The 288,358-nt window shown below is 48.6% G+C and overlaps 1 protein-coding gene across 2 annotated transcripts; it reads right to left on the bottom strand.

Annotated features, from left to right (window-relative positions):
* Positions 1–53,671: 53,671 nt before the first annotated feature.
* LOC147107184 (TBC1 domain family member 10B) lies at positions 53,672–282,935 on the bottom strand. Of its 2 annotated transcripts, XM_086008359.1 has the most exons (12): positions 282,506–282,903; positions 263,862–263,949; positions 258,214–258,321; positions 255,572–255,764; positions 243,425–243,550; positions 233,385–233,508; positions 231,745–231,814; positions 225,498–225,612; positions 190,592–190,709; positions 135,802–135,917; positions 65,688–65,810; positions 53,672–54,188 (listed from the first exon to the last, which is right to left on the bottom strand). In XM_086008359.1, exons 1-12 carry the CDS (start codon positions 282,622–282,624, stop codon positions 53,956–53,958), a joined length of 1,533 nt encoding a protein of 510 aa, XP_085864485.1. In that variant the 5' UTR covers positions 282,625–282,903; the 3' UTR covers positions 53,672–53,955. The 2 variants fall into 2 exon arrangements, with proteins under 2 accessions (XP_085864485.1, XP_085864486.1); XM_086008360.1 differs by lacking the exon at positions 65,688–65,810 and having other exon boundaries at positions 282,506–282,935.
* Between the last annotated feature and the right edge of the window lie 5,423 nt (positions 282,936–288,358).

Here is a 288,358-nt window from a genome sequence, read left to right as displayed (position 1 = left end):
ATAGTTTTTAGAGTCTTTTGTGTCAAATCTTACCCAGGGGTAAGTCAGACTAGCTTGTAGAGTGGAAACAAGTTTGTGGATTTTCGACCTTTTGTTGGTTGGTTTCTTGTTGGCCGCGGTGGCCCAATATTACCTAGTTGGTGGTAATATTGTTAGTTGTGGGTTTCTTGAGGCCTTTGGTTGCCGCGATTTCCTTTTCCTTCCATTTCGTTCTTCTTTCCTCGAGTCTCCGATCCTTCGACTAAGTATGGTGATGATGATAGCCTTTTCTGAACCGTACTTTCTCTCTCCTGTACTGAACTTGAACCTTCTGGAGCTGTGTCCTCAACTGTGTGAACTGTACTGTCTCTCAACGCAACGGTGATCTGATCTCTGTTTCACTGATCTGTTTCACTGAACAGGCAGGCCTCAATCATACTGTTTTGAGGCCTGGCTTATCTGACCGCCAAATCTCCTCTGGTCCTTTGTTAATTTTGGCGGGCTCGTTAATGTTAATATGTTTAAATTCTCATTGAGTTTCAGGGATGGTCCCATCTATTTTTAATTGGCTTTTAACTGGTTTTGGGATTGCCTTGAAATCAGTTTAAAATGTGCAATGTGTTTTGGAAATCCTTCTGAGTGGTTTTAAACTGTTGTTTGATTGTTTTCTTCCTGCTGGGGCCAGGTTCTCTTTTGTTGGTTGTTGGCATGTATTGTATTATTCATGTTCTTAGTGGCCCTGTAAATTTTGGCGGGAACAGTCTTTTCCGTGGGCTTATTGTCTTTATGTAGAATGACTGGGAGGGCCCAGAACATTCTTAAACAATCTGGCCTTTCCAATACTCAAACTGTCTGTCCCACCCATTCCTTTTGTAGCAGCTTTTTCCACAGGCCTGAACATGCCTTTTAAACTAGCCAAATCTTCCTGGGGTTTGGATTTTAGGTCCCCTTTGGCCCAATATTATTTCAAACAGTCCAAATATCTCTTCTTTCTTACTTTGGGGGAGTCTGTAGAATTTTGCAAGCCTTACAGTGTTAAGTCTTAATTACTGCCAAACAACCTCGTTGGCAATGAAAATTAACTTTTACAAGTGTACAGTCTCATTCCCGCAGATTTTAATTATTGTTGGAGATTTTAAAAAATAATAAAATTTAAATACATTTAAAAAAACTTTTTCTTTCTGTCTCTTTTTCTCTCTCTCTCTGAATTCAATCTTTCTTTCCCTCTCTTTATTTTGTTTTCTGTACCTGATTTGACATTGAATTCAATATTCTAATTGACACTTCCTGGTTTAGACTCTGCGCTGCTCATTGGTTCAGGAGACACGCTGTTGCTTGTCCTGTTCACACAGGTCCCAGATCCCCTGTAGAGGGCGCCGTGCTGTTTTAGGTTTCTAATAACTGCAAGTTCCAGTGCAAAAAGCCAACAGAAAGTCTAGGGGCAATTGTAAATGTAATGGCAGGTGCCATTCGTTCACCGCTGACCACAAAATCCAGGTCAATGTGGTTTCCAAAACTACAGCTCATCTGACATTACTTCATTAAAACAGTTTATAGTGATCTATGCAGTTCGATTGGACTGATTACTTCAATAACAGTTCCCCACAGTCCCTACAGAAAGCTTGAACTTGCATTTCTCCAGCATCTTTCACAACCTCAGGACATCCCAAAGCGCTTTACAGCCAATGAAGTAGTTTTGAAGTGTAGTCGCTGAAGAGCTAGCACCGACAGTGTGTGATGGGCTGAATGGCTGTGATTTCAACAATTCTATCAAATGTTCAGATCGAGGGAGAACAGGATTCCGATCCCAGGTAGGCGTTACTCTCTGAACAAACAGCTTGATTCCTGAAACCATTCGTGAATCTCGACACCATTGGATGTTCTCCAACTGACTTGCTGCCAAAGGAGAGCTTCTCCAGTCTCTCCACATAACAGAAGTCCCTCATCCCTGGTAGCGTTCTGGTAAATCTCCTCCGCACCCTCTCCAAGGCCTTCACATCCTTCCTAAGGTGCGGTGCCCAGAATTAGACAGAATAGTCCAGCTGAGGCCCAACCAGTGATTTATAAAGGTTTAGCATGACTTTCTTGCTTTTTTACTTTCCCCGGGGTCCTGGGGCCAATATTTATCTGTCGACCAACATCACTAAAAAAACAATCTGGTCATTACCTCATTGCTGTTTGTGGGAGCTTGCTGTGCGCAAATTGGCTGCCGCGTTTCCTACATTATGTAAGGGTTTTTTTAGATCGCAGAGGTTTCTCTTCCTAGAGGCCTCTCTCTCTTGCACAGTAAAAACCTTGAGTGGTTCGACCCACTCGCCCCTTAGGTTCTATACACTGGATTTGAGGCAGGAACTACAATGTAGAGAATACTCTATAGATCAGGTTTAATGAAAACGAAATGAAATTTTATTGCATAAAGGAACAAATTGAATGTAAGCCAATAAGGTACATGGGAGGGAAAAACAAATCATAATACAGGGCTAACCAACATATATACAGGCATGTTATACTTTACAAAAGTCATCTCGGAATGGGGAAACACACGGAACATCGAGGGACAACAACTCATAATTAATTATACCCAAAATGCCCACCCCCTAAGCCTAGCTAGATCAGATTATTGGGGCCAGAAACATGCTCACCAATCCAATGAGAAAGTATAAGATTTTGATAGGTCTGCGTTTTGATCCTCTCAGGCATCCTGTCTCCACGTGGTCAACGCTGCGGACTGCGACACTCTCTCTTCTTCCTTGAGGTGAAGGTCACGGACAGGCTGGATGCTGGCAGGCCTGGACGTCGGCGTGGACGGAGATCACCTATTTAATCATGGTCAGATAGGTTTCTTCGCAGAGCCCAGCTGGTTTACCATTTTCAGATAGGTTTCTTCTGAAGGGCTGCTGTCCTTTGTCTCGTCAATGGCCCGGGGTTTGTCGATGATCTCCCGATGGTTACCCCGGGGCGGGACGCAGACTCGAATCACCTTCTTGGCTGGTCTCCGGATCGACGTTCCTCCACGGTTCTCGAAAAAGCAAGCTAGCTCAAAAAGCTACCGATAAAGCTGCAAAAGCTCCAAGCTCCAAAAAGCTACCAGCTACCGATGGCTACCCCGGGACTCCAGTTATACTTTTCCGTGGAGACCCTTATCTCCCGCCAAATCAAGGTTAGTCTTTGTTTAACTTTTGGCGGGCTTATAGCACAGCGGGGTATTCTTTGTTTTTAAAGTAACTTCGGGATGGCCGGTAACTGCCATCTCTGGTCTGGAACGACCCTGTATTGTCTTTAATGTCCTGCTGATGTCTTAAACGGTGCTTGATGTTCCCCCTATGGCTATGAAACTGTTTCCCTTTGTCTGGGTAAACATTTTGATGGCCTTTATCTACAGGCCGATCTGATCGGATCTGCATCCAATCTATATGTATGGGGCTCTGTCTGGTTTCGTTTTCCCTGAAACTGCCTTCCAGAACCTACTGTGGGCTGAATCCACAAAAAGCTGTCTGGGGACTGCAGGAACCATTTTAAAGTGTCCCAAAAGCTGGTCACGGGGTCTGGCGGCCATTTTGTGTGTCCCTTTTTCTGGGCTTCTTTTAAAACAGTCTTTAAAAGTTAAGGCCTTTTCTGCCAATAGACCCTGATAGGACAATGTTCAATTTTACGAATTCTATAATTATAACAGTGATTACACATCAAAAAGTACTTCATTAGCTTGTAAAGCGCTTTGGGACGTCCTGAGGGGGTGAAAGGCGCTGTAGAAATGCAAGTCTGTCTTTTTTTCTTTATGCTTCTATTTATCCAGAGTCAACACGGTTTTATGAAAGGGAAATCGTGTTTGACAAATCTATTTGAGTTTTTTGAGTGTGTAGCTAGCAGGGTAGATAAGGGGGTCCCAGTGGATGTAGTATATTTGGATTTTCAGAAGGCATTCGATAAGGTGCCACACAGGAGGTTGGTACACAAAATTAGGGCTCATGAGATTGGGGGTTAAAATATTAGCATGGATTGAGGATTGGTTAATGGACAGAAGACAGAGAGTAGGAATAAACGGGTCATTTTCGGGATGGCAGGGTGTAACCAGTGTAGTGCCGCAAGGAACAGTGCTGGGGCCTCAGCTATTTACAATATTTTTCAATGATTTGGATGAGGGGATCGAGTGTAATGTATCCAAGTTTGCTGACGATACAAAACTAGGTTGGAAAGTAGGCTGTGAGGAGGACACAAAGAGCCTGCAATGGGATAGACAATGTTCACTCGAAGGTGCGAGTGTGCATGGCCCTGCAGCAATCTGGAATGTACCACGCATTGAAACAAAGAGGCCACTCGCAACAGCGAGCTCGAGCGGGGGGAAGGGCTTAGCATCAAAACCCAGAGGCAAAAGGACGAGTGGCTGGAGAGAGAGCGGGAAAAAGTGCAGCCATGATTGGGGGAGCAGCGAGCTCGAGCGGGGGGAGGTGTGTCCAGAAGTGAGCAGTGCGCAGCGAGAAGGGCAGGAGGTGAGGAGCCCGGACAAGGCTTCAAAGCCCCGGGAGAGGCTGAGCATCAGAAGGTGAAACTTTGGTCTCCTTACCTAAGAAAGGATATACTTGCCATAGAGGGAGTGCAGCGAAGGTTCACCAGACTGATTCCTGGGATGGCAGACCTGTCGTATGAGGAGAGATTGGGTCGACTAGGCCTGTATTCACTAGAGTTTAGAAGAATGAGAGGGGATCTCATTGAAACGTATAAAATTCTGACAGGGCTCGACAGACTGGATGCAGGGAGGATGTTTCCCCTGGCTGGGGGGTCGAGACCGAGGGGTCACAGTCTCGGGATACGGGGTAGGACATTTAGGACTGAGATGAGGAGAAATTTCTTCACTCAGAGGGTGGTGAACCTGTGGAATTCTCTACCACAGAAGGCGGTGGAGGCCAAGTCACTGAATATATTTAAGAAGGAGATCGATAGATTTCTAGACACAAAAGGTGTCAAGGGGTATGGGGAGAGAGCGGGAATATGGTATTGAGATAGAGGATCAGCAATGATCATATTGAATGGCGGAGCAGGCTCGAAGGGCCCAATGGCCAACTCCTGCTCCTATTGTTCTATGTTTCTATGAGTACGCCACGGGTTCATCGGTCAAGGTTTGGGGGAGGGGGAAGAGACTGGGGAAAATTCCCCAGTAGTCGGTCGGCCTGTGAGGGGGGAGGGGCTGAGCTGGGTGAAAGTGTTCAGGCCCGGGGAGCGTCTGGTTGACTGCCCTGGACTGGAGCGAGACTCGGGAGTGCTCCCCATTCAGTGGCTCTCAATGCCCCAGGACTCAACCTGGAGCCGAATGGCCCAGAAAGAGCCCACGGCAACGCAAGGTCCCAAAACCAGTGGGCACGGCCCACCGTGGCCAGATAAACACACACAGTCTGGGGAGAAGTTGATCAATGGATTTAGTCTCAATGAGCACCTAATGCTTTCTGACAGGCAGGTTTATAGAAACATAGAAGATAGGAGCAGGAGTAGGCCATTCGGCCCCTTGAGCCTGTTCTGCCATTTAATGAGATCATGGCTGATCATCCAAATTCAGTACCCTGTCCCTGCTTTCTCCCCATATCCCTTGATCACTTTAGCCTTAAGAAATATATCTAACTCCTTCTTGAATATATTTAATGAATTGGCCTCAACTGCCTTCTATGGTAGAGAATTCCACAGGTTCACCACTCTCTGGGTGAAGAAATTCCTCCTCATCTCTGTCCTCCTCACCCCTTATCCTTAGACTGTGACCCCTGGTTCTGGACTCCCCGGCCATCAGGAACATCCTTCCTGCATCTAGTCTGTCTAGTCCTGTTAGAATTTTATAAGTTTCAATGAGATCCCCTCTCATTCTTCTAAACTCTAGCGAATACATTCCCAATCGACCCAATCTCTCTTCATACGTTATTCCTGCCATCCCAGGTATCAGTCTGGTGAATCTTCACAGATTGATGCAGATTGCATTATTGATCATATATACGGAGCACTTTAGCATTGATTGAGCCACAGATACCAGCCTGGAAACCGCAGGTTAATTGAAGCTGTCTAGGTTAATGGATAATGGATGAGAGAGCAGATTATGTGAGTTTCATTTCACTGTTTGGTGAGATGAATGGATTTTTATGGTTGTTTATGGTCTAAGCCCAGACTTTCAAGCTGTGTTCATCCTCCCCGCTCCTTTCGCATTTCATCTGCTCTCCTGAAAGTGCGAGGTCTCGTGTCGGGAAAGGGGAGCTAACAGTCCAGGTGTGGGATGTGTGAGGAGAGGGAGAACGAGACAGATGTGAGGAGGGGTAGAATGAATCATAGAATCATAGAAAGTTACAGCACGGAAGGAGGCCATTTCGGCCCATCGTGTCCGCGCCGGCCAACAAAGAGCTATCCAGCCTAATCCCACTTCCCAGCTCTTGGTCCGTAGCCCTGCAGGTTACAGCATCCCAAGTGCACATCCAAGTACTGTTTAAATGTGGTTAGGGTTCCTGCCTCTACCACCCTTTCAGGCAGTGAGTTCCAGACCCCCACAACCCTTTGGGTGAAGAAATTTCCCCTCAAATCCCCTCTAAACCTTCCCCCAATTACTTTAAATCTGTGCCCCCTGGCTTTTGACTCCTCTGCTAAGGGAAATAGGTCCTTTCTATCCACTTTATCTATGCCCCTCATAATTTTATACACCTCAATAAGGTCTCCCCTCAGCCTCTTCTGTTCCAAGGAAAACAGACCCAGCCTATCCAGTCTTTCCTCATAGCTAAAATTCTCTACTCCCGGCAACATCCTTGTAAATCTCCTCTGTACCCTCTCCAGTGCAATCACATCTTTCCTGTAATGTGGTGACCAGAACTGCACGCAGTACTCTAGCTGAGGCCTAACTAGTGTTTTATACAGTTGAAGCATAACCCCCCTGCTCTTGTATTCTATGCCAGGGCTAATAAATGGGACCAGAGAGAGGAGAGGTGGATTGGGGCCTGTGAGGCGAGTTAGAATGTGACGGGTGTGAGGAGAGCGAGAATGGGACCAGTGAGAAGAGAGGAAGCTTGGAACGTGGGAGAGTAGAAGTTTAACGTGACGTATTAGAGGACAGGTGGATTGGGACGTGTGAGAGGTGGAGGTGGAATGGGGCCTTCGAGGAGAGCGAGAATGGGACCAGTGGGAGGGGAGCAACGTTCCCGCTAAGGTTCCTGCGCACGCACAGCCACGCAGCAATCTGGAGTGTGCCGCGCATTGAAATAAATAGGCCGCTTATAACTTTGTGACAATTCAGAGACTGCCCATGAACAATAAGTAGTGCTCAGAGGAGTTTGTCGCCCACCCAGTACAAAAAGAATTTAGAGAGAACATTGGATATAGTGAGTGGGCAAGAAAGTGGCAGATGGAGCATAATGTGGGGAAGTGTGAAATTATCCACTTTGGTAGGAAGAATGGAAAAGCAGAATATTTTTTAAAAGGTGAGAGACTAGTTAATGTTGGTGGTCAGAGGGAGTTGGGGGTCCTTGTACACAAATCACAGACAGTTAACATGCAGGTACAGCAAGCAATGAGGAAGGCAAATGGCATGTTGGCCTTTATTGCAAGGGGGTTGCAGTATAAGAGTGAGGAAGTCTTGCTGCAATTATATAGGGCCCTGGTGAGACCACACCTGGAGTACTGTGTACAGTTTTGGTCTCCTTACCTAAGGAAGGATATACTTGCCTTAGAGGCGGTGCAACGAAGGTTCACTAAATTGATTCCTGGGATGAGAGGGCTGTCCTATGATGAGAGATTGAGTAGATTGGGCCGATACTCTCTGGACTTCGGAAGAATGAGAGGTGATCTCATTGAAACATATAAAATTCTTAAAGGGTTTGACAGGGTAGATGCTGAAATGCTGTTTCCTCCTGGTTGGAGAGTCTAGAACCAGGGGTCACAGTCTCAGAATAAGGGGTCGACCATTTAAGACCGAGATGAGGAGAAATTTCTTCACTCAGAGGGTGGTGAATCTTTGGAATTCTCTACCCCAGAGGGCTGTGGAGGCTCAGTCGTTGAGTATATTCAAGGCTGAGATTAATAGATTCTTGGGCACTAAGGGAATCAAGGGATATGGGGATCGGGCAGGAAAGCGGAGATGAGGTAGAAGATCAGCCATGATCTTATTGAATGGCGGAGCAGGCTCGAGGGGGCCGAATGGCCGACTCCTGCTCCTATTTCTTATGTTCTGACACCCAGAGACCAAATCCAGAGACCACTGACACCCAGGCATCAAGGCTGAGATCGATAGATTTTTGGACTCTCGGAGAATCAAGGGATATGGGGATCAGGCGGGAAAGTGGAGTTGAGGTCGAAGATCAGCCATGATCTTATTGAATGGTGGAGCAGGTTCGAGGGGCCGTGTGGCCCACTCCTGCTCCTGTTTCTTATGTTGTTATATCCCATGTCATTGAATCATCACCATTAACTAAACCATCTGGTGGCTTTAAGATGGCCAACTCTGCATATGCTAAAAATAAAATTTAAATAATTTTGCACTGTTTGATGTGTTCTTTAGACCGAGATGAAGAGATTTTTTTCTTTACTCAGCGAGTTGTTGTGATCTGGAATGCGCTGCCTGAAAGGGCGGTGGAAGCAGATTCAATAGTAACTTTCAAAAAGGGGATTGGATAAATACTTGAAAAGGAGAAATTTGCAGGGCTCTGGGGAAAGAGCAGGGGGGGAGTGGGACTAATTGGAGAGCTCTTTCAAAGAGCCGGCACAGGCACGATGGGCCGAATGGCCTCCTCCTGTGCTGTGTGATTCTAGGATTCTAAAAATGTAAATATGTGCTTACTTCTGTTTGCAATTAGAATTTCCCAAACAGCATCTTCGGTGTCACCGTCAGGAGAGATTTCTCGTGTGGGTTCTGTGACTGCTGGACCAGATGTTGAATTAAAATCTAAAAACCGGTTTACTGCCCTCCCAGCGAGATGAAATGTCTGTTTTTCCTGGGAAGCCAGGGTACGGTTAAAGTCTGAAGTTGTTTGCATTCCAGCTCGCGATTCAGCAGTGAAGCGAGGGGGTGGGGAGGCGGAGCGGTGGTCGGGGGGTGGAACCCACGGGTGTGGAAACATAATCAAAGGAGGCGCCAATCCCAATACCCTGCAGGACCACCTGTGGGTCCTCCCATTACAAGCAAGAAGTAAAGGGGCCAAAACTTACATTCTCACACAAGAAACGTTCGGCAGCCTGTCCCCTGGAATGTTACTCTAAACGGGTGACTGCACGGGATTGGCACACAGAGACGAGGAAGACTCTGCCAGCTCCACTCATGGATGTGGTGTTCAGCTGATGGAATCTGTGGCTGACAGTGGCGGAGTGTGTCCAATAACCTCTCGCTGACCCCCGTGTGTCAGGTCCCCGTAATCTCGCAATGGAATGAATCACGAGAGAAGGAAAAGAATGGACTTGTATTTCTACAGCGCCTTTCACGACCCCAGGACATCCCAAAGCGCTTCACAGCCACAAAGCACTTTTCTGAAGTGCACGCACTGTTGTAATGTCGGAAACGCGGCAGAAAATTTGCGCACAGCAAGCTCCCACAAATAGCAATGTGATAATGGCCAGATCATCTGTGTTTTAGTGATGTTGGTTGAAGGATCAATATTGGCCAGGACACCGGGGATAATTCCCCTGTTCTTCTTCAAAATAGGGCCATATGATTTTTTTACCTCCACCTAAGGGCAGACGGGACCTCGGTTTAACGTCTCATCCGAAAGACGGCACCTCCGACAATGTGGCACTCCCTCACTATGGCACTGGATGTGTCAGCCTGGATTTTGTGCTCACATTGCTGGAGTGGGACTTGAACCCACAAATCGTAATGAGTCCAAAATGAGTGAGCTATCCACTGCTGATGCCATAGAATGTTACAGCACAGAAGAAGGCCATTCAGCCCATCGCGCCTGTGCTGGACTGGAAGTGATAACTTCGGACTCTAACTTCGGAGATTATCATCAAAATATTATTAAAGGTCACAATATAGAAAGCAATTTTCATCCCGTCCCCTTCCCACAGCACCTTTCCGTGCAAGCGCAGGAGATGCAACACCTGCCCTTTTACCTCCCCCCTTCCCACTGTCCAGGGCCCCAAACACCCCTTCCAGGTGAAACAGCGATTTACTTGTACTTCTTGCAATCTAGTATACTGTATTCGCTGCTCACGATGCGTTCTCCTCTACACTGGGGAGACCAAACGCAGATTGGGCGACCGCTTTGCGGAACACCTCCGTTCAGTCCGTAAGGGTGACCCTGAGCTGCCGGTCGCCTGTCACTTTAATTTTCCACTTCACTCCCACTCTGATCTCTCCATCCTTGGCCTCTTAAATTGTTTCACGGAAGCTCAAAGTAAGCTCGAGGAACAGCACCTCATCTTCCGATTCGGCACTTTACAGCCTTCCGGACTCAACATTGAGTTCAACAATTTCACACCATAACCTCGGCCCCTATTTTTTCACCTGGCAGCTGTTGATGATTCTGCCATTCCCATTTACACCTCCTCTAGACCCATCTTTTGTTTCTTTACTTGTCCCATTACCAACTCCTTTTGCCTCGCACCATCAGCCCTTCTGTCTCTTAATCTCTCCTGCCTTCCACCCTATCACAGACCTTCCCTTTTGTTCTTTCCTCCCCTCCCCCCTTTCCTCGCCCCTACACTTGCTTAAAACCTGTTCCATCTCTAACTTTTTCCAGTTCTGACGAAGGGTCATCGACCCGAAACGTTAACTCTGTGTCTCTCTCCACGGATGCTGCCCGACCTGCTGAGGGTTTCCAGCATTTTCTGCCTTAGTGTCTCTATGCTGGTCCTTTTCTTTCGAGTTCCCTAACATATTTTGCTCCCTTATTCCCACCTGTGCTTTTGCAACTGCCTTAATAGATGTTAACCCGTCTGAGGTCAAGTCTGATTGCACTTTAAAACACAATGCATGAGGTCATGAGAGAATGCTCACCACAAGTGCGATAGTTCAAATTTCACATATAAGCTGAAAATTACAGCAGCATTTCCATTCTCGCACCCCCCCCACCACCGCACCACCCCCCTCCTCAGAACACCTGTCACCACCCTGCACAAGAATAAAGCTTTGTCCACTGTGAAATGAAACCCACTTTAAGAGTTCATTATCACCATAATGGGGCTTTGTAATAATAAAGTTGAGAGCTGGGATGGAGTTCAATTCTTGCGAGGGTTTATCTCTGGCTATTGTTGGGAAATTAAAGCAGTGCTTCAACCTGAACAGTGCTTTAGGTAAATCATTTTATCTTTTCAAAATCAGGGGCTCCCAAGATGCAGATTACTAATTATTCTGTATAGGTAACGTGAGCATGCAAACAACTGCTGGGTGTGGTGGTGCAGTGGCTATGTTACTGCGCTGGTAATCCAGAAAATGGGCAGTTTAAATCCCACCATGGCACTTTGAGAATTTAGAATCACAGAGCGCAGGAGGAGGCCATTTGGCCCATCGTGCCTGTGCCGGCTCTTTGAAAGAGCTCTCCAATTAGTCCCACTCCCCCCTGCTCTTTCCCCACAGCCCTGCAAATTTTTCCTTTTCAAGTATTTATCCAATTCCCCTTTTGAAAGTTACTATTGACTCTGCTTCCACTGCCCTTTCAGGCAGCGTGTTCCAGTTTTGTTAAACAGTAAAAGTGACCATAAAGCTGTCAAATTGTTAAGAAAACCCACTCATGCTGCGTGCGGCGGTATATAAGCTGGGATTGTGGTCGAGGCAGTGGTGACAGACAAGGCCATGTTCACGGGGCCATTATATCGTGAAGAAGGCCATTGGACTGATCTCAGTCGAGAGTGCTGTCAAGCAATGGCTGCCCATCAGTCTTGTCCCTATCTGTTTTCTCCTCTGCCAATGTTGCAGGTTGAGCTCGAGTTCCCAGCCCTCCGGGATTGCTCCGGAGTCTCCAGGAATCGAAGGATTAATCTCTCGGACACCGCTGCAAGCAACGCCAGGAGAAAAATCATCGGAAAGATTTCCTTCTGTTTTATTCATTTAAAAAATATTGGAAATGGGGGAAAAACAGGCTGCTTGACCAGGCCTGGCAATTGGCATGGCTGATTTTCTGCCTCATCTCCACTTTCCTGCACTATCCCCATACTAGATGCAGGAAGGCTGTTCCCGATGGCGGGGGAGTCCAGAACCAGGGGTCACAGTCTAAGGATAAGGGGTAAGCCATTTAGGACAGAGATGAGGAGGAATTTCTTCACCCAGAGAGTGGTGAACCTGTGGAATTCTCTACCACACAAGGCAGTTGTGGCCAATTCATTAAATATATTCAAGAAGGAGTTAGATATATTTCTTAAGGCTAAGGGGATCAAGGGATATGGGGAGAAGGCAGGGACAGGGTGCTGAGTTTGGATGATCAGCCATGATCTCATTGAATGGCGGAGCAGGCTCGAGTGGCCGAATGGCCTACTCCTGCTCCTATCTTCTATGTTTCTATGTCTATCCCTTGATTCTTTTAGTGTCCAAAAATGTATTGATCTCAATGACTGAGCCTCCACAGCCCTCTGGGGTAGAGAATTCCAAAGATTCACCACCCTCTGAGTGAAGAAATTCCTCCTCATCTCAGTCCTAAATGGCCGACCCCTTATCCTGAGACTATGCCCCCTAGTTCTAGACTCTCCAGCCAGGGGGAAACAACCTCTCAGCATCTACCCTGTCAATCCCTCTACCTTTAAGGTAACAAAATGTCCTCAGGCTCTCCGTAAAATGGGCCCGTTTGGATTCTGAGCACAAATTGGGAGTAGGTTACGGGAGGTGGCCCAAATGAACTTGAGCTATGAGGAAGGATGCGTGTGATGTTGAAATAAAAAAGACAGCTTAGAGGTGTCCTTATTGAGGTCATTTAAAATCTTCAGTGTCAGCCATGGCTCTGTGGGTAGCACGCCTGCCTCTCAGTCAGTAAGGCTGTGGATTCAAAGTCCCATGTCCACAAGTCTTAAACACAAAACTCCTGGCTGACACTCCAGTGCAGTACTAAGGGAGTGCAGCACTGTCAGTAGGTGCTGTCTTTCAGATGGGACACTAAACTGAGGTCTTACCTGCCCTCTCAAGTGGACGTAAAAGATCCCAAGCAATGTTACCCGTAATTTTTTTGGGGGGCCGCGTAGGCCCTTTAATGGGCTGCGCGGCCCATTCAAAAGTCTGCGCATGCGCGGTTTTCTCAATTTACAAGCTGCGTGGGACCCCTGAGGTGCTGTGTGGCCGCGCAGCTTAAAGGGGACATTGAGCCCATGGGTACTATCTTGATGAAGAGCAGGAGAGTTCACCCCGGTGTCCTGGGGCCAATATTTATCACTCAATCAACATCACTAAAAGAACAGACTATCTGGTCATTATCACACTGCTGTTTGTGGGAGCTTGCTGTGCGCAATTTGGCTGTCATGTTTCCGATATCACAAAAGTGACTGCACTTCAAAATAAAGTACTTCATTGGCTGTAAAGCGCTTTGGGACGTTCTGAGGTGGTGAACAACGCTCTCTCTAAGCTACGTGGCCGCGCAGCTCTCCGCGCTGACCGGGACCGGCTTTTCAAATGTTAAGTTTCGGGCTGTGAATGGGCCGCGCAGCCCCCAAAAAATTAGGGGGAACATTGGTGGTGAAAGTCATAGAGTCATAACGGCACAGAAAGAGGCCATTTGGCCCATCGAGTCCGCGCCGGCTCTCTGTAGAGCAATCCAGTCAGTCCCATTCCCCCGCTCTATCCCCGTAGCCCTGCAAGTTTATTTCCCTCAAGTGCCTATCCAGTCTCCCCTTGAAAACATTGAGTGTCTCCGCTTCCACCACTTCCGTCAGCAGCGAGTTCCAGGTCCTCACCACTCGCTGCGTAAAAAAAAGTTTTCCTCACATCCCCCCCGTAACTCTTGCCCAAAACCTTAAATCTGTGTCCCCTAGCCCTTGTACCATCAACTAGTGGGAACAGCCTTTCCCCGTCTAGCCTATCCAAAGCCGAGAGGTGCTGTATAAATGCAAGTTCCTTCTTTCTTACTCCCACAGTCACAGGCTGCAGGCCAGGTTTGGTGGAATGGAACATCAGTGAAGTTACTCTTTTATTTCTAGGAGCCAAAACACATTCTTTTAGCTGCTTCAGGCTAAAACATTCCATCAACGTGATTGGTTTACTGGTGATAGCAACAGGTTGTGGCAAAGTCCTGAGAAGCAGAACAAAAATGGCTGTAAACGCACCTTAGGGAACGTCCTGCGGTCATGAAAGGCGTTTTATAAATGCAAGCTGTTTCTTTCAAGGGAACAGTTAAACGGGGGGACCAGGATAGGAATACTGACCATCTATTCATGTAGAATAAAACCCAGTGAGGCATCACCTGAAAAGGGAAACCATAAGAAAGTCTTGCATTTCTATAGCGCCTTTCACCACCTCAGGATGTCCCAAAACCCTTCACAGCCAATGAAGTGCTTTTTGAAGTGTAGTCACTGTTGTAATGTAGGAAACGCGGCAGCCAATTTGCGCACAGCAAGGTCCCACAAACAGCAATGTGACAATGACCAGATAATGTTTTTTTAGTGATGTTGATTGAGGGATAATTATTGGCCGGGACACCGGGGTGAACTCCCCTGCTCTTCTTTGAAATAGTGGCCATGGGACCTTTTACATCCACCTGAGAGAGCAGACGGGGCCTCGGTTTAACGTCTCATCCGAAAGACGGCACCTCCGACAGTGCAGCTCTCCCTCAGTACTGCCCCTCTGACAGTGCAGCTCTCCCTCAGTACTGCCCCTCCGACAGTGCGGCGCTCCCTTAGTACTCCCCCTCCGACAGTGCAGCGCTCCCTCAGTACCGCCCCTCCGACAGTGCGGCGCTCCCTCAGTACTGCCCCTCCGACAGTGCAGCGCTCCATCAGTACTGCCCCTCCGACAGTGCGGCGCTCCCTCAGTACTGCCCCTCCGACAGTGCAGCACTCCCTCAGTACTGCCCCTCCGACAGTGCAGCGCTCCCTCAGTACTGCCCCTCCGGCAGTGCAGCGCTCCCTCAGTACTGCCCCTCCGGCAGTGCAGCGCTCCATCAGTACTGCCCCTCCGACAGTGCAGCGCTCCCTCAGTACTGCCCCTCCGGCAGTGCAGCTCTCCCTCAGTACTGCCCCTCCGACAGTGCAGTGCTCCCTCAGTACTGCCCCTCCGACAGTGCAGCACTCCCTCAGCACTGACCCTCCGACAGTGCCACACTCCTTCAGCACGGCCCCTCCGACAGTGCAGCTCTCCCTCAGTACTGCCCCTCCGGCAGTGCAGCACTCCCTCAGTACCGCCCCTCCGGCAGTGCAGTGCTCCCTCAGTACTGCCCCTCCGGCAGTGCAGCGCTCCCTCAGTACTGCCCCTCCGACAGTGCAGCGCTCCCTCAGCACGGCCCCTCCGACAGTGCAGCGCTCCCTCAGTACTGACCCTCCGACAGTGCAGCGCTCCCTCAGCACTGCACTGGGAGTGTCAGCCTAGTCTCTGGAGCGGGACTTGAACCCACAACCTTCCAACATTACAACAGTGACTACACTTCAAAAGTACCCCATTGGCTGTAAAGCGCTTTGGGACGTCCTGAGGTGGGGAAAGGCGCTGGAGAAATGCAAGTTCTTTCTTCCTTTCGAGGTGAGGGTGCTACCCACAGAGCCATGGCTGACACTGGGGTTAATGATTTAAAACAGACCCCTTTATCGAAACACGGTATCTGCCGAAGGTCCTACACGCGCTGTTTTCAGACACTGACAGCATTTTTCTGTTTTGATTTCTGACTCCCAGCTTTTCCTTTTTTTAATCTATCCTATTTGTGTGTTCAGTCTATAAAAATGACGCCAATCAAATCAAAACAAAACAAAACATGAGAAAAGTCAGTGCAGCCGAGGGAAGAACAAAAAGAATCCATTCTTTATTCATGATACAAATCTTGCCGAGGGCTTGGCGCTGACTCTGACCTCCCTTCAAGCAGGCGCCGGATGGACTTTCATTGACACCCGCAGCTGCATGTTTGCAGCAGAAAACATGCAAACCAACACTGGCTCCCGGTCCGGCAACGCCTCGATTTCAAAATTCTCATCCTCGTGCGTTCAAATCCCTCCGTGGCCCTCGCCCCCCTCCCTATCTCTGTGACCTCCTCCAGCCCTGCAACACCTCCGAGATCTCTGCGCTCCTCCAGTTCTGGCCTCTTGAGCATCCCCGATTTTAATCGCTCCGCCATTGGTGGCCATGCCTTCAGCTGCCTGGGCCCTAAGCTCTGGAATTCCCTCCCTAAACCTCTCCACCTCTCTCTCCTCCTTTAAGACACTCCTTAAAACCGACCTCTGTGACCAAGCTTTTGGTCACCTGTCCTAATATCTCCTTATGTGGCTCGGTGTCAAATTTTGTTTGATAATCGTTCCTGTGAAGCACCTTGGGAAGTTTTACTATGTTAATGGCGCTATATAAATGCAGGTTGTTGTTTCGGATCAATTGATCAGTCAGGGACGCATTCACCAACATCTGCAGTGCGTCACGGGCTACATTCGTGCACGGGCTAATAATCCTTTCAAAATCTGCACCGTAACCTCTTCACAAGGATGTAAGGGCGGGATGGGTGGGATGTCCCCTAACCTGTGAGGTGGTGTCACTCAAACATCCATTTCTCTATCTGCCTCTTCGCCACCAGTTTGCCTTGGGCCCCAGGTGGCATTGGATGACTGCCCAGGCTTCCTGAAGGGCTCTGTGTAGTTCTGAGTCCGTGCCACCTGGCAGATGAGATTCCTTTTGGATCGACAAGTCCATTATGTCGGGCAGTTAAGTATAATGATAACCTATTGGAAAAATGACTAGATCAGCTGCCACGCCAACTGGATGAAAGCACTCGGTTAGAGTCTCAAGACCAGGGATGAAGGACTTCAATTATGTGGAGAGACTGGAGAAAATGGGATTGTTCTCCTTCGAGCAGGGAAGGTTAAGGGGAGATTTAATAGAGGTGCTCAAATCATGAAGGGTTTTAATAATAATAATTCAACTTTATTGTCATTGTACAATGCACAAGTACATGAACAACAAAATGTGATCTTGCAAGCTCCCATGAGTCCAGTACAAATAACATTAACCATAAATAGCACCGTCCTGGGAGAAGCAAAGCCGCTGCGTCTGTGCGCGCCGCCATTCCATTTCCACCATTCCGACAATCTTCAGCCCAACGCCCGGGCCTGCTCACCAGCCACCCCTCCCGGGGCTTCTTCCGTGACCTTCTGCACCTGCTCTTCCCTGATGGTCACTCCCTCCAGGTAATAACCAGGCCTGGCTTTGCTTAGCTTCCAAGCGTTGCCAGTGACCCTGTCCCTAGGCCAGGTTTTGATGGAGTAGATAGAAAAACTGTTTCCAGTGGCAGGAGGGTCGGTAACCAGAGGACACAGATTGAAGATAATCGGCAAAAGAACCAGAGGGGAGATGAGGAGAATATTTTTACGCAGCGAGTTGTTGTGATCTGGAATGCGCTGCCTGAAAGGGCGGTGGAAGCAGATTCAATGGTAACTTTCAAAAGAGGAATTGGATAAATACTTGAAGGGGAAAAAAATTGCCGTGCTCTGGGGAAATGAGCGGGGGGAGGGGGGGGTGAATGGGACTAATTGGAGAGCTCTTTCAAAGAGCCGGCACAGGCACAATGGGCCGAATAGCCTCTTTCTGTGCTGTGTGATTCTATGCATCAGGTAGTGAATAAACCTTCCAAAATACCCTGCAGGACAGCTTCCCTGGTGAAGGTCCATTGTCAACAACAACAACTTGTATTTATATAGCGCCTTTAACGTAGTAAAACGTCCCAAGGTGCTGCACAGGAGTATTTTAAGACAAAAAATTTGACACCGATCCACATAAGGAGATATTAGGACAGGTGACCAAAAGCTTGGTCACAGAGGTAGGTTTTAAGGAGGGTCTTAAAGGAGGAGAGAGAGGCGGAGAGGTTTAGGCAGCGAATTCCAGAGCTTAGGGCCCAGGCAACAGAAGGCACGGCCACCAATAGTTGAGCGATTATAATCAGGGATGCTCAAGAGGGCAGAATTAGAGGAGCACAGATATCTCGGGGGGTTGTGGGGCTGGAGGAGGTTACAGAGATAGGGAGGGGCGAGGCCACGGAGGGATTTGAAAACAAGGATGAGAATTTTGAAATCGAGGCGTTACCGGACTGGGAGCCAATGTAGGTCAGCGAGCACAGGGGTGATGGGCGAACGGGACTTGTCATAGAATCATAGAACCTTAGTGGAGGCCACTCAGCCCACCATGCCTCTTTGAAAGAGCTCTCCAATTAGACCCATGCCCCCGATCTTTCGCCATAGCCCGTCAAGTATTTATGCAATTCCAATTGTGTAGCATAGGCAGCATCATAGAGCATGGAATGAGGCCATTCAGCCAATCAAGCTGGGCCAGCTGCCAGATATAGTCCCATTCCCCTGCCCTTTTCCCATTTCCCTATTTAATTTTTCTTTCTCAAATATTTATCCACTTCTCTTTTAAACAGTGAGTGACATGAATCAGTCATTCATGAAAGAAAGACTTATGAAATAATACTGAGCAGCCTACGGGTGGCGCTGTCCAGGGAGAGTATAAATACTCGGGCACGGGCCCAGCTTGCACAGGACATTCTTAACAGGAACTAGTGAAGGGCACAACTAGACCTCCATGTTGTAAAACAGTTGATTAAAGCTTTGTTTAACGCTTAGACCAGGTGCCTAGTAGTTTTCTGACATCACAGTGCATCAGTTTTTATTAGCTTTTGATCAGCTGTCCTGATATCTCCTCTTTGGCTCAGTGTCAAATTTTGTCAGGTTACACTCCTGGGAAGCGCCTTGGGTTGTTTAACTAGAGTAAAGGCGCTATATAAATGCATGAAGTTAACATTGCTGGTTTTGCAATCATTCATTGTGCAGAAAGTTATTGCAGGGCTGCAATGAGAGTAAAGGGTTGCTAACTCTTTTCCCATTAATATATGAAAGGGAAAGAAAGAACTTGCATTTCTATAGCGCCTTTCATAACCTCAGGGCATCCCAAAGCGCTTTACAGCCAATGAGTACTTTTTGAAGTGTAGTCACGGTTGTAATGTGGGAAACGTGGCAGCCAATTTGCGCACAGCAAGCTCCCACAAACAGCAATGTGATAATGACCCAGATCATCTGTTTTTTAGTGACGTTGGTTGAGGGATAAATATTGGACCCAGGACACCGGGGAGAACTCCCCAGCTCTTCTTTGAATAGTGGCTGACATGAATCTTGTCATTCATGTGAAAATGACTTATGAAATGATACTGGGCGGCCTGCTGGTGGCGCTGTCCAGGGAGAGTATAAATACTCGGGCACGGGCCCAGCTTGCTCAGGACATTCTTTAACAGGAACTAGTGAAGGACACAACTAGATCTCCATGTTGAAAAACAGTTGATAAAAGCCTTGTTTAATACTCAGACCAAGTGCCTAGTAGTTTTCTTACGTCAGTCGCTGTGGGATCTTTTACATCCACCTGAGAGAGCAGACGGGGCCTCGGGTTAACGTCTCATCGAAAGACGACCCCTCTGGCACAGTGCGGCGCTCCCTCAGTACCGCACTGGGAGTGTCAGCCTGGATTACGTGCTCAAGTCTCTGGTTTACACATTAATGAACACAGGAAAGAAAACAGCAATCTTTATTTGAAAGTCTGGGAAGAACTTAAACACCCCCCGAAAAAGCACGAGTCAGAAGGTGTAATGTCACAACGCAGGTTGCTCAGCCTTGCTTGTTTATACATACCTGCCCTCACATCCTCAACCAAAGCCACGCATGACCGATTGCTGCTCCTCCTTAATTGTTTTACAGCTGAACCCCGTACAAAGCTTTATTTCTTTATTGCTTCAAAAGTGTCCTGATGACACCTACTTCCTCCTGCCTTGAGGACAGAGGATGAGCGAGAGCACCTGCGACTCACAGAGGGTGGATGCTGGTCCAATGACAGCTGGTTGGGAAGCATCAAAAACCGAGAGACGTTCAAAACAAGGTCGAACTTTGCGTGCGTTTCCGTCCTCTGCCAAATCAGAGAGTCGTACAGCAGAGGAGGCGACCATTCGGCCCATCGTGCCTGTGCCGGCTCTTTGAAAGAGCTCTCCAATTAGTCCCACTCCCCCCGGCTCTTTCCCCACAGCCCTGAAAATGTTTCCCCTTCAAGTATTTATCCAATTCCCCTTTTGAAAGTTACTATTGAATCTGCTCCCACCGCCCTGTCAGGCAGCGCGTTCCAGATCACAACAACTCGCTGCGTAAAAACAACTTTCTCCTCTTCTGTCCCTCGGGTTTTTTTTTGCCAATTTTGATGCTGTTTGTGTGAAGCAAACAGCGGTGTGACGTAAATCGACCAGCAGGCCCTGGAGATTGGCGACTCACGGCGAATCTCTTCATCCCCTGAACTCGCTGGATGATTTGCGCATTAATAACGGCGTGCGTCGTTAACACGCCGTTCGTTTTCTAGCAAGATCTGACCCAATCTGTTTTAGTGATGCTGGCTGAGGGATTAATATTGGCCGGGACACTGGGGGAAACGCCCCTGCTCTTCTTCGAAATCGTGCCGTGGGATCTTTTACGTCCACCTGTGAGAGCAGACGGGGCCTCGGTTTAACGTCTCATCCGAAAGACGGCACCTCCAACAGCGCAGCACTCCCTCAGTACTCCACTGGGAGTGTCAGCCTAGATTATGTGGTCAAGTCTCTGGAGTGGGACTTGAACCCACGACCTTCTGACTCAGAGGCGAGAGTTTTCCACATTACAACAATGACTACACCGGGACGTCCTGAGGTCATGAAAGGCACTATATAAATGCAAGTTCTTTCTTAGTACATAAAGATTGCAAACAAAATACTGGGCTTCATTTCTAGAGGAAGTAGGGAAATAATGTTAAATCTATACAGTACCTTGGTCTTTCGGATGGGACGTTAAACCGAGGCCCCGTCTGCTTTTTCAGGTGGACGTAAAAGGTCCCACGGCACTATTTCGAAGAAGAGTAGGGGAGTTCTCCCCAGTGTCCTGGGGTCAATATTTATCCCTCAATCAACATCACAAACAGACTATCTGGTCATCATCACATTACTGTTTGTGGGAGCTTGCTGTGCGCAAATTGTCTGCCGTGTTTTCTACATTACAACAGTGACTACACTTCAAAAAGTACTTCATTGGTTGTAAAGCACTTTGGGATGTCCGGTGGTCATGAAAGGCGCTGGAGAAAGGCAAGTTCTTTCTTGGTTAGACCATACTTGGAGAAGTGAGCGCAGTTCTGCTTTCCATACTTCCAAAAGGATATTGAAGCACCAGAGGAAGTGCAGACAAGATTTGCAAGAAATTTATCGGAATTGAGAGGTTGCAACTATTAGGAAAGATTGAACAGGGTGGGGGCTTTTTTTCTCTGGAAAAGAGAAGACTGAGGGGTGACCTGATGGAGGTCTTCGAGATTATGAAGGGGTTCGATAGGGCGGACGTGACGAAACTTGGTTTCCACTTGTGTGGATGAGTTCAGAACAAGGTGGGGGGACATAATTATAAGATAGCCACTTATCGCAGGGTGGGCGGAGGCGATTAGAGTGGGAGGGGGCTCGTGTGGAGTACAAACACAGGCCAGTGGGGCCGAGTGGCCTGCTTCTGTGCTGTACAGTTTCCAGCAAAACTTCTGTGGCAGAACGGGAGCAGTTCCGAGGAAATTCCGAGGAACGTCAAACTCTTGGGCCAGTTGGACGGCATCAGTCTTTCGGCGGGTGTCAAATTCACACTTTGTCAGCAGTGTTTGCTCCAAACAGGGACCAGCAAAATCATCTCGCACGTTGTTGTGTTAAGTAGGTGCGAAGAAGGGCAAGTTTTGTTTAGAGGCTTGGCTTCGAATGCCACGGGACGCTCTCTCTCCCTCCGCACAACACAGAGGAGAGATGTGAGAGCAGGGAGGAGAAAAAGCCACCGTGGCAAATTCAATCCGATCCGCAGTCCCGTTGCCCTGTGACTTTTAGCTGGGAGGTACAGGCAGGCACAGGATGTAGCAGGATTAACCTGGGTTATTTACCGCGTGGAATCCATTAGAGGATTTTTTAAAAGGCTGAGGATCCTGCAAAGGGTTTCTGGAAAGCGAATGATCAGCCTCCCACAGCTTCCGAGCACAATCCCGATTACAATCAGAGATTCGCAATTGAAAAAAAATGTAGCGTTGAGTGGGACAAGCTATGTGCGTTTGGGCTGGTTCAGCTGGTACCAAACACTGCTGTTTTATATCCAAGTGAAATGTTTATAGAATTAATGTTGCTCTTCAGAATGCAACTGGCAAAGGCAAGGGGGGTGGACAAGACAGGCTAGAAGCTTTTAAAGGTGCTTATATTAAATGCTATAAGGTGTCAGTTACCGGGGCAGATTTAGACTATATACTACCCCCCCCCCCCAACCCCCGCATTAAAATAAAAATTACTTCAGTGGGGCTTGCAAGTCAGTTCATAGAATCTTACACCACAGGAGGAGACCATTCGGCCCACCGCTGGCTCTCTGAAAGAGCTATTGTAGGGGGTGGTGTGTGGGTCAGCTTCCCCTCTGACTTCCGAGCGGTTCGAATCGCTCCCACTCCCTTGATACTAGACCTTGGGCTTATTTGGGGGTTGTGACAAAAGTGCAGCAGACAACTGGTTTTGGTGCAAGAAACTTTGATCTTTATTCAAGAAAGAAAATATAACACAGCAATCTTCTACTGTAATAAAAATGGGGAACACTTCGATACATACGAGGGAAAATACAGTAGAAAATACCTCACCCCTCCCAATCCCACTTCCTAGCTAAGTTGGACTCTAGAGGACCAGGGATAATGCTCACCAACACAAATCCTTGACAGTTGAGCTGGTTCGCGGTTTCGGGGTTCGCTGGATGTGTTGGTCAGTGTTTGCCATACCTCGTATGCGGTAGAGGACTTTGACTATCTGCTGGTCAGTCTTCGCGAGTCCGCTGATGCGGTAGGGTGTGTTTTGGATCTATGGGGTGAGTACCCACTTTTCTTCGGTAGAGATAGGGTTTAGAGTTCCTTTTAAGTAAAAATCTTATCCGGGGTAAGTCAGGAACAGATCGTAGAGTGGAAACTTTCGAATCTTCGGTTTTTCTCCTGAGTTTTTCTTTGCTTATGGTGGCTCAATATTACCGGATTGGTTGGTGGTAATATTTTGTTGGTAGTTTCGTAAGGCTCTTGTTGCCACGGGGTGTCTGACGATGTCCTGGGTCACTGAAGTTGTTGAACTTGGGTGTACGCTAGAATGCTGCCCCGTTTCGATGCTTCGGTTTCTCTTGTGTGTTGCTTCTGGGGCGAGCTTTCTGAGAGAGAACTTCTGGAGTTGTCTCCAACTTCTGGAGAGTTAGCTTTCTTTAGAAAACAGGCCTTTAATTATACTAATTGGGGCCTCCTAATCTGCGCGCCAAATCAGTCCCGGTTTATTGTTTGATTTGGGCAGGCTCATTAAGGAAACTTGATTTAATAAAACGCGAAAAATGGTTTTGGGATGTTGTACTGTTTAGTCAATGAGTTGTTGATCACCTAGTTCATTGTCATAGTTATATTCAGGATTCGAGTTTCCTGTCTGAGCCTGAGATTTCTATGTAGGTTGGCGAGGTGATTTGCATTATGCATGTTTTGGATGGGTCCTGTGTTTTGGGTGGGGACTGCTCCTTCGTGGATCGATTGTTGGGATGAATTGAGGTTACACAGTTCCCCAGACAATTTGATTTACTCCAATATCCAAACTGTCTTTACAGAGGTTGATCCCATTTCCTGTTGCAGCCTTTTCTCCCTGTACAGGTCCAAACATGCCTTTTTATTTTATCATCCTGAAACTTGTTTAGAAAGAGTCCAAAGTCATTTTCCTTAGGGTTTTCTTCTGGCTTTAGGGGATCTGTGAATTTTGAGAATCTTGCACTATCCAGTTAGTCCCATGGGCTGCTTTTTCACCACAGCCCTGCAAAAAAAAATTCCCTTCAAGTATTTATCCAGTTGTATCAATAGTGACACAGCAGTGTGCGATCCTGAATTGGTTTTATCTTCTCCATAGCTTCTTATAGAATAGAGGGTTAAGTTGATAGAGTTAGATGAGGAAAGACGGGAGGAGGCTCGAGTGGAGCATAAACACCGGCATGGACTGGTTGGGCCGAATGGCCTGTTTCTGTGCTGTATATCCTGTGTAATCTTATCACTAGGACTGCATTTACACTGGAACTGCCCCAGAGGCCTGGTTTCCTTCCTCCAGTAGGGTTAGTCATGGATTGAAAATGCTGGGCACCAACAGTTCAGAGAAACTAGAGCCTCATAGATCTCGGAGGGTTGTAGGGCGGGAGGAGGCAAGGCCACGGAGGGATTTGAACAGGAGGATGCAAATTTTAAAATGGCTCAGTTTTGCTACTGTAGTGGTCATGGTACTGAACCAGGACCCTAGAGGTTTTGTGGACATCAACCCAGTAAATAACAAAAGAGAGAACTTGCATTTATATAGCACCTGTCACAACCCCAGGACGTTCCAAAGCGCTCCACAGCCAATGAAACACTTTAGAAGTGCAGTCACTGTTGCAATGTAGGCAATGAGATAAATGACCAGGTACAATCTGTTTTAGAGATGTTGGTTGAGGGATAAATATTGGACAGGACACTGGGGAGAACTCCCCTGATCTTCTTCGAAATAGTGCTGTGGCATCTTTTACGTCCACCTGAGAGAGCAGGCGGGGCCTCGGTTTAACGTCTCATCTGAAAGACGGCCCCTCCGACGGTGCAGTGCTCCCTCAGTACTGCCCCTCTGACAGTGCAGCGCTCCCTCAGTACTGCCCCTCCGACAGTGCGGCGCTCCCTCAGTACTGCCCCTCCCACAGTGCGGCGCTCCCTCAGTACTGCCCCCCCCGACAGTGCGGTGCTCCCTCATTACTGCCCCTCCGACAGTGCGGCACTCCCTCAGTCCTGCCCCTCCGACAGTGCAGCACTCCCTCAGTACTGCACTGGGAGTGTCAGCCTGTATTCTGTCCAGGTTTAGCGTTGTACTCTCTGGGGTGAGTATCCACAGTGGCGGGGGGGGTTGGGGTGGCGGCGGGGAGCGGGCTTGTGCTCTATACTATATGGAGGAAACTTAGTCAGCAAAACACTTTGCGATTCACCAAACCAAAACAGCACTGACCCGTGTCACAACTGTGCAAGTCCTAGAAATTAATATCTGCAGTAGCGGCCATTGTGGCCGGTTTTTGAAGAAAGAATGGCAGCCGCTTCGCTTCCATCCACTTCCGGCGCGGAACGCAGCGGCCGCCATATTGGGTAGGTCGGCAGCGCTGCCGTCGCCTGCGCTCACCGCAAGTACTTTAATTAGCAGGAGCGTGACGTCAATCGGCGTGCAACGCTGAATTGACACACGCTCATCGATTTTGGACGTCGCCGCTCCTCTCACCGCACGCTCCACAGCGCGCCCGTGCGTGCAGCCGTTGACAGCGCGGAGAGCCGGGGGAAGCGGCGGTGAGCTGTAACCCGTACAGCAAACAGCTGCTGGGGTAACTGGTAACTATGGAGAGCTTGGACTGTGTAATCGGAGTGAAAACTGCTTCCAATGAGATGCATCAAATCTCCCCCCTGCTCAGTCCAATATTACAGGTGGTAAATACTTTTGACATAAACTACACTGTGCTACAGGTGTAAGAATCTCAGGGAAAAAAATCAAAGCTGCATTTCCTTAAATTTTATACATTGGGTTTTCTAGTTTAGGAACTGATAAAATAATTTAACACCATATTCTGACCAAGAGTTCTTCAAAAGTCTGTTGTTGTTAAAAATGTAATTGAACTCTTCTGCACGATTTATATCAGTAAACTCGTGACCAAAAGGTTCATGTTTCCCTTTTTCTAAAATGTATTTCCATTGATTTCTCCTGCAAGGGTTTAACGACATTTATGCCACAGTCTTGATGTGGTGTTTCCAGTCACAGTCCCTCCAGATCTGAACCTGTGCTTTCAGAGCCCCACTTTAGGAAGGATGTGAAGGCCCTTGAGAGGGTGCAGAGGAGATTTACCAGAATGGTTCCGGGGATGGGGGATCTTAGCTACAAGGACAGGTTGGAGAAGCTGGATTTGTTTTCATTACAGCAAAGGAGGTTGAGGGGTGATTTGATAGAGGTGTACAAGATTATGACGGGTTTGGATAGGCTAGACGAGGAAAGGCTGTTCCCACTAGTTGATGGTACAAGGACTGGGGGACACAGATTTAAGGTTTTGGGCAAGAGATACAGGGGGGATGTGAGGAAAAACTTTTTTACGCAGCGAGTGATGATGACCTGGAACTCGCTGCCGACGGAAGTGGTGGAAGCGGAGACACTCAATGTTTTCAAGGGGAGACTGGATGGGCACTTGAGGGAAATAAACTTGCAGGGCTACGGGGATAGAGCGGGGGAATGGGACTGACTGGATTGCTCTACAGAGAGCCGGCATGGACTCGATGGGCCGAATGGCCTCCTTCTGTGCCGCTATGACTATGAGCCGCTCACCAGGGAGTGAATCCCCTGTGTGATCTGCAGGCTAGCGCACTGTCACCGCTAGCTGCAAGACGGTACATCCCCCATGCCCCTCCAGCACCATGGTGCAGCACAAACCTCAACACTGCAACCATCTGGGTGAAACATCTGTGGGCCTATGGTGGCCAGTGAAGGTGGGAGCACCAGGCAGTCTGGTACCTCAAAATGAGCTTGCTGTGCGCAAATTGGCTGCTGCGTTTATTACATTACAACAGTGACTACACTTCAAAAGTACTTGGCTGTAAAGCGCTTCGTGAAAGGCACTAAATAAATGCAAGTCTTTCTTCTTTCATTCTAGCTTGATGTTAAGATGGGAGAGTTAGAAGAACATAACAAGAAATAGGAGCAGGAGTAGGAGGGGAGAAACACAATCAAATTTAATGCTGAGAAATGTGAATGTATTATATTTTGGGAGAAGGTATACTTCTGAGCCAGAAGGTCGTGGGTTCAAGTCCCACTTGTAGTAAGTAAATGAATTGAGTACGGTTTGTGATGTAAGAAAATGACTAGGCACTTGGTCTAAGCGTTAATCAAAACTTTAATCAACAGTTTTACAACATGGAGGTCTAGTTGTGTCCTTCACTAGTTCCTGTTAAGAATGTCCTGCGCAAGCTGGGCCCGTGCCCGATTATTTATACTCTCCCTGGACAGCGCCACCCGTAGGCCACTCAGTATTATTTCATAAGTCTTTCTTTCATGACTGACTGATTCATGTCAGTGTGTATTTGGTACTTACTTGTAACCTCTTGCTGATTTTAAGTAAAGAATAATTTACCCTGAAATCTTTGTCTCGAGTTGTCTGTTCCACAGGCCTGAACTCTACAAACTGTCAGACAATCTGAACATCTTACGCCAGAGGCAAGCAACCTTATCTTATCACCTGGTACCCGATGTCCCTTGACCCAGCAAAACCCAGGAACCGCCACTGTTAGCGGGTGACTGCCCGAGAACGCCGCACCCATCCTTCAGACGCAACCTCCGGCCTCCTGAGGTTACCGCCGGAAGGAACGCGCTGCACGGGAGATTCTGCGCCGCGCTCAGTTAAACCAGTTTTCGGGCTTAATCAAATCTCTAGGTCGGCCAATATATTCAATGGCTAAAAGCACGATATAAATACAGCACGTTCAATTAGACCTCATATGAATACAGAAAGCTGATTAGGTGAAATAACTGGGTTTGATTAAAGACACTTTGATCTTATAATTGCAGTGAACTCCTTTCAATTCAACCACCAGTGAGAGGCAAAAGACACTATCCTACTTGTCTCGCTCTTTAATCATCTTACAACTCTTTAGTTTGGCAATGCAACACACACACACTTGTGCATTCCCCATTTTGAGTTATTTAACTTCCCCGTTTGTTAAAGGATTACTGGCATCAGCCGACTGTGATTAAGGCCACGGGGATCAGTCGCTTGCTTGCAAATTAAAGTACGGGTTTAATTCAGAGCGTGACGGTCGTGGGCAATGTTCCCTTTAAGCCGCGCAGCGCTCTGCAGGTCCCCTCGCGCAGCCGGTGAGCCGGGCTTTTAAATAGAAAAAAAAACGCGCATGTGCGCAGAATTTTGAATGGCCCGCGCAGCCCATTAAAGGGGCAGCGCGGGCCCCCGCAAAAAAAATTAGAGGGAACATTGGTCACGGGGGTTGGTTTACTTACGACCATACGCCGTGCAGTGACAACAACAAGAATTCCCATTTATATAGCGCCATGAAGCTGGTAAAACATCCCAAGGTGCTTCACAGGAGCGTAATCAGACAGAATTTGACACCAAGTCACATCAGGATATATTAGGGCAGGTGACCAAAAAGTCTGGTCAGAGGTCGGTTTTAAGGAGCGTCTTAAAGGAGGAGAGTGAGGCGGAGAGGTTTAGGGAGGGAATTCCGTAGCTGAGGGGCCCGGGCAGCTGAAGGCACGGCCGCCAATGGTGGGGCGATTAAAATCGGGGGATGAGCAAGAGGCCAGAATTGGAGGAGTGCGGAGATCTCGGAGGGTTTGTAGGGCTAGAGGAGATTACAGAGATTGGGAGGGGGCGAGGCCTTGGAGGGATTTGCAAACAAGGATGGGAATGTTAAAAAAGCGAAGCGGGGCTTAACTGGGAGTCAATGTAGGTCAGCGAGCGCAGGGGGTGATGGGCGAACGGGACTTGGGATCCCAGGTCAATGGTGGGGCGAAGGAGGTGGGGGATGCACAAGATGCCAAAGTTGGAGGAGTGCAGAGATCTCGGAGGGTCGTGGGGCTGGAGGAGGTTACAGAGGTAGGGAGGGGCGAGGCCACGGAGGGATTTGAACAGGAGGATGCAAATTTTAAAATGGAGGTGTTCTGCGACTGGAAGCCACTGACGCTCATCGAGCAGGGGGCTCGCTCTATCAGTATTCTAACTGTTGAGCCTTAAGGGTCTAATTTTTCCGCATCTGCCATCCTCCGGCTGCAATTTGGACAGAGCACGTCCAAAACACCTTCACTGCAATACCCAAACCTCCCCTCGGGCCTCGTTAGAATGCAATGGATGCTGATTGCTCATACGGGGCTGCGACATTGGGCACAGGTCAACAGGGAACAGGAGTTCCAGACGCTTCTGGGCCCGGAAGTTCCACCAACTGAGCCATGGCGGAGCAGCAAGAGTTTCACGGCCAAAGAGAAGTATGAAGGCCCAGCTGGTCCCACGCAAGAGACTGAGAATTCCAAGTATGTGTCAGCTTGACCTCATCGAAGGCTGACAGAGAACATCAGCAATGCCTCAGTGGGTCGCACTCTCGCCTCTGAGTCAGAAGGTCATGGGTTCAAGCCCCGCTCCAAAGACTTGAGCGCAAAAATCTAGAGCTGACACTCCCAGGGCAGTGCTGAGGGAGTGCTGCACTGTCAGAGGTGCCGTCTTTTGGCTGAGGCGTTAAACCGAGGCCCCGTCTGCTCTCTCAGGTGGACGTAAAAGATTCCATGGCCACTCTTCGAAGAAGAGCAGGGGAGTTCACCCTGGTGACCTGCGGCCAATATTTATCCCTGTTGTAATGTGGGAAATGCGGCAGCCAATTTGCGCATAGCAAGCTCCCACGAACAGCAATGTGATAATGACCAGATCATCTGTTTCTGTGATGTTGATTGAGGGATAAATATTGGCCCCAGGATACTGGGGAGAACTCCCCTGCTCTTCTTCGAAATCATGGCCGTGGGATCTGTTATGTCAACCTGAGAGAGGCAGACGGGGCCTCGGTTTAACGTCTCATCCGACAATACCTCCGACAGTGCAGCGCTCCCTCAGTACTGCCCCTCCAACAGTGCAGCGCTCCCTCAGTACTGCCCCTCCGACAGTGCAGTGCTCCCTCAGTACTGCCCCTCCGACAGTGCAGCACTCCCTCAGTACTGCCTCCAGACAGTGCAGCACTCCCTCAGTACTGCCCCTCCGACAGTGCAGCACTGCCTCAGTACTGCCCCTCCGACAGTGCAGCGCTCCCTCAGTACTGCCCCTCCAACAGTGCAGCGCTCCCTCAGTACTGCCCCTCCAACAGTGCAGCACTCGCTCAGTACTGCCCATCCAACAGTGCAGCACGCCCTCAGTACTACCCCTCCGACAGTGCAGCGCTCCCTCAGTACAGCCCCTCCGACAGTGCAGCGCTCCCTCAGTACTGCCCCTCTGACAGTGCAGCGCTCCTTCAGTACTGCCCCTCCGACAGTGCAGCACTCCCTCAGTACTGCCTCCAGACAGTGCAGCACTCCTTCAGTACTGCCCCTCCGACAGTGCGGCACTCCCTCAGTACTGCCCCTCCGACAGTGCAGCGCTCCCTCAGTACTGCCCCTCCGACAGTGCCGCACTCCCTCAGTACTGCCCCTCCGACAGTGCCGCACTCCCTCAGTACTGCACTGGGAGTGTCAGCCTGGAGTTCTGTGTTCGAGTCTCTGGAGTGGGACTTGAACCCACGACCTTCTGATTCAGAAGCGAAAGAGCTACCCTCTGAGCTACGGCTGGGGTCCTAGTAACCTAACTCGTCGGGGGGGAGGTTGGGGGGGGGGGGGGCGATCCCACGGGATCGGGTGCGATACCGGATTCACACACCCTGCCCAATATTAATCTCTGTTGACTGCGATGGGGAGTAAAATCGCGCGGGGTGGAATATCAGCGCTGCTCCCAATCCTGAGGGTTTCCTCCCCCTGGTAAATTAGGGTTAATAAAACCTCCATTCTTTCAGAGGTGTGGCATTTCAGGGTTCAAGGCAACCGCTGACTGTAGTATTTTTTTTTGTTGCCCTTCACCACAATGCCAACCCTTCTGAGAATAGAAAGGGTTAACTGCTCACTTAATGCACAGATGGCATGTGACCACACTGAGCGGGTGAGTGCTCCTTTTTCTGTCGGTGACCACGGTGCTCACATCTCGCTAGAATCGGGTTGCAAAGTAATCTCCCGGGAGACGTGCGCTGCAAACTCCCTTGGGGAACCGGAGTGCTATTCAGGAAAGGGCTTTTAACAAAGCACGTTGTACAGGACGCCATCCGGGACAAAGCAACCCGCTTGAACGGCAGCCCGTCCACCACCTTATGGGACGAAAGAACTAGCATTTATACAACAACAAAAACTTGTATTTATATAGCGCCTTTAACGTAGTAAAACGTCCCAAGGCGCTTCACAGGAGTGTTATAAGACAAAAAATTTGACACCGAGCCACATAAGGAGATATTAGGGCAGGTGACCAAAAGCTCGGTCAAAGAGGTAGGTTTTAAGGAGCGTCTTAAAGGAGGCGAGAGAGGCGGAAAGGTTTAGGGAGGGAATTCCAGAGTTTAGGGCCCAGGCAGCTGAAGGCACGGCCGCCAATGGTGGAGCGATTAAAATCAGGGAAGCTCAAGAGGGCAGAATTAGAGGAGCGCAGATATCTCAGGGGTGGCTGTGGGGCTGAAGGAGATTAGAGAAAGGGAGGGGCAAGGCCATGGAGGGATTTGAAAACAAGGATGAGAATTTTGAAATCGAGGCGCTGCTTAACCAGGAGCCAATGTAGGTCAGCGAGCACAGGGGGTGATGGGTGAACGGGACTGGGTGTGAGTTAGGACACGGGGCAGCGAGCACAGGGGGTGATGGGTGAACGGGACTGGGTGTGAGTTAGGACACGGGGCAGCGAGCACAGGGGGTGATGGGTGAACGGGACTGGGTGCGAGTTAGGACACAGGGCAGTGAGCACAGGGGGTGATGGGTGAACAGGACTGGGTGTGAGTTAGGACACGGGGCAGTGAGCACAGGGGGTGATGGGTGAACGGGACTGGGTGTGAGTTAGGGCACGGGGCAGTGAGCACAGGGGGTGATGGGTGAACGGGACTGGGTGTGAGTTAGGACACGGGGCAGTGAGCACAGGGGGTGATGGGTGAACGGGACTGGGTGTGAGTTAGGGCACGGGGCAGTGAGCACAGGGGGTGATGGGTGAACGGGACTGGGTGTGAGTTAGGACACGGGGCAGTGAGCACAGGGGGTGATGGGTGAACGAGACTGGGTGTGAGTTAGGGCACGGGGCAGTGAGCACAGGGGGTGATGGGTGAACGGGACTGGGTGTGAGTTAGGACACGGGGCAGCCGAGCACAGGGGGTGATGGGTGAACGGGACTGGGTGTGAGTTAGGGCACGGGGCAGTGAGCACGGGGGGTGATGGGTGAACGGGACTGGGTGTGAGTTAGGACACGGGGCAGTGAGCACAGGGGCAATGGGTGAATGGGACTCGGTGCGAGTTAGGACACGGGCAGCCAAGTTTTGGATGACCTCAAGTTTACGTAGGGTGGAATGTGGGAGGCCGGCCAGGAGTGTGTTGGAATAGTCAAGTCTGGAGGTGACAAAGGCATACACAGCTCCTTTCACGACCTCAGGCCATCCCAAAGTGCTTTACAGCCTGTAAGATTCGAAAATTTTCAGCAAAAATCACGCAAGAAAACTGGATAAAATAAGACTGTTTATTGACCAAAGTAAGCTTGCACAGAAAAACCTTTGATAAAAGGGCATACAAAATGGCCGCCAGGCCCCGTGATCAGTTTCTGAACCAGTTTATTTCTGTTACTGCAAGCTAGACAGGCTTGTGGATTGAAGACAGTAAACCCGCGAAAGCCAGTATCTGGGAACCGAAACTCAGAGCAACAGCATACATATTCAATGGATTATAAGTACAGGATGGGACCCATCAAGATATGGGCGGACAATGTAAAAACACTTATACCCATTTATTGTACAAAGGAAAAACCGTTTAGCAGCCATCAAGGAAAATGTCCGGACCGATCAATATGCGAACCGAGCCGCGGTGACAATGCAAAGGACATTAACAGACATTATCGGCCAGGAAGGCCAGTTCAAGTTATCACCGGCTCCGTTACAAGACAAAGCACCCCTGCAGAGATCTCTGCCCGCCAAAATTAATACAAAGACAGGACTATGATTTGGCGGGAGATAAGACTGTCCCAAAAGAGTATAACTATGGATTGAAAGTCCATCTAAGTTACTTCTTCACTGCTACGGCTTCTTGTTGGGCGACTTCAGGCTTCCATTTCTTCAAGAACTTTCTTCTACGAGGAACGAACGAAGGGCGGACGGTGCCCGGATCGGCGCCTCTTCCACTTCGGCAGATCGATGAAAACGTTTTCGTCTTTCTAAAGACAGACGGTTTCGGAAAAGGGACAACGTGGCCGGTGTTCAGCCAAACAAGGCTCGGCCACGACGAGAAGACGACAAGGGTGGCCCGGGTACTGGGGTCGGGAGATCAACGACGACCCAGGCCGACGGAGAAGAAACCCTATGGAGAACCGGCGATCGATGCCACAAGATTCTCCCATGTGCATAACCTGCATCTAGGTCTACTCCATGAACCCAAATCCACGATTGTGGATCTCAACCTTGACGAGCGCTCATCGAGGCTGTGTCTAACCCACCGCTTCGAGGGAGAGAGAATATCAACTGCGCCAGAAGTTTCCAAATCCACGTGACGACGGAAAGCGGTGCCAAAAGACTGCGAACCCCCTTTTTTTTTTCCGCGATTTCGAGAGTGGTGAGCATGATCCCAAGTTCCCCAGGTCGAAACTTAGTTTAGGTATAGGGGAGGGAGTTAAGGGTAATCGTAATGTGTTTCCCCTTTTACGATGTGCCGTGTGTTCCCCATTTGCATAGAGTCAAGTTCATAAATTTGTGCATGATTGTAGTTACTTTAATCTGTGCCTATGACATGTATTTTGTAATGCTTCAGACTGTTCAAAAATAAAAGCATCCATTTCGTGCTATTCAGCCTGGTCTATTGAGTCCTCTTCTCTGCACTACTGTTCTCTGCATCTAAGTCCAAGGTCTAGAACCGTAGGGGGGGGTGGGTCGAACCACTCAAGGGTAATTCTTGCACGAAGCCTGGCAGGGGGCCAGAACGGGCAAGAGAGCAGGAAAAAAAACCCTACAGAAATGGCGACCGCGGCAGGACCTTGGCAGCAGGAAAGTAGTGTGTTAGATCAAGATCTGAATAAACGAAATGTGATGGATGAAAGAATAGCAGATTATGTTTTCGGAAAAGTCAACCTCACAAAACAATGGATATCTGATCTACTAAGGGATAGGCGCCCGCTAGACGCAGCCATCAAGTGGACAACGGGTAGAGAGCATAAGAAATCTGTAGAAAAGGCGGTCTGGCTGATGTGCTACAAGAAGCAAGTCCAGCTTTTGGACCAGGTAGTTGCAGCACAGACAGTCCAGATCAACGGCTTGCTTAAAGACGTAGAGGAAAAGGTTGCGGGAGGTCAAAAACTGATTGAATCGCTTGACGCGCTGAATCAGGAACGCCGCTCTGTAATTCGCTGCCACGAAACCCGGGTAGAATATTTAAAATGTCAGGTCATTGAGGCCAAGGCCAGTGAAGGTAGAATGAGAGAGAGGTGTTTCCGTCTAGCCAAACAAGTAGATGCCCAAGAGGAAAAGCTCCTGGGAGCCAGGGCAGCATATAAGATGGCCATGGAGGATAGATCTGAGAACACCGACCACAGCGCTTGCCGCCGGGAGCTAGAGGACCTGAGAAAGGCCCTAGCGAAGGCAAACGGGTTGGTGTGTCTCATAAATCCACCAGCGAGTCAGCTGTTGCTAGCCAAGGAATCCAAAAGACCGATTCCACAAGAGGCAGTTGGGGTACCAACCCCCGAACCCTCTGCGCCTCCTGCCTATGAGGAGTCTTGGACTCCGGGACAGGAGACGGAGACGGTAGAGGAAGAGAGCCCTGAGGTAGAGCAACCCCAGACAGTAGAGTCGGGGCCGGCGCCGATGTGTCCAACGAGACACTGGAGGCTCGGTCCAAATGAAGAAAATGGCGATGACGGACCCCTTGAGAGTCAGATCATAATGCCTCATAGCGCACGACAGCTAAGAGAGATGATAAGTCACATCCCAAAACTCTCCGAGTCAGGAGATCCCTCCGTGCATTTCAGGGACGTGGAGCAGACCGCAGCAGTCAATGACTGCGACGGGGTTGAACAGTCTAAAATGCTGCTGTTCTCCCTGGACAGTTCGCTCCTCCAGTGTCTCCCTGACGAGAGCAAGAGAGGGCACAGGGACTATGAGTTGCTACGGGATGAGATTCTGGAGATCATGGGAGAGGGGGACGGAACTCCGTTCCTCCGTTTAGAAAAGACAGTGCAGCTAGAGGGAGAACCCCCACGGGTTTTCGCCGACAGGTTGTGGCCAGTGTATCGGCGCAGCTGCCCGGGCGGGCCGGCCCGGGCCGGGCTGGATGGCGAACAAAGGGCTCACTGGCTTCGGTGCTTGGTAGCAGGTTGCCTGCCAGTAGTGAAGGAACAGGCCAAAGCATGGTTTGACCCCACTAACGCCCGCTCCACGGAGGAAGTAGTACTAGATCAGCTCACGATCAGTTATAGAAACAACAAGGGCAAGAAAACGCCTGTTGTGAAAGGAAAGGTGCATGAGGTGAGACCCGCAGCCTCTGCTAAAAAGGAATGGCGTCAGGAGGGAAATCGCCATCCCCAAGCCAATAGCAGTTGTTACGGGTGTGGGAAGGAGGGTCATTGGCGCAAGGACTGTAGGAATCCTTGGAAGGATAAGAGGGAGAGAGCGTTCGCCGCAGCCCAAGATCAAGCCCAAGCCCGAGTCGCCAACGGCCCGAGAGTTTACCCAACACCAGCACAACCACAAGTGCAGGCCGCTGCCCCAACACCAGTCCAGAACCCAACCGTAGCCTCTGCCCCGAATAAAGGGGGTGGTGCGGTTGTGGACCCCGCTGCGATCGAGTCAGTCTTGGAGACTATGCGGTCTCTGATGACCTGGCAGGGGAAGGTAGCGGTTGCTAACAGCCCTATCGCCCCCGAGACCCCAGCCGAAACACCTAAATGACTGATGCCCGCGCAGCCCGTCTACTTGTGTCCGCTCCGCTATGACGCTTGGAGAAGACCTGTGGTGGAGATGGAGGTGGAGAAACAAAGGGGTAGTTACCTGTTGGATACGGGAGCTTCGTGTACCGTGATCCACACGGACAAACCTTTTGCCTCACCTCTGTCCGCCCAGGCTCCATATTTAGTAGCGGGTTTCACAGGTAGAGAACAGGCTGGCGCGTTCTCCCTCCCACTCTCCATTCAGTTGGGAGCGCTCCACGCCACATGGACGTGCATCCTATTGAAGTGGAATGAGGGGGGGGGGAAAAGGCATCCTCGGGGCTGATTTCTTGGTGGAACACGGGATCCTCGTGGACCTGAGAAATCACTGTCTCTGGGGAGCCGAGGGCGGTTTAGGTAAGGTAGTCGTAATCCCGGGGAAGGAAGAAAAGGGAGCCCTGTGCACTATGAAGCCGTCAGGAGGTTACGATCTCGAGCTCATGGTAACAAACGTCCCAACGGACTTGCAGGCGCGTGTGTCAGAAAATCTGACCGCGTTCGCCACCCACAAGCACGACTGCGGGAGAGTCACTGGGTTCGAAGTCAGCGTAGATGGGGACCCCATGATCCGACCCCAAAAGCAGTATAATTTCCCCAAGGAGGCAGAACCCGACATGGAGACAGCAATATCTTCATTGGTACTGCAGGGCGTGTTGAGGACGATAGCCACCCACGTGAACTCCCCATTATGGCCGGTAAAGAAACCGGACAATTCGTGGAGAGCCACGGTGGACTACAGAGTCCTCAATAGTAATATCCCAGCCTGCGCGCCCACGGTAGCAGCAGTTGCAGACTTAATAGGGAGTATTCCAGCATCGGCGACCACATTCACGGGGCTGAACATCTCGAGCGGTTTTTGGTCCATTCCGCTGCGGCGGGAGGACCAGTACAAGTTTGCCTTTACTTTCAAAGGGCAACAGTACACTTGGAACTGCTTACCACAGGGTTTTCACAACAGCCCCAGCATTTTCCATCAGTGCATGGCGGGGAGTTTGAAAGAGTTCAGCCAGCCCAACCAGATAGTGCAGTATGTGGACGACTTACTCCTGTTCACAGATACAAGGGAGCAGCACGGCCCACTGTTAGCCGAATTGTTGGAACTGTTAGAAAGGAAGGGTTTCAAAGTAAACCCAAAGAAAGCCCAGATCGGCCAGCAGGAAGTTAAATTCCTGGGTCTGGCCATCCGCGCTGGGGAAAGAGCCATAGATAAGGCCAGACGGGAATCTATACAAGATCTGCCGATTCCCAACACAGTAACGGGTGTAAGGTCCTTTTTGGGCTTGACCGGGTACTGCAGAGATTTCATCGAGGACTATGCTGCCACAGCGGCCCCGCTACTTCGACTCTTACACAAGGGAGTCGAGTGGTCTTGGGACGAGGGGTGCCAGGCAGCATTCGAGAAGTTGAAAAGAGATCTGCAGACCGCGCCAGCCCTAGGGGCCATAGATGGGGGAGAGGAGTTCTTTCTGGAGGTAGCCGCTAGTGGGGACAGCCTGAGCGCAGTGCTGCTCCAAGAGCGGCACGGCAAGCTAAGACCAGTAGTTTATTCCTCCAGGGTGCTCACGGATGTGGAGAGGAGTTTCTCCAATTGCGAACGGCATCTCCTGGCCACGCATTGGGCTGTGAACAGATCAGTGATCTTCACAGGGACCTCTCCCATTACGCTCCTCACCCATCACACCCCCACGAAGATGCTTCTGGACGGGAGGATTAAGGATGGGACCGTAAGCAGCGCTCGGATTGCGCGCTGGACCCTCCTCCTTTCCCAGATGGATCTCAAAGTTAAAGGCCTCTGCGCGCCAAGGCTCGCAGCCAATATGGCATATCCCGGGACAGCCCATCAATGTTCCGTAGAAGGGGTATGGGAAGTTAACATAGGTTTACGGGCCGGGATACATCCCACAGGCCGCGAGATCTACGTAGACGGTTCTAGCACTGTAGCTGACGGCAAGCGACTCACAGGGTGTGGAGTTTATGACCCTGCGGCAAACATTGCCCTGGCAATTAAGCTCCCCAGCACTATGAGCGCGCAGCAGGCTGAACTGTCCGCGGTGGCGTACGTGGTTACCCACCCCGAGATTTTCCCAACCCCATACACGATTTGCTCAGACAGCATGTTCACGTGCAATTCGTGTACAGAGTACCTCGCCATCTGGTCCCGACGCGGGTACACCTCCGCGGACGGGCGGCCTTTAACAGTTAAGCCCTTGCTGGAGAAGATCCTAGCAGCTGTGGGGGAGAAAGGAGAGGTGTTCATCCATAAGGTGAAGGCTCACTCCACTACAGAACCCCGCAGTCAGGGCAACCAGCAGGCGGATGCGCTAGCCAGGGAGGGTGCCCGCAACGGCATTCTCTGGGACCCATACGAACCCGGACCCGTGGCGGCGATCCAAGGCAGGGAGGGAATTCCCGGGAACACAGGGGTGACACCGCCCCCAGACCTAAAGACCGTCCAAACCCTGGATCCCGCCCTAAAAGCAGTCCTAAAAGCCATCACAGAGGGCAAACAGGTAGAAGGTCCGTACAGTACGGCAGCCCTCACAGTCAAAGAAGGTATGCTGTTCTGAGAGGAGCAGTGGGTTGTGCCGCAGCAGCACCGAAGGGAATTCCTGCAATTGGCCCACGAGGGTCCAGGAGCGGGACACCCCGGACCTGAGGTCACCTGGCAACGGGTGGAGCAGGCGGGATGGTGGCCGGGACTTCGGGACGATGTCCGCGAGTTCTGCGCAAGCTGTCTTGTGTGTGCTGCTAACAACCCAGACCCCCACAAAAGGAAGGTGCCCATGGGGCACATCAGGAGGGTAGAGGGACCATGGCAGTCGATTCAGGTCGACTACATAGGGCCCCTGCCCGCCGCCCAGGGAGGCTATAAGTACTGCCTTGTCCTGGTAGATGTGTTCAACAAATGGGTAGAAGCCTTCCCGTGCAGAACAGCTACGGCACTGGGTACTGCTAAGATCTTGATTCGGGAAGTGTTCTCACGGTGGGGACTCCCCCGTTTTGTAGAGTCCGACCAAGGGAGTCAGTTCACCGGTCAAGTAATGCAGAACGCCCTCATGCTCTTGGGCATTGAGGGAAAGTGGCACGTAGCATACAATCCCCAGTCATCCGGGATTGTTGAGCGTATGAATCGGACCCTCAAGGAAAAGCTGAGGAAAGAGACAATGGGCTCGCCCCAGAAATGGGCGGAGGTCCTGCCTTTAGTCCTCATGGGGATCCGAGCCAGCCAGTCCAAAAGCACGGGGTATTCCCCGCACGAGTTAATGACTGGAAGGATCATGCGAACACCCACCCATGTGCTAGCCCCGGTGCTCACTGAGGGCCAGCTCCGAGAGGTGAAACGGGACAAATTCGCCCAAACCCTCTTGGAGCGCCTGAGACAGATTTATGGACAGGCGGCTGGGAACATGGGAAGACAGCACCAGGGAAATAAACTGTTGTTGGAACCTCGGAAACAACAAGAGTGGGTAGTCGGAGACCAGGTCATGGTCCGAAACTACGCCAGGGTAGGGAGTTTTGAACCACTGTACATGGGGCCATACAGCATTGTAGACAAGGCCAGCCCCATGGTTTATGCAGTGAAGACGCCCCGACGTACCAAATGGTTTCACATCAACCAGTGTAAACTGTTTAAACCGGGTACACAAGGGCCACCAAAGGGGACCAGGTCTGAGAACAAAGATCCTCAGCCTGTAACAGAGTCACAGATCACACAGGCTGGAGCAGTAGCCTGCGTGAAGGGAGAGGCCATCCCATTGGAGTGGGAGGTCTCATCTTTTGAATGGGATTTAGGCAGGGGAGAGCCCGAACAGCTCAACCTCGCTTTAGACCCAATCACGGAGGAGGAAGAGTCAGAGGACGGCAGTCCCGCCCTCGACTCAAGCTTGGGGGAGGTAGGGAGTGGGGGCGGAGACTCGTTACCTGTAGGGACAGGTGAGGTGGAGTCAGAAGCCACAGATCCCGACCCCGGGGGGGCGGAGCCTGAGGGAGGGGAGCTGGAGCCGGCAGCTGTGGAGGAACCACAGGCTGTAACGGTAACAGTCACAACCCCCGGTCCATCGGCCCCGGGAGCCCAACCCAAAGCAGCCCCTCGTAGGTCGGCTCGAGCGCCCCAGCCCAGAAAATTTTGGCCAGATTCTCCCCATCCTTCCCAACCACGGTTTAAAGCAGCCCCAGGAAGACATGATCCCCGTTCAGCAGCGACAGGCTGCGGGGGATCAAAGCCAAAGATCAATGCAGCAGCCACCGCAGGGTGTGGCACATGACAGACCTCACAGGGATTCGGAAAGCCGCCCCACGGAGGGCGGCGCTGTACATAAGTTAAGTTAGGTAATTATGGTCATAGTTTAAGGAATGTAAGTATATGGTGTTAAGAGTACAATTTTGAGGTCTGCCCGGTATGTGTGTTTGTTAGGGAGCGGGGTCCAGGAACCCGCGCGTCCAATTAATTTAGGCCAGCACCTATCGGGAGCCCGGCTACATCATTTTGTTGGTTACAGAAACCTGGGATACGATGGAAAGGATTGTCGTCGTGTTCATGGCGATCGGGTGCGGGTGGGCCTACCGAGGCCGCACCAAGGACGTCATCATTTTCGGGTGCTCCGGGGACACGGCCCCCATCGCAACGGATGGGACGGGGGAGCGAGAGGTAGAGGAAACCGCCACCTACTTCCACCAAGGGAGATGGCCAGGTTGGCTGGGAACGAATTCTACGGAATATTCCAGCAATTTCGGTTTTGCCTACCAAGAGACTTCATTAGCGTGCCCTCGAGTGAGGATCCTAGCGCCCAGAGTCAGCGTTACCGTGGGAAAGAGGATTTGTCTGGTGTGCAATGGGAACGTACCACCAAGGCGATGGTGGTGGCTACGAAAGCTGGGAAAGGACATGAGAAACTCTATGGTCGAGTGGGAGCGACTGGGTAATAATACCCATCGGACTATTACGGGAACTCACGGACAATTACGTGTGTGTTGGGACAAATGGTGGGAACCAGATGAGGGAATATATGTCTGTATGTGGGGTTCGAGACACGTCTGCTCCAAGGGCGTGTCCATCTTCTTCCAGAGGCAGTGGCAGGATGAAGGGAAGGGGATGAGATGGGATGTTAGCACTCGAGCGTGCGGAGCCCCATACTCCCCTATTCCGGTGAACGCCACTGAACTCATCACCCGCCCACGCAAGCCCCTGCCCACGCTTCCGGTAGCACTAGCCCAGAAAGGAGGGTGCCCAACCACCACCAAGGGACCCGGGAACGGTTTAGTATTGGTACCCACCGGTCAGGTGCTGTACCAAGGGGTACACTACGCGGTAGCCTCAGTGATTTTAAATCTCACTGAGGTAAGATTGCCGGAGTGGTGTCCCAAAGAAACGGAACAATTATACCAGGTCCTGTTAACCCGTATGTTTAGACAATTTTACGAATTTGACTTTGCCGACATCGACAGAGACAAATTATACACCACACCGCCAGAAGTTTTGGATCGAGTCGGGAGGCAAAGAAGGGGTACTGTAAATGACATATTCACTGCTTTGAATACCGGGACATCTGTTGTCAACGCTCTAGATAACGTGGAGCTGCAGACACAGATCAACGGTTTAAAAGCCCAGTTAAGGAACATATTGACAGACGAAAACAAGGTAGTGGGTTCTGAGTTGCATGAGGACCAGGCCATGACACTACACTTTAAGGACATAATTGCTGAGCTGGAGAAACACGCGAGAACGGTAAATGCACTCATTAAGGAGGATCGGAATGCGTCCGATCAAGCTGCGCAAAACGAGGCCTGTGTGCTGTACGGGGCGTGGTTATTGGGCGAGGGCCGCAGTAATCTTGAGGATTTAAAACAGGGTTTGGTCCCGTCCTGGATCAGCAACAAGCACTTGCAAGCGCTCCACCCTTTTGAGAATGCATTAAGCCCGTGCCAGCTCAGGCTAGCCGCAGAAGCATACCCAGTTCCAGTGGACTGCGGACATTCGAATCACACTATTATGGGAATAGTAGTAAGAATGCCGGTGTTGGGTCCCGCAGCAAAGCCCGCCCCGGTATACAGAGTAGAGAACATTGGAGTCATTCAGGGGGGCGCACACATTCGTTACGCAGTGGTCCCGCCTTACGTCATCAGATGGGAGCGTACGATGACAGGCACCGACCTCTCGGGATGTCGGAGCCGGGGAGCACACATCATCCTGTGTCCCCAGCACTTGAATGCCTTTTTGAAACCACAGTGCGGGTTCAGAACCGCTAGCGCGAAGCCGGTGAATTGCACCATGGAGGCAATGGCAGAGGACCATGTGCCCCCACAGGTAGCATATATCGGGGGTGGGACATACTGCGTCACCACTGCAGCGCCTCAGTACCGATATGGACAACACGAGTGGTGTTCGGTCGGTGATAGCAGTTTCTGTTTCAAACCCAGGGCCGAGGTTCAAGTGGCACAACAACGAATTGTTCCCATTCCTGCGCCCTCCACCGTACACATCACTATCAAAGAGAATTTCACAGACTTACAACGATTTGTCGCGCATTTTGGTTATGTCATTCCCCCTCTTCCCGAACACCTCACCAAGATTTTAAAAGCCGTTATAATTTCGCAGAAACATTTCTACACACTGGAGCAGAAGACTTTAGAGATAGGAAAAGACATATTGGACATAACCATCCCACCATGGTGGGACTTGTTCACCAACATAGAAATCCCAGCCTGGATTAGAATAGCATCCCATATCCTAGTAGGATGTCAGGTTTTAATTGTGATATTTTTGCTCTTCGTGCATTGTAAGAGAGGCAAACGCCTCCAGAGGCACGAGAACGCGGGCGAATGGAAAGAACGCTATGTGCGAATGGGGGAAGAAGACACCCCACTTTAAGCTGCTAGTAGAAGATTAAGAGTCCATCCATTTTAAGATTTTTTTTTGGTTTTTGTTTCTCTTTTGAACATCCGTGTTTTCTTTTGCGTTTGGTTTGGGTTATAAGGAATTAAGTATTGTTATGTTATTAGTCGTTATTAAGTTTTGATTAATAAAAGGTGTATGCAGATGGCGCAAAAGGGTATCAACCCCTGCCCATCTGACAGGTGAAGGTGTTATAGTTTAAGATTTGCTGTCTATGATTCCAAATGTGCATGAGGTAATTTTCATTTTCTCCAGAAATGGGAACTGCATGTGTCGTGAGGGGCATAGATAGTTAAGTGCCAGGAATGTTTGGATGTGGGGAATCAGGGAAAATTTGCTCATCAAGGATTGATACTTTAAGCAAGCTATCAGTATCACAGGGGGGCCTGTAAGATTCGAAAATTTTCAGCAAAAATCACGCAAGAAAACTGGATAAAATAAGACTGTTTATTGACCAAAGTAAGCTTGCACAGAAAAACCTTTGATAAAAGGGCATACAAAATGGCCGCCAGGCCCCGTGATCAGTTTCTGAACCAGTTTATTTCTGTTACTGCAAGCTAGACAGGCTTGTGGATTGAAGACAGTAAACCCGCGAAAGCCAGTATCTGGGAACCGAAACTCAGAGCAACAGCATACATATTCAATGGATTATAAGTACAGGATGGGGCCCATCAAGATATGGGCGGACAATGTAAAAACACTTATACCCATTTATTGTACAAAGGAAAAACCGTTTAGCAGCCATCAAGGAAAATGTCCGGACCGATCAATATGCGAACCGAGCCGCGGTGACAATGCAAAGGACATTAACAGACATTATCGGCCAGGAAGGCCAGTTCAAGTTATCACCGGCTCCGTTACAAGACAAAGCGCCCCTGCAGAGATCTCTGCCCGCCAAAATTAATACAAAGACAGGACTATGATTTGGCGGGAGATAAGACTGTCCCAAAAGAGTATAACTATGGGTTGAAAGTCCATCTAAGTTACTTCTTCACTGCTACGGCTTCTTGTTGGGCGACTTCAGGCTTCCATTTCTTCAAGAACTTTCTTCTACGAGGAACGAACGAAGGGCGGACGGTGCCCGGATCGGCGCCTCTTCCACTTCGGCAGATCGATGAAAACGTTTTCGTCTTTTTAAAGACGGACGGTTTCGGAAAAGGGACAACGTAGCCGGTGTTCAGCCAAACAAGGCTCGGCCACGACGAGAAGACGACAAGGGTGGCCCGGGTACTGGGGTCGGGAGATCATCGACGACCCAGGCCGACGGAGAAGAAACCCTATGGAGAACCGGCGATCGATGCCACAAGATTCTCCCATGTGCATAACCTGCATCTAGGTCTACTCCATGAACCCAAATCCACGATTGTGGATCTCAACCTTGACGAGCGCTCATCGAGGCTGTGTCTAACCCACCGCTTCGAGGGAGAGAGAATATCAACTGCGCCAGAAGTTTCCAAATCCACGTGACGACGGAAAGCGGTGCCAAAAGACTGCGAACCCCCTTTTTTTTTCCGCGATTTCGAGAGTGGTGAGCATGATCCCAAGTTCCCCAGGTCGAAACTTAGTTTAGGTATAGGGGAGGGAGTTAAGGGTAATCGTAATGTGTTTCCCCTTTTACGATGTGCCGTGTGTTCCCTATTTGCATAGAGTCAAGTTCATAAATTTGTGCATGATTGTAGTTACTTTAATCTGTGCCTATGACATGTATTTTGTAATGCTTCAAACTGTTCAAAAATAAAAGCATCCATTTCGTGCTATTCAGCCTGGTCTATTGAGTCCTCTTCTCTGCACTACTGTTCTCTGCATCTAAGTCCAAGGTCTAGAACCGTAGGGGGGGGTGGGTCGAACCACTCAAGGGTAATTCTTGCACGAAGCCTGGCAGGGGGCCAGAACGGGCAAGAGAGCAGGAAAAAAACCCCTACAAGCCTATGAAGCACTTTTTGAAGTGTAGTCACTGTTGTAATGTGGGAAACGCGGCAGCCAGTTTGCGCACAGCAAGCTCCCACAAACAGCAATGTGATAAATGACCAGATAACATGCTCTTTTAGTGATGTTGGTTGAGGGATAAATATTGGCCCAGAACACCGGGGAGAACTCCCCCTGCCCTTTTTCCAATTGTGGCCTTGGGATCTTTTACCTCCAGCTGAGAGGGCAGACAGGGTTTCGAATTAATGTTGCATCCGAAACATGCACTCCCTCCACCACCAGCGTACCGTGGCTGCAGTGTGTACCATCCGCAGGATGCACTGCAGCAACTCACCAAGGCTTCTTCGACAGCACCTCCCAAACCCGCGGCGAGGGCAACAGGTGCATGGGAACACCACCACCTCCAAGTTCCCCTCCAAGTCACACACCATCTGGATTTGGAAATATAATCAACGTTCATTCAATGTTGAGGCGTCAAAATCCTGGAGCACCTTCACCACACAGAGTGCAGCGGTTCAAGAAGGCCCACCACCTCCAGAGACAGACAGAGTGAGATCTTCTTCTTCTTAGGCAGTCCTTCGGAACCGAGGATGACTTGCTTCCACACTAAGAATGAGTTCCCAGGTGACTGATGAGTCCAATGTGGGACCTACAGTGTCTGTCACAGGTGGGGCAGACGGTGGTTGAAGGGACGGGTGGGTGGGGTGCTTGGGTTGACGTGCGCTCCTTGCGCTGCCTGCGCTTGGCTTCCGCTTGCTCCCGGCGAAGAGACTCGAGGTGTTCGGTGCCTTCCTGGATGCTTCTCCTCCACTTTGTGCAGTCTTGGGCCAGTGAGATAGCGCTGTGAGTGCAGACAGTCAATCAGAGAGGCTCCTTTCACACATCTGTTTACTCAACGATATTTCTCAGTCGCAATTTGGCAGGAGTGTGTTTTTATAGCTGGTATTTCTGATTATGCAATGTGCCCGTTAGCTGTTTACTGAGCGACATTTTAGTTGATGGCAACAATATTATTTACATCATTGCATATCAGGCCTCTCTCTCTATATACAGTGAGTACCAAGGTACACTAGTGCAAGATGTTCAAAATCATCCTCCATACACACCTTGGCAAATTCCTTTCAATTATAGAATCACACAGCACAGAAGGAGGCCATTCGGCCCGTCGTGCCTGTGCCGGCTCTTTGAAAGAGCTCTCCAATTAGTCCCACTCCCCCCTGCTCTTTCCCCACAGCCCTGCAAATTTTTCTTTTTCAAATATTTATCCAATTCCCTTTTGAAAGTTACTATTGAATCTGCTTCCACCGCCCTTTCAGGCAGCACGTTCCAGATCACAACAACTCGCTGCGTAAAAAAATGTCTCATCTCCCCTCTGGTTCTTTTGCCAATTACCTTCAATCTGTGTCCTCTGGTTACCGACCCTCCTGCCACTGGAAACAGTTTCTTCCTATCTACTCCAACAAAACCCTTCATGATTAATTATAATTACAAAATCTGCTCTTGGCGTCAAGCCTAAATAATCCTGTTTTGCGAGGAGGGCCAAACGATTCAGTGGGTTGGACGAGTTTCACCTCGGGGTTGGCGCGCGGCCAGCAGTGGTTGGGGTGAAAGTTGACCCTGCTCGAGTTGAGGGCGCTAAAGCTAAACAGGTTTTGGGCACCATCCAGGACTCCACACCGCAGAAAAATGTCTTCACAGCTCCCGGTGAGATGGGCTCGAGTCGGAGTGGCTGCTCTGTGTCACGGCATCAAAACCCACGGCCGGTGAAAAGGAAAAAACATGGATATCAGAAAATGCTGGAACTGCACAGCAAGATCCATCAGCCTCTGCAAAGAGGAAAAAGTAACATAGGAGCATGAGGAGGCCACTCAGCCCCTCGAGCCTATCCCACCATTCAATTAAATCATGGCTGATCTGTATCTTAACTCCAGCTACCCGCCTTGATTCCGTAATCCATAATACTCTTAACCCAACAAAAATCGATCAATCTCAGTTTGGCTATTTGCTACTGGAGCACAAACTCAACAGTTTTTTTTGGGGGGAGGTGGGGGTGGGGGGAGAGGAGTTCCAGATTTCCACTACCCCTTGTGTGAAGAATTTTAACATTTCGGTCACGAAACCCTTTGGTCAGAAGTGTCTGCGCCCAAAGTGTTAACCAAGACTTTCTCTCCTTCTCCAGTATAGATAAGTGTGAGGTGGTGCATTTTGGTAGGAAGAATAAGGAGGCCACACACTCCTTGGAAAGTAAGAGTCCACTTGGGGTAGAGGCGTGAAACGATCTGGGGCGGGGGGGGGGTACAGATTCACAAATCCCTAAAAGTAGCGACGCAGCCTTGAAAGATGCAAACAAAGCATGGGTTCGCCTCTCGAGGGATAGAATTCTAAAGCAGAGAAGTGATGTTAAACTTGTATTGAACCTTGGTTAAACCACACTTGGAGCACTGTGCACAGTTCTGGTCTCCATATTAAAAAAAAGGATACAGAGGCACTGGAGAAGGTGCAAAAATTATTGGTGCAAAGATCTGTCATCCGTCTGCCCACTTCACCGGTCTGTCTATGTCCTCCTGAAGTCTGCTACCTTGCTGCACACTATTTATTACGTTGTCAAGTTTATATCCGCAAACTTTGAAATTTTACACCCAGTCCGGATCATTTATATAGAACAAGAAAAGCAATGGTCCTAATACCAATCCCCGGGGGCCCCCACTACATACTTATCTTCAGTCAGAAGAACATCCATTCACCACTGATGAAGGGTTTCGACCTGAAACGTTAACTCTGTTTCTCTCCATGGATGTTGCCTGGCCTGCTGAGTTTTTCCAGCATTTTCTGTTGTTATTTCGGATTTCCAGCATCCGCCGTATTTTGCTATCGTACTGGTGTTTGGTTCACTGCCGCACCTCTTCTAGGAATGCCTACCTTGAAGAAGTTCTGCTCTTCTCTTCGACCGGGATCTCCGTTTGGCTCTTCAACCGTGTTCATCTTTATTGCTTTCAGTTTCCCTTCTCGTGTTTGATCAGGTATCTGCCAAGACTCGGTTTCACAGCAGTCCTGATGAAGGGTCTTCGACCTGAAACGTTGACTCTATTTCTCTCTCCATGGATGTTGCCTGGCCTGCTGAGTTTTTCCAGCATTTTCTGTTGTTATATCCATTCACCACTACTCTCTGCCTCCTATCCCTTAGCCAATTACGTGCCCAAGTTGCCATCGTCCCTTTAATCCGACGTGCTTCTATTCCCCCCCGCCACCAAAAAAAAACTGTTGAGTTTGGGCTTCCGTTGGAAATAGCCAAACTGAGATTGATCGATTTTTGTTGAGTTAAGGGCATTATGGATTACGGAACCAAGGCGGGTAGACGGAGATAAGATACAGATCAGCCATGATCTAATTGAATGGTGGAATAGGCTCGAGGGGCTGAATGGTCTCCTCCTGTTCCTATGTTCCTATTTCTCTTTACAGAGGTTGATGGGTCTGAATAAGTCCATATATGCAACATCTACTGCACTACCCTCATCAACCCTCTCTGTTACTTCATCAAAGAACCAATCAGGTTAGTCAGACACAATTTGCCTTTAACAAATCCGTGCTGGCTGTCCCTGGTTAACCCATGCTTCCCCAGGTGAGAGTTAATTTTGTCCTTGGCGAAGGCCTCCAGTGGTTTACCCACCACTGACGTTAGACTGACAGGCCTGTAGTTACCAGGTTTAACTCTCCCCCCTTTTTTGAACAGGGGGTGTAACATTTGCAATCATCCAGTCCTCTGGCACCACTCCCATATCCAAGGAGGATTGAAAGATTGTGTTCAGAGCTTCTTCTACCTCCACAGCTGTGGCTCAGTGGGTAACCCTCTCGCCTCTGAGTCAGATGATTGTGGGTTCAAGTCCCGTGCCGGAGAGCGCTGCACTGTCGGAGGGGCAGTACTGAGGGAGTGCTGCACTGTCAGAGGGGCAGTACTGAGGGAGCGCTGCACTGTCGGAGGGGCAGTACTGAGGGAGCGCTGCACTGTCGGAGGGGCAGTACTGAGGGAGCGCTGCACTGTCAGAGGGGCAGTACTGAGGGAGCGCTGCACTGTCGGAGGGGCAGTACTAAGGGAGTGCTGCACTGTCGGAGGGGCAGTACTGAGGGAGTGCTGCACTGTCAGAGGGGCAGTACTGAGGGAGCGCTGCACTGTCGGAGGGGCAATACTGAGGGAGTGCTGCACTGCCGGAGGTGCCGTCTTTCAGGTGTAAATGTTAAACCGAGGCCCCGTCTGCTCTCTCAGGTGGACGTAAAAGATCCCACGGCACTATGTCGAAGAAGAGCAGGGCTGTTCTCACTAGCCAATATTTATCTCTCAATTAACATCACTAAAACAGAATACCTGGTCATTATCACTTTGGTGTTTGTGGGAGCTTGCTGTGTGCAAATTAGCTGCCGCGTTTTTGACATTACAACAGTGATTCAGAAGTACTTCATTGGCTGTAAAGCGCTTTGGGACGTCCTGAGGTCGTGAAAGGCGCTATATAAATGCAAGTCTTTCTTTCCTCAGCAACCTATGATTCATCCCACCTTGACCCGGTGACTTGTTAACTTTGAGTGATGCCAACTATTCAGCACCTCCCGTCTATCTATTTTTTAGCCTATTCAATATCTCTACTATCTCCTCCGCCTCTAATATGACATAAACTTCATCCTCTTTTGTGAAGACAGATGCAAGGTACTCATTCAGTACCTCAGTCATGCCCTCTGCCTCCACAAGATTTCCTTCTTTGTCCCTATTCAGCCCCACCATTCTTATAACTATCTTTTTACTTTTTATATGTCTATAAAAGATTTTTGAGTTCCCTTTTATGTTAACCCACTAATCTTTTCTCACTCTCTTTTTGCCCTTATATACTTTTTCAATTTCCCCCTGCACTCTGTCTGGTTTTCCACTGTATTCTGTACCTAACATTGGTCATAAACCTCCTGTTTCCGTTTGATTTTAATCTCTATTCCCTTTGTCATCCAAGGAGCTCTAGCTTTGGATGCCCCATCTTTCCGCCTTACGGGAATATGCTTGGCTTGTACCTGAACGATCTCCGCCTTGAAGGCCTGCCATTTCTCGATACAAAGCTCGGTGGGACAGTCAGCTGTGAGGAGGACACAAAGAGCCTGTATAGAGATATAGATAGACTAAGTGAGTGGGCAGTAAGGTGGCAGATGGAGTATAATGTGGGGAAATGTGAGGTTATTCACTTTGGTAGGAAGAATAGAAAAACAGAATATTTTTTAAATGGTGAGAAACTTTCAAATGTTGGTGTTCAGAGAGATTGAGGTGTCCTCGTACAGGAAACACAGAGCTAGCGTGCAGGTAGAGCAAGCAATAAGGAAGGCAAATGGCATGTTGGCCTTTATTGCAAGGGGGTTGGAGTATAAGAGTGAGGAAGTCTTGCTCCAATTGTACAGGGTCTTGGTGAGACCACACCTGGAGTACTGGGCACAGTTTTGGTCTCCTTATCTGAGGAAGGATATACTTGCCTTGGAGGCGGTGCAACGAAGGTTCACTAGATTGATTCCTGGGATAAGAGGGCTGTCCTATGAGGAGAGATTGAGTAGAATGGGCCAATACTCTCTGGAGTTTAGAAGAATGAGAGTTGAGGTAGAAGATCAGCCAGGCAGAGTAGGCTCGAGGGGTCGTCTGGCCTACTCCTAATTCTTACATTCTTATGTTCTCATTTACTGATTTGCCCTGATTGCCCTTCTCAAGAGCAAATAGGGATGGGCAATAAATGCTGGCCTGGCCAGCGACGTCCACATCCCAGGAACGAATAAAAAAAATAATTTCCTGGCTAATCTTTGTTTCCAGCCCACCTGTGCCAGATCGCTTCTCAGGTCACTGAAACTGGCTCTCTTCCAGTTGGGCACTTTCTCGTTTGATTTTTCTTTGTCCCTTTCCGTAACTCGTTTAATCCTAATTATATTATGAAGACTACTACCCAGATGTTCTCCCACTGCAACACACTCCACTTGCCCTGCTTCATTCCCCAAAACTAGATCCAGCAGTGCTTTCTTCTACATTGGGCTAGAAACATACTGATTAAGAAAGTTCTCCTGTAGACATTTTAGGAATTCTTCAACCCCCACCACCACCGCCCCCCTGCCTCTGTTTTTACCCCCAGTCTATATTCGGGTAATTGAAGTCCCCTATTATTACTGCTCTATTATTGTTACATATCTCTGACAGATCTGCTCCTCTATCTCCTTCTCACTATTTGGGGGTCTATAGTCAACACCCAGCAATGTAACAGCTCCTTTTCTGTTGCTTAACTCTAACCAAATAGATTCAGTCTTTGAACCCTCTAGTATATCGTCCCTCTGTAGAACTGTAATATTATCCTTGATCAATACTACCAACCCCCCCCTCCTGTCTTGTTCCCTTCCCTATCCCTCCTGAATGCATTGTAGCCAGAAATGTTTGGTTCCCATTCCTACCCAGGTTTAAGCCAGGTCTCCGTTATATCATAACCCCAACTTGTGCCAGTAGCTCAACAAGCTTATGTGTAACACACCTCGCATTAACACACATGCAGTCCAATGCCATGCTAGCGTCTGCTTTGCTTTTTCACCTCCATCTAACTCCTGCTCCTTCTACACTCTTCTGCTTGTCCCTCCTGGTTTTCTATGCACCTTGTGACGTAAGAAAACTACTAGGCACTTGGCCTAAGCGTTAAACAAAGCTTTAATCAACTGTTTTACAACATGGAGGTCTAGTTGTGTCCTTCACTAGTTCCTGTTAAGAATGTCCTGCGCAAGCTGGGCCTGTGCCCGAGTATTTATACTCTCCCTGGACAGCGCCACCCGCCGGCGACTCAGTATTATTTCATAAGTCTTTCTTTCATGAGTGACTGATTCATGTCACCTTGTCTCTCCTCTCTGCTGCTACGCCCCGATTCCCCCTCCCCCTGCCAAATTAGCTGAAACCCACCCCCCAAGGCGATGTCTGTTTGTCCCTGACGCCATCTACCCTGATCTGTACGGCACCATTACTAAAGCTGAGCTTTCTGTGTTTTGCTGCATAAGCCATGTGTGATAATAATAACTTCCGGGAAGTTATGTCATCACTTCCTGTGAACTATGAACTGTGTACATACCTCACTTCCTGTCATATGTCACTTCCTGTTGGACTGGTATAAATACTGGTCTGTTCAGTATTGTAAGAGGCTTCTACCAGAGGCATGGTAAAGACCTCTCTTGTATATAGTGTGTTTATAAGTTACTTAAAGCTTACTTTAAAGTTACTTGATGGTAAGACTCCTTTTTCTTACATCACCATGGTTGCAGCAACCCCCCCAGTCGACTGGTGGAGCGCAACTGCATCGCACGCCAAGTCCGGCTAACCCGCAACCATTAAAAAGTGGGCTGCAGAGTAAAGTTGCGAGAATCTGCCAGTGGGCCAAAAATGGAACAAATTTAACTCTCGTTTAACTCCCTCTCCCCATGGGTTGAGAGTAAATTAGACTCCTGGTGTCGTCTTCTTCTTCTTAGCCAGTCCCTCGGAACCGAGGATGACTTGTTTCCACACTGAAAATGAGTTCTCAGGTGACTGATGAGTCCAATGCGGGACCTACAGTCTCTGTCACAGGTGGGGCAGACGGTGGTTGAAGGGGCGGGTGGGTGGGGTGCTTGGGTTGACGTGCGCTCCTTGCGTTGCCTGCACTTGGCTTCCGCTTGCTCCCGGCGAAGAGACTCGAGGTGTTCGGCGCCTTCCCGGATACTTCTCCTCCACTTTGTGCGGTCCTGGGCCAGGGATTCCCAGGTGTCGGTGGGGATGTTACAACTTTTTCAAGGAGGCTTCGAGGGTGTCCTTGAAGCATTTCCTCTGCCCACCTGGGGCTCTCATGCCATGTCGGAGCTCCGAGTAGAGCACTTGTTTTGGGAGTCTCGTATCGGGCATGTGGACAATGTGACCCGTCCATCGGAGCTGATCGAGCGTGGTCAAAGCTTTGATTAGACCCCTGGAGTCATATTGTTATGGGCAAGGATGTAAGCTCTCAAATTTGCGGGGCCTCCTTTGCCTCTGGCGGAGAACCCGTGTCCACCCTAACCCACTGATGTTGACCCCCATCTCAAAATTGCGGGGTTGGAGTCATTTGCACGGCCAGGTTGGGTTCATTGTGGTTGGGCATCACTCTCCCCGTTATGCCTTTAGAAGGTGATGTTAACCCACAGTCGCTCCACCCGAGGTGCCCCGAGTCTCTTCAGGGCTGAAGACAATCTTTTAAACCCCTCCCCCCCCCCACTCATTATCTTCAGCTCCCAGTGGGAGCCACTGTACCTTCTGACTGATGGTACCTGATCCCCTCCAGGATCGATCGCTTTAATCTGGCAAAGGTTTGGGGCCTTTCTGGAGGCCTCAGTGAGAGTCACCTCCAGGATCGCTCAGACCTCCTCCGGGATTGATCACCTTTAATCTGGCAAAGGTTCGGAGCAATGTTCCCGTTCATTTTTTTGGGGGGGGATGCGCGGCCCCTTTCAGGGGCTGAGCCGCCCAATCGAGATACCGTGCATGCGCGGTTTTAACCACTGAAAAGCCGGCCGCGTGGAAGGTCCAGTGAGCTGCCCGGCCATGCAGTTTAAAGGGAACATTGGTTTGGAGCCTTTCTGGAGGCCTCGGTGTTAGTCACACCAGCTTTTGGCTGGCAAAGGTTCTGCTGAGGCCTACCATGGGCATAATTCCCAGAAAAGGCTGGGAAGTCCGCAAACATGGCCCCTCGATGTAGGCACGGTTGGGTTGTGGGGGTGGGGGCATGCGTAAGACCCGCTCTTCTGTTCGTCAGGGGCGTTGCTCCTGGTGTTATTGAGTTCCGCTCCAGATTCCTGGCCTCTCTGGGCAGAGATATTCCTTACTGCTCTCTCTGACCCCGGGGAGATTTCAGGGCGGGGGTGGGGGGGCGGTGGGGCGCGGGATTTTTCTTCGTGATCTATGTTAACGAGGCACTGAGCTCCTGGGGTGAATGGAAACAGGAAACGAGAAGGCGGAAAGGGATTTGAAACACTTTTTTTTAATATATAAATCCTGAGAGTGCATTGCACTAGAAACGAGCGCATCAGTGACAAAGCACCAAGACTTTTTGCAGCTTTTTAAAAAATATATTTAGAAGAGAAAGTTATTTAACTAGGCAAGCTTACGAACAAATTAACGTGGAATCAAAAGCAATGGACACCTAATTATTGACTCAAAATATCCGGCTCTGCTTTCAAATATTTTTTCTTTACTAAACTGGACGAGGGAACAATCAGCCCCTGATCGCAGGGCCGGCCGCTGCTTATCGGGAAGCTCTCTCGCTCCTGCCCCGCCCGCTGCTCACCCTCCGCGCCTGCCCCTTACTGTTGAGGGCGGTCAGCCTGCGCTTTGAGTGGCCGTGGACAATCAGCGGCCTGTCCTGCGACAGGTTCTCCTTGGGCCCTTCGGGCAGGCGGCTCAGGTCTCGCAGGTAACATCGGGCCATCTTCAGCATCTTGCTGAGGGTGTTCTTTAATGTCTCTTGTTGCCCGGCTCCTGGTGGAACAAAAAAAAAAAATAAAACAACGGGGGAAAAATTCAGTATCGCCCTGTTTCGGGCGCCATTATCGGCCGTGCACAAAGTTTAACGCCTGGCGCTAATTATCACCTCCAACGGCAAACTTAGCTTTTATCGCCCCCCTGGAGGTGATTGGAGCGCTAAATCAGGCACTTCACACCTGTCTTAAGGCGCAAAGGCCGAGGAGCGAGGCGCTACCTCAGAGCGCTGGCGAAGCAAGGAAGGGCAAATCAAAATGAACCTGCAAAGTGCTGCTCAGTACCCAAAACCCCTTCACACAGCGTTGAATCTCTCCAGAAGCCTCTCTCTCTCCCTCTCTCAGAATGCGTGGTGCAAAAATGTCACCAACAAAGAAAGTCAGGAAGAGGTCGCCTTTAAATAGCGCTCCCCCAGTCCCTTTCTGACAGCATAACGCTCCCCTCAACCTGTCGTTGCTAGTGGCAGGCGGTAAGGCAGGGGGCGCCACTCAATATCCGGTCCGGGGTGCTACCGGGCGTTGCGCACTCGACTGACGTCACGATCTGCCGGCGCAGGAGATCGTGGCGGTAGTGTTTAGCGCCGCCACAAAATGTCTAGTTAATTTCGCGAGCGGCGCAAACATCGGCGCGCCCGGGCGCTAGTTGCTTTGCGCCCCATTAGCGGCCTCTTAAGGCGATAACGGGAGGCGCAAACTGAATTTTTCCCCCAACACGTTTAATAGGGATAAAAACGACATGGAACTTTACAGCTCAGAAACAGGCTGTTCGGCCCAACTGGTCCGTGCCGGTGTTCCTGCTCCACACGAGCCTCCTCCCACCCCTCTTCATCTCACCCCATCAGCAGATCCTTCTATTCCCTTTCTCCCTCATGTGTTTATCCAGCTTCCCCTTAAATGCATTTATGGATTTTGCTTGTTGTATGCATTTTGGAAGGAAGAAAGAATGAGGAGAGGCAATATAAATTAAATGGTACAATTTTAAAGGGGGTGCAGGAACAGGGAGGCCTGGAGTACGTACACAAGTCTTTAACGGTGGCAGGACAAGTTGAGAAAGTGGTTAAAAAAGCACACGGAACCCATGGCTTTACAAATAGAGGCATGGGGGGGAATTTTAGCGTGGGTGAGCGGGTAGGATTGGGAAAGGGTGGGGGTTTAAATAGGCAAAATTCCGAGTGCGTCGGGAAGCCGGCTCCAACCCACCCACTTCCAGGTTTAGAAGATAGGAGCAGGAGTAGGCCATTCGGCCCCTCGAGCCTGCTCCGCCATTCAATGAGATCATGGCTGATCATCCAAACTCAGTACCCTGCCCTCGCTTACTCCCCATATCCCTTGATCCCTTTAGCCTTAAGAAATATATCTAACTCCTTCCTGAACATATTTAATGAATTGTCCTCAACTGTCCTGTGTGGTAGAAAATTCCACAGGTTCACCACTCTCTGGGTGAAGAAATTCCTCCTCATCTCTGTCCTAAATGGCTTACCCCTTATCCTTAGACTGTGACCCCTGGTTCTGGACTCCCCGGCCATCGGGAACATCCTTCCTGCATCTAGTCTGTCCAGTCCTGTTAGAATTTTATGTTTCAATGAGATCCCCTCTCATTCTTCTAAACTCTAGCGAATATAAGCCTAATTGACCCAATCTCTCTTCATACGTCATTCCTGCCATCCCAGGTATCAGTCTGGTTTCACGGAGGTGGGACAGGGGGCGGGTAGCCAACCCGCTCCCAGGAGGCGGGTTGGCAATTTAAATATTTTAATGAGGCTGGCGGCTTCTGATTTAACCTGATTTGCAGGTTTAGCCCCGGGTGGCCAGGTTTCCCAGGCCTCGGGAAACCCGGCAGCTGAGGGGAGGCGAGGACAGTTTCGGGGAGAAGGTAAGTGCCTTCACAGCACTGTTTTTGTGGGCCAGGAGGAGCAGGAGTGCTCCCGGCCCTCCAATCTCCCACCACATTAGACTGGTTTCCCCGGGATCTAAGTGCCCCCCTCCCCCACCGGGATCAAGATTGGACCTACCTGGTCCTGCGGCCTGCTCTGGAGTCCTCCCCACCCGACTGGAAGCCAAGCCTGTCAATCAGACTGACTGCCGGGCGGGGAACCTGTCAAGTACAAAAGACACACGCTGTGGAGTTAAAATTCCACAACATGCAGGGTTCCTGTCCGAAACGCCGTTACCCTCCTACCTACGTAACCCGCCCCTGTTAATATCCAGGTCATAGAGTACAAAAGCAAGAAAGTTATGCTAAACCTCTATAAATCACTGGTTGGGATTCAGCTGGAGGATTGTGTCCAATTCTGGGTACACTTTCGGAAGGATGTCAAGGCCTTGGAGAGGGTGCAGAGGAGATTTACTAGAATGGTACCAGGGAGGAGGGACTTCAGTTAATGTGGAGAGACTGGAGAAGTTGGGGTTGTTCTCCTTAGAGCAGAGAAGATTGAGAAGAGATTTGATAGAGGCATTCAAATTTATGAGGGGTTTTTCAAGGGGCAACTAGGGATGGGCAATAAATGCCAGCCTTGCCAGCAATGCCCACATCCCAAGAATGAACAAAAAGAACAAAAGAATATTACTGGAACCCAAAAGGAAACTAGAAAATGCAATCTTTGAGATGCAATCTTATAAGCACTACGTACATTAAGCAGAAACTGGCTCAGTCAATAATAAAATCAGTAAGCACTTATGAATAAACTGAGACGGGGCCCGAGTACCAATTACTTTTAATCCTGCGTAATTGAAGAATCTTTTCTTTTGATGTCACCAGTCAGCTAAATTACAACAGGAGAGTTTAGATGAAGGCATACCAAGCATAATTCTCATCCAGACACAGAATTCCAGCCTGGTGTGCTCATTATGGTGAAGGCTGTGATCCAAATGGAACGCCCCTTGATGACTTAGCTCGCAGGCTTCAATCCCATAAGACGAGGCACCTTCCTAATGTTAGCTGTTGTTCCCGGGGTGGGGGGGGGTTAATATCGACGTCGACGCAAATCGCCGCTGCTTTCGGTTATTACGGCTCGGTCCTAGAGGGCGGGTTCTTGGCTCAGACCGCTTCATAGAAACATAGTAGATAGGAGCAGGAGTAGGCCATTCGGCCCCTCGAGCCTGCTCCGCCATTTAATGAGATCATGGCTGATCATCCAAATTCAGCACCCCGTCCCTGCTTTCTCCCCATATCCCTTGATCCCTTTAGCCTTAAGAAATATATCTAACTCCTTCTTGAATATATTTAATGAATTGGCCTCTACTGCCTTCTTTGGCAGAGAATTCCACAGGTTCACCACTCTCTGGGTGAAGAGATTCCTCCTCATCTCAGTCCTAAATGACTTACTCCTTATCCTTAGACTGTGACCCCTGGTTCTGGACTCCCCCGCCATCGGGAACATCCTTCCTGCATCTAGTCTGTCTAGTCCTGTTAGAATTTTATAAGTTGCAATGAGATCCCCTCTCATTCTTCTAAACTCCAGCGAGTATAAGCTCAATCGACCCAATCTCTCCTCATACGTCATTCCTGCCATCCCAGGTATCAGTCTGGTGAATCTTCGCTGCACTCCCTCCATGGCAAGAACATCCTTCCTCAGATAAGGCGACCAAAACTGCACACAGTACTCAAGGTGTGGTCTCACCAAGGCCCTGTTCAACTGCAGCAAGACATCCTTGTTCCTGTACTCGAATCCTCTCGCTACGAAGGCCAACATACCATTTGCCTTCTTAACCGCCTGCTGCACCTGCATGCTTACCTTCAGCGACTGGTGCACAAGGACACCCAGGTCTCGTTGCTCTTCCCCTTCTCCCAATCTATTGCCGTTCAGATAATAATCTGCCTTCCTGTTTTTGCCACCAAAGTGGATAACCTCGCATTTATTCACATTATACTGCATCTACCATACATCTGCCCAATCACCCAACCTGTCCAAATCATACTGGAGTTTCTCGGCATCCTCCTCACAGCACACACGCCCACCCAGCTTTGTGTCGTCTGCAAACTTGGAGATATTATATCTAGTTCCCTCGTCTAGATCATTAATATATATTGTGAATAGCTGGGGTCCTAGCACCGGTCCCTGCGGTACCCCACTAGTCACTGCCTGCCACTCAGAAAAAGAGCCGTTTATTCCAACTCTTTCCAGTTCTCTATCCAAGTCAATACCTTACCCCCAATCCCATGTGCCTTAACTTTGTATGCTAATCTCTTATGCGGGACCTTATCGAAAGCCTTCTGAAAGTCCAATTACACCACATCCACTGGCTTCAAATCCAAAATAGGCGCCAGTTTCGATATTAAAGTATTATGGAACTCCCTCCCTAACGGTGCTGCGGGAACACCTTCGCCGCACGGGCTGCAGCGGTTCAAGGTGGCGGCTCACCATCACCACCACCACCTCCTCGAGGGGGCAACTAGGGATGGGCAGTAAATGCCGGGCCTTGCCAGCGACGCTCACATCCCCGAGAATTAATCAAAAGAAAACAAATGAAACCCATAAAAGGCTTTAGATTTCAAATACTTGAAGGAGAAAAAAATTTGCAGGGATAATGGGGAAAGAGCTGGGGATGTGGGACTGACTGGATTACTCTTCGAAAGAGCCAGCGCAGACTCGATGGGCCGAATGGCCTCCTTCTGTGCTGCACTGTTCCATGATTTTATGCCTTGCACGTTCTCAAATAAAAAGGTGCGGAATGGAATGCAGCTTGCTACAAAGTCGATCAGCAAAACAGTACACTATGTGAAAGTATCAAACTTGGACCAAGCTTTTGGCCAATTGTCCTAATATCTCCTTTCGTGGCTCGGTGTCAAATTTTGTCTGATAATTGTTCCTGTGAAGCGCCTTGCGACATTTTACTACGTTAACAACGCTATATAAATGGAAGTTGTTGTTGCTGCTGTTTATAGAACGGTACCAGGGGATGAGGGACTTCAGTTATGTGGAGAGGCTGGGGTTGTTCTCCTTAGAGCAGAGAAGGTTCAGGAGAGATTTAAGAGAGGTTGTTCAAAATCATGAAAGGGTTTCGATGGAGTAAATAAGGAGAAACTATTTCCACTGGCAGGAGGGTCGGTAACCAGAGGACACAGATTGAAGACAATTGGCAAAAGAACCAGAGCGGGGAGAGATGAGGAGAATTATTTTTACACAGCAAGTTATGACCTGAATGCGCTGCCTGAGAGGGCAGTGGAAGCAGATTCAATATTCCCTTCAAAAGGGAATTGGATAAATCCTTGAAAAAGAAAAGTTTGTAGGGCTATGGGGAAAGAGCAGGTGGGAGTGGGACTAATTGGAGAGCTCTTTCAAAGAGGCACAATGGGCCGAATGGCCTCCTTCTGTGCTGTAAGATTCTATGAGGCTAAGTGAGTGGGCAAACATTTGTCAGGTGGAGTATAATGTGGGAAAGTGCGAGGTTATCTACTGTGGCAGGAAAAATAAAAAAGCAAATTATTATTTAAATGGAGAGAGATTACAAAATGCTACAGTTCAGAGGGATCTGGGGGTCCTTGTGCATGAAACACAAAAAGTTAGCATGCAGGTACAGCACGTAATCAAAAAGGCAAATGGAATGTTGGCCTTTATTTCAAGGGGGTTGGAGTATAAAAGCAGGGAAGTCCTGCTACAACTGTACAGGGTATTGGTGAGACCACACCTTGAGTACTGCGTACAGTTTTGGTCTCCTTATTTAAGGAAGGATATACTTGCATTGGAGGCAGTTCAGAGATGATTCATTAGGTTAATTCCTGAGATGAGGGGGTTGACTTATGAGGAAAGGTTGAGCAGGCTGGGCCTATACTCATTGGAATTTAGAAGAATGAGAGGTGATCTTATTGAAACATAGACGATACTGAGGGGGCTCGACAAGGTAGATGCAGAGAGGATGTTTCCCCTCGTGGGGAAATCTAGAACTTGGGGGCACAGTTTCAGAATAAAGGGTCGCCCTTTTAGAACTGAGTTGAGGAGGAATTTCTTCTCTCAGAGGGTCGTAAATCTGTGGAATTCTCTGCCCCAGAGAGCCGTGGAGGCTGGGTCATTAAATACATTTAAGGTGGAGATAGACAGATTTTTGCAAGATAAGGGAGTGAAGGGTTATGGGGGGCGGGGGGGGGAAGTGGCTTTGAGCCCAAGATCAGCCATGATCTTATTGAATGGCGGAGCAGGCTCGAGGGGCCAAGTGGCCTATTCCTGCTCCTATTTCTTATGTTCTTATGATTCTACTGCTATTGATTTAATTCTGTGTTGAGAAATACGCATATAGGTTTTAGGGCAGATTCCTTGACTGCGGGGGAATATCGGGCGGTGTCCACCTGAGCCCACCTGCCCTGGTCGCAAGGTCTCCCGACCCATTGGACTCGGCGGAGATGGGTAATACAGGTTGAGCGTCTCAAATCCGGAGTTCTGGAATCCGGGACGATTGGTGGCAGGGGTCCGGAATCCGTAAAATGTTCCAGAATCTGGACACCCTGAGGGAGGCTTACCAAAAACCCGGAACCTGGGCCCGGGCATTTCCGGACTCGGCACGTGTTTCTGATGTCCGAAGTCCAGAAATATCACAACCTGGGCTCGGGCATTTCCGACCCGAAACGTTGACTCTAATTTCTCTCCACGGATGTTGCCTGGCCTGCTGAGTTTTTCCAGCATTTTCTGTTGTTATTTCAAAAAAGTAGTTCATTGGCTGTGAAGCGCTTTGGGACGCCCAAGGTCGCGGAAGGCGCTGGAGAAAGTCTCTCTTTCTTTATTTCCCCAAGCTCTCGGCCCACAGCGTGTCGCCATGCTGGCTAGCACTTTCTATGATTTTATGCCTTGCATGCTCTCAAATAAAAAGGTGCGGAATGAAATGCAACTTGGTACAAAGTCGATTAGCAATAGCTTGAAAAGTACTATGTGAAAGTATCAAACTTGGACCAAGCTTTTGGTCACCTGTCCTAATATCTCCTTTCGTGGCCCGGTGTCAAATTCTTGCGCTGAGAGCACCCATTTGGTGCCGGGCCCGCCCGCGATTCTCTGCGCAAGAACCCCTCGCTGATGGTGGATATAAAGACGCCTTTGCTGCCTCCACTGACAAAGGCGAGCGACCCCTCCAGACAATCGCCGTGGAGGCCACTGAGGGACAGCCGGGTGGCCTCTTGCCCACCCAGCATGGTGTTGCTAACCCTTTGCGCTTAGAAATTGCTGGAAATGCACAGCCGGGCTTCATAATATTTACAGCACAGAAACAGGCCATTCGGCCCAACTGGTCCGTGCCGGTGTTTCTGCTCCACACGAGCCTCCTCCCACCCCTCTTCATCTCACCCCATCAGCATAATCTTCTATTCCTTTCTCCCTCATCCACTTCCCTTTAAATGCATCTATTCTATTTGCCTCAACCACTCCCTGTGATAGCAGATAGAAACATAGAAGATAGGAGCAGGAGTAGGCCATTCGGCCCCTCGAGCCTCCTCCACCATTTAATGAGATCATGGCTGATCATCCAAATTCAGTACCCTGTCCCTGCTTTCTCCCCATATCCCTTGACCCCTTTAGCCTCAAGAAATATATCCAACTCCTTCTTGAATATATTTAATGAATTGGCCTCAACTGCCTTCTGTGGCAGAGAAGATTCACCAGGATGTTACCTGGGATGGAGCGCCTCAGCTATGAAGAGAGGCTGGACAGGCTGGGGTTGTTTTCCTTGGAGCAGAGAAGGCTGAGGGGGGACCTGATTGAGGTGTACAAAATGATGAGGGGCATAGATAGGGTAGATAAAGAGGAACTTTTCCCCTTAGTGGGGGGGTCAATAACAAGGGGGCATAGATTCAGGGTAAGGGGCAGGAGATTTAGAGGGGATTTGAGGAGGAACTTCTTCACCCAGAGGGTGGTTGGAATGTGGAATTCAATGCCTGAAAGGGTGGTAGAGGCAGGAACCCTCACAACATTCAAGAAGCATTTGGATGAGCACTTGAAATGCCATTGCATACAAGGCTATGGACCAAATGCTGGAAAATGGGATTAGACTGGACAGGGATGGATGGGCGGCGCAGACACGATGGGCCGAAGGGCCTCTTTCTGTGCTGTAAAACTCTATGACTCTAGAATTCCACAGGTTCACCACTCTCTGGGTGAAGAAATGACTCCTCATCTCAGTCCTAAATGGCTTACCCCTTATCCTTAGACTGTGACCTCTGGTTCTGGGCACCCCCGCCATCAGGAACATCCTTCCTGCATCTAGTCTGTCTAGTCCTGTTAGAATTTTATAAGTTTCAATGAGATCCCCTCTCATTCTTCTAAACTCTAGTGAATATAAGCCTAATCGACCCAATATCTCCTCATACGTCATTCCTGCCATCCCAGGTATCAGTCTGGTGAATCTTCGCTGCACTCTTTCCATGGCAAGAACATCCTTCCTCAGATAAGGCGAGTTCCACATTCTCGCCACTCTCTGGGTAAAGAAGTTTCTCCTGAATTCCCTATTGGATTTATTAGTGACTATCTTATACTGATGGCCTCTAGTTCTGGTCGCCCCCACAAGTGGAAACATCTTCTCTATGTCAACCCTATCGAACCCTTTCGTAATCTTAAAGACTTCTATCAGTTCTCCAGCATTTTCTGATTTCCATGTTTTGTTTTCCTTTTCACCGGTCGTGGGTTTTGATGCCGTGACACAGAGCAGCCACTCCGACTCGATCCCATCTCACCGGGAGCTGTGAAGACATTTTTCTGCGGTGTGGAGTCCTGGATGGTGCCCAAGCCTGTTTAGCTTTAGCGCCCTCAACTCGAGCAGAGTCAACTTTCACCCCAACCACTGCTGGCCGCGCGCCAATCCCGAGGTGAAACTAGTCCAACCCACTGAATCGTTCGGCCCTCCTCGCAAAACAGGATTATTTAGGTTTGACGCCAAGAGCAGATTTTGTAATTATAATTAATCATGAAGGGTTTTGTTGGAGTAGATAGGGAGAAACTGTTTCCACTGGCAGGAGGGTCGGTAACCAGAGGACACAGATTGAAGATAATCGGCAAAAGAACCAGAGGGGAGATGAGGAGAATGTTTTTACAGCGAGTTGTTGTGATCTGGAACGCGCTGCCTGAAAGGGCGGTGGAAGCGGATTCAATAGTAACTTTCAAAAGGGGAATTGGATAAATACTTGAAGTGGAAAAATCTGCAGGGTGATGGGGAAAGAGTAGAGGGAGTGGGACTAATTGGAGAGCTCTTTCAAAGAGCCGGCACAGACACGATGGCCTCCTTCTGTGCTGTAAGGTTCTATGAGGGCCTTGGCGGCTCCATTTGCTAGCAGCTGCAGTCCGCACTCAATTCCACCGTTGCATCGAGGCACCTCCTGCGTCTTCCTCCACTTACGCTCCAAGGTCCCGCTCCATCGCAGTGCCATCAGCGGACTGGGGGCCCCCTCAATGTCCTCTGAAGTGGCCTAGCATGTCACTCAGTTGTACAGACCATTGTAACTCAAGGGAAGAGGCAACCCAACACCACTTTCCCGGGGCAACTAGGGAATGGGCAGCTGACGCCGGCTTTGCCAGTGTTGCCCGCATCCCGAGGAAGAGCATTAAAAAAAAAAATCAGGTCGTGGAGATGCACGATAAGAAAAGAAACCTGTCCAAAAAAAACAGCACATAATTGGGCAAGATTAACTTCAGACAAAACAAAACAGAAACCATTGCTAATCTCTGGTCACACGAGTCAGCCTTTGTACAAGTTCAAGCCTTGAATAGGTGACTGGATAGAACTGAAGAGAAAAAACAACCACAGAAAAGAGATTGGGCAAAACATACAGTTGTGACTTTAGACAAACAGCAGCAGAATTCTACCCCGTTGTTGACTAACCACAGCACAGGACACCTGCACAGACTAAAAACTCAACAAAGCCCCGTATAACAGTCAATAACCACGGAAAACAAATCTTCAGTTGCCCTTGTGGTCTCCATACCTAGTCTTAGTTGGCAGCGGAGGACAGGGTTTCATTCTGGATTGGAGTTTAAATCTACAGGAAACTCTTTTTTATCCAGCACCGACGGGACCGGCGTGGTGCCGGTTTATCAAAAAGTCCAGATTACAGAGAGGTATAGTAAAAGGTACGAGAGCCCCGTACACAGCAACAAATCCAGGCTTCCCTGTTGCTTAGCAACAGGTGCAGGAACCCCGGCCACAAGATCCAGACATCCCTGTTGCTTAGCAACAGGTGCAGGAACCCCGGTTACACAGCCACAGATCCAGGAACGGCCACTAATATGAAGTTGTAGGAATGGCTAGATTCCTAACTAAAGGACTGAGGTCGAGTCAGTCTATCAAACAAACGATGTTTAATACTAATCAACAGAGTTTAAAACGAAAACACAGGAGAACTACATTACAGGTCTGTACTCTTTGCTGGCTCCACGAGGACTGGCTAGGGCGGCTCCCCAGCCTGACGTCATGACGTCATCACGTTTTCCCACCGCTGGAGGATCACGTGATCAACGTGATGACGTCATCGCGTTTGATCTCATTCTTAAAGGGACCGCGCTATGTACATGCAATGATATGAACAAAGATACAGATTCATTCTGGAGCTAATAATTTGTTAAAGATAATTATGTACATTAGATCAGAGTCCCCCTGGTGGCTCCGCCACAAAGTAAAACTTACCTGAACCTGCTCCTGAATTTTGCCGGTTAACAGATTTCCGGTTATTTAGGTGCTGGTAAATCGAGAGTTTCTGTATTTCAGAGAGATGGGACTTCAAACCCCACCCCACCCCCCACCAAAAAGAAAACGCTTTGCTTGGCAATGTTGGGTTGCCAACTTTATTTTACTATTCATTCATGGGATGTGGGCGTCGCTGGCAAGGCCGGCATTTATTGCCCGTCCCTAATCGCCTTTGAGAGGGTGGTGGTGAGCCGCCATTTCGGGGGGTACTTTAGAGTCAACCACATTGCACATATAAGCCAGACCAGGTAAGGATTTCCTTCCCTAAAAGATATTAGTGAACCAGATGGGTTCTTCCAACATTAAATGCATTCAAGGGGAGGCTAGATAAGCACAGGAGAAGGGAATAGAGGGTTAAGCTGATAGATTTAGATGAGGAAAGATGGGAGGAGGCTCGAGTGGAGCATAAATGCCGGCATAGACTGGTTGGGCCGAATGGCCTGTTTCTGTGCTAAATATTCTATGTCATTCTATGTAATGTGTGGCTTGGTGTCGAATTTTGTCCGATAACACTTCTGTGAAGCACCTTGGGGCGTTTTACTACATTAAAGGCGCCGTATAAATGCAAGTTGTTGTTATTGAATCTGCATTCCAGGTCACGACAACTCGCTGCGTAAAATAAATTCTCATTTTCCCTGATTGTTTTGCCGATGACCTTTAACTCTGTGTCCTCTGGTTACTGACCCTCATGACCTACTCTTTTCCATTTAGTGCTTAAACGTGTTGAAATATCCTCCGCTCACTGTTTATAAACTTCATTTTTTTTTAAAAAGCCTGTACAAAAAAAAAACCAAATTGAAGTTCCACCTCAAGTCTGAAAGACGATACTTAGCGTGGGGGGGGCTACCTCTTGCCGTTGATGCACTTGACCTCGTTGACCTCTTCCCGTCTGCTCCTTTAGTGTCAGGTGCATTTCTCCCGTTTAACTTCGACACCTTCTGCACAGCGGCCGCTTGAATGGAGTGTCTGCCTGGCGATATATGACAGAACAGCAGAGGGTTACACAAATATCAGCCAATGGCTCAGTGGGCAGCACTCTCTCGTCTCCGAGTCAGAAGGTCGTGGGTTCAAGCCCCGACCCAGAGATTTGAGCCCAAAAATCTAGGCTGACACTCCCAGTGCAGCACTGAGGGCAGTGCTGCACTATCAGAGGTGCCGTCTTTCAATTCATTCCTCCTGTTCAAATCCCTCCAAGTCATCGTCCCTCCCTATCTGTGGAACCTCCTCCAGCCCTATAATCCATCTCTGCGTTCCCCCAACTCTGGTCTCTTGCGCATCCCCGATTTTAATTGCTCATTAGCGGCCGTGCCTTCAGCTGCCTGGGCCTTAAACATCTCCGCCTCTCTCTCTCCTTTAAGACGTTCCTTAAAACTTACCTCTTTGACCAAGATTTTGGTCACCAGTCCTAATGTCTCCTGATGTGGCTCAGTGTCAATTTTTGTCTGATAATCGCTCCTGTGAAGTACCTTGGGACATTTCACTACGTTAAGGGCGCTATATGAATGCAGGTTGTTCTTGTAGCGCCACCAGTTATGCTCCATGGCTCTACCACCCACCCACCCCGCTACTAAAACCATACCGTCCCTCTTGCCCACTCTCACCATCATTCTTTTTGTTTATGGCGCTGGACTTGGCTCAATGTTAGATTTCTCCACCCTTCTTTCAGATTGACTCTCCAAAAGCCCCCTAAGCCCCGACTAAATGGACTTTAAGGCTGTGAAGGTTGGGTGAAAAAACCTAATGAGGTTAGTGAAGGTGGTGACCGCTGGCCCGGGATTTTCGTTGGTGCTTTTCCTGTTCTGCCGCTGGAAATTTGGAGGAAACATAGGAACAGGAGGAGGCCATTCAGCCCCTCAGGCTGTTCCACCATTGAGTGAAATCATGGCTGACCTGTATCCTAACTCCAACCATCTGCCTTGGCACCATATCCTTTAGTACCCTTGTCTAGCAAAAATCTATCGATCTCATTTAAAGTTATTAATTGAGCTGGCATCTACTGCATTTTGTGGGAGAGGGTTCCACACTTCTACCACCCATTGCGTGATGAAGTGTTTCCTAACTTCTCGCCTGAATGGTCTGGCTCTGATTTTAAGGTTATCTCCCCTTGTCCTAGACTCCCCCCACCAGCGGAAAAAGTTTCTCCCGTTATCTACCCTATCGATTCCTTTCAAAATCCTTAAAAAAAAAACTAGAAATCCGCGCACAAATAGGGGGGATTTTGCCCGCGCTAAGGCGGGAGGAGCCGGGAGGAGTTTCCCCCGGCGTCGATGGGGATGGTTTGGGTTTGGGTGGGGTGCGGGGCAGTGATGTTCTCTTTCACTTCACTGGCACAGCACAAAGGATGTTTCTCAGCTGTTGCTCGAACTAATGGGCGGGAGGCTGAGGGAAAAGTAGGACGGAGATTGGCAATCAAAATAATATGGGCTAGGTACGCTAATGGACTAAAGAACTGCAGATACCACAGATAGTCCACATAAAGCAATGGATGGAAGGAGCCCATTCAGAGCGTCGTGTCTGTACCGGCTCTTTGCTAGAGCAATCCACTGCTCTGCTCTCTCCCCATAGCCCTGTATCAATCCCAAACTAATCCCACTGCCCCGCTCTCTCCCCATAGCCCTGTATCAATCCCAAACTAATCCCACTGCTCTGCTCTCTCCCCATAGCCCTGTATCAATCCCAAACTAATCCCACTGCCCCGCTCTCTCCCCATAGCCCTGTATCCCAAACTAATCCCACTGTCCCGCTCTCTCCCCATAGCCCTGTATCAATCCCAAACTAATCCCACTGCTCTGCTCTCTCCCCATAGCCCTGTAACAATCCCAAGCTAATCCCACTGTCCCGCTCTCTCCCCATAGCCCTGTATCAATCCCAAACTAATCCCACTGCCCCGCTCGCTCCCCATAACCCTGTATCAATCCCAAACTAATCCCACAGCCCCGCTCGCTCCCCATAGCCCTGTATCAATCCCAAACTAATCCCACTGCTCTGCTCTCTCCCCATAGCCCTGTATCAATCCCAAACTAATCCCACTGTCCCGCTCTCTCCCCATAGCCCTGTATCAATCCCAAACTAATCCCACTGCCCCGCTCGCTCCCCATAGCCCTGTATCAATCCCAAACTAATCCCACTGCCCGCACTCTCCCCATAGCTCTGTATCAATCTCAAACTAATCCCACTGCCCCGCTCTCTCCCCATAGCCCTGTATCAATCCCAAACTAATCCCACTGCCCCGCTCTCTCCCCATAGCCCTGTATCAATCCCAAACTAATCCCACTGCCCGCTCTCTCCCCATAGCCCTGTATCAATCCCAAACTAATCCCACTGTCCCGCTCTCTCCCCATAGCCCTGTATCAATCCCAAACTAATCCCACTGCTCTGCTCTCTCCCCATAGCCCTGTATCAATCCCAAACTAATCCCACTGCTCCGCTCTCTCCCCATAGCCCTGTATCAATCCCAAACTAATCCCACTGCCCCGCTCTCTCCCCATAGCCCTGTATCAATCCCAAACTAATCCCACTGCTCTGCTCTCTCCCCATAGCGCTGTATCAATCCCAAACTAATCCCACTGTCCCGTTCTCTCCCCATAGCCCTGTATCAATCCCAAACTAATCCCACTGCCCCGCTCGCTCCCCATAGCCCTGTATCAATCCCAAACTAATCCCACAGCCCCGCTCGCTCCCCATAGCCCTGTATCAATCCCAAACTAATCCCACTGCTCTGCTCTCTCCCCATAGCCCTGTATCAATCCCAAACTAATCCCACTGCTCTGCTCTCTCCCCATAGCCCTGTATCAATCCCAAACTATTCCCACTGCCCCGCTCTCTCCCCATAGCCCTGTATCAATCCCAAACTAATCCCACTGCCCCGCTCGCTCCCCATAGCCCTGTATCAATCCCAAACTAATCCCACTGCTCTGCTCTCTCCCCATAGCCCTGTATCAATCCCAAACTAATCCCACTGTCCCGCTCTCTCCCCATAGCCCTGTATCAATCCCAAACTAATCCCACTGCCCCGCTCTCTCCCCATAGCCCTGTATCAATCCCACACTAATCCCACAGCCCTGCTCTCTCCCCATAGCCTTGTATCAATCCCAAACTAAACCCACTGCCCCGCTCTCTCCCCATAGCCCTGTATCTTGCTCTGCTTTTATCTAATTTTCCCTTAAAGATGCAATGGTCTTTGCCTCAACCACTCCCTGTGGCAGAGCATTCCAATGCTCCAACATCCCGCTGTCTAAAGAAATCCACCCCCCCCACCCCCATCACTGATACCCCAACCAGAGGAAAATAAGCTTTCCCTACTCATTCTATCAAAACCTTTTGTAAGTCAGGTGTCCTGGCCAACATTTATCCCTCAACCAACTTCATTAAAACAGATTACCTGGTCATTTATCTCATTGCTGTTTGTGGGAGCTTGCTGTGTGCAAATTGGCTGCCGCGTTTCCTACATTACAACACTTCAGAAAAGTACTTCATTGGCTGCAAGTAATTCTTTGGGACGTCCTGAGGTCGTGAAAAGGCGCTCGATAAATGCAAGTTATTTCTTTTAAAAACTTCCATTAAATCTTCTCTTAGCCTGCAATACTCTACTCCCAGCATGGGGAAGGGAAAGTTACAAATTGATATATATGTCACTAAAAACAAAGAGTAAAGAATACGCCAATTGTACAATTTAATGCCTTAATCACACTGGCCACATAAGTTCACAGGGGTGTACAAGTCATGACCCAGGCATTAAAACATGCATGAAGATGTGACTATATGTCTGCAGCTGTTGGGTATTTGAGGTGGTAATTCGTGCATTAATACAACACCTAAAGTGGAAGCGTTCTGTTCAGTTAATTACTTTAGATGTGCATTGATGGCCCTTATGGTAAAGAAAATGATATTCTATGTAAAATGCCAGAGAAATTTCAGGTAAGAGTATTTTTTTCTTTTTATAATAGTACTTTGGACAAAAAAAAACAATGGACTCCTTTCAATCCTCCCTTTAATAAAAAATATCTGGGCCAAGGGTTAAGAGGAGGGAGTGTAGAGTCGGCAATGGTTCTCACACAGGGCAGGACATGTTTATTTCTCTAACATTGTGAACTTGCATTGAATTAAAAACGCGTTAGGTTTCACGTGTGCAATTCAGCATGACGGTCCTTTGTTCCCCCTTATCTCCACCTCCATCGACTGTGGGCGCGCAGACATGTGTGCGGGGCTGAAGCAGTGCAGACAAAACCACGGCAAAGACTTTGCGCTAAATTATGATAATAAAAGCTGTGCTCCACCAGTTGTTGTATCCGTTCTCCATGTGGGTGAGTGACAGCGGACGCACATTACACTAACGCCTCCCCCCCTCCCCACAACCGAAAGAAAAAACACCACGGAGCGAATTCTGCTGGCTGTGAATTAGACATAATAGGGGAAACTCGTTGTTTTGTAAACAAACTTTGTCTCAAGACAATGGTGAGGAGATGTTGAGACAACCGCGACCACCTCCAAATATTTCTGTGGGGCAACAGGAGCTTTGAATTCAAATTCTCCAAATACTTCTCTCTCAAAACAAACGTTTCAGTAAACTGATTTGACAAATTAACTTTTGCTGCTTAAAGAATTCTAAGAGGTCAGCACAACCAAAAGACAAGCCTTCGTGAAATTGCTAATTTTTCTAAGATATTACAAATCCTGCCCAAAGATAAGTTGCCAAATATTTTTTTTAATATTCACAATCAGGATTTGGGCGTAGGTGGCAAGGCCGGCATTTATTGCCCATCACCACGTGCCCTTGAGATGGTGGTGGTGGGCCTTCTTGAAACGTTCCACCACCTTAAACATTCACTCCCTCCACCACCGGCGCACCGTGGCTGCACTGTGCACCATCTACAAGATGCACTGCAGCAACTCGCCAAGGCTTCTTCGGCAGCACCTACCAAACCCGCGACCTCTTCCACCTAGAAGGACAAGGGCAGCAGGCGCATGGGAACACCACCACCTGCAAGTTCCCCTCCAAGTCACAAACCATCCGGACTTGGAAGTATATCGCCGATCCTTCATCGTCGCTGGGTCAAAATCCAGGAGCTCCCTCCCTAACAGCACTGTGGGGGCACCTTCACCACACGGACTGCTGCGGTTCAAGGAGGCGGCTCACCGCCAATGTTCCCGCTAATTTCTTTTTGGTGCTCTACCCATTCAAATTAACATTGTTCACCACCACCTTCTCTGGGGCAATTAGGGAAGGACAATGAACGCTGGCCTCGCCTGCGACACCCACATCCTGCGAATGAACAAACAAAAAAAATGAGAAAGCACCGCCTGGAGAACGGTCAGCCGGCGAGGGAGTGGGATGTCCTGCTCCGTGTGAAGCAGCTTGGGGCGTGGCAACCGGGGGGAGTGGGCGGGGGCGGGAGGGGGAGAGCGAGAAGGGAAACAGAGGGAGGCCCCACCTGGAATTTTAGAAAGACATTACATTCCCAGCTCCGGCTACCCTGGTAGCCCGAATCAGATTGCCATTTTGTCTAGGTTGGTGTTGTGGGTTCACAGCCACCCAGAACAGAGTTGGACCTCACCTCCATTTCAGTTCAGACTCTTTCAAGGGGGAGATAGACAGATACGGAGACGGGCACAGCTATCGATTGAAGAGAGGGGGGAAAGAGATAGACAGATGGGTATGGAGGAGACTGGAGGACCGATTTTAACCCTCTTTGCTGGTGAGCCAGTGTCTCCTCAGGGCGCTCCCTCAGTACTGCACCAGGGGTGTCAGCCTGGATTATGTGCTCAGGTCTCTGGAGCTCAAACGCACGATCTTCCGACTCAGGCGCGAGTGCGACCCACTGAGCCACGACAGACACTTGCTAAAATAAAATTTTACTTTTTAAAAAAAAAGTTTTTTACTTTAAAAAGCCACCTTTAAGTTGGAAGAAAATCAACCACTCTTGCACTGCTACAACTGGATAGCTTCAGCAGCACCACAAAGCTTCCAGCTAATTTGAAATGTTATAGGATCAGAAGGTTGATATTGCATCATGCTGTTGCTAATCAATAACATAACTTAGGTCCCCGATTACACCAAATATAATTACTTTGATGAAATATTATATTCTCTCAGCGTATTAACCACAGAGTTTTAAAAAGGCGCTTTTCTCATTTTTCATTGAACGAGTCATGCTATCTGGCCAGCGTACAGAATGAATACTGTTTGACTGTACTTCTGTTACTACCTTGCCTTGCAGTGAATGGCTCAGAGCCAAGTCTATTCAGCAACAACACTTCAAACACGGGAGCTGTGGTCTCATCAAATACTTACTTTCAAGTCCCTTGGAAGAATCAAAAAAAAATTATATGTAGTAAATATTTAAAGTTATTTACCCGGCTGAACCGCAATTGCAATTAAAAACGCATCTGTCTTACAAAGGGATTCCCGTCAGTCTTGCGCGTCTTTCGGGCTGGTTCTCAACGCCACTGGGGCAGATGTCCCTCTCGGGAAGGATGTGAAGGATCCCACGGCACTGTTTCGAAGAAGAGCAGGCGGGTTTCTCTCCCCCCCCCCGCCGCCCCTTTCCTGGCCAACACTTGTCCCTCCGCCAACAGCGCTAAAAACATACGATGGCTGTTTGTGGGAGCTTGCTGTGCACAAGTTGGCAGCCGCGCATCCCTACGTCACAACGGTGACTGCACTTCAAAATACAGGAAACTCTCGATTTACCGGCACCTAAATAACCGGAAATCTCTGTTAACCGGCAAAATTCAGGAGTAGGTTCAGGTAAGTTTTACTTCATATTAGTGGCCGTTCCTGGATCTGTGGCCGTGTAACCAGGGTTCCTGCACCTGTTGCTATGCAACAGGGACGCTTGGTCTGTGGCCGGAGTTCCTGCAGCTAGGGACGCCTGGATCTGTGGCCGTGTACGGGGCTCGCGTACCTTTTACTATACCTCTCTGTAATCCGGACTTTTTGATAAACCGGCACCACGTCGGTCCCGTCGGTGCCGGATAAAAAAGAGTTTCCTGTAATTCAATGGCTGTGAAGGCGCTTTGGGACGTCCTGTGGCCGTGAAAAGCGCCGTTAAAATGCAAGCTCTCTTTCTGAGTGACGCAAAAAATAAAACCGCTCTGGGTTGAAACGACTTTCACTGGGAAAATGAGAATATTTTCTCAAAAAAACAAATATAATCCCACCAGCCAGAAAGACAACAGGCTGCGATTATTCATCACGAGACCCTTTTAACATTCTCCTTCAGGCTTTTCTTGAATCTTTTTCAATAGAGATGAAACAACAAAGGTGCGCGAGATTGCTACAGGGACGTTCTCTCGCGATCGGGTGTGCAATTATTGTAACTTTCTCTGGCCGTCTCATAAACAGGGTTGGTTCCCATGGGCCCAGTCAAGCTCTCACCATAGTGGCCTTTCTTCATATCTCCAAGGTACCTTAAGGATCGCAATCAGAAGGGTATAAGGTTTCAAGTACTTTCGAAGGACCCGGGGGAGTAGGATCATGATTGCAAAGTCTGACAGCTTGTAAAATATTAAAAGTCAAAATGAACATCTTGATCAAATCTTCAACCGAAAAAGATTTTTTTTTAAAAACTTAAAAGTAGAATTCATGAATACGTCTTTGTTTTAATATTTTACTACTATAAAACTGAACCAAGTCAAGCATCTTCTATCTGAAAGAGCCCCAGCTGTAAAACTTGCATTCATTACTGGAGACATGATCTGCTTGATTCACAGAATCATACAATGATTACAGCACAGGAGGAGACCATTCGGCCCGTCGAGCCCGTGCCGGCTCTCTGCAAGAGCACCTTCAGCCAGTCCCACTCCCCCGCCCTTTCCCCGGAGCCCTGCAAAATGTTTTTCCTTCATGTACTTATCGAATTCCCTTTTGAAAGCCACGATTGAATCTGCCTCCACCGCCCTCTCAGGCAGTGCATTCCAGATCCTAACCACTCGCTGTGTAAAAAAGTTTTTCCTCATGTCGCCTTTGGTTCTTCTGCCAATCACCTTAAATCTGTGTCCTCTGGTTCTCGACCCTTCCGCCAATGGGAACAGTTTCTCTATCTACTCTGTCCAGACCCCTCATGATTTTGAACACCTCTATCAAATCTCCTCTCAATCTTCTTTGATCTAAGGAGAAAAATCCCAGCTTCTCCAGTTTATCAACGGAACTGAAGTCCATCATCCCTGGAACCATTCTTCTAAATCTTTTCAGCACCCTCTCTAAAGCCTTCACATCCTTCCTAAAGTGCGGTGCCCAGAACTGGACACAATACTCCAGTTGTGGCCGAACCAGTGTTTTATAAAGGTTCATCATAGCTTCCTCGATGAAGCGATTCTGCTTGGGGTACAAGGTTATACAATCACCGGCAGCACTCTCACCTCTGCATCAGAAGGTTGTAGGTTCAAGCCCCACTCCAGGGACTCAAGCACATAATCTAGGCTGCCGCTCCCAGTGCCAGTACTAGGGGAGTGCTGCACTGTCGGAGATGCCATCTTTTAGTTGAGACGTTAAACCGAGGCCCCATCTGCCCTCTCAGGTGTACGTTAACAATCCCACGGCCACTATTTCAAGAAGAGCAGGGGAGTTCTCCACGGTCCTGGCCAATATTTACACCTAAAACAGATTATCTGGTCATTATCTCATTGCTGTTTGTGGGAGCTTGCTGTTCGCAAATTGGCTGCTGCGTTTCCGACATGACAATAATTGGCTGTAAAGCGCTTTGAGGTGTCCTGAGGTCGTGATAGATGCTATAGAAATGCAAGTCCCTCATTTGTGCATTCGTTGAGTTTCATTCGGATAAGTATCATATTCAATAAGGCCGACGCGTTTTTAAAAATTAATTCTTGGGATGTCGACATCTGACATTTATTGGCCATCCCTACTCTCCGACTTGCTCCCCCACCTTTTAATATCCCACCCAGTCTAATCCCACTCTCCCCCTCACTCCCCGTACCCTTTAATATCCCACCCAGTCTAATCCCACTCTCCCCCTCACTCCCCGTACCCTTTAATATCCCACCCAGTCTAATCCCACTCTCCCCCTCACTCCCCGTACCCTTTAATATCCCACCCAGTCTAATCCCACTCTCCTGCCCACTCCCCATATCTTGTAATATCCCACCCAGTCTAATCCCACTCTCCCCCTCACTCCCCGTACCCGTTAATATCCCACCCAGTCTAATCCCATTCTCCCCCTCACACCCTGTACCCTTTAATATCCCACCCAGTCTGTTGTGTATGTAACCGTTTACCTTTAAGGGAACTATAGAATGTAACCGTTCGCCTTTAAGAGCACTACTTAGGGTGGCACTATTTATTGGCTCATGTATACTGTAATACCGATAGTGACCACACCAGTATATAAGGGTTGGAATACGTTAACTAGGGCAGAAATCGCCCAGACCTCTGAATAGTAAAGACCTGTTTTGTTTGTACTTCTAAAGTCTCTGAAGTTATTTACTGCACAACTTACAGACTTTACAATGGCGACGAGGCCGATCGTACCCTGCGGCAACAGTAGTTCCTAAGCAACTAAGGAGCGTCGAAGTGAGGCACCCGCCCTCGTCGTTCTGCTGGGTGAAAACTCGAGGCTGCAGCGATAGCAAAGAGGAAGATTTTGGCATTGAAAACTTCCATCTGCAACAGGCACTGACGGTCCCTTCTGCCACAGTGAGGAGCGAGCCGATCGACAAGAGAGGCAAGGCTGCCACGGACTGTGAGTAAGGGAACAGTAAAAGAAAATAAGGAAGGAGTAAAACCAGAGGATAAGGGCGGTACACTCGACCACGGTCGAGGGGGAAAGGAGCCAGACAAAGTCGGGTCCAGAGGCGCTGAGACCGGGAGCAGGCCGGGTGAGACAGAGCCGAGAAATCGGGAATTGGCCGAGAGCCAGTTCAGAGGCTGTAACTGTCCGCCGTCATCGGGGGTACCCGGAGCCGGTTGCCTGCCGCGGGAAGGAGAGCGCTGAAGCCGACGCGCGGGCTGGGGATCTGAAAGCAAGCGGAGAGCGCTGAAGCCGACGCGCGGGCTGGGGATCTGAAAACCAGTGGAGAGCGCTGAAGCCGACGCGCGGGCTGGGGGTCTGAAAGCCAGCGGAGAGCGCTGAAGCCGACGCACAGGCTGGGGACCGGTAGCCAGCGGCCGTCGCCCGCGGGGGAAAGTGTACCCCTCCCGCCAGGGGAAGAAGCGGGAAACCGCCATTGCCGTGGGCGGGGAGAACAGAAAAGCGCGGGGAAAACCGCCATTAAAGTGGGCGGGGAGAGCCGAGAAGCGCGGGAAAGCCGCCATTTTTCGCGGGAAAACCGCCGAAGAAGAAGGAAGAAGCGGGAAACCGCCATCTTGGAAATTATTAAGAATTTCAGAAAAGTAATAAGTAAAGAAAGACTTGTGTTGTTCTCGAGAAGAGAAGATGCCTAAACGAGGTAATATCACCAAATGCTATCGTTGTGGGAAGTCAACACACGACCAAAAGCAATGCTGGGGTAAAAACCAGGAATGCTGGAAATGTGGCAAGATCGGGCACATAGCTAAAGTGTGCCGGTCAGGAACGACGTGCAACAATAATGAGTCCTCACAAAAATGGGACAGAAAGGTACATGACGCAAATAGGAAGAGTCTGAAGGAACAGAAGTCGGACACACACGCCAAAGGCAGAGGACTGGACGGTCTAAGAATTCACAACGTGAGCAATGAAGCCGACCGTCAAACTATTTGGATAACGCTACCGATTGAAAAGGTCCCAGTAAAAATGGAAGTGGACACCGGATCGGCGTTGACGGTCATGAATAAGCATGACTATCAAAAGTTTTTCAAGCATATTCCACTACGGGATGCGGATCTGATACTGAAGACATACACGGGGCAAAAAGTATTCCCCATCGGGAAGATAGAGGTCAAGGTGAAATACAAAGATAAAGTTCACCACCGGTTGGAGCTGTATGTGTTGTCTGAGGGAGGCCCACCACTTCTGGGACGGGAGTGGATCCGGAAAATAAAGATGGATTGGCATGCACTAAACACCATGACGGTGGAGCCCGAAAAAGAGGACGTCAAACCTGAACGGTTGGCCAGAATATTAGACGAAGCTAAAGAGGTATTCCAGCAAGGACTGGGAAAGCTACGAGGTATTAAAGCAAAGGTAAAGATTGCAGAACATGCAAGCCCAAAGTTTTGCAAGGCCAGGTCGGTACCGTATGCAATACGACCAGCAGTGGAGGCAGAACTAGAAGAACTTGAACGATCAGGGGTTCTGTCAAAAGTAGACCACAGTGAGTGGGCCACGGCCATTGTACCCGTCATGAAATCCTCACCAAGTAGTAAGCCAGGGGGACCGGGGAAGGTCCGTATCTGCGGGGATTTCAAGATCACAGTGAACCCGGTGCTTCAGTCGGTACAATACCCGCTGCCAAGGATTGAAGATATTTTCGCTTCGTTGGCTGGAGGAAAACACTTCACGAAGATAGACCTAGCTCAGGCATATTTACAGATGGAGGTTGAGGAAGAGTCACGCCAATACCTAACTATCAATACCCACAGAGGGTTGTACCGTTATAACAGACTGGTCTTTGGAGTGGCTTCGGCACCAGCAATTTGGCAGAGGGCCATGGAACAGGTGTTACAAGGAATTCCAAGCACGCAGTGCTATTTGGATGATATCCTAATCACGGGAATGGATGAAGAGGAACACCTCACGAATTTGAAACTGGTACTCACCAGGTTAAAGGAGTATGGCCTTAGGGTTAACCGCAATAAGTGTGAGTTTTTCCAAAAACGAATCTCATACTGCGGTCATATCATTGACCGCGAGGGACTACATAAATCACCGGAGAAGATAGAAGCAGTCGTGAAGGCTCCCGCTCCAGGGAACGTGTCACAGTTACGATCATTCTTGGGGTTAATCAATTACTACCACAAGTTCCTACCAAATTTGTCCACGGTGCTGCATCCACTGAATGAGCTGTTGCGAAAGGAGACACCATGGAAGTGGAGTGAGGAGTGCAAAAAGGCTTTTCGCAGAAGCAAGGAGTTGATTACCTCTGAAGAAGTGTTGGCTCATTTCAACCCAGCATTACCCCTTCGGCTGGCGTGTGATGCTTCACCGTACGGAATTGGAGCAGTACTTTCGCACAGGCTACCAAATGGCTCGGAAAGGCCAGTGGCTTTTGCGTCCCGATCTTTGACACCCGCGGAGCGAAATTACGCCCAGATAGACAGGGAGGCCCTCAGTCTTGTGTGGGGCGTGAAGAAATTCAACCATTACTTGCAATGTAAGAGGTTCACATTGCTGACAGACCACCAGCCGTTGGTGTCCATATTTAACCCGAACAAGGCCGTGTCCAACATGACAGCACAAAGGCTACAAAGATGGTCAGTCTTACTTGGGGCACACCAGTATGATATTGAATACAAACGGTCCAAGCAACATGGAAACGCTGATGGGCTATCACGCTTACCATTGCCAATGGTAGAAGAAGCGAGGACAGTAGACCCAGTAGAGTTGTTCCACTCATCAATAGTGGAGTGTTTGCCGATCACGAACTCAATGATCGAAAATGAGACAAGGAATGACCCGACTCTTTCACGAGTCTATGACTTAACGGTGGAGGGATGGCCAGCGCAGTGCGAACCAACACTGCAAGCATTCGCACAGAGGAAAGCACAACTGTCTGTGTGTCGAGGAACCCTGATGTGTGGGTCTAGAGTGGTGATTCCACCCAAACTCCAAAAGAAAATACTCATGGAGCTGCACGAAGGACACCTGGGGGGCGTAAAGATGAAGAACCTAGCTAGGGCGTTTGTGTGGTGGCCAGGCATCGATGGGGACATAGAGGAGATAACGAAGAATTGCCTAGGATGTCAGAGGGTTCAGAACGCGCCACCACAGGCTCCTCTGCACCCATGGGAGTGGCCCTCATCTCCCTGGCAAAGAGTACACATCGACTTTGCGGGGCCTTTCATGGACTCGATGTTCTTAATAGCGGTAGATGCCCACTCCAAGTGGCCGGAAGTAATTAAGATGACCACCACCACGACGGAAAAAAACCATTACGGTGCTAAGGACAATGTTTGCGCGGAATGGTCTGCCAGAACAGGTCTGTTCCGATAATGGGCCGCAATTTGTGTCTGAGGAATTTAAGAAATTTCTAAAAAGCAATGGGGTTAAACATTACACATCAGCTCCATACCATCCCGCCTCCAATGGACTGGCTGAAAGATTTGTCCAGACCTTCAAGAAGGCCATAAAGGCCATGAGTAATGAAGACATAAGTTTACAGCATAAGGTGGATAGCTTTTTGTTGGCCTATCGAAATGCAACACATGCGGTCACGAATCAAACTCCCGCAATGATGTTTTACAATAGACGCCTAAAGATGCCGGCTGGATTTGCTCAAACCAAACGTAAGAAGGGACGTAGAGAACCGGCAATTCCAGGGCATGAATGAAAGGGCCACCAGATCTTTCCAGATGGGGCAACAAGTTTTGGCCCGGGACTACCGTACGGAGAAATGGCAGCCTGGAACTATTAAAAAAAGGCTAGGACCGTTGATGTACACGGTGGACATTGGGGACAAGGTAATAAGGCGCCACGTTGACCAGATCATAGGGTCCGCCACAAATGAACAGTCGACTTCACCACCTTACCCGAGTAATGTTGAAACTGAAGTACCCAGAACACCTACTTCTGATCTAGTAATACTAGAATCAGATAAACCTGACACTGTTGTTCCAGCTGAATCGATTTTACCAGAGACACCTACTGGACCGCTGGGAATGACGACACCACTGCGGCGTTATCCGGACAGAATCCGGAAACCTCCACAGAGACTGAACCTGTAAACTGTTTCCACTAAGAGTATGTTGCAACTGTTCCTACGGAGACTGAATCTGTGATCTGTTTTGACATGAAGTTATATATGTTATTGTTATGTTAAACATGAAGTTATATGACGTTGACTCCATCGAGAGTATATCTCTATATAAGTTGAAGATTGTATGTTTAACGGGATTCTGTAAGTAATAAGCTAGAAAGGGAGGAGTGTTGTGTATGTAACCGTTTACCTTTAAGGGAACTATAGAATGTAACCGTTCGCCTTTAAGAGCACTACTTAGGGTGGCACTATTTATTGGCTCATGTATACTGTAATACCGATAGTGACCACACCAGTATATAAGGGTTGGAATACGTTAACTAGGGCAGAAATCGCCCAGACCTCTGAATAGTAAAGACCTGTTTTGTTTGTACTTCTAAAGTCTCTGAAGTTATTTACTGCACAACTTACAGACTTTACACAGTCTAAGCCCACTCTCTCCCTCACTCCCCGTACCCTTTAATATTCCACCCAGTCTAATCCCACTCTCCCCCTCACTCCCCGTACCCTTTAATATCCCACCCAGTCTAATCCCATTCTCCCCCTCACACCCTGTACCCTTTAATATCCCACCCAGTCTAATCTCACTCTCCGCTCGCTCCCAGTACCCTTTAATATCCCACCCAGTTTAATCTCACTCTCCCGCTCGCTCCCCATAGCCTTTAATATCCCACCCAATCTAATCCGACTCTCCCCCTCACTCCCCGTACCTTTCAATATCCCACCCAGTCTAATCTCACTCTCCTGCTCGCTCCCCATAGCCTTTAATATCTTACCCAGTCTAATCCCACTCTCCCCCTCACTCCCCATACCCTTTAATATCCCACCCAGTCTAATCCCACTCTCACGCTCACTCCCCATACCCTTTAATATCCCACCCAGTCTAATCCTACTCTTCCCCCTCACTCCCTGTACCCTTTAATATCCCACCCAGTCTAATCTCACTCTCCCGCTCACTCCCCGTACACTTTAATATCCCACCCAGTCTAATCCCACTCTCCCCCTCACTCCCCATACCCTTTAATATCCCACCCATCTCGGACTGTTCCCTTCCCTTCCTTGACTTCTCTGTCTCCATCTCTGGGGATAGGTTATTGACAAACATTCACTACAAGCCCACTGACTCCCACAGCTACCTGGACTACACTTCCTCCAACCCCGCCTCCTGTAAGGACTCTATTCCATTCTCCCAGTTTCTACGTCTCCGCTGCATTTGCTCCGACGATGCCACCTTCCATACTAGTGCTTCCGACATGTCTTCCTTTTTCCTCAACCGAGGATTCCCCTCTACTGTGGTTGACACGGCCCTCGACCGTGTCTGTTCTATCTCCTGCACTTCTGCCCTCAACCCTGCCCCTCCCTCCTGGAACCACGATAGAGTTCCCCTTGTCCTCACCTTTCACCCCACCAGCCTCCACATTCAACGGATCATCCTCCACCATTTCCGCCACCTCCAGCGTGATCCCACCACCAAACGCATCTTCCCCTCACCTCCCCTTTCAGCATTCCATAGGGACCACTCCCTCCGCGACACCCTAGTCCACTCCTCGAACACCCCCAGCACCCCTTCCCCCGGCACCTTCCCGTGCAAGCGCAGGAGATACAACCCCTGCCCTTATACCTCCCCCCTTCCCACTGTCCAGGGCCCCAAACACCCCTTCCAGGTGAAACAGCGATTTTCTTGTACTTCTTGCAATCTAGTATACTGTATTCGCTGCTCACGATGCGGTCTCCTCTACATTGGGGAGACCAAACGCAGATTGGGTGACCGCTTTGCGGAACACCTCCGTTCAGTCCGTAAGGGTGACCTCGAGCTCCCGGTGGCCTGTCACTTTAATTCACCGCTCCATTCCCACTCGGACCTCACCGTCCTCGGCCTCTTACATTGTTCCATGGAAGCTCAGCGTAAGCTCGAGGAACAGCACCTCATCTTCTAATTAGGCACTTTGCAGCCTTCCGGACTCAATATCGAGTTCAACAATTTCAGATCATAACCTTGGCCCCTATCACATATAAATACATTTTTTATTATTTTTTTATGCACACTTTTTGTTTGGCCTTTTTTCTTCTCCCCCACACGGCCGCTGTCCTTCATTCTGCCAGCACAATTCACACTTCATCTAGAGCCATCCTTTGTTCCTTAACCTGTCTCATTACCACCTCCTCTCGCCTTGAATATCTCTTAATCTCTCCTGCTTTCTATCCTATCACTAACCTTCCCTTTTGTTCTTTCCTCCCCTCCCCCTTTTCCCAGCCCCTAACTTGCTTCACAATCTGTTCCCTTTCCTGCTTTTTTCCAGTTCTGACAGAAGGTCATCGACCTGAAACGTTAACTCTGTTTCTCTCTCCACGGATGCTGCCCTGACCTGCTGAGTTTTCCCAGCGTTTTGTGTTGTTATTCCTTTAATATACCACCTAGTCTAATCCCACTTCTGCCGCCAAACCCTTTAATATTCTTTTCAAGCAACAATCTACTGCCCTTTCATGAATTGATGGACTCTGTGTCAACCTCCTTCTTTCCCTAGCCTCCGCTTTCATTCACTACAGGATATTACTCTATCCGTTGGTTTAATACAGGTGCTAGCCCACTTATTTTAAATAGGTTGACATCTCCGTTAAAATAATAGACAAAGGGAAATACGAGTTCCTTCGGCATCGACTGATAGCATCGCCAGTGACTCCCCGGCTGATGGTCTGAAAGAGGAAGTTGATGCAGAGAAAAGAACCCGATTATTGCCATAGGTGTGTCGGCATCAAGAGAGCAGGAATATTCAAGAGGAGCTGCTGTCTCTCTCACTGAACAAAGATCACGTCGGTCGGTGTATTTTCGCAACATGTCCTAGAGTCTCAGAAATTTATGGCACAGAATATAAGAATTAGGAGCAGGAGTCGGCCATTCGGCCCCTCGAGCCTGCTCCGCCATTCAATAAGATCAGGGCTGATCATCGACCTCAACTCCACTTTACCGCCCGATTTCCATATCCCTTGAATCCCCTAGGGTCCAAAATTCTATCGATCTCAGCCTTTAATATACTCAACGACTCAGCATCCACAGCCCTCTGGGGCAGAGAATTCCAAAGATTCACAACCCTCTGAGTGAAGAAATATCTCCTCATCTTAGTCTTAAATGGCCGACCCCTTATCCTGAGACTCTGACCCCTAGTTCTAGACTCTCCAGCCAGGGGAAACAACCTCTCAGCATCTACCCTGTCAATCCCCCTCAGAATCTTGTATGTTTCAATGAGATCACCTCTCATTCTTCTAAACTCCAGAGAGTATCGGCCCATTCTACACAATCTCTCCTCATAGGACAGCCCTCTCATCCCAGGAATCAATCTAGTGAACCTTTTTTGCACCGCCTCCAAGGCCCTGTACAACTGCAGCAAGACATCCTTGTTCCTGTACTCAAATCCTCTCGCTACGAAGGCCAACATACCATTTGCCTTCTTAACCGCCTGCTGCACCTGCATGCTTACCTTCAGTGACTGGTGCACAAGGACACCCAGGTCTCATTGCACTTCCCCTTCTCCCAATCTATTGCCATTCAGATAATAATCTGCCTTCCTGTTTTTGCCACCAAAGTGGATAACCTCGCATTTATCCACATTACACTGCATCTGCCATGCATCTGCCCAATCACCCAACCTGTCCAAGTCATGCTGGAGTATCTCGGCATCCTCCTCACAGCACACACGTCCACCCAGCTTTGTGTTGTCTGCAAACTTGGAGATATGGGCCTAGAAATTCAGTATAGCCACTTTTGGGGCGGTAAAGTCGGGCGGCCGCTAAAGTTTGCGCCCGGCGAAAAGTGGAGGCCACTTCGCCGATATTCAGTAGCTTTGGCCAAGGAGTTTGCTCGAGCGCTAAAACTGGCGATGCACGGCTATCTTTAGGCGCTAAGCCGGCGGTGCAGACTGATACCGCCGAGGCCGGGCGCAGCGCAGGTGCGGTCATTTCTTGATTGACAGCAGACACCCTGGCGCCGGCCAGCTCTTAAAGGGGGAAGGGTCGACTTGGTCTGCTGCCACGCCCTGGATACTGCAGCCCTCCAGCTAGGCCTAAACACTGCTACTGGAGAGAAATAGCGCCAGGAAGGATGCAGAGGGCCCGTGAGCGAGCGCAGCGCTTCTCTGCCCATGATTTAAAGGTGCTGGTTAGGGCTTTGGAGAGGAGACGCCATATCTTGTTCCCGGACAGTGGCAAGAAGCCTGCCACCAGGGTGTACAGGAGAGCCTGGAGGGATATCGCCCAGAGGGTCACAGCCACCTGCGATGTCCCCAGGACTGGTGTCCAATGCCGGAAAAAGTTTAACGACCTCACTCGGATTGTCAGGGTGAGTACCCTTTCCAGTGTCCTCCTCATCCTTGCATGTGCACCTCACATTATGGGCAAAGGGACCTCAAAGCCCTAATGGCCAGCCCTCATCCAGCAGCTATGGCACTGGCATGAACATCAATTGCACTTTCTGCACTTTACACACTGGCCAAGCTATTCGACCATGGGAGGCAGTGCATACAACAACAGGGCACCACACTGGCCAAGCTATTCGACCATGGGAGGCAGTGCATACAACAACAGGGCACCACACTGGCCAAGCTATTCGACCATGGGAGGCAGTGCATACAACAACAGGGCACCTCACTGGCCAAGCTATTCGACCATGGGAGGCAGTGCATACAACAACAGGGCACCACACTGGCCAAGCTATTCGACCATGGGAGGCAGTGCATACAGCAACAGGGCACCACACTGGCCAAGCTATTCGACAATGGGAGGCAGTGCACACAACAACAGGGCACCACACTGTACTTAGAGGCCGTCCTTTCTCTTGCAGGCCAAGCTGGCCCAGAATCTGAGGAGCCGGACTGACACCGGGGGAGGCCGTCCCCAGTTCCAGCAGCTCAGTGACCTGGAGGGGCGCGTGGGTCGACTCATGGGTGGCCGGCTGATTGGCCCCGTTGCATGTGGAGATGCCGACCCTGTGCTGGGCCCCAATGGTAAGGACATCACCTTTTGGACCTCTCTCATTCCCCTTGTGCTTCAGATCTACATCCTTTGCCACTGTCCGACCAATGCGCTGAATGCCACCACTCATGCCTCCCTCGCTGACGCCCTGTCCTCACTCTAAAGCTACTCTTGTGCCTTCCTGCTTTCAGCTGGTGAGGAGGAGGTCCCTGAAGCTGCCAGTGACAGTCCCTCAGAAGAGGAGGACGAGGAGGAGCAAGAGGAAGGCGGCCCATCGGGGGAACCCTCATCTGCGCCAGGGGATGGCAATGGAGGGGACACGTCTTCCCTGGAGGAGAGCCAGGGGGAAGTGTTGCAGGGGGGTGTAGCTCCTGTGCCCAGTGGCGTCCAGCCACGCGGGAAGGGTCGGGCAGCTCGGCGGCCTTCTCCCCAGAGGGGGGAAGTGTTGCAGGGGAGTGTAGTTGCTGGGTCCAGTGGCGTCCAGCCACGCGGGAAGGGTCGGCCAGCTCGGCGGCCTTCTCCCCTGAGGGAGAGTCCGGCCTCCAGTCCGGAGACGGTCCTCGCCCAGGAGGTGCGCCTCCTCGATCAAATGTCCGCGGACTCGGATTGCCGGCACACCGAGTTCATGGGGGTTGTGGCACGGTTGCCTGAGGCCATCGAGTCCCTGGCTCATAGTGTGTCCGATTTCGGGGCCTCACAGGCCAGGGGTTTCGAACAACTCGGGGCAGCACAGGCCAGGGGTCTCGAACAATTCGGGGCAGCACAGAACGCGAGTCGGGCCGAATTGAGGGCAGCACAGGACGCGAGTCAGGCCAAATTCAGGGCAGCACAGGACGCGAGTCGGGAGGACTTCAGGGCAGCACAAGCAGCGAGTGGCCAGTTGATCAGTGGTGCCGTGCAGTCACTGGCTGGTCTGATGCGGGCACAGACCAGGGCAGTACGGGCACTCACTGCTGCCACACTCGCTGTGTCAGGCAGGCATCGCCAGGACACCTGCCGCGCTGCAGCAGCACAGCGGTCTGGCCTTCAGCAGATTGCTGCGCTTGCTGCAGTGCCAGCCCGGCCGAGTGCCAGTGTCTCAGGCGAGCAGCGAGCGCCTGGCATCAGCCAGCTTGCCCCCATTGCTGCAGCCGCCACTGCCACTCCCCCAGCGAAGCTGCCACGAGCTGCTGGAGAGACTGATGCTGCCCAGCCACAGCTGCAGCAGTCAGCACCCGGCCCCTCGAGGGCCAGAGCTCGTCTAGGCCGACCCCCAGGGGCATCTGCCGTCACGCAATGTGCCCCTCAGGAGCCTTCCCCCAGCCTTGCAGCACCCACAGGGCCCAGGTTGAGGCGGAGCAGCAGGTCGGCCAGGGGCCGGAAAAGGCTGGACAAGGACTCGCCCTCTCGGCACACAAAGTAGAGTGTGTTGCCAAATGTTTTTTTATATGGGGGTGGTTGTGTTGTCTATGGGGGGGGGGTTGTTTTGGTAAGGCAGAGGATGAAGGCCATTTGGATGGAAAAGTTTTGTTATTCCTCCCCAGGTTGTGGGAGTGAGTCATGTGTTTGACTGTTTTTTGGGGGTGTTGTCTGTTTTTGGGTTTCATGTGGGAAGGGCCCTGAGTTTGTTCAATAAAGCTTTTTCTTTATTCAGCTTGTCCATGTTTGATGTTTGAAGTGGTTGTTGCGTTAACCGGCTGAGGGCTTGCGGAGCGGCTGCATTCATGTCCCTTCATTGCCACAAGCCATTCCCTGACAGGGGGCCTAGAAGTGTCGTTCAATAAGCCGCCGACGGATGGCCCTTGGACCTTGTGGTTCCCTCCTGGGCTGGTACACCTCCTCCTCCTCCTCCTCCTCCTCATGGTCCTCCTGCTCCTCCTCCTGAGGTGGTGGTCCAACGTGAGGTGGCAGTGCCTGAGTCCTGCGGATAGCCAGGTTGTGCAGCATGCAGCAAACGACGACGAACTGGGAGACTCTATCCAGCGAATACTGCAGAGATCCGCCGGAGCGATCCAGGCAGCGGAACCGTTGCTTGAGGATGCCAATCGTTTGCTCTATGATGTTCCTTGTGGCTTGATGGCTTTCGTTGTATGCCTCCTCAGCAGGGGTCCTGGGCGCGCGGAGCGGGGTCATGAGCCATGTACACAAAGGATAGCCTTTGTCCCCGATAAGCCATCCTCTTGGGGGAGGCTGTGCCTGGAACATGTCAGCCACAGTAGTCTGGCGCAGGATAAATGCATCGTGGCTGCTGCCTGGAAAGCGGGCATTGACAGCTAGGATGCGCTGCCTGTTGTCACACACCAGCTGTACATTGAGGGAATGGTAGCCCTTCCGGTTGCGGTAATCCTCGGCATTGTCGATAGGTGCCCGCAAAGCCACATGCGTGCAGTCAATGGCGCCCTGCACCATGGGGAAGTCCGCGATCCTTGCAAATCCGACTGCACGCTGCTCCTGCCTCTCCAGGGTCATGGGGAAGGAGATGAATTGGTGTCTCCTTGTGAAAAGGGCATCGGTGACCTGCTGGATGCAGCGATGCACGGCGAACTGGGATATGTTAGCTATGTCCCCAGCAGCGGCTTGGAAGGAGCCGCTTGCATAAAAGTTCAGAGCCACCGTGACCTTCACTTCCACCGACAGAGACGTCCTGCACATCAGCTGTGGACGCAGATCTCTGTGAAGCAGCTGGCAGATCTCTGCAACCACCTCCCTTCTGAAGCGCAGCCTCTTAACACACTGCGCGGCAGTCATGGTGAGATAGGACACCTGCTGGCGGTATTCCCTGAGTGGGTAAGGCCTACGTTGCCGATGCCTGATGCCCCCTCTGCGTCTAGGCATGGCTGCCCCTCTCACACAGTGTCTGCGAGCCCTTCGCACATAATGCTGGAACTGAGGGTTGGCACCCCATGCAGCCCCCATAATATACTTGCAAACAATGAAATCACAATGAGGCAAATTTCCAAGCTCTGGCCAGAAGCCAAAAATACCTCTCCTATGTTGGGCCAAATCAGTAAGGTCTCTTCCTTGGTCTCTGTCCAGAAATCCGTTGCACAAAAGTCATTGCAGCAAAATGGCTGGCCTTTATAGTTCAGTGTAAGTGCCCTTTAATTAGTGCTCCCCGAGGCCCGCAGGGCCTCTGCTGCGTTCCACTTCACAATTCTTAGCACCGCCACGCCCACATTGGGCGGGCGCGACTGAAGTTCCGGTTTGGGGCGCACAAAGGGCGTTGCACGACGAAATGACGTCATAAGCTGCGCGCGCAGCTGAGCGCGCGCAAACACTTTGCGCCGGCGCTAAATGTCTACTGAAGTTGGGCGTAGGCGCAGATCGCGCTGCGCCCGGCCGCTAAGTGGCTAGCGCTCGAAGTCTACTCCTCTTAAGGCGCTAACGGCTGGCGGACGCAACTGAATTTCTAGGCCATTATATCTAGTTCCCTCGTTTAGATCATTAATATATATTGTGAATAGCTGGGGTCCTAGCACCGATCCCTGCAGTACACCACTAGTCACTGCCTGCCACTCGGAAAAAGACCCGTTTATTCCAACTCTTTGCTTCCTGTCTGCCAACCAGTTCTCTATCCAAGTCAGTACCATGCCCCCAATCCCATATGCCTTAACTTTACACGCTAATCTCTTATGCGGGACCTTATCGAAAGCCTTCTGAAAGTCCAAATACACCAAATCCACTGGTTCTCCCTTATCTATTCTACCAGTTACATCCTCAAAAAATTCCAGTAGATTAGTCAAGCACGATTTACCTTTTGTAAATCCATGTTGACTTTATCCGATCCTGTCACTGTTTTCCAAGTGCTCTGCTGTTACATCTTTTATAATGGACTCTAGCATTTTCCCCACTACCGATGTCATGCTTACCGGTCTATAATTCCCTGTTTTCTCTCTACCACCTTTTTTGAACAGTGGGGTAACATTAGCTACCCTCCAATCCATGGGAACTGTTCCAGAGTCTATAGAATTTGGGAAGATGACCAGCAATGCATCTACTATTTCTAGGGCCACTTCCTTAAGTACCCTAGGATGTAGATTATCAGGCCCTGGGGGTTTATCGGCCTTCAGTCCCGTCAATTTCCCTAACACCATTTCCCTACAAATACTGATTTCATTCAGTTCCACCCTCTCATTAGACCCTATGTTCCCCGACATCTCTGGGAGGTTATTTGTGTCCTCCTTTGTGAAGACAGAACCAAAGTATGTATTTAATTGGTCTGCCATGTCTTTGTTCCCCATTATAAATTCCCCCGATTCTGACTGCAAGGGACCTACGCTTGACTTCACCAATCTTTTTCTCTTCACATATCTATAGAAGATTTTAGTCAGTTTTTATGTTCCCTGCAAGCTTACTCTCATACTCTATTTTCCCCCTCTTAATTAATCCCTTTGTCCTCCTTTGCTGAATCCTAAACTGCTCCCAATCCTCAGGTTTGCTGCTTTTTCTGGCCAATTTATATGTCCTCTCCTTGGATCTTATGCTATCCCTAATTTCCCTTGTTAGCCATGGTTGAGTCACCTTTTTTGTTTTATTTTTATGCCAAACAGGGATGAACAAATTCTGTAGTTCATCCATGCGATCGTTAAATGTTTGCCATTGCCTATCCACCATCAACCCTTTGAGTAACATTCCCCAATCAATCTTACCCAACTCGCGCCTCATACCATCATAGTTTCCTTTATTTAAATTAAGGACCCTAGTCTCTGAGTCAACTACTTCACTCTCCATCTTAATGAAGAATTCTATCATATTATGATCGCTCCGCCCCAAGGGGCCTCGCACAACAAGATTGCTAATTAATCCTTTCTCATTACATAATACCCAGTCTAAGATTGCCTGGTCTCTAGTTGGTTCCTCGACATATTGGTCCAGGAAACCATCCCGTATACACTCCAGGAATTCCTACTCCACAGTATTGTTACTAATTTGGTTAGCCCAATCTATATGTAGATTAAAGTCACCCATGATAACTGCTGTGCCCTTATTGCACGAGTCTCTAATTTCCCGTTTAATGCCATCCCCAACCACCGCATTACAGTTTGGGGGTCTGTCTACCACTCCCACTAATGTTTTCTGCCCCATGGAATTTCCCAGTTCTACCCATACAGATTCCACATCATCAGAGCTAATATCCTTTCTTACAATTGTGTTAATCCCCTCTTTAACCAGCAATGCTACTCCACCTCCTTTTCCTTTTTGCCTGTCTTTCCTGAATATTGAATACCCTTGAATGTTGAGTTCCCAGCCTTGGTCACCCTGGAGCCATGTTTCCGTAATCCCAATCATATCATATCTGTTTATTTGGGGCAAATTGCACCGAAAAAACATAGTGCAACCGAGCGAAAACTCCAGGCATTGTATCTGTTGTGCATCTCCTGCATGGCTGAGCCTGGTGCCTTGGAGTCGGTGTAGTCCAGCAGTCTGAAGAACCATATCTAAACTGTTGATTATGCATTTCGCAGACCTGTGATTATCTGACCCGTGGCGGAATGCCATGTTTCACTGTTTTTAAGCGTTTATGTTGCCCTCTGAATATTACGCAGTCGGTTGGCACATTCACCAAAGGCTTGTTCAGTTCTCTTGTGCTGTTTTCCGCTATCGCGTGACAGAACGAACTTTCATTTCTATAGCGCCTTTCGCAACCTCAGGACGTCCCAAAGCGATTTACAGCCAATCAAGTACTTTTTGAAGTGTGGTCACTGTTGTAATGTGGGGAACGTGGCAGCCAATTTGTGCACAGCAAGCTCCCACAAACAGCAATGTGATAATGACCAGATCATCTGTTTTAGTGATGTTGGTTGAGGGATAAATATTGGGCACAGGACACCGGGGAGAACTCCCCTGCTCTTCTTCGAAATAGTGCCGTGGGATCTTTTATGTCCACTTGAGAGAGCAGACGGGGTCTCTGTTTAACGTCTCAACCAAAAGACGGCACCTCCGACAGTGCAGCACTCCCGCTGTGCTGCACTGGAGTGTCAGTCTAGATTGTAGGGGAGTCGCATTTTAATTTAGTGCCGCTCGTAACTCCTGGGAGTCCCTTCAAAAGCTACATCTATACTGGCACCTAATTTAATCCAGATTTTTTTTACACACCGAGTTATGATGATCTGGAATGCGCTGCCTGAAAGGAAAATGGAAGCAGATTCAACAGTGACTTTCAAAAGGGAATTGGATAAATACTTGAAAAGGAAACATTTGCAGGGCTGTGGGGAAAGAGCCGGGGGAGTGGGACTAATTGGAGAGCTCTTTCAAAGAGCCGGCACAGGCAGAGTGGGTCGAATGGCCTCCTTCTGTGCTGTTAGATTATTCTGAGTGCGGAATCATAGGTCCAGTTCCATCCTGGGTCTACAAGTCTGCTGCCAGGATAATGGAGGCATGTTTAGTCATGTGAAGAGAAACCGGCATCTGGCCTAAACTAGCAGCAATGTAAAAGCACCTAAAAAAGTCCCTCACCATCTGCCAACCACGCCTCTTTTCTATCTCAGTGGGTTTACAACCAACCAGATCTGCAAACTATATGACTCCTCTCCAGCCTCACTGATGTGTGGGAGTTTGAAGGTGATGATCTCACGGGGATGAAACATGCACCAACAGTGGATTATGACTGGCCTCCCTCTGCATGTTGGAAGCTGTCAACTGCTTAAAGGACAAGCCATGTCCAAAAAAATCAGTTTGACTCTCTGCTCCCTGAATTACTCCCAGACTTCCGTCTTTTCCAGGAACTTGCTCGCTTTGATTTTACGATTATTTTAACAAATTTCGACTGGTTTAAAAAAACATCGCGCTGGAAGTCGGCCACAACCCTAGAGCAAATTAATCACCATGGTGAGTTTTCGCTAATTGCAACGTTTTGCGGGCCTTCGAGGAGACTATTAAATTAAGCTTTTTTTTCGGCGCAAGGACACAATAGGCACCTTTTAAAAGCTTTTAAATAGTAATTTATAGCTTGTATGTTTCAATGAGATCACCTCTCATTCTTCTAAACCAGAGAGTACAGGCTCAATCTACTCAATCTCTCCTCCTAGGACAACCCTCTCATCCCAGGGATCAATCTAGTGAACCTTTGTTGCACCGCCTCTAAGGCAAGTATATCTTTCCTCAGATAAGGAGACCAAAACTGTGCACAGTACTCCAGGTGTGGTCTCACCAAGGCTCTGTATAATTGTAGTAAGACTTCCTTACTGTTGTATTCCAACCCCCTTGCAATAAAGGCCAACATACTATTTGCCTTCCTAATTGCTTGCTGTACCTGCATGCTAACTCAGTGTTTCTTGAAGGAGGACGCCTAAATCTCTCTGAACACCAACATTTAATAGTTTCGCTCCATTTTAAAAAAATGTAAATGGCGCGGGGCGTGTAACGGGCGGGGCCTGTAACAGGCGGTGAGGGTGTGTAACGGGCGGTGAGGGCGTGTAACAGGCGGGGAAGGCGTGTAACGGGCGGTGAGGGTGTGTAACAGGCAGGGCGTGCAATGGGCGGGGATTGTAATGGGCAGTAAGTGTAACGGGCAGTAAGTGTAATGGACGCTGAGTGCGTGTAACGGGCGGGGAGGGAGTGTAACGGGCGGGGAAGGCGTGTAACAGGCGGGGAAGGCGTGTAACGGGCGGGGAGGGTGTGTAACGGGCGGTGAAGGTGTGTAACGGGCGGGGAGGGTGTGTAACAGGCGAGGAAGGTGTGTAACGGGCGGGGAGGGTGTGTAACGGGCAGGGAGGGTGTGTAACGGGCGGGGAAGGTGTGTAACGGGCGGGGAAGGTGTGTAACGGGCGGGGAGGGTGTGTAACGGGCGGGGAGGGTGTGTAACGGGCGGGGAGGGTGTGTAACGGGCGGGGAAGGTGTGTAACGGGCGGGGAAGGTGTGTAACGGGCGGGGAAGGTGTGTAACGGTCGGGGAGAGTGTGTAACGGGCGGTGAGTGTAACGGGCAGGCGTGTAACGGGCGGGAGTGTAACGGGAGGGAGTGTAATGGGCGGTGAAGGTGCGTCACGGGCGGGGAGGGTGTGTAACGGGCGGGGAGGGTGTGTAACGCGCGGGGAAGGCGTGTAACGGGCGGGGAAGGCGTGTAACAGGCTGTATACTAGCCGGCCGATTCGCTACCGCCCGTTCTGCGCTGCCGCCAAAGTTGAATTTCCCCCTCACTGCCTTTCCACCCGGCCGCTAATTTCTAGCCTGGTACGTCTGAAGCAAGAGCGAATCTTTTGGCGATGAACCCTGGGTGCCCTGTGATATTTACACTGCCAGATTCAAACAGATAACTGAACAATTAACAGATTAGGATTGATGATGGTGGCATTAAACTCTCCAGGAAATTATCCTTTGTCCTGAAAAGAGCAAATTGCTGGGAAACGAGTGGGGGAAGATCATTTGCCACACTTCAGGAGCAGTGATCGTTCCTTTGTGGAAGATGGAGTGCCCCACATTCCAGTGAATAGGGGACCATCCATTCGGGGGGGTGGGGGGGAGAGAGAAGGGACAAGCGGTGAAGGATGCTCACAACGCAGGGGTGTACTCTAAACAGCAAACTTTTACTTTGGACAATAGTGGGGGCAGGCATTTTGCGGTCAGCATGTCCACAGCTGTGTAAGGGAACAGTAGCATAGCGGTTATGTCACTAGGCTAGTAATCCAAAGGCCTGAACTAATGATCCAGAGACGTGAGTTCAGAATCCCACCACGGCAGCTGGGGAATTTAAATTCAGTCAATTAAATAAATCTGGAATAAAAAGCTAATATCAATAACTACTGGATTGTCGTAAAAACCCAACTGGTTCACTAATGTCCTTTAGGGAAGGAAATCTGCCGTCCTTACCCGGTCTGGCCTTTATTTAACACCAGACCCACAGCAATGTGGTTGACTCTTAACTGCCCCCTGAAATGGCCCAGCAAGTCACTCAGTTGGAAAAAACCACTACGAAAAACAAGAACAACAAAACTGGACGGACCACACGGCATCGACCTCGGCACCGGCTACGGACACGACAACGGCACACCCAGCCCAGTCGACCCTTCAAAGTCCTCCTCACCAACATCTGGGGACCTGTGCCAAAATTGGGAGAGCTGTCCCACAGACTAGTCAAGCAACAGCCTGACATCGTCATACTCTCAGAATCATACCTTTCAGCCAATGTCCCAAACTCCTCCATCACCAGCCCTGGGTATGTCCTGTCCCACCGGCAGGACAGACCCACCAGGGGTGGCGGCACAGTGGTATACAGTCGGGAAGGAGTGGCCTTGGGAGTCCTCAACATTGACTCTGGACCCCATGAAGTCTCATGGCTTCAGGTCAAGCATGGGTAAGGAAACCTCCTGCTGATTACATAGAAACATAGAAGATAGGCCCCTCGAGCCTGCTCCGCCATTTAATGAGATCATGGCTGATCATCCAAATTCAGTGCCCTGTCCCTGCCTTCTCCCCATATCCCTTGATCCCTTTAGCCTTAAGAAATATATCTAACTCCTTCTTGAATATATTTAATGAATTAGCCTCAACTGCCTTTTGTGGTAGAGAATTCCACAGGTTCAACACTCTCTGGGTGAAGAAATTCCTCCTCATCTCTGTCCTAAATGGCTTACCCCTTATCTTTAGACTGTGACCCCTGGTTCTGGACTCCCCCGCCATCGGGAACATCCTTCCTGCATCTAGTCTGTCTAGTCCTGTTAGAATTTTATAAGTTTCAATGAGATCCCCTCTCATTCTTCTAAACTCCAGCGAATATAAGCCCAATCGACCCAATCTCTCCTCATACATCATTCCTGTCATCCCAGGTATCAGTCTGGTGAATCTTCGCTGCATTCCCTCCATGGCAAGAACGTCCTTCCTCCGATAAGGCGACCAAAACTGCACACAATACTGAAGGTGTGGTCTCACTAAGGCCCTGTACAACTGCAGCAAGACATCCTTGTTCCTGTACTCGAACCCTCTCGCTATGAAGGCCAACGTACCATTTGCCTTCTTAACCGCCTGCTGCACCTGCATGTTTACCTTCAGCGACTGGTGCACAAAGACACCCAGGTCTCATTGCACTTCCCCTTCTCCCAATCTATTGCCGTTCAGTTAAGAATCTGACTTCCTGTTTTTGCCACCAAAGTGGATAACCTTGCATTTATCCACATTATACTGCATCTGCCAGACATCTGCCCAATTACCCAACCTGTGCAAATCATACTGGAGTTTCTCGGCATCCTCCTCACAGGACACACGCGCAGCCAGCTTTGTGTCATCTGCAAACTTGGAGATATTACGTCTAGTTCCCTTGTCTAGATATATATTGTGAATAGCTGGGGTCCTAGCACCGATCCCTGCGATACCCCACTAGTCACTTCCTGCCACTCGGAAAAAGACCCGTTTATTCCAACACTTTGCTTCCTGTCTGCCAACCAGTTCTTTATCCAAGTCAGTACCTTACCCCCAATCCCATGTGCCTTAACTTTACACGCTAATCTCTTATGCGGGACCTTATCGAAAGCCATCTGAAAGTCCAAATACACCACATCCACTGGTTCTCCCTTACCTATTCTACCAGTTACATCCTCAAAAAATTCCAGTAGATTAGTCAAGCACGATTTACATTTTGTAAATCCATGTTGACTTTGTCCGATCCTGTCACTGTTTTCCAAGTGCTCTGCTATTACATCTTTTATAATGGACTCTAGCATTTTCCCCACTACCGATGTCATGCTTACCGGTCTATAATTCCCTGTTTTCTCTCAACCACCTTTTTTGAATAGTGGGGTTACATTAGCTACCCTCCAATCCATGGGAACTGTTCCAGAGTCTATAGAATTTTGGAAGATGACCAGCAATGCATCTACTATTTCTAGGGCCACTTCCTTAAGTACCCTAGGATGTAGATCATCAGGCCCTGGGGGTTTATCGGCCTTCAATCCCGTCAATTTCCCTAACACCATTTCCCTACAAATACTGATTTCATTCAGTTCCTCCCTCTCATTAGAATCTATGTTCCCTGACATCTCTGGGAGGTTATTTGTGTCCTCCTTTGTGAAGACAGAACCAAAGTGTATATTTAATTGGTCTGCCATTTCTTTGTTCCCCATTATAAATTCCCCTGATTCTGACTGCAAGGGACCTACGCTCGGCTTCACCAATCTTTTTCTCTTCACATATCTATGGAAGATTTTACAGTTAGTTTTTATGTTCCCTGCAAGCTTACTCTCATACTCTATTTTCCCCCTCTTAATTAATCCCTTTGTTCTCCTTTGCTGAATCCTAAACTGCTCCCAATCCTCAGGTTTGCTGCTTTTTCTGGCCAATTTATATGTCCTTCCTTGGATCTTATGCTATCCCTAATTTCCCTTGTTAGCCATGGTTGAGTCACCTTTTTTGTTTTATTTTTATGCCAAACAGGGATGAACAAATTCTGTAGTTCATCCATGTGATCTTTAAATGTTTGCCATTGCCTATCCACCGTCAAACCTTTAAGTAACATTCCCCAATCCATCCTAGCCAACTCACGCCTCATACCAGCGTAGTTTCCTTTATTTAAATTCAGGACCCTAATCTCTGAGTCAACAACTTCACTCTCCATCTTAATGAAGAATTCTATCATATTATGATCACTCTGCCCCAAGGGGCCTCGCACAACAAGATTACTAATTAATCCTTTCTCATTACATAATACCCAGTCTAAGATGGCCTGATCTCTAGTTGGTTACCACCTACCGCCCTCCCTCAGCTGATGAATCAGTACTCCTCCATGTTGAACACCACTTGGAAGAAGCACTGAGAGTAGCAAGGGCATCACCAAGAGTGGCTCGGTAGCACCACTACTGACCGAGCTGGCCGAGTCCTGAAGGGCATAACTGCCCTTCTGCGCCTGCGACAGGTGGTGAGAGAACCAAAACGGGGGAAAAACCTACTTGACCTTGTCCTCACCATTCTACCTGTCGCAGATGCATCTGTCCATGACAGCATTGGTAGCAGTGACCACAGCACAGTCATTGTGGAGACGAAGTCCTGTCTTCACACTGAGGACACCCTCCATCGTGTTGTGTGGCACTACCACTGTGCTAAATGGGATAGATTCAAAACGGATCTAGCAGCTCAAAACTGGGCATCCATGAGGCGCTGTGGGCCATCAGCAGTAGCAGAATTGTATTCCACCACAATCTGTAACCCCCTGGCCCGGCATATCCCTCACTCTACCATTACCATCAAGCCAGGGGACCAACCCTGGTTCAATGAGGAGTGTAGAAGAGCATGCCAGGAGCAGAACCAGGCGTACCTAAAAATGAGGTGCCAACCTGGGGAATCTGCAACACAGGACTACATGCATGCTAAAATGTGGAGGCAGCATGCTATAGACAGAGCTAAGCGATCCCACAATCAACAGATCAGATCAAAGCTCTGCAGTCCTGCCACATCCAGTCATGAATGGTGCTGGACCGTTAAACAACTAACGGGAGAACATAAACATAAGAAATAGGAGCAGGAGTCGGCCATTCGGCCCCTCGAGCTTGCTCCGCCATTCAATAAAAGCATTGCTGATCTTAGAGTCATACAGTCATAGAGTTTTACAGCACAGAAAGAGGCCCTTCGGCCCATCGTGTCTGCGCCGCCCATCCATCCCTGTCCAGTCTAATCCCATTTTCCAGCATTTGGTCCATAGCCTTGTATGCAATGGCATTTCAAGTGCTCATCCAAATGCTTCTTGAATGTTGTGAGGGTTCCTGCCTCCACCACCCTTTCAGGCATTGAGTTCCACATTCCAACCACCCTCTGGGTGAAAAAGTTCCTCCTCAAATCCCCTCTAAATCTCCTGCCCCTTACCCTGAATCTATGCCCCCTTGTTATTGACCCCCCCACTAAGGGGAAAAGTTTCTCTTTATCTACCCTATCTATGCCCCTCATTATTTTGTACACCTCAATCAGGTCCCCCCTCAGCCTTCTCTGCTCCAAGGAAAACAACTCCAGCCTGTCCAGCCTCTCTTCATAGCTGAGGCGCTCCATCCCAGGTAACATCCTGGTGAATCTTCTCTGCACCCTCTCCAAAGCAATCACATCCTTCCTATAGTGAGGCGACCAGAACTGCACACAGTACTCCAGCTGTGGCCTCACCAGCGTTTTGTACAGCTCCATCATAACCTCCCTGCTCTTATATTCTATGCCTCGGCTAATGAAGGCAAGTATCCCATATGCCTTTTTAACCACCTTATCTACCTGCTCCGCTGCCTTCAGGGATCTATGTACATGTATACCAAGGTCCCTCTGACCCTCTGTACTTCCTAGGGTCCTACCACTCATTGTGTATTCCCTTGCCTTATTTGTCCGTCCAAAATGCATCACCTCGCACTTTTCAGGGTTAAATTCCATTTGCCACTTTTCCGCCCATCTGACCAACCCGTTTATATCGTCCTGTAGCCGGAGGCTTTCCTCCTCGCAATTTACCACCCCACCAATTTTCGTGTCATCTGCGAACTTACTGATCATACCTTTTACATTCTCATCCAAATCATTTATGTAGATCACAAACAATAAGGGACCCAGCACCGATCCCTGAGGTACCCCACTGGACACAGGCTTCCAGTCACAAAAGCAACCTTCGACCATCACCCTCTGCCTCCTGCCACTCAGCCAGTTTAGGATCCAACACGCCAAGGCACCCTGGATCCCATGGGCTCTTACCTTCTTGACCAGTCTCCTATGTGGGACTTTGTCAAAAGCTTTACTGAAGTCCATGTAAACCACATCCACAGCATTTCCCTCATCCACCCCACTAGTCACCCCCTCGAAAAATTCGATCAGATTTGTTAGACATGATTTACCCTTGACAAAGCCATGCTGACTATCCCCGATTAATCCTTGCCTCTCCAAGTGGAGATTAATTTTTTCCCTCAGAATTTTTTCCAGTAATTTCCCCACCACAGATGTTAGACTCACTGGCCTGTAATTCCCTGGTTTATCCCTGCTACCCTTCTTGAATAATGGTACTACGTTAGCTGTTCTCCAGTCCTCTGGTACATCCCCTGTGGCCAGAGAGGTTCTGAAAATTAGTGTCAGAGCCCCTGCAATCTCCTCCCTTGCCTCCCACAGCAGCCTGGGATACATCTCGTCCGGGCCTGGGGATTTATCCACTTTTTGGCCCGCTAAAACCGCTAGCACCTCCTCCCTCTCGATGCTAAAATGTTCGAGTATGTCACAGTCCCCTTGCCCGATTTCTATGTCTGCATCGTCTTTCTCCATAGTGAACACAGATGCAAAAAATTCATTTAAAACCCCGCCTACATCCTCTGGCTCTACACACAGATTGCCACTTTGGTCCCTAATGGGCCCTACCCTTTCCCTGGTTATCCTCTTGCCCTTAATATACTTATAAAACAGCTTAGGATTTTCCTTTATTTTGCTCGCCAGTGTTATTTCATGGCCCCTCCTCGCCCTCCTAATTTCTTTTTTAAGTATGCCCCTGCACTTTTTATACTCCTCTAGGGCTTCTTCTGTCTTTAGTCTTTTGTAACTGCCAAAAGCCCCCCTTTTATTTCTAATGCATTTTTGTATATCCCTTGTCATCCAAGGTTCCCTTTGCTTGTTGGTCCCACCCTTGACCTTTACAGGAACATGTTGGCGTTGTACTCTCTCTATTTCCCTTCTGAAAGTCTCCCACTGTTTTGATGTGGATTTTCCTATAAGCACTTGCTCCCAGTCCACTTTGGCCAGATCCTGCCTTATCATATTAAAATCGGCCTTCCCCCAATTTAGAACCCTTATTTCCGGGCCGTCTTTGTCTTTCTCCATGACCACCTTAAATCTCACCGAATTATGGTCACTGTCGCCAAAATGCTCTCCTACTGACACTTCCACCACTTGCCCGGCTACATTCCCCAGAATTAGGTCCAGTACCGCCCCCTCTCTTGTAGGACTTTCTACATGTTGGCTCAAAAAGCTCTCCTGGATGCACTTTAAGAATTCTGCACCCTCTAAGCCTTTCACACTCTGACTGTCCCAATTTATATTGGGGAAGTTGAAATCCCCCACTATTATTACCCTATTATTTTCGCACTTCTCTGAGATTTGCCTACATATCTGTTCCTCTATCTCCCCCTGACTGTTTGGGGGCCTATAGTACACTCCCAGCAAAGTGCTTGCCCCCTTTTTGTTTTTAAGTTCTACCCATATGGCCTCATTAGAGGAACCCGCTAATATATCATCCCTCCTTACAGCAGTAATTGACTCCTTAATTAATATTGCAACACCCCCTCCCCTTTTACACCCCCCTCTGTCTCGCCTGAAGATTCTATACCCCGGAATATTGAGCTGCCAGTCCTGACCCTCCCTCAACCATGTCTCCGTGATAGCAACAATATCGTACTCCCATGTGTTCAACAACAACTTCAGTTCATCCACCTTATTTGCAAGACTCCTTGCATTAAAATAAATGCCTTCCAGCCCTGCCATATTCTCTTTTGCCTTCACATATTTGCTCTGCCTTCCCAGCTGACTTGTTTTTCCCTCTGTATTTGGCCGTAAATCACCCCCTACTATAGCTCCACTCTGTACCCCAACCCCCTGCCAAGTTAGTTTAAACCCTCCCAAGCAGTGCTAGCAAACCTCCCCGCAAGGATATTGGTTCCCCCCTGGTTCAGGTGTAAACCGTCCGACTTGTACAAGTCCCACCTTTCCCAGAAGCAGACCCAGTGATCCAGGAAACTAAAGCCCTCCCCCCTGCACCATCCCTTTAGCCACGCATTCATCTGTTCTATCTTCCTATTCCTATACTTACTAGCACGTGGCACCGGGAGTAATCCAGAGATTACAACCTTTGAGGTCCTGCTCCTTAATCCTTCACCTAGCTCCCTAAATTCTTGCTGCAGGACCTCATCCCTCTTTTTACCTATGTCGTTGGTACCAATGTGGACCACGACCACTGGCTGTTCTCCCTCCCCCTCCAGAATGCCCTGCAGCCGCTCAGTGACATCCTTGACCCTGGCACCAGGGAGGCAACAAACCATCCTGGATTCACGTCTACGGCCACAGAAACGCCTATCTGTTCCCCTTACTATAGAATCCCCTACCACTATTGCTCTCCCACTCTTTTTCCCCCCTTCCTGGGCAGCAGGAGCACCCCCAGTGCCAGGAAGTTGGCCGCTGCTGCCTTCCCCTGGTGAGTCATCCCCCTCAACAGTATCCAAAGCGGTATACTTGTTTGAAAGGGGGATGTCCGCAGGGGTTCCCTGCACTACCTGCCTGCCTTTGTTGCTCCGCCTGATGGTCACCCCCTGTGCTGCACTACCCTGAGGCGTGCACAACTCGCTAAACGTGTTATCCACGAGCCTTTCAGCATCGCGCACGCTCCAAAATTCATCCACCCGCAGCTCGAGCGCCGCAATGCGGTCTACAAGTAGCTGCAGCTGGATGCATTTCCCGTACACATGGTCGTCAGGGACACTGGCAGCATCCCTGACTTCCCACATAGAGCAGGAGGAGCAGAGCACGGGTCTGAACTCTCCTGCCATGACTTACCCCTTTAATTACTTTAAAAAATTTATTCAATACCCCAGTTACAGGTATGCTCTAGGGCGCTTTATTTACCAACTATCCCCACTACACCACAGAAATTTAACACCACAGAATTCAAGCTTCTACCTCATCTCCACTTTCCTGCACTATCCTCATATCCCTCGATTCCCTTAATATTCAAAAATCTATCAGAGAAGGCTCCATGAATATCCCCATCCTCAATGATGGTGGAGCCCAGCACGTGAGTGCAAAAGACAAGGCTGAAGCGTTTGCAACCATCTTCAGCCAGAAGTGCTGAGTGGATGATCCATAGCGAGTGCCTGCCCTTGACATCAAGGCAGCATCTGACCGAGTGTGGCATCAAGGAGTCCTAGTAAAACTGAAGTCAATGGGAATCGGGGGGAAAACTCTCCACTGGCTGGAGTTATACCTGGTACAAAGGAAGATGGTTGTGCTGGTTGGAGGTCAAGCATCACAGACCCAGGACATCGCTGCAGGAGTTCCTCGGGGCAGTGTCCTAGGCCCAACCATCTTCAGCTGCTTCATCAATGACCTTCCCTCCATCGTAAGGTCAGAAGTGGGGATGTTCACTAATGACTGCACAGTGTTCAGTGCCATTCGCAAATAAGAACATAAGAAATAGGAGTAGGAGCAGGAGTAGGCCATTCGGCCCTTCAAGCCTGCTCCGTCATTCAATGAAATCATGACTGATCTTCTGCCTCAACTCCATTCACCGGCCCTATCGCCATATCCCTTGATGCCCTTACTAGTCAGAAATCTATCGACTTCTGTTTTGAATATACCCAATGACTGAGCCTCCACAGCCCTCTGGGGTAAAGAATTCCAAAGATTCACCACCCTGTGTGTGAAGAAATTTCTTCTCATCTCAGTCCTGAATGCCCTACCCTTTATCCTGAGGCTGTGGCCCCTGGTTCTAGACTCCCCAGCCAAGGGAAACATTCTCCCAGCATCCACCCTATCGAGCCCTGTAATATTTTTCTACACTTCATTCCCCTCTCATTCTTCTGAATTCAAGAGAATACAGTTCTAGTTTACTCAATCTCTTCTCATACGACAGTCCCGCCATCCCAGGAATCAATCTCGTGAACCTTCGTTGCACTCCCTCTATGGCAAGTATATCCTTCCTTAGGTAAGGAGACCAAAATTGTACACAGTACTCCAGGTGTGGTCTCACCAAATCCTCAGATAATGAAGCAGTCATGACCGCATGCAGCAAGACCCGGACAACATTCAGGCTTGGGCTGATAAGTGGCAGGTAACATTCACGCCACACAAGTGCCAGGCAATGACTATCTCCAACAAGCGAGAGTCTAACCACCGCCCCTTGACATTCAACAGCATTACCATCGCCGAATCCCCCACCATCAACATCCTGGGAAGTCACCATTGACCAGAAACTTAACTGGACCAGCCACATAAATACTGTGGCAAAAAGAGCAGGTCAGAGGCTGGGTATTCTGTGGCGAGTGTCTCACCTCCTGACTCCCCAAAGCTTTTCCACCATCTACAAGGCACAAGTCAGGAGTGTGATGGAATACTCTCCACTTGTCTGGATGAGTACAGCTCCAACAACACTCAAGAAGCTCAACACCATCCAAGACAAAGCAGCCCGCTTGATTGGCACCCCATCCACCACCTTAAACATTCACACCCTCCACCACCGGCGTACCGTGGCTGCAGTGTGTACCATCTACAAGATGCACTGCAGCAACTCGCCAAGGCTTCTTCGGCAGCACCTCCCAAACCCGCGACCTCTACCACCTAGAAGGACAAGGGCAGCAGGCACATGGGAACACCACCACCTTCAAGTTCCCCTCCAATGTCACTTCCAAGTCACACACCATCCTTACTTGGAAATATATCACCGATCCTTCATCATCGCTGGGTCAAAGTCCTAGAACTCCCTCCCTAACAGCACTGTGGGAGTATCTTCACCGCACGGACTGCAGCGGTTCAAGAAGGTGGCTCACCACCACCTTCTCAAGGGCAACTAAGGATGGGCAATAAATGCCGGCCTTGCCAGCGATGCCCACATCCCATGAACTAATTTTAAAAAGTGTGTAAACAACAACAAAACAACTTGTATTTATATAGCACCTTTAACATAATAAAACATCCCAAGGCGCTTCACAGAAGCGTTATAAAACAAAATTTGACACCGAGCCACATAAGGAGATATTAGGACAGGTGACCAAAAGCTTGGTCAAAGAGGTAGGTTTTAAGGGAGAGAGAGGGGTAGAGAGAGGCGGAGAGGTTTAGGGAGGGAATTCCAGAGCTTGGGGCCCAGGCAGCTGAAGGCACGGCCGCCAATGGTGGAGCGATTGAAATCGGGGATGAACAAGAGGCCAGAATTAGAGGAGTGCAGCTACCTGGAGGGGTTATGGGGCTGGAGGAGTGTGTGCGCGAACGAATGAGAATGAGTGTGTCCTTTTGCGTTTGTATGCGTGCATGTGTTGTGTCCATGTGTGTGCGTGAATGAATGAGAGAGTCTGTGTGTGGAGATAGGGAGAGGAGATTAATGTAACAATTTTGCAGACTAATGAATCTAGCTATATATATATATATAACTATATAAAAATATACACAAATATATATACACATACCTGTGTTTGTGTGTATGAACAGATTAATATATATAAGGGCTGATTCTGCAATCAGGCACTCCCAGAGAGCACATCTTGAGAATTCGTAGGTTACAATTCAATGATTTTCTAGCCATTAAAATTCTCCCAACAATTTCCTTTAAGACTTTTAAAGTAGAATATTACAGTACACTGTAGTTACACTGTTACAGTACAATGTACAGTTATATATAACAGTACAATAAAAAGAAAGACTTGCATTTCTATAGCCTCTTTCACGACCTCAGGATGTCCCAAAGCACTTTACAGCCAATGAAGTACTTTTTGAAGTGTAGTCGATGTTGTAATGTAGGAAATGCGGCAGCCAATTTGCGCACAGCAAGCTCCCACATACAGCAATGTGATAATGACCAGATCATCTGTTTTTAGTGATGTTGATTGAGGGATAATTACTGGCCCCAGGACACCGGGGAGAACTCCCCTGCTCTTCTTCGAAATAGTGGCCGTGGGATCATTTACATCCACCTGAGAGAGCAGACGAGGGCCTCGGTTTAACGTCTCATCTGAAAGACGGCACCTCCGACAGTGCAGCGCTCCCTCAGCATGGCTTTTGAGTGTCAGCCTAGATTTTTGTGAAATGTGAAGTCTCTGGGTGGGATTTGAATCCACAACCTTCGGACTCAGAGGCGAGAGTGCTGCCCACTGAGCCAGGCACAGTTACAATGTACAGTACAGTATTACAGTGCAATGTACCGCTATAACTTACTGTTGTCAATATTAACAGACGAATGCTGAACACTTTATTTAATGTGACAGCCCTCTGCCTGGCATTTTAGCGGAGTCATTAGCCGAATGAATGGGTTAATGGTGGAACGGCATGCGAATACATGAAGAATCTGCCCATGATTGTTGGCAATAGATGACTTCTAGGCTGTACTTTCAAATGGCAGGGAATGCACATTGTTAGCAGGTTAAGGGTTAATGAGAGTCAGCAACACAAGACAGGCAGTGTCGAAAAACACAATAAAGATCTTAAACAAGCAATAATGAACAGCAAAGTGTACATGGTTTGTACAATTCAATCAGGAACCCTCGAGGGAGAGTTTCTGGGGGCAGGTGGGAGGGGAGGGATGAGCTCTGGTAACTTCAAGCGTTATTTAAAAAGATAATTTTGGCACAAGGTAGAGACAGCACTCGACGTTTGCAACACAGATGTGCTCAGAGGGCCTAATTGATTAGATGACTAATTATGGCTCATATAAGACCTCACTGATGCGGGCTTGAATAGACAAGGGCTGGCATGTCACTTTACTCGATAAATTATTGACTTAAGTCTGAAGAATTATCGTTTCAAGCACACGGTGAGTAGTTACAGCTGCAGTCATGCCACTAAATCATGTCTTGCATCAAGGTACCAAACTCCTGCTTGCGATGCATTCACTAGGAAAAGGTACAGAGGTATTCACGATACATGCAGTCTCGAACATAGCGCGCACGTGCATAATAGAAAGAGGAGAATTGTCTAAACGCAGTGATAGGAATGTAAGCTCAAGGTGGGATTCTTGTTCAATACCAAAGCTCGCTTTCCAGTGCCTGCATGTGTTTATATAAGCCAGTAAACCCTACTAATTAGCACTTGTCATTCATCCAGGAGCACATTCGAAATGAGGCCAATTCATGTCAGGGTGGTTATTGCTCCTGAGCACATTGGACTCGTTTCAACAACAAAAACTCCTCGTTGCGAGGGAGAAAGTGGCAAAAATCAAACAAAACCACCTAGGAACAAGGAGGCCATTCAGCCCCTCGAGCCTGTCCACCATTCAATTAAATCATGGCCGATCTGTACCTCAACTCCATTTACCCGCCTTTGATCCGTGTCGTAGAACGATACAGCACGGAAGGAGGCCATTCAGCCCATCGTGCCTGTGCCGGCTCTTTGAAAGAGCTCTCCAATTAGTCCCACTCTCCCCCTGCTCTTTCCCCACAGCCCTGCAAATTTTTTCAAGTATTTATCCAATTCCCATTTGAAAGTTACTATTGAATCTGCTTCCACCGCCCTTTCAGGCAGCGCGTTCCTTGGATTCCTTCACCTCAAAAGGTTTTACACTGGTTGGCACAAGAAACTAAAGGCTAGATATTGTGTTCCAAAGCATAGCACGCGTGTGCGACATTCCTTTGCCTGTTATTTTAACAGAAGGGTTTTCCTAATGCCTCTGCCGGAGCAAGGAACAGAAGACTAGGAATATTGGGCACTACAAGACTGGAAAAGGCTCTGCAGTCTATCCAGGCGGCCCCAAATCATCAGACCAAGATCGTTAAAACATTCGGCCAGCCGTCGTCGCAAGGCTAATGTTTGGTTCAAGTCCCACTCCAGGGACTGGAGCACGAAAAGCTAGGCTGGCACTCAACATTCCCCCCAAGGTGCGCAGGCATGTGGCCGTGCAGCAATCTGGAAGAGATACCGCGCATGCGCAGAAAAAATTTAAGGGACCGCACGCGAAAAAAAAATTAGAGGGAACATTGCTGACACTCCAGTGCAGTGCTGAGGGAGTGCCGCACTGTCGGAGGTGCCGTCTTTTGGATGAGACGTTAAACCGAGGCCCCGTCTGCTCTCTCAGGTGGACGTAAAAGATCCCGTGGCCACTATTTCGAAGAAGAGCAGGGGCGTTCTCCCCGGTGTCCTGGGCCAATATTTATCCCTCAATCAACATCCCTAAAACAGTTTAATTGATTATCACATTGCTGTTTGTGGGAGCTTGCTGTGCGCAAATTGGCTGCTGCGTTTCCTACATTATAACAGTGACTACACTTCAAAAGTACTTCATTGGCTGTAAAACGCTTTGGGACATCCTGAGGTTGTGAAAGGCGCCGTATAAATGCAAGTTCTTTCTTATCATTTTGAGAGGTGAAGTAAATTCTCCCTTGGAACCCACTAATGAAGGACAGGGTCTAACACTCTGCCCGCGAAACAGACAGGGCCTCACGCTGGATTGTGGCATTTACTGAGAAGCAACAGTGCAAGATACTTAGACATGACAAAGCTGTGTTTAATCTTTAATGAAGGAGGTGATACTTACTGGAGCCAGGAAACGACCACTGGAAAAGTTTACAAGGCAATAGCAATGACCGTGGAACGTTATATTTGAGGTTAGGGTTTAGATCTTTACAGTGAGGGCCCAACTGATTGACACGTCGATAAAATAGGGTAGAAATTACGGGCATTCCCCTACAAGTACTACAGTCCCCGCCACGTATCACGGGCGGGTTCGCGCTAACACGATTTGCCCGCTATACGTGGTGGACGGTAACACCGTAATTGGTCGCAGCAATGAAATGGCTCCTGTGGTCGTTAAGAGTGAGAACGGCTGATTGAATCGCCTTGAAGAGCTGAAATCAGCGGAGCTTGAAAAATCGGTAAAGTCCTGGACTTCACGAAACAGCCGGCGCGCTTACTATGGTGATTGTTAACGGTCGGCGCCATTTGCCTGATAAGGAGGCGGCTGCCCGTGTTCAACGCGGACAGTGGAAGAAGTGGGGAAGAGCTTCAGATTCCCCCGCCGCCCTATTTCAATGCGGGTGTCAACCGGCAGAGAAGGATTCGCGTTAAGCGTTTGTGCATGAACTGCATCCTAATGAGACTAGGGTGTCGGCGCTGGGCAAGCATCGTAGGGGTAGTCCCTCTATCCGGGAAGCGGCACTCTGGATGTGCTTCCCGGGAGAGGACGGATCGCCCCAGTACAGGAGGTACTAGATTGATTCCTGGGATGAGAGGGCTGCCCTATGATGAGAGATTGAGCCTATACCCTCCAGAGTTTAAAAGGGTGAGAGGTGATCTCATTGAAACATGTAAGATTCTGAGGGAGATTGACAGGGTAGATGCTGAGAGGTTGTTTCCCCTGGCTGAGGAGTCTAGGCCCAAAGGTCATAGTCTGAGGATACGAGGTTGGCCATTTAGGACTGAGATGAGGAGAAATTTCTTCACTCAGAGGGTTGTGAATCTTTGGAATTCTCTGCCTCAGAGGGCTGTGGAGGCTCAGTCGTTGAGTATATTCAAGGCTGAGATCGATAGATTTTTGGACTCTAGGGGAATCGAGGGATATGGGGATCGGGCGGGAAAGTGGAGTTGAGGTCGAAGATCAGCCCTGATCTTATTGAATGGCGGAGCAGGCTCGAGGGGCCGAATGGCCGACTCCTGCTCCTATTTCTTATGTTAAGGGGAGACCCAATAGAGGTGTTCAACTTCTGATAAGAGTGAAAAGGGAGAAACTGTTTCCTCTGGCAAGTGGGACGGGTACCAGAGCTCAGGAGATTTAAAATAATTGGCAAAAGAATTAGAGGGGAAATGAGGAAAATTTGTTTCATGCAGAGGGTTGTTAAGATCTGGATAGCACTCCCTGAAAGGGTGGTGGAATCAGATTCCATTGGAACTTTCAAAAGGGAATTGGACAGGTACTTGAAGAGGTCTCACTTGCAGGGTTTTGGGGAAAGAGCAGGGGGGAGTGGGATTAAATTGGAGAGCTCTCTCAAAGAGCCGGCACCGGCACGATGGGCCGACTGGCCTCCTTCTGTGCGAAGAGATTCTGTATGGTAGAAACCCCAGTGAGCCGTCAACTTTCATCTTGTTAAAACAAGTTACCCGAGCAAAATAATGTTGGCTCCAGCGAATGAAACAAGTTTGATGCGTGCTTTCAGGAGGACTGGTCTGGGGGGAAAAAAAATTACCATCCGGTGACGTGGTGATTCAGAACTGCTTGGAGGAAATGAGCGCCCTTTATTCATTGTACCCTTCACCGAAGAGCTTGCGTCACAGAGGGAGGGAGGCTCCGTCCACCTGCGGCAGCGTGGGCTTCTCAAATGGATTGGAAATCTTGTAACTGTTAGGATGCAAATGTTTGCGACGTGCCTGCAGTGTTCAGCCGTGTGCTGACTGCTCGCTTCGGATTGGTGCCCAGGAATGAAAAGAAAGAAGGAAAGAACGTTGCATTTCTCCAGCACCTTTCACGACCTCAGGACGCCCCAAAGCGCTTTACAGCCAATGAAGTGCTTATTTTGAAGTGTAGTCGCTGTTGTAATGTAGGAACCGCGGCAGCAAAATTTGCGCACAGCAAGCTCCCACAATGATGACCAGTTACCCTGTTTTTAAGTGATGTTGGTTGAGGGATAAATATTGGCTCAGGACACCAGGGAGAACTCCCCCTGCTCTTCTCATGGAAAGTTATGGCACAGAATAAGAACATAAGAAGTAGGAGCAGGAGTCAGCCATTTGGCCCTTCGAGCCTGCTCCGCCATTCAACAAGATCATGGCTGATGATCTACCTCAATTTCACCAGACTGATACTTGGGATGGCAGGAATGACGTATGAGGAGAGATTGGGTCGATTGGGCTTATATTCGCTGGAGTTTAGAAGAATGAGACGGGATCTCATTGAAACTTATAAAATTCTAACAGGACTCGACAGACTAGATGCAGGAAGGATGTTCCCGATGGTCGGGGAGTCCAGAACCAGGGGTCACAGTCTAAGGATAAGGGCTAAGCCATTTAGGACAGAGATGAGGAGGAATTTCTTCACCCAGAGAGTGTTGAACCTGTGGAATTCTCTGCCACACAGGGCAGTTGAGGCCAATCATTAAATATATTCAAGAAGGATTTGGATATATTTCTTGAGGCTAAAGGGATCAAGGGATATGGGGAGAAAGCAGGGACAGGGTACTGAATTTGGATGATCAGCCATGATCTCATTAAATGGCGGAGCAGGCTCGAGGGGCCGAATGGCCGACTCCTGCTCCTATCTTCTATGTTTCTATTTTTCTTCCCGCACTATCCCCAAAATTTATCGACCTCTGTCTTGAATATACTCAACGACTGAGCATCCATAACTCCCTGGGGTAGAGAATTTCAAAGATTCACTACCCGTTGAGTGAGTGAAGAAATGTCTCCTCATTTCAGTCCTAAATGGCCGACCCCTTATCCTGAGACTGTGACTCCGTGTTCTACAGTCCCCAGCCAGGGGAAACAATCTCTCAGCACTAACCCTGTCAAGTCCCTTAAGAATTTTATATGTTTCAATTGGATCACCTCTCATTCTTCTAAAAACTCTAGGGAATATAGTCCTAGTCTAATCAATCTCTCCTCCTACGGCAATCCCCTCATCCCAGGAACCAGTCTAGTGAACCTTCATTGCACTCCCTCTAAGGCAAGTATGTCTTTCCTTAGGTAAGGAGACCAGAACTGCACACAGTACTCCAGGTGTGGCCTCACCAATGCCCGGTATAATTGTAGTAAGACTTCTTTACTCTTATACTCTAATCCCTTTGTAACAAAAGCTAACAGACCATTTGCTTTCCTAATTGCGTGCTGTACCTGCATGTTAACTTTCTGTGATTCATGTACAAGGACACCCAGGTCCCTCTGAATGCAAACATTTCCCAATCTCACACCGTTCAAAAAATATTCTGCTTTTTTGTTTTTCCTACTAAAGTGGATAACTTCACACTCCCCCACATTGTATTCCATTTGCCATGTTCTTGCCCACTCAGTCAACCTGTCTATATCTCTCTGCAGCCTTTTTGTGTCCTCCTCACAGATTACTTTCCCACCTAACTTTGTATCATCAGCAAACTTGGATACATTACACTCAGTCCCTTCATCTAAGTTATAAGGGAGGGAGAGGTTTTTCTGAATAGTTTTACCCAGAATGCAGTCACATCCCAGAGGAAAGCACAGGTTCAGGAAAGGGACTGTGTGACTGTTAGGGAGTCGGGTAGCGGGGATTTAGGAGAGGTTGAGAAGGAGGTCCCGCAGACACTGGTCCTGTCCAATAGGTACAATGCACTCGTTACCTGTGAGGATAAGGAGAAAGACTGCGGGGAGGACAGCCACAATGCAGACCAAGGCACCGTGACGCAGAAGGGTGTCCGGGGAAAAAGCAGAACAGAAATATGGTAGTGATAGGGGATTCTATAATTAGGGGGATAGATAGCCTCCTTTGCAGACAAGAATGAGAATCCCGAAGGGTGTGTTGCCAGGGTAAGGGATATCTCGAGGTGGCTGGAGAGGAATTTGAAAAGGGAGGAGGTATATCCAGTTGTTCTGGTCCATGTCGGAACAAACGACTTAGATAGAAACAGGGAGGCGGTCCTGCTGAAGGAGTATCAGGAGTTAGGAGCGAAATTAAAAAGCAGGACCTAGAGGGCAATAATCTCTGGACTATTGCCCGAGCCACGTGCAAATTGGCAAAAAAAGTCAGATCAGGAGAATTAACATGTGGCTAAAGGGCTTGCAGGGAAAGAGGAGTTCCTTTTCACGGGACACTGGCACCGGTACTGGGACAGAAAGGAGCTGCACCGATAGGACGGGCTCCACCTGAACCAGGATGGGGCCCGTGTCCTAGCAGAAAAGGTAAATAGGGAGATGGCAAAGGCTTTAAACTATTAAGACGGGGTGAGGGAATAAAGAGAGTTATTAAACAGGAGTTTAAAAAGATGGTTAAAAATAAAATGAGAGGAACTGCTATTAAAAATGAGTTAATCTGTCTGTACAGCAATGCACACAGAGTCCGTAATAAAGCAAGGGAGCTAGAGGCAATCATGCGATGCGAGGAACCAGACATAGTAGGGATTACTGAGATATGGCTACAGAAAAATCAGTACTGGGAGTTAAACATTGCAGGGTTTAACATATTTAGAAAAGATAGAGAGGGGAAAAGGGGAAGTGGAGAAGCTGTACTTATTAAAGATAACATAATGGCAGTAGAAAAAAGTGACACAGCTATCAGCAAGACAGAAACAGAATCCATGTGGATAGAGATAAAAGATAATAAAGGATTAACCACACTAATAGGGGTAGTCTACAGACCACCTAATAGTGGAAGGGAGGTGGAGGAAGAAATATGCAGACAAATTAGGGAAATGAGTAAAAAACATAGAATAATAATCATTGGGGATTTCAACTACTCATAATTGGACAGAAGTAGTAGGTAAAGGGGATAAGGGAATGGAGTTCCTACAATGTGTACAGGACTCCTTTCTAACCCAACACGTAAAAAGCCCAACCAGGGAGGATTCGCTATTGGCTCTCGTAATGGGGAATGAACCAGAGCAGATAAGAGAAATAAAAGTAGGGGAACATCTAGGCAATAGCAACCATAATATAATACGCTTTAAGTTAATAATTGAGAAGGACATAGGTATGACAAAGACCAGGTTAATAGATTGGAGAAAAGCTGATTTTGAGGGGCTGAGAATAGAACTTGGGAAAATAAAATGGACAACAATATTGGCAAACAATGATGTAGAACAGCAATGGGAAATATTTAAAATGGTGTTCAACAGAGTCCAGGAAAAATATATTCCGCTAAAAAACAAGAACAAGCTAAACACTAATGAGACAACATGGATGAATAAAGCCGTAAGGGAGAAATTGAGGGTAAGGAAAGAGTCATACATTAAGTACATGGTCGGCAGGGGAGAGCATGATAAGGGAGAATTTGAAGAGATTAGGAGAGAAGTCAAAAAAACAATTAGGATGGCAAAGAGGAACTATGAAATTAAGTTATCAAGGGACATAAAACAAAATAGTTAAATATTTTACAGACACATAAATAAAAGGAAGTTCGGGATGGGAACAGGGCAACTAAGGGATGGACAGGATAATACCACAGGCAGCAATATGTAGACAAATTTCTGAGAAGTGCAAAAACTATAGGGCAGTAATAGTAGGGGATTTCAACTACCTCAATATTAACTGGGATAAAATTAGTGTGAATGGTATAGAGGGTGCGGAATTCCTAAAATGCATCCAGGAGAGCTTTTTTAGCCAGTATGTAGCAAGCCCAACAAGGGAGGGGGCGGTTCTGGACTTAGTTTTAGGGAATGAAGCTGGGCAGGTAGAAGGCGCATCAGTGGGGGAGCATTTTGGTGCTAGTGACCATAATTCTGTTAGATTTAAGGTAGTTATGGAAAAGGACAACGATAGACCAGGAATAAAAATGCTAAATTGGTGAACAGCAAATTTTGCTAAGCTCAGAGGGGATTTAGCCATAGTGGACTGGAAACAGCTACTTGAAGGTAAATCAGTGTCAGAGCAGTGGGAGGCATTCAAGGAGGAGATCCGGAGGGTTCAGACCAAACATGTGCCCTTAAAGAAAAAAGGTGGGACTAACAAATCTAGAGCCCCCTGGATGTCTAGAGACATACAGGGTAGGATAAAGAAAAAAGGGAGGCGTATGATAGATCCCGAGGGCTAAATACTCCAGAATCTTTAGAGGAGTACAGAAAGTGCAGGGGTGCAATTAAAAATTATATTAGGAAAGCAAAGAGAGCATGAAAAATTCTTGGCAAGTAAAATCAAGGAAAACCCAAAGGTGTATTATAAATATATTAAGAGTAAGAGGATAACTAAAGAAAGGGTAGGGCCTATTAGAGGTCATGAGGGTAATGTGTGTGTGGAGGCGGGAGACGTCGGTAGGGTTCTTAATGAATAGTTTGTGTCTGTTTTCACAAAGGAGAGGGGCGAAACAGACATTGCTATCGGGGGGGAGGTGTGTGAAATATTAGATGAAATAAACAGTGAGAGAGGAACTTTTAAGGGGTTTAACAGCTTTAAAAGTGGATAAATCCCCAGGCCCGGATGAAATGTATCCCAGGCTGTTAAGCGAAGCAAAAGAGGAAATAGCAGAGGCCCTGACCATCATTTTTCAATCCTCTCTGACTTCAGGTGTGGGGCCGAAGAACTGGAGGACTGTTAATGTGGTACCCTTGTTTAAAAAGGGAGAAAAGGATAGACCGAGTAATTACAGGCCAGTCAGCCTAACCTCGGTGGTGGGAAAATTATTGGAAAGAATTCTGAAGGACAGGATAAATCTTCATTTAGAAAGACACGGGTTAATCAAGGATAGTTAGCACGGATTTGTTAAGGGAAGGTCGTGTCTGACAAACTTGATTGAATTTTTTGAGGAGGTAACAAGGAGGGTAGATGAGGGTAGTGCATTTGATGTAGTGTATATGGACTTTAGCAAGGCTTTTGATAAGGTTCCACATGGCAGACTGGTCACAAAGTTAAAAGCCCATGGGATCCAGGTCAAAGTGTCAAGTTGGATTCAAAACTGGCTCGGAGACAGGAAGCAGAGGGTAATGGTTGATGGGTGTTTTTGTGACTGGAAGGCTGTTTCCAGTGGGGTTCCGCAGGGCTCAGTACTAGGTCCCTTGCTTTTTGTGGTATATATCAACGATCTTGACTTGAATATAGGGGGTATGATTAAGAAGTTTGCAGATGATACTAAAATTGGCTGTGTGGTTGATACTGAAGAAGGAAGCTGTAGACTGCAGGAAGATATCAATAAATTGGTCAGGTGGGCAGAACAGTGGCAAATGGAATTCAATCCGGAGAAGTGTGAGGTAATGCATTTGGGGAGGGCTAACAAGGAAAGGGAATACACATTAAATGGTTGGGCAGTGAGTAGTGCAGAGGAACAAAGGGACCTTGGAGTGCATGTCCACAGATCCCTGAAGGTAGCAGGCCAAGTAGATAAGGTGGTTAAGGCGGCATACGGAATGCTTGCCTTTATTAGCCGTGGCATAGAATACAAGAGTGGTGGGGGGGGGGGTTATGCTTCAACTGTATAAAACACTAGTTAGGCCTCAGCTAGAGTACTGCATGCAGTTCTGGTCACCACATTACAGGAAAGATGTGATTGCACTAGAGAGGGTACAGAGGAGATTTACGAGGATGTTGCCGGGAGCAGAGAATCTTAGCTATGAGGAAAGACTGGATAGGCTGGGTCTGTTTTCCTTGGAACAGAGGAGGCTGAGGGGAGACTTTATTGAGGTGTATAAAATGATGAGGGACATAGATAAAGTGGATACAAAGGACCTATTTCCCTTAGCAGAGGGGTCAAAAACCAGGGGGCATAGATTTAAAGTAATTAGGGGAAGGTTTAGAGGAGATTTGAGGGGAAACTTCTTCACCCAGAGGGTTGTGGGGGTCTGGAACTCACTGCCTGAAAGGGTGGTAGAGGCAGGAACCCTAACCACATTTAAAAAGTACTTGGATGTGCACTTGGGATGCTGTAACCTGCAGGGCTACGGACCAAGAGCTGGGAAGTGGGATTAGGCTGGATAGCTCTTTGTTGGCCGGTGTGGACATGATGAGCCGAAATGGCCTCCTTCCGTGCTGTAACTTTCTATGATTCTATGAATAGAGAGATGGCAGAGATATTAAATAATTATTTTGCTTCAGTATTTACCGGGGAGATAGAGCAGGTGGTCATGACATTAGATGATGAGATTAGTAATGAGTTAACTGCATTTAAAATAAAACGAGGAGATATACTAAATAAACTCAAACGGTCAAAACCCTTGGTCCAGATGGATTACATCCGCGCATTTTAAAAGAATCTAGGGAAGAAATAGCAGAGGCATTACTACACATATTTAGTAATTTGTTAGAAAAAAGTGTAGTGCCAGAGGACTGGCGGATAGCTAACATAATACCTAAATTTAAGAATGGAGATAGAATACCTATATTTAAGAAGGGAGATAGAACATGTCCAAGGAACGATAGGCTAGTCAGCTTAACATCGGTAGTAAGAAAAATAATGGAATCCCTACTAAAGGAGAAAATAGAAGAACATCTAGAAATGAAAAATATAATGAATATTCAGCATGAATTTCAAAAGGGAAAGTCTTGCTTGACCAACCTATTTGAATTTTTTGACGAGGTAACAGAGAGAGTAGACAAGGGGAATGCAGTAGATGCAAGTTATCTAGATTTTCAAAAGGCCTTCGATAAGGTACCACATAAAAGACTAATAAATAAGGTCAGGGAATGCGGAGTCAGGGGACAAGTAGCAGAATGGATAGCTAGCTGGCTTCAAGACAGAAAGCAGAGAATAGGGGTAAAGGGTAGCTATTCAGAGTGGCAGAAGGTGGGAAGTGGTGTTCCACGAGAATCAGTGCTGGGACCACTGTTGTTCACAATTTGTATTAACGATTTAGACCTTGGAATCAAAAACACAATTTCTAAAGTTGCAGATGACACTAAATTGGGGGGAAAAGCCAATACTGAGGAGGACTGCAACAAATTACAAGAAGACATTAATAAACTTGCAGAATGGGCATATAATTGGCAAATGAAGTTCAACACAGATAAATGTGAGGTATAACATTTTGGTAAGAAAAATAGGGAGGTCACATATTACTTGGAAAATAAGAATCTAAATGGGTTAGAGGAACAAAGGGATCTAGGAGTAAAAATACACAAGTCACAAAGTATTGACACAGGTTAACAAGGCCATAAAAAAAGCAAACCAAGCACTAGGGTTTATTTCTAGAGGGATAGAATTGAAAAGTAGTGAAGTTATGCTGTATCGAACCTTGGTTAGACCACACTTGGAGTACTGTGTACAATTCTGGTCGCCATATTATAAAAAGGATATAGAGGCACTGGAGAGGGTGCGGAGAAGATTTACAAGGATGATACCAGAAATGCGAGGGTACACCTATCAGGAAAGGATGAACAGGCTGGGTCTCTTTTCGCTTGGAAAGAGAAGGCTGAAGGGTGACCTAATAGAGGTCTTTAAAATTATGAAAGGTTTTGATAGAGTGGATACAGAGAGAATGTTTCCACTTGTGGGGAAGAGCAAAACTAGAGGCCATCAATATAAGATAGTCACCAAGAAATCAAACAGGGAATTCAGAAGAAACTTCTTTACCCAGAGAGTGGTGAGAATGTGGAACTCGCTACCACAGGGAGTGGTTGAAGCGAATAGTATAGAGGCATTTAAGGGGAGACTAGACAAGCACATGAGGGAGAAGGGAATAGAGGGTTATGCTGATAGATTTAGATGAAGAAAGATGGGAGGAGGCTAGAGTGGAGCATAAACACCGGCATGGACTGGTTGGGCTGAATGGCCTGTTTCTGCGCTGCATATCCTATGTAATCCTATGTAAGTCATTAATATAGATTGTAAATAGCTGAAGCCCAAGCACTGATCCTTGCGGTACCCCACTAGTTACAGCCTGCCAACCCGAAAAAGTCCCATTTGTTCCTACTCTCTGTTTTCTGTCCAGTAACCAATCCTCAATCCATGCTAATATATTACCCCCAATCCCATGAGTCTTAATTTTGTGCAATAACCTCTTGTGTGGCACCTTATCGAATGCTTTTTGAAAATCCAAATACACTACATCCACTGGTTCCCTCTTATCCGTCCTACTCGATACATCTTCGAAAAACTCTAACAGATTTGTCAAACACGAATTCCCTTTCATAAAACCATGCTGACTCTTCCTAACCATATTATGATTTTCTAAGTGCCCTGTTACCATGTCCCTAATAATAGATTCTAACATTTTGCCTACTACTGATATAAGGCTAACTGGCTCTTGGTCCGAAACATTGCCATGGGATCTTTTACGTCAACCTGAGAGGGCAGACGGGGCCTCAGTTTAACGCCTCACCCGAAAGATGGCACCTCCGACAGTGCAGCACTCCCTCAGCACTGTACTAGGATTGTCGGCCCGGGTTATGTCTCTGGAGTGAGACTTGAACCCACAACCTACTGACTGAGGTGAGAGTGCTGCCCACTGAGCCATGGCTGACACGGAATGAGAAGGGGCCAATCCTCGCAGAAGGAATGGTGGCGTTTGCTGATCACATCCAAGGCTGATATCAACAGGTGAAGGAGCCCTCCTCCTCTCTCCACCTGACCTGAAATGTCAATTCTCCATCTTAACATGAGACTTTTTTTCACTAATTACATCACTAAGATGGAAAAGCAGCAGACAGTTTGCATTGAAAGTATTTGCGTCATAAACTAACATTCTGCTTTAAAGAGTTTGGGGGCAGAACTGGCCATCAAACCCTAACCCAACTTCCACAGATCCCAACCCTAAACCTAACTCACCAACCCTAACCTGAACCCCAACAGCAACCCCTAACATGAACCCCAACCCTAAACCTAACTCACTAACCCTAATCCTAATGACCTTAACCCCAACCCAAAATCCTCACCCCAATAATTACTAAATGAACAAACCTGGGGTCAGTCAGAGTTGAATTGCTGCTGGGGGAGGTTGTCAGTTAGAAGGTACTTGTTTGAAAGGGAGAAACGCGAAACAGCTACTATGATTCTAGATTTGGGTGAGGCCGACTTCAAAGGGATGAGACAGAGACTGTCCACAGTAAACTGGCCAAAACTGTTACTGGTTAAAATGACAGATCATCCGTTCAAAAAAGTATTTAAGGTGATACAGAACTGGTTTATACCCAAGGGGCAAGAGCTCTAACTGCCAAAAAAACAGCCATGGACGACTGAAGAGGTAAGGGACAGAATAAAACTAAAAGAAAAAGCAGACAAAAATGCAAAAAATAGCACAGATCCTGGTGAATGGGAAAGATACAAAGAACAGCAAGGTCTCAAAACATAAGAACATAAGAAATAGGAGGAGTAGGCCAATCGACCCCTCGAGCCTGCTCCGCCATTCAATAAGATCATGGCTGATCTGATCCTAACCGCCAATCCACTATCACAGAACCATCTCCTGAATCTAACAGAATTAGACACACGAAATAGCAGCAGGATCAGGCTACACGGCCCCTGGGCCCGCTCCGCTACCCACAGGGCCATGTCCGATCCGAACCTGGACTCATGTCCAAATTCCTGCCCGCTCCCCGTAACCCTTAATTCCCTTTACTTATAGGAAACTGTCCATTTCTGTTTTAAATTTATGTAATGATGTAGCTTCTACAGCTTTTTGGGGCAGCATATTCCATGGACCTACCACCCTCTGAGTGAAGTAGTTCCTCCTCATCTCAGTTTTGAAAGAGCAGCCCTATTCTAAGACTATGCCCCCTAGTTCTAGTTTCACCCATCATCGGGAACATCCTCCCCGCATCCACCTGATCCAACCCCTTCACAATCTTATATGTTTCAATAAGATCGCCTCTCATTCTTCTGAACTCCAATGAGTAGAGTCCCAATCTACTCAACCTCTCCTCATATGTCCATCCCTTCATCCCCGGGATTAACCGAGTGAACCTTCTTTGTACTGACTCGAGAGCAAGTATGTCTTTTCTTAAGTATGGACACCAAAACTGTATGCAGTATTCCAGGTGCGGTCTCACCAATACCTTGTACAACTGAAGCAATACCTCCCTATTTTTATATTCTATCCCCCTAGCAATGAAAGCCAACATTCCATTGGCCTTCTTAATCACTTGCTGCACCTGCATACTAACCTTTTGAGTTTTGTGCACCAGGACCCCCAGATCCCTTTGTACTTCAGTACTTTCCAATTTCTTGCCATTAAGATAATAACTTGCTCTACGATTTTTCCTGCCAAAGTGCATAACCTCACACTTTCCAGTATTGTATTCCATCTGCCAAATCTCTGCCCACTTACTTAGCCTGTCTATGTCCCCTTGCAGGTTTTTTATGTCCTCCTCACTCACTACTTTCTCTCCCATCTTAGTATCATCTGCAAACTTTGATATGTTACACTCGGTCCCCTCCTCCAAATCGTTAATATAGATTGTAAAGAGTTGGGGACCCAGCACTGACCCCTGCGGAACACCACTAGTTACTGATTGCCAGTCTGAGAATGAACCATTTATCCCAACTCTCTGCCTTCTGTTAGATAGCCAATCCTCTATCCATGCCAGAATATTACCCCCAATCCCGTGATTTTTTATCTTAAGCAATAATCTTTTGTGTGGCACCTTGTCAAATGCCTTTTGGAAGTCTAAATACACTACGTCCACTGGTTCCCCTTTATCCACCCTATATGTTACTTCCTCAAAGAACTCCAGCAAATTTGTCAAACATGACTTCCCCTTCATAAAACCATGCTGACTTTGTCCTATTAAATTATGATTATCCAAATGTCCTGTTACTGTCTCCTTAATAACAGACAGTAAGAGCAAAAAGGGAGTATGAAAAGAAACTTGCAAGAGATATCAAAATCAACACAAATTATTTTTACAATATTAGGAAAAAGAGGGTAGTCAGGAACAATGTTGACCCCTTAAAAACTGAAAGCGGTGATATTATCAACGATAATAAGGAAATGTCGGAAATGTTGAATAATTACTTTGCGTTAGTATTTACAGTAGAAGAGGATAGCATGCCGGAAAGCCCAAGGAGGCTAATACTGAATCGGGGAAAGGGACTCAATAAAATTAATGTAAGTAAAATAACAGTAATGAAGAAAATAATGTCACTAAAGAGTGACAAATCCCCAGGACTAGATGGTTTCCATCCCAAGGTTTTGAAGGAAGTAGGTGAGCACATTGCTGATGCCCTAACTATAATCTTCCAAAGTTCTCTAGATTCAGGAACTGTTCCTTTAGATTGGAAAATTGAGCATGTCACTCCGCTATTTAAAAATGGTGAGAGAGGGAAACCAGGGAATTGTAGACCAGTTAGCCTAACATCTGTTGTCGGGAAATTGCTAGAGTCTATAATTAAGGGTAGGGTGACTGAACACCTCGAAAATTTTCAGTTGATCAGAGAGAGCCAGCATGGATTTGTGAAAGGCAGGTCATGCCTGACAAACCTGATTGAATTTTTTGAGGTGGTGACTAAAGTAGTGGACAGCGGAATGTCTATGGATGTTATTTATATGGACTTCCAGGAGGCATCTGATAAAATCCCTCATAAGAGACTGTTAACTAAGGTAGAAGCCCACGGAATTGAAGGCAAATTATTGACCTGGTTAGGAGATTGGCTGAGCGGCAGGAGACAGGCAGTAGGGATAATGGGCAGGTACTCTAATTGGCAGGATGTGACTAGTGGTGTCCCGCAGGGATCTGTGTTGGGGCCTCAACTATTCACAGTATTTATTAATGACTTAGATGATGGGATAGAAAGTCATATATCCAAATTTGCTGATGACACAAAGATAGGCGGCAGTGTAGGTGAAAGCATAAAATTACAAAGGGATATTGATCGACTAAATGAATGGGCAAAACTGTGGCAAATGGATTTCAGTGTAGGCAAATGTAAGGTCATTCACTTTGGACCTAAAAAGGATAAAACAGGGAACTTTCTAAATGGTGAAAGGCTAAAAACAGTGGAGGTCCAAAGAGACTTGGGGGGGTCCAGGTACATCGATCATTAAAATATCATGAACAGGTACAGAAAATAATCAAAAAGGCTAATGGAATGCTGGCCTTTATATCGAGAGGACTAGAGTACAAGGGGGCAGAAGTTATGCTGCAGCTGTACAAAACCCTGGTTAGACCACACCTGGAGCACTGGGAGCAGTTCTGGGCACCACACCTTAGGAAGGATAGGTTGGCCTTGGAGGGAGTGCAGCGTAGGTTTACCAGAATGATACCCGGACTTCAAGGGTTAAGTTACGAGGAGCGATCACACAAATTATGGGTTGTATTCCCTGGAATTTAGAAGGTTAAGGGGTGATCTGATCGAAGTTTTCAGGATATTAAGGGGAACAGGTAGGGTGGATAGAGAGAAACTATTTCCGCTGGTTGGGGAGTCTAGGACTAGGGGGCAGAGTCTAAAAATTAGAGCCAGAACTTTCAGGAGTGAAATTAGGAAACACTTCTACACACAAAGGGTGATAGAAGTTTGGAACTCTCTTCCGCAAACGGCAATTGATGCTGGATCAATTGTTAATATTAAATCGGAGATTGATAGCTTTCTGTTAACCAAAGGTATTAGGGATATTGACCAAAGGCGGGCAGATGGAGTTAGGTTGCAGATCAGCCATGATAACATTGAATGGCGGAATAGGCTCGAGGGGCTGAATGGCCTCCTCCCATTCCTATGTTCCTATAAATGTCCAGGAAAATATATTTTTAAAAAACAGCTTGAAATAATTGGCTTTCTTCTTCTCTCTTTTTATAAATACTTTTGATGCCTGGAAGAAAGACGGTGGGGTGTAAATAAAGTCTTGTTTTGAAAAAATAATCACATACATATTCCCTCCCCCTCTTTAATTTGCTTTGGTGACTTGTGGAGTTTATCATAGTGACAGCTAGCACAGGAGGAGGCCGTTCGGCCCATCGTGCCTGGGCTGGTGCTAGCTCTTCAGCTGGTGCTACCTGCTCCAATTCAATTCCCCAGCAAATATTTATCCATCTCCCTTTCAAAATGGGGCGCTCAGTGTGGATATGGAGCCACAAGAGCAGCAATTTACAAGGAGCTATTTTGACAGCTTGCACTACTGGATTGGAGCTTTGCCAGCTGGGAATGCACGTCAGGTTTTAAGGAGCGGCTTAAAGAAGGAGAGAGAGGTAGAGAGGCGGAAGGGAATGCCAGAGTGTGGGGCCGAGGCGGCTGAAGGCAGAGCCGCCAATGGCAGGATGAAGTAAGGGGGCGGGGGGACAAGAGTTAAAGGAATGTCAAGTTGTGTTGGGGGAGTTGGTTGGAGGGGGTTTACAGAAACAGGAAGTGGAGGCGAGGGTCATGAAGGGATTTAAACACAAGGGTTAGAATTTTAAACTGGGGGACCAGGAGCCAATGCAGGTCCATGAAGACAGGAATGATGAGTGAGTGGGTATTGAGAAATTTTAACAACGAATGCACAAAGTATTTTTAATGTATAGTACGCCACGTGTGTCAGTGGGGAAACAGTTACATTTCTGGAAAGGTATAAAGCTATACAATAGAAAGACTGACAAGGATTAATTACCAAAGAATGTTGAAGCTCAATACTGCACCTGCATTCTTAGTCACTGTTTACGAAGTAGAGCATAGATTGCTCACCTAGTGTAGTAATCATCACTGACTGCAGGAAATGAGACTCTGGGCTGGATTTTATTAATGGAGGCGAGTAGGAGGCGGGACTCCCACTTTTTGGGTTGTAGTCCCGCCTCCATCGAGTTGTGGCCAACCCATGTGATTTTCCCGATTGACCTTGTTGAGCCCGCCCAGCGGGCTAAGCAGGCCAATTAAGGGCCACCCGGCAACAGGTGACGTCACAGATTGTCATTTAATTTGTCAAGAGCTTTTGACAGATGAAATATCAGCGTTTGACAGCTCTTTGAAGCTGTCAAACACTGACAATCTGTACTCTAAGTTAATTCCTTCCTCTCAGGGTGATTTAGAGATCTCTCCAGAACAGAAAGCAGAGGCTGCAGCTTTTGACAGCTCGTGGCCATTCTGCTTTCTGTGCCGGTGAGATGAGGGACTCCCGAGACCTGAAGGAAGGAAGCCTGCATTAGTAAGTAAAGGTAAGTAAAACTTCTTTAAACACTTTACACACACCAAACACACTTACCTCTGCACTCATGCACCCATCACTCGCCTGAACACCGGACATCTCGAACCCTCCAAGCCCTTCAGCACGACGGTCCGCCTCGCTAACTTGGCGTGGTTTGGGGCCGTCGGGCAGCTCACACTTCAGGGATAAAAATAGGGATTAGGCCAAAAACTGCCTGTTAACTACCTGTTAACAGGCAGTTAATTGGCACTAATCCCCTTCCCGCCTCGGGGAGGCAGCTCCCAGCACAGGTCGGGTACCCGCCTCCTGGGAAACGGGCATGGAGGCGGGATGGGTTCGTGCCCCCCGATTTCGCGATTTTAACACCCCACACGCCTCCATTCCCGCCTCCACGGCCCTGGGAAATTCTAGCCCTCTATCTGCAACCCTCTCCCCCAGACACGCCCAGAATTTGCAGGCGAGGGGCTTCTTACATGTGCCCTGTTAGTTAGACTGTTTCCTGCATCCTTCAGCTCGAAATCGTTTTCCGCCGTAACTTGCCGGGAGTGTGAGCTGATGACGCCGCAGCGAGGGCAACGGGGGCATCTGGGACTGCGGTGAACGACAGTCTATCTCCTTAACCAATGAGATTTAAGGATTGAGAAAGAAACAGAGAAATGACGGAAAAGGAAATCGGGTGAATTCAAGTCAAATAAGGCACAGAAAGAGAAATGAAGAGAGGGAGAGAAAGATTGGATTAAGGGAGAGACAGAAAAAAGAAAAAAATTAAAACATTCAAAATTTAAAAAATCTCCAACAACAATTTACCAGCTGTAGGAATGAGACTCCCCAGTTTAAATTGTTCCCTTTCTGGGCCGGAGAGGTTGAGTGGCATTGCAAGAACACAAATCCCATCATTATTAAGGTCCTTACACTGTTGATTACCAGCCCCAACTTTCTGCGGCAAGTTTAATGGGTAATTAATGCACAAATGCAGCAAATTCACGAAACTCACGGGGAGGTTGAAGGTCAGATGTCGTTTTCATGAGGCTAACGGTGGAACGGCGCAAATCGTCCAGCAACTTGTGGCGATTCGGAACTCACAGGAATCTCTCCCTCGCCACAAGTTGCTGGATGATTTGCGTTGCTCCGCCGTTAGCCTCGCGGAAGCAGCAGCTCAGTGCAGCACTCCCCGGGTGCGGCACTCCCTTTAGCGTGGCACCCCCTTTAGTGCAGCATTGCAGCGTTAGCTTATGGGTTCAGGTCCTGGAGTGAGGCGTCAACCCACAAATTGCTGACACAGAGTCAAGAGCCAGAAATCATAGAAGGCTACAGCACAGAAGGAGGCCATTCGGCCCATCGTGCCTGTGCCGACTCTTTGAAAGAACTATCCAATTAGTCCCACTCCCTTGCTCTTTCCCCACAGCCCTGCAAATTTTCCTTTTCAACTATTTCTCCAATTCCCCTTTGAAAGTTACTATTGAATCTGCTTCCACCGCCCCTTCAGGCAGCGCATTCCAGATCACAACAACTCGCTGCGTAAAAAAAATTCCCCTCATCTTCACTCTGGTTCTGGTGCCAATGATCATAAATCTGTGTCCTCTGGTTACCCACCCTCCTACCAGTGGAAACAGTTTCTCCTTATTTACTCTATCAAAACCCCTCATAATTTTGAACACCTTTATTAAATCTCCCCTTAACCTTCTCTGCTCTAAGGAGAACAACCCCAGCTTCTCCAGTCTCTCCACATCACTGAAGTTCCTCATCCCTGGTACCATTCCAATAAATCTCCTCCGCACCCTCTCCAAGGCCTTGACATTTGGACACAATACTCCAGCTGGGGCCTAACCAGTGATTTATAAAAGGTTTAGTATGACACAACTTCTCGGTACTCTGAACACATAACCCTGCTGTGTATTAATTGTTTGCAATTGGGATTTTAACCTCCTTTGCATGCTGGCTTTCAAATAAATGATATCATCGGGATGATAACAGCAGCTTTTAAAAGGAGCGAGCCTTTATCCCAGTGGCCACGTTCCCACCTCTGAGTCAGAACACTGGAAACAGTCTGCCCCACTCCTTCATCATTTTAAATACCTTGATCGAATCGCCCATTAATCTCCTCTGCTCCAACAAAAACATTTCTCAGCCAGCTCTCTCAAAATCATTTCAAAAACGTACTGATTTACAGTTTCCAGGTATGTCTCTCGGGCCTACTTAAGCAGCTTGGTTTTTATCTTATCCACTTTTCATTCCTCGGGAATCCTGCCCAGATTTCAGCGAATTTAGCAATATGCCAGTAAAAACTTGCAGTACTTTGCTTTCAGGCTCATCGGGGGGGGGGGGGGGGGCATAGATCTGGACCTTCTGCGATGGAGTAAAGCGGGTGATAGCGAATCGGCAGCCCGTTTCACACCTCCCCTTATTTTCTTCTCCATTACACTATCTCACAAAAAGAAAAAAATAAAGTCTTGCATTTCGCTAGCGCCTTTCACGACCTCAGGACGTCCCAAAGCGCTTTACAGCCAATGAAGCACTTTTTTTGAAGTGTAGTCACTGTTGTTGTAATGTAGGAAACGCGGCAGCCAATTTGCGCACAGCAAGCTCCCACAAACAGCAATGTGATAATGACCAGATCATCTGTTTTTGTTATGTTGGTTGAGGGATAAATATTGACCAGGACACCGGGGAGAACTCCCCTGCTCTTCTTCGAAATAGTGCCATGGGATCTTTTACATCCAGCTGAGAGGGGCAGACGGGGCCTCCGTTTAACGTCTCATCCAAAAGACGGCACCTCCGACAGTGCAGCACTCCCTCAGCACTGCCCTGGAGTGTCAGCCTAGCTTTATGTGCTCAAGTCTCTGGAGTGGGACTTGAACCCACGACCTTCTGACTCAGAGGCGAGGGTGATACACAAAGTCAAAAGCTACCCCATAGATTCAAATCGTCTGGGTGAAATAGTGGGCCAGAAATTCGGGTCCCCACGGGTGAGCACGCGCTGGGTACTCACGCGTAGGCCCAACGAAAGTGCCGGTTTCGTGCGTGCACTGCGCATGCGCGGGAAACCGGAACTTCCGTTCCATTAAAGGAACGGGTTCACAGGTCGAACACGTGCGCCGGAGAGGCAGCGCGTACGCCTGGAACTTCTGATTTTTTTGCAGGTTTCTCCGGGAGGGTAAGTCTCCAGGAGCTACGCTTTTAAAAAGCAGTCGCAAGGCCTGCTTTTAACAAGGTAAGTGGTGAATTAAGTAAAATTAAAACATTTTTTCCACAGGTTTATTATTTTTAAATACTTTAAAGAAAGGTAAGTTTATTTTTAGCCCTGTTAAAAACTGTAATTAATTTTTTCAAAAATTTAAATTATTGTTCAAAATAGTTATTTTATGTAATTTATAGTTATTTTAAAAATGTGATTTAAAAAAAAAATGTATTTGAACGTTTAGTTATGTTTTGGGGCCGAACTCTATTCATAGATTTGACAGGTCTTCTTGTCAAACCAGTGGATGTGGTGTTTTTGGACTTTCAGAAGGCTTTCGATAAGGTCCCGCATAAGAGATTAGCGTGTAAAGTTAAGGCACACGGGATTGGGGGCAAGGTACTGACTTGGATAGAGAACTGGTTGGCAGACAGGAAGCAAAGAGTTGGAATAAACGGGTCTTTTTCCGAGTGGCAGGCAGTGACTAGTGGGGTATCGCAGGGATCGGTCCTTGGACCCCAGTTATTCACAATATATATTAATGATCTAGACGAGGGAACTAGATGTAATATCTCCAAGTTTGCAGATGACACAAAGCTGGGTGGGCGTGTGTGCTGTGAGGAGGATGCCGAGAAACTCCAGTATGATTTGGACAGGTTGGGTGATTGGGCAGATGTATGGCAGATGCAGTATAATGTGGATAAATGTGAGGTTATCCACTTTGGTGGCAAAAACAGGAAGGCAGATTATTATCTGAACGGCAATAGATTGGGAGAAGGGGAAGTGCAACGAGACCTGGGTGTCCTTGTGCACCAGTCGCTGAAGGTAAGCATGCAGGTGCAGCAGGCGGTTAAGAAGGCAAATGGTATGTTGGCCTTCGTAGCGAGAGGGTTCGAGTACAGGAACAAGGATGTCTTGCTGCACTTGTACAGCGCCTTGGTGAGACCACATCTTGAGTATTGTGTGCAGTTTTGGTCGCCTTATCTGAAGGATGTTCTTGCCACGGAGGGAGTGCAGCGAAGATTCACCAGACTGATACCTGGAATGGCAGGAATGGCGTATGAGGAGAGATTGGGTCAATTGGGCTTATACTCGCTGGAGTTTAGATGAATGAGAGGGGATCTCATTGAAACTTATAAAATTCTAACAGGACTGGACAAACTAGATGCAGGAAGGATGTTCCCGATGGCCAGGGAGTCCAGAACCAGGGGTCACAGTCTAAGGATAAGGGGTAAGCCATTTAGGACAGAGATGAGGAGGAATTTCTTCACCCAGAGAGTGGTGAACCTGTGGAATTCTCTACCACAGAAGGCAGTTGAAGCCAATTCATTAAATATATTCAAGAAGGAGTTGGATATATTTCTTAGGGCTAAAGGGATCAAGGGGTATGGGGAGAAGGCAGGGACAGGGTACTGAACTTGGATGATCAGCCATGATCTCATTGAATGGCGGAACAGGCTCGAGGGGCCGAATGGCCTACTCCTGCTCCTATCTTCTATGTTTCTATGAATACAGATTCCCTGCTACGATTGGCTCTCCATGGCCCACGTGATCCCAGGGGACGCTTCGAACTAACTGCGCCCCTGGGATACGCAAGCACTGCGCGCCGGTAGTTGGAGCAGGCCCAGAATCGGAATCCCACGCAGGCCCACAGCACAACGGCCGGCGCGCTAGGTAAGTGCAGATCGGGGGCTTGAACCCACGGGAAGCCTCCGACCCGAATTTCTGGCCTACTGTTGGGTACTTTAAGAACATCCAACCTTTTTATAACCATATCTTTTGTCATTGTCTAGCACCTCCTCAACAACAACAATTTGCATTTATATAGCGCCTTTAATGTAGTAAAACATCCCAAGGCACTCCCAAGGTCTTTTAAAATGAAGCAAATGTTTTGGAGACAACAGGGAACGCTACTGTAGGGTTTTGCAAGAATTTTGAAATTTTCTACAGGTCCGAAGATTTATTTTTGATTAAAGAATACCTGGGTAGAATATACCTTTAAAAATCCAGGGATCAAAAATGGCCGTCAGACCTCGTGGCAGAAGAAAAGGCAGCCTGTGTGTATGTGAAAAAGGAAAATCAAAGATGGCTGTCCAGCCTCGTGGCAAAAGACACAACACAGCCTGTGTGTGTGTAGAAAGGAAAATCAAAGATGGCTGACAAAGGATTTTTAAAAAAAACCCAGCCTCTAAAGTAATGAGGTATTTAAACTGTCAATCAAATGCGGTTTGGGAAACTGCTACAATGTTGACTTAAAAGATTAAGTGCTTGAGACTGTCAACATGAACAAAGGAACTTTGTTTACACGAATGCTCTACAATGTTGACTCAAAAGATTAAGCACTTGAGACTGCCAATCAATTGCGGCTGGGGACAATGGATTTATTTACACTAACCTCCAAGGGCTGTTTACCCAGCAATTAAGGAAACAGACATTTTTTTTCAAACTGAGACAGCTTTATCCAAACCCATCACAATGAATGGGGATACATTCAAAAGCTCATCACAATGAATGGGGACAGATCGACTCCCTTTTGTATAGCCCAGATACATCCGGATTTGGGCACGAAGATTTCGGCTCCAAATGGGGTATAGAGATAGCTTCTCAGGAAGCCATCTCTCTCTCTCTCTGCCGCCTCGCCTCCGTGCTCTGCCTACAGAAGAACAGCTCAACAGCCCGCCCAAGGAGTGGAATACCAGCAGTTACTTTTAAACACTGGGGTATCTCCATTTCAGGGTGGTGAAGAATCTAAGACCGCAGGGGCATGGAACAGGCGTTTCACTGGTGAGCATAGATTTTCTGGCACATCACAAGGCAACTTAGATAGGTATTTAGGGGTGGGAATTAAAGGGAATTTTGTTAAATTGTAATTTTAGCCAATTTTCCCTCATTGTGTCTGTTTTCTCCTCCCCTATTAAGTAAAAGAGAGTTCTACTAAGCAAAGAGTGCTGTAGTAAGTAAAAGGTGTACTGTGTTAAGTAAAAGTGTTGTATTAAGCATAGGAGTGCTGTATTGATTATTTCCAATTTATTTCTTTTTATTTCAATAAATACTGGTCTGTTTTGCACCCAACCACGAGTCTCGTTTCTGGCCAGAAAAAGCAATAATCCTGAGGATTAGAAGCAGTTTAGGATTCAACAAAGGAGGACAAAGGGATTAATTAAGAAAGGGAAAATAGAATATGAGAGTAAGCTTGCAAGGAACATAAAAACTGACTGTAAAAGCTTTTATAGATATGTGAAGAGAAAAAGATTGGTGAAGTCAAGCGTAGGTCCCTTGCAGTCAGAATCGGGGGAATTTATAATGGGGAACAAAGAAATGGCAGGCCAACTAAATACATATTTTGGTTCTGTCTTCACAAAGGAGGACACAAATAACCTCCCAGAGATGCCGGGGAACATAGGGTCTGATGAAAGGGTGGAACTGAAAGATATCAGTATTTGTAGGGAAATGGTGTTAGGAAAATTGATGGGACTGAAGGCCGATAAATCCCCAGGGCCTGATAATCTACATCCCAGGGTACTTAAGGAAGTGGCCCTAGAAATAGTAGATGCATTGCTGGTCATCTTCCAGAACTCGATAGACTCTGGAACGGTACCCATGGATTGGCGGGTAGCTAATGTTACTCCACTATTCAAAAAAGGTGGTAGAGAAAAGGCGGGGAATTATAGACCGGTAAGCTTGACATCGGTAGTGGGGAAAATGCTAGAGTCCATTATAAAAGATGTAATAGCAGAGCACTTGGAAAGCAGTGACAGGATCGGACAAAGTCAACATGGATTTACAAAAGGTAAATCATGCTTGACTAATCTACTGGAATTTTTTGAGGATGTAACTGGTAAAATAGATAAGGGAGAACCAGTGGATGAGGTGTATTTGGACTTTCAGAAGGCTTTCGATAAGGTCCCGCATAAAAGATTAGCATGCAAAATTAAGGCACATGGGATTGGGGGCAAGGTATTGATTTGGATAGAGAACTGGTTGGCGGACAGAAAGCAAAGAGTTGGAATAAACGAGTCATTTTCCGAGTGGCAGGCAGTGACTAGTGGGGTACCGCAAGGGTCGGTCCTAGGACCCCAGCTGTTCACAATATATATTAATGATCTGGACGAGGGAATTGGATGTAATATCTCCAAATTTGCAGACGACACAAAGCTGGGTGGGAGGGTATGGTGTGTGGAGGATGTCGTGAAACTCCAGTACGATTTGGACAGGTTGGGTGATTGGGCAGAAACATGGCAAATGCACTATAATGTGGATAAATGTGAGGTTATCCACTTTGGTGGCAAAAACAGGAAGGCAGATTATTATTTGAATGGCAATAGATTGGGAGAAGGGGAAGTGCAAAGAGACCTGGGTGTTCTTGTGCACCAGTCGCTGAAGGTAAGCATGCAGGTGCAGCAGGCGGTTAAGAAGGCAAATCGTATGTTGGCCTTCGTAGCAAGAGGGTTTGAGTACAAGAACAAGGATGTCTTGCTGCAGTTGTACAGGGCCTTGGTGAGACCACATCTTGAGTATTGTGTGCAGTTTTGGTCGCCTTATCTGAAGAAGGATGTTCTTGCCATGGAGGGAGTGCAGCGAAGATTCACCAGGCTAATACCTGGGATGGCAGGAATGACGTATGAGGAGAGATTGTGTCGATTGGGCTTATACTCACTGGAGTTTAGAAGATTGAGAGGGGATCTCATCGAAACCTATAAAATTCTGTCAGGCCTGGGCAGACTAGATGCAGGAAGGATGTTTCTGATGGCCGGGGAGTCCAGAACCAGGGGTCACAGTCTAAGGATAAGGGGTAAGCCATTTAGGACTGAAATGAGGAGGAATTTCTTCACCCAGAGAGTGGTGAACCTGTGGAATTCTCTGCCACAGAGGGCGGTGGAGGCCAATTCATTAAATATCTTCAAGAAGGAGTTGGATATATTTCTTAGGGCTAAAGGGATCAAGGGATATGGGGAGAAGGCAGGGACAGGGTACTGAACTTGGATGATCAGCCATGATCTCATTGAATGGCGGAGCAGGCTCGAGGGGCCGAATGGCCTACTCCTGCTCCTATCTTCTATGTTTCTATGTTTCGCCGGTCAGCGTTTTGTCTGCGATTTTATTACAGCTAAGGTCTCACAGGCCATCCTGGGAGCTGATTTTTTCTGTGCCAACGGTCTGCTGGTCGACGTCCAACACTGCCGACTCATCAATGCGTCCACTTTCCACGCAGTGCCCTGCCACCGCAGCACCGCCGTGTCCTGGTCGGTTGCCTGTGCGGTTCCGTCGCAAGACGGGTTTACGCGCCTGCTCGGCGAATTCCCGGAGCTCACCAGGCTTACCTTCTCGGCTGCAGTCACACGGCACGGGGTGGCGCACCATATCTCCATGACTGGAGCACCAGTTTACGCTCGGGCGCGGCGATTAGAAGCCGGCAAGCTGGCAGCCGCTAAGGCTGATTTCCAGACCATGGAGCGCCTCGGGATCATCCGTCACTCAGACAGCCCTCGGTCCTCCCCACTGCATATAGTACCCAAACCAGGCGGCGGATGGCGACCGTGCGGGGATTACAGATGCTTAAATGACGCCACGACACCGGACAGGTATCCTATTCCCCACATCCAAGACTTTTCGGCACATCTGGCTGGCAACTCTATATTTTCTAAAGTGGATCTCGTTCGTGGATATCACCAAGTTCCACCCTCCAGATGTCCCCAAAACGGCAGTCATCACTCCGTTCGGCCTGTTTGAGTTCCTCCGCATGCCGTTCGGTCTGAAAAACGCAGCTCAAGCATTCCAGCGGTTGATGGACTCTGTCTTACGGGATCTGCCCTTCATTTTTGTGTATTTGGACGACATCCTAATAGCCAGCAAGGATACGACGGCTCACATGGCTCATTTACGCACACTTTTCGCCCGGCTCAGCCAACACGGCCTTATTGTGAATCCGGCCAAATGCACGTTTGGAGTAACCAGTATTGATTTCCTGGGACACAGGATTACCCCGGAAGGCGCCGTCCCGCTAGCCACCAAGGTAGAGGCAGTTACCGCATTCCCGCGGCCTCACACAGTCAAACCCCTGCAAGAGTTCTTGGGGATGGTAAATCTTTATCATCGTTTCGTCCCCAAGGCGGCCCGGTTAATGCAACCTCTGTACGAAGCACTAAAAGGAAAGTCGGGCAAGGATGTTCTCACTTGGACACCGCAAATGGACCAGGCGTTCCGCGATACCAAGGCGGCGTTGGCAGATGCAACTATGCTCGCACACCCGCTCCCGGGCGCGACTGTCGCCCTCACTACGGATGCCTCCGACTACGCCATCGGAGCAGTTCAAGAGCAGTGGGTCGACGGGAGTTGGCAGCCGTTAGCCTTTTTCAGCCGCCAACTGCGCAAGAACGAGCGAAAGTATAGCACTTTTGACAGAGAGTTGCTAGCCCTGTTTTTGGCCATCCAGCATTTCCGTTTCCTTCTAGAAGGCCGTCCGTTCACTGCATTCGTGGACCACAAGCCGCTCACCTTCGCCATGGCCAAAACGGCGGAACCTTGGTCAGCTTGGCAGCAGCGCCACCTCACGTTTATATCCGAATTCACAACGGATTTGCGGCACGTGTCAGGCAAGGATAATCTCTTGGCGGATTGCCTTTCCCGGGCTCCAGTCCAGGCAGTCCACCTGGGCATCGATTTCGTTGGACTGGCAGAGGATCAACTGGCAGACCCAGAGGTACAAGCGTTTAGGACCACGCCTTCCAGTTGGCAGGTTGCAGACGTGCCGTTTCAAGCGGCAGGAACCACGCTCTTGTGCGACACATCCATGGGAGTGCCCTGGCCCATTGTGCCGGTCGAATGGCGCAAGAAAGTTATCTCACCCGGGGATGCGGGCTTCTCAACGGCTCATGTCCCGCAAGTTTGTTTGGAAAGGCATGCATTTGGACGTCCGGGACTGGACAAACAATTGCGTCGAATGTCAAAAATCCAAAGTCCACCGTGGTCCGCAATTCACATCAGAGCTGTGGAACGCAGTGGCACAGGGCCTGGGTACCAAGCTGCACCGTACCACCGCGTACTATCCGCAGGCGAATGGTCTGTGCGAAAGGTTCCATCGGTCTCTCAAAGCGTCTCTCCGTGCCAGCTTGAGGGGACCCAACTGGGTGGACAGGCTCCCATGGGTGATGCTAGGCCTCCGGACAGCCCCAAAGGAGGATCTCCAGTCTTCATCGGCTGAGCTGGTTTATGGCCAGACACTCAGAGTGCCAGGTGACTTTCTCCCTCCACACACCGAACCATGGTCTGCAGCTCAACAGCTCCTGCTACATCAGGAGGCGGCCAGGAATTTCCTGCCTATCCCAACCTCGCATCATGACCTGCAGAGGCCTCATGTCCCGACAGAGCTCATGAGTTCGGACTATGTCTTTATTAGACAAGACGGTCACAGAGACCCGCTCAAGCCGCCGTATACCGGACCGTTTCGTGTCATCTCATCAGGGGAAAAGTTTTTCAGTCGACGTCGGTGGCAAGTCCGATACCATCTCTATCGACCGGCTTAAACCAGCCCACCTAGATCGGAGTGAGCCTGTCGTGGCTGCCCAACCGCCTCGCCACGGCCGAGCGCCGTTGACCGCCAGACCAGCCGTGCACCAGCCCACCGTCGAACAGCCCGATTCGGCCTCAAGACGCGCCTGCACCTCTGACTACCGTTTCTGCCTCGCCCAAGGCGTCGCTTCTGCTGCAACCCAGCACTGGTTCGTCTATCAACGCTCCGTTTCCGCTGCCGGATTTTCGTCGTCGTTCGGCCAGGATCATTAAACCTCCTGCTTGGTTGACAATGTCCGTTAAAGTGGATTCTGGGGGGGGGCGCCTGTGGCAGAGCCACCAAGGGTCTCAGAACAATTAGTAATAATCCCTTTAACTACAGTGTAGTGCAGCCGCGGACTGCACCTTTAAACTGCCTGTTAACTGTGCTGTATTGTGTTTTCCTGCACTCCACGTGATGACGTCATGACGCCGATCATGTGACCGCCAGTGGCGCGAAGAACACGATGACATCATGACGTCAGCTTCCAGAATCTTCCAGCAGTCGTCGAGTGCCCAGCAAGCTGATTAGACCTGTGTACTGTTTCTCCAGTAGTTTCCCTGTTAACTTCATTGTTCATTAAAACCTGTTGATTTGATTCATCGAGTCGAAGACCTTTATTCAGATAGGAACCTCCGTTCCTACAACTGCATGATAAATATTTTGACTCTTCTGTGAAAGAATTAAGGATCTGAAAACAGATTATTGATTACCATAAAAGCTTATAATTGTTAAAATTCATTAGACATATTTCCATTCATTCCCACTCCCATTAACGAGAGTGTGGTGACCACACACTGACAGTGAAGTGTGCAGAGTTAAAGGGTACGGTGGTATAGTGGATATGTTGCTGGACTAGTAATCCAGAGGTCTGGACTAATGAGCAGGAAACATGAGTTTAAATCCCACCATGGCAGCTGGAGAATTTAAATTCAGTTAATTAAATAAAAATGACATGTAACTACCGGATCGTCGTAAAATCCCATCTGGTTCACTAATGCCCTTTAGGGAAGGATAGCTGCTGGTCTGGTCTATATGTGACTCCAGACCCTCTGGAATAGCCTAGCAAGCCACTCAGTTCCACAAAACCGCTACTGCAGCAGTTCAAGGCAGCGGCTCACCACCCCCTTCTCAAGGGTAATTACATAGAAACAGAAGATAGGAGCAGGAGTAGGCCATTTGGCCCCTTGAGCCTGTTCCGCCATTTAATGCGATCATGGCTGATCATCCAAATTCAGTACCCTGTCCCTGCCTTCTCTCCATATACCTTGATCCCTTTAGCCTTAAGAAATATATCCAACTCCTTCTTGAATATATTTAATAAGTTGGCTTCTACTGCCTTCTGTGGTAGAGAATTCCACAGGTTCACCACTCTCTGGGTGAAGAAATTCCTCCTCATCTCTGTCCTAAATGGCTTACCCCTTATCCTTAGACTGTGACCCCTGGTTCTAGACTCCCCGACCATCGGGAACATCCTTCCTGCATCTAGTCCTGTTAGAATTTTATAAGTTTCAATTAGGGATGGGCAATAGATGCCGGCCTTGCTAGCGACACCCATATCCCGAGAATTTAAAAAAAAGCTCCATGCTCTTATTGTCTAACTTTACCCACGTTTACCCTCTCATCCGAAAGACGGCAACTCCGACAGTGCAGCACTCCCTCAGTACTGCACCGGGAGTGCCTCTCTGGAGTAGGGGCCTCGAGCCTATGACCTTCTGACTCAGAGGCAAGTGTGCTACCCACCGAGCTACAGCTGACACCCTTTAGATCCTATGGCAGGGCAGAGAGTCACTCGTTCTGCTGCACATGAATGGATTAACGAAATTCCAACTGTCCCCTTACCTTCTATCTACATTCAGTGGATATAAAAGATCCCACGGCACTATTTCGAAGAAGAGTGGGGGAGTTCTCCCCGGTGTCCTGGGCCAACATTTAATCGCTGAAACATGATCTGGTCATTATCACATTGCTGTTTGTGGGAGCTTGCTGTGCGCAAATTGGTTTCCCTACATTACAACGGTGACTGGACTTCAGTGGCTGTAAAGCGCTTTGGGGCGTCCAGAGGTTGCGAAAGGTGCGATATAAATGCAAGTCTTTCTTTCTTGAAAGCGGCCAGAAGCGAACGGTCGGTCGGTGCAATTGGACAGAGCTGTCAAAGAGCAGAAACGGTGAAAGTTCATCTGGTACCTGAGGAGAGCAGCTCTTCTTCCTCCTCTTCCAGCACGAGACTCTGCATGCAGTCCAGCTCCCATTTGTGCACCTTAGTTATCCACAGAGCCGGGACCAGGACATTATACCTGGAGCTTTGAGAGAAACAAATCAAATCAAATCAAATCAACTTTATTGTCATTGTTAGTGCACAAGTGCAGTACAACGAAATGTAGGCTTGCGGCTCCCGAGAGTGTACAATTTGGATTAGGACACTTAAACATTTCAACATACATTTGTACATATATATTAGCATAAATATGACCATAATAAAGTGCATCGGCAGATGTGCAGGCTTTAGTGTTTATTTGTGGAGTTCAGTAGGATGACAGCCCTGGGAAAGAAGCTGTTCCTAAATCTGGTCGTACGGGTGCGAATGCATCTGTAGCGTCTTCCAGATGGTAGGAGGGCGAACAGACTGTGGCTGGGGTGGGTAGGGTCTTTGATGATGGACCGTGCCCTCCGTAGGCAGCGTTTCTGATATATATGTTCTATGGTCGGTAGCCAGGTGCCAGTAATGCGTTGGGCAGTTTTGACTACCCGCTGCAGGGCTTTCCGGTCATGGGAGCTACAGCTGCCGTACCATACTGTGAAACAGTTTGTCAGGATGCTTTCTATAGTGCAGCGGTAGAAGTTAGAGAGGATCGGGGGTGACAGATTACATCCCTTCAGCCTCCTCAAGAAATATAGGCGCTGCTGGGCCTATATAACAAAAACACAAGCGGGCGTGAGAGAAGCCAGAACGAGGCCCAGCGAAAATCAACGCTTCCTTTTACGCTTGGATTATCTTCTGTGTTGTGGGGAGTCCAGAACAAGGGGGCACCGTCTGAAAGCCAGAGCCAGGCCCTTCAGGGGTGATGTCAGGAAGCACTTTTTCCACAAAAAAGGTAGCAGAAATCTGGAACTCTCTCCCCAAAAAGCTGTGGATGCTGGTGGGGGCTCGGGGAGGGAGGGAGACTGGGGAATGGGGGCTCGGGGAGGGTGGGAGACTGGGGAATGGGGGCTCGGGGAGGGAGGGATGCTTGAGCATCCCTGATTTCAATCGCTCCACCATTGACGGCCATGCCTTCAGCTGCCAAGGCCCCAAACTCTGGAATTCCCTCCCTAAACCTCTCTATCTTTCTCTCCTGCTTTAAGACACTACCTCTTTGACCAAGCTTTTGGTCACCTGTCCTAATAAACCCTTAAGTGGTTCAGTGTAAAATTTTTGTTTAATAACGCGCCTTGGGATGTTTAACGATGTTAAAGGCGCTGTATAAATGCAAGTTGTTGCTGTCAGACATTTAAGTGACAGGGAGTTTAGTTTGCAAGGGGGCATAATCTCCTTATACTTTAATCCGATTCCACTGGGGAAAAATATGAATAGCACAGTGTGGTACCCTTCACAAAAGAAAACCCACTTGCATTATTGTGATTCACGCTAAATGGTTTCCATTTACCTCATCGGACAGTAATTGCAGCGAGGGCAGATTTAAAGTGGAACACCGGGAGAGGCAGGAGGTGAAACCCTGTAAATTGCTCCTCTCGACAGCACAATGCACGAGATGCTTTTTATTCAGATACTTGAATGCTTCCAGTGACGCGCTGATCACTATCGACTTGGGAAACATTTACTCCATCGTCTCCATTTCTGCCACTATCAAAATCCCGCCCCATTGAAAAGCTCTGTACTTGCACTGAACGCGTAACAAAACTCCTCCTGACTATCATCTCCGCAACACGGCACAAAGTCCGCTTTGTTCCACTTGATGCAAGGGATTTTTTTTCATTTTTTTTTTTATAAACCTTCGAGAAAGTCCCCGTCATCAGCAGGCGCTCAGCTGTCTCGCTGCGACTGCCAATCGCAGTAGAGATACTCAGCGGGACCTGGGGGGGGTCTGTGATTGGATTAGGTGTCATCCGCACCGGCCCACTGAAAGTGTGGAAGCCCTAATGACCCATGACCCCCCCCCCCCCCCCCAAGGACATGCACAGCGAGGAGCACGCCTTAGCAGAGCTCCAACTCCCACCACCCCGTCGATATTTTCCTGCCTGTCTTTCGGATAAAACGTTAAACCATGGCCCTCCGCCTGACCACTCAGGTTGGATGTAACAGATCCCAAGGCCACTATTTCGAAGAAGAGCAGGGGAGTTCTCCCCGGTGTCCTGGGCCAATATTTATCCCTCAACCAACATCACTAAAACAGATGATCTGATCATTATCACATTGCTGTTTGTGGGAGCTTGCTGTGCGCAAACTGGCTGCCGCGTTTCCTACATTACAACAGTGGTTACACTTCAAAAGTACTTAATTGGCTGTGGGACGTCCTGAGGTCATGACAGGCCCTAAATAAATGCAAGTTCTTTCTCCCTCCACTCAGGAGCAGTTCAGTTTTGCGAAATATCCCGCGGCAGGTTGGAACGGGCCAGAAGTATTTTTTAAAAAGCAGGGCTGAGATCAGTGGAAGAGCCGTGGGAAGAGCTAGCCCCCACAGCTGGGGTGCTACATCATGGCTCAACTCAAGGCACCACCTCCCTGGATAACTGCACCAGCTCTGGAACCCCCTCCAGCCCTGCAACCCACCCCCCCCCCCCCACAACCCCCCTCGAGATCTCTGCGTTTCTCCAATTCTGGCCTCTTGCGCATCCCCAATTGTTGGCCGTGCCTTCAGCTGCATTGGCCCTAAGCTCTGGAATTCCCACTAAACCTCTCCGTCTCTCTTTCCTCCTTTAAGACACTCCTTAAACTTACCTCTTTGACCAAGCTTTTGGTCATCTGTTCTAATATCTCCTTATGTGGCTCGGTGTCAAACTTTGTTTGATAATCGCTCCTGTGAAGCACCTTGGGACGTTTTACTACATTAAAGGCGCCGTATAAATGCAAGTTGTTGTTGTTAACCATGCATTGTGCACAGTACAGTGCTCTCCAGTCCTGAGGCAGTGGGTTCGCTCCTGTGGGTATGAAATGCCAGGGGCTAGGAGGGTTCGTAGGCAGCTAGTCCTCCTGTTCAGCCCTCTGCCTTCCAGAACTGTACACTATGCACAAACGTTGGATCGCTGCTTAACTTTGCTGCACTCCCATTACCGTAATTCTTTTAAAAATTTCTTCTCGGAATCTGGGCTACACGAAACATTGATTGCCGGTCCATCCCTCACTGCCCTGAGATGGTGGTGCTGGGCCTTCCTTTACCAAGTATTATTAAGTATTTACAGCACAGAAACAGGCCATTCGGCCCAACTGGTCCGTGCCGGTGTTTATGCTCCACACGAGCCTCCTCCCACCCCTCTTCATCTCATCCTATCAGCCTATTCTTCTATTCCTTTTTCCCTCGTGCACTTATCAGCTTCCCCTTGAATGCATCTATACTATTCGCTTCAACCACTCCCTGTGGTAGCGAGTTCCACATTCTCACCACTCTCTGGGTAAAGAAGTTTCTCCTGAATTCCCTATTGGATTTATTAGTGACGATCTTATATTGACGGCCCCTAGTTCTGGTCTCCCCCACAAGTGGAAACAACTTTTCTACGTCTACCCTATCAAACCCTACACCGACAGGGCAATGTCGATTGCCCGTCCGTCCCTCGTTGCCCTGTGATGGTGGCGTCGATCCTTCCTTCAAAACTGCATGCCTTGCTAGGCCACTTCAGAGGGCACTAAAAATCAACCATAGAGCACGAGACTAGAGTCACGTGTAGGCCCGACTAGGTAGAGGAGGCAGATGCCCTTCCCAGAAGGGCATTAGTGAAGCTGTTGGGTTTTTATAACCCTGGTACCGGGGCCATAAATTATCGGATTTATTGGATTCAATTTCACACCTGGCATTTAAACTCTCAACTTTCCAGTCCACTTCGTTAACCACTACACTCAGTCCCCATTAAGGGCAGACAGAGACTCGAGTATTTAAGTAACGCTCAATAGTACTGAAGTCAGTAATACAATAAGCATGAGCCTTTAAAGGCTTGATACAAGCAAAGAAAAAATCCCTCAAGATTTTAATCAGAGCTTGAACCCAACTTACCCAATTTTGGATGATCTCCATTAGGTTTGCTCTGGAATACCCCCCCTAAATCTCTCTACCTCTCTTTCCTCCTTTTAGACACTCTTTAAAACCTACCTCTTTGACCAAGTCTACCCTAATATCTCCTTATGTGGCTCGCTTACCTACATTGGCTCCCGGTTAAGCAATGCCTTGATTTTAAAATTCTCATCATTGTGTTCAAATACCTCCATGGCCTCGCCCCCTCCCTATCTCTGTAACCTCCTCCAGCCCTGCAACCCTTCGAGATCTCTGCGCTCCTCCGATTCCAGCCTCTTGCGCGTCACCAATTTTTATCACTCCACCACTGGCGGCCGTGCCTTCAGCTGCCTGGGCCCTAAGTTCTGGAATTCTCTCCCTAAACCCCTCCGCCTCTCTACCTCTCCTTCCTCCTTTAAGACGCTCCTTAAAACCTGCCACTTTGACCAAGCTATTGGTCACCTGTCCTAATATCTCCTTATGTGGGCTCGGTGTCAAATTCTGTTTGATAATTGCAACCGTGAAGCGCCTTGGGACGGTTTACTACGTTAAAGGCACTGTATAAATAGTTGTGGCTTAGCACCTAAAGCCAAAAGCAGAGAGGAATACCAGAAGCCCCACATATGGTGATACCCTAATGATGTGACGTCTTAAAGAGACAACTCCTTTTGGTCTTCCTCCTACAACAGATGGAGGAGGCTGTGATGAAGAGGAATGGGGCATTCGCTGCAGCACAACGCTAGTCAGAACACGTGAAATATTTGTATCGTACGCATTAAGCTGAAACAATACGTGTTGCACGTTCGCACCTGTAATTTCACGCGGATAGAAAATGTCTGATTTTCGTTTTTCATTATGCTTTGAAGCCACTTAAAAGGCTGGTCAATATTTGTCCTTCAACCAACATCATGAAAACAGATTATGTGGTCATTTATCTCATAGTTGTTTGTGGGATCTGGATCTTGCTGCGCGCAATTGGGTTGCCAAATATCCCTACATTACTACAGTGACCCTACTTCAACAAGAAAAGTAATTCAATGGCTGTGAAGCGCTTTGCGACATCCTGAGGTGGCGAAAGGTTATATATAAATCCTAGAAACTTACAGCACAGCGGGAGGCCATTCGGCCCATCGTTGCCTGTGCTGGCTCTTTGAAAGAGCCGTCGTGCTCAGTCCCACGCTCCCGCTCTTTGTCCGTAACCCTGTGAGTTCCTCATCCTCCAGAACCGTCCAACTCCCTCTTAAATTATTGATGGAATCAGCTTCCACCACCTGTTCAGGTCGAGCGTTCCCGATCCTCACGACTCTCTCAGTGAAAACATTTCTCCTCATCTCCCCTCGAGATATTTTGCCAATGATTTTGAATCTACGACCTCTGGTTATTGACCCACTCGCCGGGGGGAATAGTGTTTCCCTATTCACTCGAGCAAAACCTCTCATCATCTTAAAACCTCTATTGGGTCACCTCTTAACCTTCTCTGTTCCAACTTTTCCAACCTCTTAATGCGAATTAATTCTTTAGTGATACAACTAACCAGTGCATTGAATTTTCTGATAGTCACTTACTAGTTGCCAGTTTACTATTCCACTGGTAGAATTCCAATGCAGTTGCTGCTTAACTCATTCAGTGAGGGTAACTGGCTCACCTTTTACTCGCACCTTTGTTTAGTCCTCTGCACTTTCTGAAGAACCAGAATCATTTGAGCTGTTTACAGAAGACTACCCTCATTCCAGGAGGTATTTTGCCAGCCGTCGGGGATAGTCTTACAAACCCGACACCTTTCCGTCAGAAAATAAGTAATAATACACACATAGCGACAACTTGCTGCACCATCCAAGGCTTGCACCGTGCTCACTGGTGCACTGTCTCTTATGTAACTTTCCTTAGGATCAACAAACACGGCCATTTTACGGTCCAGCTACACGGCTTCCAGATGAGGGTGGGGGGGGGGGGGGTGTGGGGGAGCTAAACAAAAATTGAATTGTTATGACAACAGCCAGGGAGACACCTGACAGCGATGGTGGCTTTCTGCCCACAGTGTTAAGCTGGATTACTCCCATACTGCCTTACCAATGATTCGCAAAGCATGATGGACTACTTGACATGCAGTGAATAGTTTAAATGTAAAAAACTGATGCAGGACTGTGGGAATGCAGTACACATAGATAAGAAAGGACAGGAACAGAATGTTTAGATAACTGTTGGAGACAGTCTCATGGTCGAATTTTGTTGAAAGCAAAAGTGAATTTTAAACAGAACTCTGTAAAAAGAAACAAATGACTTGTGCAGCGTGTGATCGCCTAGTTTTCTGTATTCTCATGATGACTTGCAATTTATGAAAATGTATAAATATTGTAGCCCCGTGAGTCTAAGGGCTCACTCTTTGGGAGGCATACTTGTGTGCAAACACAATAGGGTTTCTCAGAGTGAAGTCCAGGTACCTTAATAAAACTTTACTTATTTTACAGTTTCTGACTTTGTGTATTGCTGAGAAAGTGATAGACTGACCGGCATGTTTAGTCTCCTAAAGCAGCGAACCCTGACCCCAAGTTAGGGGTAGATCCTTGTGGTAAACCACTGTTTGTTATTGTTGTTGTTGTTGTTGCACACTGTTGTGCCTATGCATGCCTCAGCTGACTCCGCCCCTGGCTCCACCCACATGCCCGGGTATAAAGGTGACTGCTCTGCAGCCCCCTGCCCTTTTGGATACCAGGCAACCATGAGAGGCATGCTCTGTTCTTTGCTAATAAAAGCCTATTAATTAACTCTCTGTCTTTTATGAGGAATTGATAGCGCATCAATTTTATTAGCAAAATAAAATGTCGGCTACAAATGCTGAACCGACGGCGTCAAACGCTGAGCAGCAGGAGCTGCTGCGAGCCCTCAGACCAACATGCCTGGATCTAGACCCCCAAGAAGCGGGTTCGGCTACCAAATTCGCACAATGGCTGCGTTGCTTCGAGGCTTACCTGGAAGCCTCAACTGTGACCCTAGACGAAAACAAGCTGAAAATCCTGGCCACAAAGGTGAGCCACCAAGTTTATACACTAATCCAGGACGCGACGACCTACGCGGCGGCTATCGATCTGCTTAAAGGGCAATACGCACGCCCGGTAAATACGGTCTATGCCAGGCACCTCTTAAGATCCCGCAGACAGCAGCCCGGGGAATCGGTGGAGGTTTTCCTACAGGCACTACGGATACTCGGCCGAGGCTGCGATTGCAAAGAAGCATCAGCCGCAGCACACACGGAGGGACTGATCCGAGATGCTTTCGTTGCAGGTCTAAGGTCCGACTACTCCCGGCAGAGACTGTTGGAGAAGGGAGAAATAGACCTGAAAAAGGCAGTATCCCTCGCGCTCTCGCTCGACGCGGCCCACAGGAATATGGACGCTTTCTCCCCTAACCGCTCCGCACCGTGGACGCCGCAACCTTGGGTCATGGGACCGCCACCTCCAACTGCTGCAGCGATGTCCAAGGCACAGAAATGTTATTTTTGTGGCCAGGCAAAACACCCCAGAGCACGCTGCCTGGCGAAAAACGCTACCTGCTCCGGCTGCAGGAAGAAAGGACACTATGTCAGCGCCTGCAAAGGTAAAACCGCTAACGCCAGCAGCGCCGCGTGCGAACCGTGGGGGCAGCCATCTTGTCCGCCATCTTGGGCTCCCCCAGCCGCGTGGGGATCGGGATCATGGGCGCCACCATTTTGTCCGCCATCTTGGACGCCTCCAACTTCAATCACGGGGGACCCGGACTCAACCACCGCCTCATCTGACGACCACATCAACTCGCTTAACCATACGCTGGCCTCCGTGACGCTGGACCAATCTCTCCCTCATCAACTGTCCAGGTCCATGATGGACATTACGGTAAACGGCCGCGCCACTACCTGCCTTTTTGACAGCGGGAGCACGGAGAGCTTTATCCACCCTGACACGGTGCGCAGTTACTCTCTCCCGGTCCTGCCGACGCGCCATCGGATCTCTATGGCTTCCAAAGCCCAGTCAGCGGACGTCGGGGGCTACTGTGTAGTGACCCTTTCAGTACGAGGCACAGAATACAAAAATGTTAAACTTCTGGTCCTGCCCCATCTCTGCGCTGCCGTTCTACTGGGGTTGGATTTTCAGTGCCACCTTAAAAGTGTCACATTGGCGCACGACGGACCCCTCCCCCCACTCACAGTCTGCAGCCAGCAGCTTTTAAATCGCCCGCCGCGCACCATTTGCAGCCTCTCCACCCTTAAAGTCTCCCCCCCTCCTTGTTCGCTAACCTCACCCGCGACTGTAAGCCCATCGCTACTAAAAGCAGGCGTTACAGTGCCGGGGATAGGAGCTTCATTAAATCCGAGGTAGCGAGACTCCTGAAGGAAGGGATTATTGAGAGTAGCACCAGCCCATGGCGAGCACAAGTGGTGGTGGTGAAGACTGGCGGAAAACAGCGCCTAGTTATTGACTACAGCCAGACGATCAATCGCTACACCCAGTTGGATGCATACCCACTCCCCCGCATATAAGAACATAAGAACATAAGAAATAGGAGCAGGAGTAGGCCAATCGGCCCCTCGAGCCTGCTCCACCATTCAATAAGATCATGGCTGATCTGATCCTAACCTCAAATCTTCTATCACTCTGCATCCACCCGAACCCATGTGATCTCCCGGGAGAGGCGAAAAACCAGATAAAGACCCAATGGCCAATTTGGGAGAAAAAAATCTGGGAAATTCCTCTCCGACCCATCTAGGCGATCGAAATTCTTCCAGGAGATCACTCTGTCCCTATATTTTCTACAGTACTTACCTTCTGTAAAGGCGATCTCCACCCCAGCCAGGAACAGGAATAAAACCATCTCCTGAAATCTAACAGAATTAGAACACAGTAGGAGCAGAACAAGGCTACACGGCCCCTGGGCCCGCTCCACTACCCACAGGGCCATGACCATTCCGAACCCAGACTCATGTCCAATTTCCTGCCCGCTCCCCGTAACCCTTTATTCCCTTTACTTCTAGGAAACTATCTATTTCTGTTTTAAATTTATTTAATGATGTAGCTTCCACAGCTTTCTGGGGCAGCAAATTCCACAAACCTACCACCCTCTGAGTGAAGAAGTTTCTCCTCATCTCAGTTTTGAATGAGCAGCCCCTTATTTTAAGATTATGCCCCCTAGTTCTAGTTTCACCCATCATTGGGAACATCCTCACCGCATCCACCCGTTCAAGCCCCTTCACAATCTTATATGTTTCAATAAGATCGCCTCTCATTCTTCTGAACTCCAATGAGTAGAGTCCCAATCTACTCAACCTCTCCTCATATGACCACCCCCTCATCCCCGGGATTAACCGAGTGAACCTTCTTTGTACTGACTCGAGAGCAAGTATGTCTTTTCTTAAGTATGGACACCAAAACTGTATGCAGTATTCCAGGTGCGGCCTCACCAATACCTTGTACAACTGCAGCAATACCTCCCTGTTTTTATATTCCAACCCCCTAGCAATAAAAGCCAACATTCCATTGGCCTTCTTGATCACTTGCTGCACCTGCATACTAACTTTTTGAGTTTCGTGCACCAGGACCCCCAGATCCCTTTGTACTACAGTACTTTCCAGTTTCTTGCCATTAAGATAATAACTTGCTCTATGATTTTTCCTGCCAAAGTGCATAACTTCACACTTTCCAGTATTGTATTCCATCTGCCAAATCTCTGCCCACTTACTTAGCCTGTCTATGTCCCTTTGCAGGTTTTTTATGTCCTCCTCACTCACTACTTTCCGTCCCATCTTTGTGTCATCTGCAAACTTTGATATGTTACACTCGGTCCCCTCCTCCAAATCGTTAATATAGATTGTAAAGAGTTGGGGACCCAGCACTGACCCCTGCGGAACACCACTAGTTACTGGTTGCCAATCTGAGAACGAACCATTTATCCCAACTCTCTGCTTTCTGTTAGAGAGCCAATCCTCCACCCATGCCAGAATATTACCCCCAATCCCGTGATTTTTTATCTTGAGCAATAATCTTTTGTGTGGCACCTTGTCAAATGCCTTTTGGAAGTCTAAATACACTACGTCCACTGGTTCCCCTTTATCCACCCTGTATGTTACTTCCTCAAAAAACTCAAGCAAATTTGTTAAACATGACTTCCCCTTCATGAAACCATGCTGAGTTTGCCCTATTAAATTGTGTTTATCCAAATGTCCCGTTACTGTCTCCTTAATAATGGACTCTAACATTTTACCAACCACAGATGTTAGGCTAACAGGTCTATAGTTTCCAGCCTTCTGCCTACTACCCTTTTTAAATAATGGTGTTACATTAGCAGTTTTCCAATCTGCCGGGACCTTTGCTGAGTCCAGTGAGTTTTGGAAAATTATTACCAATGCATCCACAATCCCTACCGCTACTTCCCTCAAGACCCTGGGATGCAAGCCATCAGGTCCAGGGGATTTATCCGCCTTGAGTCCCATTATTTTACCAAGTACCACTTCCTTAGTGATTTTAATTGTATTTAGTTCCTCCCCCCCTAGAGCCCCCTGTTTGTCCAGTGTTGGGATATTCTTAGTGTCCTCTACTGTAAAGACTGATACAAAATAATTGTTCAGTGTTTTTGCCATCTCCATGTTTCCCACCATTAATTTCCCGGTCTCATCCTCTAAGGGACCAACATTTACTTTAGCCACCCTTTTTCTTTTTATATAACTATAGAAACTTTTACTGTCTGTTTTTATATTTTTTGCTAATTTACTTTCATAATCTATCTTCCCTTTCTTAATCAATCTTTTTGTTATTTTTTGCTGTCTTTTAAAGACTTCCCAATCTTCCATCCTCCCACTAGATTTGGCTACCTTATATGCCCTTGTTTTTAGTCGGATACTATCCTTAATTACTTTACTTAGCCACGGATGGCTATCTTTTCTTTTACACCCTTTTTTCCTCAGTGGAATATATTTTTTTTGGAAGTTGTAAAATAACTCCTTAAATGTACACCACTGGTCATGTACCGTCTTACCCTTTAATCTATTTTCCCAGTCCACTCTCATTAATTCCGCTCTCATACCTTCATAGTCTCCTTTATTCAAGCTCAGCACGCTTGTTTGAGATCCAACCTTCTCACCCTCTAATTGAATATGGAACTCAACCATGTTATGGTCACTCATTCCAAGGGGATCCTTTACTAGGACATTTTTAATTAATCCTGTCTCATTACACAGGACCAAATCTAAGGTTGCTTGCCCCCTGGTCGGTTCAGTTACATACTGCTCAAGAAACCCATCCCTAATACACTCAATGAACTCTTCCTCAAGGCTGCTCTGCCCAATTTGATTTGTCCAGTTAATATGATAATTAAAATCCCCCATAATTATAGCTGTTCCCTTATTACAAGCCTCAACTATTTCCTGATTAATACTCCGTCCAACAGAGTTGCAACTGTTCGGAGGCCTATAGACTACACCCACTAGTGTTTTTTTCCCCTTATTATTCCTTACCTCCACCCAAACTGTTTCACTATCGTGCTCCTTTGACCCAATATCATTTCTCTGTATTATAGTGATTCCTTCCTTTATTAACATAGCCACCCCACCTCCTCTCCCTTCCTGCCTGTCCTTCCTGATTGTTAAATAACCTGGTATGTTTAATTCCCAGTCATGGTCACCCTGCAGCCATGTTTCTGTAATGGCCACAAGATCATACCCATATGTCATTATTTGTGCCGTTAACTCATTCATTTTGTTACGAATGCTACGTGCATTCAGATAAAGAACTTTCAAATATGTTTTGTAACACTTAGTTCCTGTTTTTTCCCTTTTTAGTACTTTACTTTTTACTCCATACCTTCTGTCCCTTCCTGACACATTCTGTTTTTTAATTCCCCCACTGCTACCTAAGTCTATGACCTTCTCTGTTGTCATTTCTATGATTTGCTCTCTAGAAACCTCCCCCCCACTAATTAGTTTAAAGCCCTCTCTACAGCCCTAGTTATATGATTCGCCAGGACTCTAGTCCCAGCACTGGCCAAGTGGAGTCCGTCCCAACAGAACAGCTCCCTCCTGTCCCAGTACTGGTGCCAGTGTCCCAAGAAGCAAAACCCATTTCTCCCACACCAGTCTTTGAGCCACGCATTTAACTCTTTAATTTTATTTATCCTAGCCAAATTCGCTCGTGGCTCAGGTAATAACCGAGAGATTATTACCCTTGAGGTTCTGTTTTTTAATTTGACCCCTAGCTGCTCATACTCCTTTAACAGAACCGTCTTCCTTGTCCTATCTATGTCGTTTGTACCAACATGGACCACGACAACTGGATCCTCCCCCTCCCACTGCAAGTTTCTTTCCAGCCCAGAAGAGATGTCCTTAACCCTGGCACCAGGCAGGCAACACAGCCTTCGGGACTCCCGCTCTTGACTGCAGAGAACCCTATCTATCCCCCTAATGATACTATCCCCTACCACTACAACATTTCTTTTTACTCCCTCCACTTGAATGGCCCCCTGTACCACGGTGCTGTGGCCAGGTTGCTCATCCTCCCTGCAGTCCCCGCTCCCGCCCTCACAGGGAGTAAGAACCTCGATCCTGCTGGACAAGAACAAGGGCTGCGTCTCCTTCAACACTACATCCTGGATCCCTGTACCTTCCTCACTCGTAGTCACACCGTCCTGTCCCTGACCACGGACTACATCTGCAGTAATTAACTTCATAGGTGTGACCATCTCCTGAAACATAGAGTCCAGGAACTTCTCCCCCTCCCTGATGTGTCGCAGTGTCCGAAGCTCGGTCTCAAGCTCCATAACATGGAACTTGAGTTCCTCTAGCAGCAAACACTTGTCGCAGATGTAATCACCGTTAGCCTCAATGGGGTTCACCGGCTCCCACATCTCGCAACAGTAACACATCACCTGCTCCATTCTATATAATTAATTAAATTTCTTATTATTAGTTATGAAGACCCTGCCCGGATATATATGATAATGTCACACCACTATTCAATAGGACTTACCAACTTAAAGGTATGAAAGAGAAGAGAAGGAAGAAAACCAACCAACCAGCTGATCACCAACCTCCTCCTTGAATACTGTCTGTGGAGCCTGTTTGGTTGACTCGTCTCGCTGCTCCGCCTCCGCAGTGCTGTCTAAGCCTGGGAGTGGGGAATAAAACAGAGCAAAAAACACACCCTCACCTCCCACTTATCCGAACTCTCCCACTTAGCAAAACTCCAACAGCACTCAATGCACAAAGCACTCCGTGCACCGCACTAGCCCCTCCCCTTTTATACCCGGATTCTACTTCCTGTTTAAACTGCCCAAGAGTTTAAAAAACCCTTAAAAAATTAAACTTACTTCAAATAATTGACTTCTTAACACACTAAAATTCACAAAATACACTTAAATGATTTTTCTCCCACTTAGCAAAACTCCAACAGCACTCAATGCACAAAGCACCCATCTGACATGGTCAATCAGATAGCACAATACCGGGTGTTCTCGACGATTGATCTGAAGTCGGCATACCACCAGCTCCCCATCAGGGCTGAGGACCGCCAGTACACAGCTTTTGAAGCTGACGGTCGTCTCTACCACTTCCTCAGAGTTCACTTCGGCGTCACCAACGGGGTTTCAGTCTTCCAACGGGAGATGGACCGGATGGTTGACCAGAACACGCTCCAGGCCACTTTCCCCTATCTAGACAACGTCACCATCTGCGGCCACGACCAGCAGGACCATGATGTTAACCTAGAGAAATTCCTCCGTACGGCCCAGCGGCTGAATCTAACATACAACAAGGACAAATGTATGTTTCGTACCACGCGCCTTGCCATTCTTGGCTGCGTAGTGGAGAACGGAGTCATCGGCCCCGACCCCGACAGAATGCGCCCCCTTATGGAGCTCCCCCTCCCCCACTGCCAAAAAGCACTGAAGAGATGCCTCGGGTTTTTCTCGTACTATGCTCAGTGGGTGCCCAACTATGCGGACAAAGCCAGACCCCTCATCAAGTCCGCCTCCTTCCCCCTGACAGCAGAGGCATGTGCAGCCTTCACTCTCATAAAAAGTGATATTGCGAAGGCCACAATGCACGCAGTGGACGAGTCCATCCCTTTCCAAGTGGAGAGCGACGCATCCGACTTTGCCCTAGCTGCAACCCTTAACCAGGCGGGGAGACCCGTGGACTTTTTCGCAAGGACCATCCAGGGCCCCGAGATTCGACACTCCTCTGTCGAAAAGGAGGCTCAGGCCATTGTGGAAGCTGTGCGACATTGGAGGCATTACCTGGCCGGAAAACGATTTACCCTGCTCACTGACCAGCGTTCAGTAGCTTTTATGTTTAATAATAAGCAGAGGGGCAAAATCAAGAATGACAAGATCTTGAGGTGCAGAATCGAACTCTCCACCTACAATTACGATATCTTGTACCGGCCCGGGAAACTCAATGAGCCCCCAGATGCCCTATCACGTGGTACATGCGCCAACGCGCGGGTTGATAGACTGAAGACCCTCCACAATGACCTCTGCCACCCGGGGGTCACCAGGTTCTTCCATTTCATCAAATCCCGTAACCTGCCCTACTCCATCGAGGAGGTCAGGACCTTGACCAGGAACTGCCAAATCTGTGCCGAGTGCAAACCGCATTTTTATAGGCCAGACAGAGCGAGCCTGATCAAAGCCACGCGCCCCTTCGAGCGGCTGAGCGGCGATTTTAAAGGGCCCCTCCCCTCCTCTGACCGCAATGTGTACTTCCTCAATATAATTGACGAGTACTCCCGTTTCCCGTTTGCCATCCCTTGCTCAGACATGACCAGTACCACGGTCATTAAATGTCTGAATGACCTCTTCGCATTGTTCGGTTTCCCTAGCTATATTCATAGCGACAGGGGCTCATCCTTTATGAGCGATGAACTTTGTCAGTATCTGCTCGCGAGAGGTATTGCTACAAGCAGGACCACCAGCTACAACCCCTGGGGGAATGGCCAGGTGGAAAGAGAGAATGCGACGGTCTGGAAGGCAGTCCTTTTAAACTTGAAATCTAAGGGCCTTCCGGCCTCTCGCTGGCAGGAGGTCCTCCCTGCGGCGCTCCATTCCATTCGGTCACTGCTCTGAACTGCCACCAATGCCACCCCTCATGAGAGAATGTTCTCCTTCCCCAGGAAGTCCACATCGGGGATCTCGTTACCGACATGGCTGACTTCTCCAGGACCCGTCCTACTGCGGAAGCACGTGAGGTCCCATAAGACGGACCCCCTGGTCGAGAGGGTGAGCCTCCTCCACGCCAACCCTCAGTATGCTTACGTGGTATACCCGGACGGGCGGGAGGACACAGTCTCCATACGAGACCTCGCACCTTCGGGTGCTCCCGAAACACTTCCTTCGCCACCTACCACTACCCACGCCTACCCCCAGTATGCTTACGTAGCGTACCTGGACGGGCGGGAGGACAGTCTCCACACGAGACCTCGCACCTTCGGGTGCCCCTGAGACACCACCATCGCCACCCACCACTACCCACACCCCGACCCCTGTAGACGGCATGCCGCAGCCCCAGGACCCGCCATTGACTACATAACCTCTCAACGAGACGCCAGGTTCGGCGTTGGATGCTGCACCATCACCACCGCTGCTACGACAATCAGGACGGCATACAAGGCCACCTGCTAGACTTAATTACACGAACTTTTAGTTTACACGAACTTTTAGTACACTTCACCCCGCCGGACTCAATTTTAAACAAGGGGTGAATGTGGTAAACCACTGTTTGTTATTGTTGTTGTTGTTGCACACTGTTGTGCCTATGCATGCCTCAGCTGACTCCGCCCCTGGCTCCACCCACATGCCCGGGTATAAAGGTGACTGCTCTGCAGCCCCCTGCCCTTTTGGATACCAGGCAACCACGAGAGGCATGCTCTGTTCTTTGCTAATAAAAGCCTATTAATTAACTCTCTGTCATGAGGAGTTGATAGTGCGTCAATCCTCCTCACAGAAGCGAGGGGTTAACAACAGGACCGATTAAAGGGTGATCTAATTGTGGTGTTTAAGATGATTAAAGGATTTGTTAAGTTACAGCTGTACAGAGCTCTGCTCAGACCCCCATCTGGAGTAACTGGGTTCAGTTCTGGGCCCCGCATCTCAGGAAGGTTATATTGGCCCTGGAGGGGGAGCAGCGCAGATTCACCAGAATGATGCCGGGGATAAAAGGGTTAAATTGTGAAGACAGGTTGCATATTCCCTTGAGTATAGAAGGTTAAGCGGTGATCTGATCGGGGTGTTAAAGATGATTAAAGAATTTGATTGGGTAGACGGAGAGAAACTATTTCCTCTGCTGGGGGGGGGGGGAGTCCAGAACAATGGGGCACAACCTTAAAATTAGAGCCAGGCCGTTCAGGGGTGATGTCAGGAAGCACTTCTTCACACAAAGGGCAGTGGAAATCTGGAACTCTCTCCCCCAGAAAGCTGTTGAGGCTGGGGGTCAATTGAAAATTTCAAAACTGAGATCGATAGTTTTTTTGGCTAGGCAAGGGTATTAAGGGATATGGAGCCAAGGCCGGTAGATGGAGTTAAGATACAGATCAGCCATGATCTAATGATACCTCCCTGTCTCTTTAACCTCCTCCAGCTCTACAACCCTCCGAGATCTCTGCGCTCCTCCAATTCTGGCCTTTTGCTCATTCCTGATTTTCATCGCCCCGCCATTGGTGGCCGTGCCTTCAGCTGCCTGGGTCTAAGCGCTGGAATTCCCTCCCTAAACCTCTCCGCCTGCCTCTCCTCCTTTAAGACGCTCCTTAAAACCGACCTCTTTGACCACCTGTCCCAATATCTCCTTCTGTGGCTCAGTGTCAAATATGTTTGGCAATCGCTCCCGTGAAGCGCCCTGATGTTTTTATGACGTTAAAGGAGCTATATAAATGCAAGTTGTTGTTGTTGTTGTGGATGGACCTTAGGGTAGGGTAGCTGAGGTGAAATTCTGGAGCTATTTAAGGAACAGATGGATGCCACCACAAGTTTATCAGTGCTTGGCGTCAAATCAACAACATCTCAATTGCCTTTTTTTGTGCCAATTTTCCTCAACTCGATTGAACCTGTCGACACTTGTCAGGCTCGTTGAGCTGCGCCTTCCCATGACTTTGTCAGTAGTTCACTGACTTGCCTTTCCCAGTTATTGGGCTCCAGGACTTGAACATTTAAAGAAGAAAAGTTTTGCACAAGAAAAGTTCACGTACTCTCTCAGAACCTGGTTTCATCCATAGTACACGCAGCAACGTAGGAATTGCTGCGAGACGAAAATAAGTCCAAGGTCCGTCTAGTTTGCATTCTACCATCCTGGGAGTCGCACTGTCGGAGGTGCCGTCTTTCGGATGAGACGTTAAAGCGAGGCCCCGTCTGGCCTCTCAGGTGGACATAAAGATCCCACGGCCACTATTTCGCAGAAGAGCAGGGGAGTTTCCCCCAGGGGTCTGGAGTCAATATTTATCCCTCAACCAACATCACAAAAAAAAAGACTAACTGGTCATTATCACATTGCTGTTTGTGGGAGCTTGCTGTGCGCAAATTGGCTGCCACGTTTCCTACATTACAACAGTGACTGCACTTCAAAAGTACAGGTTGGGTGATTGGGCAGAAGCATGGCAGATGCAGTATAATGTGGATAAATGTGAGGTTATCCACTTCGGTGGCAAAAACAGGAAGACAGATTATTATCTGAACGGCAATAGATTGGGAAAAGGGGAAGTGCAACGAGACCTGGGTGTTCTTGTGCACCACGCGCTGAAGGTAAGCATGCAGGTGCAGTAGGCGGTTAAGGCGGCAAAGGCAGCAAACGGTATGTTGGCCTTCATAGCGAGAGGATTCGCGTACAGTAGCAAGGATGTCTTGCTGCAGTTGTACAGGGCCTTGGTGAGACCACACCTTGAGTATTGTGTGCAGTTTTGGTCACCTTATCTGAGGAAGGATGCTTTTGCCATGGAGAGAGTGCAGCGAAGATTCACCAGGCTGATACCTGGGATGGCAGGAATGACGTATGAGGAGAGATTGAGTCAATTAGGCTTATATTCGCTAGAGTTTAGAAGAATGAGAGGGAATCTCATTGAAACTTATAAAATTCTAAAAGGACTAGACAGGCTAGATGCAGGAGGTTGAGGGCACGCTGCCGTTTTCGCGGGGGAGTCCAGAACCAGGGGTCACAGTCTAAGGATAAGGGGTAAGCCATTTAGGACTGAGATGAGGAGGAATTTCTTCACCCAGAGAGTGGTGAACCTGTGGAATTCTCCACCACAGAGGGCGGTTGAGGCCAATTCATTAAATATATTCAAGAAGCAGCTGGATATATTTCTTCAGGCTAAAGGGATCAAGGGATATGGGGAGAAAGCAGGGACAGGGTACTGAATTTGGATGATCAGCCATGATCTCATTAAATGGCGGAGCAGACTCGAGGGGCATAGAAGATAGGAACAGGAGTAGGCCATTCGGCCCCTCGAGCCTGCTCCGCCATTTAATGAGATCATGGCTGATCATCCAAATTCAGTACCCTGTCCCTGCTTTCTCCCCATACCCCTTGATCCCTTTAGCCTTAAGAAATATATCTAACTCCTTCTTGAATATATTTAATAAGTTGGCCTCAACTGCCTTCTGTGGTAGAGAATTCCACAGGTTCACCACTCTCTGGGTGAAGAAATTCCTCCTCATCTCTGTCCTAAATGGCTTAGCCCTTATCCTTAGACTGTGACCCCTGGTTCTGGACTCCCCGACCATCGGGAACATCTTCCTGCATCTAGTCTGTCTAGTCCTGTTAGAATTTTATAAGTTTCAATGAGATCCCCTCTCATTCTTCTAAACTCCAGCGAGTACAAGTCCAATCGACCCAATTTCTCCTCATACGTCATTCCTGCCATCCCAGGTATCAGTCTGGTGAATCTTCGCTGAACTCCTTCCATGGCAAGAACATCCTTCCTCAGATAAGGCGACCAAAACTGCACACAATACTCAAGATGTGGTCTCACCAAGGCCCTGTACAACTGCAGCAAGACATCCTTGTTCCTGTACTCGAATCCTCGCACTATGAAGGCCAACATACCATTTGCCTTCTTAACCGCCTGCTGCACCTGCATGCTTACCTTCAGCGACTGGTGCACAAGGACACCCAGGTCTCGTTGCACTTCTCTTTTTCCCAATCTATTGCCATTCAGATAATAATCTGCCTTCCTGTTTTTGACACCAAAGTGGATAACCTCGCATTTATCCACGTTATATTGCATCTGCCATGCTTCTGATCAATCGCCCAACCTGTCCAAATCATACTGGAGTTTCTCGGCATCCTCCTCACAGCACACACGCCCACCCAGCTTTGTGTTGTCTGCAAACTTGGAGATATTACATCTAGTTCCCTCGTCCAGATCATTAATATATATTGTGAATAGCTGGGGTTCAAGGACCGATCCCTGCGGTACCCCACTAGTCACTGCCTGCCACTCGGAAAAAGACCCGTTTATTCCAACCTTTGCTTTCTGTCTGCCAACCAGTTCTCTATCCAAGTTAATACCTTGCCCCCAATCCCATGTGCCTTAACTTTACACGCTAATCTCTTATGCGGGACCTTATCGAAAGCCTTCTGAAAGTCCAAATACACCACATCCACCGGTTCTCCCTTATCTATTTTACCAGTTACATCCTCAAAAAATTCCAGAAGATTAGTCAAGCACGATTTACCTTTTGTAAATCCATGTTGACTTTGTCCGATCTGGTCACTGTTTTCCAAGTGCTCTGCTATTACATCTTTTATAATGGACTCTAGCATTTTCCCCACTACCGATGTCAGGCTTACCGGTCTGTAATTCCCCGTTTTCTCTCTACCTCCTTTTTTGAATAGTGGGGTAACATTAGCTACCCTCCAATCCATGGGTACTGTTCCAGAGTCTATCGAATTTTGGAAGATGACCAGCAATGCATCTACTATTTCTAGGGCCACTTCCTTAAGTACCCTAGGATGTAGATTATCAGGCCCTGGGGATTTATCGGCCTTCAATCCCATCAATTTCCCTAACACCATTTCCCTACAAATACTGATTTCTATCAGTTCCTCCCTTTCATTAGACCCTATGTTCTCGACATCTCTGAGAGGTTATTTGTGTCCTCCTTTGCGAAGACAGAACCAAAGTATGCATTTAATTGGTGTGGTAAACCACTTTTATCGTTACACTATAGTTATCACTGTTGTATTGTTATCACTGTTGTATCACGATACGAGGTCGCCTCTTGTCGCGCTGTTATACCTGGGCTGACCACCTCCGACTCCGCCCATGGCTCCACCTACCTGCCCAGGTATAAAGGTAGTCGACTGGCTGGTATTCCTCCTTGTTGGACCCGATCACCCACGAGGGTGGGCTCTGTTATTTAGTTAATAAAAACCTTTAGTTACGTTCCTAACTCGTCGCTTTTTATTGGACGAATTGATAGGTATATCAATTTTATTGACTAAATTTTAAAGATGTCTACTACTGGCCAGCCAGAAGCCCTCCCAGAAGCACAGCCACACCAGCCGGCTTGGCTGCAAGCCCTCAAACCACCGTACCTGGATCTAAACCCACAGGCAGCAAACGCAGCCCTCAACTTCAAACACTGGCTGGACTGCTTCGAATCCTACCTGGAAGAATCCGGCGCCCCGCAGAGATCCAAACTAAGACTTCTGAACGCCCAAGCGAGCCCGAGAGTATACGCACTCATACAGGACACGACTACGTACGAGGCCGCTATCAACCTACTGAAACAGCAGTACCGCAGCCCGGTAAATTACATGTACACCAGGCACCTCCTAAGATCCCGCCCGCAACAGCCAGGAGAGTCTGTAGCTGAATTTTTACGGGCGCTAAGAGCACTCGGCAGGAACTGTGACTTTAAAGCGGTGACGGCTGTTGAAAATACGGAAGATAATATCCGCGATGCCTTTGTGAAAGGCCTACGGTCCGACTACTCACGGCAAAGACTGCTTGAAGCTAAAGACCTCGACCTGGACAAAGCTGAAGCCCTCGCTCTCTCCCTGGAGGTGGCCCATCAGGACCAGGAGGCGTTTTCCAGGTACTGCTCGCGACCCTGGGACTCGGGCCCGACCCCTACCGCAATACCCTTCGCAGCGCCGCCCCCGGGACCTACCCCGACCCCTACCGCAATACCCTTCGCAGCGCCGCCCCCGGGACCTACCTCAGCGTCGGCGTCCCGGACCCGACCGGGCCCGCCACCCCCGGTACCGGCTCCGACATCGGGCACCCGCGATCGGGCCGCCGGCTGCTTCTTTTGCGGCCAGGAGAAGCACCCGAGGTCGCGCTGCCCAGCCAGGAACTCTACCTGCACAACCTGCAGGAAGAAAGGCCACTTCTCTAAGGCCTGCAGGAGCGGATCTTCAGAGGCCAGCAGTGCCTCATGCGAACTGTGGGGGCGGCCATCTTCTTTCACGGCAACTGAGGCCAGTATCCCCACACGTGAGTCATGGGGGCGGCCATCTTTGATCAAGGCAACCGACCCCAATAGTGCCTCATGTGAGTTATGGGGGCAGCCATCTTCTCCGCCATTTTGTCCTACCTTGTGGGAGACGCCATTTTACCCACCACGCCCGACTGCCACCGGGCCCCCGGACCCGACGACCGCCTCGCCCGCAGACGACAACGACTCGCTTACCTACACGCTAGCCTCCGTCACTCTGGATCAAGCCCGCCCACACCACCTGTCCAAGTCGATGATGGACATCAAAGTAAACGGCCACGCCACGACCTGCCTGTTCGACAGCGGAAGCACGGAGAGCTTCATCCACCCAGACACGGTGAGCCACTACTCCCTCCATGTCCTGCCAACGCGCAACCGAATCTCGATGGCATCGAGGTCCCACGCCACGGACATTAGCGGCTACTGTGCTGTGACCTTGTCGGTTAAGGGTACAGAGTATAAAAACTTTAAACTCCTCGTCCTCCCCCAGCTCTGCGCTGCCGTCCTACTAGGGCTGGACTTCCAATCCCACCTCCAAAGTGTAACCCTAGCATACGGTGGACCCCTCCCCCCACTCACAGTCGACAACCAGCGAAGGTTAAACCGCCCACCGCGTAACACCTGCAGCCTATCCACCCTCAAGGTGCCGCCACCTTCCCTGTTCGCTAACCTCACCCCCGACTGCAAACCCGTCGCTACCAAGAGCAGGCGGTACAGCGCTGGGGACAGAGCTTTCATTAGCTCTGAGGTGCAGCGCCTCCTGAAGGAGGGCATCATCGAGGGGAGCAACAGCCCCTGGCGTGCCCAGGTCGTGGTCGTTAAGACCGGCGATAAAAATCGCCTGGTCATCGACTACAGCCAGACCATAAACAGATACACCCAGCTGGACGCATACCCCCTTCCCCGCATATCTGACATGGTCAATCAGATTGCACAATACCGCGTATTCTCGACCATCGACCTTAAGTCGGCCTACCACCAACTCCCTATCCACCCCGAGGACCGCCAGTACACCGCCTTCGAGGCGAATGGGCGCCTATACCACTTCCTTAGGGTCCCCTTCGGTGTCACCAACGGGGTCTCGGTCTTCCAAAGGAAGATGGACCGGATGGTTGACCAGAACGGACTGCAGGCCACATTCCCCTACCTAGATAACGTCACCATCTGCGGCCGCGACCGGCAGGACCACGACGTGAATCTGGAGAAATTCCTCCGTACAGCCCAACGGCTGAACCTCACCTACAATAAGGAGAAATGTGTGTTTAACACCTCGCGCCTTGCCATCCTTGGCTGTGTAGTAGAGAACGGACTCATCGGCCCCGACCCCGAAAGAATGCGCCCCCTCATGGAGCTACCCCTCCCCCACTGCCCTAAGGCACTTAAGAGAACCCTGGGGCTCTTCGCCTACTATGCCCAATGGGTGCCCAATTATGCGGACAAAGCCAGACCCCTCATGAAGTCCACATCCTTCCCCCTTACGGAGGAAGCGTGCGCAGCCTTCTCCCTCATTAAGGGAGACATTGCCAAGGCCACTATGCACGCAGTGGATGAGTCCATCCCCTTCCAAGTCGAGAGCGATGCATCCGACTTCGCCCTAGCCGCCACCCTTAACCAGGAGGGGAGACCGGTGGCCTTCTTCTCAAGGACCCTACAGGGCCCTGAGATCCGACACTCGTCGGTCGAGAAGGAGGCCCAGGCGATTGTGGAGGCGGTACGACGCTGGAGGCACTACCTGGCAGGCAAACGATTTACCCTCCTTACCGACCAACGTTCGGTCGCTTTTATGTTTAATAACAAGCTGAGGGGCAAAATCAAGAATGACAAGATCTTGAGGTGGAGAATCGAGCTCTCCACCTACGATTATGATATCTTGTACCGGCCAGGTAAGCTGAACGAACCCCCCGATGCTCTGTCACGAATTACATGCGCCAGCGCGCAAAGTGATAGACTTCAGACCCTCCACAACGACCTCTGCCACCCCGGGGTCACCAGACTTTACCACTTCATTAAGGCCCGCAACCTGCCCTACTCCATCGAGGAGGTCAGGACCATAACCAGGAACTGCCAAACCTGCGCCGAGTGCAAACCGCACTTCTTTAGGCCGGACAGAGCAAGCCTGATCAAGGCCACCCGCCCCTTCGAGCGCCTGAGCATCGACTTTAAGGGGCCCCTCCCGTCCTCTGACCGTAATGTGTACTTCCTCAACATTGTTGATGAGTACTCCCGTTTCCCCTTTGCCTTCCCCTGCCCAGACATGACCAGTACCACGGTCATTAAATGCCTGAACGACCTCTTCGCCTTGTTCGGGTTCCCAAACTATATACATAGTGACCGGGGCTCCTCTTTCATGAGCGAGGAACTCCGCCAGTTCCTACTAGCGAGAGGTATTGCAGCAAGTAGGACCACCAGCTACAACCCCCAAGGGAACGGCCAGGTGGAAAGAGAGAACGCGACGGTATGGAAGGCCGTCCTCTTAGCCTTAAAGTCTAAGGGCCTCCCAACCTCCCGCTGGCAGGAAGTCCTCCCGACAGCGCTGCACTCCATCCGGTCACTACTTTGCACTGCCGTTAACGCCACCCCCCATGAACGAATGTTTGCTTTCCCCAGGAAGTCGACTACGGGAACCACTCTACCAACCTGGCTGACCTCTCCGGGGCCCGTCTTGCTGCGAAAGCACGTGAGGGCCCATAAAACAGACCCCCTGGTCGAAAGGGTGAACCTCCTGCACGCCAACCCCCAGTACGCCTACGTGGCTTACCCAGACGGGCGGGAGGACACTGTCTCCTTACGAGACCTCGCACCCTCGGGCACTCCGGAGACACCACCTTTACCCCCCCCCACCACCCCCCCAATTCCAGCCCAGGTAGACGGCATGCCGGAACCCCACGAGCCTTCGCCGACCACGCAGACACCAGCACTAACACCGGATAATGCAGCACCACCGCTGCGACGATCGGAGAGGCTTACGAGGCCTCCGGACAGACTGACATACCAGAACTGGTAGTACACTTCACCCCGCCGGACTCAAATCTAAACAAGGGGTGAATGTGGTAAACCACTTTTATCGTTACACTATAGTTATCACTGTTGTATTGTTATCACCGTTATCACTGTTGTATCACGATACGAGGTCGCCTCTTGTCGCGCTGTTATACCTGGGCTGACCACCTCCGACTCCGCCCATGGCTCCACCTACCTGCCCAGGTATAAAGGTAGTCGACTGGCTGGTATTCCTCCTTGTTGGACCCGATCACCCACGAGGGTGGGCTCTGTTATTTAGTCAATAAAAACCTTTAGTTACGTTCCTAACTCGTCGCTTTTTATTGGACGAATTGATAGGTATATCAATTGGTCTGCCATTTCTTTGTTCCCCATTATAAATTCCCCTGATTCTGACTGCAAGGGACCTATGCTTGATTTCACCAATCTTTTTCTCTTCACATATCTATAAAAGCTTTTACAGTCAGTTTTTATGTTCCCTGAAAGCTTACTCTCATACTCTATTTTCCCCTTCTTAATTAATCCCTTTGTCTTCCTTTGTTGAATCCTAAACTGCTTCCAATCCTCAGGTTTACTGCTTTTTCTGGCCAATTTATATGTCCTCTCCTTGGATCTTATGCTATCCCTAATTTCCCTTGTTAGCCACGGTTGAGTCACCTTTTTTGTTTTATTTTTATGCCAAACTGGGATGAACAAATTCTGTAGTTCATCCATGCGATCTTTGAATGTTTGCCATTGCCTATCCACCGTCAACCCTTTGAGTGACATTCCCCAATCAATCCTACCCAACTCGCGCCTCATACCATCGTAGTTTCCTTTATTTAAATTCAGGACCCTAGTCTCTGAGTCAACTACTTCACTCTCCATCTTAATGAAGAATTCTATCATATTATGATCGCTCCAACCCAAGGGGCCTCGCACAACAAGATTGCTAATTAATCCTTTCTCGTTACATAATACCCAGTCTAAGATGGCGGAGCGGGCTCGAGGGGCCGAATGGCCTACTCCTGCTCCTATCTTCTATGTTTCTATGTACTTCATTGGCTTTAAAGCGCTTTGGGACGTGCTGAGGTCGTGAAAGGCGCTGTAGAAATGCAAGTCTTCCTTTTTGTAGGAGGAGAGCTGGGAGCTGAGTGAAGAGTTTTAATACGCTGCAAAGGAGAGGTGGGAGCTGCGCAGCTGTGAAAAAATAAAGAATGAGTGGTAACCTTGGCTGGGGAAAGGGGCTCAGAATACAGGAACACCGCCTGCGCTCCCTTACAAATTCTTTCCTTTCAACTTGCCAGTGCAGGAAAGCCGCTTGCCCAAGCCAGTTGAATCTTTCAATATTGCCCGAGGCACAACACAAGAAGGCCTCGCAATCAGCTCTTAATTACTTTGAGTTTTCGGGGTCAGGGTTCAGACTACCTGTGCCGGTGAGTTGTGGATCTCATTAAACTGAAGGGCCAGTTCACCAGCATGATTCTTCAGCATTGAAGCACGTCCTACGCACTCTCCCATTGAACGGCGCAGGTCTTTAACCATTGGAGTTTGTACGACTGTATTTCCTGCTGTTGCTCATCACCATCCCTTTCCCCTCTTTTTTCATTGGCCCAGATTTTGCTGCCAAAACAATGTCGAGTTTAAATCATCCGGCAGCTTGTGGCGAGGGAGAGATATGCTGTGAGTTGGGAATCGCTGCAAGTTGCCGGACAATTTGTGCCGTTAGCCACGCGAAAACGGCAGCGCGGCCTCAACCTCCCTGAGAGTTTCAGGAAGTTGCTGCATTTCCACAACAATTACCCATTAAACTCGCTGCAGAAAGTTAGGGCTGGTACTTAACAGTGTAAGGACGCTTTGAATGAGATTGATGTTCCTGCAATTCCACTCAACCTCTCCGGCCCAGAAAGGGAACAATTGAAACTGTGGAGTCTCATTCCTACAGCTAGTAAATTGTTCTTAGAGATTTTTAAAATTAATTTCTTACTTTTCTTTTGTCTCTCTCTAAATCCAATCTTTCTCTCCCTCTCTTTATTTCTCTTTCCGTACCTGATTTGACTCGAATTCACCCGATTTCCTTCTCCGTTGTTCCTCTGTTTCTTTCTCAATCCTTAAATCTCATTGGTTAAGGAGATAGACTGTTGGTCCCGTTGTTCACTAAGGTCCCAGATGCCCTGTTGCCCTCACCACACCATTATCAGCTCGCACTCCCAGTGAGTTACAGAGCAAAAGAATTTTGAGCTTAAGGATGAGGGGAAAAGATCTAACAAATGGACCACATCACGCGATGCCACACTCCAGCAAAATCTGGGCCATTATGTCCTGAGTGAACAGGGCAAGCAACAGAGTATCTCCTTAACTGTCTTTTGGATGAGACATTAAACCGAGGCCCTGTCTACCCTCTCAGGTGGACGTAAAAGATCCCATGGCCACTATTTCGAAGAAGAGCAGGGGAGCTCTCCCCGATGACATGGCCAATATTTTTCCCTCAATCAAAGTAACAAAAAAAAACAAATTATCTGGTCATTTATCTCATTGCTGTTTGTGGGATCTTGCTGTGTGCAAATTGGCTGCTACGTTTCCGACATTACAACAGTGACTACACTTCAAGTTACTTCATTGGCTGTAAAGCACTTTGGGACATCCGTAGGTCGTGAAAGGAGCTGTAAAAATGCAAGTCTTTCTTTCTTATTTTATTAACCCAATGTCTTGATAACTTTTTAAAAATAGGCACCTGGTTTTCCATAAGTCATCTGCAAAGGGTCAGGAGTTGGCCATTTGACCCATAAACCCGCTCCGCCATTTTGCTCGGCTTGGCAGCTCCATCTTATCCATCCCAATTCTCCGTCCTTCTCTCTATCCCTTACTTCCCGAGTATTTATCTCCCTTTTACGCCCCTCCATCGACGCTGCATCCATGGTCTTCGAGAGCTGCACGTTCTCACAACCTCTTGCGTGAAGTAATTTTCTTCTGGATTCACTTCTGACCGGCTTCGCTCAGTGTCGGCCGTGGCTCAGTGGGTAGCACTCACGCCCCCGAGTCAGAAGGTGGTGGGTTCAAGACCTGATCCAGGACTTGAGTACTCCAGTGCAGTACTGAGGGAGTGCTGCCTTTTTGGAGGTCTAACCTACCTATTCAGGTATTTTTAAAAGATCACAAGGCACTTTGTTCTGCAGAAGCACAGCGAATTCAGCCCAGTGTGTTGGCCAACATTCATCCCTCCATCGCCAATGTCAAAAACGGCCATTTATCTCATTGCAGTTTAGGTGAACGTGCGAGACCCCATGGCACAATTCAAACAGTAACAAGTTGTCCTCCTAGGGTCCGGGCTGATATTCATCCCTGAACCAACCCCCAAAACTGATTTGTCGGTCATATCATTGCTGTTTGTGGGACCTTACTGCGCTCAAATCGTCTGCTTCACTTGCCTTCGTTACATCAGTGACTGCACTTTTTTTTTTTATTCGTTCATGGGATGTGGGCGTCGCTGGCAAGCCCAACATTTATTGCCCATCCCTAGTTGCCCCCTTGAGAAGGTGGTGGTGAGCTGCCTTCTTGAACCACTGCAGTCCGTGTGGTGAAGGTGCTCCCACAGTGCTGTTAGGGAGGGAGTTCCAGGGTTTTGACCCAGCAACGATGAAAGATCAGCCGATATATTTCCAAGTCAGGACGGTGTGTGACTTGTAGGTGGTGGTGTTCCCATGCGCTTGCTGCCCTTGTCCTTCTAGGTGGTAGAGGTTGCAGGTTTGGGAGGTGCTGCCGAAGAAGCCTTAGGAGTACTTAGGACAAACTGAGGATGTGAAAGGCCCGATGCAAACACAAGTCCTTTCTCCTTCTTCCGTTTGAATTTTAAGATTATGACCCTTCGTAATGATCCTAAAGTCAGAATTAGGCACATGTGCAAATCCACGGTACGTTTTTATTTCAGAATATTCTATCAATAAACTCCACGATAAAAACAAACCGTTAGACGTAGAGACGATGTTTCCATTTGTGGGGAGTCCAAAACTAGGGGCCATTAGAAACACTTTCTTCCTATTTACTCTATCAAAACCCCTCATAATTTTGAGCACCTTGCATATACAAGGATTTATAAGAATGATACCAGAACTGAGAGGTTATATCTATCAGGAAAGGTTGAACAGGTTCGGAGTCTTTTTTCTAGAAAAGAGAAGACTGAGGGGTGACCTGATCGAGGTCTTTAAGATTATGAAAGGGTTTGATAGGGTAAACGTAGAGATGATGTTTCCACTTGCGGCAGCGGCAGGAGGAGTCTCGAAGCGGAGGAGCGACTACAATAGGCCCCAGAGGCTCAGGTAGGCCTCAGTGCGGCAGCGGCAGGAGGAGTCTCGGAGCGGAGGAGCGACTACAAAAGGCCCGAGGCTCAGGTAGGCGTACCAATCTCAGGGAAGGAGAGAAGTAAAAAGTAATCGAGGTGTGACGTCACCACAAAACAGGTAAGTGATTGGTTGGAGTATTTCTCTCCTTTTAAAACTTTAAGTCTGTGGTTTATAGTTTTTAAGGTCTCTGTGCTGCAGTGGGGACAGTTTGTAAACCAGGGCCCTTAATTATATCATTTAACTGTAGTGAAATTGGTGGGATTCATTTGTTTAATTTAATTGCAATTAATTAAAGGGTAAGTCATGTCAGGACAGCCCAGCCCCGTGTTATGCTCCTCCTGCGCTATGTGGGAAATCAGAGACGCTGCCGGTGTCCCTGACGACCATGTGTGCCGGAAATGTATCCAGCTGCAGCTACTAGCAGACCGCATTGAGGCGCTGGAGCTGCGGATGGATGAGTTTTGGAGCATTCGCGATGCTGAGAGGGTCGTGAATAACACGTTTAGTGAGTTGGTCACACCGCAGGTCAGGGCTGCACAGGCAGAAGGGAAATGGGTGACCATCAGGCGGAGCAGTAGAAGCAGGCAGGTAGTGCAGGGGACCCCTGTGGTCATCCCCCTCTCAAACAGGTATACCGATTTGGATACTGTTCAGGGGGATGACTTACCAAGGGAAGGCAGCAGCAGCCAACTTCCTGGCACCGGGGGTGCTTCTGCTGCTCAGGAAGGGAGGAAAAAGAGTGGGAAAGCAATAATGGTAGGGGATTCTATCGTAAGGGGAACAGATAGGCGTTTCTGTGGCCATAGACGTGACTCCAGGATGGTTTGTTGCCTCCCTGGTGTCAGGGTCAAGGATGTCACTGAACGGCTGCAGGGCATTCTGAAGGGGGAGGGTGAACAGTCAGAGGTCATGGTTCACATTGGGACCAACGACATGGGTAGGAAGAGGGATGAGGTCCTGCAGCAAGAATTTAGGGAGCTAGGTAGCAGATTAAAGAGCAGGACCTCAAAGGTTGTAATCTCTGGATTACTCCCGGTGCCACGTGCTAGTGAGTATAGGAATAGGAGGATAGAGCAGATGAATGCGTGGCTAAAGAGTTGGTGCAGGAGGGAGGGTTTTAGTTTCCTGGATCACTGGGTCTGCTTCTGGGGAAGGTGGGACTCGTACAAGTCGGACGGGTTGCACCCGAACCAGAACGGGACAAATATCCTTGCGGGGAGGTTTGCTAGCACTGTTGGGGGGGGGTTTAAACTAACTTGGCAGGGGGATAGGATACAGAGTGGAGCTATAATAGGGGGTGATGTACAGCCAAATATAGAGGAAAAAACAAGTCAGCTTGGAAGGCAGAGCAAATATGTAACGGCACAAGGGAGTAGGGCAAGGCTGGATGGCATTTATTTTAATGCAAGGAGTCTTGCAAATAAGGTGGATGAACTGAAGGTGTTGATGAACACATGGGAGTATGATATTGTTGCTATCACAGAGACATGGTTGAGGGAGGGGCAAGACTGGCAGCTCAATATTCCGGGGTATAGAATCTTCAGGCGAGACAGAGGGGGGGGGGGGTAAAAGGAGGGGGTGTCGCAATATTAATTAAGGAGTCAATTACTGCTGTAAGGAGGGATGATATATTAACAGGTTCCTCTAATGAGGCCATATGGGTAGAACTTAAAAACAAAAAGGGGGCAAGCACTTTGCTGGGAGTGTACTATAGGCCCCCAAACAGTCAGGGGGAGATAGAGGAACAGATATGTAGGCAAATCTCAGGGAAGTGTGCAAATAATAGGGTAATAATAGTGGGGGATTTCAACTTCCCCAATATTAACTGGGATAGTCAGAGTGTGAAAGGCTTAGAGGGTGCAGAATTCTTAAAGTGCATCCAGGAGAGCTTTTTGAGCCAGCATGTAGAAAGTCCTACAAGAGAGGGGGTGGTACTGGACCTAATTCTAGGGAATGTGGCCGGGCAAGTGGTAGAAGTGTTAATAGGTGAGCACTTTGGTGACAGTGACCATAATTCGGTGAGATTTAAGGTAGTCATGGAAAAGGACAGAGATGGACCGGAAATAAAGGTTCTAAATTGGGGGAAGGCCGATTTTAATATGATAAGGCAGGATCTGGCCAAAGTGGACTGGGATCAGCTACTTGTAGGAAAATCCACATCGGAGCAATGGGAGTTTTTCAGAAAGGAAATTGAGAGAGTACAATGGCAACATGTTCCTGTAAAGGTCAAGGGTGGGACCAACAAGCCCAGGGAACCTTGGATGTCAAGGGGTATACGAGAATGGATTAGGAAAAAAAGGGGGGCTTTTGGCAGATACAAGGGACTAAAGACAGAGGAAGCCCTAGAGGAGTATAAAAAGTGCAGGGGGATACTTAAAAAAGAAATTAGGAGAGCGAGGAGGGGCCATGAAATAACACTGGCGAGCAAAATAAAGGAAAATCCTACGGTGTTTTATAAGTATATTAAGGGCAAGAGGATAACTAGGGAAAGAGTAGGGCCCATTAGGGACCAAAGTGGCAAACTGTATGTGGAGCCAGAAGATGTAGGTGGGGTTTTAAATGAATTATTTGCATCTGTGTTCACTATGGAGAAGGACGATGTAGACATAGAAATCAGGCAGGGGGACTGTGATATACTTGAACATATTAGCATCGAGAGGGAGGAGGTACTAGCAGTTTTAGCAGGCTTAAAAGTGGATAAATTCCCAGGCCCGGACGAGATGTATCCCAGGCTACTATGTGAGGCAAAGGAGGAGATTGCAGGGGCTCTGACACAAATTTTCAGAACCTCTCTGGCCACAGGGGATGTGCCAGAGGACTGGAGAACAGCTAACGTAGTACCATTATTCAAGAAGGGTAGTAGGGATAAACCAGGGAATTACAGGCCAGTGAGCCTAACATCAGTGGTAGGGAAATTATTGGAAAAAATTCTGAGGGACAGAATTAGTCTCCACTTGGAGAGGCAGGGATTAATCAGGGATAGTCAGCATGGCTTTGTCATGGGAAGATCATGTCTGACCAATTTGACTGAATTTTTCGAGGGGGTGACTAGGTGTGTGGATGAGGGTAGTGCAGTGGATGTGGTATACATGGATTTCAGTAAGGCTTTCAATAAAGTCCCGCATAGGAGACTGATCAAGAAGGCAAGAGCCCATGGGATCCAGGGTGCCTTGGCACATTGGATCCAAAACTGGCTTAGTTGCAGAAGGCAGAGGGTGATGGTCGAAGGTTGTTTTTGTGACTGGAAGCCTGTGTCCAGTGGGGTACCGCAGGGATCGGTGCTGGGTCCCTTGCTGTTTGTGGTCTACATTAATGATTTGGATGTGAATGTAAAAGGTATGATCAGTAAGTTCGCAGATGACACGAAAATTGGTAGGGTGGTAAATAGCGAGGAGGGTAGCCTCAGTCTGCAGGACGATATAGATGGGTTGGTCAGATGGGCGGAACAGTGGCAAATGGAATTTAACCCTGAAAAGTGTGAGGTGATGCCTTTTGGAGGGACTAACAAGGCAAGGGAATACACAATGAATGGTAGGACCCTAGGAAAGACAGAGGATCAGAGGGACCTTGGTGTGCATGTACATAGATCCCTGAAGGCAGCAGAACAGGTGGATAAGGTGGTTAAAAAGGCATATGGGATACTTGCCTTCATTAGCCAAGGCATAGAATATAAGAGCAGGGAGGTTATGATGGAGCTGTACAAAACGCTGGTTAGGCCACAGCTGGAATACTGTGTGCAGTTCTGGTCGCCACACGATAGGAAGGATGTGATTGCTTTGGAGAGGGTGCAGAGGAGATTCACCAGGATGTTACCTGGGCTGGAGCGCTTCAGCTATGAAGAAAGACTGGACAGGCTGGGGTTGGTTTCCTTGGAGCAGAGAAGGCTGAGGGGGGACCTGATTGAGGTGTACAAAATTATGAGGGGCATAGATAGAGTAGATAGAAAGGAACTTTTTCCCTTAGTAGAGGGGTCAATAACAAGGGGGCATACATTCAAGGTAAGGGGCAGGAGGTTTAGAGGGGATTTGAGGAAGAACTTTTTCACCCAGAGGGTGGTTGGAATCTGGAACTCACTGCCTGAAAGGGTGGTAGAGGCAGGAACCCTCACAACATTCAAGAAGCATTTGGATGAGCACTTGAAATGCCATAGCATACAAGGCTACGGACCAAGTGCTGGAAAATGGGATTAGGTTAGACAGGGCTTGATGGCCAGCGCGGACGCGATGGGCCTCTTTCTGTGCTGTATAACTCTATGGCTTGTGGGGAGACCAGAACTAGGGGCCATAAATATAAGATAGTCACCAATAAATCCAATCGGGAATTCAGGAGAAACCTCTTTACCCAGAGAGTGGTGAGAATGTGGAACTCGCTGCCACAGGGGGTGGTTGAGGCGAATAGCAGAGATACAGTTAAGGGGAAGCTAGATAAGCACATGAGGGAGAAGGGAATAGAAGGATAGGCTGATGGGGTGAGATGAAGAGGGGTGGGAGGAGGCTCGTGTGGAGCAGAAACACCGGCACGAATGGCCTGTTGCTGTGCTGTAAAAGTCGATGTAAAAAAAAATTATTTTATTATCGGTGACAGGCCAGCTCAAGAATAAATGAATGCCACAGGCTCCAGCCAGGGTGCCGATTCTGTTACGTGCCAAAGAGTGGGTGGAAATTACCGCAAGACTGCCATTTGGAGCAGAACCACCACGTTCAAACTACCAGGTCTTCATTGCCAGCAATCCAGTTTTGCAACAGCACTCTTGGCAATTGCAATTTAATACTCGCAACTCATTAAACGACTCATTTAGTTAAAAGAATGTCAAAGAGCGCACTGTTTACTGGCAACACCGAGGAATTTTAACTGTCTGCGGGAAGTCTCTTTTGTGACTGTCTGAATGAAGGTTCACATTTGCACTTTGCCCTCTTTCGGATGAGACGTTAAACTGAGGCCCCGTCTGCCCCCTCGGGTGGGTGTAAAAGATCCCGTGGTACTATTTCGAAGAAGAGCAGGGGAGTTCTCCCCGGTGTCCTGGGGCCAATATTTATCCCTCAATCAACATCACTAAAACAGATTATCTGGTCATTATGATATTACTGTTTGTGGGAGCTTGCTGTGCACAAATTGGCTGCCGCGTTTCCCACATTACAACAGTGACTACACTTCAAAAAGTACTTCATTGGCCGTGAAGCACTTTGGGACGTCCTGAGGTCATGAAAGGCGCTGGAGAAATGCAAGTCTTTCTTTTATGACTGCCCTTAATGATAACTATTACAGCATACCGAGACCCTAATTCACTGTGAAATCCAGGCACTCGTGGGTTTCACTTCAGAAACATCAAGTTTCAGACTTTGCCGAGTGTGAAAGGCAAGACCACACTCCCTTTCTTCTGGCTGTTGTCACAAGCCATTGAGAGCGCCGTGTTGCTTAGCTTGAAGGGAAAAACTTCGAAGCAAAAGACATCTCAACAAAAAAAAAACTGCTTCTAAAAACCAGGCCCCGAGGGACGTGAAAGACAGTTATAAGAGGCAAAAAGGGGCAGAGAGTTCGAAAGAGTGGGGTCACAAAGCAAATCAGAGTCAAGCTACAGGGACAGTGTTTTAACTTTGTCTCGGGACAATCGACGGTGAAACTCCTTTGTGAAGGATGCTTCATTCTTGGGTAGTGAAGTCATGAAGTTATGTTCACTAGGGCAGAAAGGTGAAAGATGGGCCTAATCAGTGAAAGCACAGCGGCCTCTCCTCAAGTATTACGTTGTAAGACGCCTCAAGGCAGATCCCAAAATACAGGGGCACTGGCACCGTTTCCATAGCGATGTCTCTACCCCACCCCGCTCCCCCTCCTCATTAAGTGAAGCCAAGACTATATCAAACTCCCTAATGCAAACATCCCTGAAACCCTCTTGACAGGTAAGTGCAAACATCAGCTGCTGTTCAATTTAATCTTTCAAAAGGCCCTGGCCGAGAGATTAATGGCAGGAGATCCTGCGGCTGCAGATGAGAAGGATGATGACTGATCAGGAGAGACTTCTGAAGCCTGCTCAAACAGAACTGCTCCGTTCAAAGGGGTGGGGGGGCGGGGGGGGGTCACTTCACTTTGAGAGTTTGTTAGTTTTAGCACAAAAGGGAATTCAAAAGGAAAAGAAAACACCCTTGCAGATTAGTGCTTACCCCTTTCACGCTCGTGGAAGTATTTGTCACTTTTCTGCTGAATATCAAGAGGACAACTTCACAGGTGCGTTTACGATGCGACTGCGACAGTTATTAACCGCGGAAGTTATGGACTCAGTTGCAAAAATTCATAATTTTTCTCTCATTTCTACAGTAAGCCTCGTCATTTCAGAACTGAAAGTTTGACACGAAGCCATGCAGTGTGAGCAAATGGAGTTGAAAGCATCGACCCACTCCCGGGGACAGGTCACATTGTCCGCATGCCCGATACGAAACTCTCAAAAACAAGCGCTCTACTCGGAGCTCCGGCACGGCAAGAGAGCCCCAGGTGGGCAGAGGAAACGATTCAAGGACACCCTCAAAGCCTCCTTGAAAAAGTGTAACATCCCCACCGACACCTGGGAATCCCTGGCCCAAGACCGCACAAAGTGGAGGAGAAGCATCCGGGAAGGCGCCGAACACCTCGAGTCTCTTCGCCGGGAGCAAGCGGAAGCCAAGCGCAGGCAACGCAAGGAGCGCACGTCAACCCAAGCACCCCACCCACCCGCCCCTTCAACCACCGTCTGCCCCACCTGTGACAGAGACTGTAGGTCCCGCATTGGACTCATCAGTCACCTGCGAGCTCATTTTTAATGTGGAAGCAAGTCATCCTCAGTTCCGAGGGACTGCCTAAGAAGAGAAGACAACGACTCCTGGGGACATAGGAACAACTAAACGTAGAAAGGCCAAGGTCCATCTAATTTTCCTTCGACCATCCTGGGAGTCGCACGATCCAACGATAATGGAGTTGTTGACCAATCACAGCGATCAATCTCTATCAGTGAGTCTACAACAGACCCAGACACGAGGCGAGGAAAACCCCCAATGGTGGAGAGCTTTGGGAACCAGAGGTCCAAAGTCACCAGTTCCTCCCGAGCTCACCTACATCCAATGTTCCCTTTTCAGCTACGCGGCTGTGCAGCGCTCCGGGGCTCCCGCGCAGCCGGCGATCAGGCTTTTAAATTGGAAAAAAACACGCATGCACGGACTTTTGAATGGGCCAGGCAGCCCGTTAAAGGGGCCGCGCGGCCCCCCACCCCGGCCAAAAAAAAATTACAGGGAACATTGGCTACACCCCACTTCAAATAATCGACCCACTCCCGGGGACGCCCCACCCTGCAAATATTACTACAACCTTTCCAAAAATCCAGACCTCCAGGGACCCAATCCCAATTTTTTTTTTTTTTTTTAAAGACAGGTATCCGAGGGAAAAGCATTGCAGATTTTAGTTTAATTCGTGTGCAGCATTTGAAATGAAGTCTAAACATACATTGGGCCGGATATTCCGATCCCTACGGGTGTGTACATGCTGTGTACCCACCCGTAGGGACATCGGAAATGCCGGTTTCAGGCGTGCGCTGCGCATGTGTTGGAAATCGGCATTTCCGATCTGTCAAGAAAGCTCTCGACAGATCCTCCGGCTGCCCGGGAGAAGGGCCTCTGCGGGCGGATAGTTCCTCTTTTTGGAGACCCTCTGCCCACAGAAAACCCTTACAATTCTTGCGCCTGGTAAAAGCAGAGGCGTTAAGGCCTGCTTTTACCAGGATAAGAGTTGAAAAAAAGTTTTAAAATTTTTTTCCCCACTGATTTATAATTTTAAAAATACTTTAAAAAAAAGTTTATTTTTAGCCCCGTAAAAAACTTTAATTATTTTTTTCATAAATTTAAAGTTTTGTTTAAAATAGTTAATTTATTGTACTTTCAAGTCATTTAAAAAATGTGATTTTTAAAAAATTTATTTAAAGTTTTACTATGTTTTTGGGGGTGATCTCCATTCATATATTTGACAGGTCTTCCTGTCAAATGTATGAAGGGAGAGTCCCTTCTGTGATTGGCTCCCCATGGCCCACGTGATCCCAGAGACGCTGCGAACCGCCTGCGCCCCTGGGATACGTGGGCCCTGCGCACCGGCAGTTTCGAGAAGCCCAGCACCGGAATTGTGCGCCTCCCGGGAGCCCTCCAGTAAGGGCGCAGATTTTTCCAGATCACAGTCTTCTGCCTGCGATCGGAATATCTGGGCCATTAATGTGACGATGGATGGGCAGAAGTTGCAACGTCAGAGACCCTCTCGCACGCTCCTCACGGATCCCAGTTTGAAACAGATTGGGCCAGAATTTGCTGAGACAGTAACGGTGGGGCTAATGGGCGCTCGCCGGTGTTTATGAGGAAACGGTACAGGCGAGGGGCAAGATGCGCGCATATCCAAAAGTTGCAGCCCATTAATCTCACCACAGAAGCATTAACTCTGGCTCCCTCTCCACAGATGCTGACTGACCTGCTGAGTGTTTCCAGCATTTTCTGTTTTTAATACAGAAAGTTAAGCCTGGTCATTAGAAGTGAAGTACCCTTTTAACCATGTGATAAGTGTTAATGACTGCCAATCCACCTCTCTGGCACTATTACAATGAACTATTACAAACGTGGCATCTCAGGTTTTGTATTTTTCAGGTAGAATTTTAAAATGCCAAATTTAAATTTGTTTTCTTACTTTTCCTTTCTGTCTCTTTCTCCCTCTTAATCCAATATTTCTTTCCCTCTCTTTCCATACCTGATTTGACATTGAATTCACCCTTTTTAATTCACCCTCCTTCCCTGTCCTTCCTGTTTATTTCTCAGTCCTTAAATCTGATAAAGAAAGACTTGCATTTCTATAGCGCCTTTCACGACCACTGGACATCCCAAAGCGCTTTGCAGCCAATGAAGTACTTTTTGACGTGTAGTCACTGTTGTAATGTGGGAAGCCAATTCCCCTCCATCTCCTCTCTCCTTTTTTGAGGCCCGCTTCTGCCCAAGTGTTCGGTCGCCAATTTGAGCACAGCAGTGTGAAAATGACCAGATTATCAGTTTTTTTTGTTACGTTGATTGAGGGACAAATATTGGCCCCAGGACACCGGTGAGAACTCCCCTGCTCTTCTTCGAAATAGTGCCCTGGGACCTTTTACATCCACCTGAGCGGGCAGACGGGGCCTCGGTTTAACGTCTCATCCGAAAGACAGTTAAGGAGATACCCGGTTGCTTGCCCTGTTCACTCTGGCCCAGATGCCCCGTTTCCCCTCGCTGCGCCGTTATCAGCTCAAACTTTCAGCAAATTCGTAGGCAATCTTTTTTTTTTGAGCTGAAGATTGCAGGGGCAAGTCTAACTAACGGCAGATGCCATTAAACGCCCCGCTACAGCAAATTCTGGCCCATTATTTCAACTCTGCTTGTAACGAAAGGGAGTCCAGTATGGTCCATTGCCTTCATATAAAATGGTTCCGCCACTCTGTACGAATTGTCCTTTAAGCTACTGAGTACTGAAGGTTTCAAATTACTCAAACCATTTTGATTGAAATTTTGAAAGATGTGATTGCACTAGAGGGCACGGAGCAGATTTACGAGGATGTTGCCAGGACTGGAGAGTTTTAGCTATGAGGAAAGATTGGAGAGGCTGGGGTTGTTACACGATTCTGTGGGAGATTGACAGGGTAGATGCGGAGAGGCCGTTTCCCCTGGCTGGAGAGTCTAGTACTAGGGGGTTCACAGTCTCAGGATAAGGGGTCGCTCATTTGGGACTGAGATAAGGAGGAATTTCTTCACTCAGAGGGTGGTGAATCTTTGGAATTCTCTACCCCAGAGAGCTGTGAATGCTGAGTCGTTGAGTATATTCAAGATGGAGATCGATAGATTTTTGGGCTCTAGGGGAATCAAGGGATATGGAGATCGGGCGGGAAACTGGAGTTGAGGTCGATGATCAGCCATGGTCATATTGAATGGCGGAGCAGGCTCGAGGGGCCGAATGGCCGACTCCTGCTCCTATTTCTTATGTCAGCAGAATTCCAGTTCTGTCTTTACAACCTGCCGGATGCAACATTGAGTTCAACAATTTCAGATCATAACCAACGCTCCCACTCATTTGGACAGCTGGGGCTGGTAATGGTTCTGCTGTTGCCACTTACACCTCCGCCAGACCCATCTTTTGTTTCTTCACTTGTCCCATTACCATCTCCTTTTGCCTCGCACCATCATCCCTTCTGTCATTTAATCTCTCCTGTCTTCCACCCTATCACAGACCTTCCCTTTTGTTCTTTCCTCTCCTCCCCTCCCTCCCTCGGCACTTGCTTAAAATCCCTTTCATCTCCAACATTTTCCAGTTCTGACGAAAGGTCAGCGAGCTGAAACTTTAACTCTGTTTCTCTCTCCGCAGATGCTGCCCTGGCCTCGAGTGTTTCCAGCATTGTCTGGTTTTATTTCAGGTTTTCCAGCGTCTGCAGTATTTTGCCTTTCTGCCAGCTTTCTACCTGCTAGTTTGTGAGCATTGCAACAAAAAAAAGATATTCTCAACTGTGACTGCCCTTCAAAAGGTTGTTCAATGGTTGTGAAGCGCTTTGAGAGGTCCGGAGGATGTGAAAGATACTATATAAATTAAATTAATTCCGTCTTTTTTCATTTTCTTCAAATGGACGGGGGGAGTACAGAATATCACTAAAAATCGTCGTGTGGCAAAAGTTGATGCAAAGTAGGTCGCTGCGAGACCAACGGCGCATAATTTGGCGTCTGTATTTGAGATTCGTACAAGGAGCAGGTGCAAGGGGCGGGAGTGGGAAGAGCTAAATCCCTTCAGCTTTCGGTTTGAGATTCCAAGGTCCAGCTATCCTTTGTCTCACCTTCGTTCCACACACAGCGGTCAGAAAACAGTTGTACTTGGGACTGCGCCAAAACTATCAAACCCCTTTCAAGTCTTCTTGCTTGTCCACCTTCCAATGTATACAGCTGCACTGTAACCGCCCCCCCACATCAATCCGTTTGTCTTGGCACTGAGTCACAAGTGTGAAAATGAACTAATAGTCATCAGAGGCCTTTCCCGGTGGAAAAACCCTTGCCCAGAGGGAAATGCAAGAGAGACAAAGCCAAAAGAAAATAAAACTATAGCGTGTGGTATATGTGTGTGTGTGTGTGTGTGTATAATGTATGTGTGTGTAATGTGTAATGTATGTGTGTGTAATGTGTAATGTAACGTCCGTGTGTAATTGAGACACGGACTGCAGAAGTTGGTTATAACAGGTGTTTACTGAATGGAGACAAAACTGGAACTACTATACAAAGTTACTACACAGGCTTATATGCAGGGGTGGTCACTACTAGTACTGCAGTATACAGGGGCTGCAGAATATAGTTCCTTCTTCAAAGTACATACACTACAATTCCTCCCCTTTTGGCTAAACAGTACATAACATTCGATTACTAATTAAATAACATATTTACAAGTACAGTTGCCATATACATTAGCTGAAGTTAAGCAATTATAAATTCAGTCTTTGAGGAGGCTTCCTGATTCTGTCCGGATATCACCTCTTTGGGGTATCAGGTTCTTCTGGCAAAGTTGATTCGGGATCAACGTTGTTGTTTGGTTCGTCTGTTTCCAATATCACCGATTCTGAGGTAGATGCAATTGGTACTTCGGTTTCATCACCAGGTGTATCGGATCGTGGTGTGGATTTGACGTTTTCCAGTGACTCTAGAATCTGGTCAGCATGGCGTCTTACAATGCTCTCTCCAACGTCCACGGTATACATTAGAGGTCCTTGCCGTGTGCAGATCGTTCCTGGCTGCCATTTCTCTGTGCGGTAGTCCCGGGCCAAAACTGGTTGACCGATCTTAAAACTCCTGGTTGGCCTTCATTCATATTCTGAAACTGCCTGTTCTCCACATCTCTTCTGATGTTTGGCTTAACCAAATCCAAGCGGCATCTTAGTCTTCGATTGAAGAACATCATGGCTGGAGTTTGGTTGGTAACCGCATGTGTCGCATTCCGGTAGGCAAACAAGAAGTTGTCCACCTTGTGTTGTAGGGGTATATCTTCATTACACATTGCCTTGATAGCCTTCTTGAATGTTTGAACGAACCTCTCAGCCAATCCATTGGTGGCTGGATGATATGGGGCGGATGTGTAATGCTTAACACCATTGTTCTTTAAGAACCTCCGGAACTCTTCAGACACAAACTGTGGTCCATTGTCGGAGCAAATCTGTTCAGGCAGCCCATTTCTGGCGAATATGGTTCGTAAGACTGTGATAGTTTTTTCTGTGGTGGTTGAGGACATTTTTATTACCTCTGGCCACTTTGAATGTGCATCCACCGCAATTAAAAACATCGAGTCCATAAAGGGACCAGCAAAATCAATGTGCACCCTTTGCCATGGAGATGAGGGCCACTCCCATGGATGTAGAGGGGCTTGTGGTGGGGCGTTTTGGACCTTCTGGCATCCTGTACAGCTCTTGGTCATCTCTTCGATTTCTCTATCGATTCCCGGCCACCACACAAACACTCTGGCTAAGTTCTTCATTTTTACCCCTCCCAGATGACCCTCATGAAGCTCATTGAGCACTCTATCCTTCAATTTGGGTGGAATTACTACTCTGGATCCACACATCAAGGTTCCTCTGCACACTGACAGCTGTTCTCTTCTCGGCGAGAATGCTGGCAACAGTGGTTCGCCATGTGCTGGCCATCCCTTCACCATTAAATCATAGACCCTGGAGAGTGTCGGGTCATTTCGTGTTTCCTTTTCTATGTTTGCATTCGTCACAGGTAGACATTCGACTATGGTCGAGTGGAATATCTCCACAGGATCCACTGCAGGTGCTTCTTCCACCGTCGGCAACGGTAGGCGCGACAATCCATCAGCATTCCCATGCTGTTTAGTTCCTTTGTACTCGATGTCATATTGGTGTGCCCCTAGGAAAAAGGGACCACCTCTGTAGCCGTTGTGCTGTCATTATCGGGACGCCCTTCTGAGGGTTGAAAATGGAGACAAGAGGTTGATGATCAGTTAGTAGAGTAAATTTCTGTCCGTGCAGGTAGTGATTGAACTTCTTCACCCCCCACACCAGGCTGAGGGCCTCTCTGTCAATCTGGGCGTAGTTACGCTCGGCTGAAGTTAACGAGCTTGACGCAAAAGCTATCGGCCTCTCTGAACCATCAAGGAATTTATGTGACAGTACCTCTCCAATGCCGCAGGGAGACGCATCACACGCCAGTCTTATCGGTAGTGATGGGTTGTAGTGAGCCAATACTTCTCTTGAAGTGATCAGGTCTTTACACTTCTGAAAGGCCCGCTTACATTCATCGCTCCATTTCCATGCTACTCCAGTTTGTAGTAGGGCATTCAGTGGGTGCAGAATTGTGGACAAATTCGGCAAAAACTTATGGTAGTAATTCACCAATCCGAGGAATGACCTCAGTTGCGAAACATTTTCAGGCACTGGAGCCTTAACTACCGCTTCAATTTTGTCAGGGGACTTATGTAACCCCTCTTCATCAATCATGTGGCCACAATACGGTATCTGTTTCTTAAAAAACTCGCACTTGGGGCGATTGGCTCGTAGCCCATGTTCTCTTAGTCTAGTGAGCACCTGCTCTAGGTTGGCAAGGTGTTCACTGTCATTTTCACCTGTCACTAGGATGTCGTCCAAGTAACACTGAGTCCCCGGAATCCCTTGCAGGACCTGTTCCATCGCTCTTTGCCATATCGCCGGAGCTGATGCTACTCCGAATACCAGTCGATTATACTGATAAAGACCTTTGTGAGTGTTTATCGTGAGATATTTCCGAGAGGATTCTTCAACCTCCATCTGCAAATATGCTTGTGCTAGGTCAATTTTTGTAAAACGCTTCCCTCCAGATAGTGAGGCGAAAATATCTTCTATCCTCGGGAGAGGATACTGTACTGTGTGAAGGACTGGGTTCACAGTCACCTTGAAGTCCCCACAGATGCGAACCTTCCTTGGCTCCTCAGACTTATTGTTTAACGTTTTCTTCATGACAGGAACGATGGGTGTCGCCCACTCGCTCCAGTCTACCTTAGATAACACGCCTGCATTCTCCAGCTCTGCCTCGACGGCTGGGCGAATTGCATACGGTACCGGTCTTGCTTTGAAAAACTTGGGAATTGCATTCTCTTCTATTTTTATCGAGGCGGTTACGCCTTTAAGAGTGCCTAGTTCTTGTTGAAATACCTCTTTAGCGTTAGCTAAGATTTTTGACAATCGTCCAGGTGTGACGAAATTCCATTTTGACTTGGGACCCTGCTATCGTGAGGGTGACCCAAATGGTTCGGTGATCCTCTTTTGCGATTACGTTGTGAAGTTTGAGACAGCTTAGTCTCTTGTTCTCAGATTCACTATCGCTCTTCTGGTCTTCAGAACTACTGTCCGTCATCTTTTGTACTTTCCTGTACTGTTCCTTAGTAGCCTTTTTGTTGTCGTTATTCTTCTTCCCGGACCTGCAAACTCGTGCAGTGTCCCATCTTTCCGCATTGCCTGCATGTTTTGTCCTCGGACCAGCAGTCCTTCTGGTCATGGGTTGTTCTGCCACAGCGATAACATTTTTCAAATCCCCGTGTCATTTCATGGGTGCCATATTCCTGTGGCTTTTGCTGTATTTCCGCAGCTCCCCTTGCTGCTGCTTCGTACGATACTGCCACGCTGAAAGCCTTAGCTAGCGTCAGCTCTTTCTCTGAGAGTAACCTCTTCTGGGTTCCTTCACTCAGGAGTCCACAGACAAATTTGTCCCGTAGGGTATCTGCCAGTCCTGCTCCGAACTGGCAGTGCTTCGATAGCCCGCGTAGTTCCGTAAGGTAATCAGCATTGCTCTCATCTTTATGTTGATTTCTCTTGTGGAATTTAAATCTTTCTGCTATCAGCAGCGGTGTAGGATTTAGGTGTTCCTGTAGGATATCAACAATTTCGTTAAAACTCTTCGCCATCGGTTTGACTGGAGTGATCAAGTTCCGCAATAGGCCGCACGTTCTTGCGCCCATTAAGTTTAGTAGTACCGATGCCTTTTTCTCATCGGCTACTTCATTTGCCTTGCAATATACTTCGACTCTTTCCACATACGTGGTCCAGTCTTCTATTGCATTATCGAAGGCAGTGATATTGCCAGTCTTCGGCATCTTGGAGATCTAAGATGGCGCCTCCCGCGCTTTGCCTTCTTCCCCGATTGAACAAAATGGCGCCTCCCGCGCTTTGCCTTCTTCCCCGCTGGATTAAGATGGCACCTCCCGCGCTTTCAGTCTTTTCTGCTGCTGCTAGCGCTGTTGCTGGCGTTTTTATGCCTTGATGGCGACGCTCTATGGTCTTCGCGCACTTCCCCCCCGCGCTGCTGCCAACGCCGCTCTCCGCGGTCCCCGTGGCAAACTGCAGCTCCTCGCGGCTTTCTGCGCTTCTAATTTCTTTTATTTTAATTACTGTTTCCGTCGTCAGAGCAGACCCTATGGGACACTTTCCTCCCTCTTCTCGGGTCCGTACGCTGCCCGGCTTCGTAGCACCGGCCGCGCCCTGTGTGCTCCACCCTCTCTCTCCTCTTCCGGACAACGCTGCTCGGCCCCGCTGAAAAGCCACCCGATCGAGCTCTAGCCCGCCGCAGCCCAGGAAGGATCAGTGTACTACCTGCCACCAGCCCGATTAGCTGGAACACCATAGACTGGATAACCAAGCCCAGCTCTCGACAGCCTCTCCTGCAAATCTTCGAATTCGATGAATCAGAGGGCAGTTGCCCATGGTCGACGCCCGTTTCTTCTGTTTGTTTTTTTTCTTTTTGGATTTCTTCCTTCTGGCCTCGACCTCTAACAACTTCGCTTCAGGGATGGATCCCCGTGAGGTGGTGCAGAACTGTAGGTAAGTTCGGATCTGTTCGTCGCCAGTTTAACGTCCGTGTGTAATTGAGACACGGACTGCAGGAGTTGGTTATAACAGGTGTTTACTGAATGGAGACAAAACTGGAACTACTATACAAATGGAACTACTATACAAAGTTACTACACAGGCTTATATACAGGGGTGGTCACTACTGGTACTGCAGTATACAGGGGCTGCAGAATATAGTTCCTTCTTCAAAGTACATACAATACATGTAAGTGTGTGTAATGGGTGGGTGCGCGTGTGCGTGTAATGGGGGCGCGTGTGCGTGTGATGGGGGCGCGTGTGCGTGTAATGGGGGCGCGTGTGCGTGTAATGGGGGCGCGTGTGCGCGTGATGGGGGCGCACGTGATGGGGCGCGCGTGATGGGGGCGCGCGTGATGGGGGCGCGTGAGATGGGGGCGTGTGAGATGGGGCGTGTGTGATGGGGGTGTGTAATGGGTGTGTGTGTGTGCGTAATGGGTGTGTGTGCACGTGTGCGTAATGGGTGTGTGCGCACGCGTGCGTAATGGGTGTGTGCACGCGTGTGCGTAATGGGTGTGTGCGCGCGTGTGCAGTATTGGGTGTGTGCGCGCGTGTGCGTAATGGGTGTGTGTGCGCGTGTGCATAATGGGTGTGTGTGCGCGCATGTGCGTAATGGGTGTGTGTGTAACGGGGGGGTGTGTGTAACGGGGGGGTGTAATGGGGGGGTGTAATGGGGGGGTGTATTGGGGGGGTGGTGTGTAATGGGGGGTGCAATGGGGGGTGTAATGGGGAGGGGTGTAATGGGGGGTGTAATGGGGGGTGCAATGGGGGGGGTGTAATGGGGGGTGTGTGTAATGGGGGGGTGTAATGGGGGTGTGTGTAATGGGGGGTGTGTGTAATGGGGGGGTGTAATGGGGGGTGTAATGGGGGGGTGGTGTGTAATGGGGTGTGTGTGTGATGGGGGGGTGTAATGGGGGTGTGTGTAATGGGGGGGGTGTAATGGGGGGGTGCAATGGGGGGGGTGGTGTGTAATGGGGTGTGTGTGTGATGGGGGGGTGTAATGGGGGTGTGTGTGTGATGGGGTGTGTGTAATGGGGGTGTGTGTGTGATGGGGTGTGTGTAATGGGGGTGTGTGTGTGATGGGGGGGTGTAATGGGGGGGGGGTGTGTGTAATGGGGGCGTGTGTGTGTAATGGGGGGTGTGTGTGTAATGGGGGTGTGTGTGTAATGGGGGTGTGTGTGTGTAATGGGTGTGTGTGTGTGTAATGGGGGTGTGTGTGTAATGGGTGTGTGTGTGTGTGTGTGTAATGGGGGGGTGTGTGTGTAATGGGGGCGTGTGTGTGTAATGGGGGCGTGTGTCTGTAATGGGGTGTGTGTGTGTAATGGGGGTGTGTGTGTGTAATGGGGGCGTGTGTGTGTGTAATGGGGGGGTGTGTGTAATGGGGGTGTGTGTGTAATGGGGGTGTGTGTGTGTAATGGGGGTGTGTGTGTGTAATGGGGGGGTGTGTGTGTGTAATGGGGGTGTGTGTGTAATGGGGGTGTGTGTGTAATGGGGGTGTGTGTGTAATGGGTGTGTGTAATGGGGGTGTGTGTGTGTAATGGGGGTGTGTGTGTAATGGGGGGGTGTGTGTAATGGGTGTGTGTGTGTAATGGGGGCGTGTGTGTGTAATGGGGGCGTGTGTGTGTAATGGGGGCGTGTGTGTGTAATGGGGGGTGTGTGTGTAATGGGGGCGTGTGTGTGTAATGGGGGCGTGTGTCTGTAATGGGGTGTGTGTGTGTAATGGGGGGGTGTGTGTAATGGGTGTGTGTGTGTGTAATGGGTGTGTGTGTAATGGGGGCGTGTGTGTGTAATGGGGGCGTGTGTGTGTAATGGGTGTGTGTGTAGTGGGGGCGTGTGTGTGTGTAATGGGTGTGTGTGTGTGTAATGGGGGGGGGTGTGTAATGGGGAGGTGTGTGTAATGGGGGGGTGTGTGTAATGGGGGGGTGTGTGATTGGGGGGTGTGTGTGTAATGGGTGTGTGTGTAATGGGTGTGTGTGTGTATAATGGGTGTGTGTGAGATTGGGGGTGTGTGTAATGGGGGGGTGTGTGTAATGGGGGGTGTGTGTAATGGGGGTGTGTGTAATGGGGGGTGTGTGTAATGGGGGTGGGTGTAATGGGGGTGTGTGTGTGTAATGGGTGTGTTTGTGTGTGTGTGTGTGTGTAATGGGGGGGTGTGTAATGGGGGGGGGGTGTAATGGGGGTGTGTGTGTGTAATGGGGGCGTGTGTGTGTGTAATGGGGGGGTGTGTGTAATGGGTGTGTGTGTAATGGGTGTGTGTGTAATGGGTGTGTGTGTGATTAATGGGGGGGGTGTGTGTAATGGGGGGGTGTGTGTGTAATGGGGGCGTGTGTGTGTGTAATGGGGGGGTGTGTGTAATGGGTGTGTGTGTAATGGGTGTGTGTGTAATGGGGGCATGTGTGATTAATGGGGGGGGGTGTGTAATGGGGGGGGTGTGTGTGTAATGGGGGTGTGTGTAATGGGTGTGTGTGTAATGGGTGTGTGTGTAATGGGGGCATGTGTGATTAATGGGGGGGGGTGTGTAATGGGGGGGGTGTGTGTGTAATGGGGGCGTGTGTGTGTGTAATGGGGGTGTGTGTGTAATGGGGGTGTGTGTGTGTAATGGGGGGGTGTGTGTGTAATGGGGGCGTGTGTGTGTGTAATGGGGGGGTGTGTGTAATGGGGGTGTGTGTGTAATGGGGGTGTGTGTGTAATGGGGGTGTGTGTGTGTAATGGGGGCGTGTGTGTGTGTAATGGGGGTGTGTGTGTAATGGGGGTGTGTGTGTGTAATGGGGGTGTGTGTGTGTAATGGGGGGGTGTGTGTAATGGGGGGGTGTGTGTAATGGGGGTGTGTGTGTAATGGGGGTGTGTGTGTAATGGGTGTGTGTAATGGGGGTGTGTGTGTGTAATGGGGGGGTGTGTGTGTAATGGGGGGGTGTGTGTAATGGGGGGGTGTGTGTAATGGGGGTGTGTGTGTAATGGGGGTGTGTGTGTAATGGGGGTGTGTGTGTAATGGGTGTGTGTAATGGGGGTGTGTGTGTGTGTAATGGGGGGGTGTGTGTAATGGGGGGGTGTGTGTAATGGGGGGGTGTGTGTAATGGGGGTGTGTGTGTAATGGGTGTGTGTAATGGGGGTGTGTGTGTGTAATGGGGGTGTGTGTGTGTAATGGGGGTGTGTGTGTAATGGGGGTGTGTGTGTAATGGGGGTGTGTGTGTAATGGGGGTGTGTGTGTGTAATGGGGGCGTGTGTGTGTGTAATGGGGGTGTGTGTGTGTAATGGGGGTGTGTGTGTAATGGGGGTGTGTGTGTGTAATGGGGGCGTGTGTGTGTGTAATGGGGGTGTGTGTGTAATGGGGGTGTGTGTGTGTAATGGGGGTGTGTGTGTAATGGGGGTGTGTGTGTGTAATGGGGGTGTGTGTGTGTAATGGGGGGTGTGTGTGTGTAATGGGGGTGTGTGTGTAATGGGGGTGTGTGTGTAATGGGGGTGTGTGTGTAATGGGGGTGTGTGTGTAATGGGGGTGTGTGTGTGTAATGGGGGCGTGTGTGTGTAATGGGGGCGTGTGTGTAATGGGGGTGTGTGTGTAATGGGGGGGTGTGTGTGTAATGGGGGCGTGTGTGTGTGTAATGGGGGGGTGTGTGTAATGGGGGTGTGTGTGTAATGGGGGTGTGTGTGTAATGGGTGTGTGTAATGGGGGTGTGTGTGTGTAATGGGGGTGTGTGTGTAATGGGGGGGTGTGTGTAATGGGTGTGTGTGTGTAATGGGGGCGTGTGTGTGTAATGGGGGCGTGTGTGTGTAATGGGGGCGTGTGTGTGTAATGGGGGCGTGTGTGTGTAATGGGGGGTGTGTGTGTAATGGGGGGGTGTGTGTAATGGGGGCGTGTGTGTGTAATGGGGGCGTGTGTGTGTAATGGGTGCGTGTGTGTGTAATGGGGGGGGTGTGTGTAATGGGGGTGTGTGTGTGTAATGGGGTGTGTGTGTGTAATGGGGGCGTGTGTGTAATGGGGGTGTGTGTGTGTAATGGGGGCGTGTGTGTGTGTAATGGGGGGGGTGTGTGTAATGGGTGTGTGTGTAATGGGGGTGTGTGTGTGTAATGGGGGGTGTGTGTGTAATGGGGGGGTGTGTGTAATGGGTGTGTGTGTGTAATGGGGGCGTGTGTGTGTAATGGGGGGGTGTGTGTAAGGGGTGTGTGTGTGTAATGGGGGCGTGTGTGTGTAATGGGGGGGTGTGTGTAATGGGGGGTGTGTGTGTAATGGGGTGTGTGTGTGTAATGGGGGGGTGTGTGTGTAATGGGGGGGTGTGTGTGTAATGGGGGGGTGTGTGTGTAATGGGGGTGTGTGTGTGTAATGGGGGCGTGTGTGTGTGTAATGGGGGTGTGTGTGTAATGGGTGTGTGTGTAATGGGGGTGTGTGTGTGTAATGGGGGGTGTGTGTGTAATGGGGGGTGTGTGTGTAATGGGGGTGTGTGTGTAATGGGGGTGTGTGTGTAATGGGGGTGTGTGTGTAATGGGGGTGTGTGTATGTAATGGGGGTGTGTGTGTAATGGGGGGGGTGTAATGGGGTGTGTGTGTGTAATGGGTGTGTGTGTAATGGGGGGGTGTAATGGGGTGTGTGTGTGTAATGGGTGTGTGTGTGATGGGGTGTGTGTGTGATGGGGTGTGTGTGTGTGTAATGGGGGGGTGTAATGGGGTGTGTGTGTGTAATGGGTGTGTGTGTAATGGGGGGGTGTGTGTAATGGGGGTGTGTGTGTAATGGGGGGGTGTAATGGGTGTGTGTAATGGGGGTGTGTGTGTAATGGGGGGGTGTGTGTAATGGGGTGTGTGTGTATAATGGGTGTGTGTGTAATGGGGGGGTGTGTAATGGCTGTGTGTGTAATGGGGTGTGTGTGTGTAATGGGTGTGTGTGTAATGGGGCTGTGTGTAATGGCTGTGTGTGTAATGGGGGTGTGTGTGTAATGGGGGTGTGTGTGTAATGGGGGTGTGTGTGTAATGGGGGTGTGTGTGTAATGGGGGTGTGTGTGTAATGGGGGGGGTGTGTAATGGGGGTGTGTGTGTAATGGGGGTGTGTGTGTAATGGGGGTGTGTGTGTAATGGGGGTGTGTGTGTAATGGGGGTGTGTGTGTAATGGGGGTGTGTGTGTAATGGGGGTGTGTGTGTAATGGGGGGGTGTGTGTAATGGGGGGGTGTGTAATGGGGTGTGTGTGTAATGGGGTGTGTGTGTAATGGGTGTGTGTGTAATGGGTGTGTGTGTAATGGGTGTGTGTGTAATGGGTGTGTGTGTAATGGGTGTGTGTGTAATGGGGGGGTGTAATGGGGGTGTGTGTGTAATGGGGGTGTGTGTGTAATGGGTGTGTGTAATGGGGTGTGTTTGTGTAATGGGGTGTGTGTGTGTAATGGGGGTGTGTGTGTAATGGGTGTGTGTGTGTAATGGGGGTGTGTGTAATGGGGTGTGTGTGTAATGGGTGTGTGTGTAATGGGTGTGTGTGTAATGGGGGGTGTGTAATGGGGGTGTGTGTGTAATGGGTGTGTGTGTAATGAGGGTGTGTGTAATGGGGGTGTGTGTAATGGGGGTGTGTGTAATGGGGTGTGTGTGTGTAATGGGTGTGTGTGTAATGGGGGTGTGTGTAATGGGGTGTGTGTGTGTAATGGGTGTGTGTAATGGGTGTGTGTGTAATGGGGTGTGTGTGTGTAATGGGTGTGTGTGTAATGGGGTGTGTGTGTAATGGGGTGTGTGTAATGGGGGTGTGTGTAATGGGGGTGTGTGTAATGGGGGTGTGTGTGAGAGAGAGAGAGAGAGAGAGAGAGAGAGAGATTGGGGGTATGTGTGTGTGGGGTGTGTGAGTGAGTATGGGTGGTGAGTGAGTGAGTGAGTGTAAAAAAATCCCATAAAAGCCACACTAAAAATCAAACAGCAAAACCAAAATCTGCAGGCAGTTATCTGGGGAATACAAGGGCTCGATAATTCTCAGTAGAAATGTTTCACCAATCACCAGCAACAGGTTCTAAAGGGGAGCTGAAACCACAGGCAATAGGAAATAAATTTTGGCAACTAAAATTGTTTAGTAAAAGCCCGCACTTCCCGGCGGCCTGAGAATGATGCACTGCCAACGATGCGTATTAACAAAAAAACATTAAGCACAACAGGAACAGTTGCTGACGGGAAACATCTGGCGATGTGGTCAGGACAGTGGCCTGGTCAGTCCCATGGGCAAGGAGCTTTCGACTTGGCCCACGTGTGCGCAAGGGGTAATTTTCCGACTTCCAGTGGCAGAGTTTGTGTGCTGCAGATTCAGGTTCAGGCAGGCTGTCATTTCAACCAGTTTCTTAAAAAATATATATATTCGTTCTTGGGACGTGGGCATCGCTGGCAAGGCACTTGTTGCCCGTCCCTAGTTGCCCCAAGCTGGGTGGCGAACGGTTGGAGATTGTACACGGCGACCGCCCGTGTCTCTGATCTGCTTCGGGCTCCCGTGTGGATGGACGTCACCCCCTCAGCTCGTCCCAAAGCGCTTTACAGCCAACAAAGTACTTTTTTGAAGTGTGGTCACTTGTTGTAATGTGGGAAACGCGGCAGCCAAACTGCGCACAGCAAGCCCCCACAAACAGCAATGAGATAAATGAACGGATAATCTGTTTTTTTTTATAATGATGTTGGTTAAGGGATAAATATCGGCCCAGGACACCGGGAAGAATTCCCCTTGCTCTTCTTCGAAATAGTGGCCGTGGGATCTTTTACATCCACCTAGAGGGCAGACGGGGCTTCGTTTTAACGTCTCACTCGAAAGACGACACCTCCGACAGTGCAGCGCTCCCTCAGCACTGCACTGGGAGTGTCAGCCTGGATTACATGCTGAAGTCTCCTGGAGCGGGACTTGAACCCACAACCTTCTGACTCGGAGGAGAGTGCTGCCCACTGAGCCATGGCTGACACTGGAAGGTAGTCGTACTAAGTCCGCTCTGTAATTTTGAGTAATTGCCTTTGTAGGGGAAACATATTTACTAACAGGATACACCTTGTACAACTTTAGCAACCCAAAGTCAGTTTCTTTTTTTAAAAGGTGTGAATATTGGCACCACTGTGTCCACTCATGAGTTGGCGGCGGGGCGGGACTGGACTTATGGCAGGACTCACAGCAAACAGTCTATTTTTTTTTTTTTTTTTTTAAACAGAAAACAGGGTCTATTTAAGCAGCGCACTACAGCAGTCTACAGAGTCTATTTAAAAAGAGCCTCTATGAACTACAGCAACGTCTCCCGATAATAGCAGGATTATTTCTCCAGGAAAATGCAGTGAGTGGAGGGTTGTTACACAATACAAATGCTGTGCATCAAATCGATCCCAGTCACCGACAGCAATGCGGTCTCCAGGCGTGATTGACGGGGGGAGGGGAGGGTGTGGAACTACCCAATTATCCCCATTCTGGCCGGGAATAGTGGCGTCACTACAGGCAGTCCTTTTTCTTAAAAAAATTCATTCTCGGGGTGTGGGTGATAATGACAAAGCTGCATCGTTTCAGCTTCTGAGGGCATTAGGAGTCACTCAGGTAGTGCGCGCGGGAGTGGAGTCACTTGTAGGCCAGACCGGGCAGGAACCGTAGGTCTCCTTCCCTTGGGAGACATTAGTGAACAAGTTGGGCTTTTGTTTTTTTTTTTAAGACAGCCAAACGGCAGCTCCACTGTCGCTCTCCGCTGCCAGCTCATAAATCGACCTGGTTTATTGAATTCATTTCACGGCTGGACGTGGTGGGATCTGAACTCGCAACCTCTGGGTCGCTGGTCGGGGTTCAGTAAACACCACATTGCCGGTGCACGCACACACACATCTACTAACGAGCAACACTTGGTACACTTTCGACAGTCTGAAGGTGGCGTTCACACATCACCCCCTGTGCTCGCTGACCTACATTGGCTCCCGGTTAAGCAACACCTCAATTTTTAAATTCTCATCCTTGTTTTCAGATCCCTCCATGGCCTCGCCCCTCCCTATCTCGGTAACCTCCTCCAGCCCTACAACCGCCCCCCCCCCCCCGAGATCTCTGCGCTCCTCAAATTCTGCCCTCTTGAGCATCCCCAATTTTAATCGCTCTGTTGGGATCGATAGAAATCAACAGGCAGAGGCTTTTGTTTAAGCAAAGGCAAAACGTGTCTTTCTTTAATCACTCTCCACAAGGTCTGAAGGGCTGAGCCCCGTGCAGGGGCTATGACGTCATCACGCAACCGATGTCATGACGTCATCATGCTACCGATGCTCTTAATGGGACCCTGCGCCGATAACCCAACCCAGCATGTACATATCACAACATTGCTATACATAGCGAATTGTGTTTAGGTACATATAACAGCATTGGCTATACATTGTGTTATTGTCCCTATGTGGTCTCCGCCACAGCCCCACCATTGGCGACCGTGCCTTCAGCTGCCAAGGCCCTGAGCTCTGGAATTCCCTCCCTAAACCTCGCCGCCTCTTTACCTCTCTATCCTCCATTAAGACCCTCCTTAAAACCATGGTGTGGAGATGCCGGTGTTGGACTGGGGTGGACAAATGTAAGAAGTCACACCACCAGGTTATAGTCCAACAGCTTTATTTGAAATCACAAGCTTTCGGAGCGCTGCTCCTTCGTCACGTGAAGTGGAGAGATGCCTATAGACACTTCACTCTACCGCAAGCCCACGGACAACCTCAGGATGCTCCACTTCTCCAGCTTCCACCCTAACCACGTTAAAGAAGCCATCCCCTATGGACAAGCCCTGCGAATACACAGGATCTGCTCAGACGAGGAGGAACGTGATGGACACCTACAGACGCTGAAAGACGCCCTCGTAAGAACGGGATATGACGCTCGACTCGTCGATCGACAGTTCCAACGGGCCACAGCAAAAAAATCGCATAGACCTCCTCAGAAGACAAACACGGGACACAACCAACAGAGTACCCTTCGTCGTCCAGTACTTCCCCGGAGCGGAGAAACGCCATGTTCTTCGTAGCCTTCAACATGTCATCGATGACGACAAACACCTCGCTAAGGCCATCCCCACGCCTCCACACAGCCGCCTAACCTCAAACAGACCATCGTTCGCAGCAAATTACCCAGCTTTCAGGAGAACAGCGACCACGACACCACACAACCCTGCCACGGCAACCTCTGCAAGACATGCCAGATCATCAACACAGATACCATCATCACACGTGAGGACACCAGGTACATGGTACATACTCATGTGACTCGGCCAACGTTGTCTACCTCATACGTTGCAGGAAAGGGTGCCCCGAAGCATGGTACATCGGCGAGACCATGCAGACACTGCGACAACGGATGAACGGACACCGCGCAACAATCGCCAGGCAGGAGTGTTCCCTCCCAGTCGGGGAACACTTCAGCAGTCAAGGACATTCAGCCTCCGATCTTCGGGTAAGCATTCTCCAAGGCGGCCTTCGAGACACACGACAACGCAAAATCGTAGAGCAGAAACTGATAGCCAAGTTCCGCACTCATGAGGACGGCCTCAACCGGGATCTTGGGTTCATGTCACGCTGCATGTAACCCCACCTGACGTAGGGTCATCCAGACTCGAGTCGTCGTTGGCTTGTTCTCTCTACACAGAGGCGGCCGGACCTGCTGTGATTTCCAGCAAAGAAAATGTTTTTTGTCTGTTTTTTTGTTTTCTATACAGACCCCAGCATCTGCAACATTTGACCCCTTGTGACCCCACCTCATTGTTCTTTGATGTAATGTTTTCCTGACTGACCTGTTTGGACACCATTCACACCTTTGATTGCTGTGATTATCTCTCTGCCGAGGTGTGATAAATGGCAGTTAGAAAGATTACCTGTAAACATCTGACATTATTCTCTGACTATATAAGCTGTGTCTTTATGCATCTCTCCACTTCACCTGACGAAGGAGCAGCGCTCCGAAAGCTTGTGATTTCAAATAAAACTGTTGGACTATAACCTGGTGTTGTGTGACTTCTTACATTTCTCCTTAAAACCTACCTCTTTGACCAAGCTTTTGGCCACCTACCTCACATGGCCTTTTGTAGCTCAGTGTCAAATTCTGTTTGATAATCGCTCCTGTGAAGCGCCTTCGAACGTTTTACTACGTTAAAGGCGCTAAATAAATGCAAGTTGTTGTAGTACGTACACATCGACGGGGATCCGCAGCAGGATGGGAAGAAGCAGGGAGACGTCAGACATGGTGAGGAGCTGAGGTTCAAGCAGCTGCAGAATACACAGGCCCGTGCTGAATATTACATTGATACCTAGGGGAGGGAGAAGGGAAAAGGATTTTTCATTAGCGATAATTTAAGCAAAATAAAGATAATCTTCCCTCTCTCCTCTCAGCTGTGGCTCAGTGGGTAGCGTCCCTCACCTCAGAGTCGGAAGGTCGTGGGTTCAGGTCCCAGTCCCCAAAACTTCACGAGACCACCTCAATAATTATTAAACGTGCCATTAATCCACGCGGGACTCAAATAAAAATTGAATACAGCGCGAGATCGCTGGCCATTCTAGGTTGGCCTTGACTGCGAACTCATGCTCAGTCAAGTTCTGTAATACAGGAGCTGGCTAAACTCTGGGAACATTTTACACGGGACTACAAAATTAAACTCAGGTCAAGATTTAACAGAGGCTTGTTTATAAAATAGCCGTACTCAAAGCTTTTTCACTCCCACGGATGTACTGACTACAATTAAGAAAAATTTGCAGGGTTATGGAGAAAAAGGTGGCAGGGAGATAAGGGGAATTTTTTTCACGCCGCGAGTTGTTGTGATCTTGAGTAGATTTATTGAGTAAATTGGGCCGATACTCTCTGGAGTTTAGAAGAATGAGAGCTGATCTGATTGAAACATAAGATTCTGAGGGGGATTGACAGGGTAGAAGCGGAGAGATTGTTTCCCCTGCCTGGAGAGTCTAGAACTAGGGGGCCGTAGTCTCATAAGAACACAAGAAAGAAATAGGAGCAGGAGTAGGCCATTCGGCCCTTTGAGCCTCCTCCGCCATTCAATGAGATCATGGCTGATCTTCTGCCTCAACTCCATTCACCGGCCCTATCGCAATACTAGTCGGACATTTATTGACTTCTGTTTTGAATATACCCAATGAGTCTCAGGTTAAGGGGTTGGCCATTTAGGACTGAGATGAGGAGAAATTTCTTCACTCAGAGGGTTGTGAACCTTTGGAATTCTCTGCCCCAGAGGGCTGTGGAGGCTCAGTCGTTGAGTATATTCAAGGCTGAGATCGATAGATTTTTGGACGCTAGGGGAATCAAGGGATACGGGGATCGGGCGGGAAAATGGAGTTGAGGTGGAAGATCAGCCATGATCTTATTGAATGGCGGAGCAGACTTGAGGGGCCCTATGGCCGACTCCTGCTCCCAATTCTTATGCTTTTATGTTCTTAAGATCTGCAATATTGCCAACTCTCACAATTCCGTCATGAGACGTGATTTTGGAGTGAAATAAAGCATCATTCGCGATGGAACGCATGAATCTTGGGGGTCTTTTGGGGGGGGTCCACCGATTTGCGCATGCACGAGGAAGAAAATCCCCCGACGCTCAAAGCTCCCACACCCCCCTCCCCCCCCCCACTCATGCCCTGGGCTCTCTTCCCCCACCACCAGCACCTCGGCAACAGCCCGCTGCAAGCAGGACGAGAAGCACCTGAAGCTGGTGCGGGAAGCGGGCAGCAGGCGCGTGGCCCCGCCACCGGCAGTGCTTCGAGAGCGGCCCGACCCCACTTCGACATCACCATCGGAAGCTCGGCCTGCGCATCGTGCTCGGGCATCCCTGGCGAGAACCGCCCCGGGGATTGCGCGCGCGGGGAGCGGGTACAAGTGACGCTGTTGCCGTGGTTACTCAGTGTCCCGACGGCTGGCCGCTACAGGCGTCCCTTGGCCACTCGGGTTAACATGAGTTAGATAACAGCGCTCAATAACTGGAAACACGCAGCCAGTTGGTCAGCAGGTGATTCAAAACGACAGGTCACGCTTTCGAGCGAGACCCTGGTTCTGACTCCAGTCAACGGGCAGTAACTGGCGGGCCCTCAATCTTTGGCTGAGGTCAGCATTTTCTGTCACTGTCACCATAGAAGCTGACAGCACAGAAGGAGTCCATTCAGCCCATGATATACGTGCCAGAGCGATCCAAAAGCTAATCCCCCAGCTCTACACTCTCTCTGCCCCGCCTTGCTACAAATATTTATACAGTTTTTCTTTAAAAGATGGAACATTCTCTGCCTCAAACCACTCCCTGTGGTAAAGCATTTCATGTTCCAACAGCCCTCTGTGCAAATAAATTTATCTTAACAAATATGAAAGCAGGCTTGGGAAAAAAATAGGACTATTTTTGTTCGAGCAGAGAAGATTAAATCTGATTTGATAGAGATGCTTTAAAATAATGAAGAGATGGGATAGAGTAGGTAGAAAGTGGTGGGTTTCCAGTGATTGGTGGGGGGTGCACAGGTTTACACAAAGGATTGAGGCGCTGTGGAATGCAGCATTTAAGGATAGGTAGTTGAAGGAAAGGGGAGTAAAGCCACAAATAAGATTTATAAACCGACTGCCAATCTAGATTGGTTTATGTTTGAAAAAAATAGCAACTCGTAGGAACAGGAGGGGGGCGGCTCAGCCCCTCGAGCCTGTTCCACCATTCAATGAGATCACGGCTGATCTGCGACCTAACTCCATCTACCCGCCTTTATCCCATATCCCTTAATACCTTTACAATAGCAAAATACTGCGGATGCTGGAAATCTGAAATAGCAGAAAATGCTGGAAACACTCAGCAGGTCAGGCAGCATCTGTAGAGAGAGACGAAAGGTCACAGGCCGAAAACGTTAACTCTGTTTCCAGCATGTTCTGTTGCCCTCAATACCTTTGGTTAACAAAAAGATAACAATCTCAGGTTTAAAATTAATTGATCTAGCATCAATTGCCGTTTGCGGAAGAGAGTTTCAAACTGCTACCACCCTTTGTGTGTAGGAGTGTTTCCTAATTTCACTCCTGAAAGGCCTGGCTCTAATTTTTAGACTCTCGTCACCCCCACCCCCCTCCCCCCCAAACCAACAGAAATAGTTTTTCTCTATCTACCCTACCTGTTCCCCTTAACATCTTGAAAACTTCGATCAAGTCATCCTTTCACCTTCTAAATTCCAGGGAATACAACACTAGATTTCTATGCCAAATCTCTTTTTTTTTTATAAACAGTTTGAGTATGAGGCGGTGGGGTTGCCAATACTGGATCTGGAACGTGCTGCCTGAAAGGGCGGTGGAAGCAGATTCAATAGTAACTTTCAAAAGGGAATTGGATAAATACTTGAAAAGGAAACATTTGCAGGGCTGTGGGGAAAGAGCCGGGGGGAGTGGGACTAATTGGAGAGCTCTTTCAAAAAGCCGGCACAGGCACGATGGGCCGAATGGCCTCCTTCTGTGCTTCTATAATTCTATAAGTTGTCCCTCATCAGAAGCTCCAGCTTGCAAGCACTCTCCTGTGTTACAACAGTGAATACACTTTAAAAAAAAGCACTTCATTGGCTGTGGGACGTCTTGAGGTCGTGAACAGCGCAATATAAATGCAAGTCTTTCCTTTCTCCTTCAGCAAGAATGGCGTCTCCGTTCCCACAAGAAGCAGTCACTCTATAGAACATTCCAGAACAAACAGCCCATGCGACCTGTTAAGTCTGTGCCCGTGTCAAGTCTGACTACATACCCGCAGCATATCAAAGACCACCTATTTCCACCTCCGTAACATCGCCCGTCTCCATCCTTGCCTCAGCTCATTCGCTGCTGAAACTTTCATCCATGCCTTTGTTACCTCTAGACTTGACTATTCCGACGCACTCCTGGCCGGCTGCCCACATTCCACCCTACGTAAACTTGAGGTCATCCCAAACTCGGCTGCCCGTGTCCTAACTCGCACCAAGTCCCGTTCGCCCATCTCCCCCCGTGTTCGCTGACCGACATTGGCTCCCAATTAAGCATCGCCTCGGATTTCAACATTCTCTTCCTGGTTTTCAAATCCCTCCATGGCCACGCCCCTTCCTATCTCTAATCTCCTCCAGCCCCACAATTCCCCCCCCCCACCCAATCCCCCCAATTCCCCTCCCCCCCACCGAGATATCTGCGCTCCTCTAATTCTGGCCTCTTGAGCATCCCTGATTATAATCGCTCCACCATTGGCGGCCGTGCCTTCTGTAGCCTGGGCCTCAAGCTCTGGAATTCCCTCCCTAAACCTCTCTGCCTCTCTTTCCTCCTTTAAGACGCTCCTTAAAACCGACCTCTTTGACCAAGCTTTTGGTCACCTGCCTTAATTTATCCTTATGTGGATCGGTGTCAAATTTTTTGTCTTAAAATACTCCTGTGCAGCGCCTTGGGATGTTTTACTACGTTAAAGGCGCTATATAATTACAAGTTGTTGTTGTTAATGAGAATAGAAGTGAAACAAGGCTTCAGAAAATCCATCTTTCAAAGTCCCAGTCTGGTGTAACGTCACCACAGAACCACCTTTGCCCCCAACAGCCCACTAGAATGTCATTAAGCTTCCAGCGTTGAGTTCTAGTCGGTGAGTTTTGGTGTGTTTTAATCACAAACTGTACATGTTGAAATGCTTTCCTGCTGTCTAATGATTAAAAAAAAATGTAAAAAGCTAACCCTTTAGGTTCAGAAGGAGGCATTTTGAACTCTGCCTCGTCACATCGAAGATAGGAGCAGGAGTAGGCCATTCGGCCCCTCGAGCCTGCTCCGCCATTCAATGAGATCATGGCTGATCATCCAAATTCAGTACCCTGTCCCTGCTTTCTCCCCATATCCCTTGATCCCTTTAGCCTGAAGAAATATATCTAACTCCTTCTTGAATATATTTAATGAATTGGCCTCACCTGCCTTCTGTGGTAGAGAATTCCACAGGTTCACCACTCTCTGGGTGAAGAAATTCCTCCTCATCTCAGTCCTAAATGGCTTACCCCTTATCCTTAGACTGTGACCCCTGGTTCTGGACCCCCCGCCATCGGGAACATCCTTCCAGCATCTAGTCTGTCCAATCCTGTTAGAATTTTATAAGTTTCACCTTTAAGACGCTCCTTAAAACCTCTCTCTTTGACCAAGCTTTTGGTCACCTGTCCCAATATCTCCTTAAGTGGCCCGGTGTCAAACTTTTGTGTCTTAAAATACTCCTGTGCAGCACCTTGCGACATTTTACTACGGTAAAGGCACCATATAAATACAAGTTGCTGCTGTTGTGTTATTCTCCAAGTTCTCCTGTTCTCCCCCGCCCCACCATAGCCTTTAATATTGCTCCTATTTTCTAAAATTCCATATTCTAACCAGCTTTGCGGCAAAGACATTTTTTTTTCTTCCAATCACCTTCCCTTCGGTGGACGTAAACTTAAAATTTGAGCCCGGCCGTTCAGGAGTGAAAGCAAAAAGCACTTTTTCACACAAAATAGTGGAAATCTGAAAAACTCTCCACCAAAAGGCTGTGGATGCTGGTGGTCAATTGGAGCTTTCAAGACCGAGAGCGACAGATTTTCGTTGGGTAAGGGTATTAAAGGATATGGAACGAAGGCGGGTAGATGGAGTCGAGGTACAGATCAGCCACAATCTAACTGAATAGCGGAACAGGCTCGAGGGGCTGAATGGCAGACTCCTGATCCTATATAACAAGAGCAAGGAGTGAGATTCACCACTGCCAAATGCACAGGATTATTGCACAGTATTACAAAGTATTTACAGCATAGAAACAGGCCGTGCCAGTGTTTATGCTCCACACGAGTCTCCTCCCACCCCTCCTCATCTCACCCCATCAGCATATCCTTCTATTCCTTTCTCCCTCATGTGTTTATCCAGCTTCCTCTTGAATGAATCTATACCATTCGCTTCAACCACTCCCTGTGGTAGCGAGTTCCACATTCTCACCACTCTCTGGGTAAAGACGTTTCCCCTGAATTTATAGAAATTTACAGCACGGAGGGAGGCCATTTCGGCCCATCGTGTCCGCGCCGGCCGACAAAGTCAAATTCCCTATTGGATTTATTAGTAACCATCTTATATTGATGGCCCCTAGTTCTGGTCTCCCCCACAAGTGGAAACATCTTCTCTAGGTCTACCCTATCAAACCCTTTCATAATCATAAAGGCCTCCATCAGGTCACCCCTCAGTCGTCTCTTTTCAAGAGAAAAGAGCCCCCGCCTGTTCAGTCTTTCCTGATGGGTATAGCCTCTCAATTCTGTTCTGTTAATATTGTGCATCGCAACTGCAGTTGGTGCAGGATCAGCAGAATCCAGCATTGATGTTGGCCGCTCTCCAGCAGCTCGTTTTCCCCATGATCCAGCGCGGCAATCTCTTTAGGAAGCGCTCTGTTTTGACAACTGTTGATGCGCACTGCCCTTTCCAAACCTCGAGCAGATTAGTGTCAGTGTTGCTTTCAATTTGTTTTCTGTGGATCAGATCTACAGATAAGCACCTTCAGCTGCAAAACTCCCTGCGCAGCATCACCGTGTCAAGAGTAGTGGAACTGGCCGAGGTTGGAGTTGGACCTTGCAGCACTTGTATAAACCGAGGGAAATAAGAAAGAACTTGCATTTATATAGCGCCTTTCACAACCTCAGGATGTCCCAAAGCACTTTACAGCCAATGAAGTAATTTTGAAGTGTAGTCACTGTTGTAATGTAGGAAATGTAGCCGCCAATTTGCGCACAGCAAGCTCCCACAAACAGCAATGTGATAATGATCAGATCATCTGTTTTAGTGTTGTTGATTGAGGGATAAATATTGGCCCCAGGACACCGGGGAGAACGCCCCTGCTCCTCTTCAAAATAGTGGCCATGGAATCTTTTACGTCCACCCTGAGAGCGCAGACGCAGACGCGGCCTCAACGAAAAATCGGCACATCTGACAGTGCAGCACTCCCTCAGTACTGCACTGGAGTGTCAGCATGGATTTGTGTGTTCAAGTCTCTGGAGTGGGACTCTGAACCCACGACCTCCTGACTCAGAGGTGAGAGCGCTACCCACTGAGCCACGATCAAAGAAGTACGTTTTAAGGAGCATCTTAAAGGAGAGAGAGAGAGGTAGAGAGGTTTAGGGAGGGAATTCCAGAGCTTCGGGCCCAGGCAGCTCAAGTGGTGCGGCGAAGGAAATCGGAGATCAGCAAGACTCTGGCAAAGGGAGTAAGAGTCAGGAGGTGGCCTGGGCGGCTCCTTCAGAGAACAAGGGGCGCAAACACTCGGCCTGGATGGAGCCTCACATCCTTGCTTCAATCTCTATTCAGCTTCGGAGCGTTGCTGCAAGTAAGAGAAAAACAGGCAGCAAAAGGCGCAGAGCCACTGATGAGCAGGCTGGTAAAGGAATCTCGCCGAACCTGTGCACTGCCACCAGCAAGAGGCAGGTGACTGATGGACACTTGTTGATTTTTCTTTCGGATTGACTTAGTTGCTGACCCGAGACCGGCGCAGCACTGTCCCTCTTTTTCATTCCAAGACACAAAGGTTCCAGTCCCATACTGTAGGAATTGACGAATTCCTAACCAAAAACTGAGGTCGACTCAGGAGATCAATCAAACAGGTCTTTAATGTAAGACTAAACGAGTTCAAACAGTTTGTTGAGATCGATACAGGAGAACCACGAAAGCAGGTCTTAACAAGATGGAGATTCCACGAGGACTGCCCGGACAGTCACGTGGTTTGCGACGTGACGTCATCGCGTTTGCCCGCGTTTTCCCGCGCTCTTAAAGGGGCCACGCCCCGTACATACAAACACTATATACAAAACACAGTAATGTCTAACACAATGGTACCGGCTGAGGCTGGTGTTAGAACATCGTTAAAGGGAATTATATACAGTTGCCCAGAGTCACAGTGGCTCCGCCACAATACAGCTTAAAAAAAAACTGTACTTGGGGGACTGACTCTCTACACTTTCACTGGAGAATAAAATGGGTTCATATCTTTATGGTGATTGGCAAAAGAACTAGGGGCGACATCAAGAAAAACTCTTTTACGCGACGAGTGGTTAGGATTTGGAATGCGCTGCCCGATAGGGCGGTGGATACAGATTCAATAATACCCTTCAAAAGGGAATTAGATAAATACTCAAAGGAGAAAAAAATTGCAGGGATATGGGGAAAGAGCGGGACTGACTGGATTGCTCCACGAAAGAGCTGGCGCAGACTCGATGGGCCAAATGGCCTCCTTCTGTGCTGTACTATTCTGATTCTATCAGAGGTCAGTCCTCGAATCATCTTCGGGTAGTCTGGCCTAAAAACAGGATGACAAAAAAATCAACGTGCGCTTTCAGGAGGACTGGTGGACATAAATAAACTGATAAAGATCAGTTTATCTAAACAAGATTTGCTGATAGCCTTACACTAAAGATCGAAGATGTGAAGCAAGATTTTAATCCAGCTTCAGACAGATATTATTTGATTTTAACCCCTGTAGGGACAAAGCTTGTTGCAGGTTCTGTTATTGGCTGGAGGAGAAAATATATATTTGCAAATTGCACCCAGACTGAATAGCGTTTCCTGACTGGTCCACAGATATAAAATGTTGGATTGTCATTGTTTAATCTCCTCTCCTGAAGGTGCTGCTGGGGCACTGTTCCACAGGCAGCACGAGCCATCTGCGCCCTCACCCTAGTGGCCTATCTTCGTGAGCACCAGAAGGCTATTCTTCTTTGAGGGCATCACAATAAAGGATAATCCTTTTTCTCTATCTCTCTTTCACACAGTCACATTCTCGCAGCCACACACACACATACTGACACTCAAAAACACAGACACAGACACTCTCAAACATACTCGCAAAGACGCACACTCGTAAAGATGCACACTCGTACATACTGATGCTCAAAAACAGACACACACACTCACAGGCACACACACCCCTACACACACACCCCTACTGACACTCAAAGACACAAACATACACAGACGCACCCGCACAGGCACACTCTTTCCAGCTGGATTACTAGATACCAAATCAGAAGCGTGAACACTGGCCAGTTTGGTTTTTGTCTGACGTCCAGAGATGCGGGGGCCAATTGCAATCCCCTAAATCTCTGCTCTGGCCGACATCTGCCGAGCTAGCACGGAACAAAAATGGAACTCTGTTGATTTATTTTTAAAGTTCATTTAAGCAAATTTGATGACTTAAAGCTTTTTTTTTTTAAATGACCGGTTTTCAAAACACATCAAGCACAAAAAAATATACAACATAATATATACAGAAGCGTTGGCTCGGATACCACCCCAGCCACAACCTCTTCGCTCCCATCCGGTAAGAGATACCGAAGCATACGGTCTCGTACCAGCAGGTTTCGAAACAGCTTCTACCCCCAGGCCATAAGACTCATGAACGTATAATTTATTATTTATTACTGTTGTTTTATTTATTATTACTGTATTTCTATTAGTATTTTATCATTGTTATGCCATATTTATTCCAATGTTGGAAGGACTCGTAAAAATCAACATTTCATCATGCAGTACACACGTTTGCTGCATATATGACAAATAAAAATTGAATTAAAAAAAAACATATGGGGCATGTTAGCGCAAACATTATATCAATCTGATATAGATATAGATATACACACATGCAGACACACATCTATTTATACCTATCCCATCTTTCGGATGAGACGTTAAACCAAGGCCCCGTCTGCTCTCTCAGGCAGATGTAAAAGATCCCATGGCCACTATTTGAAGAGCAGGGGCGTTCTCCCCGGTGTCCTGGGGCCAATATTTATCCCTCGACCGACATCACTAAATCAGATTCTCTGGTCATTATCTCATTGCTGTTTGTGGGAGCTTGCTGTGCGCAATTAGCTGCCGCATTTCCTGCATTACAACAGTGATTTCACTTCAAAAATAGTACTTCATTGGCTGTAAAGCGCTTTGGGCGTCCGGTGGTCGTGAAAGGCGGTTACAGAAATGCAAGTCTTTTTCATACCTAGAGAGAGAGAGAGAGAGAGAGAGAGAGATAGGTATGGAGATAGATATATAGGTACATATATAGCAGAATATAATGTTTATGGCAATATGCCCCATACGATTTTTAAAAATATATTACAGCTATAGAATATTGTCTACATGGGCCATGTGCAGAAGGCGTACTGCAAGCGGCCAGAAAGATGTTTGACTAATTTGACTGACCAATTGACCCTCGAGGAATCGGAGATATTTCAGCAATGTTATCAGTCAAACCTGCGGACTGCTAAATACTGCAAAAAAGGCTGCCAGGTCAAAAAGGCAACTTCACACAGCCCTAGGGGTCACGGAAGGCATTCTCAGCAACAAGTGTTACTCATTGTACCGGCCGCATCGCAAGTCGTCAGCAGCGGGAGAAAAATAACTTTTTGAGGCGCTCGGGAAAATAGCCCTCCAGAGCTTGAAATTCAAAATAACATGCAGGGGATTGAAACCTCAAGCTGGCTTTGAGCGAGTTGGAGAGGGAGAGGACGAGGGGGGGAAGTACGCCCAAAGTACTTCACAGCCAATGAAGTACTTTTTGAAGTGTGGTCACTGCTGTATAGTAGGAAATGTGGCAGCCAATTTGCACACAGCAAGTTCCCACAAACAGCAATGTGATAATGACCAGATAGTCTGTTTTAGTGATGTCGATTGCGGGATAAATATTGGCCCCAGGACACCCCCACCCACCGCGAACTTCTTCGAAATAGTGCCGTGGGATCTTTTAGGTCCACCCGAGAGAGCAGACGGGGCCTCGGTTTAACTTCTCATCCGAAAGACAGCACCTCCGACAGTGCGGCACTCCCTCAGCTCTGCACTGGGAGTGACAGCCTAGCTTTTGTGCTCAAGTCTCTGGAGTGGGACTTGAACCCACGACCCTCTGACTTCGAGGCGAGAGAGAGTGCGACCCACTGAGCCACGGCTGACACTTCAGTGCAGTAAATAGAAGACTGGTTAAGATCGCTTGGATGTGAACCCCAGTTTTATACAAACATTTCTGGGGAGAAATTACAACTGATGCTCAACACGACTGCAAAAAAACCAGGGATCGGAAACCATGTCTATGAGGAGAGACTTGAGATACTGCGGCTATTTGCACTGGAGCAGAGATAACTAAGAGTAGACTTAATAACGTTTTTTTAAAATTATGATGGGTTTGTTAGAGTGAATAGAGAAAGACTACTTACTCTGGTTGGGGAATCAGTGACAAGGGGTCATCAATTTAAAAGGGGCACTAAGAGTGAGGAGAGATTAGGAGAAATTTCTTTACACAGCGGAATGTTGGAACATTGGAATGCTTTGCCACAGGGAGCGGCTGAGGAAGAGGCCATCGCATCTTTTAAGGGACAATTGGATAATTATTTGAAGCAGAGGAAAATGTAGGCCTATGGGGAGAGAGCGGGGCAGTGGGATTAGTTTGGGATTGATACAGGGCTATGGGGAGAGTGAGATTAGTTTGGGATTGATACAGGGCTATGGGGAGAGAGCAGAGCAGTGGGATTAGTTTGGGATTGTTACAGGCCTATGGGGAGAGAGCGGGGCAGTGGGATTAGTTTGGGATTGTTACAGGGCTATGGGGAAAGAGCGGAACAGTGGGATTAGTTTGGGATTGATACAGGGCTATGGGGAGAGCGGGTCAGTGGGATTAGTTTGGGATTGATACAGGGCTATGGGGAGAGAGCGTGGCAGTGAGATTAGTTTGGGATTGACACAGGGCTATGGGGAGAGAGCGGGGCAGTGGGATTAGTTTGGGATTGACGCAGGGCTATGGGGAGAGCGGGGCAGTGGGATTAGTTTGGGATTGATACAGGGCTATGGGGAGAGAGTGGGGCAGTGGGATTAGTTTGGGATTGATGCAGGCCTATGGGGAGAGAGCGGGGCAGTGGGATTAGTTCGGGATTGATACAGGGCTATGGGGAGAGAGCGGGGCAGTGAGATTAGTTTGGGATTGACACAGGGCTATGGGGAGAGAGCGGGGCAGTGGGATTAGTTTGGGATTGATGCAGGGCTATGGGGAGAGCGGGACAGTGGGATTAGTTTGGGATTGACACAGGGCTATGGGGAGAGAGCGGGGCAGTGGGATCAGTTTGGGATTGATGCAGGGCTATGGGGAGAGCGGGTCAGTGGGATTAGTTTGGGATTGATACAGGGCTATGGGGAGAGAGCGCGGCAGTGAGATTAGTTTGGGATTGATACAGGGCTATGGGGGGAGAGCGGGGCAGTGGGATTAGTTTGGGATTGATACAGGGCTATGGGGAGAGAGCGTGGCAGTGAGATTAGTTTGGGATTGATACAGGGCTATGGGGAGAGAGCGGGGCAGTGGGATTAGTTTGGGATTGACACAGGGCTATGGGGAGAGAGCGGGGCAGTGGGATTAGTTTGGGATTGATGCAGGGCTATGGGGAGAGCAGGGCAGTGGGATTAATTTGGGATTGATACAGGGCTATGGGGAGAGGGCGGGGCAATGGGATTAGTTTGGGGATTGATACAGAGCTATGGGTGTAGTGATCAATAGCATGTCATTCTATAGTGGACACTAGGTGGAGCCGTAGAGCTGTATATAGCTGTATGTATATAAGACTACACTACCCAGCTGTATAGATATTAAGACTACATTACCCATGAGGCACTAGGCTACCCAGAAGGCAATAGTCAAGATGGCAGCCTGCACACAGCACACATGCTGCATCTCTACAGATACTGTACCTAGAGAACGTGTACTGAATAAATGACTAGCTGGAAGCTAGCTGTGTTCATAATAAGAATGTCTAGTTATAAATGAACATAACATGGTACCAGGGTGGTGAAGATCTGCTGAAAATTGTGAAAAGCGACATGGAGAATTTGAAGCCACCAGAGCGTTTGAATCTCAAGGGAAATGTCGACTACAATTGGCGGATTTTTAAACAACAATTCGAACTCTACATTGCAGCCATCGGATTCGGTACGAAGCCAGACGCAAGGAAGATAGCGTTGCTGCTTACGGTTGCAGGCCCACAGGCGATAGAGGTATTTAATACATTTGTATTTAATCCAGCGGAGAACAGAGAAAAATTAGAAGATGTGCTAAAAAAATTTGATGCACATTGCTCTCCCAAAAAGAATGAGACGTATGAAAGATACATCTTCCGTTCTCGGACACAGCAACAAAATGAGACTTTGATAGCTTTATAACAGATCTGAAACTGAAAGCACAGACATGTAATTTCTCTGAGCTCAAAGCATCCATGATTCGTGACCAGATTGTGTTTGGTATTCATGATAAAAAAGTCAGGGAACGTCTGTTGAGAGAAACCGAACTAAATTTGGAAAATGCGGTGAAAATATGCCAAGCCAGCGAGCTAGCTCGAAAGCACGCGAAGACTTTCAGTGAAATCAATAATGATGCGATTGTAATGAGTGATAATGCTGCTGTCAGTGCTGTGTCCTACAAGGGGAAGAAACGTGGGCAGAACAGAAATGAAAAGCAATCGGAGGATGACATTTTTAATTGTAAATGCTGTGGTTACAAACACCAGTTAAGACAATGCCCAGCGTTTGGAAAAATGTGCACAAAGTGTAATGGAAACAATCACTTTGCCAAACAATGCTTTTCAAAAGTACAAACTAAGAAAGGGCAACGAGTTAATGTAATTGAGGACACTGATTTAAGTGAGACATTTTTTGTCGGAATGGTGTCATGTGACGATATCAAAAAAGATACAGAAAATGTGCAGCCCTCAGAAATGTACAATGCTGAACATAGTCAATGCAGTAAAAGTGGACAAATGGATGATCCCACTGCAGATAAATGGAGCATTAGTTACATTGAAACTGGACACTGGGGCAAAAGCAAACTTAATCAGTATGAGTGACATTAACAATATGAAAGAAAAGCCCAAAATACAGAAAAAGTCAGTACTACTGAAGGACTATAATGAACAGAAAATAGATAGCTTAGGTGTATGCAGACTTAAAGTGACAGTCAAAGACAAAGTGCATCATCTCATGTTTTCTGTTGTGGCTGAAAGATTTGATTCGATACTAGGTGACAAAGCTTGTGAAGACTTAGAACTGGTCAAGAGAGTCTACCGTATAAACTGTGCCATAAGCAGACCAGATGACTCAGGTGATGAAGCAGAGAGCCCATCAAGGATGAAAAGGCCAAAGGGTATCCATGTCTTCAAAAAGCCTAGTTTCTCCAAGAAGAAAGAAAAAGACTTTAAGGTCAAAGAGAAGCCAAAGGAAGAAAAGCACAAAGAGGAAAAACACAAGGAGAAAAAGTCCAAAGATATAACCGCAGCAGATGTTGTTAAGCAGTGGAAAGAGAAAAAGAAAAAGAAGAAGCCTGCACCAGAGCAGGAAGCAGTTCCGGTGGATACTCCTTCTTCCCTCAGGCCAATCTTTGGTGTTCCATTAGCCGAGGCTGCTGAGAGGACTATGCTGTATGATGGGATCCAGCTGCCAGCAGTTTTTTGAGAGTGCATTGACTACATTGAGAGTTATGGCATGAAGAGTGAAGGAAACACTGAAACCCTCTCCAAGCAAAGATCGCAAGGAGACCTCGATCTATACAAGAGCAGATTGATGACAATGCCGCAACTGCATCTTGTCATTCACCGCCAGAACAATCTCATGAAGACACATCAGACTTACCCGTGTTGAGAAGATCCACACGTGAAGTAAAAAAGCCTGATAGACTTAATCTTTGAGTACAATGTAAAGCTTTGAAAATGTGTTGACTGTTTTGAAAATGTTTATGTTTATAGAGCACTAACAAAAGTGTTACTGATATTATCTTTATTGTTTTCTTGAAAGTTGATTGATATTGATTTTGTTAAACCTCAAAGGGGGATGTAGTGATCAATAGCATGTCATTCTATAGTGGACACTAGGTGGAGCCGTAGAGCTGTATATAGCTGTATGTATATAAGACTACACTACCCAGCTGTATAGATATTAAGACTACATTACCCATGAGGCACTAGGCTACCCAGAAGGCAACAGTCAAGATGGCAGCCTGCACACAGGAGCAGACATGCTGCATCTCTACAGATACTGTACCTAGAGAATGTGTACTGAATAAATGACTAGCTAGAAGCTAGCTGTGTTCATAATAAGAATGTCTAGTTATTAATGAACATAACAATGGGGAGAGAGCGGAGCAGTGGGATTAGTTTGGGATTGATACAGGGCTATGGGGAGAGAGCGGGGCAGTGGGATTAGTTTGGGATTGATACAGGGCTATGGGGAGAGAGCGGGGCAGTGGGATTAGTTTGGGATTGATGCAGGGCTATGGGGAGAGAGCGGGGCAGTGGGATTAGTGTGGGATTGATACAAGGCTATGGGGAGAGAGTGGGACAGTGGGATTAGTTTGGGATTGATACAGGGCTATGGGGAGAGAGCAGGGCAGTGGGATTAGTGTGGGATTGATACAGGGCTATGGGGAGAGTGTGGGACAGTGGGATTAGTTTGCGATTGATACAGGGCTATGGGGAGAGAGAGTGGAGCAGTGAAATTGGTTTGGGATTGATACATGGCTATGGGGAGAGAGCGGGGCAGTGAGCCTGGTTTGGGATTGATAGAGGGCTATGTGGGGAGAGAGCGGGGCAGTGGGATTAATTTGGGATTGACAGGGCTATGGGGAGAGTGCGGGGCAGTGAGATTAGTGTGGGATTGATACAGGGCTATGGGAAGAGAGCTGCACAGTGGGATTAGTTTAGGATTGATACAAGGCTTGGGGGAGAGAGCGGGGCAAAGCAGTCAGTTTGAGATTGCTCTAGTAAAAAGAGTTGGAACAGACATGGCCTCCTCTGTGCAGTAAACCTCTAAGGTTCCAAGTTCCCCTCCGAACTGTGTTAACTTTAAAATAGCACGGAGAAATATTGGTTATAATCTTGCTCTCCATGCGTTCAAGAACAGCGCTGAATGCACTTTCTAACCCTGTACTTCTCAAGTATGTTTTTTGTTGATTCGCTTATGGGATGTGGGCGTCACTGGCAAGGCCGGCATTTATTGCACATCCCTAATTGTCCCTTGAGAAGGTGGTGGTGAGCCGCCTTCTTGAACCGCTGCAGTCCGTGTGCTGAAGGTACTCTCACAATGCTGTTAGGTAGGGAGTTCCAGGATTTTTGACCAAGCGACGATGAAGAATCGGCGATATAATTCTAAATCAGGATGGTGTGTGACTTGGAGGGGAACTTGGAGGTGGTGGTGTTCCCATGCGCCTGCTGCCCTTGTCCTTCTAGGTGGAAGAGGTTGCGGGTTTGGGAGGTGCTGCCGAAGAAGCCTTGGCGGGGATGCTCAAGAGGTCAGAGTTGAACGAGCGCAGAGGTCTCAGAGGGTTGTAGGGCTGGAGGAGGTTACAGAGAAAGGACGGGGCAAGGGAGTGATTTGAGCACAAGGATGAGAATTTTAAAACTGGATTTGTGGATATACACCATGGAACATCGGGACACCTGGAGCATATGACAGTAACCTTCACTCACCCGGCTTCTGGCACTAATGCCAGGCATTACGGTTACAACTGTGCCACGGGAGATTCTGTTGTGCTACGCCGTTTACCTTTGGTGAACCTGCTCTAACTTTACAGGACTGCTTCATAGGAACATAAAGAACAACAACTTGCATTTATATAGCGCCTTCAACGCAGTAAAACGTCCCAAGGCGCTTCACAGGAGCGATTATCAGACAAAATCTGACACTGAGCTCCATCAGGAGATATTAGGGCAGCTGACCAAAAAATTGTTCAAAGAGGTCAGTTTTAAGCAGCGTCTTAAAGGAGGAGAGAGGCGGAGAGGTTTAGGGAGGAAATTCCAGAGTTTAGGGCCCAGGCAGCTGAAGGCACGGCCGCCAATGGTGGAGCGATTAAAATCGGGGATGCTCAAGAGGCCAGAGTTGGACGAGCGCAGAGATCTCGGAGGGTTATAGAGCTGGAGGAGGTTACAGAGAGAGGGAGGGGTGAGGCAGGGGATTTGAACACGAGGATGAGAATTTTAAAATCAAAGTGTTGCCAGACCAGGAGCCAATGTAGGTAAGTGAGCACAGGGGGTGATGGGTGAACGGGACTGGGTGTGAGTTAGGACACGGGGCAGTGAGCACGGGGTGATGGGTGAACGGGACTGGGTGTGAGTTAGGACACGGTGCAGTGAGCACAGGGGGTGATGGGTGAACGGGACTGTGTGTGAGTTAGGGCACGGGGCAGCGAGCACAGGGGGTGATGGGTGAACGGGACTGGGTGTGAGTTAGGACACGGGGCAGCGAGCACAGGGGGTGATGGGTGAACGGGACTGGGTGTGAGTTAGGACACGGGGCAGTGAGCACAGGGGGTGATGGGTGAACGGGACTGGGTGCGAGTTAGGACACGGGGCAGTGAGCACAGGGGGTGATGGGTGAACGGGACTGGGTGCGAGTTAGGACACGGGGCAGTGAGCACAGGGGGTGATGGGTGAACGGGACTGGGTGCGAGTTAGGACACGGGGCAGTGAGCACAGGGGGTGATGGGTGAACGGGACTTGGTGCGAGTTAGGACACGGGGCAGTGAGCACAGGGGGTGATGGGTGAACGGGACTGGGTGTGAGTGATGACACGGGGCAGTGAGCACAGGGGGTGATGGGTGAACGGGACTGGGTGTGAGTTAGGACACGGGGCAGTGAGCACAGGGGGTGATGGGTGAACGGGACAGGGTGTGAGTTAGGACACGGGGCAGTGAGCACAGGGGGTGATGGGTGAACGGGACTGGGTGTGAGTTAGGACACGGGGCAGTGAGCACAGGGGGTGATGGTGAACGGGACTGGGTGTGAGTTAGGACACGGGACAGTGAGCACAGGGGGTGATGGGTGAACAGGACTGGGTGTGAGTTAGGACACGGGGCAGTGAGCACAGGGGGTGATGGGTGAACGGGACTGGGTGTGAGTTAGGACACGGGGCAGTGAGCACAGGGGGTGATGGGTGAACGGGACAGGGTGTGAGTTAGGACACGGGGCAGTGAGCACAGGGGGTGATGGGTGAACGGGACAGGGTGTGAGTTAGGACACGGGGCAGCAGAGTTTTGGATGAGCTCAAGTTTACAGAGAGTGGGAGATGGGAAGCCGGCCAGGAGAGTGCTGGAATAGTCGAGTCTGGAGATATCAAAGACATAAAGGCAACTTGCTGGAGAAGATGCACTGAGGGCTGCACAACAATGGTTCCCGATCACGCCCAAGCAAGAAGGGAATCTCACAGCATTTCACCACAATGCAGATTAGTTCCGCTGAAATGATCGAATCCAGAGTGCATTTGTAGTATATACCTCGTACTGTGAAAATCACACTGGGACCCTGCTCAATAGCTGGGAGCCAACTGGTGTTACTGAACTCAGCAATCCTCTGTGGGAAGGAGTGGGAACCTCCGAAAGTCCAGACTGACTTCAAGTTGCTCACTTGCACCTCAGTGGTTGGTGCAAGAGCGCCAACGCATGAAAATAAATTAATAGAATCACACGGCGCAGAAGGAGGCCATTCGGCCCATCGTGCCTGTGCCGGCTCTTTGAAAGAGCTCTCCAATTAGTCCCGCTCCACCTGCTCTTGGCCCTGCAAATTTTTCCCCTTCAAGTATTTATCCAATTCCCTTTTGAATTTGCTTCCACCGGCATCTCAGGCAATACGTTCCAGATCACAACAATGCGCTGCATAAAAAAATGTCTCCTCATCGCCCCCTCTGGTTCTTTTGCCAATTACCTTAAATCTGTGTCCTCTGGTTACCGACCTGTCAGTGGAAACTGTTTCTCCCTATCTACTCGGAGGCACGGTGGCATAGTGGTTAGCACTGTTGCCTCACAGCGCCAGGGACCCGGGTTCAAATCCGGCCTCGGGCGACTGTCTGTGTGGAGTTTGCACATTCTCCCTGTGTCTGCGTGGGTTTTCTCCGGGTGCTCCGGTTTCCTCCCACAGTCCAAAGATGTGCAGGTTAGGTTGATTTGGCTATGATAAATTGACCCTTCGTGTTAGGGGATTAAATACGTGGGGTTACGGGGATAGGGTGGGATATGCTCGATGGGCCGAAATGGCCTCTATCTGCACTGTGGGGATTCTGTGATACTCCAACAAAACCCTTCAAATCGCCTGCATGTCCTGTAAACCAGGCGTGCCCGAGGTTTTTGTTTTTGTGCACTATGTATGTTCATATCATAGAGCCTGAAAAAAGGGGGGGGGGACAGCAGGGAGGGAGGCATAGGGGGGCCACACAAGTTTAAATCCAAGATCCCATTCATTGCCATGTTTATTCTATGTTGCTGCTGTCTGTAGCGCATGCTCACATGTACCCACACAGCTACTTTTCTCAGTGATGAAACTTTTAATAGGGGTGGTAGTGTAGTGGGTTCTGGAGTTTAGAAGAATGAGAGGTGATCACATTGAAACATATACCCCAGAAATTCGGGTTGGAGGCTTCCCGCGGGTGCAAGCCCCCGACCTGCACTTACCTAGCGCGCCTGCCGTTGTGCTGTGGGCCCGCGTGGGATTCCGATCCTGGGCCTGCTCCAGCTGCCGGCGCGCAGTGCTCGCGTATCCCAGGGGCGCAGTTAGTTCGAAGCGTCCCCTGGGATCACGTGGGCCATGGGGAGCAGGGAATCTCCATTCATAGATTTGTCAGGAAGACCTGTCAAATCTATGAATTAGAGATCAGCCCCAAAACCTAAGTAAAACATCACATTTTTAAAATAACTATATAAATTACATAAATTAACTATTTTAAACAAAAATTTAAGATTTTAACGGGGCTAAAAATAAACTTACCTCTCCTTAAAGTATTTTAAAATGATAAACCTGTGGAAAAAATGTTTTAATTTTACTTACTTCACCTCTTACCTTGTTAAAAGCAGGCCTTGCTCCTGCTTTTTCCACGGGCAGCTGCTGGAGACTTAACCGCACTGAAAAACCTGTGAAAAAAGCGGAAGTTCAAGGTCTACGCGCTGCCTCTCCGGCGCATGCGTTTGACCTTCGAACCCCTTCCTTCAGTGCATGCGCAAAACCGGCACTTCCGTTGGCGCTACGGGTGAGTATACGGCGCGTACTCACCCGTGGGGACCCGAATTTCTGGGCCATAAGGGGGATTGACAGGGTAGATGCCGAGAGGCTGTTTCTCCTGGCTGGAGAGTCCAGAACTAGGGGGCACAGTCTCAGGATAAGGGGTCGGCCATTTAGGACTGAGATGAGGAGGAATTTCTTCATTCAGAGGGTTGTGAATCTTTGGAATTCTCTATCCCAGAGTCATGGCGTATATTCAAGGCTGAGATAGATAGATTTTTTTATGAGGTAACAGAGCAGATGATACTAAGATGGGAGGGAAAGTAGTGAGTGAGGAGGACATAAAAAACCTGCAAGGGGACATAGACAGGCTAAGTAAGTGGGCAGAGATTTGGCAGATGGAATACAATACTGGAAAGTGTGAGGTTATGCACTTTGGCAGGAAAAATCGTAGAGCAAGTTATTATCTTAATGGCAAGAAACTGGAAAGTACTGAAGTACAAAGGGATCTGGGGGTCCTGGTGCACGAAACTCAAAAGGTTAGTATGCAGGTGCAGCAAGTGATTAAGAAGGCCAATGGAATGTTGGCTTTCATTGCTAGGGGGATAGAATATAAAAATAGGGAGGTATTGCTTCAGTTGTACAAGGTATTGGTGAGACCGCACCTGGAATACTGTGTACAGTTTTGGTGTCCATACTTAAGAAAGGACATACTTGCTCTCGAGTCAGTACAAAGAAGGTTCACTCGGTTAATCCCGGGGATGAGGGGATGGACATATGAGGAGAGGTTGAGTAGATTGGGACTCTACTCATTGGAGTTCAGAAGAATGAGAGGCGATCTTATTGAAACATATAAGATTGTGAAGGGGTTGGATCGGGTGGATGCGGGGAGGATGTTCCCGATGATGGGTGAAACTAGAACTAGGGGGCATAGTCTTAGAATAAGGGGCTGCTCTTTCAAAACTGAGATGAGGAGGAACTACTTCACTCAGAGGGTGGTAGGTCCATGGAATATGCTGCCCCAAAAAGCTGTAGAAGCTACATCATTACATAAATTTAAAACAGAAATAGACAATTTCCTAGAAGTAAAGGGAATTAAGGGTTATGGGGAGCGGGCAGGAATTTAGACATGAGTCTAGGTTCGGATCGGACATGGCCCTGTGGGTAGCGGAGCGGGCCCAGGGGCCGTGTAGCCTGATCCTGCTCCTATTTCGTGTGTCTAATTCTGTTAGATTCAGGAGATGGTTCTGTGATAGTGGATTGGCGGTTAGGATCAGATCAGCCATGATCTTATTGAATGGCGGAGCAGGCTCGAGGGGCCGATTGGCCTACTCCTGCTCCTATTTCTTATGTTCTTAGATGGTTGACTGGCCGCCTTCTGTGCTGTAACCATTCTATGAATCAAGTGATATGTGGATCAGGCAGGAAAATGGAGTCAAGGTAGAAGATCAGCCATGATCTTATTGAATGGCGGAGCAGGCTCGAGGGGGCCACATGGCCGACCCCTGCTCCCATTTCTTATGTTCTTATGGAATAATAATCCAGAGAACATGAGCTCAAATCCCACCATGTCAGTTTGAGAATTTGAATTCAGATTTTTTTTTTTTAAACCTGGAAATAAAAAGCTGGTCTCAGTAACAGTGACCATGAAGCTGTCGGATTGTCGGAAAATCCCAACTGGTTCACAATGTCGTTTAGGGAAGGGAACCTGCCGTCCTTACCCGATCTGGGCCTATATGTGACTCCAGTCCAACACCAACGTGGTTGGCTCTTAACCACATTAATACATTTCCTACATTGCAACAGTGACTACACTTAAAGAAAGCAGTAATCCATCGGCCGTAAAGCACTATGGTACGTCCGGCGGTTGTGAAAGGCGCTTTATAAAACGCAAGGAGATTCCCTGACCCTCCCGCAGTCAGTTCAGCTGCGGATCCCAGATTGATGGTGCTAGTGGAGTGTTGCCGAGGGCTGGATACAACTTCACAGAGAGGCAGTTAAGAGTCAACCACATTGCTGTGGGTCCAGAGTCACATATAGGCCAGACCGGGTAAGGGCGGTAGATTTCCTTCCCTAAAGGACAGTAGCGAACCGGATGGGTTTTTAACGACAATCAGGTAGTTTCATGGTCACTATTACTGACACAAACTTTCCAATTCCAGATTTATTTAATTAACTGAATTTAATTCCACCAAGCTGCTGTGGTGGGAATCTGAACTCACGTCTCCGGATCATTAAGTCCAGGCCCCTGGATTACTGGCCCAGTAACATAACCACTATGCTACTGTACCCCTGCAGTCAAGGCTAGAAAGTGCCCGAGGACGCCCCGAGCAGCTTTTAGTCCGCTGCGGGAGGGGACTCGCTTCGTCGGGGAGATTCCGCAACGCTCCGGCGGGTCAGCCCAGCTCAGCTGCAGATCCCAGATTGATGACACTCGTGGAGCGTCGCCGAGGTATGGAAACAGCTTCACAGCCGCAGCGAAGGCGCAGCGGGAACACACCCTAACCTTTACCTCTGATCTGCCACTATAGACTAAATAACCCTCGGCAAAATTCTTCCTCTTTTGTTAGCAATGCCTCAATCGTGCAAGGATTCTTTCGAAAAATTCAGATTTTAAATACATAACATCTTGGAGCTGGGCCAGAGGTAGCGTGCATGTCAAAAATGTCAAACCTTGACGGGGAGTGGCCCCTGAACATAGAATCACTGCAAAGGTCTCGATGTAAATGGTCCAAAATAGAATTGCGACTGGTTTCCTTTTCCTTCGACAGGCTTTTTACCTTGTGTGCCCACCCAGGAATGCTGCCTTCTAGCAGTGCCAGCCGTGGCTCAGTGGGTAGCACTCTCGCCTCTGGGTCTGAAGGTTGTGGGTTTCAAGCCCCACTCGAGAGAGATTTGAGCACAAAAATCAAGGCTGAGACTCCAGTGGAGTGCTGCACTGTCAGAGGTGCCGCCTTTCAGATGAGACATTAAACCGAGGCCCCGTCTGCCCCCTCAGGTGGACGTAAAAGATCCCACAGCCACTATTCCGAAGAAGAGCAGGGCAGTTATCCCCGGTGTCCTGGGGCCAATATTTATCCCTCAACCAACATCGCAAAAACAGATTATCTGGTCATTATCACATTGCTGTTTGTGGGAGCTTGCTGTGCGTAAATTGGCTGCTGCGTTTCCTACATTACAACAGCGACTACACTTCAAAAAGTATTTCATTGGCCGTAAAGCACTTTGGGATGTCCAGAGACCGTGAAAGCCGCTACAGAAACGCAATACTTTTCTTTTTACGAGGCAAATCTAAAATAATCAGCGAGTAGATCTGAATTTCAACACGCTGTCCGCACGCGACACCGAGTTCCGCACAGGGCACTGTGCCAGCTTGTGCTTGTCGGTGCGGGGTAGAGATTACGGTTGGAGATATTATCGTGTGAAGCTGTAACGCGTTTGCCTCAAACCGCATCATAAAGGAGGCATTAACCCAACGGCTAATTAATGCCCCTCAGGGGCCGCACCCCACCACCCATCCTAAAAAAAGAAAGACTTGCATTTCTACAGCGCCTTTCACAACTTCAGGACGTCCCAAAGCGCTTTACAGAATGTAGAAACCACGGCAGCAAATTCACACACAGCAAGGTCCTATGTTAAAAAGCACTACATCTTCTTAGGCAGTCCCTCAGCACTGAGGATGACTTGCTTCCACATTAAAAATGAGTTCTCGGGTGACTGATGAGTCCAATGCGGGACCTACAGTCTCTGTCACAGGTGGGGCAGACGGTGGTTGAAGGGGCGGGTGGGTGGGGTGCTTGGGTTGACATGCGCTCCTTGCGCTGCCTGCGCTTGGCTTCTACTTGCTCCCGGTGAAGAGACTCGAGGTGTTCGGCGCCTTCCCGTATGCTTCTCCTCCACTTTGTGAGGTCTTGGGCCAGGGATTCCCAGGTGTCGGTGGGGATGTTACATTTTTTCCAAAGGAGGCTTTGAGGGTGTCCTTGAAGCGTTTTCTCTGCCCACCTGGGGCTCTCTTGCCGTGCCGGAGCTCCGAGTAGAGCGCTTGTTTTGGGTGTCTCGTATCGGGCATGCGGACGATGTGGCCCGTCTATCGGTGCTGATCGAGCGTGGTCAAAGCTTTGTTGCTGGGGTATTGGCCTGAGCGAGAACACTGACGTTGGTGCGCCTATCCTGCCAGTGGATTTGGCAGGATCTTATGGAGGCAGCGTTGGTGGTACCTCTCCAGCGCTTTGAGGTGCCTGCTGTACATGGTCCATGTCTCTGAAGCATACAGCAGGGCAGGTATCACTACATAAATGCCAATTCTTGTTGACTCGGTTACTTTTATACGGTTTATGAATCAAAATCTGCCTTTGCATTAAGTACAATCAATGCACGGCCTGTCACGACCTCGACTGACAAATCCAGGTCATTGTGACTGCTCCTCTCGTTTGCACGAAAGAAAAAGGAAAAAACTTGCATTTCTCCAGCGCCTTTCACGACCTCAGGACGTCCCAAAGCGCTTTACAGCCAATAAAGTACTTTTTGAAACAACAACAGAAAACGCTGGAAAAACTCAGCAGGCCAGGCAACATCGGTGGAGAGAGAAACAGAGTTAACGTTTCGGGTCGAAGACCTTTCATCAGAACTGGAAAAAAGCAGGAAAAGGGACAGATTTTAAAGCAAGTTTAGGGGCTGGGAAAAGGGGGAGGGGATGAAAGAACAAAAGGGAAGGTCGGCGACAGGATAGAAAGCAGGAGAGGTAAAGAGACATTAAGTAAGTACTTTTTGAAGTGTAGTCATCTCTGTTGGAATATAGGAAACGTGCGAGCCAATTTGCACACAGCAAGCTCCCAAAAAAAGCAATGTGATAACGGCCAGATAATGGGGCAGTAATTCCTCCCCAAACGCGTGAGTACGGAAGGGGTACTCACGCGTCTGGCCGGAGGAAATGCCGGGTTTCAGCATGCACAGCGCATGCACTGAAAACCGGCATTTCCTCTCCTCTAACCCAAGAGTTGAAGAGGCTAGCGCGTGCGCTGTAGGGGGCAGCGCGTGCGTCTTGGATTTCCTCTGTTTTGGGGGATTTGCGCATGTGTAAAGGCCTCCGGTCTTTACGCTTGTAAAAAGCACACGTAAGTATTTATTTTTACAGGTAAGTGGTGTTTTAGTGCAATTAAGAAAAAAAATTCCACAGGTTTATTATTTTAAAGAATCTACAATAAGGTAAGTTTAGTTTTAGACCCTTTTTATTAAAAATTTATTTTTTTCAAAAAAAAAATTGTTTAAATTATTTTTTTTTAAACTTATTTATACTTAATTTAATGATTGGGATGTTTTTTAAATTTTTATTTAAAGTTTAAATAGTGTTTTGGGCCCCCGTAGTTTTCATGAGTTTGACAGTTCTTACTGTCAAACTCATGAATGAGTTTCCCCTCCCCTGATTGGCTGTACAGTGCTCACCTGATCCCAGCCGGCACATCGCACTAACTACGCCGCTGGATCAGGTAAGCACATCGCACCGACAGCTGAACCGGGCCTGTGACAGGAAATGCAAGCAGGCCCGGGCTTCAGATGTCGGTGCACAGGGTGAGTGCAGATCGGGGGCTTGCACGCGCGGCAAGCCCCCGATCTAATTTCAAGGCCAATCTGTTTTAGTGATGTTGATTGAGGGATAAATATTGGCCCCAGGACACCGGGGAGAACTCCCCTGCTCTCCTTGAAATAGTGGCCATGGGATCTTTCACGTCCATCTGAGACGGGCAGAAAGGGCCTCGGTTTAACGTCTCACCTGAAAGACGGCACCTCTGACAGTGCAGCACCGGAGTACATTCAAGTGACTTTAAATCTAAGCTGCTCCCATTGTTACTGTGTACATCAGTGACAATAACGGGGTGCGCAGGCAGAGGGAACTGGGACAGATGTCCTAGTAAATGGTTGCAGAGAGTGCGACAGGGCTACGAAGGGACCAGCTGCAGAGCCTTCCCACAGCGTTTCGCTATCCTCCGATATCCCTGGGCCACCAAACGATGGGTAAGCTCTGCAGTCGTGCTGTTGGACATAACAGGAGAATGAGCCAGCGGTTCAGAGAGAGAAACCCTGGCGACGGGCTCGGTGTCAGGTGCAGTTACAATGCCGATGGTGTTCTTGTACGTTTAAAAAAATGTTTAATTCATTCTCGGGATGTTGCCGTCGCTAGCAAGGCTGGGATTTATTACCCAACCCCACCTCCCTCGAGTAGTCCCCCTTGAGATGGTGGTGGCGGGCTGCCTTCTTGAACCGCTGCAGTCCTCTGTGGTGAAGGTCCTCCTTAATACATCCTTAATATATTTTGCATATGAAGGGAATCAGGGGATATGGGAATAGTGCAGGAAGATGGATTTGAGGTAGCAGATCAGCCATGATCTTATTGAATGGCAGAGCGGGCTCGAAGGGTCGATCATCCTACTCCTATTTCTTATGCTCCCACAGTGCTGTTAGGGAGGGAGTTCCAGGATTTTGACCCAGCGACGATGAAGGAACGGCCAATATATTTCCAAGTCAGGATGGTGCGTGACATGGAGGGGAACTTGGAGGTGGTGGTGTTCCCACGCGCCTGCTGCCCTTGTCCTTCTAAGTGGGGGAGGAGGTCGTCGTGGGTTTGGGAGGTGCTGCCAAAGGAGGCCATGGCGAGTTGCTGCAGCGCGTCCCGTAAACGGGCTGGTCTGGCGTGAGCACTCCAGCGGCACCACCCGTGCTTCGGTCCCGGGTAGTAGGGTGGCTTGGTCCAGAATGGGCTCGGGCGTGGAGCCACTGAGCTGCAGCCTGCCCACGGACCAGCGTCAGCTCTCCCCTGCAGCCTGCCAAAGAAAGCGACATGTTCCCACTGAACATACAAGCTCGGGAAGAATAGCGACTCGTATTTCAGGAAGGAAATGATTGAACTTGTGTTTAGAAATTGCTTTTCACATCCTCAGGACGTCCCAAAGCGCTTTACAACCAACTGCGAATTGTAGTCACCGTTGCTATGCAGGCAAATGTGGCAGCCAATTCGGGCACAGCAAGATCCCATAAACAGCAAATGAATCGGGTCTGCTTTTTGATGGTGTTGGTTGAGGGGTGAAATATTAGCCAGGATACCAGGAGAATTCCGGCCTTTCTTCGAATATCGCCACCCGCGAACACCTCATCCGAAAGACGACACCTGCGACAAGTGCAGCGCTCCCGCAGTACCGCACTGGGGAGTGTCATACTCGATGACAAGCGCAAGTCTGCAGCAGGACTTGAACCCGCAATATCCTGCTCCAGAGGCGAGAGTGCGCCCCATGAAGGATTGAGAAAAGGGACTGGGCAGTTCAACTAGGACCTCGTTAACCCGGCTTCGTTAACACATCCAAGTCATGGAGAGAGGGTGCAGATGATACCAGGGAGGTGACTCTTCAGTTATAAAGAGAACCAGTTTCCCAGTGGCAGAAGGGTCGGGTAACCAGAGGGCACAGATTTAAGGTGATTGGCAAAAGAACCAGAGGCGGCATGAGGGAAACATTTTAATTACGCAGCGAGTTGTTGTGATCTGGAACAGGCTGCGTGAAAGTGCTAAATAGTGAGCGCGGCCCAAACTCACTGTGAGCAGCAGAGGCGGAGTGGACCTACCTGGAGATTGGAACAGAGGGAGAAAAAATAAAATCAAGGAGTGACGTCACAGGTAGGTGACTGGATGGTGAGTATTAGAGCGTTTCTTTTGTCTGTAAGCTAGTGCAGTGTTTTAAACTAAGAGCTGGGGAACAATAGCTAATACTTTATTAAATTAATAACTTAACGAGATAAGCTAATCAATTAATATAACTCTAAATAATCACTTGATTAAAAACTTTATAGGCTTATTTAAATTAGTTAAAGAATTCTAGAGATGGCAGGGACTGCAGCATGTGGGAGTTTGTGGACAGCGAGACTGTCCCGGATTCTCACATCTGCAGGAAATGTCTCTGCCTTCAGTCACTCCGGCTCAGAGTCATTGAGCTGGAGAGCAAGTTAGAGACACTCCAAAACATAAGGGAGGAGGGTGGGGGGGGGGGGATTTCTGGACAGTTTTATCCAGAATACTGTCACACCCTAGAGGAAAGCACAGGTTCAAGAAGGGGAGGGTGTGACTGCTACAGAGACGGGTAGCGGGGACTTAGGAGAGGTTGAGGAGGAAGTCCCGCAGACACTGGTCCTGCCCAACAGGTCCGATGTACTCGCTACCTTTGAGGACAAGGAGAAAGACTGCAGGGAGGACAGTCACAATGCAGACCAAGGCACCGTGGCTCAGAAGGCTGTCAAAGGCGGGGAAGAGCAAAATAGAAATGTAGTAGTAATAGGGGATTCTATAATTAGGGGACTAGATAGCCTCCTTTGCAGCCAAGAACGAGAATTCCCAAAGGGCGTGTTGCCAGGGTAAGGGATATTTCGAGGCAGCTGGAGGGGAATGTAGAACGGTATATCCAGCTGTTGTGGTCCATGTTGGAACAAACGGCATAGGTACGAACAGGGGGGAGGTCCTGCTGAAGGAGTTAGGAGCAAAATTAAAAAGCAGGACCTCGAGGGTAATAATCTCTGGATTATTGCCAGAGCCACATGCAAATTGGCATAGAAGCAGTCAGATCAGGAGAATTAACACGTGGCTAAAGGGCTGGTGTGGGAAAGAGGGGTTCCTTTGCATGGGGCACTGGCACCAGTACTGGGACAGGAAGGAGCTGTACCGATGGGACAGGCTCCACCTGAACCGGGATGGGACCCATGTCCTAGCGGAAAGGGTAAATAGGGAGGTGGCAAAGGCTTTAAACTAGTAAGGTGGGGTGAGGGATCTACAAGAAATGAAACCAGCCTAAATATAAACAAAACAGAAAAGGAGAGCATAGGAAAGAGTGAAGTAAGGGAGGACATTGATGGCCAGGGAATAAATGGAATTATAGAACAGGAGTGTAAAAAGATGTTTAAAAATAAAGTGAGAGGAACTGCTATTAAAAATGAGTTAAATTGTCTGTACAGCAATACACAGAGCGTGCCTAATAAAACGGGGGAGTTGGAGGCAATCATGCGTTTTGAGGAACCAGAAATAGTAGGGATTACTGAGACATGGCTACAGAAAAATCAGAACTGGGAATTAAACATTGCAGGGTTTAACATATTTAGAAAAGATACAGGGGGGAAAAGGGGAGGTGGAGTAGCTGTACTTATTAGGGATAACATAATGGCAGTAGAAAAAAGTGACAGCTATCAGCAAGACAGAAATAGAATCCGTGTGGATAGCGATAAAAGATAATAAAGGATTAACCATTTGGGTGACAGTGACCAATATTCAGTGAGATTTAAGGTAGTCATGGAAAAGGACAAAGAGGGACCGGAAATAAAGGTTCTAAATTGGGGGAAGGCCGATTTTAATATGAGAAGGCAGGATCTGGCCAAAGTGGACTGGGATCAGCTACCTGTAGGAAAATCCACATCAGAGCAGTGGGAGTCATTCAGAAAGGAGAGAGTACAGCGCCAACATGTTCCCGTAAAGGTCAAGGGTGGGACCAACAAGTCCAGGGAACCCTGGATGTCAAGGGATATACAAGAATGGATTAGGAAAAAAAGGGAGGCTTTTGGCAGATACAAAGGACTAAAAATAGTGGAAGCCCTAGAGGAGTATAGAAAGTGCAGGGGGGTACTTAAAAAAGAAATTAGGAGAGCGAAGAGGGGCCATGAAAAAACACTGGCGGGCAAAATAAAGGAAAATCTCAAGGTGTTTTATAAGTATATTAAGGGCAAGAGGATAACCAGGGAAAGAGTAGGGCCCATTAGGGACCAAAGTGGCAATCTGTGTATAGAGCCGGAAGATGTAGGTGAGGTTGTAAATGAATATTTTGCATTTGTGTTCACTATGGAGAAGGACGATGTAGGCATAGAAATCAGGCAGGGGGATTGAGATATACTTGAACAAATTAGCATTGAGAGGGAGGAAGTACTTGTGGTTTTAGCGGGCTTAAAAGTGGATAAATCCCCAGGCCCAGACGAGATGTATCCCAGGCTGCTGTGAGAGGCAAGGGAGGAGATTGCAGGGGCTTTGACACAAATTTTTAGAACCTCTCTGGCCACAGGGGAGGTACCAAAGGACTGGAGGTCAGCTAATGTAGTACCATTATTCCAGAAGGGTATTATCCAGGGAATTACAGGCCAGTGAGCCTAACATCAGTGGTAGGGAAATTATTGAAAAAAATTCTGAGGGACAGAATTAGTCTCCACTTGGAGAGGCAAGGATTAATCAAGGATAGTCAGCATGGCTTTGTCAGGGGGAGATCATGTCTAACCAATTTGATTGAATTTTGAGAGGGTGACTAGGTGTGTGGATCAGGGTAGTGCAGTTGATGTAGTCTACATGGACTTCAGTAAGGCTTTTGACAAAGTCCCACATGGGAGACTGGTCAAGAAGGTAAGAGCCCATGGGATCCAAGGCAATTTGGCACATTGGATCCAAAATTGGCTTCGTGGCAGGAGGCAGAGGGTGATGGTCGAAGGTTGTTTTTGTGACTGGAAGCCTGTGTCCAGTGGTGTACCGCAGGAATCGGTGCTGGGTCCTTTGTTGTTTGTAGTGTACATTAATAATTTAGATATGAATGTAGGAGGTATGATCAGTAAGTTCGCAGGTGACAGGAAAATTGGTGGAGTGGTAAATAGCGAGGAGGGAAGCCTCAGGCTACAGGGCGATATAGACGGGTTGGTCAGATAGGCAGAACAGTGGCAAATGGAATTTAACCCTGAAAAGTGTGAGGTGATGCATTTTGGGAGGACTAACAAGGCAAGGGAATACACAATGAATGGTAGGACCCTAGGAAGGACAGAGGATCAGAGGGACCTTGGTGTGCATGTACATAGATCCCTGAAGGCAGCAGGACAGGTAGATAAGGTGGTTAAGAAGGCATATGGGATACTTATATTCTATGCCTCGGCTAATGAAGGCAAGAGCAGGGAGGTTATGATGGAACTGTACAAAACGCTAGTTAGGCCACAGCTGGAATACTGTGTGCAGTTCTGGTCACCACACTATAGGAAGGATGTGATTGCATTGGAGAGGGTGCAGAGGAGATTCACCAGGATGTTACCTGGGCTGGAGCGCTTCAGCTATGAAGAGAGACTGGACAGGCTGGGGTTGTTTTCCTTAGAGCAGAGAAGGCTGAGGGGGGACCTTTGGCAGATACAAAGGACTAAAAATAGTGGAAGCCCTAGGAGTATAGAAAGTGCAGGGGGTTACTTACATAAAGAAATTAGGAGAGCAAAGAGGGGGCATGAAAAAACACTGGCGGGCAAAATAAAGGAAAATTATGAGGGGCATAGATAGGGTAGATATAACAGGAACTTTTCCCCTTAGTAGAGGGGTCAATAACCAGGGGGCATAGTTTCAAGGTAAGGAGCAGGAGGTTTAGAGGGGATTTGAGGAAAAACTTTTTCACCCAGAGGGTGTTTGGAATCTGGAACTCACTGCCTGAAAGGGTGGTAGAGGCAGGAACCCTCACAACATTTAAGAAGCATTTAGATGAGCACTTGAAACGCCATAGCATACAAGGCTACGGACCAAGTGCTGGAAAATGGGATTAGAATAGACAGGGCTTGATGACCGGTGCAGACACGATGGGCCGAAGGGCCTCTTTCTGTGCTGTATAACTATGACTCTATAACCACACTCATTGGGGTAGTCTACAGACCACCTAATAGTGGAAGGGAGGTGGAGGAAGAAATATGCAGACAAATTAGGGAAATGAGTAAAAAACATAGAATAATCATGGGGAATTTCAACTACCCAGATATTAATTGAACAGAAAAGGTAGGTAAAGGGGATAAGGGAATGGAGTTCCTACAATGTGTAAGGACTCCTTTCTAACCCAATATGCAAAAAGCCCAACAAGGGAGGATTTGCTATTGGATCTAGTAATGGGGAATGAACCAGAGCAGATAAGAGAAGTAAATGTAGGGGTACATCGAGGCAATAATGACCCTAATATAATACACTTCAAGATAATAATTGAGAAGGACATAGGTATGACAAAGACCAGGGTAATAGACTGGAGAAAAGCTGAATTTGGGAAAATAAAATGGACAACAATATTGGCAAACAATGATGTAGAACAGCAATGGGAAACATTTAAAATGGTGTGCAGCAGAGTCGAAGAAAAATATATTCCACTAAAAAACACAAGAACAAGCTAAACACTAATGAGACAATATGGATGAATAAAGCCATATGGGACAAAATGAGGGTAAGGAAAGAGGCATACATTAAGTGCATGGACAGCAGGGGAGAGCATGATAAGGGAAAATACGAAGAGATTAGGAGAAAGGTCAAAAAAATAATTCGGAAGGCAAAGAGGAACTATGAAATTAAGTTATCAAGGTACATAAAACAAAATAGTAAAATATTTTACAGGCACATCATTAAAAAAAAAATCGGGATGGGAATAGGGCCTCTAAGGGATGGACAGGATGATACCACAGGCAGAGATAGAGAGATGGCAGAGATATTAAATAATTACTTTGCCTCAGTATTTATCAGGGAGAATGAACAGGTGGTCATGACATTGGATCATGAGATTAGTAATGAAATAACTTAATTTAAAATAAAAAGGAGATATATTAAATACATTAATCAAACTCAAAGAGGAAAAAAACCCTGATGGATTACATCAGTGAATTTTAAAATAATCTAGTGAAGAGATAGCAGAGGCATTACTACACATATTTAATAATGCATGAGAAAGAGGTGTAGTGCCAGACGACTGGCAGATAGCTAACGTAATACCTATATTTAAGAAGGGAGATAGAACATGTCCAAGGACTATAAACCAGCCAGCTTAACATTGGTGGTAGGAAAAATAATGGAATCCCTACTAAAGGAGAAAATAGAAGAACATCTAGAAGCCAAAAATATAATAATGAATAATCAGCATGGATTTCAAAAGGGAAAGTCTTGCTTGGCCAAACTCATTGAATTTTTTGAAGAGGTAACAGAAAGAGTAGACAAGGGGAATGCAGTAGATGTAATTTATCTGGATTTTCAAAAGACTTTCGATAAGGTACCACATAATAGACTGATGAATAAGGTCAGGGAATGTGGAGTCAGGGGACAAGTAACAGAATGGATTGCTGGCTGGCTTCAAGTCAGAAAGCAGAGAGTAGGGGTAAAGGGTAACTATTCACAGTGGCAGAAGGTGGGTGGTGGTGTTCCACAAGGATCAGTGCTGGGACCACTGCTGTTCACAATTGATTAATGATTTAGACCTTGGAATCAAAAACACAATTTCTAAATTTGCAGATGACACCAAATTGGGGAGCTGGTTAATACTGAGGAGGACTGCAACAAATTACAGGAAGACGTTAATAAACTTGCAGAATGGGAATATAATTGACAACTGAAATTCAACACAGATAAATGTGAGGTATTGCATTTTGGTAGGAAGAATAGGGAGGTCACTTATCACTTGGAGGGTGCGAGTCTGGGTGGGGTAGAGGAGCAAAGGGATCTCGGAGTACAAATACACAAATCACTAAAAGTAGCGACACAGGTTAACAAGGCCATAAAAAAGCAAACCAAGCACTAGGGTTTATTTCTAGAGGGATAGAATTGAAAAGTAGTGAAGTTAAACTTGTATCAAACCTTGGTTAGACCACACGATGGGCCGAAGGGCCTCTTTCTGTGCTGTAAAACTCTATGACACTTGGAGTACTGCGTACAATTCTGGTGGCCATATCATAAAAAAGGATATAGAGGCACTAGAGAGAGTGCAGAGAAAATTTACAAGGATGATACCAGAAATGAGAGGGTATACCTCTCAGGAAAGGATGAACAGGCTGGGTCTCTTTTCGCTTGAAAAAAGTAGGCTGAGGGGTGACCTAATAAAGGTCTTTAAACTTATGAAAGGTTTTGATGGAGTGGATACAGAGAGAATGTTTCCACTTGTGGGGAAGAGCATAATTAGATGCCATCAATATAAGATAGTCACCAAGAAATCCAATAGGGAATTCAGAAGAAACTTCTTTACCCAGAGAGTGGTGAGAATGTGGAACTCGCTACCACAGGGAGTGGTTGAGGCGAATAGTATAGATGTATTTAAGGGGAGGCTAGATAAGCATATGAGGGAGAAGGGAATCGAGGGTTATGCTGATAGATTTAGATGAGGAAAGACGGGGGGAGGTTCGAGTGGAGCATAAACACCGGCATGGACTGGTTGGGCCCAATGGCCTGTTTCTGTGCCGTATATCCTATGTAATCCGATGTAAAGGGTGGAAGCAGATTCAATAATAACTTTCAAAAAAGAGAATTGGATCAATACTTGAAGGGAAAAAAATTACAGGGCTATGGGGAAGGAGCAGGGGAGTGGGACTAATTAAACAGCTCTTTCAAAGAGCTGGCACAGGCAAGATGGACCGAATGGCCTCCTCCTGTGTTTCTATAAAGAGAGAAGCAGAGAAAGTGAGGCTCTTTTCACTGGATTAAGAGATGTGGAAGGATTTATGAGAAGTTTGGAGAGGGTAGGTGGGTAAAAGCAGTTTCTACTGGTCGGTGAGGGTATCAATTTAAGATCATCGCCAAGGGAACAAAGGCCAGAGGTCAGGCGATTATTTTTTTTTTAAATATGTAAAGGGTCGTTGGAACACAGAACACCCGACCAGAAATAGTGATGGAAGCGGAATCCATGACAGCTTTTAAGAGGGAAATGGATAAATATTTGAAAAGTAGAAAATTGTAAGAAAATGGGACTAAATGGTTAGTTCCTTCAGAGAACCCACGCAAGCACGATGGGCTGAATGGCCTACATCTGTGCTGTAACATTCTATGGTTCTATTGAAAAAGCACCACAGTGGGGCAAGTAACACCAGCATTGTACTATTGAGGTTAGATTATTTCATTTTCCCTATATTACAACAGTGGCCACACTTCAAAAAGTACTTCATTGGCTGTAAGGCGCTTTGGGACGTCCGGTAGTCATGAAAGGCGCTATAGAAATGCAAGTCTTTCTTTTATAGAAGTATTCAAGGTTGGCCATTCTGTGCAGCTGCCTGTGTCCATCATATTTACTGGTCGTTGTAAATAATTTTGCTCTGTAATATTTGCTCCGAGACGATGCTCTTACCATCTAGAATGATCAGGTCCCAGATCGCCAACACCGAGTCCCAGCAAGGTAAGGATGTAAAAAGGGTCAGGAACCAAGTGGTGATGAACAGTAATGGTGCCACTTCCAGATTCTCCTGCCAGGATTTAAACAGAACGTGCCAATTAGTACCATCCCGCAAACATGATAGAAAGCAGCGTTCAATCATTAGCACAGGATTAGCTACTTTTTGTGTCACACAATTCCAAACTCGTTACTGCACAATTAAGAACAATTAAAACTTCTTGCATCGAATTAAAAGCAGAGCAGCAGGCCATTCGGCCTCCTCCCACCCCTCTTCATCTCACCCCATCAACATATCCCTCTATTCCTTTCTCCCTCATGTGTTTATCCAGCTTCCCCTTAAATGCGTCAATGTTATTCACCTCAACCACTCCCTGTGGTAGCGAGTTCCACATTCTCACCACTCTCTGGGTAAAGAAGTTTCTCCTGAATTCCCTATTGGATTTATTAGTGACTATCTTACATTTATGGCCCCTAGTTCTGGTCTCCCCCGCAAGTGCAAACATCTTCTCTACGTCTACCCTATCGAACCCTTCATAATCTTGAAGACCTCGATCAGGTCACACCTCAGACTTCTCTGTTCTTGAAAAAAGAGCCCCAGCCTGTTTAATCTTTATAATTTGAAGCACTAATTCAAACAACTTTACTGTATATTTCAGTAAACTTATTCAGTAGTGGGCAGACTGGTGGCAGATGCAATTTAACGGGGCCAAGCATGAGATTAGGGATGAGGGAGTCAGTGACCGGACTCAGTAATTTCAAATTTCACTAAGAGACTGATGAGAGAGAGAGTAATTTTGTTGCATACATGGTCATTGGGTCATGGAATGCTTTGCCATGGGGAGTGCAGCACTGATTCACCAGAATGATACCGGGATTAAAAGGGTTAAATTATAAGGACAGGTTGCACAGAGTGGGCTTGTATTCCCTCGAGTTTAGAAGATTAGGGGGTGATCTAATCGAGGTGTTTAAGATGATTAAAAGTGTTGATAGGGTAGAGAGAGAGAAACTATTTCCTCTGGTTGGGGGGGGGGGGGTGGGGGGAGTCCAGAACAAGGGGGGCATAACCTTACAATTAGAACCAGGCCGTTCAGGGGTGATGTCAGGAAGCATTTCTTCACACAAAGGGCAGTGGAAATCTGGAACTCTCTCCCCCAAAAAGCTGTTGAGGCTGGGGGTCAATTGAAAATTTCAAAACTGAGATTGATAGATTTTTGTTAGGCAAGGGTATTAAGGGGTACGGAACCAAGGCGGGCAGATGGAGTTAAGATACAGATCAGCCATGATTTAGATAAATGGCGGAACAGGCTCAAGGGTCTGAATGACCTCCCTTCCTGTTCCCATGTGGTTGAGGCAAAGATCGTTGCACCTTTTACGAGCAGAGTAGGAAGACATTTGAAGCAGAGGGAGATACAAGACTATGGGGAGAGATTGGGGGAAATGGGATTCATTCTGGATTGCTGGAAGGGTCTCTTGCATTCGTGCAAACAGATCAACGGAGGATGCAATCACAACTGCTCTACACTCTGCATTGAATCACTTAGACGGTAAAGAGACCTACATCAGAATGCTGTTCATAGACTACAGCTCAGCATTCAACACTATCGTCCCCAACAAGCTGGCCACCAAACTCCACACTCTTGGCCTGAACACTTCACTTTGCAACTGGACCCTGGACTTCCTAACAAACAGACCCCAGTCTGTCAAATTAGGTAACCACACCTCCCCCCCCCCCCCCCGACCCTGAACACGGGGGCCCCACAAGGATGTGTGCTGAGCCCCCTCCTCTACTCCCTCTTCACCCACGACTGTGTGGCTGTTCATGGTTCCAACACCATCATCAAGTTTGCGGATGATACCACGGTGGTAGGCCAGATCACCAACAACGATGAGTCAGCCTACAGGGAGGAGGTCCAGCATCTCGTGAAGTGGTGCGCCGATAACGACCTGGCCCTTAACATCAAGAAAACCAAGGAAATCATTGTGGACTTCAGGAAGTCTAAAGGCGGAAGTCACACCCCCATCCACATCAATGGGGCTGTGGTGGAAAGGGTGGACAGCTTTAAGTTCCTCGGAGTCCACATCACGGAAGACCTCTCCTGGTCCCTCAATACCTCCTCTTTGGTAAAGGCGGCCCAGCAGCGCCTATATTTCCTAAGGAGGCTGAAGGGATGTAACCTGTCACCCCTGATCCTCTCTAACTTTTACCGCTGCACAATAGAGAGCATCCTGACGAACTGTATCACAGTATGGTATGGCAGCTGTAGCTCCTATGACCGGAAAGCCATGCAGCGGGTAGTCAAAACTGCCCAACGCATTACCGGCACCCGGCTACCGACCATAGAGCACATATACCAGAAACGCTGTTTACGGAGGTCACTGACCATCATCAAAGACCCTACCCACCCCAGCCACAGTCTGTTCGCCCTCCTGCCATCTGGGAGACGCTACAGATGCATTCGCACCCGAACGACCAGATTTAGGAACAGCTTCTTTCCCAGGGCTGTCATCCTACTGAACTCCACAAATAAACTCTAAAGCCTGCACATCTGCCAATGCACTTTATTATGTTTATGTTAATGTATTACAAGCCAAATGTATGTTGAATGTTTAAATGTCTTAATCTAATTGTACACTCTCGGGAGCCGCAAGCCTACATTTCGTTGTACTGCACTTGGGCACTAACAATGACAATAAAGTTGATTATTATTATTATTATAAGCTTCTATAGTCCTATCAAAACCACTCATAATTTTAAAGACTTCTATTAAATCTCCTCTAAACCTCCATTCCCCCACAGGACCGTGCTCTCCTGGTCCCGTCTCTACCTCTCCGATACGATCAATATGGGGGTAATACCATAGGCTTGAACTCCTGGAGATTTAAGTGGGGTGATAAAAATGGGCAGCTGATGGTCACGGAGATGATTTGGAGTGTGTGTACGGAAATCCGTTGAGGGGATCTCATGGGCTTTTTGGAAGAGAAAAAAAAGAGGATGGGGGTGGCGATGTTGATTCCTGAGGAATGCAATGGGTGGGATGACCACGGAAGGAGGCAACGAGGCTGCTCGGGCACACAGGAGCAGTAGGAGACCAATCAGCTCCTCAAGCCTGTTCCACCATCCCATTAGATCGTGGCTGATCTGTGCCCCAGCTCCATCTACCCGCCTTTGCTCCATATATCCTCGATATCCTTACCTAACAAAAATCTATTGATGTCAGTCTTGAAAGCTACAACTGACCCCCAACAACCACAGCCTTTTGGGGGGGGGGGGGGGGGGGGGGAAAGAGGGAGAGTTCCAGATTTCTACTTCGCTGTGTGAAAAAGTGCTTCCTAATTTTACTCCTGAACAGCCTGGCTCTAATTTTAAGGTTACCATTCTCGTTCTGGTCTCCACCCCCCCCACCCACCAGAGGAAATAGTTTATTTGTATCTAAACGATCAAATCCTTTATCATTTAAAACACTTCGATAGATCACCCCTCACACTTTTAAACTCAAGGGAATTCAACCCAAATTTATGCAGCTCGTCCTCATAATTTAACCTTTTTAGCCCCGGTACCATTCTGGTGAATCTGGGCTGCTCCCCCTCCGAGGCCAGTGTATCCTTCCTGAGGGGCGGGGCCCAGAACTGAACACAGTAACTCCAGGTGGGGTCTGACGAAGGCTCTGTGCATCACTTCCTCCCCTTTGTATTCTAGACAATCCCCCTCGAGATAAAAGCCAACATTCATAGACTCATAGAAAGCTACAGCACGGAAGGAGGCCATTTCGGCCCATCGTGTCCGCGCCGGCCAACAAAGAGCTATCCAGCCTAATCCCACTTCCCAGCTCTTGGTCCGTAGCCCTGCAGGTTACAGCATCCCAAGTGCACATCCAAGTACTTTTTAAATGTGGTTAGGGTTCCTGCCTCTACCACCCTTTCAGGCAGTGAGTTCCAGACCCCCACAACCCTCTGGGTGAAGAAATTTCCCCTCAAATCCCCTCTAAACCTTCCCCCAATTACTTTAAATCTGTGCCCCCTGGTTTTTGACTCCTCTGCTAAGGGAAATAGGACCTTTCTATCCACTTTATCTAGGCCCCTTATAATTTTATACACCTCAATAAGGTCTCCCCTCAGCCTCCTCTGTTCCAAGGAAAACAGACCCAGCCTATCCAGTCTTTCCTCATAGCTAAGATTCTCTACACCCGGCAACATCCTTGTAAATCTCCTCTGTACCCTCTCTAGTGCAATCACATCTTTCCTGTAATGTGGTGACCAGAACTGCACGCAGTACTCTAGCTGAGGCCTAACTAGTGTTTTATACAGTTGAAGCATAACCCCCCCTGCTCTTGTATTCTATGCCACGGCTAATAAAGGCAAGCATTCCGTATGCCTTCTTAACCACCTTATCTACCTGGCCTGCTACCTTCAGGGATCTGTAGACATGCACTCCAAGGCCCCTTTGTTCCTCTACGCTTCTCAGTGTCCTACCATTTAATGTGTATTCCCTTCCCTTGTTAGCCCTCCCCAAATGCATTACCTCACACTTTTCCGGATTGAATTCCATTTGCCACTGTTCTGCCCACCTGACCAATTTATTGATATCTTACTGAAGAAGGAAGCTGTAGACTGCAGGATCAACCACACAGACGATTTTAGTATCATCTGCAAACTTCTTAATCATACCCCCTATATTCAAGTCAAGATCGTTGATATATACCACAAAAAGCAAGGGACCTAGTACTGAGCCCTGCGGAACCCCACTGGAAACAGCCTTCCAGTCACAAAAACACCCATCAACCATTACCCTCTGCTTCCTGTCTCCGAGCCAGTTTTGAATCCAACTTGACACTTTGACCTGGATCCCATGGGCTTTTAACTTCGTGACCAGTCTGCCATGTGGAACCTTATCAAAAGCCTTGCTAAAGTCCATATACACTACATCAAACGCACTACCTACATCTACCCTCATTGTTACCGCCTCAAAAAATTCAATCAAGTTTGTCAGACATGACCTTCCCTTAACAAATCCGTGCTGACTATCCTTGATTAATCCATGTCTTTCTAAATGAAGATTTATCCTGTCCTTCAGAATTCTTTCCAATAATTTTCCCACCACCGAGGTTAGGCTGACTGGCCTGTAATTACTCGGTCTATCCATTAACCTTTTTGACTATTTTTGTACCTGTGCATGAGCTTTTAGTGATCTGTGTACCTGGACACCCAAATCTCTTTGCTCTTCCGACGTTAAAAAATTAACATGACGTTTAATTTTTTTCAATTTGTTCTCGAGATGTGGGCGTCACACTGGCAGATTAGTACTGACTCTTTCATTACCCGGAGGGGTATTAAAATAGGCGCGGTGGAAGATACCCAGATTGGGGAGGGGCCAGTCCAGCAGACGCAAGAGCGGGTGATTTTGGCGGTACAGGGGAGCAGTGAGAAACATAGAAGCATAGAAGATAGGAGCAGGAGTAGGCCATTCGGCCCCTCAAGCCTGCTCCGCCATTCAATGCGATCATGGCTGATTATCCAAATTCAGTACCCTGTCCCTGCTTTCTCCCCATATCCCTTGATCCCTTTAGCCTTAAGAGAGAAAGGGGGGTAGGAAATTGACAGGGGCGCGCACAGCCCAGTAAAAAAAAATCGGAAAGGGCGAAGTGGGGAGAACATGGAGGCTGGAGATTGGGGGAGTGCAGAGGATGGCATGACATGACAGGACGCAGGGAAGCAACAGTGGGCCAGAGGAGCAGCAGAGAGCTCAGAGACGGTCGAGTCCGGAGGGGTAACCAGTATGTGGGAGTGAGCGGCGAAGGAGCCACAGTAGCAACATCATGGACGACAAGAAGCAAAATCATAGATGGGGGTTAACAGGAGGATAAAAGAGATGGAATCGCTGCAGTTTCACCCCTTACTAGTTTCACAGAGGTAACGGGTTTAAAAAAAAAAGTCGTCATTTAATCTCTAGAATTGTGGCTTAGTTTGCGAGAGGATCTCGAATCCCCAGAGTAAACTGCAGCCTTTCTACACACCCGCAATCATGAGAGAGATGATTCGGAAAACGTACTGGCGCGAGTGACCCTGAACTAAGGGAACGTAGCGTCTGCAGAACAAGGTGGGTCTGTGCCCGAGAAAGTTTCGCTCCCAACACGGCGGACTAGCAACTAAATCCGAGAGAACGTGGGCTGTGATAAAAGCTACATGTTTATTATAAAACGGTTACCATGTGTTCCCAGAGGCTGGGCATTCGATGTTTCAGCAGCTGTTGAAAGATTTTGGCATGCCTTTGGATTCTGCAAAGCAAAGAGTTATATGTCAGTGTTTGTATGAAACAGCAAGGCCGTGTGGTTAAAACAACTTGCATTTATATAGCGCCTTTAAGATAGTTAAACCTCTCGAGGCGCTTCCATTGGACATTCAAAGGTTGTCTTCCGTCTCAGAGGTTATTATTCGAGTAGCTTTGACAGGCACCAGCTGCAAACTTCAACTGCCAAATTTGTGGTCGGACTTCCTACTTATGCTTACCGGGAAGGGGTTAATCCACTGACGAGCAGGGGTGTTTGATCTGTTCCACTGGATAAAAGATCCCATGGCCACTTATTTCGAAGAAGAGCAGGGGAGTTCTCCCCGGTGTCCTGGCCAACATGTATCCCTCAACCAAAATCACAAACAGATTATCTGGTCATTTATCACATTGCTGTTTGTGGGAGCTTGCTGTGCGTAAATTTTCTGCCGCGTTTCCTACATTACAACAGTGACTACACTTCAAAAGTACTTCATTGGCTGTGAAGCGCTTTAGGACTTCATGAGGTCATGAAAGGCGCTACAGAAATGCAAGTCTTTCTTTCTTTCGTTTGACTGAAGTTTGCTGTTGGATCTCTGTGATTGTGGCTTTAAATTTGATTCCTTAACAAATTGCATTTCAGCAACACAATGAATACAAGAAATAGAAGCACACAGGCAGACTGAGACACACCGTGACAGAGACACACATACCCACACACAGTGACAGACACACATACCTACACACAGGGACAGACACACATACCCACACACAGGGACAGAGACACACATACCCACACACAGGGACAGACACACATACCCACACACAGGGACAGACACACATACCCACACACAGGGACAGACACACATACCCACACACAGTGACAGAGACACACATACCCACACACAGGGACAGACACACATACCCACACACAGGGACAGACACACATACCCACACACAGGGACAGACACACATACCCACACACAGTGACAGAGACACACATACCCACACACAGGGACAGACACACATACCCACACACAGGGACAGACACACATACCCACACACAGGGACAGACACACATACCCACACACAGTGACAGAGACACACATACCCACACACAGGGACAGACACACATACCCACACACAGGGACAGACACACATACCCACACACAGGGACAGAGACACATACCCACACACAGGGACAGACACACATACCCACACACAGGGACAGACACACATACCCACACACAGGGACAGACACACATACCCACACACAGGGACAGAGACACACATACCCACACACAGGGACAGAGACACACATACCCACACACAGGGACAGAGACACACATACCCACACACAGGGACAGAGACACACATACCCACACACAGGGACAGACACACATACCCACACACAGGGACAGACACACATACCCACACACAGGGACAGACACACAGGGAGAGACAGTGGCAGACATGCACACACAGAGACAGTGACACACAGAGACAGTGACAGACAGATATACACACAGGCAAACATAGTGACAGACGCGCACACGCACATCATTAGTACTGACACATACGTATCTAGAGAATGTTCATAAAATCCAGCCAGGTACTTGGGCTTTTCTAGTAGGACAACCAAAGCCCAGAAAGCATCCTCTTCCTGCATGTTCATTAGGAGCATGGCTGCGATATAGGACATTCCTGGCAACATAAAATAAGAGTTAAAAATAAGCTGGGTACAGAATTCACCTAAAAAAATAATTAATCTAACAATAAACAAAGAATCAGAGGGGGTAATTTTAACACCCCCCCACCCCCCCAGGTGGGAGACGGGGAGTTGGAGTCAGTTTACTCCCCACCCGATTACATTTGCCATCGACTTCGATGAAGAGTAACATTGGGCGGGGAGTAAAACGGTCAGCTTACCCGAACCCTAAAATTACCCCCCGAGTCATGCAGCACAGGAGGAGGCCATTCGGCCTATGGTGCCCGTGCCAGCTCTCTAAAAGAGCTATCCAATTAGTCCCACTCTTGCCCCCATAGCCCTTTTACGTTTTACAAATATCCATTTCTCTTTTAAAAGCCATTACGGATGCTGCTTCCCCCACTCTTTGTCCCAACAACCCACTGCATTAAAAAGATGCTCTTAACATCGCACTTTGTTCTTTTGACGATGATCTTGAATGTACGCCCTATAGTTAAGATAATCGGCAACAGAACCGGGGGGGGGGGGGGGGGGGGGAGATGAGGAGACTTTTTTTCTTTACACAGCGAGTTGTGATCTGGAACGTGCTGCCTGAAAGGGCGGTGGAAGCAGATTCAATAGTAACTTTCAAAAAAGGAATTGGATAAATATTTGAAAAGAAAAAAATGTGCAGGGCTATGGGGAAAGAGCAAGGGGGAGTGGGACTAATTGGAGAGCTCTTTCAAAGAGCCGGCACAGGCACGATGGGCCGAACGGCCTCCTTCTGTGCTGTACAATTTTATTTTATGATTCTAGTTGTAAGCCCAAACAGTGCAAATCGGTTTTCCCCACTTACCTTATCAAAACCCCTCAACAATGTTGAACATTTCTATCAGACCTTGTTAACTTCCTCTGGTTCAGCAACGAGAGAGCCCCAGTTTCTTCCCTCATCACTAAATTCATCCCATCCCAGACATCGTTGTAGGAAACCCTTTCCATACTCTCAATCTCTCCACGATCCGCACATCCTTCCTAAACGAAGGCTCCCAAAGCTGGGCACAGTGTTCAAACTGTAGGCTAATCAATGATTTGAGCAGGTTTAGCGTCACACTAGGGATATGAGGACCAGGCGAGAAGGTGGAGCCGAGGTCGAAAAATCAGCCGTGGTCGTATTGAACGGCGGAGCAGGCTCGAGGGGCCGAATGGACTACTCCTGCTCCTAATTCTTATGTTCTTATTAGGGTGCAGGTTGAAGCAAGACCAGATGATTACTGACATGAATCTTGTCATTCATGTGAAAATGACTTATGTAATAATACTGGGCGGCCTGCTGGTGGCGCTGTCCAGGGAGAGTATAAATACTCGGGCATGGGCCCAGCTTGCTCAGGACATTCTTTAACAGGAACTAGTGAAGGACACAACTAGATCTCCATGTTGAAAAAAAGAGTTGATTAAAGCCTTGTTTAATATGCAGACCAAGTGCCTAGTAGTTTTCTTACATCAATTACTGCACGTTTGGTGACTTGCCACAGCTCCATGAAATTGTCTAATGTAAATGATGGGGGGGCAGGGGGAGAAAGAATTCTTAAGACACTGTCCATCAGTGATCTTTCAACACGGAAAGCCCCATTCAAACTCTACAGAAGAATCAAAGTGCTTGCTTGCTCCTGGGGCTGGGAGCTGCACGGTGGAGAAGAGCATCTTTGTAGCATCTCATCAGGTACTCAGGACATCCCAAAGCACTTTGCAGCCAATTAATTACTTTTGAAGCGCAGTTGCTGCGTTCCTGTAGGCAAGCGCAGCAGCCAAAATTGTGCACAGCAAGATCCCACAAAAAGCAAATTGGAATGAGGGAGCTCCGAATACTTGCCAAGTTCTAGGCATCGAAAATGGGCAAACTGCTCCTCGGCCAGAACTGAACACCCGAAGATTCTGATGCTTTATACCCTTAATCCCTTTTGAAGACAGAACAGTCCGCTTGATCGGCACCCCATCCGCCACCGTAATCACCTGCTCCCTCTGTGTGTACCATCTACAGGATGCGCTGCAGCACCTCCCAAACCCGTGGCCTGCGTCATAGGAACAGGAGGAGGACATTCAGCCCACTCGAGCCTGTTCCGCCATTCAATGAGATTACGGATGAACCACGACCTAACTCCATCACCTGGAAGGACAAGGGCAGCAGGCGCATGGGAACACCATCAACCTCCAAGTTCCCCTCCAAGTCACACACACCATCCTGACTTGGAAGTATATCGGCCGTTCCTTCATCATCGCTGGGTCAAAACCCTGGAACTCCCTCCCTAACAGCACTGTGGGAGTACCAAGAAGGCTGCTCACTACTACCTTCTCAAGGGGCAACTAGGGATGGGCAATAAATGCTGATCTTGCCAGCGACGCCCACATCCCATTAACGAATAAAAAAGGAACAGATCCTCCCAATATTAAATCACAATTCAAAGAATCAACTGAAAGCTGATGAGAAGTAAAGACGCATGTTCTGAAATGCAAGGCGGCTGCTGCATCTCCGACTGACGTGCTATGTTCGAGTCTAGTTGACACTTGGAGAGCTGTGGTTGTAGGTCTGTCCAAGCAGCCCTTTTAAATCTGAAGGAAGCACTTGAAACCTACCCAGGAACTCGGTGACCACAACTTTTGCAAGAAGACGGGACAGAAATTCTACCGAAGCACGAGGGCGTGGTATGTAGAAAATCTCCCGTTAGACAATTCAATCCACTTTGCGTTACATTTTAAACAAAAACAAAAAATTCAACGAAATTTAGTCAGAAAAAAAAAAACCCTTCGACAACACGACTTCAAACCATAGCGGTGCTCGGAAAACCGAACGGTGTTCACAAGAAGACATGAACAAACACCTCGTGAAAGACCCGATGCGGAAGATCCCTGGCTTCGATCTTCCGCGGGGCTTATGGGCAACCTTAAACCGCGTCTGCACAAACCACGGCAGATGCGGATGCTTGATGCACGAACGGGGAATTAAAAGCTCTCCAGGGTGCGACTGTGATTACGGGGTACGGTAGCGTGGTGGTTATGTTGCTGGACTAGTAATCCAGAGGCCTGGACTAATGATCCAGGTATACGAGTTCGAATCCCACCAGAGCAGATTAAATTCAAAATAATGAAATAATTCTGGAATTTAAAAAAATAAGTAGCGGTGGCGGTTTACCGTTTAAGATCCCAGGCGTGGCTCAGTGGGCAGCACTCTCTCACCTCGGAGTCAGAAGGTCGTGGGTTCAAGCCCCACTCCAGAGACTGGAGGACAAAATCTAGGCCGACACTCCCAGTGCAGTACTGAGGGAGCGCTGTAGTGTCGGAGGTGCCGACTTTCAGATGGAGACATTAAACTGAGGCCCCTGTCTGCCCTCAGGTAAAAGATCCAACGGCACTATTTCGAAGAAGAGCAGGGTGGTTATCCCCGGAGTCAATATTTATCCCTCAACCAACATCACTAAAAAACACAGATTTTCTGGTCATTTATCACATTGCTGTTTGTGGGAGCTTGCTGTGTGCAAATTGAATGGCGCGTTTCCTACATTCCAACAATAACTACGCTTCAAAAAAGTGCGTAACTGGCTGTGAAGTGCTTTGGGACATCTTGAGGTCGTGAAAGGCGCAGTGCAAAAGCAAGCGGGCGCACGGGAACACCACCACCTCCGAGTTCCCCTCCAAGTCACACACCATCCTGACTTGGAAATATATCGGCCGTTCCTTCATCGTCGCTGGGTCAAAATCCTGGAACTCCCTCCCTAACAGCACTGTGGGAGCACCTTCACCACACGGGACTGCAACGGTTCAAGAAGGCGGCTCACCGCCACCTGCTCGAGGGCGATTAGGGATGGGCAATAAATGCTGGGCCTTGCCAGCGACGCCCAAACGAATTTTTAAAAAAAAGGCTTTCCTTCTTTTTCTTCACAAACATTCCAACGGCTGGCGGCTTGTTTACTCAGAGGTTCAGTGTTTGCCACGCTTTACAAGTCAATGGGTGGTGGCATCGTCGCCGTGGCAACCATGGCTTGTGAGCAGCCACAAACATCAATTGCTGCCACGCGCTTTGAAATGTACGTTACTGCAAGGAACAAAACACACAAAGGCACATCCCGTAAAGCATATTTATTCTAGTTTAATTAGAATGCGATCTTTTACATTCCATCAGCGTTTTAACTCACCGGCTCCCAAGCCTTCGAATGAAGGGTTTTAAAATGGTTGAAATGGGAGGGTCACTAAAAGCAGTTCTGAAAGCGACACTATTACATACGGAAAGGTAAATTCGCAATCCCGCATTCGAAGGGACTTCAGGTTGGTGAATCAGCAATACAGAGATTGTAGCTCGATTTCAGATCCCTAACATGCTCCCGTTTAGCAGAGCTTGTGAATACAATAGCTAGCTCAAGGTGTAATTAATGGGCTGTTTATTAGCTCACACAAATATACCCATCACCCCACGCCCCCACCGTGCTCGCTGAGCTACATCGGCTCCCGGTCCACCAATGCCTCAAAATTAAAATTCTCATCATGGTGTTCAAATCTCGCCCCTCCCGATCTTTAAAAAAAAATTCATTCCTGGGATGTGGGCATCGCTGGCAAGGCCGGCATTTATTGCCCATCCCTAATTGCTCACCACCACCATCTTGAACCGCAGAGGGCAGTTAAGAGTCAACCACATTGCTGAGGCCAGACCGGGTAAGGACCAGATGGGTTTTTACAACAATCCGGTGGTTTCATGGTCACCATTACTGACACTAGCTTTTTAGTCCCGATTTATTTAATTAAATTCCCCAGCTGCCGTGGATTACTAGTCCAGTAACATAACCACTATGCTACCGTGCCCCCTCCCTATCTCTGTAATCTCCTCCAGCCCTACAACCCTCCGAGATCTCTGCGCTCCTCCAATTCCGGCCTCTTACCCATCCCCTGATTTTAATCGCTCCGCCATTGGCGGCCGTGCCTTCAGCTGCCGAGGCCCTAAGCTCTGGAATTCCCTCCCTAAACCTCTCCCTACTCCTTTAAGATCCTTCTTAAAACCTACCTCACCTGTCGCCTTATCTGAGGAAGGATGTTCTTGCCATGGAGAAAGTGCAGCGAGGATTCACCAGACTGATACCTGGGATGGCAGGAAGGACGTATGAGGAGAGATTGGGTCGATTGGGCTTGTACTCACTGGAGTTTAGAAGAATGAGAGGGGATCTCATTGAAACTTATAAAATTCTAACAGGGCTAGGCAGACTAGATGCAGGAAGGATGTTCCCGATGGCGGGGGAGTCCAGAACCAGGGGTCACAGTCTAAGGATAAGGGGTAAGCCATTTAGGACAGAGATGAGGAGGAATTTCTTCACCCAGAGAGTGGTGAACCTGTGGAATTCTCTACCACAGAAGACAGTTGAGGCCAATTCATTAAATATATTCAAGAAGGAGTTAGATATATTTCTTAAGGCTAAAGGGATCAAGGGATATGGGGAGAAAGCAGGGACAGGGTACTGAGTTTGGATGATCAGCCATGATCTTATTAAATGGCGGAGCAGGCTCGAGAGGCCGAATGGCCTACTGCTGCTCCTATCTTCTATGTTTCTATGTTTCCTAATATCATCTTTGATAGTGTCAAATTTTGTCTGATAACTCTCCTGTGAAGCGCCTTGGGACCAATGCTCCCTTAAATTTTTTGTTGGCTGTGCAGCCCATTCAAAATACCGCATATGCACAGCTTTTCCCATTTAAAAGCCGGTGAGCTGGCTGCGTGGGAGCTCCAGCGCACTGTGCGGCCACGCAGCTCGAAGGGAACAATGCTTGGGACGTTTTACTAGGTTAAAGGCGCTATATAAATTGCAAGTTGTTGTTGCAATGTTTTACAGGATTACTTCCAACTTCGTCACATCCAGGCTGGCAATGGACTCCGCAGTAAACCGGCAACAGGTGCCGCAGTAAACCAACAACAGGTGCCGCAGCAAACCGGCAACAGGTGCCGCAGCAAACCGGCAACAGGTGCCGCAGCAAACCGGCAACAGGTGCCGCAGCAAACCGGCAACAGGTGCCGCAGCAAACCGGCAACAGGTGCCGCAGCAAACCGGCAACAGGTGCCGCAGCAAACCGGCAACAGGTGCCGCAGCAAACCGGCAACAGGTGCCGCAGCAAACCGGCAACAGGTGCCGCAGGAAACCGGCAACAGGTGCCGCAGGAAACCGGCAACAGGTGCCGCAGGAAACCGGCAACAGGTGCCGCAGGAAACCGGCAACAGGTGCCGCAGGAAACCGGCAACAGGTGCCGCAGGAAACCGGCAACAGGTGCCGCAGGAAACCGGCAACAGGTGCCGCAGCAAACCGGCAACAGGTGCCGCAGCAAACCGGCAACAGGTGCCGCAGCAAACCGGCAACAGGTGCCGCAGCAAACCGGCAACAGGTGCCGCAGTAAACCGGCAACAGGTGCCGCAGTAAACCGGCAACAGGTGCCGCAGCAAACCGGCAACAGGTGCCGCAGCAAACCGGCAACAGGTGCCGCAGCAAACCGGCAACAGGTGCCGCAGCAAACCGGCAACAGGTGCCGCAGTAAACCGGCAATAGGTGCCACAGTAAACTGGCAATAGGTGCCACAGTAAACTGGCAATAGGTGCCACAGTAAACCGGCAACAGGTGCCGCAGTAAACCGGCAATAGGTGCCACAGTAAGCTGGAAATAGGTGCCACAGTAAACCGGCAACAGGTGCCACAGTAAACCGGCAACAGGTGCCACAGTAAACTGGCAATAGGTGCCACAGTAAACTGGCAATAGGTGCCACCGGCCCCTGCAATCGTACTCTTCCCCTCTGCGGTGGGGGGGGGGGTCTCAGCTCATTGCCGCTCTTCCACTCCCTTCTTCCCATACGTGGTCACGCTGGCTTAGCTTTGGCTCCCCTCACTTGGAACTTCTCCCAGCTCCGGCGGTGGTGCTCCTCGCAGCGTTACGCCAGTCGAGGGTGGATGAATTCACGGCCTGCTAAAGGTTCGACTCGAATAACATACAACCCGGGGGTAGTGCAAGTGCGCCTTACACACTGGAGAAACTATTGGCTAGCTTTTAAATCTGAAAAATTTACGTTTGCAAAAGCTGACCAATTATCTGCAAAGTGAAAGCCTCAATATTTTCAATTTTGGATAATGCCAAGTGTGCAAATTAGATCTCAAAAGACTGTTTGATTAGCTGGAACACTACTGCCCCCTTTTGGCTCATCGCTATATACACACACACACACTTGCCTGGAACAAGCGTTTGTACTCAAGCTCTCGTATTCCCCCATTGGAGGAGATCCTGCAGCTAGACGGCAGGGAGGGATCTTCAGGGCGACATTGTGCCTGCTGTAATAACTTGTTTAAATCTACTAGGCACTTGGTCTACGCGTTAAACAAAGCTTTAATCAATTGTTTTACAACATGGAGGTATAGTTGTGTCCTTCACTAGTTCCTGTTAAGAATGTCCTGCGCAAGCTGGGCCCGTGCCTGAGTATTTATACTCTCCCTGGACAGCGCCACCCGTAGGCCGCTCAGTATTATTTCATAAGTCTTTCTTTCATGAATGACTGATTCATGTCAGTGCCCTTAATATTTATATCCACAAACTCACAAAAGGATGAAATGCTGTGAAGTGAAGCACAATATTTAACCAGACACAGTACGATTCCCCCCGCTACACCAAGAACCTTTACTAAACTTTGGTTATCAGACTATTGATGTATTTTTGGCACACAGCTAAAAAGACTTGCATTCGTATAGCGCCTTTCACGACCTCGGGACATCAAAAAGCGCTCTGCAGCCAATGAAGTACTTTTGAAATGTGGTCGCTGTTGTAATGGAGAAAAGGCAGCAGCCAATTCCCCTTCTTAAGCCCCTCCACTACCTCTCTCCTCCTTATCTGAGGAAGGACGTTCTTGCCATGGAAGGAGTGCAGCGAAGATTCACCAGGCTGATACCTGGGATGGCAGGAATGACGTATGAGGAGAGATTGTGTCGATTGGGCTTGTACTCACTGGAGTTTAGAAGATTGAGAGGGGATCTCATCGAAACCTATAAAATTCTGTCAGGCCTGGACAGACTAGATGCAGGAAGGATGTTTCTGATGGCCGGGGAGTCCAGAACCAGGGGTCATAGTCTAAGGATAAGGGGTAAGCCATTTAGGACTGAGATGAGGAGGAATTTCTTCACCCAGAGAGTGATGAACCTGTGGAATTCTCTGCCACAGAGGGCAGTGGGGGCCAGTTCATTAAATATATTCAAGAAGGATTTGGATATATTTCTTAAGGCTAAAGGGATCAAGGGATATGGGGAGAAGGCAGGGACAGGGTACTGAATTTGGATGATCAGCCATGATCTCATTGAATGGCGGAGCAGGCTCGAAGGGCCGAAGGGCCTACTCCTGCTCCTATCTTCTATGTTTCTATGTTTCAGGCCCACTTCTGCCCAAGCGTTCGGTCGCCCCTCCTAATCTCTTCTGCTTTGGTTCGGCATCAGTTTTCCCAAAGCCTCGGAAGCCCCGTCTGCTCTCTCGGGTGGATGCAAGAGATCCCACGGCACTACTTAGAAGAGGAGAAGCATGGGCATTCCCCCCCGGTGCCCTGGCCAATAGTTATCCCTCAACCAACACCTGAAAGCAGATTACTGGTCATTTATTACATAGAAACATAGAAGATAGGAGCAGGAGTAGGCCATTCGGCCCCTCGAGCCTGCTCCACCATTTAATGAGATCATGGCTGATCATCCAAATTCAGTACGATAGCAAAATACTGCGGATGTTGGAAATCCGAAATAACAACAGAAAATGCTGGAAAAACTCAGCAGGTCAGGCAACATCCATGGACAGAAATTTGAGTTGACGTTTCGGGTCGAACCCTTCTTCAAAACTGGAAAGAAAAGATGGATCGGAGGCAGGGCTGCGATCGGACAAAAGAATAAAAGAAACAAAAGTAAACTCAACGGAAACTCGAGGAACAGCACCTCATCTTCCGATTAGGCACTCTGCAGCCTTCCGGACTCAATATCGAGTTCAACAATTTCAGATCATAACCTCGGCCCCTATTTCATTTTTTCTTGTAATTTTTCCACTCCTTTTCCCCCCCCACCCCCCCTTTCCTTTTGTTTCGCTCTCACACCTGGCAGCTATCCCTTGCCCTGCCAGTACACTTTACACCCAATCTCAGCCTATTACCATCTCGTCTAGCTTCCAACACTTTTCATTGTCTCTTTTTTACTTCTTTTGTTTCTTTTATCCGATCGCAGCCCTGCCTCCGATCCATCTTTTCTTTCCAGTTTTGAAGAAGGGTTCGACCCGAAACGTCAACTCAAATTTCTGTCCACGGATGTTGCCTGACATGCTGAGTTTTTCCAGCATTTTCTGTTGTTATCCAAATTCAGTACCCTGTCCCTGCTTTCTCCCCATATCCCTTGATCCCTTTGGCCTTAAGAAATATATCCAAATCCTTCTTGAATATATTTAATGAACTGGCCTCCACTGCCTTGTGTGGTAGAAAATTCCACAGGTTCACCACTCTCTGGGTGAAGAAATTCCTCCTCATCTCTGTCCTAAATGGCCTACCCCTTATCCTTAGACTGTGACCCCTGGTTCTGGACTCCCCCGCCATCGGGAACATCCTTCCTGCATCTAGTCTGTCTAGTCCTGTTAGAATTTTATAAGTTTCAATGAGATCCCTTCTCATTCTTCTTAACTCTAGCGAATATAAGCCTAATCGACCCAATCTCTCTTCATACGTCATTCCTGCCATCCCAGGTATCAGTCTGGTGAATCTTCGCTGCACCCCCTCCATGGCAAGAACATCCATCGCTGTTTGTGGGATCTCGCTGTGCGCAAATTGGCGCCCTGGGATGCTTTCCCCGCATTAACAGCGTGCTGGGTAGACGCGAGCAGCGGCTGTGGCTCTTGCTGCTGTGGCTCTTACCTTGGCAGTAGCCTATCTGAGGATTATATTTGGCGTATGCAGACAGGATCCGGAAAAGCTTCGCCTGCCCCTCTTCAGCCTCTGGGTTTCTACCCATCAGGGAACAGTGCGTCGGAAACGATCGCTCTACGCAAAATAAAGAGCAAAATTACAAAAGAGATCGCCTTTTACACATTCCGTACTTCGATAAATAAAAAGCCACAAAGAATATTTATGTTCGTAAAAACATGATGTTATGGTCTTGTTCCCATCTTTAGCCCTCCATATACTTGAGCTCACCACATGTTGAGATGATAGCTGAACTGAGGGGTTATAATCATCAGGAAAGACCGAACAGGCCGGGGCTCTTTTCTCTAGAAAAGAGAAGGCTGAGGGGTGACCTGATCGAGGTCTTTGAGATTATGAAGGGTTGAGATAGGGTAGACGTAGAGAAGGTGTTTCCACTTATGGAGGAGACCAGAACTAGGGGCCATCAATATAAGATAGTCACTAATAAATCCATTAGGGAATTCAGGAGAAACTTCTTTACCCAGAGAGTGGTGAGAATGTGGAAGTCGCTACCACAGGGAGTGGTTGAGGCGAATATTATAGATGCATTTAAGGGGAGGCTAGACAAGCACATGAGGGAGAAAGGAATAGAAGGTTATGCAGATAGGGTGGGATTAGGTGGGATGAAGTAGGTGGGATGAAGTAGAGTCGGAGGAGGCTCGTGTGGACCATAAACACCGGCATAGACCAGTTGGGCTGAATGGCCTGTTTCTGTGCTGTAAAATCTGTGTAATTCATCCAAAACTCTGCTGCCTGTATCCTAACTCGCAGCAAGTCCCGTTCACCCATCACCCCCTGTGCTCACTGCCCCGTGTCCTAACTCACACCCAGTCCCGTTCACCCATCGCCCCCTGTGCTCACTGCCCCGTGTCCTAACTCACACCCAGTCCCGTTCACCCATCGCCCCCTGTGCTCACTGCCCCGTGTCCTAACTCACACCCAGTCCCGTTCACCCATCGCCCCGTGCTCACTGCCCCGTGTCCTAACTCACACCCAGTCCCGTTCACCCATCGCCCCCTGTGCTCACTGCCCCGTGTCCTAACTCACACCCAGTCCCGTTCACCCATCACCCCCTGTGCTCACTGCCCCGTGTCCTAACTCGCACCCAGTCCTGTTCACCCATCACCCCGTGCTCACTGCCCCGTGTCCTAACTCACACTCAGTCCTGTTCACCCATCACCCCCTGTGCTCACTGCCCGTGTCCTAACGCACACCCAGTCCCGTTCACCCATCACCCCGTGTTCACTGCCCCGTGTCCTAACTCACACCCAGTCCCGTTCACCCATCACCCCCTGTGCTCACTGCCCCGTGTCCTAACTCACACCCAGTCCCGTTCACCCATCACCCCGTGCTCACTGCCCCGTGTCCTAACTCACACCCAGCCCCGTTCACCCATCACCCCCTGTGCTCACTGCCCCGTGTCCTAACTCACACCCCGTCCCGTTCACCCATCACCCCGTGCTCACTGCCCCGTGTCCTAACTCACACCCAGTCCCGTTCACCCATCACCCCGTGCTCACTGCCCCGTGTCCTAACTCACACCCAGTCCCGTTCACCCATCACCCCGTGCTCACTGCCCCGTGTCCTAACTCACACCCAGTCCCGTTCACCCATCACCCCCTGTGCTCACTGCCCCGTGTCCTAACTCGCAGCAAGTCCCGTTCACCCATCACCCCCTGTGCTCACTGCCCCGTGTCCTAACTCACACCCAGTTCCGTTCACCCATCACCCCCTGTGCTCACTGCCCCGTGTCCTAACTCACACCCAGTCCCGTTCACCCATCACCCCCTGTGCTCACTGCCCCATGTCCTAACTCACACCCAGTCCCGTTCACCCATCACCCCCTGTGCTCACTGCCCCGTGTCCTAACTCACACCCAGTCCCGTTCACCCATCACCCCGTGCTCACTGCCCCGTGTCCTAACTCACACCCAGTCCCGTTCACCCATCACCCCCTCTGCTCGCTGCCCCGTGTCCTAACTCACACCCAGTCCCGTTTACCCATCGCCCGTGCTCATTGCCCCGTGTCCTAACTCGCAGCAAGTCCTGTTCACCCATTACCCCGTGCTCACTGCCCCGTGTCCTAACTCACACCCAGTCCCGTTCACCCATCACCCCGTGCTCACTGCCCCGTGTCCTAACTCGCACCCAGTCCCGTTCACCCATCACCCCCTGTGCTCACTGCCCCGTGTCCTAACTCACACCCAGTCCCGTTCACCCATCACCCCGTGCTCACTGCCCCGTGTCCTAACTCACACCCAGTCCCGTTCACCCATCACCACCTGTGCTCACTGCCCCGTGTCCTAACTCACACCCAGTCCCGTTCACCCATCACCCCGTGCTCACTGCCCCGTGTCCTAACTCACACCCAGTCCCGTTCACCCATCACCCCGTGCTCACTGCCCCGTGTCCTAACTCACACCGTGTCCCATTCACCCATCACCCCGTGCTCACTGCCCTGTGTCCTAACTCGCACCCAGTCCCGTTCACCCATCACCCCGTGCTCACTGCCCCGTGTCCTAACTCGCACCTAGTCCCGTTCACCCATCACCCCCTGTGCTCACTGCCCCGTGTCCGAACTCGCACCGAGTCCCGTTCACCCATCACCCCGTGCTCACTGCCCCGTGTCCTAACTCGCAGCAAGTCCCGTTTACCCATCACCCCCTGTGCTCATTGCCCGTGTCCTAACTCGCAGCAAGTCCCGTTTACCCATCGCCCCTGTGCTCACTGCCCCGTGTCCGAACTCGCACCGAGTCCCGTTCACCCATCACCCCTTGTGCTCACTGCCCCGTGTCCTAACTCGCAGCAAGTCCCGTTTACCCATCACCCCGTGCTCATTGCCCGTGTCCTAACTCGCAGCAAGTCCCGTTTACCCATCACCCCCTGTGCTCATTGCCCGTGTCCTAACTCGCAGCAAGTCCCGTTTACCCATCGCCCCTGTGCTTACTGCCCCGTGTCCTAACTCGCAGCAAGTCCCGTTTACCCATCGCCCCTGTGCTCACTGCCCCGTGTCCTAACTCACACCCAGTCCCGTTCACCCATCACCCCCTGTGCTCACTGCCCCGTGTCCTAACTCGCAGCAAGTCCCGTTCACCCATCACCCCCTGTGCTCACTGCCCCGTGTCCTAACTCGCAGCAAGTCCCGTTTACCCATCACCCCCTGTGCTCATTGCCCGTGTCCTAAGTCGCAGCAAGTCCCGTTTACCCATCACCCCCTGTGCTCATTGCCCGTGTCCTAACTCGCAGCAAGTCCCGTTTACCCATCGCCCCTGTGCTCACTGCCCCGTGTCCTAACTCGCAGCAAGTCCCGTTTACCCATCGCCCCTGTGCTCACTGCCCCGTGTCCTAACTCGCAGCAAGTCCCGTTTACCCATCGCCCCCTGTGCTTGCTGACCTACATTGGCTCCCGGTCCGGCAATGCCTCAAATGTAAAATTCTCATCCTCGTGTTCAAATCTTTCCATGGCCTCGCCCCTTCCCTATCGCTAACATGCTGCACCTCTATAACCCTCCGAGATCTCCACGTTCCTCCGACTCTGGCCTCTTGCGCATCACCCACTCTCTTCGCCCTACCATTGGTGGCCGTGCCTTCAGCTGCCTGGGCCCTGAGCTCTGGAATTCCCTCCCTAAACCTCTCCGCCTCTCTCTCCTCCTTTAAGAAGCTCCTTAAACCCCAGCATCGTTCGCTGTGTCAATTTTTTCTGATTACGCTCCTGGAAGCACCTTTGGGACATTTCCTATGTAAAGGTTGCCAGTTATTTTAATAAATAAAAGACTAACGAATCGCAGAACAGATAATCCTTTACGAGGTTATGGTTGTTTAAAGATTGCAAAAATTTGCATTATCAATAGTAATTTATCAAGGGGACCGTCTCTTCTCCGGCAAAATAAAGAGTTACTTACAAACCCTGAGGGAAGACGTTAGACAAAAGACAATATTGGCCAGATTTTGCTGCAGTGGGGCATCTCGCGGCCTGCCCCATTAGTTGGACTGTTTCCTACACCGAGGGAGTGCTGCAATGTCAGAGGTGCCGTCTTTCGGATAGACATAAACTGAAGCCCCGTCTGCTCTCAATACAATACAATACAATACAAATCGCTTTATTGGCATGATAAGGTACATCTTATGTTGCCAAAGCATCAAAATACATTTATGGTTGAACACATAAACGCGGTTCCATTCATACAGTGTATAAACAGGTATATCCCTGAGTTTATAAATATATTTTCGCCTTGTTTATATATACTCTTGTCTTAGTTTACTGGTTATCCCTCTGTTCATGGCAAGCTGTAACATAGTGTGCCGCCAGTGTTACACAGCTTCTCTCCTCCCCCAGTAGGAATGGGAGTTTTTGGTTGTCAGGTGGACATAAAAGAACCCATGGCCACTATTTCGAAGAAGAGCAGGGGAGCTCTCCCCGGTGAACTGGCCAATATTAATCTCTCAATCAACATCACTAAAATGGATTATCTGGTCATTGTCACATTGCTGTTTGTGGGAGCTTGCTGTGCACAAATTGGCTGCCGTGTTTCCTATGTTACAACAGTGACTACACTTCAAAAAGTACTTAATTGGCTGTAAAGCGTTTTGGGACGTCCGGTGGTCATGAAAGGCGCTATAGAAATGCAAATATTTCTTCTAGCTCAAAATTCTTTTGCTCTGTAACTCGCTGGGAGTGCGAGCTGATAACGGTGCGGCGAGGGCAACGGGGTATCTGGGACCTCAGTGAATGGTGGGACCAACAGCCTATCTCCTCAACCAATGAGATTAAAGGATTGAGAAAGAAACAGGGACGACGGAGAAGTAAATCGGGTGAATTGAAGTCAAATCAGATACAGAAAGAGAAATAAAGAGGGGGAAAGAAAGATTGGATTGAGAGAGAGAAAAGAGACAGAAAGGAAATGCAAGAACAATAATTAAAAACTGACATTTTTAGGCCTAGAAATTCAGTCGCGCCACTTTTGGGGCGCTAAAGTCGGGCGGGCGCTAAAGTTAGCGCCCGCCGGAAAGTGTAGGCCACTTCGCCGAAATTCAGTAGATTTGGCCAAGGAGTTTGGGCGAGCGCTGAAACTGGCGTTGCACTCCTATCTTTAGGCGCTAAGCCGGCGGTGCGGACTGATAACGCCGAGGCCGGGCGCAGCGCAGGTGCGGTCATGTTTTGATTGACAGCAGACACCCTGACGCCGGCCAGCTCTTAAGGGGGGAAGGGTCGACTTTGTCTGCTGCCACGCCCTGGATAGTGGAGCCCTGCAGCTAGGCCTCAACACTGCTGGTGGACCCAAATGGCGCCTGAAGCCATGCAGAAGGCCCGTGAACGAGCGCAGCGCTTCTCAGAGCATGCTTTGTGGGTGCTGCTGAAGGGTTTGGAAAAGAGAAGAGAGATCTTGTGCCCGGACAGTGGCAAGAAGGCTCCCAGGAGGCAGTTCAGGAGAGCCTGGAGGGAAATCGCCCACAGGGTGTCAGCCACCAGCGATGTCCAGGACTGGTGACCAATGCCGCAAGAAGTACAACGGCCTCACTCGGTTGGTCAAGGTGAGTAGCCTTTCCAGTGTCCTCCTCATCCTTGCATGTGCACCTCACATTATGGGCAAAGGGACCTCAAAGGCCTAATAGCCATCCCTCCTCCCGCAGCTATGGCACTGGCATGATCATCAATAGCACTTTCTGCACTTTACACACTGGCCAAGCTATTCGACCATGGGAGGCAGTGCACACAACAACAGGGCACCACACTGGCCAAGCTATTCCACCATGGGAGGCAGTGCACACAACAACAGGGCACCACACTGTACTTAGAGGCCGTCCTTTCTCTTGCAGGCCAAGCTGGCCCAGAATATGAAGAGCCGGAATGTCACCGGGGGAGGCCGTGCCCAGTTCCAGGAGCTCAGTGAGCTGGAGGAGCGTGTGGCTCGACTCATGCGTGGCCGGGTGGTTGGCCCCGTTGCTATTGGTGATGCGGACCCTGTGCTGGGCCCCAATGGTAAGGACATGACCGTTTGGACCTCTCTCGTTCCCCTTGCGCTTCAGATCTACATCCTTTGCCACTGTCCGACCAATGCGCATAATGCCACCACTCATGCCTCCCTCGCTAACGCCCTGTCCTCACTCTAAAGCTACTCTTGTGCCTTCCTGCTTTCAGCTGGTGAGGAGGAGGTCCATGAAGCTGAGAGTGCCAGTCCCTCGGAAGAGGATTACGATGAGGACCAAGAGGAAGGCGGCACATCGGGGGAACCCTCATCCGCGCCAGGGGATGGCAATGGAGGGGAGACGTCTTGCCTGGAGGAGAGCCAGGGGGAAGTGTTGCAGGGGGGTGTAGCTCCTGGGCCCAGTGGCGTCCAGGCACGCGGGAAGGGTCGGGCAGCATGGCTGCCTTCTCCCCAGAGGGGGGAAGTGTTGCAGGGGAGGGCAGTTGCTGGGCCCAGTGGCGTCCAGGCACGCGGGAAGGGTCGGGCAGCACGGCTGCCTTCTCCCCAGAGGGGGGAAGTGTTGCAGGGGAGGGCAGTTGCTGGGCCCAGTGGCGTCCAGGCACGTGGGAAGGGTCGGGCAGCTCGGCGGCCTTCTCCCCAGAGGGAGAGTCCGCCCTCCAGTCCGGAGACGGTCCTCGCCCAGGAGGTGCGCCTCCTTGATGAAATGTCCTTGGCCTCGGAGCGGCGCCACAACGAGTTCATGGGGGTTGTGGGACAGATGCCTCAGGCCATTGAGTCCCTGGCTCATAGTGTGGCCGCTTTCGGGGACTCACAGGCCAGGGGTGTCGACCAACTCGCGGCAGCACAGGCCAGGGGTGTCGACCAACTCGCGGCAGCACAGGACGCGAGTCGCGAGTTCATGAGTGGTGCCATGCAGACACTGGCTGATCTGATGCGGGCACAGACCAGGGCAGTTCGGGCACTCACTTCTGCCACACTCGCGGTGTCACGGAAGCATCGCCAGGGCACCCGCCGCCCTGCTGCAGCACAGCGGTCTGGCCTCCACCAGATTGCTGCGCTTGCTGCAGTGCCAGCCCGGCCGAGTGCCAGTGTCTCTGGCGACCAGCGAGCGCCTGGCATCAGCCAGCTTGCCCCCATTGCTGCAGCCGCCACTGCCACTCCCCCAGCCAAGGTGCGACGAGCTGATGCAGAGACTGATGCTGCCCAGCCACAGCTGCAGCAGTCAGCAGCCGGCCCCTCCAGGGCCGGACCTCGTCTAGGCCGACCCCCAAGGGCATCTGCCGTCACGCAGTGTGCCCCTCAGGAGCCTTCCCCCAGCCTTGCCACACCCACAGGGCCCAGGTTGAGGCGGAGCAACAGGTCGGGCAGGGGCCGGAGAAGCCTGCACAAGGACTCGCCCTCTCGGCACACCAAGTAGAGTGTGTTGCCAACTGTTTTTTTTATATGGGGGTGTTTGTGTTCTGGGGGGGGGGGGGGGGAGGGCTTATTTTGGGAAGGCCGAAGATGAAGGCAAATGTTTTTTTATATGGGGGTGGTTGTGTTCTGGAGGGGGGGGGGGCTTATTTTGGGAAGGCCGAGGATGAAGGCAAATGTTATTGACAAGTTTTGTTATTCCTCCCCAGGTTGTGGGAGTGAGATATGTTTTTGACTGTTTTTTGGGGGTCTTGTCTGTTTCTCTGTTTCATGTGGGAAGGGCCCTGAGTTTGTTAAATAAAGCTTTTTATTTATTCAGCTTGTCCAGGTGTCATGTTTCAAGTGGTTGTTGCGTTAACCGGCTGAGGGCTTGCGGAGCGGCTGCATTCAGGTGCGTTCATTGCCACAAGCCATTCCCTGACAGGGGGCCTAGAAGTGCCGTTCAATAAGCCGCTGGCGGACGGCCCTTGGACCTTGTGGCTCCCTCCTAGGCTGGTACTCCTCCTCCTCCTCCTCCTCCTCATGGTCCTCCTGCTCGTCCTCCTGAGGTGGTGGTCCAACGTGAGGTGGCAGTGCCTGAGTCCTGCGGATAGCCAGGTTGTGCAGCATGCAGCAAACGACGACGAACTGGGAGACTCTATCCGGCGAATACTGTAGAGATCCGCCGGAACGATCCAGGCAGCGGAACCATTGCTTGAGGACGCCAATCGTTTGCTCTATGATGTTCCTTGTGGCTTGATGGCTTTCGTTGTATGCCTCCTCCGCAGGGGTCCTGGGCGCGCGGAGCGGGGTCATGAGCCATGTACACAAAGAGTAGCGCTTGTCCCCAATAAGCCATCCCCTTGGTGGAGGCTGTGCCTCGAACATGTCAGCCACAGTAGTCTGGCGCAGGATAAATGCATCGTGGCTGCTTCCTGGAAAGCGGGCATTGACAGCTAGGATGCGCTGCCTGTGGTCACACACCAGCTGTACATTGAGGGAATGGTAGCCCTTCCGGTTGCGGTAATCCTCGGCATTGTCGATAGGTGCCCGCATAGCCACATGCGTGCAGTCAATGGCGCCCTGCACCATGGGGAAGTCGGCGATCCTGGCAAATCCGACTGCACGCTGCTCCTGCCTCTCTAGGGTCATGGGGAAGGAGATGAATTGGTGTCTCCTTGCGAAAAGGGCATCGGTGACCTGCCGGATGCAGCAATGCACGGCGAACTGGGAAATGTTCGCTATGTCCCCAGCAGCGGCTTGGAATGATCCGCTTGCATAAAAGTTCAGAGCCACCGTGACCTTCACTTCCACCGACAGAGACGTCCTGCACATCAGCTGTGGACGCAGATCTCTGTGAAGCAGCTGGCAGATCTCTGCAACCACCTCCCTTCTGAAGCGCAGCCTCTTAACACAATGCGCGGCAGTCATGGTGAGATAGGACACCTGCTGCCGGTATTCCCTGAGTGGGTAAGGCCTACGTTGCCGACGCCTGATGGCCCCTCTGCGTCTGGGCATGGCTGGCCCTCTCACACAGCGTCTGCGAGCCCTTCGCACATAATGCTGGAACTGAGGGTTGGAACCCCATGCAGCCCCCATAATAAACTTGCAAACAGTGAAATCACAATGAGTGAAAGTTCCAAGCTCTGGCCAGAAGCCAAAAATACCTCTCCTATGTTGTCCCAAATCAGGAAGGTCTGTTCCTTGGTCTCTGTCCAGAAATCCAAAGCACTAAAGTCATTGCAGCAAAATGGCTGGCCTTTATAGTTCAGTGTAAGTGCCCTTTAATTAGCGCTCCCCGAGGCCCGCAGGGCCTCTGCTGCGTTCCACTTCACAGTTCTTAACAGCGCCACGCCCACATTGGGCGGGCGCCACTGAATTTCCGGTTTGGGGCGCACAAACAGCGTTGCACGACGAAATGACGTCATAAGCTGCGCGCGCAGCTGAGCGGGCGCAAACACTTTGCGCCGGCGCTAAATGTCAACTGAAGTTGGGTGTAGGCGCAGATCGGCCTGCGCCCGGGCGCTAAGTGCCTAGCGCTGGAAATCTACCCCTCTTATGGCGCTAACGGCTGGCGGACGCAACTGAATTTCTAGGCCTTAATATCTCTAACAACAATTTACTGCATGTAGGAATGAGAATGAACAGTTTAAATTCTTCCTTTTCTGGGCCAGAGAGGTTGATTGGCATCGCATTATCAATTATCACATCATTAAAAGGGTACTTACACTGTTAAGTTCCAGCCCTAACTTTCTACGGCGAGTTTAATGGGCAATTACTGTGCAAATCCAGCAAGTTCTTATAAATAACGGGGAGGCTGAGGGCGCGATTCCGTTTGTGTGAAGCAATCAGCGGGGCGGCATAAATCGACCAGCAAGTTCTGGAGATTCACAACTCACAGCGAATCTCTTCATCTCCTGAACTCGCTGGCCGATTCGCGCATTAATAACGCCATGCGTCGTTAACACACCATTATATTTCCAGGAAGATGCAGCCCATTATGTCACAGATCACATTCTATATACCAGTGTCCTAGAATATAGTTTTACCCCTGATTCCCTGCTGTGGAGAGATAACAAGCAGAGAACAGCCTTCACCTGACAGGCAAAGAGGGCAGAAAGTAAACAGGGAGAATCCCATAGCCCTGTATCAATCCCAAGCTAAACCCACTACCCCGCTCTCTCCCCATAGCCCTGCAGCAATCCCCAACTAATCCCACTGCCACGCTCTCTCCCCATAGCCCTGCATCAATCCCAAACTAATCCCACTGTCTCGCTTGCTCCCCACAGCCCTGCATCAATCCCAAACTAATCCCACTGCCCCGCTCTCTCCCCATAGCCCTGTATCAATCCCAAACTAATCCCACTGTCCCGCTCGCTCCCCACAGCCCTGTATCAATCCCAAACTAATCCCTCTGCGCCGCTCTCTCCCCATAGCCCTGTATCAATCCCAAACAAATCCCACAGCCCCGCTCTCTCCCCATAGCCCTGTATCAATCCCAAACTAATCCCACTGTCTCGCTCGCTCCCCACAGCCCTGCATCAATCCCAAACTAATCCCACTGCCCCGCTCTCTCCCCATAGCCCTGTATCAATCCCAAACTAATCCCACTGTCCCGCTCGCTCCCCACAGCCCTGTATCAATCCCAAACTAATCCCTCTGCCCCGCTCTCTCCCCATAGCCCTGTATCAATCCCAAACAAATCCCACTGCCCCGCTCTCTCCCCATAGCCCTGTATCAATCCCAAACTAATCCCACTGTCTCGCTCGCTCCCCACAGCCCTGCATCAATCCCAAACTAATCCCACTGCCCCGCTCTCTCCCCATAGCCCTGTATCAATCCCAAACTAATCCCTCTGCCCCGCTCTCTCCCCATAGCCCTGTATCAATCCCAAACAAATCCCACTGCCCTGCTCTCTCCCCATAGCCCTGTATCAATCCCCAAACGAATCACACTGCCCTGCCACCTCCCCATAGCTCAGTATCAATCCCAAACTAATCCCACTGCTCTGCTCTCTCCCCATAGCCCTGTATCAATCCCAAACTAATCCCACTGCCCCGCTCGCTCCCCACAGCCCTGTATCAATCCCAAACTAATCCCACTGTCCCGCTCGCTCCTGATATAATCTGTTTAATTGAAGTGAGTTTAGTCACAAATGGCATATCAAGCTAAAATAGCCACGGCGACCATTTGACTTGTGTGGTAAACCACTTTTGTCGTTCATTATCGTTACACTATAGTTATCACTGTTATATCGTTACTCTATGGTTATCACTGTTCACACTGTTGTATCACTAACGAGGTCGCCTCTTGTCACGCTGTTATACCTGGGCTGACCACTGCTGACTCCGCCCATGGCTCCACCTACCTGCCCAGGTATAAAGGTGGTCGACTGGCTGGTATTCCTCCTTGTTGGATCCGATCACCCACGAGGGTGGGCTCTGTTATTTAGCCAATAAAAACCTATAGTTACTTTCTTAACTCGTCGCTTTTCATTGGATGAATTGATAGGTATATCAACTTGTTCCTCCCACATTTCACCATACACTAGTCAATCATCGACTAGACAGTGTTATCTAAACAGTCAGATTACTGATAATTTATGAAATGTCTAAAGTAGGGGTGTCAAACGTACCGAATCTGGCCCATGGTGTGCTGGGCTGTGTGTATGCATCGTGTTGGCTCTGTTGTAAGTTACGTGTGCACGATGGTCCTGACGTCACATTACACACTGGAACATGGCGGCTCAGTAGAGACACAACTGCGGAGCCGAGTGGCTCTCAGTATTTGACACTATGGGTGGTGAGGGCTAGGACTGGAGCTCGGATTAGCCGGGTGGTTGGTGGGTGCTGCGGAATCGAATCCTGTGCGTCATGGCAGCCTTTTGGTGCTGGGTCGCTTGTGGCTGTAGGTGTGCATGTGTGCAAGGGACGGTGGAGGGTGGGGTGAAATTAAATCCTGCAGTAATTGTTTTTTTTCCCTTTGCCTAAAGGGTCGATAGATGTGACAACAATCACCAGTTTGTAGATAATGTATGGAAAAGCTCCCTGAACTTCCTGCTGCAAACTATGAGCCCCCCACCCCACAACTCACCCAAATACATGGACTACCCATCGCCATGACAGCACGGCTACTGCCGGCCCAGGTCCACTTCGCCACACACTCGGCTGCCCAACTCCCCATCCCCCACCCCCTCCACCCCACCCCAAGACCCATTGAGTTCCATCACCTGGGCACCAATAGAGCAAAACCATCACTTTCGCACAACTCAGCCACCTTACCAACATCCAGCACGATCTGCCTCAACGTTTCAATCTTGACCTCCAGGTTTGGGTCAGGCGCCAGGTTGCGAGTTCCGCCGTCCAGTCCTGCCCTCTCTTTGTCCGCACTGTCCAGCGCGGAAATGACCACCTGCACCCCGTACTCATTCACACCGAGGTTTGCTAGCTGACTGCGCAGCTCCTGCACATACTCCTGGGAGAAGCGTTAATGGGAGAAGCGTTGTTATTCTTAAGTCATTCTTAAATGTAGTTATTCTTAAGTTACATACTCTTAAATATTCCTTAATAAAACACCGGTTAGCCCTCAGCTGGAGTATTGTGGCCAATTCTGGGCACCACACTTTGGGAAGGGTGTCAAGGCCTTGGAACGGTGCAGAGGAGATTGACCAGAATGGTACCGGGGATGAGGGACTTCAGTTATGCGGAGAGACTGGAGAAGCTGGGGTTGTTTTCCTTAGAGCAGAGGAGGTTAAGGGGAGATTTAATAGAGGTGTTCAAAATGACGAGGGTTTTTTGATAGAGTAAATAAGGAGAAACGGTTTCCAGTGGCAGGAGGGTCGGTAGCCAGAGGACACAGATTGAAGATAATTGGCTAAAGAACCTGAAGGGGAGATGAGGAGGATTTCTTTATTTATTTTTTTTATAAACACAGTGAGTTGTTGTGATCTGGAATGCGCTGCCTGAAAGGGCAGTGGAAACAGATTCAGCAATAACTTCCAAAAGGGGAATTGGATAAATACTTGAAAAGGAAACATTTGCAGAGCTATGGGGAAAGAGTGGGAGGAGTGGGACTAATTGAGGCTGAAGTTTGGACATCCCTGTTCCTACAGATGGTCCAAATGGAGCGAGAGGTTTCTCAGTTACACAGCCACCTTTTCTCCTTCACTCAGCAGACAACCTGATCCCTCATCGGAGACTGTTCCCTTTCACGCCACCCTGAAAACTGTGACTTAAACAGTTACACAAGTAAAATTAAAATGTTTCCACTGGAAGGAGAGTCGGTAACCAGCGGACACAAATTGAAGATAATTGGCTAAAGAACCAGGAGATGCAACACCTGCCCTTTTACCTCCCCCCTTCCCACTGTCCAGGGCCCCAAACACCCCTTCCAGGTGAAACAGCGATTTACTTGTACTTCTCGCAATCTAGTATACTGTATTCGCTGCTCACAATGCGGTCTCCTCTACATTGGGGAGACCAAGCGCAGATTGGGCGACCGCTTTCCGGAACACCTCCGTTCAGTCCGTAAGGGGAACCCCGAGCTTCCGGTCGCCTGTCACTTTAATTCACCGCTCCACTCCCACTCAGACCTCTCTGACCTCGGCCTCTTGCATTGTTCCACTGAAGCTCAACGTAAGCTCGAGGAACAGCACCTCATCTTTCGATTAGGCACTTTACAGCCTTCTGGACTCAACATCGAGTTCAACAATTTCAGATCATAACCTCGGCCCCTATTTTTTCACCTGGCAGCTGTTGATGATTCTGCCATTCCCATTTACACCTCCTCTAGACCCATCTTTTGTTTATTTACTTGTCCCATTACCATCTCCTTTTGCCTCGCACCATCATCCCTTTTGTCTCTTAATCTCTCCTGCCTTCCAGCCTATCACAGACCTTCCCTTTTGTTCTTTCCTCCCCTCCCCCCTTTCCCTGCCCCTGCAGTTGCTTAAAACCTGTTCCATCTCTAATCGTTTCCAGTTCTGACGAAGGGTCTTCGACCTGAAACGTTAACTCTGTTTCTCTCTCCACAGATGCTGCCTGACCCGCCGAGTATTTCCAGCATTTTCTGTTTTTATATTAAATAAATGTGTTTGATGTCTGCCAAGCAGCTATAACGTGGCTGTGGGTACGACCATTATTGTCTGCTTCAGCCAGATTTACGACGTGAAAATTTCTATATTCTTCAGACCTTATGAATTCTGCACTGATGACCTTTATTTTTGAAATCACTAGTGCGTCGCCTGTGGGATTGCTCACGGTTGGAGTCAACGGCGTGTCTTTCAGCTGTGTCTCAGTGGGTCACTCTCGCGCCCGAGTCAAAAGGTTGTGGGTTCAAGTCCCACTCCAGAGACTCGAGCACAACAATCTAGGCTGACACTCCCAGTGCAGTATACTGAGGGAGCGCCGCACTGTTGGGGGTGCCGTCTTTCGGGTGAGACGTTAAACCGAGGCCCCGTCTACCCTCTCAGGTGGATGTAAAAGATCCCATGGTCACTATTTCGAAGAGCAGAGAGCGCTCCCTGGTGTACTGGCCAATCAACACCACTAAAAAAATTATTCGGTTATCACATTGCTGTTTGTGGGATCTTGCTGTGCGCAAATTGGTTGCCGGTTTCCTACATTACAACAGTGACTACACTTCAAAAAGTACTTCATTGGCTGTAAAGTGCTTTGGGACGTCCTGAGGTCGTGAAAGGTGCTATAGAAATGCAAGTCTTTCTTTTACTTGACGAAGGAGCAGCGCTCCGAAAGCTTGTGATTTCAAATAAAACTGTTGGACTATAACCTGGTGCTGTGTGACTTCTTACATTTTACTTTTCAGTAATCTCTACCCTGGTGTTTGGACTGACAGCACGATACTGATCTATTTTAAAAAGTTTAAAAATATGTGCATTTCAGATCAAAAGTAATATTTCCCTTACCTGGTAGGTGAGAGTGCTGCTCTCTTTAGCTGCATCACTGCTCAACAGGCATTTCCACAGATGGCCACGGAGTTTGATAGGTACGCCAGCTTCTAGGAAGCTATGCATCTGAAATAAGTTTCATATTATATATATCTATTAATGTGTTTGTATATTACAATAATTGAACATTATTTATAGATAGATGCACTCCAGAGTTATTTCCATTGGTTGAAACCTAAACCTAGTTTTTAAAATACGATTCTATCAATTCTGCTCCACAAACCAGATGTTAGCATGCCTGAAGAAGTTCTGCTCTTCTCTTCGACGGGATCTCCGTTTGTCTCTTCAACCTTGTTCATCTTCATTACTTTCAGTTTCCCTTCTCGTGTTTGATCAGGTATCTGCCAAGACTCGGTTTCACAGCCACATCATTTTCCTCAGCAACTGTCTCCGGTTCCGACTTATTCCATGTGGATTCCAACTAAACTTCCACCCTTCGTGTTTCGGATCCACCCAGGATTACAAATATCTCCAAGATATTCATCGTTCCGCGAACTACTGATCTCGCCGCATCTTGAGATCCACGCTCAACGCCATGCGGCGCCACATGAACACTCTCGACCTCTCTCTTCAGCAACACCGACGCACTCTATCTCAAAGCTGTCCGGGTCCACCGTTCCATTTCATCCTTCGACTCATCCGACGCTTCAACAAAAAACTTTTTTTCTTCCTTTCCGATGTCAAGGATCGCAAGCTTCATCAACTCTTGGACACCAACGCCCCTCCAGAACCTTCTTCCCCTTCACTTTCCTCTGACCCCCCCTTCTCCCAATCTCACCCCCTGCCACGATTTCACTATCCCCTCTGACGTTCCCCTCTCTGATCCCGAACGATCAGTCCTCAGCAAAGACCTGAGCTTCATCCCCTTACGCCCCCACCTCAATGAATTTCGAGCTTGGCACGATGCCGAGCTCTTTTTCCGCCGCCACGCCCACTTCTCTGGCCAGGAGTCTTCCCCCCGCACGGCTGACCCTCTCTCCCGCTTTCAGAATTCCCGTTCTACCTGGACCCCTCCCCCTGGCCTCTTACCCTCTCTAGATCTTTTCATCGCTAACTGCTGCTGTGATATCGGCCTTCTCCATTTCTCTGCTCCCCTCACTCACTCCAACCTATCTCCCTCTGAACTTGCAGCACTCCATTCTCTTAGATCCAACCCTGACATTGTCATTAAACCTGCTGCCAAGGGTGGTGCTGTTGTTGTTTGGCGAACTGACCTCTACCTAGCGGAAGCTGAACGCCAACTCTCCGACACCTCCTCCTACCTCCACCTGGACCATGACCCCACTACCGAACATCAAACCACCGTTTCCCAGACTGTCACTGACCTCATCTCCTCTGGAGATCTTCCCCCCCCGTGGCCACCAACCTCATAGTTCCCCAACCCCGCACGGCCTGCTTCTACCTCCTTCCCAAGATCCACAAACAGGACTGCCCTGGTAGACCCATCGTTTCAGCCTGTTCTTGCCCCACGGAACTTATCTCTTCCTATCTCGACTCTTCTTTTCTCCCCTTGTCCAGTCTCTTCACACCTACATCCGCGACTCTTCGGACGCCCTCCGCCACTTTAACAGTTTCCAGTTTCCTGGCCCCAACCGCTTCCTTTTCACCATGGATGTACAATCCCTCTACACCTCCATCCCCCACCAGGATGGCCTGAGGGCGCTCCGCTTCTTCCTTGAACAGAGGCCCGACCAGTCCCCATCCACCACTACCCTCCTCCGCCTGGCTGAACTTGTTCTCACATTGAACAACTTCTCCTTTGACTCTACTCATTTCCTCCAAATCAAAAGGTGTTGCTATGGGTACCCGCATGGGTCCTAGCTATGCCTGCCTTTTCATGGGATGTGTGGAACACTCTTTGTTCCAGTCCTACTCGGGTCCCCTCCCTCACCTCTTTTTCCGATACATTGATGACTGTATCGGTGCCGTTTCCTGCTCTCGCCCTGAACTAGACAATTTCATTCACTTTGCCTCCAATTTCCACCCTTCCCTCACCATCACATGGTCCATCTCTGACTCTTCCCTTCCTCGACTTCTCCGTCTCCATCTCTGGGGATAGGTTATTGACCAACATTCACTACAAGCCCACTGACTCCCACAGCTACCTGGACTACACTTCCTCCCACCCTGCTTCCTGTAAGGACTCTATTCCATTCTCCCAGTTTCTCCGTCTCCGCTGCATCTGCTCCGACGATGCCACCTTCCACACCAGTGCTTCCGACATGTCTTCCTTTTTCCTCAACCGAGCATTCCCCTCTACCGTGGTTGACACGGCCCTTGACCGTGTCCATTCTATCTCCCGCACTTCTGCCCTCACCCCTGCCCCTCCCTCCCGGAAGCACGCTAGGGTTCCCCTTGTCCCCACCTTTCATCCCACCAGCCTCCACATTCAACGGATCATCCTCTGCCATTTCCGCACACTCCAAAGTGATCCCACCACCAAACACATCTTCCCCTCCCCTCCCCCTTCAGCATTCCGTAGGGACCGCTCCCTCCGAGACATCCTAGCCCACGCCTCTATCACCCCCAGCACCCCTTCCCCTGGCACCTTCCTGTGCAAGCGCAGGAGATGTAACACCTGCCCTTATACCTCCCGCCTTCCCACTGTCCAGGGCCCAAACACCCCTTCCAGGTGAAACAGTGATTTACTTGTACTTCTTGCAATCTAGTATACTGTATTCGCTGCTCACGATGCGGTCTCCTCTACATTGGGGAGACCAAACGCAGATTGGGTGACTGCTTTGTGGAACACCTCCGTTCAGTCCGTAAGGGTGACCCCGAGCTTCCGGTCGCCTGTCATTTTAATTCACCGCTCCACTCCCACTCGGACCTCACCATCTGCGGGCTCTTGCATTGTTCCACTGAAGCTCAACGTAAACTCGAGGAACAGCACCTCATCTTCCGATTAGGCACTTTACAGCCTTCCGGACTCAATATCGAGTTCAACAATTTCAGATCATAACCTCGGCGCCTATTACATTTTTACCTATATTTTTTATCCACACCTTTGTTTTGGCCCTTCCCCCCCCTTTCTTTTTTTTTCTCTCTCCCACATGGCAGCTGTCTCCCATTCTGCCAGCACATTTCACACCTAGAGTCGTCTTTTGTCTCCACTAGCCCTATCACCATCTCATTTCATTTTGAATACCTCTTAATGTCTCTTCTCTTCTGTTCTCCCACAGCCTGGCCTCTTAATCTATTTCATTTCCTGTGCTTCTTTAGTCTTGACAAAGGGTTTGACCTGAAACGTTGACTCGATTTTCTCTCCACGGATGTTGCCTGGCCTGCTGAGTTTTTCCAGCATTTTCTGTTGTTATTTCGGATTTCCAGCATCTGCAGTATTTTGCGATCGTATTAGCATGCCGTATGATTGGTGCGTCAAAGAACCAATAAATGGTGAATCTCTGTTCCTATCTGGAGCTTTCCAACCAACAGTGTGCAGTGAGGCGGTGCTCATCACCGGTTATTATCACTGTTAACAGTGGAGGAGGAGGAAGTGGAGACACTTGATAGGATAAAAATTGATAGAGTTTTTAGAAAGGCTGGCTGTATGTACTTAAAATAGATAAATCACCAGGAGCGGATGGGATGCATCCTAGGATGCTGAGGGAAGTTGAGGAGGAAGTCGCGGAGGTGCTGGCCATAATCTTCCAATCCTCCTTAGATACGGGGGGTGGTGCCAGAGGACTGGAGAATTGCAAATGTTACACCCTTGTTCAAAAAAGGGTGTAAAGATAAACCCAGCAACTACAGGCCAGTCAGTTTAACCTCGGTAGTGGGAAAGCTTTTGGAAACAGTAATCAGGGACAAAATTAACAGTCACTTGGACAGGTGTGGATTAATTACAGAAAGCCAGCATGGATTTTTTAAAGGCAAATCATGTTTAACCAACTTGACTGAGTTTTTTTATCGAGATAACAGAGGGTTGATGAGGGTAATGTGGTTGACGTGATGTACATGGATTTCCAAAAGGCGTTCGGCAAAGTGCCACATAATAGGCTTGCCAGCAAAGTTGAAGCCCATGGAATAAAAGGGACAGTGGCAGCATGGATATGGAATTGGCTAAGTGAAAGGAAACAGAGAGTAGTGAACGTTTTTTTTTGGACTGGAGGAAGGTATACAGTGGTGTTTCCCAGGGGTCAGTACAAGGACCACTGCTTTTCTTGATATATATTAATGACTTAGGCGTGGGTGTACAGGGCACAACTTCAAAATTTACACAGGATATAAAACTTGGAGGTATAGTGAACAGTGAGGAGGATCGTGATAGACCTCAGGAAGACAGACAGGCTGGTGAAATGGGCGGACACGTGGCAGATGAAATTTAATGCAGGAAAGTGTGAAGTGATACATTTTGGTAGAAAGAATGGGGAGAGAACATATAAACTAAATAGTTCAATCCTAAACGGGGTGCAGGAACAGAGAGACCTGGGGGTATGTGTGCACAAATCATTGAAGGTGGCAGGGTAGGTTGAGAAAGCAATTAAAAAGTCTTACGGGATCCTGGGCTTCATAAATAGAGGTATAGAGTACAAAAGTGTGGAGATTATGATGAACCTTTATAAAACACTGGTTCGGCCCCAACTGGAGTATTGTGTCCAATTCTGGGCACCGCACTTTAGGAAGGATGTGAAGGCCTTAGAGAGGGTGCAGATTTACGAGAATGATTCCAGGAATGAGGGACCTCAGTGATGTGGAAAGACTGGAGAAGCTGGGGTTGTTCTCCTTGGAGCAGAGAAGGTTGAGAGGAGATTTGATAGAGGTGTTCAAAATCATGAGGGGTCTGGACAGAGTAGATAGAGAGAAACCGTTCCCATTGGTGGAAGGGTCGAGACACAGATTTAAGGTGATTGGCAAAAGAACCAAAGGCGAAATAAGAAAATACTTTTTTTACACAGCGAGTGGTTAAGATCTGGAATGCACTTCCTGATAGGGTGGTGGAGGCAGACTCAATCTTCTTTCAAAAGGGAGTTGGCCAAGTATTTGAAGGAAAATTTTTTTGCAGGGCTACGGGGAAAGGGCAGGAGAGTGGGATTAGCCGAGAGGCAGCACGGGCTCGACGGGCCGAATGGCCTTCTTCCGTGCTGTAACCATTCTATGATTCGATTGATTTATCGTTATTGAAACGGTCTCCGGTCAGAAACTTTTTTATTTCAATATGTTTCATATGAAACTTGTGACGGAGGCGGATTAGTTCGCGGACCCCCTGGAAAGTCTCTACGGACCGTCCCCCACCACCCCCCCCGGGTTCCACAGACTCCAGTTTGAGAACCATTGCAATAAGGTGACGCTGGGGCTATCCAGCGCCTTCAGCAGAATAAAACTAACATTGTACGAGTGCCCTCCTCGAAAGGAGAACACCACTAATACGATTTGCCCCCAGCGAGTATCTTCCTGAGGTTTGTTATACCGACGTTTACTTATTACAAGTTCCTCAGCAAAATGGATCAGATCTGACCTTCAACCGCAATTTTCATTTGGGGGAAAGACCGAGGTTGGGAAGGGAGGAGAGCGTCCCACATACGAACAACACGCCCTCGATTGGCGCACACTGTACTTTTTTTTTCTTTTAAAACACTTTCAGAAGTCTGCAACATTCCCGTTACCTTATTCGCGCAGGAAGCACCAGCCTCAGTCCAGTTGCTCAGCATCTCCTGCCACAATTCTAGGTTGGACGCACTGACACTTGGGTAACTGTGGACCAAGATATAAGAGGTCAATGCATAAGGACAGAGAGAGAAAGAAATAAATTGCATTTATACAGCGCCTTTCACAACCTCAGGAACATAAGAAATAGGAGTAGTAGGCCATTCGGCCCCTCGAGCCTGCTCCGCCATTCAATGAGATCATGGCTGATCCGATTTTGGCCTCAACTCCACTTTCTTGCCCGCTCCCCATAACCCTCGACTGTTCTTGCCCCACGGAACTTATCTCTTCCTATCTTGACTCTATCTTTTCTCCCCTTGTCCAGTCTCTTCCCACCTACATCCGCGACTCTTCGGACTCCCTCCGCCACTTTAACAGTTTCCAGTTTCCTGGCCCCAACCACCTCCTTTTCACCATGGATGTACAATCCCTCTACACCTCCATCCCCCAGGATGGCCTGAGGGCGCTCTGCTTCTTCCTTGAACAGAGGCCTGACCAGTCCCCATCCACCACCACCCTCCTCCGCCTGGCTGAACTTGTTCTCACATTGAACAACTTCTCCTTTAACTCCACTCATTTCCTCCAAATCAAAGGTGTTGCCATGGGTACCCGCATGGGTCCTAGCTATGCCTGCCTTTTCGTGGGCTATGTGGAACAATCTTTGTTCCAGTCCTACTCGGGTCCCCTCCCTCACCTCTTTTTCCGATACATTGATGACTGTATCGGTGCCGTTTCCTGCTCTCGTCCCGAACTTGACAATTTCATTCACTTTGCCTCCAATTTCCACCCTTCCCTCACCTTCACATGGTCCATCTCTGACTCTTCCCTTCCTCGACTTCTCCGTCTCCATCTCTGGGGATAGGTTATTGACCAATATTCACTACAAGCCCATCGACTCCCACAGCTACCTGGACTACACTTCCTCCCACCCCACTTCCTGTAAGGACTCTATTCCATTCTCCCAGTTTCTCCGTCTCTGCCGTATCTGCTCCGACGATGCCACCTTCCACACCAGTGCTTCAGACATGTCTTCCTTTTTCCGCAACCGAGGATTCCCCTCTACCGTGATTGACACGGCCCTCGACCGTGTCAGTTCTATCTCCCGCACTTCTGCCCTCACCCCTGCCCCTCCCTCCCGGAACCACGATAGGGTTCCCCTTGTCCTCATCTTTCACCCCACCAGCCTCCACATTCAACGGATCATCGTCCGGCATTTCCGCTACCTCCAAAGTGATCCCACCACCAAACGTATCTTCCCCTCCCCTCCCAGCATTCCGCAGGGACCGCTCCCTCCGAGACACCCTAGTCCACTCCTCTATCACCCCAAACAGCCCTTCCTCTTCGCCTGGCACCTTCCCGTGCAAGCGGAAGAGATGTAACACCTGCCCCTATACCTCCCCCCTTCCCACTGTCCAGGGCCCCAAACACCCCTTCCAGGTGAAACAGCGATTTACTTGTGTGGTAAACCACTTTTATCGTTCACTATCGTTACACTATGGTTATCACTGTTTACACTGTTGTATCACTACACAAGGTCACCTCTTGTCACGCTGTTATACCTGGGCTGACCACAGCTGACTCCGCCCATGACTCCGCCTGCTTGCCCAGGTATAAAGGTGGTCGACTGGCTGGTATTCCTCCTTGTTGGACCCGATCACCCACGAGGGTGGGCTCTGTTATTTAGCCAATAAAAACCTATAGTTACTATCTTAACTCGTCGCTTTTCATTGGATGAATTGATAGGTATATCAACTTGTACTTCTCGCAATCTAGTACACTGTATTCGCTGCTCACGATGCGGTCTCCTCTACATTGGGGAGACCAAACGCAGATTGGGTGACCGCTTTGCGGAACACCTCCGTTCAGTCCGTAAGGGTGACCCCGAGCTTCCGGTCGCCTGTCATTTTAATTCACCGCCCCATTCCCACTCGGACCTCACCGTCCTTGGCCTCTTGTATTGTTCCACGGAAGCTCAACGTAAACTCGAGGAACAGCACCTCATCTTCCGATTAGGCACTCTGCAGCCTTCCGGACTCAATATCGAGTTCAACAATTTCAGATCATAACCTCGGCCCCTATTTCATTTTTTCTTGTAATTTTTCCACTCCTTTCCCCCCCCCCCCCTTTCCTTTTGTTTCTCTCTCACACCTGGCAGTTATCTCTTGCCCTGCCAGTACACTTTACACCTAATCTCAGCCTATTACCATCTCGTCTAGCTTCTAACACCTTTTATTGTCTCTTTTTTACTTCTTTTGTTTCTTTTATTCTTTTGTCCGATCGCAGCCCTGCCTCCGATCTATCTTTTCTTTCCAGTTTTGAAGAAGGGTTCGACCCGAAACGTCAACTCAAATTTCTGTCCACGGATGTTGCCTGACCTGCTGAGTTTTTCCAGCATTTTCTGTTGTTACCTCGACTTCCCTGTAGCTCAAATATCTGTCAATCTCCACCTTGAATATATTCACTGACTCCGCCTCCACAGCTCTCTGGGGTAGAGAATTCCAAAGATTCACGACCCTCTGAGAGAAGAAATTCCTCCTCATCTCCGTCTCAAATGGGCGACCCCTTATTGAGATTATGCCCTCTCGTTCTAGATTCCCTGACAAGGGTCACATCCTCTCAGCATCTACCTTGTCCAACTCCCTCAGAATCTTATATGTTTCAATAAGATCCCCTCTCATTCTTCTAAACTCCAATGAGTATAGGCCCAACCTGCTCAACCTTTCCTCATAAGTCAACCCTTCCATCCCAGGAATCAACCTCGTGAACCTTCTCTGAACTGCCTCCAATGCAAATATATCCTTCCTTAAATATGGAGACCAAAACTGTACGCAGTACTCCAGGTGTGGTCTCACCAGCGCCCTATACAGTTGTAGTAAGACTTCCCTACTTTTATACTCCATCCCCCTTGCAATAAAGACCAACATTCCATTTGTCTTCCTAATTACTTGCTGCTCGTTAACTTTGTGTTTCATGTACTAGGACACCCAAATCCCACTGCATTCTGTAGTCTTTCTCCATTTAAATAATACTTTTCTATTCTTCCTACCAAAGTGGATAACTGCATTTTCCTACATTATACTCCATCTGCCAAATTCTTGCCCACTCACTTAGCCTATTTATATTCCTTGGCAGACCAAAAGGTACTTTACAGCCAATGAAGTACTTTTGAAGTGTGGCCACTGTTGTAATGTAGGAAACGGGGCAGCCAATTTGCACACAGCAAGCTCCCACAAACAGCAATGAGATAAATGACCAGTTAATCTGTTGGCTGAGGGACAAATTGGTCCAGGACACCGGGGAGAACTCCTCTGCTCTTCTTTGAATAGTGTCCGTGGGATCTTTTACGTCCACCTGAGAGCGCAGACAGGGCCTCGGTTTAACGTCTCATCTGAAAGACGGCACCTCAGACGGTGCAGCGCTCCCTCAGTACTGGCACTGGGAGTGTCAACTTGGATTATGGGCTCAAGTCTCTGCAGTGGGACTGTCTGACTGCGGTGAGAGTGCTACCACTAAGCCATGGCTGACAAATAGCTGGCGGAATTGGTCCCTGGTGTAGTGCAAGAACAGGCGATAGCGAATTGCCAGCCCATTTTACAACCCACCTCCCCTAATTTTTACTTCAATGGCCCGGAATTTGCTGTTGTAATGATGCCAAAACTGTCAGTGTTTACCGTCATTACTGGCATCCACACATGCGCAGTTAAACGCGGAAATCCAGAAGTTGCTGTCAGTGATTCCCGCTCCTCCCACAGGGTGCTCTGTTGCAGTCTTCGCGGATGCATTCAACACAGAATCAGTGATTTGACGTGAACTTTGACCAGGGTTGCAAAATTCCGGGAATTTTTTAAAAAGAGGAAACTTTCCATGGGAATTTTGAGTTTTTTTGCACACTGATGGTTTTTGTCTTTGACCCTTATATTATCTTTGTCATCAAAATAGACATACTGTTCCATACAAATACAAACAGGCTTTCAAAACTTTATTTAGGTTATAATTTTGAACTTTATTGAACCCCCACAAAAAAGACCCATCTAAAATAAAACAAAAAGAGCGTCAGCTTATTTAGCCTGTAATTTGTCCTTATTTTGTCCCTTTGAGTCTTCTACTCATGAGTCTTCTGAGTTTTCTACTCATCATTGCTCCTCCTGATTCTCGGACTCTGGCTCGGACGTGTCCATTTCCTCCTCTGTGTCACTGTCTAGCTGTGTGGTGGACACTTCTGTATCTGGCTCAATAAGTTGTAGGTTCGCCTGGATAGCCACCAGTTTCTCCACTCTCTTGTTATTCAGCCTGTTGCGCACCTTTGTATGCGTATTCCCAAAAAGTGACCAGTTTCGTTCAGAGGCCGCTGATGAAGGTGGGATTTGGAGTATCGCCGATGCAATGGGCGACAGGGCCTCAGATGCACCAAGTCCCTTCCACCAGGTATGTGCACTGATATGCTTGCATGATTCCCATATCCTGTCCCCATTCAAAAGGCCTTGCTTGGTAGAGAACTTTGCCAGACTTCCCAGAACTTTGCCCACATCCGGATTGAGGTGGCGTGAGAGGGTAGAAATCACACTGTAAGCGCTGTTGATCTGTTCTCCAGAAAGTATTGGTCTCCCAACATGCTTTGGGTCCAGCATGTATGCTGCAGCATGAATCGGCTTGACACAAAATTCTTGACGCGTCTGTATGAATTGAACAATTGCCTTCTCCTCTGCTTTGAGCAGCAGGGATGTGGGTAGGGCAATGCTGATTTGTTCTTTTAAATCAGCAAAAAGCCTGAGAACATCTGACAAGACAGCATCACCTCCTTCAATCTGAGCAATTGCAGATGCTACTGGTGAGAGTAGTTTAAGGCTGCTAACCACTCTCTCCCAAAGCACATCATCCAGCAGTATTTTCTTGATGGTGGTTTCCATAACCCCAGACTGGGATATTGCCATTTCTTGCAATGACTCATGACAACGCCACCCCATCTAGTGTTGCTGGGCAGCTTCAGTGTGGTGTTCTTGTTGTTTGTCGTTTGCTTGGAGTTGTAGGTTGCTGTGACTACCTGTTTTCCCCTGACATACTTACCAATTTGCTTGGCTCTCTTGTACAGTGTTTCCATGGTTCTCAAACCCATGATGTCCTTGAGGAACAGGTTGAGCCCATGAGCTGCGCACCCAATAGACGTAATATGAGGGTAGGCCTCCTCCACTTGAGCCCAAGCAGCCTTCATATTCGCATGACCTGTGCACACATGACGCTACATCGCCAATAGAGGGAGCTAATCGCTCATCCAACCAATCAAGACACATTTGTTCAGTCACACACAAAACTTGTAATGATTAAAACAAGCCAAGTAAGATGATAAACATATATTGATTAAGAAATTCCTTAATAATTAAGATTCCATCTCTGTTAGTAATTTTAAGAGAGGACCTGTGAAAAAAAATGAAAGAAATGCCAAAACAAAATTATGCTAGCATGTGCTTTTTTGGGCAAAATTCCCAAGCTAAACTTCCTATGGAAAATTTCCGGAAATTTCCCGGAAACTTTCCACCCCTTCGCAACCCTAACTTTGACTTTTTACACACTATTCTCGCTGTAAAAACCCTTGAAAAAGTTAAGCCGTGCTGAATGATGTGTAACTTGAGTTTTTAACGGCGTACTAAGCCATAATTACTGAACAACCGCTCTGGCTCTAAAAAAACTAATTTTGTACATGTGAAGTGTCATTCCCTCCATTCCATGATAAAAATTTCCATGGAATTTTAAAATAATAAAAATTAATTTTTATTTTACTTTTTTTAAAGTTTGTTTATATTTCAGCATCCACCTTAATCCCATATGTATGTCCAAATTTTTATTTCACTCTCTTGTAAAATGATAAAAAGTGAATGATAACCAGTGCTTTTTACTTCCTGGTTTGCTGTCTGTGAGAATTCTTCAATCTGATTGGCTGCTCAGCCTGCTTGATGACTTCACTGTTCCTGGTCACCACAGATCCCCTGCAGATGGTGCCAGTTTGAAAGTCACACCGGAATCGGGGAAATCGACGCCACAGAGCCCGCTAAATCTTTGTGGGCAGTTTTCTTCGAGGTCAGCGGCGAGCGCCATCCCTTTGCCGCTGACCACAAAATCCGGGCTAATATAAAAGACAATCGGGCGGGGTGCAAAAATGGGGGGCCGATTTGCTATCACCTGTTCTGTGCCACTGACAAGGACCAATTTCCTCCCCTCCACCCCCACCCCATCTTCCTCCCACGTTAGGTTTATATTATGCGCACACAGTTCTGTAGTATAGTGGTTATATTACTGGGCTAGTAATCCAGAGGCCTGGACTAATGATCCGGAGACGCGAGTTCAAATCCCACCACGGCAGCTGGGGAATTTAAATTCAGTTAATTAAATAAAAAGCCATTCTCAGTAATGGTGACTATGAAACTACTGGATTGTCGTAAAAACCCATCTGGTTCACTAATGCCCTTTAGGGAAGGAAATCTGCCGCCCTTACCCAGTCTGGCCTATATGCGACTCCAAACCCACAGCAATGTGGCTGACTCTTAATTGCCCCTCTGATGGCCTAGCAAGCCACTCAGGTGTAACACACCACTACAAAGTAGTACAGGAAACTCTTTGGTATCCGGCACCGACGGGACTGGCGTGTTGCCGGTTGATTAAAAATTCCGAATGACGGAGAGGGTTATCTACCGAGGCTATTTTTAACAAACAAAATTTTTTTTAAATCAAGAAATGTGCAGTATACAGTAATTGGGTACTCACCTACAGAATTTTGTGTTGAATGGATGGTGGAAGATGCTTGATTAAGTACAGTACTGCCAGTTGAGGGTAATCCATAACTCTTTAATCGAAAGAGACTACCGGCAGCGCGGGAGACACACAGAAAAATGGCAGATCGGAAGAGACTACCGGCAGCGCGGGAGAGTCAGACTCCTGTTATTGAGGTGTTCCGACTTCCGACAGTGCCAAGAAGCCGAGTAGTGGCAGTTTGGAGAACTACCCCCACTGACTAACTCGGCCACCGCGGGGGACTCAGACTCGGCAACATTTCCGGTTATTGAGGTGTTGTTTTCGGAGTGTGAATTTTGCCGGTTAATATAGAATTCCGGATATTTAGGTGCCGTTTAAACGAGAGTTTCCTGTATAACAGCACTGTGGCAGTACCTTCACCACATGGAGCGGTTCAAGGCGGCGGCTCACCATCACCGTCTCAAGGGCCTCGTCAGCGACGATCAGATCCCATGAACGAATAAAAAAAACATTGCACAGAACATACACCATTCTCCCTGGAGGGAGGGAGGCAGGCAGATACTGTAAACTAATCCCTCCAGTCACTAAATCCAGAGGGATTTAAAGAAGCAATCTGGAGTAAAATCAATGCTTCCCCCGCCCCCGCCCCACCAATTGTTTGCACTGAATTCTGTTCGTTTTTAGAGATTTTGCATTCAGGCTAATGAGATTCTTGTAGTGATCAATAACATGTCATTCTGTGGTGGACACTAGGTGGAGCCGTAGAGCTGTATGTATATAAGACTACACTACCCAGCTGTATATATATTAAGACTACATTACCCATGAGGCACTAGGCTACCCACAAGGCAACAGTCAAGATGGCAGCCTGCACACAAGAGCACACATGCTGCACCTCTACAGATACTGTACCTAGAGAACGTGTACTGAATAAATGACTAGCTGGAAGCTAGCTGTGTTCATAATAAGAACGTCTAGTTATTAATGATCATAAGATGGTACCAGGGTGGTGAAGATCTGCTGAAAATTGTGAAAAGCGACATGGAGAATTTGAAGCCACCAGAGCGTTTGAATCTCAGAAAAAATCAACTACAATTGGCAGACTTTTAAACAACAATTCAAACTCTACATTGCAGCCATCGGATTCAGTATGAAGCCAGACGCAAGGAAGATAGCGTTGCTGCTTACGGTTGCAGGCCCACAGGCGATAGAGGTATTTAATACATTTGTATTTAATCCAGGAGAAAAGAGAAAAATTAGAAGATGTGCTAAAAAAATTTGATGCACATTGCTCTCCCAAAAAGAATGAGACCTATGAAAGATACATCTTCTGTTCTCGGACACAGCAGCAAAATGAGACTTTTGATAGCTTTATAACAGATCTGAAACTGAAAGCACAGGCATGTAATTTCTCTGAGCTCAAAGCATCCATGATTCGTGACCAGATTGTGTTTGGGTTCATGATAAAAAAGTCAGGGAACGTCTGTTGAGAGAAACCGAACTAAATTTGGAAAATGCGGTGAAAATATGCCAAGCCAGCGAGCTAGCTCGAAAGCACGCGAAGACTTTCAGTGAAATCAATAATGATGCGATTGTAATGAGTGATAATGCTGCTGTCGGTGCTATGTCCTACAAGGGGAAGAAACGTGGGCAGAACAGAAATGAAAAGCAATCAGAGGATGAAATTTTTAATTGTAAACGCTGTGGTTACAAACACCAGTTAAGACAATGCCCAGCGTTTGGAAAAATGTGCACAAAGTGTAATGGAAAGAATCACTTTGCCAAACAATGCTTTTCAAAAGTAAAAACAATGAAAGGGCAACAAGTTAATGTGATTGAGGACACTGATTTAAGTGAGACATTTTTTGTAGGAATGGTGTCATGTGACGATATCAAAAAAGATACAGAAAATGTGCAGCCCTCAGAAATGGACAATGCTGAACATAAGGTCAATGCAGTAAAAGTGGACAAATGGATGATCCCACTGAAGATAAATGGAGCTTTAGTTACATTGAAACTGGACACTGGGGCAAAAGCAAACTTAATCAGTATGAGTGACATAAAAATATGAAAGAAAAGCCCAAAATACAGAAAAAGTCAGTACTACTGAAGAGCTATAATGGACAGAAAATAGATAGCTTAGGTGTATGCAGGCTTAAAGTGACAGTCAAAGACAAAGTGCATCGTCTCATGTTTTCTGTTGTGGCTGAAAGACTTGATTCGATACTAGGTGACAAAGCTTGTGAAGACTTAGAACTGGTCAAGAGAGTCTACCGTATAAACTGTGCCATAAGCAGACCAGATGACTCAGGTGATGAAGCAGAGAGCCCATCAAGGATGAAAAGGCCAAAGGGTATCCATGTCTTCAAAAAGCCTAGTTTCTCCAAGAAGAAAGAAAAAGACTTTAAGGTCAAAGAGAAGCCAAAGGAAGAAAAGCACAAAGAGGAAAAACACAAGGAGAAAAAGTCCAAAGATATAACCGCAGCAGATGTTGTTAAGCAGTGGAAAGAGAAAAAGAAAAAGAAGCAGCCTGCACCAGAGCAGGAAGCAGTTCCGGTGGATACTCCTTCTTCCCTCAGGCCAATCTTTGGTGTTCCATTAGCCGAGGCTGCTGAGAGGACTATGCTGTATGATGGGATCCAGCTGCCAGCAGTTTTTCGAGAGTGCATTGACTACATTCAGAGTTATGGCATGCAGAGTGAAGGAAACACTGAAACCCTCTCCAAGCAAAGATCGCAAGGAGACCTCGATCTATACAAGAGCAGATTGATGACAATGCCGCAACTGCATCTTGTCGTTCACCGCCAGAACAATCTCATGAAGACACATCAGACTTACCCGTGTTGAGAAGATCCACACGTGAAGTAAAAAAGCCTGATAGACTTAATCTTTGAGTACAATGTAAAGCGTTGAAAATGTGTTGACTGTTTTGAAAATGTTTATGTTTATAGAGCACTAACAAAAGTGTTACTGATATTATCTTTATTGTTTTCTTGAAAGTTGATTGATAATGATTTTGTTAAACCTCAAAGAAAGGGGGATGTAGTGATCAATAACATGTCATTCTGTGGTGGACACTAGGTGGAGCCGTAGAGCTGTGTAGAGCTGTATATAGCTGTATGTATAAGGCTACACTACCCAGCTGTATAGATATTAAGACTACATTACCCATGAGGCACTAGGCTACCCACAAGGCAACAGTCAAGATGGCAGCCTGCACACAAGAGCACACATGCTGCATCTCTACAGATACTGTACCTAGAGAACGTGTACTGAATAAATGACTAGCTAGAAGCTAGCTGTGTTCATAATAAGAATGTCTAGTTATTAATGAACATAAGAATTCTCAGGAAATTTCAGCTTAACTTGCCGATGGGAACTTAAAAAAAAAAAAAATGCATTTTGGCCCATACCTAATTGCCCTCGAGAAGGTGGTGGTGAGCCGCCTTCTTGAACTGCTGCAGTCTCATGTGGTGAAGGTTTTCCTGGCGGTTTGAGTGGCTTGCTAGGCCAGTTAAGAGTCAACCACATTGCTGTGGGTCCAGAGTCACACCTAGACCAGACCGGGTAATAACAGAAGAAGTAAGAGCGGGAGTAGGCCATACGGCCCCTCGGGCCTGCTCCACCATTCAAGTGCGGCAGATTTCCTTCCCTAAAGGGCATTAGTGAACCAGATGGGGTGTTTTGAATCACAATCCGGTAGTTTCATGGTCACCACTTTTATTCCAGATTTATTTAATTAACTGAATTTAAATTCCCCAGTTGCCGTGGTGGGATTTGAACTCTAGTTTCCGGATTATTAGTCCAGGCCGCTGGATTACTCATCCAGTAATTTAACCACTGCTTACCATGCTGTTTCAAGAAATTCTGGGCCATTTTCCCCCCAGGGTTTGAGCTCATCTGCCACTGAAGTTTTTACTGGTTTACAAGTTTAGTGTTGAAACTACAAAGCTTATAGAGTCAGTGCAAAACTGTTTAAACTTCGCACCAAATTTAAAACATGTGCAATCGAGGAACAACACCTCATCCTCCGATTAGGCACTTTACAGCCTTCCGGACTCAATATCGAGTTCAACAATTTCAGATCATAACCTCGGCCCCTATTATATTTTAATATATTTTTTATCAACACTTTGTGCCTTTTCCTTTTTTTCCCCCCTTTCCCACATGGCAGCTGTCTTTCACTCTGCCAGCGCATTTCACACTTCATCTAGAGCCATTGTTTGTTTCTTTACTTGTCCTATTACCATCTCGTCTCACCTTGAATATCTCTTAATGTCTCTTCACCTCTCAGACCTTCCCTTTTGTTCTTTCATCCCCTCCCCCATTTCACAGCCCCCAAACTTGCTGTTTCATCCGTTTCATTTCCTGCTTTTTTCTCAGTTCTGACGAAGGGTCTTCGACCTGAAAGGTTGACTCTGTTTCTCTCTCCACGGATGTTGCCGGGCCTGCTGTGTTTTTCCAGCGTTTTCTGTTGTTATTTCGGATTTCCAGCATCCGCAGTATTTTGCTATTGTAATCTAAAGCTAGTGACTCTAAAGTGAAGGGAGGGACAGCTCAAGTCCGGACTCCAGATTCAGGTCACATCTAAGCAAGAACTGCGGATTCAGTAAGAACCAAAAGCACTTTGTATCTACAGTCGAGGCACAGAATACAAGAGCAGGGAGGTTCTGCTGGAACTGTACAAAACACCAGTTAGGCCACAGCTAGAGTACTGTGTGCAGTTCTGGTCACCACATTACAGGAAAGATGTGATTGCACTAGAGAGGGTACAGAGGAGATTTTCGAGGATGTTGCCAGGACTGGAGAATTTTAGTTATGAAGAAAGATTGGATAGGCTGGGGGTTGTTTTCTTTGTAACAGAGGAGGCTGAGGGGAGACTTGATTGAGGTGTTTAAAATTATGAGGGGCCCAGATAGAGTGGGATAGGAGGGACCTATTTCCCTCAGCAGAGGGGTCAATAACCAGGGGGCACAGACTTAAAGTAATTGGTAGGAGGATTAGAGGGGAGTTGAGGAGAACTTTTTTTCACCCAGAGGGTGGTGGGGGTCTGGAACTCACTGCCTGAAAGGGTGGGAGAGGCAGAAACCCTCATCACATTTAAAAAGTACTTGGATATACACTTGAAGTGCCGTAAACCACAGGGCTACGGACCAAGAGCTGGACAGTGGGATTAGGCTGGATAGCTCTTTATGGGCAGGCACAGACACGATGGGCTGAATGGCCTCCTTCTATGCTGTAAATTTCAACAAAAAATTCTTTAAGTATGTTATACTTGTGCAAATGTGCCCACAATTTGAATTTTATTTCCTAACGATAATCCAGAAGGGGAAGTAACATCCTGAAATCACATTCTACAGTTGCAACGCCACTCGCTAACTAACCATCGTCTTTTTGCGGTTCAGATGAGCAAATGCTATGGTTGCTCTCTGGAACTCTTTGAATGAAACTGTCGAATACACTGCACAATAGTGACAGTTGCAGGCTTTAGCAGCAGTCGCCACTGGCCCAGTTCCAAATAACAATTAAACCGCCAGTCTGACTCTCGGCTGAAATCCAAGCAGACTCGAAGCCTTCCTGCGACAGCTGCACCTGTCCAATGCCCCCGATTCTTTTAGAATTGCTGCCTCGGTTCAAATGTTGTTGTGGTTATTTTTTGGTCTGGTTTGTGGAGGTTGAGAGTGGGGTTTGGGGTCTGGTTTGTGGAGGGCGAGAGTGGGGTTTGGGGTCCGGTTTGTGGAGGGCGAGAGTGGGGTTTGGGGTCCGGTTTGTGGAGGGCGAGAGTGGGGTTTGGGGTCCGGTTTGTGGAGAGCGAGAGTGGGGTTTGGGGTCCGGTTTGTGGAGAGCGAGAGTGGGGTTTGGGATCCGGTTTGTGGAGGGCGAGAGTGGGGTTTGGGGTCTGGTTTGTGGAGAGCGAGAGTGGGGTTTGGGGTCTGGTTTGTGGAGAGCGAGAGTGGGGTTTTGTTACGTCCGTGTGTAATTGAGACACGGACTGCAGGAGTTGGTTATAAACAGGTGTTTACTGAATGGAGACAAAACTGGAACTACTATACAAAGTTACTGCACAGGCTTATATGCAGGGGTGGTCACTACTAGTACTGCAGTATACAGGGGCTGCAGAATATAGTTCCTTCTTCAAAGTACATACACTACAATTCCTCCCCTTTTAGCTAAACAGTACATAACATTCAATTAATAATTAAATAACATATTTACAATTACAGTTGCTATATACATTAGCTGAAGTTAAGCAATTATAAATTCAGTCTTTGAGGAGGCTTCCTGATTCTGTCTGGATAACGCCTCTTTGGGGTATCAGGTTCTTCTGGCAAAGTTGATTCGGGATCAACGTCGTTGTTTGGTTCGTCTGCTTCCAATATCACCGATTCTGAGGTAGATGCAATTGGTACTTCGGTTTCATCACCAGGTGTATCGGATCGTGGTGTGGATTTGACGTTTTCCAGTGACTCCAGAATCTGGTCAGCATGGCGTCTTACAACGCTCTCTCCAACGTCCACGGTATACATTAGAGGTCCTTGCCGTGTGCAGATCGTTCCTGGCTGCCATTTCTCTGTGCGGCAGTCCCGGGCCAAAACTGGTTGACCTTTCATTCATATTCTGAAACTGCCTGTTCTCCACATCTCTTCTGATGTTTGGCTTAACCAAATCCAAGCGGCATCTTAGTCTTCGATTGAAGAACATCATGGCTGGAGTTTGGTTGGTAACCGCATGTGTCGCATTCCGGTAGGCAAACAAGAAGTTATCCACCTTGTGTTGTAGGGGTATATCTTCATTACACATTGCCTTGATAGCCTTCTTGAATGTTTGAACGAACCTCTCAGCCAATCCATTGGTGGCTGGATGATATGGGGCGGATGTGTAATGCTTAACACCATTGTTCTTTAAGAACCTCCGGAACTCTTCAGACACAAACTGTGGTCCATTGTCGGAGCAAATCTGTTCAGGCAGCCCATTTCTGGCGAATATGGTTCGTAAGACTGTGATAGTTTTTTCTGTGGTGGTTGAGGACATTTTTATTACCTCTGGCCACTTTGAATGTGCATCCACCGCGATTAAAAACATCGAGTCCATAAATGGACCAGCAAAATCAATGTGCACCCTTTGCCATGGAGATGAGGGCCACTCCCATGGATGTAGAGGGGCTTGTGGTGGGGCGTTTTGGACCTTCTGGCATCCTGTACAGCTCTTGGTCATCTCTTCGATTTCCCTATCGATTCCTGGCCGCCACACAAACGCTCTGGCTAAGTTCTTCATTTTTACCCCTCCCAGATGACCCTCATGAAGCTCATTGAGCACTCTATCCTTCAATTTGGGTGGAATTACTACTCTGGATCCACACATCAAGGTTCCTCGGCACACTGACAGCTGTTCTCTTCTCAGCGAGAATGCTGGCAACAGTGGTTCGCCATGTGCTGGCCATCCCTTCACCGTTAAATCATAGACCCTGGAGAGTGTCAGGTCATTTCGTGTTTCCTTTTCTATGTTTGCATTCGTCACAGGTAGACATTCGACTATGGTCGAGTGGAATATCTCCACAGGATCCACTGCAGGTGCTTCTTCCACCGTCGGCAACGGTAGGCGCGACAATCCATCAGCATTCCCATGCTGTTTAGTTCCTTTGTACTCGATGTCATATTGGTGTGCCCCTAGGAAAAGGGACCACCTCTGTAGCCGTTGTGCTGTCATTATCGGGACGCCCTTCTGAGGGTTGAAAATGGAGACAAGAGGTTGATGATCAGTTAGTAGAGTAAATTTCTGACCGTGCAGGTAGTGATTGAACTTCTTCACCCCCCACACCAGGCTGAGGGCCTCTGTTAATCTGGGCGTAGTTACGCTCGGCTGAAGTTAACGAGCGTGACGCAAAAGCTATCGGCCTCTCTGAACCATCAAGGAATTTATGTGACAGTGCCGCTCCAATGCCGTAGGGAGACGCATCACACGCCAGTCTTATCGGCAGTGATGGGTTGTAGTGAGCCAATACTTCTCTTGAAGTGATTAGGTCTTTACACTTCTGAAAGGCCCGCTTACATTCATCGCTCCATTTCCATGCTACTCCAGTTTGTAGTAGGGCATTCAGTGGGTGCAGAATTGTGGACAAATTCGGCAAAAACTTATGGTAGTAATTCACCAATCCGAGGAATGACCTCAGTTGCGACACATTTTCAGGCGCTGGAGCCTTAACTATCGCTTCAATTTTATCAGGGGACTTATGTAACCCCTCTTCATCAATCACGTGGCCACAATACGATATCTGTTTCTTAAAAAACTCGCACTTGGGGCGATTGGCTCGTAGCCCATGTTCTCTTAGTCTAGTGAGCACCTGCTCTAGGTTGGCAAGGTGTTCACGGTCATTTTCACCTGTCACTAGGACGTCGTCCAAGTAACACTGAGTCCCCTGAATCCCTTGCAGGACTTGTTCCATCGCTCTTTGCCATATCGCCGGAGCTGATGCTACTCCGAATACCAGTCGATTATACTGGTAAAGACCTTTGTGAGTGTTTATCGTGAGATGCTTCCTAGAGGATTCTTCAACCTCCATCTGCAAATATGCTTGTGCTAGGTCAAATTTTGTAAAACGCTTCCCTCCAGATAGTGAGGCGAAAATATCTTCTATCCTCGGGAGAGGATACTGTACTGTGTGAAGGACTGGGTTCACCGTCACCTTGAAGTCCCCAGATGCGAACCTTCCTTGGCTCCTCAGACTTATTGTTTAATGTTTTCTTCATGACAGGAACGATGGGTGTCGCCCACTCGCTCCAGTCTACCTTAGATAACACGCCTGCATTCTCCAGATTCTCCAGCTCTGCCTCGACGGCTGGGCGAATTGCATACGGTACCGGTCTTGCTTTGAAAAACTTGGGAATTGCATTCTCTTCTATTTTTATCGAGGCGGTTACGCCTTTAAGAGTTCCCAGTTCTTGCTGAAATACCTCTTTAGCGTTAGCTAAGATTTTTGACAATCGTCCAGGTGTGACGTCGTCATCCTTTTTACCAGCCACAGTCAGTGCCTGAATGGAGTGCCAGTCTAAACTTATCTTTCTGATCCATTCACGTCCCAATAACGGTGGTCCACCATCTTGCAGTATGTACAGATACAATTTCTGTATTTCCTTGCCGTTGTATTCGACAGGCACCCTTATTTTCCCTCTGGGGTATACTTTCTGCCCCGTATACGTCTTCAAGACAATGGATGTGTCTTTCAAGGGTATGTGTGAGAATAGCCGCTCGTAGTCTCGTCGATTCATGACGGTCAGGGCTGATCCTGTATCCAATTCCATTTTGACTTGGGACCCTGCTATCGTGAGGGTGACCCAAATGGTTCGGTGATCCTCTTTTGCGATTACGTTGTGAAGTTTGAGACAGCTTAGTCTCTTGTTCCCAGATTCACTATCGCTCTTCTGGTCTTCGGGACTACTGTCTGTCATCTTTTGTACTTTCCTGTACTGTTCCTTAGTAGCCTTTTTGTTGTCGTTAGTCTTCTTCCCGGACCTGCAAACTCGTGCAATGTGTCCCATCTTTCCGCATTGCCTGCATATTTTGTCCTTGGACCAGCAGTCCTTCTGGTCATGGGTTGTTCTGCCGCAGCGATAACATTTTTCAAATCCCCGTGTCATTTCATGGGTGCCGTATTCGTGGCTTTTGCTGTATTTCCGCAGCTCCCCTTGCTGCTGCTTCGTACGATACTGCCACGCTGAAAGCCTTATCTAGCGTCAGCTCTTTCTCTGAGAGTAACCTCTTCTGGGTTCCTTCACTCAGGAGTCCACAGACAAATTTGTCCCGTAGGGTATCTGCCAGTCCTGCTACGAACTGGCAGTGCTTTGATAGCTTGCATAGTTCCGTAAGGTAATCAGCATTGCTCTCATCTTTATGCTGATTTCTCTTGTGGAATTTAAATCTTTCTGCTATCGGCAGCGGTGTAGGATTTAGGTGTTCCTGTAGGATATCAACAATTTCGTTAAAACTCTTCACCATCAGTTTGGCTGGAGTGATCAGGTTCCGCAATAGGCCGTACGTTCTTGCGCCCATTAAGTTTAGTAGTACCGATGCCTTTTTCTCATCGGCTACTTCATTTGCCTTGCAATATACTTCGACTCTTTCCACATACGTGGTCCAGTCTTCTATTGCATTATCGAAGGCAGTGGTATTGCCAGTCTTCGGCATCTTGGAGATCTAAGATGGCGCCTCCCGCGCTTTGCCTTCTTCCCCGCTGGATTAAGATGGCGCCTCCCGCGCTGTCTTCTCCGCTGCTGCTAGCGCTGTTGCTGGCGTTTTTATGCCTTGATGGCGACGCCCTATGGTCTTCGCGCACTTCCCCCCCGCGCTGCTGCTAACGCCGCTCTCCCCGTGGCAAACTGCAGCTCCTCGCGGCTTTCTGCGCTTCTAATTTCTTTTATTTTAATTACTGTTCCCGTCGTCAGAGCAAACCCTATGGGACACTTTCCTCCCTCTTCTCGGGTCTGTACGCTGCCCGGCTTCGTAGCACCGGCCGCGCCCTGTGTGCTCCACCCTCACCCTCTCCCTCTCTCTTCTTCCCGACAACGCTGCTCGGCCCCGTTGAAAAGCCACCCGATCGAGCTCTAGCCCGCCGCAGCCCAGGAAGGATCAGTGTACTACCTACCACCAGCCCGATTAGCTGGAACACCATAGACAGGATAACCAAGCCCCGCTCTCGACAGCCTCTCCTGCAAATCTTCGAATTCGATGAATCAGAGGCGGTTGCCCACGGTCGACGCCCGTTTCTTCTGTTTGTTTGGTTTTTTTTCTTCCTTCTGGCCTCGACCTCTAACAACTTCGCTTCAGGGATGGATCCCCATGAGGTGGTTCCGATCTGTTCGTCGCCAGTGTTACGTCCGTGTGTAATTGAGACACGGACTGCAGGAGTTGGTTATAACAGGTGTTTACTGAATGGAGACAAAACTGGAACTACTATGCAAAGTTACTACACAGGCTTATATACAGGGGTGGTCACTACTGGTACTGCAGTATACAGGGGCTGCAGAATATAGTTCCTTCGTCAAAGTACATACACTACAGGTTTGGGGGTTTGGGGTCTGGTTTGTGGAGGGCGAGGGTGGAGTTTGGGGTCTGGTTTATTGACTGTGAGTGGGTTTGGGGTCTGGTTTATTGACTGTGTGAGTGGGTTTGGGGTCTGGTTTATGGACTGTGAGTGAGGTTTGGGGTCTGGTTTATGGACTGTGAGAGTGGGTTTGGGGTCTGGTTTGTGGAGGGTGAGTGGGTTTGGGGTCTGGTTTGTGGCGAGCGAGGGTGGGGTTTGGGGAGAGCGAGGGTGGGGTTTGGGGTCTGGTTTATCGAGGGTTTGAGGTCTGGTCTATTGACTGTGTGAGTGGGTTTGGGGGTCTGGTTTATTGACTGTGTGTGAGTGGGTTTGGGGTCTGGTTTGTGGAGGGCGAGAGTGGGGTTTGGGGTCTGGTTTGTGGAGGGCGAGAGTGGGGTTTGGGGTCTGGTTTATGGAGAGCGAGGGTGGGGTTTGGGGTCTGGTTTATTGACTGAGTGGGTTTGGGGTCTGTTAAGTCCGTGAATGATTGAGACACGGACTAGCAGGAGTGAAAACAAACAGATCTTTACTGGTGGAAGTCAATAACGAAACTAAACAACAGAGGCTCTCTAGCACCTTTTATACAGGGGTGGTCACTGCCGGTACTGCAGTCTGAGACCAGTTATTCTCTTAAAGGTACATACACAACAGGGTCTGGTTTATTGACTGAGTGGGTTTGGGGTCTGGTGTCTGGTTTATCGAGGGTTTGAGCTCTGGTCTATTGACTGTGTGAGTGGGGTCTGGTTCATTAAGTGGGTGGGGGTTCAGGAGCTGGTGACTTGCCTGTACTCATGGCTGCGATGCTGCTGCTGCTTCCACTTGTCACAATCTCGCCGAAACACCGCGAAGCCGAACTCGTCGAAGCCCAGCACACAGTGCCTCTCGGTCCGGCAGCTGCTCATGTCCTGTTGGCCGCTAGTTTAGAATATTCCGACGACGACAGCTTCCTCTCCCAGTCGCTTGTTCAGATAAAGAGAAACAAGTTCGAATCTGGCGCCGGGGTCACGCCCTACTCTCCCCGGATTGGCCGAGACGCGCGATTGACAGCTACTCCCGACCAATAAGGGCTGCCACCGCTATGGATGGCGAGGTGATTGGGCGAGGCTTCGACCCAATCAGGGTGCCACCATTTGGAGTTTGGTACTCTTAATTTGGGATGGGGGAAAGCAATTGTTTTCTCTTGCTTAAACTAAGTTTTCAAAACTTTTTGTGTTCCTTGTCAAAACTTTCCTGCATCAAAGTTCCTGCAATGATTTCCAACGGTCATGGAGCTATCCTGCCGGTGTCAGCTATGCATGGGGGTGTTCCTGTTGATGAGAAAAGGCAGGAAATGATGTACCCTCTCTGTGAGACACATGCACAACACACATCCAAGTCTTAGCCAAGATTATGCAGAGCTTTATCAGTGGAGATTAAATGCTTTTTTTAGAATCTCTCGATATTTATCAATTGATGTAAAATCACATTTCCACTGTAGTGACATCACAATTGCAAAGTAACATCATCAGCAGCTTTCTTTTAATGTTAGGCTATGAAATAAATATATTTATATGTAGCATCTATATATAAAAGTATTTTTTTCTGCTTAAAATTTCAACTGTGATTAATGCACTATATCTTGCTTGGCAATGACATACGATATGATTACAACCGTGAGGATGGTTATAATTGGGCTTGTGCTGCTTCTGACTTATCTGGTAAGTAGCATGTGCGCAGATGTTAATCTCGCTACTGGGTACAATATATCATAGAGCAATCATTGCTGCCGGCAACCTTAGTAGCCAAACATTTAACACCTTTGCTTTTTTTTTAAATTGTTCTTGGGATGCGGCAAGTTGCCCCTTGAGAAGGTGATGGTGAAACGCCTTCTTGAACCGTGTGGTGAAGGTGCTCCCACGGTGCTGTTAAGTAGAGAGTTCCAGGTTTCTCACCCAGCGACGACGGAGGAACGGTCGATATATGTCCAAGTCCTATTCAAGAAAGGAGGGAGAGAGAAAACCGGGAACTACACACCAGTTAGCCTGACATCAGTCATAGAATCATGTCATAGAATGGTTACAGCACGGAAGAAGGCCATTCGGCCCATCAAACCCATGCCGGCTCTCTGCAAGAGCACTTATAGAGTCATACCGGCACAGAAGGAGGCCACTCGGCCCATCGAGTCTGTGCCGGCTCTCTGCAGCAATCCAGTCAGTCCCACTCCCCCGCCCTTTCCCCGTAGACCTGCAATTTTTTTTCCTTCAGGTACTTATCCAATTCCCTTTTGAAAGCCACGATTGAGTCTGCCTCCACCATCCTTTCAGGCAGTGCATTCCAGATCCTCACCACTCGCTGCGTAAGAAAAGTTTTTCCTCATGTCGCCTTTGGTTCTTCTGCCAATCACCTTAAATCTTGTGACCTCTGGTTCTCGACCCTTCTGCCAATGGGAACAGTTTCTCTCTCTCTACTCTGTCCAGACCCCTCATGATTTTGAACACCTCGATCAAATCTCCTCTCAACTTTCTCTGCTCTAAGGAGAACAACCCCAGCTTCTCCAGTCTATCCACGTAACTGAAGTCCCTCATCCCTGGAATCATTCTCGTAAATCTTTCCTGCACCCTCTCTAAGGCCTTCACATCCTTCCTAAAGTGCGGTGCCCAGAATTGGATACAATACTCCAGTTGAGGCCGAACCAGTGTTTTATAAAGGTTCATCATAATTTCCACGCTTTTGTACTCTATACCTCTATTCATAAAGCCCAGGATCCTGTAAGCTTTTTTAACTGCTTTCCCAACCTGCCCTGCCACTTTCAACAAGTTGTGCACATATGCCCCCAGGTCTCTCTGTTCATGCACCCCCTTTAAGATTGTACCCTTTAGTTTATACTGCCTCTCTTCATTCTTCCTACCAAAATGTATGATTTTGCACTTTTCTGCGTTAAATTTCATCTGCCACGTGCCCGCCAATTCCGCCAGCCTGTCTATGTTCTCTTGAAGTCTATCATTATCCTCCTCACTGTTCACTATACTTCCAAGTTTTGTGTCATCTGCGAATTTTGAAATTGTGCCCTGTACACCCACATCCAAGTCATTAATATATATCAAGAAAAGCAGTGGTCCTAGAACCAACCCCTGGGGAACACCACTGTATACCTTCCTCCAGTCTGAAAAACAACCGTTCACCACTACTACGATAGCAAAATACTGCGGATGCTGGAAATCCGAAATAACAACAGAAAACGCTGGAAAAACTCAGCAGGTCAGGCAACATCCGTGGAGAGAGAAACAGAGTTAATGTTTCAAGTAAATGACCTGGAAAAAAGCAGGATATGGAAAGCAGGTTTAGGGGCTGGGAAAGGGGGGAGGGGATGAAAGAACAAACGGGAAGGTCAGTGATAGGATAGAAAGCAGGAGAGATTGAGAGTTGAGAGATATTCAAGGCGAGAGGAGGTGGTAATGGGACAGGTTAAGGAACAAAGGATGGCTCTAGATGGGGTGTGAATTGCGCTGGCAGAGTGAAGGACAGCTGCCCTGTGGGAGGGAAGAAAAAAAAAGAAGAGTTCATCACTACTCTGTTTCCTGTCACTGAGCCAATTTTGTATCCACGCAGCCACTGTCCCTTTTATTCCATGGGCTTCAACTTTGCTGGCAATGTAACTGTAATCCCTCATCCCTGGGACCATTCTAGTAAATCTCCTCTGTTCCCTTTCCAAAGCCTTTATTAGTCTGGCTATAAAATTGACATTTTTTGTATCATCTTATCTCCGCCCTGTCGTTACTCTCCCCATGCCAGACACACTTCCCGCCAAGGCAGACAGTGTGTCCTCCAGTATAACATAAGAAATAGGAGCAGGAGTTCGGCCCTTCAAGCCTGCTCCACCATTCAATAAGATCATGGCTGATCTTCTACCTCAACTCCACCTTCCCGCACTATCCCCATATCCCTTGATTCCCTTAATAATCAAAAATCTATCGGTTTCTGTCTTGAATATGCTCAATGGCTGAGCATCCGCAGCCCTCTGGGGTAGAGAATTCCAAAGATTCACAACCAGCAGTCTGTAGCCAGCACCTGGGAGATTCACATGTTCAACCCAACGTGAATTCCCCTCTGATTTCCCGTCCCCTCCCCAACTTACACTCGACGCTTCTCCAAATGGAACAGTTGAGACTGGGAACTCAACCCCATGGGAAATCACAGCAATAAACTCATGTCACAGCACATTATAGCATGAATTGACTCAGCGAGTTGGGGAGAACAACAAGAGCCGAACTCATGACCGGCACTCATGCAGTTTTCTATTACTGAATCAGTGACAGGTTCAACCACTATCTTGGAGATTCACCTCTCTCAGCTGCCAGATTATTGATGATTAATGATGTACAAGTCATTGGAATGAGATAAAGTAGCAAGCGCCTCCTCTTCAGTCTGGATTCATTGACGCATCTGTGTTAAACATCCCCTATTTCCTTCGCTCCACCATTGGCGGCCGTGCCTTCAGCTGCCTAGGGCCTGATCTCTGGAATTCCCTCCCTAAACCGCTCCGCCTCTCTCTCCTCCTTTAAGACACTCCTTAAAAACCTACCTCTTTGACCAAGCTCATGGTCACCAGTCCTATTATGTGGCTCGGTGAGAACTTTCGTCTGATAACACTCCCGTGAAGCGCCTTCGGTCATTTTACTACGTTAAAGGCGCTATATCAATACAAGTTATTGTTGTTGTAGTGGGCTTTTTTTTACCCGGGCAGCTGTTTATTACTTGCGCAATTCTCAAGTTGGGTTTTTTTCCCCCCAAGTTGTAGTGTAAAAAGGAAATGCTGGGCATATGAGTGACTCAGTATCTGAAAGAGAAAGAAAGATGAACTTTTAGGGTGCGACACTTTGTTAGAACGCAGAACATAATAATCATACAGGATTGCTCACGGACAGCACTTGCATTTCTTGGGACTGTAATAACCAGAAAATTGCCTCTCTTGTGATATAACACAACAGTGTAATGACGTATGAGGAGAGATTGGGTCGATTGGGCTTATACTCGCTGGAGTTTAGAAGAATCAGAGGGGATCTCATTGAAACTTATAAAACTCTAACAGGACTAGACAGACTAGATGCAGGAAGGATGTTCCCGATGGTCGGGGAGTCCAGAACCAGGGGTCACAGTCTAAGGATAAGGGGTAAGCCATTTAGGACAGAGATGAGGAGGAATTTCTTCACCCAGAGAGTGGTGAACCTGTGGAATTCTCTACATAGAAACATAGAAGATAGGAGCAGGAGTAGGCCATTCGGCCCCTCGAGCCTGCTCCGCCATTCAATGAGATCATGGCTGATCATCCAAATTCAGTACCCTGTCCCTGCCTTCTCTCCATATCCCTTGATCTCTTTAGCCTTAAGAAATATATCCAACTCCTTCTTGAATATATTTAATGAATTGGCCTCTACTGCCTTCTGTGGTAGAGAATTCCACAGGTTCACCACTCTCTGGGTGAAGAAATTCCTCCTCATCTCTGTCCTAAATGGCTTACCCCTTACCCTTAGACTGTGACCCCTGGTTCTGGACTCCCCGACCATCAGGAACATCCTTCCAGCATCTCGCCTGTCTAGTCCTGTTAGAATTTTATAAGTTTCAATGAGATCCCCTCTCATTCTTCTAAACTCCAGTGAGTACAAGTCCAATCGACCCAATCTCTCCTCGTACGTCATTCCTGCCATCCCAGGTATCAGCCTGGTGAATCTTCGCTGCACTCCTTCCATGGCAAGAACATCCTTCCACAGAAGGCAGTAGAGGCCAATTCATTAAATATATTCAAGAAGGAGTTAGATATATTTCTTAAGGCTAAAGAGATCAAGGGATATGGGGCGAAAGCAGGGACAGGGTACTGAATTTGGATGATCAGCCATGATCGCATTGAATGGCGGAGCAGGCTCGAGGGGCCGAATGGCTTGCTCCTGCTCCTATCTTCTATGTTTCTATCTTCTATAGAAACATGACTCTAGCAAGGAAATTAGATGCTAATTTGGATCTCTCTCCCCCAAAGGGCTGTGGGTGCTCGGGGGACAATTAAAGCTTTCAAGACTGAGATTGGTAGGTTTTTGTCAGGCAAGGTTATCAAGGGATATGGAGTAAATGTGGGACAATGAAGTTGAGGTGCAGGTCAGCCATATCTAATTGAATGACATAATCCTGTTCCTATGAGAACTACAAATTTGACAGAAATGCTAGCGCTGAGATGTTAATTGAGCTGTACTAATGCGTTATCTGAGTTTACTGAGCTAGATTTCCACTAATTCTGACCTCTTGAGCAACCTGATTTTAATCGCTCCACTATTGGTGGCCGTGCCTACTGATTCCAAGGCCCTAAGCTCTGGAATTCCCTCCCTAAACCTCTCTGCCTCTCTTTCCTCCTTTAAGACACTCCTTCAAACCTACATCTCTGACCAAGCTTTTGGTCATCGGCCCTAATATCTCCTGATGTGGCTCGGTGTCAAATTTTGTTTGATAAAAGATCAGGATAATGAAACAGTTTGGGTGGAGATAAGGAATAATAAGGGGAAAAAAACACTAGTGGGTGTAGTCTATGGGCCTCCGAACAGTTGCAACTCTGTTGGAAAGAGTATCAATCAGGAAATAGTTGAGGCTTGTAATCAGGGAACATCTATAATT

This window comes from Somniosus microcephalus, chromosome 15 (genome assembly GCF_052327205.1).
Source record: "Somniosus microcephalus isolate GS21.2 chromosome 15, FLI_Smic_1.0, whole genome shotgun sequence".
In the NCBI taxonomy this organism is placed as follows: domain Eukaryota; kingdom Metazoa; phylum Chordata; class Chondrichthyes; order Squaliformes; family Somniosidae; genus Somniosus; species Somniosus microcephalus.
Note: the sequence above shows the minus strand (reverse complement) of the source record. Positions and strands in the feature narration are given on the sequence as shown.

What these genes read in the sequence shown, in the direction of transcription:
- LOC147107184 (XM_086008359.1), bottom strand. Translation starts at nt 282,624, where the DNA reads ATGAGCAGCTGCCGGACCGAGAGGCACTGTGTGCTGGGCTTCGACGAG. An exon ending in GCAGCACTCTCACCTACCAG is followed by an intron (nt 255,765 to 258,213) that starts GTAAGGGAAATA and finishes CGCTTCTCCCAG; the next exon opens with GAGTATGTGCAGGAGCTGCG. An exon ending in GGACCTGATCATTCTAGATG is followed by an intron (nt 190,710 to 225,497) that starts GTAAGAGCATCG and finishes TCCCTCCCCTAG; the next exon opens with GTATCAATGTAATATTCAGC.